The 244,067-nt window shown below is 35.7% G+C and overlaps 1 protein-coding gene across 4 annotated transcripts; it reads left to right on the forward strand.

Annotated features, from left to right (window-relative positions):
* Positions 1 to 31,730: 31,730 nt before the first annotated feature.
* STXBP5 (syntaxin binding protein 5) lies at positions 31,731 to 199,740 on the forward strand. 4 transcript variants are annotated; one of them, XM_060283869.1, is made up of 28 exons: positions 31,731 to 32,186; positions 33,388 to 33,485; positions 58,722 to 58,803; positions 61,935 to 62,035; positions 80,966 to 81,100; positions 82,901 to 82,964; positions 86,889 to 86,972; positions 94,525 to 94,648; positions 104,465 to 104,543; positions 119,417 to 119,571; positions 120,773 to 120,845; positions 122,215 to 122,362; positions 122,566 to 122,633; positions 122,898 to 122,938; positions 123,765 to 123,985; positions 124,475 to 124,653; positions 129,671 to 129,796; positions 132,166 to 132,317; positions 141,761 to 141,823; positions 146,279 to 146,338; positions 146,441 to 146,488; positions 162,821 to 162,871; positions 168,204 to 168,443; positions 171,348 to 171,717; positions 172,025 to 172,190; positions 183,066 to 183,177; positions 191,120 to 191,340; positions 193,107 to 199,740. In XM_060283869.1, exons 1-28 carry the CDS (start codon positions 32,031 to 32,033, stop codon positions 193,146 to 193,148), a joined length of 3,459 nt encoding a protein of 1,152 aa, XP_060139852.1. In that variant the 5' UTR covers positions 31,731 to 32,030; the 3' UTR covers positions 193,149 to 199,740. The 4 variants fall into 4 exon arrangements, with proteins under 4 accessions (XP_060139852.1, XP_030709080.1, XP_030709083.1 ...); XM_030853220.3 differs by having other exon boundaries at positions 141,758 to 141,823; positions 193,107 to 199,739; XM_030853223.2 differs by lacking the exons at positions 146,279 to 146,338; positions 146,441 to 146,488 and having other exon boundaries at positions 141,758 to 141,823; positions 193,107 to 199,738.
* The last annotated feature ends 44,327 nt before the right edge of the window (positions 199,741 to 244,067 follow it).

Here is a 244,067-nt window from a genome sequence, read left to right on the forward strand (position 1 = left end):
AGGCTTTTAAATTTCATTGTGCTTATTTTGGTAACTAATTAAAATGTAAAACACTGTCCAGGCCCAAACCACAGGCCAAACTAAGCATGTCTATGGGCTGCATCTAGTGAGAGGGACAGCTCACTTCCTTTTTATACTGCCAGATTGAGCTGCTGGGGGTATTTCGCTCTGTTTAGATTGGCTTTTAATTTATCATCAATCAATCACATTGAAGAAAGTACAGGAATGTCTTCGGTAATGCCAACATAGATTATGGGACAGATACTGGTACTGGTTTTCCTCTCATAACTATTTCAAAATGCTCAGTTCTTCTCAAATATGATGGGTGATGCACCAGCATACAAATCACCTGAGGTCTATGGAAACTACAGATTCCCAAGCTCATTCCAGACCTACTGGACGGGGAGGGGATTTAGAATTTGGCTACATGCAGTTTCAGTATACAACTCAGGGGATTGTTATAAAAAATAAAGTTTGAGAACCACGGACGTCTAGGATCTGTGATGTACATTAATACAGGTGGAATTATTGGAATAGGGAAAAACATTCCTATTTAATTTACTCACAAATTGACAAACTTTAAAATCTCAAACTTGAGTGGTTAAACTGCTTTAAGGAATAGTTGCTTTATAAATTCTAAATGTGCTCTCGTGTATGTGTACTTAGTGATTTTTCATAGTCACTTTCTCATCTGGTTTTGAATCTTGGGGAATGACCCAAAATGACTCTTACTCAACAGTCAATGAAAGCATTTAGCATATATAAGGTTAAAGAGTTGTACTTTGCTGCACTTAAAATAGATGTGCAGCTAGAATTTCATCTTGTGTTTCTGAAAGGAGACTGTACGTGCAGGGTCAGGGCATCTCAAACCCAAACAATGGCATAGGAACTATCATCTGAAGATGATGCTTTTGTGGCACACTATTTTATTGATTTATTCCTTAATGTAAAAGAACTACCATAATTAAAATGAAACATTAATATAGGTTAGAGTTTAAATTGTATATCAAATTTAGAAACATGACAACTTTTAAACGCATTAAACCAGGAAATGGCATTTCAAATATAGAAGATCCACAGACAAATGTTTAGAATTTGAACTTAAATTTGGCTCTCTTCCTTGCCCTGCAGCCACTATTTCCTATCAGCATCATTCAGAATAAACCTGGCACTCTATGTACCATGTGGATGAATTGAGGCTTTTTTTGAGATTCTATTTTAAGACCAAAAATATTTTTGTTTTAATTTATCGGTAAATCCCCATGGATGCATGCTTAATATTTCATGACAAAGGAGCTATTTCTCCTTGTTTTCTGAAAATGAATATAATATTACATCATTTTTGTATTCTTATTGTGGTAAAATATCTCTGCTTATTACATTTCCAGTATGCATATTTCATTTTTATTATTACCACATTAAACTGGAGCTGTTTTCTCGATGACAGCTATTCCTTTTAGACAACTAGAAACCCAGCACTCTTCTACCCATGATTTTACATCTTATAGGAAATGAATGTATTTAGAAAAATAGTCAAAATTAATTTAACAATAGTCTAGAAAGATTAAGAAAGTTAAAATTATCCTTCTGAATTGTCACAAATTCATTGAAGATAATGAACATCTGTAAAGTAGGGTGCATTATGCACCATTTTCATTACATTTTCCATGCATTTGTTTTACGTTGTCATATAAAGCTAGAGCCATCTGTAATATTATCACACATTTTATTCACAATTATGTTAGGACATAGGTTGAGTTTCAAAGATTGCTTTCTGCAAATATTTGTGCAAAGATCTTAAATAAACTAGGTAGGGCTGGATAAATGTTTCCTAAATTTGTACTAGATTGGTTCTATAATGACTCAGAAAAATATTAGTATGCTTATATCTAAAATTTTATTGGGAAATGAGGGGCAGAGAAATTCCATCTGATTGGCTGACATTTAGAAGAATTAAGACCAATAATCAACCACTTCCCAGGAGACAAATGCAAGGATCCAGATCCTTCCATATCTGGAGTGTTATATGAATGCAAATCTATGACTTGCTGTGAAACTCTACACCTGGGACCACATTTCTGCACCTGGTCAGCCTCACACTTCTTTTTTTTTTTTTTAATTATTTATTTATTATTTTTTTTGTTGTGTTGGGTCTTCGTTGCTGCATGCGGGCTTTCTCTAGTTGCAGCGAGCGGGGGCTACTCTTCATTGCCGTGCGCAGGTTCCTCATTACCATGGCTTCTCTTGTTGCGGAGCACGGGCTCTAGGTGCACGGGGCTCAGTAGTTGTGGCACACGGGCTCAGTAGTTGTGGCTCGCGGGATCTAGAGCACAGGCTCAGTAGTTGTGGCGCACGGGCTTAGTTGCTCCGTGGCATGTGGGATCTTCCCGGACCAGGGCTCAAACCTATGTCCCCTGCATTGGCAGGCAGATTCTTAACCACTGCGCCACCAGGGAAGCTCTCAGCCTCACACTTCTAATCAGTAATCTCTCCAAAGTTCATTCCGGGTCAGTTGTGCTAACTTCTTTACAATCCCATTAGCCTGTATAATTATGAAACCTCATTTTGCAGATGAGAAAACTAAGAGTCTGTGCCCTTAATAACTGTAGCATATAATTGGAAACATCTTTTTTTCTTTTCCTTTTTTGTAAATATTTTTGTTTCTTATCCTTTTACATTTGGTTGCAATTCCTTTTCTTTTACTAAAAATACTACCTAGGTGAATATACATAATACATGCTACCATATTGCACATAAATAGTGTAATATGTCCTAGGTTCCAAATGTAGATATTTGTACCTTTCTGAAAATGGGAAGCATCCTTTTTTACGTAAACGAAACTAGTGACTAGTAGTGTAATATCTTTGGACTGAGAAGTCATTCCAGTCAATCCTAGCCAGTATTCTTCTATTGCAGAATATTAATAAGGCCTTGTTGGCTATAAACACTTAACATTTTCAAAGCGGACAACTGATTATTACAACTCCAAGGTAAGCAGGAAAGAAATTATGGTCTTTACTTTAGAGATGACATAACTGAAAGGAGGGGAACTCCAGTCAACCGACCAACCCAAGATTATATAGTTAAATAATGGCAGAGTTTTGTCTAGAACCTTGGCCTTCTGATGACTCATTCAATGTTTTTCTAGTAGAATGTCTCTCAAATAACACTTAACTTTCTGATTATTCAGTCTTTATAGCTCACAACTTTTATGAATTTGATAATTTTTTCAGAAATAAATAACTATATATGGAATACAAAATTGAGCTGAAAACAAAACGATATGGAGATATAAAGCAAAGATGTAATAAATTCCAAGCATATCATAAACAATCATAAAAAATATTTTCTGGAACATTGGATTTGAATTCTCAAAAAATTTATTCTCCTCTCTGAATACCTACTTTCTCTGCTTATCCATTATCCCTGTTTTTCTACGTTCTGTATGTAGTTTTGTGTCTATTTCCTTTTTCCTTTCTAAGGTCCTAAATTTTCATATTTTACAAGTCTAGCAGCCATATTAACCAGCCATAGTTTTGTCTCAATTCAAATTTTCAGTATATATAACAAATATACTCAGCCCTGTCTTTGGGTATGTTTCAATCAAATATGATAAATAGGGTGAAGACTCATATATAAATAAAACCACTGAAGCCCGCCAAGTCAGGATAGAGGGCCAGGCAAACACCCAAAGCATGTCCACCGTTAATAAACACTTGTAGAACATTATCCTAATGGCCACAATAAAGGAAACACATGGTGTTATGGATGAACATGGAACACATGCTTAAACTAGACCAGAAAGCATCAAGGAAAGTTCCTAGAGGAGGTGATATATGAGGTGAGATTTGAAGGACGAATGGCTAATAAGAGTTCAGGAAAGACAATGAAGTAGTGTGTTTAAAGCAACGGAATCAACATGTACAAAAATAAGAGGTATCAAAGAGTTTGACATGTTAAGGGAACGGTAGGTATTGCAATATGAATAAAGCAGAAGGTGAGAAGGGGAGAATAACAAGAGATAAACCTGGAGAGTTCAATAGGGACCAGATTACAGAATGTTAACCAGGCTCACTAAGGGCTGCGATTTTACCCTAGAAACAATAATACTCCTTTAAGGAATTACAGGATTACCTTTTAAAGGAATAATAACCCTTTAAGGAATTTTAAGAATAGTTATGATATGGAAATTCTAATAATAATGTTAACAATAGCTAACTTGTTTTGAGTCCTGCTGTATCTCAGGAACCATGCTAAATGCTTGGCATCTAGCCAACATTAGTTCTCATAAAAACTCCAAAAGGTAGATACTGTGAGTATCCGTACTTTTCAGATGAGATCATTGAGCTAGTCAGTAATAAAACCATAGCCAAGAATAAATTTGAGGGGAGCAAGATTAGAGACAGAAAAAACAGTTATTGGGTTGTTGCATCAATCCCAGCCTGAGATGACTGGGACTTCGTCTAAAGCAACAGACAAGAGCATGGAGAGGAAGGGTTGGAGAGGCAAGCGATAAAGGCGTCAGAACCAAGATGTTCAGATTCGATATGGGCGAAAGGGAAAGGAAGTAGCCAGGAGTAACTCCACGTGCAATGGAGAGGTCATCTGGGATGATAATAATGCCAGAAATGAGAAGTAAATTTGAAGAGAAATATGTTAGACTTGAGACATCTCTGAGATACAAAAGTAGAAATATCTAGTGAGCAGTTGAATATACAAGTAGGGGACTCAGGAGAGGCACCAAAAAAAAGGTAATTGCTCAAACAATTGTAAGGTATTTCTCACTCACATGAAATTCTAGAGCAGGTATTTCAGGCTGGTGGGTGGCTCTCCCTCATGCAATTACTCAGTGGCCCAGGCTGATAGTAGCTGTTCCAGGTTCAACATGTGGTTTCTCTAGTCTCTGTGCTTGGAGAAAAGAGTGGAAGTTTGAGGCCAGAGAAGTCCTCTTAAGCAAGTGAGGAGGAAGTTGCATATGTAACTTTTAATCATATTCCCCATGCTAGAACCACTATATGTCCACACCTATTGCAATAGGGCTAGGAAATGTGATCCCTAGCTTAGTTGACACAAAGCAGTCAAAATTCTACAATTATGGAAGAAGCAATAGCTATAGAAGAGTAGCTGGAGAGTTTAGAGCCTTGGAAGTGAATTAGATTACCTAGGAAGAATGTTTAAATTGAGAGGAAAAGAAGGCCAAGAATGGGATGGACATATTAATAGTCTTTTTCAGTCTATGTGAGGGCCATCAGGGAGATTTCCTTGTCTTTTTGTAAATCTTGAGTCACATTTCTTACCTTGCCCCCCTGCTTTTTTAGCATCTGATAACCTAACTCTTGATTATCTATTTCATAACATAAAATACTATGGTAAGAAATGACCCCATTTCCAGTTACAATGCCAGGTTTATCACCCTCACCGCCAAAAGTATACTGTAGTCTCAACCTTCTGCTTTATCTTCAGAGAAGGTCAGCTAAAGCCATAGAAAGCATTTTATAAAAATTTTGTATAACAGGTAATTTGTAGGACAATTAATATATTAGCTAAACGAGGTTTAAAGGGGTTTGAAGGGGATGAATGATGGTCAAACGCTAGTAAGATAAAATTTCACAGGAATACATACAATACAGTTTCAAAAAACTAAGTTCATAAGAAAAGAGGTATCAGACCTTGCTTGACAACAGTTAACATAAAGACCTCAAGTTTTATTTGATTACAAGATCAATATGCAGGAACGCTGTGATACAGCTGCTAAAAATGTAAAGCAATTTAAGGCTTTATTAGTAGGTTTGGCACACACAACAAAAAATGTTGGTACACAAAACGTTTTACACTGAACAGTTGGGAGCGCCATGCTAGCATTTACAATGTATAGTCACCTTGAATTCTTCCTCTCCCTTTTGTTTATACTCAATTAATATCAGGTCCCATCTATTCTAGTTTTTAGATATTTTGTGACCCTTGTAATATTGAATTGGAACTGGAGATGTGAGTATGAACTCATTTACATATATACACATACATTCATACCTATAATATGTATACCATATAATTTTACAGAAAGAGGTATAAACACATGTATCAGTGTGTGTGTACATTTCTTAGATCTGTCAAATGGATGGGCCTATAAGTAAATACACCACAAGAGCAATGATCACATCTAACACCCAGATTTTTGTCTCTAAATACCATTTTCCACTAAAAGGAACTAGGGATCGTGAGAGAAATGAGCCCAGGGTGGGGTAGGGAAACCATAAAATGAGTCTGGAACTTTCTGTTGTACCAGAAAGTAAGAAAGTGCTAAGATAGGGACATGTCAAAAAAGACAGGGGATCCAGCTTAATGAATACTAAAGAGAGTGGATGAAAGTTTGATGAGCAAGAAGGTATTTACACAGTTTCAGCATAATCACCACAGGTTACTTACTAATTACAAAGAGAAAAAATAATAACTTTATAGTAAGTTAACCTAACAAACACAAATTTATTAAAGTTATCAAGGCTAATGTTACTCATAACAAGACAAAACGATATGATATGCTTCCTGATATGATACCCTGAGGAGGACACAACATCACTTCTATGCTGTTACACTCAAAAATACAAAACCTGAAGCTAATTGTAAGGAAACATCAAAGAAACCCAAACTGAAGGATATTCTGTAAAGTTATTGGCTTTACTTTTCAAAAACATTAAGATCATGAAAGAAAAAGAAAGGCTGAGGAACTGTTTTGGATGAAAGGAAATGAAAGAAACATGACAACACAACGTGTGATCCTGGATTGTAACCTGGACAAGAAAAAAAAACTATATATTATTCAAACAAGTTGTGAACTTTGAACAAAAACTATGAATTAGATATAACATTGTACGAATGTTACACTTCCTGACTTTGATAGAGGTACTTTGGTTATGTAAGAGACAGTCCTTAGGAAACACATATTAAAGTATTTGTGCATAAAAAGAAGATATAGAGAGAGGGAAAGAACAAATGCTAAAGTAAATGGGGCAAAATGTTCAGCATTGTTGAATCTGGGTAGAGGATATAATAGAGTTCTTTGTAATAGATTTTGTAACTTTTATGTAAGTAAGGAATTATCTCAAAATTAGAAGCTAAAAAGATAAACTTCTGAATCTGACCCAAATAATTAGCAATAGGTCATTTCCCGAATCTGGTAAATACTTCCAATGCAATCTAGGAGGTTCAATCTGCTATATACAAAGAAAAAAATGGAAAAGTGTATAAAGTCTTTGGTTTACATTACCCCTGTTTTTCAATATGTCTTATTAAAACATAACCTGTACCCGGGAAATCATATCGTCGTCCAGCAATCATCCGGTAGTCAGCTTTCAACAACGGAATTTCAAAAACTAAGAAAAATATAAAACTAGATCTAAAAGACTATGTTTTAGGATACTAAGTGTGACCTCAAATAATCTAAAAATATGCCACAGGTGTCACATTTGGGCATTTTCATCCTTAGGGATATATCTGCCAGAGCTAACATTGAATGCTAAAAAGAGAATTCTTAGCAGAGTGCTCTAGCCTCAGAGTTATAATTCAACTTCACTAGTCACTAGATGAATTTTAAAAGATACCACTTATATATTTAGTATATTTGTATTCCTAACAAGAACCCTATAAATAAAATACTATTACCCCAGTTTTACAAATAAACTAAAGCAAAGAGATGTTGAGTAATTTTCCGAAGTTCACACAGCCTGTAAGAACATGAGCTGAGACTCGAGCCCCATAGCGCCACCAAAGAGAGTGCTTTTTCTCCTTTCTCGTCTCTTCTGCTATGTGACTGACATAAAGACTCTAACACACATATTCTAAGAGAGACTTTGCTCAGGTGTGGTAAGTAGAAGAAATTCTATATAGAGTCAGTGTAGCTATCCTCTCACCGAGGAGTGTCCAAAAATGTTATTCATACTGGCAAAAATACATATGAAAAAACCTAAACTTCCAATAATAGAAATTGGTCAAATGAATCGCGGTAGATAACATTTTCAGAGAACGCTAATGATCATAAGAAAACAAATGCCATAAAATGATCATTAAAAAAGAGAAGAATACAAAACTATTTAGACAGTATGATTCACGTATATATACCTATAGAATAGATTTAGTATATATATGTGTGTATATACACATATATAGGAAAAAGGCTAGAAGGAAAGAAATGTTTATCACTGAGTATTGCAGGTTACTTAGGTTTACATTTGTATACCTTATCTTTATTTTCAAAGCTTTCGAATAGTAGTCTCCATTATTTCTATAATTTAAAAAAGCCAATCAACAGCACTAAAAAGATTCGATGTAGCTTTTGAAAAGATAAGAAGAAAAATAATAGACAAGTAAACCTAAGAAAGCTGGGAGACTGGGTCTACATTCATCAAATAGGCCAGGAAGTGAAACGAGAGAGTCCCAACCAGTTGTAGGCTCTGTAAGGAAGAGATCTGGTGAGTCACTGACCAAAAGGGCTAGTAAACAGTATGGGAGAATTGTCAGTCTCACAAATACCCTCACATAGGTTTCCAATGACGACACCAGTGCCATCTTCTAAGTAAGGGATAGCAAAAAAGAGTCAAGAGACGTGTAATGTATGTAGTGTTTATAAAAACATTCAGAGAACAAAATCAAAAGTAATAAGTCTTTGAATTCAGAAATTAAAAAGAAATGAAAATAGAGCACTGAAACTATTCTGTACAATACTGTAATGATGGATATGTGGCATTTTGCATTTGTCAAAACCCATGGAATGTACAACATCAAGAGTTAACCTTTAATGTAAATTATGGACTCCAGGGCATAATGATGTGTCAGTATAAGTTCATCAATTGTGACAAATGTACCACTCTCATGTTGATAATGGAAGAAGCTGTGCATGTGTGGAGACAGAGAATATATGGGAACGCTCTGTACTTTCCACTTAATTGTACTGTGAACCTAAAGCTAGTCTAAAAAATAAAGTTTCTTAAGTAAAAACTAAAATGAAAAAGAAATAAAAATGGAATTTTCTTATAAAATCTAACACAGTTCTCTAATCATTCCAACTTTAAGCTATGAAATCACTGAAGGAGATTTAATTGGATTGATTTAACTTGGATTGATTTAATCCAGTTGGATTTAATCGAATTTAAATTTTAATATGTGCCTCTATATTTTATGCCTACATTCCCTAAGAAGTAGAATTATTTTTTAGGTGAGTGTGCACATGTGTGGGCATGTATGTGGACTCATAGATGATAGAACTAGCTACTAGAGATAAAAACAATTAAAGGCAAATTCTTGCCCTTTAACAGAGTGGATAGTCTAGCAGAGAGGCAGACATGCAGTCAGGGCCACCTCTGCTGACGTACATGCTGCGTACTGCATGTACTCCAGGGGGTCATCCACATAGCTGACTAGGAAATGACTGTTATAACTTGGAATTGCTTGGCGGTCCTATAAAAAGTTACAGAACAAAAAGAAGGGTGGGCCATGGGGGCCTACATGACTAGGCACCCAGTTTCTTGGGGGCAGTGATGGAGGTTTCATAGACCAGGTGATGTAGAACTTGAGACTAACAGGATGAAAAGATGGACTGCACGTTCCAAGCATGAGCAAAAGCAGAACTGGGGAAGAGAAGATAGTGTTCCATGCGCCTGTAAAGTAAAATGCAAGGTGAGTAGTGACAAAAGATATAATGGTGAATTAGGCAGGGACCAGAGGGTTAGGATATAGAAAGTGAAAATTTTATACTAAAGGCAGGGAGTGAAGAGACATGAGGAGATATGAACAAGGACATGACAAGATTCGATTTTCATTCTAGAAAAATAATCTTTGGGCAGCAAGGAGGTGTTCCACACTAAAGACAGGAAGGCAGTGAACTCAATACAGCAATAATCTAAGGGAAAATAATGAGGATCCAAACTGGGGTGAGTGGTGCAATGGGGAGGAGAGGAGGAGGAAAGAGACCAAGAGCTACTGAGAAGGTAGAATCCTGGGAGCTGGCATCTAACTGAACATGGTGGTGAAAGAGAAGACAAACTCACAAATGACTGCCCAGGCCACCTGGCTTGGTCACTGGATGGATAATGATAGTCTTTTCTGAGGGGGAGAACATAAGAAAGGGATCATGTTCCAGGGGAGAAATGAGCATGCTGAATTAGGAGTGCCTGTGTGGCATCCACATAGAAATGTGCTGATGACAGCTGGATATTTGGATCATTTTCCTTTCACTGAAATAGAAGAATCAGTGCCTTCAGGATCTATAGCTCCTCTCTGTTTGCTATGTGGACACACATGAGAGGACCACACAACCTGTCAGCTCAGAGACAACCTTCACCCTGGGAGCAGGGAAAGAATGATGCTAGACTTGAACCAAGGTAGACAGTTTCCTCTCTCTAAGGCATCATTCTTCTTCTGCCTGGGCTGCTGTTCTAGAGAATGCTGGCAGGATACAGCGTGTGTTTTCTCTCTGATCAGGAGGGTGCCTAGCTAGTGTCTTCATACAAGAAAATGACACAAATGAAGCTGAGTGTACACACAGTGAGTATTTAAAAACATCCAGTTCAGAAAAAACAAATAAACCACTAGCTATCTTGCTATACTAGCACCAAAAAAACACATTTATTATTAATAATATCACTGAATGAAGCCCTCTGGTAGGCATTCCATAAAAATCATTAAACACTGTCCATCATCCAAGAGATTCTAGAGAACAAAACTTCAAATATAAAAATGGCACACAGAAACTCAGCTTTAAAGTGATTGAACATGAACAAATACATAAATATCAAAGTGTGTAGTTTGAGGAATGGGGAGCTCAGAGATCTGTACTTGGAGGCAAAATAAAATATAGAGAAACAGACGCTTCCCTTTCAAACTACTAGGACATTGAGGACACAAAACTTTAGCTGTGTGTAGAATGATGAGTTTGGACTTCTGGGAATAGGAAAACTTTCCACATAAAAGAAACAGCCTAGAATAGTTTGTAGGAAGAGGTGGGATAATCTGATAAAAGGAGAACTGTGTCAGTTTTCTTGGGGAGAGCTAATCTGTTGGATCTCTGAGGTAGAGAGTAGGGAATCATAGTTGCAACTTTCAATGGGGAGTCGTTTTGATTAATGTTACTGATATAATGCCTGCACTTATTACTTAATAATAGTAATTGCTAAATTGAACTATGTAAGTTATGAGTACATATAAAATTCACCCCATATTGTGGCTTATTAGATAGAAGTAAACTTCGAATTACATCATAGTTTTCTTATGCATTCTTTCCAGGGTTAATTTGAGTGCTGTTACTTCTATTGTTATAGGTTTCCAGTTTTCAAGTATAATGACAATGTGCTTAAAAGTGCATATTTTAGCAACTAAAAATACATTTCTATTTTAGGTGAGAGAAATAAGCTGCATGACAAGAGGAACTCTTGAACAACAAAGAAATTATTGTCATCCAAATATCCTTAGTGATTAAAAAATAAAAAGAAACTGAAAAGAATTCAGAACATGTTCAGTACTACAATATTTCTGCCACAAAATATTGGTATGATGAGCATGTTTATAATTGCAACCAAACAACCTTCACCACTGGTAACTATAGGGGCAGAACAGCTTTTGCAAACTATAGCTTGTAAACAGAAATTTACCAGGCTAGAATTCTTTTATTCCTTATAAACATTAATGATAATATTTATTTTAAAAAAACACCCAAATAAAGGCAGTGATTTATCTTTTTAAATTTACAAGTCAGAAAGACAACACATGGGGCTTCCCTGGTGGCACAGTGGTTAAGAATCCACCTGCCAATGCAGGGGACACGGGTTCGAGCCCTGGTCCGGGAAGATCCCACATGCCATGGAGCAACTAAGCCTGTGCGCCACAACTGCTGAGCCCACGTGCTGCAACTACTGAAGCCCGCGTGCCTAGAGCCTGTGCTCTGCAGCAAGAGAAGCCACTGCAATGAGAAGCCTGTGCACTGCAACGAACAGTAGCCCCCGCTCACTGCAACTAGAGACAGCCCGCGTGTAGTAACAAAGACCCAATGCACCAAAAAATAAAAGAAAAGTAAATTTATTAAAAAATAAATAAAAAAAAAAGGACAACACGCAACTGTCATTTAGAATTGAATACGGGTTTTTTTGTTTGTTTGTTTGTTTGTTTTTTTGCGGTACGCGGGTCTCTCACTGTTGTGGCCTCTCCCGTTGCGGAGCACAGGCTCTGGACGTGCAGGCTCAGCAGCCATGGCTCACGGGCGCAGCCGCTCCGCGGCATGTGGGATCCTCCCGGACCGGGGCACGAACCCGTGTCCCCTGCATCGGCAGGCGGACTCTCAACCACTGCACCACCAGGGAAGCCCAGAATTGAATACATTTTTAAATCTTCATGAAGCTGATCTGAGAGGGATTCACTTCTCACTCCAGCGTATGCCAAAAACTGAGAACAATAATAGCAATAACAAAACAATTTCTACTGAGCATGTACTATAGGTAAGGCACTGTTCTAAACGTGTCCCATGTGCTGAGTAATCTAAACCCCAAAATCCCTGTGAGGAAGTACCTTACATGATGGGAAAAGTTAGCACTATCTACAGTTTTAGGCCCTGAAACATTCTCATAAAGATTAGTTAATGTGTTCTGAGTATTAACAGGGAACAGGATACAGTATAAAAATTTCAACTCCTGAATTAAGATACTCACAAAGAAATTTAAGGATGTACTATAGGAAAGTCATAGTAATTGGACTTTAAAGAAGATTTTTAATGAGGAGAAGAAAATTTGGCGGATGAAGAATGTGGAAATTTTAGAGCTGAGTCAGATTTGGCCCAGAAGAAGAATTCACAAGAAAAAGGATATTGAAAGGAATGGAGAAAATCTGGTAGAGGATAGGGACTCATCTTTAAAATAAAGCCAAAGCATAATCCTGGTTCTGTTGCTGTGTTTTTTGTTTTGGGGGGTTATTTGTCATTCTATAACTTGAGCTATTCACAAAGGCAGTGTGGGTAGAAAAAAGGGTTCTAGACAGAGGGTCCAAAAAACTGAGTTTTCACCTTTACTCTATCATTTATGACATTTATGGCTGTGTGACATTTTACAAGTAATTCTTCTCTGAGCTCTATTTCCTCACTCGTAAAATAGGGGCAATGAGAGGTAAGTATTGTTGTGAATATTAAATAGATAATATCCTTTTAAAAGTGTAAAATGCTATACAGATGAAAGATATCATTTGCATTAGTTTCAGGTTCAGTCACTGAACATTATTCTTCCTTTTCTTGATGTTTTTTCTTGCTGGCATAACAAAGTATCTTGGCATCAGCTTAGAATTCAACTATGCTAAGCTTCTGAAATTCTTAAGTAGAAAGGCAGTTAGATGACAGAAAGGGAAAGTGTTTCTGAGCCTGGAGCAGGACTGAATTCCTGAGCCCACACTTCAACAACCCCTATACTCAGGTTAACAAGCCCCAAGTTAATAGAATTGTTCAGCCAACCCAGTCCATTGCTCATCAGGGAATCTATCCTTTGTGGACAGCTCCGGGCAAGGGATAAGCCTGATCTTGGAATCAGACACAACGGAACAACAGATAATACAAATGACCAACTGAACAAGTCTATATTGTGGTAAGAGATAGTCTATTTTCTGATCACAGTATATATATCTTGGAGAAGTATAGGTTAACGGAACGTTACTGTATATATCGTAGGTCTAACCCTCTTCCTCACCACCCTGTCCTGATGAACTCAGCTGTAACAGTGTCCGGAGGTTTGGTATTACACAACAGTGAGTAGGGGAAGGAGAGGCGGCCAGTCTGTGCCTCAGAGTTACGGTGGTGGTGGCTGGAATCAGTGGAAAAATATCATACTTTGTGCCCAAGGGAGTGCCATTACCCCAGAGCCAGAGGTAACGGCAGAAAATCATGTAATGTATCCACTGGGGCAGAACAAAAGCCTGAGCCAAGATCTGGAGTAAAACAGGACAGAAGAACTGAGCCAATGAGGCAGGAAACCAGCCTAACCGAATTATGATTTGCTGTGCTGACATTCAGTGTACATTCACTAAAGGAAGGTACAATTAAAGAGTGTATAACTAGAGTGAGTATAATACATACATGTATATTTATTATTATTGTTGTTTTCACTTGGTTTTTGTTTTTTTTCTAACATTTTGAATAAACACCTCCATACATAAAACATTTCAAGACATAATTAATTATGGATTATTGATTATGGGGACACCAGCATCAGGCACCATCACAGCAACATCACTCTGACCACCAGCTGTGATGCTGAACCTTAGGATTGTGACAGTCTTTTGAGTTTTCTAGTTGTTTGGATTGTGAGCAATCAAGAGTCTATGCAACATTTCCCAAGTTACCGATTTAGAAAATTCATGAATCACAAAAAGTAAATAAAAAGTCAGTGCCAACAAAGGAAAATCACAAAGGCACAGATAGTAAAATATTAGGAGGAATGACATTTATTCCAGTAGCTGCGTAGAAAATCAACTAACAGCTGGACAAGTGAATTGAAGTGAAATACAATGAAAACCTGGGAAAAAGATAACTGACTCCTGGAGAATCGTTAATTAAACCTGGGAGGAAAGACAAAGTCAAGGTGAATGAACAGAATATTTGCTATAGATGCTGCTTAAAACTTTGATTTCGAATCTTGAAATTTTCACTGATGAGGTGTAATATACCCCTAAATTCTAATCATGTCCACAGGTTATAAATAGATATAAAAACTTGACGAAATGTTTTAAAACAACATATAACGTGATAGTTTTTAAAAATGGAATGGGAGACAGAAATTGAAACATGGAGAAAAAAAATAATGCTCAATTGTCATAAATTCTGAAATTTATACCTACTATTCCTTTCCTTAGGTAAAGGTCAAGGGGGATAGTAAAACCTAGAGAGGTGGATGGCTTAAATTCTTCAGGGAAGCATAGGTTCAGAGGTGTTATGTGGAGGAGCTGGGGTCTCATATAAAAACTACTGCACTGTGCAATGTCATCTAACATTGATAATGTAGGTCAGAGTGTCTTGGTCTCTTAACAAAAAGGATTGTGGGATGTTATGTGATTTTATGTTGCTGACAGCAGCCCTTGCCTTACCTTGAATCCATGACTTTAGATAATCTGGATGTCAACATGTTTTCCCTAAAGGGAGAAAAAAAAAACTGTGACACTTTTCAAAGTATGTAGGAGAAAACCAAGGTGAATGTGGATAACTAACTCTTGGGATTTTTATGATAAAAGTTAAAATAAAATTGATGACTTCTTTCTAGAGTTTATAAAAACTTACGCCAAAATAATAATAATAGTAATAATAATAATAATAATACAAGGATGTTGAATATAATGAAATATGGTACGATAAGAAAAATGAGGTATTTAGGACTTCTGCCCATTTTTGGATTGGGTTTTTTTTTTTTTTTTTATTGAGCTGCATGAGCTGCTTGTAAATTTTGGAGATTAATCCTTTGTCAGTTGCTTCATTTGCAAATATTTTCTCCCATTCTGAGGATTGTCTTTTGGTCTTGTTTATGTTCCTTTGCTGTGCAAAAGCTTTTAAGTTTCATTCGGTCTCATTTGTTTATTTTTGTTTTTATTTCCATTTCTATAGGAGGTGGGTCAAAAAGGATCTTGCTGTGATTTACATCATAGAGTGTTCTGCCTGTTTTCCTCTAAGAGTTTGATAGTGTCTGGCCTTACATTTAGGTCTTTAATCCATTTTGAGTTTATTTATGTGCATGGTGTTAGGGAGTGTTCTAATTTCATACTTTTACATGTACCCGTCCAGTTTTCCCAGCACCACTTATTGAAGAGGCTGTCTTTTCTCCATTGTATATTCTTGCCCCCTTTATCAAAGATAAGGTGACCTTATGTTCGTGGGTTTATCTCTGGGCTTTCTATCCTGTTCCATTGATCTATATTTCTGTTTTTGTGCCAGTACCATACTGTCTTGATTACTGTAGCTTTTTAGTATAGTCTGAAGTCAGGGAGGCTGATTCCTCCAGCTCCATTTTTCTTTCTCAAGATTGCTTTCGCTATTCGGGGTCCTTTGTGTTTCCATACAAATTGTGAAATTTTTTGTTCTAGTTCTGTGAAAAATGCCAGTGGTAGTTTGATAGGGATTGCATTGAATCTGTAGATTGCTTTGGGTAGTAGAGTCATTTTCACAATGTTGATTCTTCCAATCCAAGAACATGGTACATCTCTCCATCTATTTATATCATCTTTAATTTCTTTCATCAGTGTCTTATAATTTTCTGCATACAGGTCTTTTGTCTCCTTAGGTAGGTTTATTCCTAGATATTTTATTCTTTTTGTTGCAATGGTAAATGGGAGTGTTTTCTTAATTTCACTTTCAGATTTTTCATCATTAGTGTATAGGAAGGCCAGAGATTTCTGTGCATTAATTTTGTATCCTGCTACTTTACCAAATTCATTGATTAGCTCTAGCAGTTTTCTGGTAGCATCTTTAGGATTCTCTATGTATAGTATCATGTCATCTACAAACAGTTCTCCAAAGAAGATATACAGATTGCCAACAAACACATGAAAGAATGCTCAACATCATTAATCATTAGAGAAATGCAAATCAAAACTACAATGAGGTATCATCTCACACCGGTCAGAATGGCCATCATCAAAAAATCTAGAAACAATAAATGCTGGAGAGGATGTGGAGAAAAGGGAACCCTCCTGCACTGTTGGTGGGAATGTAAATTGATACAGCCACTATGGAGAACAGTATGGAGGTGCCTTAAAAAACTAAAAATAGAACTACCACACGACCCAGCAATCCCACTACTGGGCATATACCCCGAGAAAACCATAATTCAAAAAGAGTCATGTACCAAAATGTTCATTGCAGCTCCATTTACAATAGCTAGGACATGGAAGCAACCTAAGTGTCCATTAACAGATGAATGGATAAAGAAGATGTGGCACATATATACAATGGAATATTACTCAGCCATAAAAAGAAATGAAATTGAGTTATTTGTAGTGAGGTGGATGGACCTAGAGTCTGTCATACAGAGTGAAGTAAGTCAGAAAGAGAAAGACAAATACCGTATGCTAACACATATATATGGAATCTAAGGAAAAAAAAAAAAGGTTATGAAGAACCTAGAGGTAAGACGGGAATAAAGACACAGTCCTACTACAGAATGGACTTGTGGATATGGGGAGGGGGAAGGGTAAGCTGGGACGAAGTGAGAGAGTGGCATGGACATATATACACTACCAAACGTAAGGTAGATAGCTAGTGGGAAGCAGCCGCATAGCACAGGGATATCAGCTCGGTGCTTTGTGACCGCCTGGAGGGGTGGGATGGGGGTTGGGAGGGAGGGAGACGCAAGAGGGAAGAGATATGGGAACATATGTATATGTATAACTGATTCAATTTGTTATAAAGCAGAAACTAACACACCATTGTAAAGCAATCATACTCCAATAAAGATGTTAAAAGAAAAAATAAGGTATATGGATGAGCAAGTGGGTATGTTAATTAGCTTGATGACAGTTAAAAAAAAAAAAGAAAATGAGGTATTAATCAACATGATTTTTCTCTCACTCATTGTCTGCCCCTCTAACCACCCTCCTGCTTTTAGGCTCAGATGTGGATTCCTGTTTGGTCCATTGGGAGATTGTGAAAAATTTGCTGGCTATCAAACAAGACATCTTAATTTTTAAGCTTAAATTTTAAAAAGCAGATTTAAGAGGCAGACAAAAGTGATGAGGGGAAGAAAAAGGAATTCTGTCTGTTCTTTCTGCCCTCCCCATACAGACATGAGAAGGGTAGGAAGGAAGGGTTGAAGAGTTAGGTGTAAGCTTGGGGAGCCCTACTCCTCCCACATCCTCAGATGGAGTGCAGAGTTGGGCAAGGGCACCACACAAACATAACCATCTTTTCAAGTATCTTCTTTCTCCTTTCACTCCCTTTAAGTTTGATGATCCACAAGTGGAGAACCTGTGCCTTCTTGAATCTGAGCAGAACCCTGCAGGGCCCCTCCAAGTACAAAGGTCCCTCCGTGTCCCCTACCTCTTGTTTGTAGAAAAGCTGAGGTATCCCAGGCTTCCCCTGAGTCACAAAAGAGCAGGCTCAAGCAGTTAATGATTAGGACAATACAGTCACAGAATCTTAAATTCCTGTCTGATGCACATTCCTGAGTTGTTTTACAGATACTATAACTGCCACTAGAGGGAAAAAGCTAACTGCATGATGACCAGGCTATAGCTATGACATAAGCTGCTCCCTCTTGAGCAGCACTGAATCTATGGCTAGCACAATTCCAAGAACTGGCTTCAAGAGAATGGGATTAACACTATTGCTCATAATAATCTGCATCTTTGTGGGCATCAAAATAACCGTGGCTTGTTCTGACCATATATGTAAGCGGGCAACTAAAGCTGTCAGCAGAGAGATGCTGCAGACCCATGTCGACATCTTCCACTCTAAGAATATGGTGCCCTATGTCAGCATGAAGAAGTTACAGAAGATGAACCTTCACCCCTAATCCCATAGAAATGGAATCATGTCTGACAGTGGGGATTTATAAACAGCTCTTTGCAGGAAGCAGCTCTTTGCAGGAGGCCCTTTGCCTTGTCACTTTAGTAAAGCTATATCTTAGCTAATTTTTTTAAAAATTTATTTATTTATTTATATTTTGACTGTGTTGCGTCTTCGTTGCTGTGCGTAGGCTTTGTCTGGTTATGGCAAGCAGGGGCTACTCTTCCTTGTGGCTTCTCAGTGTGGTGGCTTCTCTTGTTGCAGAGCATGGTCTCTAGGCGTGCGGGCTTCAGTAGTTGTGGCTCATGGGCTCTAGAGCGCAGGCTCAGTAGTTGTGGCACACGGGCTTAGGTGCTCCATGGCAATGTGGGATCTTCCTGGACCAGGGATCAAACCCATGTCTCCTGCATTGGCAGCTAAGTTCTTAACCACTGCGCCACCAGGGAAGTCCCTATCTTAACATTTACATGAGATGCCCCCATGCTTAACTTACCTCTGGCCCAAGCACACCTTTCAGATATTTTGCTCACACAATGCCTCGCATAACCTGTTGATCCTTTTCTTAGATTAAAGAAGTAGAAATGAAGAATAAGTGATTAACAGATCTTTTCCCCAGCTTCCCCTTCAGTAATCTGGAGAGCAGACTGTGTGAACAAGATAGAATCTAAAAAAAGATCACAAGAAGTCAATCAGCTTGCACACAATGGGAGATGGTGAGAATCTGACCCCCTAACTTAATGATTTACTAAGATTATTTCCCTTTTCCCTTTAAAAACTTTCATGGCTGAGTAGAATCTTCAGAGTTGGTTCTGGGACATGAGTCTGCCTTCTCCCCAGGTTGCTGGCCTCCTGAGTAAAGCAATCTTTTCCTTTTCTAACCAACACTGGCTTCTCGAGTACTGGCTTTCGAACGGCGAGCAGCTGAACCTGAGTTCAGTAACATTCTATTCTAGGTGAGGTCCAGGGAAACTGTAAGCTCCCCAGAAAAGAAAGCGCCCACCCCCATCTGGTTGGTGAATCCAGTAAAGTAAAAAGATAGCAGGATAAAAATAAATTAAAAAAAGAAATATTCTCAGCTATTATGAAAAAAACAACAACAAAAAAAGATAGCAGGACAGTAGGCATGAGAAGGCTGAAGAAAGGTCCCCTGGTTTGAGTCTCACAACTGGACAAAGGGAGTTCATATTAGATGGGCACTCCCCCCTGGAAATCTGTTGAGTCCATGGTTACAACTCAGCAGACTGTCATCTGCAGGGAGTAGAGTTGGCCTCCTAGGACCATCTCTTTGCCCTTTGAAGGACTGTGATTTTTTTCCTGTGCTGAAGACCTGGCAAGTCAAACCAAGGCTGAGAAGTTGACACTTCTCTTTCTCCACCAGGGCAGCATTGAGAGAGGGGGACAAAAAAGCAAACACCTTGGAATGACTGAGTTTACAAGCTTATGGTTGAAGAAGCCCTTAGTTTACCTGATGTGACAAGACTAATTTTCTACATCAGGTTCAAAAAAATGGAGGGTGGGCTTCAAGTCAGGAAATAATTTTAGCATTTGAAGATGAAGAAAGTTTCACTTTCTTGTACACTGTGAACTTTGTGCCTGCTGCTATAATAGTCATGTTTTAAATAAGCTCTTTTGGGGATCTCTGTCCGTTTCCCAAATTATTCCCAAATAATTATTTGGCTGCCATCAAAGCAGCAATCTGAGTTGTATGGCAGCCAAGAAAATCTCAGATCCTACGAGTGCTAATTGGACATAACAATTCATGCTCAGGGGCATCAGGCAAAATGGACTTTACTCTGCCAGAATTGTTTTGGCTTCCATTTTTTGGTTAGCCTCAATCTCTCATTCAAAGTTTTCTGACCCCTGAAGCTACTTTCCTGGCAAATAGCACCCAATTCTCCACCCAGGTATAAGAAATGCTCGGAATCCACTGGATCTGGAGAGGCCAAGGCTTTCTATGGGAGAACATGAGGGTTTGCAGCTGGGTAGAGTTTTGTGCTTCTCTGAAACTTGATCACTTTAGAATTAATAAGAGCAAGTATGAGAATTAATTACACAAGGAATTAGAAGTCATAAACATTAGACAATAATATTCTGGCATATGATCTTTCTATTTAAAATATACTATAAATATAAATCACAGCTTGTAAATCAAATTACTGAGAAACAAATGGGTCAGTGATATAACTCTAGATTTAACTGATTAAAATTTGCAAACTTTTAGTTCTTAAATTACAAAATGGAGGCCCAAATAATCACCTCTGCCTGATCTCTGTAGTAGATGTTTTGGTAATGAAGGAATGTTTGGGAAAAAAGGAAATTAGTTAGATTGAATCTTCAAACAACTCTTGAAGATTTCAACTTTTTTCCTCTATATACAAAGTTTGAAACAGAGAAAATGACCTAAAGAGAACACTACTTTGGTCGTTTAGAACTCTGAATAAGTCAAAGTTCTTTGATTTGAAACATACTTATATTCTTCCTGCAAGAGATTGGTGTGCAATGTACTAACAAACAAAACTTACATTTCTATTACCTTTTTTTTTTTTTTTGCTTTTGGCTTGTTGGCATTTACTATTTAATTTGATCTCTATAGCATGTCTTATCTTTTCCCCATTTCACAAAGGGACATTCATAACCTGAGGGGTTAAGTGATATGCTAAAGGGTCATTTGGCTTTTATAGGAGAAACCAGAAGGAACTCCTGCCTTCAGGCCCAGAGCCCATTGATTCATTCTATCTCAGTCAACTGTTCTATGCCCCAGGGGCACAGCAGAGATGAAAACAAAGTCCCTTACAAATAAATGGATAGTGTGTCAGGTAATGGGCTTTGCTCTGCCAGGACTGTTTTGGCTTCTATTTTGGGGTGAGCTCCACTCCCTCATTCCAAATTCTATGACCCCTAAAGCTACTTTTCAGGTGAATAGCACCCCAATTCTCCACTCAGGTGTAAGAAACACTCATTCCATTATATCTGGAGATGCCAAGGCTTTCTGTGGGAGAAGATGAGGGTTTACAGCTAGATAGAGTTTTGTGCTACTCTAAAACTTGATCACTTTAGAATTAGTAAGAGAAAATATTAGAATTAATTCACAAGGAACTAGAAGTCCCTTACAAAAAGGTGGAAAAATAAGACAGGGTAAGGGGTCTGGAGTGCAGATGGGAAGTACCGGGGTGGGGTGTGTGTGTGTGTGTGTGTGTGTGTGTGTGTGTGTGTGAGAGAGAGAGAGAGAGAGGGAGGGAGGGGGTAAAATGTGGAAATGGATCACACAAATATCTGGGGAAAGAGAAATATTGGCCAGAGGTCAGAGGTTGGCTAAATTCAGCCCACTACCTGTCTATGTAAATAAAGTTTTATTGGAACACAGCCACACTCTGAGGTTAATTGTCTATGGTGGCTTTTGTGCTATATTGGCAGTGTTGAGTCATTGTGACTGAAGCTGTATGTGATCCATAGAACTGAAAATATTTACTCTCTGGCCCATTAAAGAAAACATTTGCTGACTCCTGGTTTATGCAGAAGGAATAACAAAGGCAAAGCCCTAAGGCACACGTGCGCCTGTTGTGTTCAAGGAATAGCAAGAAAGCAAGTGTGGCTAAGGTGAGTGAACCAGTGGAGCATGAGAGGAGATCAGGATGAAGAGAGTGGGACAGGACCCTGCAGGGCCTTTACAGGCCACTGTATAGAACTTTGACCTTTACTCAGAGTGAGACAGGGAACCACTGGAGGAGGCTGAGTACAGAACAGACATAATCAGACTTACATTTTAAATTGATCACTCTTTTTAGAATAGATGAGAGGGGGTTAGTTTGGTATATACTGTAATAATCCAGATGAAAAATTATTCAGGCCTGGACTAAAACATGAACGTGGAAGTTGTGAGAATTTGTCAAATTCTTAATATATGAATATCTTGAAAAGATAGTGCTGATGAGATTTCCTGGTAAACTTGAAATAGAGATATGTGGGGTGTGTGTGTGGGGGGGGGGGCGGGGGAGGCTTGGGAAGTAGGTGGTCCCAGTTTACTTTTATGGGCCTGCACATCTGGGAGGACAGTGACCATGAACAGATGAAAGGAAGATTGTTGGGGGTGTAAGGTACAGCTTGTGGTTGGAAGTGAAGAATTCAGCTTGGACAGTAAAATTGTAGATGCCTTTTGGATAACCAAGTGGAGATGTCAAAGAGGCATATATGAATCACATCCGGAGTTCAGGGGAAAGGTTTGAAACAGGCACACAAATTTGGGAGTCATCAACGTTTAGATAACATTGAAGTCACAAGAACAGAATAAGATCACCTAGAGAGTTAGCTACAGATGTCACAGAGAATGACTTTAATAGCTACCATTTAATTTCAATGTATGTGACAGGTTTTGAGCTAGGAACTTTATACTTTTTGTCTCTCATCTTACAACCCTCTACTTGGGTTGTATTTTACACATGAGGAAATGAACACTTAAGTGACTAGTCTGACACTACCTAGTTAGTGACAGAATCCAGGTATGCCTGCCTCAGTGGTAGAGCCCTCTCTTCTCTGCCAGGACATAAGGAATAGAAATACAAGAGTGAGCATCAGCTCTGCGTATCTGAATAGTTAAAAGAAGCAGCAGAGCTTCCCAAGTAGGTTACCCATTAACACGACATTATCACCAGATGGGTACCTCTGCTCTAAGTTTCAACTGTAGTGAGACGCTTCTTTAAGGAAACCACTAGGCTGGTGAACTGTGATAATGCTATCATGGAACTTCCTTCTCAATTTCCTGAATTTAACAAACTCTCTCATCATGAATAAGCAGAACATTTCTCATTTAAGAGCAGATTAAGAGGTGGACACTGCAGAGGAATTTATACATCGATGTCATGCACTGCATTGTAGGCAAACTACAGGTTACTAAGGTTAGATGCTGTTACAGGATGCTGGACAAATCCTTGATTAAGTCAGAGGAAACAAACCTCGCGACTGAAAACTGCATATGAATCATTTGAAACAGCACAGAGACAGAGAATATTACTAGCAATAGATGTGACCCAAGATGTTACTAAAATCCTTATAGTGTTGCTTTCATCCTCACAAAGTAAAAGTTTCTTGTTTCACTGATAGTCTCAGACTTGATCTTGTTTCCACTGGCCTCTCAAAAGTGCAGTCATTCAAACTGCTAAAAAAATGTGGAGCAAAGAAAAGCCTGTTATCCTCCTTCCCTGTTTTCCTACAGGCCTGGGCTGAAAGGAGTCATCACTTATTTTATGCCTACAAAAATCAAAAGAGGCTCATCTCTCCACGTTGAAGGGTAAATAGGAACGAACCTGTGTGCATAAGTGAGAACTTCCACTTACCCCAGTAAGGGAGCCACACCTTGGGGTTACACCCTAGTTATACTTATGAGGAAACCAAGGAAGGGAAGTTGCGTTTGGGGCCTGCTGAACAAGATTAAGTCTTGGTGGAAATATTTAGGTCATGCTGGTCTGGACAAAACGTAGTGGGAGTAGTTGGAGGTTTTGGATGAATAATAGAGAAGTGAGTGATTCCAGTGTCCTTCCTCCTCCACCTTCATGTTTCCCAACCCCAGGTGCTGCTTCCATGGTAGCCCATCCCCTGGAGCAAGGTACCATGACGATGAGTACATACCCAAAGGGAGAGCGTTATTAGTATGGAGACTTTGAAATGATATAAGGTAATAATCCTCAGGAGAATCAAAAGATGCATTTGACATTGATGCTTGTCGCTCCTTTTAGGGATTTTGCTTCTTTATCAGTGTATTGCCATCTTATTGAGTGCCACAAGCAAGTTGGGTCGTGTTTGTATTTCCCACAACACCCAGCAAAGTAGCTGTCACCGAGTGGGCACAGCAAATGTTTGCGGAATGGAATACTAATCATCACCCTGCTGGCAGGTACACATAAGCAGCAGGATTCAGATTCCTGATCCTCTGTTTTTGAAACTGTACTAGTACAGCACACTTCTGTTTCACTCTTACTTTATAGACTTTAGACATTTTGTGTCCCCAACATCATGATTATTATCTCTCTGGATGTATTTATGAGCCAGGAACAAATAGAACTAAACCACTCAAGTGTACCTAGTCACATTTCTTGTCCCTTCCCTGTGAAGAGTATTCTTTGTGCTTCTGGGCTCTTCACTCTTTTTTTTTTTTTTTTCCTGATTAACTGAGAATATTAGCTGAGTGTCAGAGAGAGGGGATTGAGGCTGCTACACAAGAAAGTATACAGAGAAGAAAATGTCAAGAGGTTTGAGGAGGGGGAATTCAGAGATAGTGAGTAAGCTATCCAGCAAAGGCTGGGCTTTCTAAGGAGAGAGGGATCTGGGGTATTGGAAAAACTGCCATGAGGTGGGGAAGAGTTGGGGGCGGGGTGGTTATAAATAGGTGAAGAGAATTCTGGGGCAGTCGTCCTAAGTATTTCATCATCCTTCAAAGGTTATCTTAAGAAATCACTCAAGAAAGATCTAAATGGTTCCCCAAGGCTTTGGGAGCTAGGTGTGTGTGTGTGTGTGCGTGTGTGTGTGTGTGTGTGTGTGTGTGTTATTGTGCTGAGAATTAAAAGGCTCAGTTTTATTTGGGGTACAGTTAATATCTTGTATACTGACTGTAGTAGCATTTTGGTTTACTAACATGTTAGTAGGTTTTTTAACAGAGATTTTTCATTAAAAATTGCATGCCTGAAGGAACTTAGTTTGTGTCATTGGTCATAGAACCAGGAACAGGACAGTGGCCACTGGAGGTAGAATTGTGACCACAGGTGTATGAAAATAGAATAACAGGGTAATATAAAAAGAGCAGATGACAAGGAGGCCAGAGGTTACCTAAAAGTTGAACTTGTTTGACCCAGAGCTGAGGGAAGCAGATACTACAACTACAGATTTGTAGGCACATGGTTGTTGGACTAAGTGTGTGGCGTTTATTAAAAACACAGTCAAGGAGTCCATTCTGAGTTTAACGCTAGACACCTGGTCCTATTTTGAGGAGCTCCATCTCTTGTATTGAGACTATGCTTACCCATCTTCTATATACATCCTCCCACACTTAGTAAGTATCCCTTGCATATTTTCATTGTTGGTATTATTCTCTTGACTCCTGATGGGTCCTTGGAGAGAGGTTGCTCCCACTCTCCTTATGTTAAGGTTTCTGCTTTGATTCCTTTTGATTTCTCAGGCCTTTAGGATTAACCAGAGAGAAAGGACAGTTGGCATCTAAGAGTTCTACAGCCAGATGGCTGAGACATGTGACACAGCTGTGTCTAGCCTCAGCGCCAGAGACGGAAGGCCCTGTCCTATCAGCCAACCGCAACTGACACCATCTCACTGGGCTGCCGTGTCAAGTGATTCTCTCTGAGGGAAAGAGGGTTCAGTTCTCTGTTAGCATGCTTGCACTTGACTATTGACCTGTGTGCTGAGTAGCGTTTAATTTTTTTTTAAAAGTGTGGCCTGACAATTCCCTCAGAATCACACTTGGTGTGCTTGACCTCCCCTAAGGAATACTTTTCAGAAGTATTATCATATACAATTTATTCTCTTTTGTGTGTTTATGTTGGGCGGGGCATATTTGGAGACAGGGGACAGCTGGGGTGGAGAAGAAGGGAGCACTGGGGTTGGGGGTGGAACAAAATATTAACTTTAACAGCTTTTCAAAGCTTATTCAGTTTCCACAGCATACTAAATGTATATTATACAGTGTATATTCAATATTATACACAGTATAATTAAATTTGTACTTCATTAATTGCATAAAGTACAAACTTTGTCATTAGCTCTTCAGTCCACAAATCAAATATAAGAAGTCATTTACAACAAGATTTAAATCCTAAAATACGACACTGAAATTAAAAATTCTGGGAGCGTTATTCCTCACCTCAAATATGGTCCCCGTTGTAGGAATATTGTTCCCATTGTAGAAAGAGAATTTGAAATATTTGAGAATTTACTGAGGAAATCCTGATTGCCCAGTTTCTAAGTTTTAAGAATCTGACAGTATTTTTCACTTATATTACTGAATGCCTCATATCTTACACTTAAATGCTCATTTGGTTCGATTTGTTTTGTTTTGCACTTCTGGAATTTTCTCTTCCCTTTAATTTACTGACTTTTGCTAGGCATTTTTGTATTTAGTTTAATGATACTCTTACAAATGATATTAAATAGTGATAGAGGTAATCTATGGAATAATGAAGGCTCATTAATATCTGCCTAATCAATTTTTCTAAAAGGCTGGAGCTTGACAAAGAAGATCACAACATAGTGAATCCTGTTTTTTCCCAGACAAGGCTTGTTTATTTAGCTGATAATATTTGTCGAGTCCACTCAGGTACGAATGGTAACTGGAGATTATCCAGGAGTCATAAATGTGGAAATTACATTGTAACGTCACTCTTCTAAATGCTCAGGCCAAAAATGGGGGCATCATCCTTGCCTCTTCTCTTTCTCTGATACCCACCCTCCTGTCAGCAAATCCTCTTGGCTCTACCATTAAAATATAGTCCAGAGTCTGACCCTTTCTCACCACATACCATTCCACTCTAAGCCACCATTTCCTCACTGGATTACTGCAGTAGCCTCCTAACTGTAGGGAGAATTGTGAGTATAAGGTAAAAATGACAGTGAAAGAAGGCTACAATATCTCTACACTCCTTTACATTTTGGGCAGGTCGGGGCTAAATTTCTGGCAGAATATTTGATTGCAAGAACAAGAAACCTATTCAAACTCATTTACACAAAGAAGGAAAGAAAGTGTTGCCAGATTTCACAAGTAATAAAGACTGGGAACTGGAAAGTCAGGAATGGAGACTTTTCTCTCTACCTCACTAGACTCACTTCTCTGTGTGTAGTTTGTGTGTCTGGTCTGTTCTCCTGGGTTCCATAGACGTCTGCGCACTCTCAGCTTTAATCCCAGCTCTGCATGCTTTTCTAGTTGAAACTGATTAGCATCTTTATGACTCAATGCCAGATTCCCAGAAGAAGATGATCTCCCGGGTTGGCTTATTTCAGGTGTTTGCCTTTGATCCAATCAGTTTAGACCAAGACATATGGTCACCGGATCAAAACACAGTTGCCCAGTTCCAGCATTTCAGCAGGGCCTAGGGGACCCGTTCAGAAAACGGGTCATGAACTAGGCAAACTAACATCTCTACTGCAATTTACGGATAATTTAAATTCAATATTCTGTTAAATGCTGTAGTGAATCAATTATTGTCATGCATACATCCTTTGGGACTCAATAAATGAAAATTAAGTTGATATAAATGAATGCTAGCAGGTGAGGTACAGTTGGTCTACCTTGCAGAAAGCTTGCGCCAATAACATAATTTCTTTTAAAAATATTTATTTTTAGTTTCTACTTTATTCCTCTCAGTCAGCATCCATCTGCCCCTGTGAGACCAATAACAGAGCCTTTGTTAGCCTGGGAGCCTTTAAACAAAATAATGAAGATAGGCAGATCGTTATGGGAATGTTATGATTCTTAGTCTTTGGCCTTTCATACCAAATCATTTAGTGAGCTGCCTTTTTGTGTGTCAATTTTCTTTTGCATTTTAATTTTCATTGTATTAACTAACTATTGTTTAGAGCTGTCCTGACTCAGCTAAATGTAATATAGCTATTTATAACTTGTCAGTGATATATATTATTATGCCATCATCTCCTGGTCCATTCTTCAAAATGCTCGGGCCAAAAATGGGGGCATCATTCTTGCCTCTTTCCTTTCTCTGATACCCACCCTCCTGTCAGCAAATCCTCTTGGCTCTACCATTAAAATATAGTCCAGAGTCTGACCCTTTCTCACCACATACCATTCCACTCTAAGCCACCATTTCCTTGCTGGATCACTGCAGTAGCCTCCTAACTGTAGGGAGAATTGTGAGTATAAGATAAAAATGACAGTGAAAGAAGGCTCCAATATCAGGTAAGAAAGCAGGTAAGAAAGAATTCCATTTGGGAGAATGTCACTTACCCAAAGGCAGAAATCTATTAAATTGTTTTGAATCAGCACACTGATTCACTCATGAAAACAAAACAAAAATAAATAATATAATTTTGTTGAGAGATTACTATGGGTAAATACTATGGGTATGCTATGTGCTAAATTTTAAAAGGAATAATACAAATTATTGAATTTTTAGTCATTTTATTTTAGACTTTAAATTCCTAATTAATTTTAATTCTAAATTAAAATCCTAATTTAAAAGTCAATTGATCAATTTAAACTGACAAGAAAAATCATGAGTTTGAGGATCCATTATTTTATCTTTGCCATCATAAAGGTAGATATTTGGGAGCATTGTTTTTCTTTTTTTACCTAACAGAATTCTGGATATGTCTCTGAGCTAGGAGAAGATAGACGGCAAGTTCACAAAGCTAACATACAGTAGCAGATACGCTCCATATTCATCTTAAATTCTACGTTTCCTCTATGAACCAAAGTTTTGGGAATGCCACGATGAGTTCATAATCTGATGAGAGGGATGAGGTATGAAAATCAAAACAAAATTCCACAAGTCAAAAAGGTGGGACTGGCTTATATTGCTGATCTGGTGAAGTTCCTTTCACCCCAAGGACACTGATAGTAGTTTTTCCATTCTACTATGTGTAACTAATGTAATGCAAACTTTACATTTTTCCCTAGTTTATCCTCCAAAACCCTAGGAAGCAGGTAGTATTAATCTTATTTTTCACATGAGGAATCTGACGCTTAGGAACAGTAAGGAATTTGCCCGAGGTTGCCCACATTACCACGGTCTGGATCGAAATCCATGTCTGGCAGACAACAAAGCCTAGGATTTTTCCACTCTACCACAAGGCCTTTCAGCAAGAAATTGTCCCTTCTCCAAAGGGTTTCATAATCCAATGATGACAAATCATCCAACAGATTTATTTTCAAACTAGATGAAAAGGTGGATCATAATCTTCTGCGGGGAAGTGATCTCTCTGTTTTGCAATTTACCCCTATAGAGGCATTTGTATTTTTAAAAAGCTCCCCAGGTAATTATGATCACCTCCCAGCTGCCTTCCAATGCTCTTCTCCCTCCTCTTCACCTGGTCTCCTCCTCCTCACCTGGACTGAACTATGGTGAATTCACCATCGCGGGGCTTTTTCCGGCCAATTAATTTACCCTCTGCATTCCTCTTGCGTGATGCCATCAACGAGCTCATCACATCTATTCACAATTACTAATTTACATGAGGTTTGCCACCTTTTGACTAGGGAGCTTGTTGAAAGAGTTGCATTTTGCGTCTTCAGTACGTAGCACAATGTCTCACACTCAATAAAATGTGTTTCAGAGGACTAAACTGGTAAACAAAAATCCCAGAGCCACTTGGAAATAGCCTGAGAAAAATCTTCAAATCTGGTTTATCGCTCGTTACACCTAGTGAATTAACTTTGTAATTCAGTAAAAATTAAAACACAAAACAATTTTCTAAGTTCCACGCGTAAGCCATCGCCCTTTGATGCGGAAGCTCCACAGACAACTACGTTTGCCGAAATCCCTGAGGCCCAGTCGTGGTTGGTTTGCTGACGGTTCTTGAAAGCCTGTCACATCAACCAATACTGTGACGAAAATTTCCCTGCGCAGGGCAGTAGGCGGCCAATCACAAAGTAGAGGGCGGGCACTTCTGATTTGGCTTCAGAAAACCTTCAGTAGCTCAGAGCCCTCAGGGCTAGGGAGTTAGTAGCCTAGGAGAGTATCCTTCCTCTCCAGCCCCTCCCCACGAATTAGAGTTAGTCTTTATGCGCTTGCATACTTCTTTACGTCTTCCTTAGTTTCTACATCCTTCCTAATCAAGTACCTCTGCTGCCCATCCACCTTTCCTCGTTGAACTCACTCTCGGGAAAGGGTACCCGCATCATTAATCTCTCCTCCTTTTCAAACTTGAGACAGATATTTGTCTCTAAGCATCCAAGTGGGATTGTGACAGTGAAGCAGTGGAAAGGTTTGAGCGAAAACTTCATTCTTCCCTCCTTTCCACTTGCAAGAGTGAAGAAGCTACTGGGGATTACTTAGTGGATAATCAGCATTACCGGGCGGATTGAAGGTCTGAGTGTCCGCGCTGTGTTTACTTCCACCCCCGCTCCCGCTCGCATCTCCACCCACGCTTGCGTGCGGACTGAATCCAGGGCTGGCGTGTCACTGGTCGGGGCAAACACCCAGCCCTGGAGCCGTTTCCCTTTGGCATCCTCTTCCCATTCTAGCAGCTACCTGCCATTGGCCATGCTTTCATCCTACCAACAGTAACAGCTACAGGAAAGAATTCATTTTTCCCTTTCTAGGTTCATCTTTCCTGGTACCCTTTCTAAGTCTGTCATCCCCTTGCCACAGACATAACCGTTGTCTAGACGCTGTTTTTCAAAATCAAAATCCAAATCAATCCAAAACAAAGCCCATCAATAAAGCAACAACAATAATATTGCAGCCAGCAGCCGGGAGTGTGTGCCTCATTAAAGGGTGAGAATATAAACCCCCGCTTCAATGACCGATTTTGAAATAAAGGATTCCTGCTGCTTGTTAGTCATCAACATTTTTACTCTCCCAGCTGCAGGAAAAGCAGCTGCATCCTCTGGCAAGGCGATTGAGATGGGAGAAATTTAGCCACGGTCTGGGATTTTCGCAGAGGATAATTTAAGCCCCAGCTCCACTCCGGTGGCTGAGGAGGGGGTGGGTACGAGCGGTGCGCATGCTCAGCAGCCCGGCTCCGCCGAGGCCCAGCTGCCGCCACCGCCGCGGCCGGTGCTGTAACCGAGGCTGTCGCTGCTGCTCCGAGCGGGCGTTGGTGCCGTGTGCCGAGGCGCCCTGTCAGGCGAGAGGGAGCGGCCGGGCGGGAGCGCGGGCGGCGGCGGAGCCTGAGGTGGGCAGCCGGGGCTCTGAAGGAGCGAGGGCGGGCTGAGCCAGCCTCGGAGGAGCGAAGCGGAGAGCTCTGGGACCCACCCCGGGCGCCCTGCGTGCCATGGCCGGCGGGCAGAGGCACTGAACGGCCGGGAGGCCGAGCGGCGGCGGCGGCGGACGGAGAACCGGCGATCCCCGGGAGGAGGAGAAGCAGGAGCGGGAGGAAGCGCCGAGGGACTGCGGGGCCCGGGTGGGCGGCGGGGCCGCGGGCCATGGACTCGGCGGCGGCGGGGGCGAGCCGGGGCGGCGGCGCGGCGCAGAGTCAGCCCGCCGCCAGGTGAGGCTAGGCGGAGCGGGCTCGGGGCGCCGCTGCCACTGCTGTGCCGCCGGGCCGCGGAGCGAGTCGGCGGCAGCGGCGGCGGCTCAAGTGGCGCCGCAGCAGCCGCGGCGAGCAGCGGCGGCCTCGGAGGAAGAGAGGTCGGCGCCCGGGGTTCTGGCGGCCGCGGTTCTCCCGTCGCAGTATATCCTGCTCGGATTATCTTTTGCTTCTCCCCAGCTGCCTCCTTCCCCTCACACTGACACTCTGTCCCACACCTCCGCGTCCTCGGTCGAAGCTGCCCTCGGCCCGGGCTGGTTTCCCCCCGCCTGGGGACGCCCCTTACCTCTCCTCCCGGGCTGCGGGGGACCCCGCCGAGACCATGAGGAAATTCAACATCAGGAAGGTGCTGGACGGCCTGACCGCCGGCTCGTCTTCGGCCTCGCAGCAGCAGCAGCTGCAGCAGCAGCACCCGCCTGGGAACCGGGAGCCCGAGATCCAGGAAACGCTCCAGTCCGAGCACTTTCAGCTGTGCAAGGTGAACGGAGCGCGCAGACCCGCGAAAATCGGGGTCGTTTTAGGGGCAACTCAGGCTTTACACACGAGTCGAGGGATAGAACGCCAATAATAATCATACCTCGAATAAAGGTCTCGCTCCTCTAGCACACTTTGCTTGGTGGGCTATTTTGGAGATTGACATCATCTTACTCCTTTTCGTTGATTTTCACGTGCGGCAGTCATTTCAAGGTTGCTTCTAACGTATTATACTGACCTTACTCTTATGGCTTTTATATTCAAGCATTTTAATACATAATTTACTGACTTCCAAGTTTCCTTTGGGAACAGTGTCTAATGAATGTTGTTTATCAAAAAGCCAAACGTGTTCAACTAGATATTTGCTCATCACTTTTCCCTTAAAATGTGGTAGGAGGCTTAAAATATGAAATCATAGGGTCTTTCTATCATTTTGTTTGGTGAAAAAGTTAGAGCTGTGATTTTTGCCTATTAATGGCACGACAGTTGCCATAGCGGTCTGTAATTCAGAAAGAATGATGCAGCGAATTAATTCACCAGCTGCTCAATGAGAAATACAAACTTGTGTTGGTATTAATACCAGGCATTCATAAGTCAGAGTTTCTTAAAAGTGTGTGCATACTTTTTTGCCCCAGTGTCCTAAAATTATTAAGGATTTAATAGCAAAATGCAAAAATATATGCTGTGTTTATTTTCATTCTGTTACAGTTGCAAAATGATGAGATAGATGTTTGCTAATTGCTTTACTGAATCCTTAATTAGAGTAATTATGACAGCATTTCCTTAGAAGTACTTGTATTTAGCATCCAAATAAAGTAATGATGAAGTTAGCACACTTGAAAAAAAGCATGAATTGCATTTTTAAATGAATATACAGAATTTTTGACCACTGCAAACTTCAGTAATTTGTTCTCAGACATAATAGTATAGAATATTAAATTTTCTTCTAAAGCCTACCACTATGATGGAAAAGCAGAAATTAAGGTGTAACACTGGGATAGTGTTTTTGTTTTTTTGGTTTCAGATTCTATGTGCATAGGTTTTTGTTTGATGTAGACTTCATAGTTTTTTTTTTATAGCAGTGCATGTATATGTGTTTTGCATCAATTATAATTGCTTCTCAGTTCTAATACCTCTATTGACTTTTCTGTTTTAAAACTTTGCTTTCTGCCTTGGTTGCTGTGATGTCACTTGCCCATCCCTAGACTGTTCGCCATGGATTTCCCTATCAACCCTCAGCCTTGGCCTTTGATCCTGTACAGAAGATCCTGGCAGTGGGAACTCAGACTGGTGCTTTAAGGCTGTATCCTTTCATTTAATTTAATTTTATTTTTTAACTTTTACTGTATTCTCCCCAGTCCTTCTGTATTGCTGATTAGTTGCTTTTCCTGTTTAATGCCAAAGAAACGGTATGATCAGGTATTATGTGAAATCATGTGGTTGTATCTCTCCCCATGATTATATTTGCATGCAGGTTGTATGTTGCTGTGATGTTTCTTAGCTCAATTTATAGTAGCTAAACACGTATCCACATAGAGTTCTAAAGTTTTGCTATAATAATTACTGTCTTTGCAAGGAAGTAGAAGTTTCTAAGGGGAAATATATCTGCTTATACTAGTGGTCTATTGAATGGACTATGTAGAGGATGAGGTTTAAAGACAATAGCACAAGGCACATTTTATTTGCTTTTTTAAAAATATTGTGCATGGTAGATGTTGAAATTATGACTATTTATTCTAATGAATTAGAGGTTGAATTTGAATTTGTTTCTGACTTGTCCATCTAGAAAAATCATTAGAAAACAAATACAAGTTTTATATAAATAGTTATGAATTATTGCTATTTCTAAAAGTTTTAGAGCATTTTGTTAGTATAATGCAAATGGAGAAGTGTACTGTCTTGATAGTTTTCCCTTTGATGGTCTACGTTTGTTATGTATATGTAAATACTGTTAGGTTAGCTGTACTCTTAAGTATTAGTATAGAGGATTATTTTTCTTGGTTATGCATGAACTGTAATTGTTTTGTCATAGCATTTTTTTCCAAATACCTACTCATTCTTCAAGATAATTTTTTCAGTCTGAACAATGGAGAATACTTCACAATTCCTCTCAAACTATTTAACTTGAAATAAAATTGTGTTTACTTTTACTATGATATTTACCCATATTAACCTAAATGCCCTTAATTTTAAACTTAAACATAAAATTTTAAAAAGAAAATGCTTTGTTCATCCATCAGTAGGATATCTGCTTCCAACATATTATTGAAGTAACATGTTGGTAATAAATAGACGAAAACACTAGATGATAAGAAACACGGAGGAGCAGGAAACTTTACTCCCCACGTGTTAGATTTATCTGCTCCTGAGAAGGAGGAGGGGAGCCTGCATTTGAGTTAAACATGTGTCTTACCTTTTTTTATAATCTTTTAAAATCTTCATTTCAAAGTAGTGCTATACGTGGTATCAGGGTATTTTATTTGTGATTAGTGTGCTATGTTCAAAATGCTTATAAAAGTTTTCACTGAATTGTGTTACTAAGTGAAGTCTATCATTCATAGTAAATACCAGTAGTGCACTCATACCTGTAACAATGGTAAAATCTGACCAAGCTAGATCTGAATCTGTGAATTTCTAAGACAGTATATCTAAATAGTTCTTACCCAAATATCTAGATAGTTGACACTAAAATATTTTTTACTTTAATTGTATAGATATTTTTATTCCGGTATCCAGTGATCAATACCTTCTAGTTTAGGGCTCCTATTTTAGTCTTGTGAAGACGGGAATAAAATTAATTTTGGTAGTGTGGGTGCTAAGTGTTCAGCAAAACCCTGTGTAGTGACAAAGTAGTGTGGTATTGGATCCAGATGGACTGTTTAGAATGAAAAGCCAATTTGTTTTTGTTCACAGCAAAAGAGTATCACCTCTGGACTAAAAGGGGGAAAAAAAAAGTTGAATTAAATCAACTATTTTTAGATTATTTTGGTTTTCTTTTAAGTGGGTTCAAGTTTTACTATTTTCCCAGTTGAGACCCAGTGTGGTCTCAGTTTTCTTATGGTACATAACTTTTTTCTTTTAACAGCCAGTCTGCTCCTTTTATAACTTAATATAATCATGAGTACCGCAAGCAAGGCTGATTTTATAAAATCAAATGTTTTTCTTAGACAAGACTTTTTACCCCTACTGCATTTGAGGAATTAGCATATTACACAAAGGGAGAAGTTAAAATTAAAATGTTAGGCCTAATGCTAACTGTCAAATGAAAAGGATCAAGTGTACGAAATCATCACTTATATGTCTTTTGCTTTTATACATTTTTTATAGTTAAATACTGTATGAAAAGTGAATCTGTAATTTACAGTGACACTCTAAATTTTTTTTAGAACCTCTCTTATTGTACTTACAGTGAAGTTAGGAAAGCAGTTTACCAAATACATTTTTATTTTACCTTTTTACGAGATTTATATGAACATTCCATAGTGATAAATTGGTTTGCCTACCAGTAATACCACTAGTCATTCCTTCTGTTAGGTTTAAGTAGGAGATAAGCTTATGAGCTTTATTATGGCTTTGATTTGTAGAAAATCTAAAGTAAAATAGAAATCTTTTTTTATTTTAAAGTAAAATAAAAATCTTTATCTAAAATAAGACTAAGATCTTTTTAGTTTTACATAATTTCCACATACGTGGCTTAAAATTTGTTAATTTCTCTGTTCTTTGTTTTGAAAGCTAGACAACTATAGTTTATTTCAAAGCTCCATATTGGTTTAATGTGCAGACTTAATAATAAGTCTCTTCTCTTGCCCTAGTTCTTTTATATTTTTCACTGTTGCATTTGGCTTCTTACAATCCTTCTCTTTATTTTCTTCTCATATTAGACTCTTGTATGGTCTGTCATACATTTGTTCTAAAAGATGTCTTCAGAGCAGAAATATACTTGTAAATAAAGTCTTCTTTCATCTAACTGTCGAGCAGAGTAGGAGGTTTTCAAAAGTGGGACTGGGTTATTAGAATTTGAATTGCATGTCTAATTTAACGAATAGAATGTCTTCCTAAATGTTGGAGGACTATACTAAGTTATCTATTTTGAGGTTAGAAAAAAAATGATGAAGAATTTACATCTGATATCTAATGTTTGTAGACAAGAATTGTGAAAATCTGAATCCTTAAACAGTATCTAACAAATGATGAAGCAAGATAAATTTAATGTATTTGCTGCATTAACGTATAGCAAATGGCTGATGTCATTATAAACATGCCTTATGTTCAACCTTTTTGGCTTCTGGAGTGAATATGAGGTTGGAATGAACTTACTGATAGGAAGCAGGGAAGCATAATTTTATATGCCAAGTTGTACAGTAGTGATTTAATTATCTTAATTCTCCTCCTTTTGCCATGTAGAAATAGGTACAGTTTGGTTCTTCTGAGTAATCTAAGCATCAGAACTATTGAGATAAAGTAATCATTTATCCCCATAAGGAATAAGTAAAGGGGAGAAAAAAGGTTCTAAGTGAAGAATGAAGGCATTTCTAGTAATTCTGCTGTTGTCCTTATCTGGACTCCTGGTTTACTAGTATAATTTTGAATTGCTTCATAGTCTGTTGTAACTATGGGCTACCCTGATCTTATTTTAAGGTATTTTCGTCTAAACACAACAAGGTTGTTTTATGTATGAGTATTTCAAGGACTGTGCCAAAAAATGGACTTTCAAATTTACTTAATCTTTGTAAAAAATTGAGTTTTTAAGTATCACAATTATCAAAGGATCTCATTTATTGTCTTCCTGACAATATAGTAGGCAGTCTCTGCTTTGATAAGGCATGGGCTTGTCTTTTAAATTGCAGTGTAATTTTGCTGAATGCAGGCTTACAAAATGATTGCTGTACATTGGAGTTCATTTAACAAGCACTTGTTAAGCGTTAACATTCGATTATGAATTGTGGCCTTATTTCTTGTTCGTGTCTTGCCACTAAAGAATTATGTGTCCTTGAGTTAGTTTTTTCTTACTTTTAAAATGAAGGTGCTGTATTAGATGATTTCTTCGAGAAACAACTTTGTGATTCTAAGTAGCTATATATTGTTCTAGGTGAGTATGCAAAAGAAATGAAAATATGATTCTTATGTTCAAGGACTAGAACTAGATAAACATAATTGAAATAAGAGTTATTTAGGGTCTACTCACATAACACAAAGTCAGATTACAGGGAAGTTTATTGCGTTTAATGACACTTCTGCACATTAGTAGATGAGGCTTGAGAATGGCAGGGAAGGAGGAGTTGGAAAATTATTCTAGGCTAACAGTGTGGGCAAAAGTAGAGAAAAGGGATCATGGTAGTTTAGAGGAATACTAGAGACTGCTTGGAATTGTGATCCTAATTGAGTTGGAGGGAGAAATAAGGAACCAGTAGGTGGAAAACCTTGAGTGCTAGCCTGAGTTATCTGGGTGTTATTCAGTAAGGAATCATTGTAGGAATCATTATATAAGGAGATGTGCTCTCAGGAAGACCTTGTGATTTTTAGGATGATTAATAATGCAGTGGTGTCATGGATGAAAAGAATAGAACCAAGGGAACCTTAATATGTAACTAAATCCATATGGGTAGTAAAGTGGATTCAAAGCAGGGGTAGTAGAATGGGAACTGGAGAAGGACTTGATGACTTCTTTGTATCAGATCTTAGAGGGAGCAACTAAAGGTGGTGATAAAGTTTTCAAATACAGCACCGAGGCAATTACAAGACAGAAATGGAAAACTTAGTAAAGAGTGTGGCAGAGTGATGTGGAGTTTGGAATTATGTAATCTTTTACTTTTATCCTATTGCCATTTCGAGAAGGTAGCCTAGACTGATTCTAGCTTGAGAATTTGATACGCTTTTACATTTGATTTCCTTTGGGTTGGTCCTCGGTGATTTCCTGGATTTTGTTATTGAATCGAAATAATTTAAAGTCACTGTTAGCTGTTTGGCTTTGTCCATTTATCCTTGGTCAGTGTCTCTCAGTAGTGCTAGTATTCGGGGCTGGATAATTCTGTGGGTTTGCCCAGCACATTGCAGGCTATTTAATATCCCTGGCTCCCACTTACTAAATGCCAGGGTTACCTCTGCTGTTAGTGTGGTAACCCACATGCCCTCACACACTTCCAGGGGCTCCTGGTTGAGAACAACTACACTTTGTCCTAGTTCTTCACCAGTTAAGTAGGAATAATAACCCAACTAGTTCATGAAGTGAGCGTCAGGATTAAATGCAATAATGTGTATGTTTTTAGGACCATGCAAGTACTGTTTTGGTGACTATTCAATATGATATTATTATAAATATGAGAGTTTTTCTATGGTTTTAATGTTCAGTTCTTTCATTCATTTATTTCAGCAAATACTTGCTGAGAAGCAGCTAGCTGCCAGGCTCTGTGTAGGAAGGCCTTAATTTCATTATTTTTGTAGCTGATGTAGTCAGTCTTCAAAGGAAAAGGTCTTAAAGTACTGTTTTTGTCTTCTTTAAAATGATTGTGTTCTCTTCAACCACAAGTTTTAAAGATTGCTATTTAGATGTGATAAGATAATATGTGAAAGTTTGTTTCACATAGTAGGTGATAAATGATTGTGAAAGTTTGTTTCACATAGTAGGTGATAAATGATTGTTTAATGGCTTTGTACTATAAGATAGCTAGCATTGCAATGTTTGACTTGCTGCTTATTAATTTTATTTTATTGTAATTAACAAAACTGGAAAAAAGGTTTGGAAACAGATTTTTGTTCAAAGTAGTTAAAAATGAAACAGTTCAGCTAGAATTTAGCCAAATTTTTGTTACTCTTCTACCCCGCCATCCTTTTTGTTCATAGAACTCTAGTCATTTGAAATTCTAGCCGTAGAGGAAAAACAAGGACTTCGAAATACTTCTCAACTCTTAGCTCCTCACTGAAGAGGACTTTGTATAAAAGGAAGAATGAGCACTGTGTCAGCTGTAGGTTATGATTCTCAGTGTGGATTACTGCAGCAAGGAGAATAGGCACATTTACTTTAGAAACTACCAGAAAAGGTGTCTGCCTGGAAGCAGTTATTTTGCAATGAATTTCCTGTGGAGGGAAACAAGGTATGATGGAATCTAAATGGGATTGAAAAGGGATATGTTAATTACTGGGGAATCAAGTCTGTGCTTGGTAAGCCTTTTTACTTTAAGTAAAATGGGTTTTTATTTCTGCTAGGTATTGTCTTTGTTTTCCATTTGTTTTTTTAGTATAATTTGCTTTTAAAAATATAACTTGACTTTGCCATCCTGACAGAAAAAGGTAAAGGAATGTTCGAAGAATTCCCTTATTAAAAGCTTGTGTTCTAGTCTTCAGACTAATTTTGGATAAGCCAACTAAAATCTCTAGGCTTTAATTTCCTTTTCTGTAAAATGAGGAAATTGGGATCTGTGATTTCTAAGAGTCCTTCCGGCTCTAGGATCTTGAATTTTTTTCTGTAGAGGATTTGGGAATGCTCTGGACCATCTCTGTCTAGAGTTGTCTTCTGATTGGTTGTTCTGAGTATCTGTTAAAGGGGGTGAAGTGTTGGACTCAATCCCATTGTGGGTCCCTTTACTTTGTACCCGTTGCCTGCATTCATAATAAGTCAGCAGATGCACAGTTATAAACTTTTATTTACAAAAGGGAGGAGGAAAAAGCATGTGAGATACACTTTTTTCGTTGATGAAACAGCAGCTCACATTGAGTACTAGGATGGTGGGTTATTGCTTTTCCTTTGTTTAATCGGTAGGGCCTCATTAATGACATAGGAAACTTGGGCCATTTTCAAATATTATTTACAAAGTTTACTTTCCTTTATTGGGTGTTAATGGTCAGGATGTAAATTAAAATGAGATTGCTTAAAAATAATATTGGGTTCCTAATCATATGATTTTATTAATTTTTATGTAAGAAATTTAATAGAGACTAATTTCATTGACTTGCTAGCATGTAATTTGAGTAATTGTATAGTAAGTTGGAAAAGTAATAACTAGCACTGTGCATGTAAGTAAGTGGACTATAGGGGTGATTATCACTAAATAAAAGATAAGCTTTGGGTGTCACTTTTTGACTTTAACTTCATGCATTGGAAGTGACACCTTGTTTACAAGAAGGAAATTAATAATCAGAGTGTCAACACTGTGAGTGATAATGCTTGAATGAGAATATCCGGTCCTGATTTGGTGCTATCATCATCGGAAGGTATATTCAGTATCTTGGGACTGCAGATTAATGAAATGTCTTTGGTTCGAACTAAACAGATGTCTGTTTAAGAATATAGCAGAATGACAAAGAGAAAAGGATGTTTTACTATATACTACCTTTTATATTTGAATGCCTTTTATTAAACATAATATAGTACTATAAAACTTCCTAGGAAGCAAAACAAAGTGACTGTTGACTTGATTTTTGTAAAATAAACGAAGAGTTCATAAACTATAATCATAAAAGACTACCAAAAGGTATTTGATACATCTCCCTTCCCTTAGTCACATGTGATGTAAATCATTCTAAGGAGGAAATATCAATAGTACCTTTGGATTTAATTACTCAAACTTCTTCCTGTGAAGATATTCAGGCTTCTATATAATAGGTCTTGTACTTTAATTTAAACCTATTTCTAATATTTATTTGCAACACCAAAGAAGAAAGACAAGTTAGTTGTCTTCCACATATTGTTATTACAATTTTTAACATTTTTGAAAAATTTAAATAACAGTCATCTACTTGCAGATTTAGCAGTCCCAATTGCTTTAATCTCTCATTCTTTTGTATTTCATTTTAAAGAAATTTTGGATACTAGCTCTCTTTTATGTGTAACTTTTGTTTTTATTTTTGGGCTTGGGTGGAAGGAGGGGAAGGGGAAAGAATCATTGACAGTTTATTCCTTACTGCTCAGTGTTCCACAATGGGCCATGTGTTTAGTGATTCCTTAAGTCTAGAACAGCGTTCCCCAACCTTTTTGGCACCAGGGACCGGTTTCATGGAAGACAGATTTTCCACGGATGGGGGAGGGGGGATGGTTCAGGCGATAACGCGAGCAATGGGGAGCAGTGGGGAGCGGCAGGTGAAGCTTCGCTGGCTCGCCTGCCGCTCACCTCCTGCCGTGCGGCCTGGTTCCTAACAGGAACACTAATGTGTTGGGGACCTCTAGTCTAGAATACATTTTTCCCTGTTAAAGTAATCCTTTAAAGCCCAGTGCCTTTCTCTTTGTGATGTATTTTTGGTTTTAATTCCATCCCTTTTTCCACCCATGTAGCAATCTTTTTCTTAATTCAGCGTTTAAAATCTAAATTTCTACATTACCATCCTTTATTCGTAATATCACATAGTCATTAAATGGCTAAAACTAGTCCTTTTGGAAATTATAGCTATAATATTGAGGTATTTTTATTTTAAAATAGACTGTCAGAAATGTTAAAGCATATGAGAAGATGCAGTAGAGTCCAAAGCAGTGCAGATCAGAATCGAGCAGTATCCTCTGCCTTATAAAGAGGCCAGAAATTAGACAGTGGTCAATATACAATTATACAATCAAAACAGAAAGAACATACAGATTCTTAAATGATTAGCTTAATATCTTTACTAAATATCATATAAAAGATGAGTGTGTGTGTGCCTACAAATGAAGTAATGAAGGTCTAAATCTATAATTCAGGAGTCTGCAAACTTTTTCTGTAAAGTGCTAGATAGTAAATATTTTGGCTTTATTGTCTCTGACCCAGCTCCTCAACACTGCCAGTGTAGCGCAAAAGCAGCCATAGACAATATGTGAAGGACGGAGTGTAGATATTTCAATATAACTTTATTTATAAAATCAGGCAGTGGACTAGATTCAGCCCACAAGCTGAAGTTTGCCATCCCTTCTTTAGTTTATTAGGCTTCCTTGCTTTTAAATTGGAGAGGAATACTCAGGAAGGAATTACTACTGACATTTTTATAGTTAAGTTTCATAAATTACACTCACATATCCGTTTAATCTTTTAGTCATAAATAGAAAACTATTTTAAAGAATCAATGATATATGGTACTGCTATATACCAAGTTAAATTATTTTCATAAGTATTTTTTGATCCTATGAAAGATGCATTATTTTTCTGGTGATTTATAATTAGTGTGATAAGATGACTTATCAGGCATTGTTTGGGGACAATTCAGTGATCAGTTCTATTATTGAAGTATTGTTTGAGCCCTTTACTTCCTAATTTTAATTTAAAATATATTGGCATTTGTAGTTTTTTCCTAATATTTTCATTAATATTATATAGAGCTATGTAGAAACATTTAGATACTTTTAAAAATAACAGTGAATGTAAATATTTTATTAAAATATTGTGATTTCTTATATGTCTGCAAATTTTGATTAAAAATAAATCATTTACACTGTGGGAGAAAATAACCTGAAAAAATGTATTAACAACAATAACAAAAAAACCTCATAAAGCTCTTAGAAGCAAATTTAGGTGCATGGTTACCTTCTTTAAGAGTCAGATATGTTGCATGTCCCTTCTTGGAATGAACATACATGGGACAAATTGAAAACATTATATCCGCCATGAAAAATTTTTATAGTTGCTCACTGTTTACATCGTTTTTCATTAGCAGTAAATATAAATTTTATTCAGTAAATAAGGCTAATTTCTACTTAGTTTCATTTCTCCAACTGGTGTTAATCCTTTTGGAAGTTGTTATATAAGACAAATGAAATGATGACATACTGAGCATATTTCTTTATATTTACTGGTGCTATGATTTAAAAATGAGCCTTGATCTAGAGTAACATTCCCTTAAACTGGGAGTGAATACAAAGGTTTTTAACTAAAAACAATAGCTAATACTTTTGGTTTTAGTACAGTCTTTGTTTGGAAGTTAGGGTTTGCTAAACACAGGATGTTAATTGGAAAAATAATATAGACTTAGAAATTATATGGTAATTATTGTTAAATAATATTTTGTTTTATGGTTTTTGGTTGTGTTTCCCTTTCAGTAAGGGCTCTCTGGAACTTCTGAAGCTTTTCCTGGTGAGGTTGTCTGTTGAAGAGAGATTAATCCTACCCTTTCTTGAAAGTACATAATCTTTTCTTGTAATAGCAGCACCTCTGCTTTTTCACAGCAGTGCTCTGCCAAAAGTGACTATAAATCTAGTGACATCAACTATTGCAGTACTTTCTGCCAAATTGCTCTCCTTTTGTGTATTTTTTCCTTTTTGTCTTTTGAAAGGGAGGAAAAGTATTGAAACAGATTTTCCATCTATGCAGTCTTTGTACTGTATTTTTCATAATGTGTTTTATTTTTCTTTTAAAATTCACATGGCCATACTTAAGAACTTAGCCATTAAGCATCTGAGAATGGATGCTGGGATAAAAGATTGTTATATGATATGTGAGAATGTATGTTCCTTTTTGTTTCTTTAACCCAGGCCATGATTATTTATGACTATATTTCATAGACGACTGAGCAAATGGTTCATTTGAAAGTATATTTATGTATCAAACGCCATTCTGAAGAATTGCCTGTGATAATAAATATAATTCATTTTGACCCCTTTAGAGACAGTCCTAACTCCAAAGCAGTAAATAATAAGGATGAATATTTTTGAACCACTCTATTCAAAAATAATAAAAAATTCTTATTCAGAATAATAGTGGAAGATGTAACTAGAGGCCTGTTTCAACCCAGTTAATGCTATAATTATATTTTAGTGTAGATGCTGCAATTACTTTGTTTTGATGTTTCACTCACATGAAAAGAAAGCAGTTGACTGACAATTTTTCAAATACCATTTGACATTTACTGTAAAATATTACAATTGTGTTGGATTAAGGAAGTTTTAAATGTTGACCTATGCATCTTTCATGGTTAATTTTAGCATTTCGTTAAATTTTTACTGTAGAAATAGTGCACGTCATAATTTTGCTTAAATAGCAGACTAGCAGGATGTTAGAATTGTGAGTGAGCAGTAAAAATTATGTCCACCCTTATAATCATGAGAATGTGGCTAGCTTAATTTCTTAACATATTAATTTTTTGGCAGACTTTACTTTTTAGAGCAGTTTTGGCCTCACAGCAAAATTGAGCAGTAAGTACAGAGATTTCCCATATACCCCTGTTCCCACTCGGCACAGACTCCCCCATTATTAGCATCCCCCACTAGAGTGGTACATTTGTTACAGTTGATGAACCTACATTAACACATCACCACCCAAAGTCCATACTTTATGTTAGGGTTCATTCTTGGTGTTGTACATACTGTGGGTTTTGACAGATGTATAATGACATGTATCCACCATTGTATTATCGTATAGAACAGTTTCACTGCCCTAAAAATTTTCTGTGCTCTACCTTTTCATCCCTCCCTTTCCCCTACCTCTTGGTAACCAGTGATCCTTTTACTGTCTCCATAATTTTGCCTTTTTCAGAATGTTACATATTTGGAATCATACAGTAAGTAGCTTTTTCAGATTGTCTTCCACTTAGTAATATGCATTTAAGTTTCCTATGTTTTTTCATAGTTGATAGCTCATTTGTTTTTAGTGCTATATAATATTCCACTGTCTGATGTACCACAGTTTGTTTATCCATTCACCTGCTGAAGGACATCTTTAGTTGCTTCCAAGTTTGGGCAATTTTGAAAAAGTGGCTCTGCATATCCATGCACAGGTTTATGTGTGGATATACATTTTCATTTCCTTTGGGTAGATACCAAGGAGTGTGACTACTGTATTGTATGAATATGTTTAGTTTTGTAAGGAACTGCCAAACTGTCTTCCAAAGATAGCTGTGCCATTTTGTATTCCCACCAACAATGAACAAGAGCTCTTTTGCTGCACGTCATCGTCGTCATTTCGTGTTGTCAGTTCTGGATTTTGGCTCTTCTAATAGGTTTGTAGTGGTATCTCCTCATTCTAATACGCATTTCCCCAATGACATATGTGGGGCATCTTTTCATATGCTTATTTGCCATCTGTGTATCTTCTTTGGTGAGGTGTCTGTTAAGGTCTTTGGCTCATGTTTAATTGGGTTGTTTGTTTTGTTATTGTTGAATTTTAAGAGTTCTCTGTGTATTTTGGATAATGGTAGTTTATCAGATGTGTCTTTTGCAAATATTTTCTTCAGGTCTGTGGTTTATCTTGTCATTCTGTTGATACTGCATTTCACAGAGCAGAAGATTTTGATCAGGTCCAGTTTACCATTTTTTTCTTTCATGGATGGTGCCTTTGGTGTTGTATCTGAAAAGTCATTGCCATACACAAGATCATCTAGGTTTTCTCCTACGTTATAGGAATTTTATAGTTTGGAGTTTTACATTTAGGGCTACCATCCATTTTGAGTTAATTTTTGTGAAGGATGTAAGGTCTGTGTCTGGATTGATTTTTGGTGGTACGGGGAGGGTAAGCGTTGTTAGGTCGTAGTCTTTGAGCAAGCCTGTGCTTCTGGACTGTGAACTACACAGGCGCTCCTCAGTTCCCCTCTCCTCCCACTTCCCTCAGAGGAGTTAGGATGGCTAGAGTGGGTTGAAGTTGTATATTTCCCTTCCTTCAGGTCAGTTAGGCTCTGATAAGCCCCCCAGCAGTTTAGGCTCTCCTTAGTTTCTCCAGAGGGCAGACCTTGTTATGAACAGAACGCTCCAGTGTATTTAAAAATGGTTGCTTTTCCCTTTCCCCCTCCTGGAAGTGGGAGGGGATTTTTCTCAGATAGTCACTGTGAGAACCTGGTAGAGCCCATGGAGGTAAAACTCACTAATGTATGGGGATCCCTCCCATGACTGGGTCCTCCTGGAGTTTCTAGCAGACTTGTCTACTTTAGGCCTTCAGCAGTTCATCAAGTACAGTTTAGGTTTTCCTACCCCAGCACTGATTCCTGCAGAGGTGTCTGCTGGTTGGTTTGTTTCAGTAAGTTGTGATTTTCTGTATTGGCCTATCTGCGTCTGCAATTTTAGGGGCAGCCATTTGCCCTGTGACCTCACTTGTCTTATGAATCTAAGAAGAGTTGTTGATTTTTAGTGTGAACAGCTTTTTATTTATTGTTAGGACAGAATGACAACTTCCAAATTTCCTATGTGCTGGATGACAAATAGGAAGTCTGTATTAATTTTTATAGGTGAAAAACACATGATCTTCAAAAAGAGGTTTTTAAATTGATGTTTGTCAAGCAGATGAAACTATAGAGTTGGGGTACTGTACTATGAAAGTGAAAATAATTGCTGTTTGACAAAGGCTTTGTATTGCAAATACATTCATAGGTCATAAAATACAAAATGAGATGTTCTTCACTATCTTAAACTTTGGTAAAGACTTAAGTTCTTGTTTTGAGCATATTCCTATCAAGTTGATTAGAACTAGTTCAGATGGAAGTAGCAAATTTTTAGAAGTTTGGAAAGTAAGACCTGCGATGAGATATTAAGGGGATTCATAATAATTTTTCAGACTTTCTTTCTTCAAACAGAATAATTTAATTATTCATATATATATATACAATATGTGTGTATGTATATCAATATATGAATTTTGTGGAAGATAATGTTTAGTTATACTTTAGCCCACAAGGTTTTGCAGTTGTTCTGAACCATGGCTATATACGTTAGAATGATTTGTGGAGCTGAAAAAAAAAAAACAACAATGCCCAAACATGTGTTTGGATTTCTTCTCTAGATATTCTGATTCAGTGAGTCTGGCATGGGGTTTGACATCTGTAATTTTTTTTTATCTTAAATGTCCATGGATGCTTATAATGTAGAGCCAGAATTGAGAAGCACTGGTTAAATGTTTGGTAGACAGGGTAGTAGTATTCTTAGTGAGGCAAATGATAGATGAGAATCATGTTCAGTACAGTGTGTGTAGAAAGGATGTCATTTTAAAGCAATCGTAACATCTTGAGATTTGTGGTATAACCAACCATAAGGAAATAAGCTGACACTTTGCTCTATCATTGCCTTTGGAGACAGAGCTGTGAAGCTGTACAAAATATTTATGAAGATGGAAAGGAACTGGAATTCCGGGTTTGAATTATTCCTCTTCCTAGCAGTGTATCGCTGGATATGAGAACCAGCAATAAAAAAAAAAAGACCATGGAGTCTAATTATGAGGTTGAAAAGTCTAGTCTCAAGCTTGCAGGTGATCCTCACACTGATGAGACGAAGGAGGCAGGCGAAGCACTTCACAGAAGAGAACTCTGCAGCACACATAGGTTGTCTTAGTTATCACAGATCAGGATATGTATTTCCATTTTTTCTCTGGCTATCTGCTACTTTCAGAAATTTTATTTTTTTGAATAGGTTGTATTATCTTGACCAGGATAAATGTATGATGTACTGCCCCTTTTATTTGTTGCCCCCCATTTATTCCTCATAACAGTATAGAATAACAAAGAAATGAAAGCTTTCACGTGCTAATTGATTTGTTGTTTATGTTCAGGGTAAATGGTAGAGTTGGTCTGATGCTAAAGTTCACCCTCTTTTTGTTTTAAGGATGCTTTCATCAATATTCTTTGACCACACTATGGTGGTATTTAGATTTTAACTTCGTTATTGAAAAATAATCACATTATGGTTCAAGACTTAGGCCATTAAAAATAAAAATCATCCACTGATCTTTTATTCACAGAAAAGTAAGCCAATTCAGAGTAGACACCTTGAAGGCTTACTAGACTACTTAAAGAGTTATGAATTACCCTGTTTGCTAAAAGTCTAAGAATGTACTAAAAGAAATGGTAATAGAAGTTAGTGGAAATCTTCAGGGTTTCTGATGGATTAAAATTGTGCTCTTGGGTTTAGTATTTTTACTGTGGCAGGAAGGAACAATTTACCCTTAAAAGTCTTTCTTGGTTTGTTAGCAGAATATCTGCTCAAAGAAAATTATTTCACAGAATATTACATAATTAAACATGGGATAATTTATTAGTCACTTACGAGTTCATGAAAAATACAGTTTTCCATATTCTTATTTTTAAACTTTGCAGGATATAAGTGTATCTTCAGAAACTGCACAGGATATCAAAGTTCTCCAGTTCTTTTCCATTTTATAGGTACTCCAATCTTCTCTTTCTAGGTTGGAAAATTGAAGATGTCACTTCTGTAGATGTTGGAATAATGCCAGTACTTTCTTTGCCTTTTTCCTTGGTGACAGGAATTAATGAACAGATTCTCTGAGAAGGTACATAATCTTAAAAATCTTAACAGTTTCCTAAGTATATACCACTCTTGATATTACCACATTCTTCATAAAAGTAGAGGTTGTCAAATATGTGTGTAATCAGTGGTAGTGGCAGCAGTGAAACTTGCCTAGGAGTTGTACTTTCAGAACTTATCACTGGCTGGGGTCCCATTGCCTGATTCTTTTACTATATTTTATTCTACTAGTCACAGGTGATGCCTGTTGAAGGAAACAAGGAAGTACCAACAGAATTCTATATAATTATATAAAAAGGAAGGAGGAAAACAAAAGAACAGCATGGACATAGAATACTGTAAGACAGGCTAAAGCCCAAATGAACTGACGATCGTGAAAGTAATTGGAAAGTGTTTTTTCTTTTCAAGCTAAATTCTTGTCTACAAAAATGAACACCATTTGGGAGTATCTGTGCACCTATCTGCTCTCTTGCTTTTATATTTCCATTACTAGAGTTTAAGACTTTTGAGGATAGGGACTATGATTTATATCCCCAATGCATATTAAAGTTCTCAATTAAGAGAAATGAGTGGGTTAAGCAGACATGGTTAAGGAATATTCTGTTGCTTGCTGTCTTTACCTTTTAAGAGCTACAAGATGGGAAATGTGGAGACAAAGTAGAGTCTTTAGTATAAGAAGCTCTGCTTTGTTTCTTCTTTTATTTGTGTTATTATTGCCATCCAAATGGTAATTTTTTTCCTGATAGGCTATAGGGTCTTAAGCGTTTGTGCGATAAGATTTTACAGTGGTATATTTAGATATGGGTCTTATTTCATTTATCATTCTGGGTACTTCCATCTGAAGACACATTATTATTATTATTATTTTAGAAACTAAGTAAAATACATTTTTGACCTGTTACTTCTTTGATAACATTTTTTTTCTCTTATTCGATGTTACCTTTCCTAAAAGTCTTTTATAGTGCATTTTTTTCTTATATTTTCCAAGTTTTTTTTATCTTTTGGCTGTACTTTTTTTTAGCAGGTTCTTAAAACAAAGTTATAGCAGACATGTATGTTCAGCTTACTATCTTGAACCAAAGCATCTTTTCCCTACTTTTTTTTTTTTTTTTTTTTTTTTTTTTTTTTTTGCGGTACGCGGGCCTCTCACTGTTGCGGCCTCTCCCATCGCGGAGCGTAGGCTCCGGACGCACAGGCTCAGCGGCCATGGCTCACAGGCCCAGCGGCATGTGGGATCTTCCCGGAACGGGGCACGAACCCTTATCCCCTGCATCGGCAGGCGGACTCTGAACCACTGCGCCACCAGGGAAGCCCAATAAATTGTTTTTTATATTGGAATTACCTGAAAATTTTTTATATGTATATTTTAAGGATTAATGTGTATTTTACACTATTAGATGGAACATAAATGATCATGATTTATAAAGGAAAAGACATATTTTTCTTGGGATTTTTCTTATGTGTTTCTAAAACCATACTATTTCTTTATATGATTGAGGTCTTCATTTGTTTAAGAGAACACTGCGTATTCATTGTTTATCTGTTGAATACTTCCTGTGTTCAAATCTTGAATGAAATTAAAATGTTTAAAAATTGGGTGCAGGACAGAAAGAAAAAAGCTTAATTGCAAAAATGTTTAGTCTTATTTTGCCCTCTTACTATGCTGCATTTCATTTAGATTGCTAAATAGTTATATTCATTTGTTGCTTATAAAAGATATTTTTAAATCTCAGATAAAAGGGATTTTTAAATTATATTTAAGAATATAATGTTTTAACTTGTTTCATTAGTAACTACAATCATTTTTGCTTTAAATTCAGTCTTATTTTTGGCTATTTGTTTTCATTCATTCAAGCTGATTCTTTTTTAAGATACGTTTTATTGAAATATTTGAATATACCATAAAATTCACCCTTTTACAGTATACAGTTCAGTGGTTTTCATTATATTCAGAGTTATGCAATCATCAGCACTTTTTAATTTCAGAGCGTTTTCATTACCACAGTAAGAAACCTTATACCTATTAGCAATCCATCCCTATCACCCTCTCTACCCAATCCTTCACAGCCACATATCTACTTTCTTTTTCTATAGATTTTATTTAGGACATTTCATATAAATGTAGTCATATAATGTGTAGTCTTTTATGATTGGCTTCTTTTACTTAGCGTGATATTTTCAAGGTTTATCCATATTGTAGTGTGTATTATTTCTTTTTATGGCTGAATATTCCATGGTATAAGTCTACTACATATTATTTATCCAGTGATCAGTTGATGGACATTTGGATTTTGCTCTTTTTTGGCTATTATGAATAATGCTGCTGTGAACATTTGTGTAGAAGTTTTGTGTATGTATGTTTTCATTTCTCTTATTTTTATCCATAGCAGTGGAATTGCTGAGTCATATGTTAACTCTGAGTATATAATAGAGGAATTACCGCTCTATTTTCCAAAGTGACTGTACCATTTTACATTCCTCCCAGCAATAATTGAGGGTTCTAATTTCTCCACATCCTCACCAAACCTTGCTGTTGTCTTTATTACAGCCATACAAGAGGGTGTGAAGTGATATTTCATTATGGTTTTGATTTGCATTTCCCTAATTACTAATGATGTTGAGCATCTTTTCGTATATACTTTGGCTATTTGCATATCTTTTGAGAAATGTCTATTCATTTTTCCTTCCCCATTTTTAAATTGGGTGGTCTTTTTGTTCAGTTGTTAAAGCTTTTTATATATTCTGGATATTAAATCCTTATAAGATATGATTCACAAATATTTTCTCTCATTCCGTGGATTGTCTTTTCACTTTCTTGATGGTGTCCTTTGAGGCACAAATGCTTTTAATTTTGGTGAAGTCCAATTTATCTTTTTTTTTCCTTTGTGGCTTGTGCTTTTGGTCTTATATCTAAGAAACCATGACTTTATCTGAGGTCACAATGATTAACTCGTATGTTTTCCTCTAAGAGTCTTATAGTTTTAGCTCTTACATTTAGATCTCTGTTCCATTTTGAGCTAGCATTTGTATATAGTGTGAGATAGGGATCCAAATTCATTCTTTTTCATGTGGATATCCATTTGTCCCAGTACCATTTGTTGAAAAGATTATTCTTTCTCCATTAAAGTGTCTTGACATCCTTGTCAGAGTCAATTGATCATAAATATTTGTTTCTGGACTCTTAGATCATTCCATTGATCTATATATCTACCCTTATGCTAATACCACACTGTCTTGATTACTATAACATTGTAGTAAGTTTTGAAATTGGGGAATTGTGAGTCTTCCAACTTTTTCTTTGTCAAGATTATTTTGCTGTTCTGGGTTCCTTGCATTTCCATGTGAATTTTAGGATCAGCTTGTCAGTTTCTGCAAACAGCTGGGATTCTGATATTGTGTTAATTTTGTAGGTCAGTTTGAATATTGCCATCTTCACAATTATTATGTCTTCTGTTTCATGAGTATGAGATGTCTTTCCATTTACTTAGATCTTGTTTCAACAATGTTTTGTAGTTTTCAGTGCACAAGTCTTGCACTTCTTTGGATAAATTTATTCCAAAGTATTTTATTCTTTGTGACATTCTTATAAATGGAATTATTTTCTTAATTCCACTTCAGATTGTTTATTGCCAGTATGTAGAAGTACAGTTGATTTTTGTATATTGATCTTGTGTTGTGCAACCTTGCTGCCCTCATTTATTCATTCTAATAGTTTTTTATTGAATTTTTTAGTTTATTGTAAATTTTCAGATTTTGAATTTTCCATCTACAAGATCGTGTAGTGATAGTTTTACTTTATTTCTTCCTTTGCAACATGGACACTTTGTATTTCTTTTTCTTGCCTGTTTTCCGTGGCTAGAACGTCCTGTATAATAATGTTGAGTAGAAATGGTAGAAGTGGACATCCTGTCTTTTTCCTGATCTTAGCACAAAAGCATCCAGTCTTTCAGCATTAGTATAATAACGTTAACTGTGGGTTTTTCATATATGGCCTTTGTCAAGTTGAGGAAGTTCCTTTCTCCTTGAGTGCTTTAACATGGAAGGGCATTGGATTTTGTCAAAGGCTTTTTCTATTGGGATGATCATGTGGTTTTCTTCCTTTATTTTACTAATACAGTGTTTTGATTCTGTTTTTTGAAGACAGGGTTGTTTACTCATTTTAGTATCTTATTTAACTTTACTAAGAACTGTTCCTCTCACATGGCTATAGTCTCTAAAATGTTTGTTGGCTCATCATTTTACACATGATGATATTTGTAAGGAGACTATTCTAATTCTAGTTGAAATTTTGAGATACAGAACTCCAGATTTTGAGAAAGAAAACTCCAGCTTTTTGCTTATTCTGCTTGTCCATAGTGCTTCATTATTAAAATAGGTGTTTATTACCATGAACAAACATGAAGAATGAACCTAGAAAAAAATTTTTGATTGGTTTATTGTTTATGCCTAATTGGTTTTATGGTGTTTACTTTCTACTAAAAGTTACATTTGGTCTAGTTTTATTGTTTTAGACAAGTCTGACTTTAGTGATACTGATTTTAAGTATTTCCTCATTGTTAATTCTCCAGTTTTAAAATGACTTAAAATAAGTCAGGAAGTGACATTTACATGTGAAAATTGGCTGTTTGGGCAGTGAGGTTTGATTTGTGTGTGTCTCTGCCTATCTGTGTATGTTCTGGTGTTAGACTGTTTGGGTTCAAACCCCAGCATCCTTACTAACTAGCTGTATGGCTTTGGCTAATTTATTTAACCTTGTTGTACATAGTTTCCTAATTTGTCAAAACTGAGCTTATAATAGAGGGTACTCCTTCTGAGGTAATACATGTATAGTGCTTGACACATTAAGTGTTCAACAAGTCTTAACTACTACGATGATGATGATGTACTTAAAAGCCTCCAAATTCCTCTTTTCTCTCTCCCTTTCCAACCAAATATATATGTATATATAATAACCATTTAGACAGTTGGATGAATGCTTATTTTGATTTTTAATTTGTGGTACAGTATTATAAAATAAAAGATTTTACTGGATCTAGTCTTTGTTTCTGCTTATCTGTCATTACATATGTCTTCCTGATTATTCTTCTTTAACTGGTAGGTTTATTATGTTATTTTTTTCCTTAAATATTTCTTTTTCCCCTATTGCTTGGCATTACTAAGTATTAACAGTTTTATTCAAAAATGCAGGACATTTGGTCCTGTCTAAAACACTCATAAGACATTTGGTCCATGCCAAAAGTTTCTTTAAATTTAGTCCTATCCAAAACGCCCATGAGCATATTTGGTCTACGCAAAATGGTTTTGGACAGGACCCAATATCAAGAACCTTTTGGTGTGGACCAAATGTCTTATGGTTGTTTTAGACAGGACTGAATGTCTGCTCACCCTGAGGATCATGTCTGAACTCAAAGATCATGTCTGTATTCAACGACTCTGCTCCCAACCAAACAGCCTTGCCTTCTGCAGCTCCTCTTCAGGAGTTCTAATGGTGCTTATCTGGACAAAAACCATGAGTGTAGCTGTGCAGAAAGTGTCTGGCCTGTGTCATGGGTCAGATAAACTGCTGATTTACTCCAGAAACAAAGAGGACTGGTTGGTTAGGTAGACATCAAAGCTCTTGATAGGTGAGCAGTAGAAAAATTGAGACTAAAGGTATCTAAGATAGGAAGATTGCAACATTTTTAAAAGGATACATTGGAGTTCAGAATTAGAAAGTAAGATAAACTGACACCAAGAAATATTCAGTGTAGCCTTTAATTTGGATTTGCCTTACAGTGGATTAAAAGGGCAGATGTCAGATCAATAAGTGAATATTTCTACATATAAAAAATATCTTTGCAGATTATTTATATGTAATCTTTCCTTTTGGCTTTTCTTCATTTTCATTTCAGATGCTTTGTTTTCTCATGTAGTTTTGAACATAGCCACAATAAATGTGAATTTTCCAAGAAGACCTTTGTTGTAGTGAGTGACCATTTTTTAATAAAACTGTTAGTACTTAGTAATGCCAAATATTAGGAGAACCATATATGCAATAATCATTATAGGTAGGAAAGGATATGAATATTTGCATCTATGACATGGTCTTTTGTGATCTAATATATTGAGTTGACATTCTTACATTACGATTTGTTCACTGTAAGATAACTTTAATTCTTGTTAAAGTAGTGAATACATTGTGTTAAATAACGATAATAGCCACCATCTGGTTAGTCTGCAGTTTTAATTCTCACCACCATTCTGCAAGCTAGACTAGATAGCATTTTATAGAGAAATTTGAGTGGTGTAATAATTCTTCACAGATCCCAGCAACTAATTACGGAGCTGGCATTGTCTTGAAAGTAGGTGTCTTAATTCTCGCTGTGCCTCAGATGTTCCTGTGGCACCTAAACAATAACAGTGGACACAACAACAACAACAAAATACCCACTCAAGCTGCTTCTCCAGTAATTTGGGTTTAGTAAATCTGCAGTAGAGCCAGAATTCTGATACCACCAGGATTGAGAACTACTTGCTCGGAAACTTGTGTTCTTTCCACACTAATATCTCTTGATTATATATAAGCAATATCCATTACTTAAAATTTAATTTTAAACTTTGTTATTATGAAGTAATGATTTGTTATAAAATTTTTCCCCATAGGGCTTTTTTAGTGTTAGGACCCTTCAGGGTTGGTTGCAGCACAGTACTACCCTTTCCGAAGGAAAAGGGAAATAAATCAGTAGTAACCTTGGGGGGAAAAAAAAAAAAAAAACACTTCTCTAAGCCTCAGAATTATCATCTGTGAAATATGGATAACAAACTTTTATTTATTTATTTATTTTTGTCTGTGCCATGCGGCTTGTGAGATCTCAGTTCCACGACCAGGGATTGAATCCAGGCCCCAGCAGAGAAAGCCCAGAATCCTAACCGCTAGACCACCAGGGAACTCCTGGGATAACAAACTTTTAAAGTTACTGTGAGGATTTAAGAAACGGTGGCTAAAACTTAGTAGATACTCAGTAAGTGGTTCTTATTTTTAAGAAAATATATTTATCATCTTAGCTAGAAGTAAAATGACTATATTAATACTAATGTCATAAAAAGTATAATTTTGTCTAGAATAGTGTCACACACAGAGTAAGAGTAAAACCTTTCTTGATCTCCATATAACTGACTTCCTGGATTTACAGACACTTTTTTTTTAATCTATTTAGTTTTTCATATTTTATTTACTTATTTGGTTGCACCGGGTCTTAGTTGTGGCAGGTGTGCTCCTTAGTTGCGGCATGCATATGGGATCTAATTCCCTGACCAGGGATTGAACCCGGGCTCCCTGCATTGGGAGCTCAGAGTCTGAACCACTGTGTCACCAGGGAGGTCGCTACAGACACTTTTCATTCTCTGTGAATAAATATTGATAGATGCCCACAGCATCCTGAAGTTTCAAGACCAGTAGGCTATTTTCCAGGAGGCCCAAATTAGTAAAGGTGTTTGCATATTCTTTACTTACTATGAATCTGTTTTGTGTATTCACAAATCTGTTTGTGCCTTTTATGTTTGATATTATCAAGAAATTCACTTTAATAATATATAATAATGATGAAATGTGAATGCAAATAGTGTTTTTAAAAATACAAAAATCCAAAATAGATACTTTGGAAAGACTTCATGAAGGTTTATCAGTTAAAATTTCCTGTCTGATGCAATATGGATGAGAAAGCAGTAGATGACTGGAAAAGAAATAATAAGACTCTGTGCGAATGTTGCACTTAGTTTGCATTTCCCATATCTTTAGAATGCCATTTAAAAAAGTAAACTGCAAATCTTATACCCGGGTAGTTCCAGCTATGTTTTATTTAAGAAAAACAATTCTGAACCCTAAGTAATAGATCCACACTTAAAGAAAATAATCTTTGGTGAATATCACAAGATTAGCAGAATTGTGTATGTTTTATGAAAAAATAGGTAAATAGAATTTTTAATCCTCTACAGTAGCTTTTTTTTTTTTTTGTGGTACGCGGGCCTCTCACTGTTGTGGCCTCTCCCGTTGCGGAGCACAGGCTCCGGACGCGCAGGCCCAGTGGCCATGGCTCACGGGCCCAGCTGCTCCGCGGCATGTGGGATCTTCCCGGACCAGGGCACGAACCGGTGTCTCCCGCTTCGGCAGGCGGACTCTCAACCACTGCGCCAACAGGGAAACCCGGTAGCTTACATTTTTAATTAACTTAGTTAATCCTGATATGGTCAGATAAGAGAAATTTTACTCCGTTTATATAAGGTGGGAATATAGAATATGCTAATTGGTGCCAGAAAGAATTTTAACTGGAAATATTAGAATTACTTAGAAATTAGTAATTTCTTAGACTTACTTAGAAATTAGAAATACTGGCTAAAAGGTGAAGGTCTTTGCTGTCATCTGACAAAAGAAATGGATGAACAGAAATGTAGACCTATCTTTGACCTATCAGGGTGTGAGGTAGCACTACCAAGTGCCAATAGTAGCAATTTCAAATTTAGCTTCATGTAGTTGCATTTGGGCAATTGATGTAGCAAAAATACTACTACTGATATTAATAATAGTAATAAAAATTTTGAAGTATTTAAAGAGTAGGGTACTATAGGCTAAACATGTTCAATTAGTCTACTAGTTTATAAAATAATAGAAGAGTTAATTGCTAGTAATAAAATAAAAACCATTGAAAATAAATATCACCTAGAAAGACTTCTAGAAATCAAAGGAAAAAATATATGTATAGAAAATAGGAATTTAACCTTTTGGTACAATTATTTTTAATTAAGAAGAACCATAGACCTGTTACTTGCTGGGTAAAAATATGAATGAGCACAATAATGAAATTCTTTTACACTTATTATTTTGCTGTCTGCTTTGTACCAGTTGTCATTGAAATACCTGTCTATATATATTGTGGCTACCTATACATTCACATTTATTGCATTTTGTTTGTTATGCATTTTTACTGATATATCTTCTCTGTATATATTGGCTAGGAATTCATTTAAAATCATCTTCTATCGTGTTTTTTGGTTAATAGTATTCACTAAAACAGAGTGGGCAAAATTCACTTTCATAATATTGCATGTATGGTACAGAATGTCATTTGTTAGTAAATTCATTATGCTTTGATACTTGCCACATACCCCAGTTTTCATTAATATCTATGTATTTCTTTTTCGTTATGTAATATGTTTTTCATGATTTTTCTTTATCTTTCTAGAACTTATTGTATCTTCCTCCATATAAATCGTACACAATATATATAAAAAAAAAGAAGAACCATAGGGCATGTACTAACAGAATATAGAAATAGTCTGTTCACTTGAATGTGACTTTGTATAAAGAGGGCTATAATTTTATTAAATCCCATCAAATTTTATTTTTAGATTTAACTTTTTATTTTCAGTTAATATTAACTAGTGAAAATATTAGTGTAGCAGTGTGTTAAAATGGCTAACTTATCTCAAGTTTATGAAGGTAAAAAGCGTATAACAATACCTGGCATGTAGTAAGTTCTGTAAGTGTTTGGAGTTTTTTGGTTTTGTTTTTTTACTCAGCATAACTTACCAATTAAGAGTATAGACTCTGGAGCTAGAATGCTTATTCAAATTCAATTTCTGCTATACTTTCTAGTTGTATGACTTGGGACAAGTTAATTTCTCTGTGCTTCAGTTTTCTTATCTGTTTATATGGGGAAAATTACATATTCTTTATGGTTGTGAGGATGAAATGAATTAATTATATGACAAGTTTACTATAATGCTTAACATATAGAAAATGCTGTACGTTTCCTGTTATATGCAAATTAATGGATATTTACGTATTAATCTGTGTTCAAGCGTATTGTAAAACATTGATACATTCATTGGTGATATAACCTGTCACAATTACAAACATAGTTATGTGGTTCTTCATTATATTTTTAGCTTACACTGTTTAAAAATGACACTACAGGAATGAAAGATGCCAGTAAGAAGATTGTACCTAAAAGCAATATTCTAAAATGACATTTGTCTACTTTTCAGATTTGTTTCTTGACTTCAGCAAAATTGGAAGCACTACAGATCAACTCCCTTTTCTCTTCTTTTTACTTTAAGGGAAAGAAAAAGACTTGGGCCAGAGTAAAATATATCAAATACATGTAGCTTGGTTCTGTATATTGCTATTTTTAATTGTTTTTTTCTAAAGGGACAGTTGTCTTATTTCTGTTAGACCTGAAATCTCTGAAAATTCTGATTATCAACAGGAACTAGCTGATTAGATTGCTGTGTAATCACCTAACTCTAAATCTCAACCTTAGTAAATAGCCTGTATCAGGTCATTGAAATATTTGAGTCTATTATATAACTTATCAATTGCTATAAAAAAGCTCACACATACCATAAACTCCTTAATGAAATTAATGACAGCTTTGGTCGTCCAGGAGTAGAATGTTATTGCCAGCATGACAGTGGAGCTGCAGTAATCCAGCTCCAGTTCCTGATTAATGAGGTTAGTGAATTGCTTTAATCTCACCAGCTTATGTATGAAATAGGGCCCCATCCCATCTTTCAGAATCCTTGCATGCAATTATATTTAAATATTTGAACAAAAATGAATTTCTTGTAGGTCAGAGCTAATAGTAATTCACTTTAAGGCATCATCACAGACAGTTACATAAATAATGTAAGATGTTTCTCAAAACAGTATTGAAAATAGAATGGCATAAGGTAGATCTTTTTGGTACAGTGTGCTGCATTTAAATTTTATTTCAAGAATATTGAAAGTTATGTAACATATAAAAATCTACATTAAAGTTTTTTCAAAGATTGACCTTATTATAAATAACAAATTGTATTTCTCCAGTGGGTTGTTTTGAAATACATCCAGGAAACCAAAGTCCATTAGAAACTGGTTATTGTCCAAAGTTCTTGTTGTGTCACTTATTGGTTGAAGTAATTGATGCCTTTCTTTCTGATAGAGTGTAAAGTTTGGAAGGAGCTAGAGATACATCATTTTATTAGCAGAGTAAACAATGTGTTTGCATGTCTTAAAAAAGTATGAGCAACTCTGACAGTAGATGTTTACTGCAAGTAGTGACAGGCAGGAGAAGCTAGAAGGAAAAAAGCTAGAAGGAAAAGCTAGAAGCTAGAAAAGCTAGAAGAAAAATTACTCTAGGAAAGATTCTGCTATACTTAGATGTGAGGATAATTTGTGGGCATTCTTTTTGCCCCTAAGTCCTTGGGTTTCATGGAATAAATTTCTAGATGTATATGAGAGAAAAAAAAATACTTGATACTTTCGGCTTTTGATAAATCTTTTCTTCATATCAGAGGATTTAAGAGAGGCAGTATTGATGTAAAGAGTTAAAGAGGGTAATATAAAAATTTTAGTAAAACTGATCCAAATGATATGCAATCGTGTAGGTTTTTCAGGGTCGGAGGAAGTGTTTAAAAACTTCAGTATTCTGTGTCGAGCTGAATAATAGACATCGTAAAATGTTAAAATACACATAAAAATATCACAGTGTAGAAAGTTGTTGAATCCATATGTGAGATTATTTTTCCTTTTTTTAAAAAAAAATTTTATTATGAAATAATTAGACTGGCAATTAGTTTCAGAATAGAGAGGTCCTATGTACCCTTCCCCCATTTCTCCCAATAGTAACTTTTATGTAACAATAGTAAAATATTAAACCAAGAGAAAGACATCAATACAATACTCTTAACTAGACTACAGACCTTATTTACATTTCACCACCAGTTTCTACATGCACTCATTGTGTGTATGTGTGCATAGTTTCATGCAGTTTTATTCCCTGCATACATTTCGTGTAATGACCAGCAGGAACAAGATTACAGATCGGTCCCATCACCGTGAAGTCATGCCCTCAGGCTATCCCTTTATAATTAATTGCACCCCCTCCTGCTCTCAGTCCCTAAGCCCTGGCAACCACTAACCTATTCTCCATCTTTATACTTGTGTTGAGATTATTTTTTTTTAAGCAGTATGAGCCAATGTAAATAACACATTGCAAATAGATACTTATATGCCTAAATTTTAGAAATCTTAACTAGTTGATGCTCTCATTATTCATAACACAAGCTGCTTTTCTACAGAATTTATCATAAAGTTCTTTGCTATGACTGTTACTTTACATGCTTAAATGTTACATTTTTAAGTACTTAAAAATGACAGTTTTTAAAAAATGCTTAGCAGAATATGAATATTTACATGGTGATGGCTGTGGGAATCTGACAACTGGGAGTAGCTGTTTGCTTTCAGTTTTGGAAAAGCACATGTAGGTAAGTGAGCCACCGCAGGCAGTCAGCTATGATTGCCATTTTGGCCCCACATCTTCTCTTCTTCCTTGAAATACAAAGATGGGGCAAACACCTTGAGAAAGAAGATGACCTGGTCTGAAACTGCTGGAAGTAAGAATGAAGAGTACAAAGCTTTGATACTCTGAATCCTTTTAGTTTCTCTGCTTCAAAGTGATAGAGATAAGAGGATGCTTTCTAGTGAAAGGAAGGGTATGTGGGCTTCCTATATTTCTGTTTTCCAATAGTCATGTTGTATCAATAGGAGTTACACAGTAGAGGAGCCCTCATAGAATTTCAAATTGGAAAGCACTTGGAGAGATCATTTAATGTAAATCTTGTCTTCAGAGCTATTTTAGATAAATGATATAAATATAAAAGATATTTTCTCTTAGATAAATGAGAAACTCTCCTATTTTAAAAGAGGGAAATTTTAAGATTTCTCATAATAACCTAAAGGACTGGAATTGCAAATCTTTTTTTGAAATTAAAGTTCTTCGTGTTGCGTCTTTTGTCTTATTCTCTCAGTGCAGATAAGGAGTATCTTCCTCTTTTGAGGAAAAACATTCATATGTCTTAATAAATCAGCCTTAGCCTATAGATTCTTAATCCTATTCATACATCAGAATCACCTCTGGAGATTTTTAAAAATACACCTGCAATGGTCCTTGCTCTGAAATTTCTGGTTTGTCAGGTCTGGGGTGAGACTGAGCCCCCTGCATGATTCTCAAATACTGCCAAGGGTTTTCTTCTCCAGACTTAATAGTATTTAATAGTATCAGCTGTTTTAACTTTCTAAATTAGTCAGATTTTTCAGCCCTTTGGACACTGAAATTATACAGTGCTGAATGCTATTTTTGTTTTCCATATCATTCTAGTAGTAGAATTATGATCCAAGCAGAGTACATTCATAAGGATTCATAAGGATTTGTCTTAAGGCAAATAAAATGGGAAGGTTACTTCATATCATATAGTCAAGGAAGGATGAACTATAGGGACCAAGTAACTTATAGTCTGACTTCTAATTTTACATAGCTAGTTATCAACTATAACTATATCCAACTAGATCCTAGTACACTTTTAGTTAATAAGGTTAAATTATACTTTAAATTGTTGAAGTTGAAACAATTTTTATACATACGTATACACATGATACACTCTTTTACATCTGCTGTTTAGAATTTGGGTGAGGCAAATGTTTCTCAGAACTAAATCTACTGGCAGAGAGTTTTGAAATTTGGGAAGATTTTTTTGGTAGCTCTTTAGTAGCATTAATGTGTGTAAATGTATTCTATATAAAATATATTACACTTTATTTTTAAGGGAGCTCTTGTGAGTGCCTTGGCTGATGACACCTTACATTTATGGAATTTACGTCAAAAGAGACCTGCCATACTACATTCACTTAAATTTTGCAGAGAAAGGTAAGAATTTTCTCAGTTATTTTATATATATATATGTTATTTGCTATTCTTTTTTGAAATTTTCCTTTGAATTTTATTCTTTAATTTCATTTTTCTGTGATGGATTTTATGCACAATCTAAAAACTAATTCAAAAACTTCAAAGCATATACGATAAAAATCAAGTTTCCTTCCTTTCCAGACCCATCTTCCTCTCCAGAGGCACCCACATAAATTTCTTTTGTGTCCTTCTAGAAATACTTACAGTCTGTATACATAAGCAGAAATCTCTCCATATAGCTATTTTATTTGCATAAAAGGGAAGGCATTACATATTCTTTCTGTAACTTGTGTTCACTTAGCAATATATCTGATAGGTCGTTTCATATTGGTATATTTAAATCTTCTTTAGTCATTTTCATAACTGCATGATATTTCATTGTATCGAAGTGCCATATTTTATTCAGTCAGACTTCATCAATTGACTGGACGTTTGATATATCCAGGACTGGATTTGATATAAGTGGACACATATCATTTTCAGCCTGCTGTTCATTATGCTCTGTGATGTTACATATATTTCTTTGTCCACTTATGCAAGTATATCTGTAAGATAGATTTGTAGACGTGGAACGACTTGATCAAAGAAACCTCTCACATGATCTGAGTTTTGTGCTTTGATTGGAAAGGCCATTTTCACTCCAATTTTATTAAACGTTCTCCCATATTTTATAGTGCTCTTATAGCTGCATTTTTATGCTTAAACTTTGATTCATATGGAACTAACTTTGGCATGAACTATGAGTAAGGAATATAGTCCCCCCCTCCCCCATTGCTTATGAGATATATTTTTGATGTGTGTTTGTGTGTTAAGGTTAAGAAGTCTAGCTAGTATCTAAATGCAGTGGAGTTAGTGTCAGGCCTTGCCTGGGGGAAGGCAGGCATTAGACTACCCAATCCATGTCCAAGGATCAGGCCATGTCCCTGTTTTGATAAATATCAATCCATTCAGGTTGTATAAACTGATCAGTCTGTTTGTGAGCCTGGGCTTCTGCCCACAGTGGCTTTCTAAAGTAGGCAAGCTAAAGAGGCTGCTGGGAATACAGCAATCCAGACTTTTCTGGCCAACGTCAGGGCATGTCTACATTGTATGCCAGGCCAGAGCTGGCAGGGGGTCAGTAGCAAAGTTTGCTATTGGGCTACATCTTGTCTGGGAAGATAAATCATCTAAGTGGCTTGGAATCATGGTTCTACTTCTAGGAGAAGTAGAAGGAGGGGTTAATGGAAGGAGGGAGGGATGAGATAGGGGAGGAAAAGCAAGCAAAAAGTCAAGGTTCATTCTTTTCTGCCTGATGGGAGTAAGGCTATCTCAACTTGCTGGGCAGAGTTTCTTTGTCTGTTTGCCAGTGGGATCTCAAGGGGAGCCCTCCATCAGCCTCAAATGCCATAGGGCTGGTGGAAATAGTGGTGGGCATCTTAGTCCCAGTACCTATCTTCTTGCCGTCAGTCTCATACTGGAAATGGAAGTGTAGATCTAGCAGAGTTGTTGTCAACCTGGTGCATTTTTACCCGCCAGAGGGCATTTGACAATGTCTGGAGACATTTTTTTATACAGTTGGGAGTTGGGGGTGGGCGAGCAGTGCTAATGGCATCTAGTAGATAAAAACAGGGCTACTGTCAAATATGTTACAAATCGCAAGACAGCCCCCCATTCCGTAACAAAGAATTGTCTGGTCCAAAATATCAAGTGTCAAAGTTAAGAAAACCTGTGCTCTAGCACATCAGAGTGGTGTCATTTGATTGGTGTAGTGCTGTAGAAGTTCTCTTAAACCACCATCCACTGAAGGGTTTCTTCCAGGATGTAGAATTCTAGTAGAAGAATATTCTCCAGTGGCGTGCCCATATTCCTCATTGAGACACAGGAATGTGGCACTATGTGGTCCAAGTTCACAAACATACACTGCAGGTCATCATGGTAATCTTCAGGAAGGATCATACCTCAAGGAGTTCCAGAGTGGTCAGTCCCATGATTGTCTGGTACATAGTAAGTCTCCTCTAGAGTACCCCTAAGGATGGTCTCCAAGAAATTCTGATAAATGTGGATAAGGAACAGTAAGCTAGTCTCTAAGGTACCTGTAGGCACATATCTTGACAAACAGAAGGCACCTTTGTGTGAAATACAAAAAAGTAGCCCTTCTTGGTGGATGCAGCTTCAGAGTCCACCACTCCCCTCCTTGGTTGGGTGCTGTTATTCAGGCCACAGCCTGTACAATTGTATGAGGTGATCCTAAAAGTTACAAATGAAATGAACTGATGGAGTTCCCAGTTTTGAGTTCTGTAATACACTTTACCCACCTCACCAGCAGAAACTAGTTGATTCTGTTCAAAGTTGAGCTCCTCCTCGGCCTTTATTAGGACCACAAGAAACAAGAAACTGTAGCATGAGTAACTTGGTCCTTGAGTATCTTCTTTGGATGAAATCCTCTAGGATGGCTACAAACTTGTATGGCAGCTTTTGTACTTGCATGCTAAGAAATGGGCCTGATGCCTCATGGATGAACCTTGTTATATTCTCTCAAGACTAAAGTTCAGATTTCCTCAAATGGCAAGAAGGAGAGAGGTGGCATTTGGGCGGAGCCTACTTTTCCTCAGCACCTGGTTACAGGTTGGGAGGGGAAGGCATAGTAGAGGCTTTCCTCCAGCTCTAGCAACCTGCCTATGGTGGCAAGGCTTATTCTGCCCCTCACCCTGAGCTCTCTGTCATTCACGACTTTTCCTAATGCCCTGTAATCAGTACTCTGATGGAAGCCTTCTGTTGGAGCAGCTGCCCCAGGCAGGGGAGGGATAGAAGCCTGTCACTTCCTGCCCATCCTTCCATCTCTCTCATTTGTAGAAATCCATTCTTTTCTTTACACAGCTGCCTTGCATGCAGTTTTTATAACTGTATCAGGATAGTCTGGTGTTATGCTGTGGTAACAGAATACTCAAAATCTGAAAGACTTAAAAGAGCAACAGTTTATTTTTACTTATGCTGTATGTTCTTTGTGGATTTGCTGGAACTCTCTTCCTTTTCATTATCAGTTTTATTCCAGAATCCTGGCTGAGGAACAGCCAGTCTTTACAATATTACCAGTCACTGAAGCAGACAGAAAAAGAATATGGTGAAGCATGTTTTGGCTCTTAAAGCTTCTGCCTGGAAGTGATACTATCTCTTCCACTCTCATTTCTTGGCCCAGAGCAAGTCCCATGGCCATCCCTAGTTTTACTCATCTAACCAAGAAGGAAAAGAGCTAGAATCTTTGTGAATACTTGTAATAACTACCACGCAGCTTATTTTTATTGTTGACATTGAAGTACAATAAGCAGTAGCCTAGTTAGTTTTCCCCTCATTCCACAGTGGATTTGGGCTAACTTAATAGTTAAGTTACTCTATTTCATTTTTATGCTATTTGCATTTTTATTTCTGAAACTAAGAAAGGGAGGAGAAATATGAAAATTTTATAAACCAGTTTTATTATATTCTGAACAAGTGTTAAATAATTCAGAGATTTTATTGTAATGTTGTCTTATTTTAATAACTAGTTAAATTCTCTTATTTTAGTAGAAATTCACATAAATAGAAATTGTAATGATTTAAACTGTATTTTTTCATAATGTAGGTTTTTTTCTGGTTTTAAAAAAATTGTGCTATAATATACGTAACATAAAGTTTACTCTCTTAACCATTTTTAAGTGCACAGTTCAGTAGTGTTCACACTGTTATGCAACCATGTGATATGGATATTTTGACAGAATTTCACTTTTATGGTTTTTAAGAAAAAAATATAGAAATTGGAGTCTCAAGTCTTGGTTTAACTACATGAATTTAGACGTTACTTCACTGCTTTGTGTGTTGGTTTTGGTAGAAACTGAATTTGACACGTAAAATTCTATCTGGCAGTTGCCTTATCAGAATATGTTCCATTTAGCTTCTATGTTTTTTTTTTTCCTTTAAAGGAAGTTTAATTGGAGGAAGTTGTGGGTTTAAAAGCAACTACAACTGTCAGCTAGTCTTTCTTCATCACCTTGAATTAGCATGACCAATATTCTTATCCATGTTAAATTTTTGCATAACAGTTTTTAAATAAGAATAAACTATATATCTGGGCTTTCCTATTTAGGACTTACTATTCCCTAAGTGAAATTTCAGAAGATAGAATCTTTTCTCCATAAATATATTAGACCCCTGAATTGCTGAGTCTGTATATTGAAACCAATACATTTCTTTTAAAGGTATGTTTTCTTTTACTCTAACACTCTGAGTTACAGTTTATTTACTCTGACTTAAGCTTTTTCAGTTGATGATAGATACATCTATTGGTTTAGGGAATAAAATAAGCATGCATGCATTCTAAACTAATGGTTAGGAAAATACAGTAGTATATGGATTAATAATCCATTAATAATCAAACTTTCATCTTAATAATTATCAATGGAGCATCAATGTCCAAAGTCCTCTAAAGGGGAAAAAGAAAACCTGATAAAAGGAGTAATCCATTCAGATAACAACACAGCAGTTGGGAGAGTTGGTGCTTATAAGGTACTTCAGGAACTGACTGCTGCCGAGTCATCAGATTTTCTTAGTAGCATAGATAAAATAATGTAGAAACAAAAACTTAATTTGTCCCATGATATTCTTATTATGATACTACCTAAATACTGTGTTTTGCATATTTGTGAGGCTTACAGTTTGCTTAGTCTGCACAAGAACAGGGCATAGCTGTAAAAGAGAATTTAGCTAGATATTGGCCCTCAAAAGTCTACACAGGTCTTCCAAAGCTTTTGAATTAATTCATTCACGTATTTAACAAGAAAAAAATCATAATCTTGGAACAGATTCTACACCTAGAATTACAGTTTTTGTGGTAATGGCAAAATATTTTTCTTTGAAAGCAGGTTAATGAAAAGTATACAAGCATTAGAAATGAGAACGATTTGGTGAGAGGAAATTCAGGACTGGAACAAAGGAATGGAATGATATCCAGGCTTGTTAGGAAGGCAGGCAGAGGGGTCTACTACTCCAGACTAATTCTAATCCACAAAAGAGTTGCTTGTTGATATGGAAATGATGAGTCACCTTGGGAATTTTAAGTGTAGAGAACCACATACTGAGAGAAAATTTAAAAAGGAAACAAACATTCTCAGGGTTCAGAGAAAAAACTTTTGATTTGATGGCCTTGAGACTGTGAAAGTCAGGAAATGTTGGATAACTTCCTAGAGTAAATTAATAACTAAGAAATCCTGACAAGGGAATTAGAGACAGTCAAAGAGACTGGCCTAGTAGCACAAGGGCTTTATAATGTACTCAGGTATAAAAAGATATGGAAGGAGGAGATACCTGTAACAAATACCTACAGATGTAGAAATCACTTTGGAATTGGGCAGTGAGCAGAGGAAACATGATAGAGAGGCCTAAATTGTTTTGACAGGCTGTTTGCAGGACTCTGGACTTGGAGACTGCTGCCAGAGAGAGCTCAGAAGGAAGAGAGGAACATGATTTTGGAAATTGGAGGAAGTTCCTTGTTATATAGTGGCAGGAAGCTTAAAGGAAGTGTCTCTTGCACAATGTATAAGTGTTAACTTGTATATTTAGCTGAGGAGATTTCCAAGGAAAGGCTTGGAGGTGTGATCTGACTTTTTCTTGCTGCTTTATAGTAAAATGCAAGAGGAGAGAAATAAATTGATGGAAGAATCATTAAATGAACCAGGACTTGATGATTTGGGAAATTCTTACCCTGATCTATATGGCAAAAGGGAGATTGCTTCTGAAAGTGTGGCATAGGGAAAAACAAGAGGGTGTGGCTGAACAACTTTTCACTAAAAATCTTCTATAGACCAAAAGGTCAAAGTATTTAATCACATAAAGGGCTCTTTTAAGATATTGAGAATCTTACAGATCTTCTACAGAAGATCTACAGATCTTCTCAACCAGATAGCCTGTAGGAAGTTTGAGTATTATCCCTCAGGCCTCTCAGCAGCAGCCTAGATAGAGAAGGTGTTATCTCCAAAAGATTTGTGGGTGTGACTTTTGCTAATGCAGAAGACCCAGTGAAATGTGTTCAAGACCCACAAGTTTCTTGAGAAAGTTGTACAGCAGAAACATTGCCAGCTGGGACTTAAAGAAACAGAGTACGATGTGAAAGGAGGCTGCATCCGGAATCAGGCCCATAAAAGTACTCAGCTGTAAACAGTTGCTGTCTTTCATGAAAAAGGATGATTAGCAGGGCAGAACTGAGAGCCACAGAGGCTTATTCCCAGGCCTTGAAGCTAATTAAGACAAATCCAACATTTGCCCACCTGGATTTCAAAACTGTTATGGAGTCCTTTTTACCTTCCACTTTTTTTCATTTTGAACAGGAATTTCTACAATTGTTATCCTATGCCTGTCCAACCATTGAATGCTTGGAGTGTTGGGGGCAGATAATCTATCTCTTCAGTTTCATAGGTCCAGGGATGGAGTGGAATTTTGCCCAAGATCTATCTATACTGAATGGTAACACGCAGGACCCTCATCTGCAACAAATTTAGATGATGAGATTTGGAATTTTTGAGCTGAGATTTTGAGATTTTGGACTTGAATTAATGTTGTGATTGGTTGAGACTTTGGGAATATTGAGATGGGTGAATGGAGGGATTGAATCTTTGGAGGGTAAAGGGAAGACTATTAGAGGCAGAATTCTAAGATGATCCCCAAGAGTCCTACCCCCCTGGTAAACACACATCTTCTCCTAAGTATTCAATTCTAATCAAGGTACTGCTGTGGAGGGATTTTGCAGATGTAATTGAGATCCCAAATCAGTTGACCTTCATAGAGGGAATATATCTAATTGGCTTTAGACTTGGATTATCTGACTTAAAATGGCAGCAAGTACATGGAATTGCCCTGCCTGGTTTGGCTTATCTCTGGAATTCAGTGTGGTTTAAGTGTCTCCCAAAGTATGAATATACAGGTAACTTGGGTAAGATACAGGCACCCTAATGAACATCTAACTAATATTAGGGGAAGTGGACTGAAGAGTGCATGGTAGGTAGATAAACAACCAATGTCCACTGTACTTTTCACTGCCTTCAAAATGAAGTTGAAACTTAAATATTTAGCATTCCCTAAAAGATCTTGCAAGATCTGTGACTCTTCTTTTTAGTCACCATAATTTTATTTCACTATATTTCTCCCTCTCTTTATGATTATAGTCCAGCCACCCTGGCTTTTCAGTTTTTTAATGAACTATCCTCTCTCCTGCTTATTTGTATGAGCTGATCTCCCTGCTCAGAAGACACTTAGGATTCTCTTTCCATGGCTGGCTAATGCCTGTTCATCTTTGAAGTCTTGTCATTTCCTTTACAGGTTTTTCTGTAAGTTCCCAAGACTAGGTTTTGTATTACCCCACAGTATGGTGTTCTTTCCCTAAAATAGCACATACCATTCTTACTCTTATTGCCTTGGTTTCTTGATTATCTTCTCGATTAGAAAATAAATGGTAAGTATTTTCCTTATTTTATTCTCAGCAGCAGTCTCAATGCCTGACATCTAGTAAATGCTCAATAAAAAATGTTTGATTGGTACCACATTGCCGTTGCAGAAACAGAGGGGAATCTCTTTTTTCTAGAAGGCATGATCCTCCACAGACTGTGTTAATTACCTGGGAGATAGGTTCTAAGAAGGAGAGTCTTCAAACAGAAAAAACAACAAGAGTATTTGCTCCAACTAACTTTATATATAATCTTTATTCCTCTCACTAATCCAAAACTGGCTAGGTTGTTTGATTACCCTTGGAGTGCTATTTGGTCTTTGGCTCATAGCAGAGCTTTTAAATTTTTTCTTTTTTTGTAAAAAAGAGTGAGATGGGAGAATAGAGCTTTGAGCAGTGTATTTCTTTTTCCTAAACCAGCATGCCTGTGAGGTACAGCAGACTTCCATCTGTAATAATTTGGCAGGGATTTTCAAAATGAAAGTGAAAATTTTATTTTTCATTTTCCTGCCTTACCGTATTAGCAAGAATTTCCAGAACAGTGTTCAATGATATTGTTGATAGCAAGTATCTTTTTCTTTGTAATAATTTTAATAATACTGCTTCTAGGGTTTTACTGTTAAGCATAATATAGGATGTAGATTTAAGATAGAATTTTCCCCCCTATGAGTTGGTGGTCAATTATGGAAGTTAAATTTTAATTGAATGCCTTTATAACATCTTTTTAGATTATCATGTGATTTTTCACTTCCCTTTTCCATATTGATTTAATCTATGACATTAATAGATTTCCTAACACTAAGCATTCTTGTATGCCTGTGAAATTTTTTGAATAAAGTTGAAAATTATTTTATATTGTTAAATATGATTGTTAATATATTCTTCAGGGTTTTTACTTCTGTTCGTGAGATTGACAATAACAGGAAAACGTTATATTCCAATTTTGGTATCAGGGCATCCTTCCCTCATATTAAAGAATTGAGTAACCTTTCTGTCTTCCTGTTCTAGGTCAGAGAAATTAATAGAGGAATTATCTATTTTCTGAATATTTTCAGAGTATACTTAAACCTTTCAGGGCTAGAATTTTTTTTGTACATACTTTAAATATATTCAGTTTCATTTATGGTTATTGATCCTTTTTGTTTTCCTCTTGAATAAATTTCATGATTCAGAGTATGATGAATTTCATTAAGATGAGAGGCTTGTATCCCACTGTATTCTTGTGTACTTAAATTTACTTTTGTATTTTCTATCTTTCCTTTCTCACTTTGTATTAACATATTTCTAATATGATTTATCAGAAGTTGTTCTGTTTCTCTGTCTTCCAAATGAAGTAGTTTGTGGATTTATTCATTTTATTCTTACCTCTTATTGATACCTAATTTGTTGATTTTTATCTACCCTTCTCTTTAGTCTAACTTAAAGTTAAAATTTATTTATTGTAATTTGCTTAAAAATAAAAATACTTTAGAGCAATGGGGTGAATATGATAGAGACAGTGATAAGATAAAGGCAGAAGATGGAGATTTCAGCCCAAGAATTGCAGGGATCTTTTGGGTGGAGAAGATGGGAGAAAACAGGACAATGGGGAGAGAAGTAGTGATCAGAGGCACAAGTGAAGAAAGTTTTGTGGAGCTAAAATATCTTTAGGTTGAAAGGTCTAACTTCTGACATAACCAATAAAATTAGAAATACCTTTTTGAGCTATATTCTAACATTGTCAGCTATGAAAGAACTTGAAAACTATAACATTTATCTGACACTAAGCCCCCTGCAATACTCATTCGTTCAGACTTTGTTAGGAAGCTGTAAAGTTAGATGTGTCTTAGAAGTGTAAGAGTAACTGCTAAGATAGAAAATATATAATATTAAAACCATTAGAGAAGGAAATGAAGAAAATAAATAAGGGTCAGGAAAAGAGATAAAATGATAGAAAGAAAAAGGATGTTTAAATAAGGTTAAAAACTTAGTTCAACTATATCAGTAATGAAAATCATTGTAAATATACTAAAATCATCTACTGAGATTTTGAGATTGGATTAAAAAACAACAAAATACATCTATTAAACTGTTTATAAAAGATATACATAAAGCATAATTACACAAAGTTTGAAAGTAAATGGAAGGAAAAGGGAAAAAAAGCACAGATCGTGCAACAAAGGTTACAGTGTTCCTAGAAATAACACCAGCAAAAATGTATACGATATGTGTGGAGAAAGTGCTAAAACTTTATTGAAGGAATAAAAGAAGATTTAAACAAATGGAGAGCTTCAGAGGAAGGAATACTCAAGTTTTAAAATGTCACTCCTCTCCAAATCTATAAATTCCGTAGTATTTCAATCTAAATATTAACACCATTGTTCATTGGACTTAATAAGCTGATCTAAAATTCATTTGGAAATAAGCTGATCTAAAATTCATTTGGAAAAAAGAAAGGCTCAGAGCAACCAGGACAGTTTTGAAAAAGAAAGATGATGGGGCTTATTTTATTAAATATCAAAAATTATTATAAAGGTATAGAAATTAAAATGGTACAGTGATTACAAGAGAAAGAGAAATGAATGAAAACACAGTAAATGGACTCCAGAAACACGTATATGAATAGAGCGAGATCACACACACTTGATATATGACAGAGGTGGCATTACAAACAAAAAGAATGCAATAAACAAAAGATGCTGTGACAACTCTTATCTAAATAAGGAAAAGTGGTCCCTACCTCATAAGTAAAGTAAATTGCAAGCCAGTTAAAGACTTAAATGCGAAATGAACACAGAAAAATTAAAACTTGTAAGAAAGTGACACAGGGAATATCTGTAAGACCTGAGCCAGGTGTGCTTAAATAGCATACAAAAAAACTCACAAGCTAAAAAGGAAAGGATTAAAAGTTCTGTACAACAAGCACACTTACCATAAAGTTAAAAGACAAACGCCATCCACCAGGTGCTGATGCATAAGAACACAAGATTCAGAATAATTTGTACAGAACTCTTTTTAAAAACAATGACTCCCTCCCCACCCCAAATTTATGTTGTCTTATGTGTATTTAATGAACACGGAGAAAAAATATGGAAGAATATGTTGTTCCAGGCTGTTAATATGACTTATGGAAAGAGTAAATTTTAAAGGAGACAAACATAATAAAAACTAATAAAAAATGACTGAGATAGTAAGTTTGCATAAATGTACAAATAGGGTAATATTTATGTGTGTGTGTGTATATATATACACAGAGAGAGAGAAACTTCTTTAATAATCAAGCCATAGACTAGAAGATATATAGAGTATACCTATCCAAACAGTAAAGAGCAATCTAATATAGAAATGGAAAAAAAGTATAGCTAACAGTTGCTGATGAGTACCAGATTGCTTTTGTTTATCATAGCATTTGTTATATAAAAACACTCTCATCTTCATTCCTCAAGGTAATATCTTTGAAAACAGAACTTAAAGAAACCCCCCATACAACAAGGAACAGTTTGTTTGGGTTTTTTTTCAGATGTTATTTATTATTTCTGTAGTTGACATATACTGTTTTCCTATTTGATATTTACTGTTTTACTTACTGATACTCAGTTTTTTTGATAGCCATTGATGATGTTACAGTAAGGTCTCATTTCACAAGGAAGGTTAATACCATGATTTATTTGGCATATTTCCAAAAGTTCTTAAATGTTTTGTAAAAATTGAGATGTAATTGATAAAGCATATAGTAAATCAATACAAATGTAAAATGACCTTCGAAAATCTCTGAAGCTTATTTTTTAAAATATTTATTACATTGTACTGCTGTGTTATAGATGTGATGAAGATTTTTCTAAAGTAGCTGTGACAGTTTATCAGAAGAGATATGTGGGACTACAAATAAAAAGGAAATCCTTTGAACAGATTTATAAATTGCTTTCAGCTGACTGCTGTTTTAATATATTTCCATGTTCATTGATGCAAACTTAAATTTTCATCTAATAACAGTGTAAGGTACAATTAATTTAAGAAAAGTATCTAATATTTGCTTTTTTATTTTCTTTTGCATTAGTTCACTTGATAAACATTGATTAGGATTCTGGTTCATGCAAATACTGTCATCAATTCCAGAAAGATACGGAAGTTATAATTGTCTAAGGTAGATGAAATGACGAATTACAATGCAATGGAAAACGTGATATAAATGTAGTGAAATTTCCTTATGAAATTTTGAAGATTAACCGGAAAAAGGACATATCAACATGTTTGGGGAATTTTAGATAAAGCATTACAAAGGAGCCCATATGAACAGATTTATAGAGTTAGTAGTAATTTCCTACACTGACGAAGGGGAAAGGGAATTTCCATTATGTTCAGATGTACTAAGTCATAAAGCAGTCTCACGTGTTTTGGGAACTGTATCTTGTTAGACATTGTTAGGTGTCTAACAATGATAGGATAATTTTGGAAACAAGGACAAGGTCTACTTCTTGAAAAGCGTTTTATGCGATTATAAGAAAGTTATTCTTAACCTTTTTCCAACTTTAAAACATTAAATGAATAATGTTGTCTGAACAAGATACATTATAAGTGGGTATTTTTTTGGTTCCTATAAACTATCATAGATAAGTAGCAGATATGGTATATTTCTTTGCTGTATTAGTCAGAGTTCAACACAGGAACAGAAAGCACTGTAGATATTTTTAGCATAAAGGGATTTAATTCAAGGATATAGCTGTTTATAAAATGTTTGGAAGTGTGCTAGAACTATTGAGTTTTAGAACTTAATATTCCTGCCATACAACTGCGTCTCACCATGTGCATCTAAGGAGTAGATCTGGGAATGCTGTATCTGGTCCCCACTGCTATGTCTTAGTGCCTCTTACCTCTCAGGTTTTCATGAACATTCTTGTCAGCGGAAACAGCAGGAAGATGGTCTCTGCCTCACTTCTGCTTACAAATCTTAAGCACATTCAGTTAGTAGAAACTTAATTTCATCTAGAATTCCAGTTGTAGGAGTGTCTGGTAAATGTAGGTTTTAGCTTTCTAGCATCTGCAGTACAAGAAGGCATGTAGGAGGATATGGGAGAGGCTGCTGAATATCAGTTGACCAAATCCAGCACACTTTACATCTATAACCCCCTCTCTCAGACATGTGTACCACAGTGTGTCACTAAATATTGCTTCAGAAGCATTATGGTAGAAGGTAGGAAGCCATTAGAGTTTCAAGTAAGATAATGGTGTGTGTGACCTCTCTTGGCTTTGAAAGATAACTCTGGATAGGGATGGTGGGAGGGAGATGCAAGCTGGGATGGCATATGGAGATATATGTATACATATAGCTGATTCACTTTTTTTGTACAGCAGAAACTAACACAACATTGTAAAGCAATTATACTCCAATAAAGATGTTTAAAAAAAAAGGAATATCTGATTGTTAATTAACGTAATAAATCCTCACAAATTTTTATAGTTCATTTGTCCATTTAACAAATATTTATTGAGTACTTATTAGGTGCAAGATAGTGTGATTTTGCTGAGACTATAAAAATGATGACATATTTCCTGTCATGTCGGGCTGATCAATGGTGGTATAGGCACGTAGAAGAGCTTATTGGTTCATATTTCTTTCTATGGATTAAACTGTAAAGTTGTAATCATCTGTGTATTATGCCCTTGCTTATGGATGATTAATGTCAACATAGGAGGCTGTGCATGTTCTTTTGCTAAAGAAAATTGGTAATAGTAAATCTTCCTAATATGGAGCTTGTTGACTACATAGTATTTGAAAAACTGCTGCTAAGGATAGTGAATAGGATATACGTATCACTCCCTAAAACTTAGCATGTTATACATTTTTTTAAAGTCCTTCAAGCAAGTATAAAAATTATCGTGTTCCCAGTAACGCTTTGAGTAGGATAAGTATATCTGTGTCTAAGTCCAGTATAGGGATTCAGAATGCAGCTCCATTTAGTGACACACTGAGGGAATGCAACTTTATCATCTGTGTATTTCTGTTATATTGGTTTCAGTCACCCCCTTTTTTTGGCTTAACCTGTCCATTTTAAAGTACCTTATCAGTCTCAATTTAATATGCCATTCTTATAATATATAACCTTATTAGTGTTTACGGAGTTTTAATGTTTTCCATGTGATCTCAACTATATGTATTATAAATTATTTTTGGTATAACCTTTTGCCTTAATAATGTCAGCACATAAGCTTAAATTAACGTGGTCTCCTGGTATCAGTAAAAACTGAAGTCACTGTCATTTATTATGATCTTTATCACATTAAAATAAAAATTAATCTTTATAATAAAAGTGCATGAAAAACAATAGTCATGAATTTGGGGGTTTTTTGTTTTTGTTTTTTAATTTATTTATTTATGTATTTATTTTTGGCTGCGTTGGGTCTTCGTTGCTGCACACGGGCTTTCTCTAGCTGTGGTGAGCGGGGGCTACTCTTCACTGCGGTGCGCAGGCTTCTCATTGCGGTGGCTTCTCTTGTTGCGGGGCACGGGCTCTAGGCACCTGGGCTTCAGTAGTTGTGGCTCACGGGCTTAGTCGCTCCGCGGCATGTGGGGTCTCCTCGGACCAGGGATCGAACCCGTGTCCCCTGCATTGGCAGGCGGATTCTTAACCACTGCGCCACCAGGGAAGTCCATGAATTTGTTTTTAATCTAAGGTAATGTTTTAGCTTCATGATACATGCACTTGCATTCCTAAAAAGTTTTCCTTCGGTCTTCCCCCTTCCCGCCCCGCCCCGCCGGTACGCGGACCTCTCACTGTTGTGGCCTCTCCCATTGCGGAGCACAGGCTCCGGACGCGCAGGCTCAGCGGCCATGGCTCACCGGCCCAGCCGCTCCGCGGCACGTGGGATCTTCCCTGACCGGGTCACGAACCCGTGTCCCCTGCATCGGCTGGCAGACTCTCAACCACTGCGCCACCAGGGAAGCCCTGTTTCATGACTACTTTTACTGAAAAATATTAGATTTCTATCATGCATCACTTTCTTAGATTCATTAAATAACAACAAATCTCTCTATATGTATATGTGTACGTATCAGACATGTACATAATATATGTATATAGTTTTTAATTTGTGTATATAGTTTTAAGTCTGCTAATATACGTTATTCCTTTTAAATAATCAATATAATAGTTTCATCAATTTAATTATTACATAAAAGCTTACTTAGTTATATATTCTCAATTTTCAACAGAGGAGGCTAAGATTCTTATTTTGTAAACAAGGAAATAAGGTCATGTTTATATAACAGATGGAAAAGACACTCTTAATTATAATAAGTAAAGTCTAGTTTGTGTTAACCACCAGTTTTATGTTTTGGTAACTGACTGATTAAATTGCCCCAAATTTAGAATCTTGCAGTTCTTGGTAGGGCATGTTGATTGACTTGCTTTTTTTAATAATATGTTTTGGGGGACCACATTTTCTTATTGGCCTTTCCCTAAATCACTGGCATGGTATTATTTTATTTGATTGCAGCATGGAATTTTATTTTTCTCAATATTCCTAATCCAACCTGTTCATTACCCATTAAAATTTGCTAGTTAAGGGCTTCCCTGGTGGCGCAGTGGTTGAGAGTCCGCCTGCCGATGCGGGGGACACGGGTTCGTGCCCCGGTCTGGGAAGATCCCACATGCCGCAGAGCGGCTGGGCCCGTGAGCCATGGCCGATGAGCCTGCGCGTCCAGAGCCTGTTCCCTGCAATGGGAGAGGCCACAACAGTGAGAGGCCTGCGTACCGCCAAAAAAACAAAACAACAACAAAAATTTGCTAGTTAATAAATTATCAAGTTAATTGTGGTAAAAACTATTTGACTTTCCCCCTTCTCGGTTGACTCAAATAATGATGGTAATAATGTAACAGAGTAATTTTTAAATTTGGTTGTGCATTGTACAAATACACTCCTATGATGCGTATTTTTTTTTAAAGTGTACAAGACTCATTCTAGGGACAGTATTAAAGTCTTCGTGTCAGATCAGTAAGTAAACAGTTTAAGTTCCTGCTTAATATGTTAAATATCAAATAGGATAAAGATTAAAACATAAAGTTGCTTAAAATTTCCCAGCAATGTAAGTTGGTTTTATAGTTGACTGGGGAAAAAAATCTTACTATGGCAGCTCATATTGAAAAAGTGAGCCTAGGGAAAAGTTCTAGATATTTTTCTGAACAGTAAAAAATTTATTCTTCATTTCTTTAAATATTTGAGAAACAGCTGCAGTATGGTATTGCTGTGCTAGGAACAGAAAATATTGTATGATATATCCAAAATGTCTGCCCTTAAGGAGATAAGTTCAAACTTTGTAAACACATTATTTAAATAATTTTGTTAGTATTAAAATCAAAGATGGATCATGTAATTGTATTAAGCCAGTAACTACTGTTTTTTGAAGAATAATGGGAAATTGCAAAATAGCAGAACAGATCAGGAAGTTGGATATTTCTGATTTTTTAAAATCAAACTGTCATTATTTTGACTTATTTATTTTGAAATTATTTTTGAATTTTCAGAATATTTGAGCTCTATTCATGTTTTAGTTTAAGGTACATTTCAAATGAAATATTTGGGTTTTGTCTGTTTTAATATTTATTTGGTTGCTCTGGGTTTTAGTTGTGGCAGGCAGGCTCCTTAGTTGCGGCTCGCCAGCTCCTTAGTTGTGGCATTCGAACTCTTAGTTGCGGCACGCGTGTGGGAGCTAGTTCCCTGACCAGGGATCAAACCCCTGTCCCTTACATTGGAAGATGGATTCTTAACCACTGGACCACCAAGGAAGTACCAGAAATAGTTGTTTTTATGATATTTATTGCATTGTTCATTTTGTATCTGGCATGCTATTATTGTACCTTATTTTCTTCATGTCATTAAAATTTGCCCTATAACTTCTAATTGGTAGAGTATCACTTAGTTTTTTATAATAATTAGCTAACATTTATTGAGCACTTACCTGTGTCAGGCCCCATTTTAAGCATCTACCATGCTTTGTCTTATTTGATCCTCAGGTGAACACTAAGGTAGATGTGCTTTACCACTTGGAAACTGAGGCTCTGAGAGACTGAATGGTTTACCGAAGGCCACATGCTAGTGAGTGACAGAGCTGAAATTGAATCCAGGCAGTTTAACTCCAGAGCTTGTGCCTATGTATTAATCAGAGTCACAGTCTTATTTTTCATAATTCCTAAAGCCACAAATCTCTGAAAACAAAACATTTTAAAATAGCTTAATTTAGGTATAATTGACATATAATAAACTGTACATATTTAAAGTAATAAGCCATGTGATAAGTTTTGACACATACACTCATGAAACTGTCACCAAACTGTCAATCAAGATAATGAACCTACCCATCACCCCAAAATGTTTCCTTGTGGTAATCTCTCCCCTCTTCTGTTACTGGCCTCTACCCTCACAATCCAGGCAACCATTGATTTGCTTTCTGTTACAGTAGCTTAGTTTGCATTTTCTACTGCATATAAATTGTATGTGGAATGATAAAATATGTCTTTTTTGTCTGGCTTTTGCTCATCTTAAGGATTTTGAGATTCATTGGTGTTGCATGTATGCATGTTGTATGTTGTATGCATGTCCTTATTTACTGCTGAATAATATTCTAAGTATATAACACAAGTTTTTCATCCATTTACCTGGTGAAGGACATTTGGGTTATTTCCAGTTTGGGTCTGTTGCAAAGCTGCTATGAACATTTGTGTACAGGTCTTGTGTAGACATATGCTTTCCTTCTTTTGGGTAAATACCTAGGAATGGGATGGGTGGATCATATGGTAGGTGTAACTTTTTAAGAAACTTCCAGTGACTATAGGTAATAACACTGTGTTATGTATTTGAACTTTGCTAAGAGAGTAGATCTTAAATGTCCTCGTCACAGGAAGAAGAAAATTCTTACTATACCTGTGGCTATGGATGTTAACTTGACTTACTGTGGTGATCATTACGTAATGCATACATATATTGAATTATGTTGTACGACTGAAACTAAAGTTATAGGACAATTATAACTCAAGTAAAAGAAACTGCCAAAAATTATACCTCAGAAATAATCAGTGTGTTTACAAGGTGCTACCACCATATTAGGTAATATGTAAATACTTATTATGTACCTTGGTAAAATGTGGAAAATTCTGAATTCTGAAACCTATATGGCCCTAAAGTTTTCATAAAGGTACTGTGGACTTACTGCCTTGTGAAGTAATAAGGTACTATAAGATGTTTTTTTGATTCAGTAGTCATTTCTTTGTTAAATTTACATAAACCCTTTGGAAAGATGACATGCTATCATATAAAACACTCAACAAAGAATATAGATGATGAACCTTAAGTAATTATCTGAATGAACATTAACTCTAGGAATTAGTGAGACCATGAGTTGCATGTATTTATTTGAAGTGTTTTCATCTTGAAAATTCTCTGTAATGAAATTATGTTAATGGGAATAGCAAATGTTCTGTATGCTGTATCTTGCCTAATGACTGCTGTCAGTTTGAGGGTTCAGCAGTGATTATCATCATTGTGTATTATTGAAAGGACTATTCCATTAAAATTTTAAATAGTATATTTTGAGAGACACAATAGGTAGTCTGAAAAAAATGAGCATTATATGGTTTCATAACATACTATCTTTATTTGTCTTTCCTAAAAATAAGTTCTACAAAAAGGACAAGGTATTTTCCATTCTTAACCTTGTTATCAACTGAGCTTATATAGAAAATGTTAGATATTGTTGGAATGATTATAAAGTTTAATACATGCATGTAAATTATTATAATGTATCAATGAAGGACTTTTATATCATCAGGACTTAGAAGGAGATAGTTTTGAGTATATTCCAATATCAGTGTCTAAGCCTAAGTACAGAGGATCTTAGCCCTTCCAAAGGCTTACAAGTTAGTGAGGAAGGTAGACTCTCTTACAAGGCAAGCCTGATAGAGATACAAAAGTGTTGAGGTATCAATTTGAGTGAAGGTGGCATTTTAACTAAATCTTGAACAGGAGAAGAACATGAGGAGGAGGAGCATTTTGCATAGAGGGAGTAGTCAGCACAGGTACCAAGATGGATTCGTGTGGTTAATAACTTCTGAGAAATACGGTAGTACCTAGGGATGATGTGTTAGACTCACTTTGTGGCTTTAAAAGTTACATTTGTCATACGTCTGAAGTAACACAGTGAATGACATAGCCAGATTTGAAACACATACTAATGTCAAAACTCATCTTCTTTCTATCAGGTTATGCTGTCTATTTACTGTAAGGACTTATATTTGACATTAAAGTTGAATTAGCATAATTGAATATTAACTACAGTGAGTTGATAAATCTGATGGTTGTATCTTTTTTTGCTTTTCCTAAATTGTATATGTCATTATTAACCCTCTAATACAGTTAATAAAGTTTACCAGATATTTTTCTGATTTCCTTTTTGGATATATTTTCTCTTGCAGGGTTACGTTTTGCCATCTGCCTTTCCAGAGTAAGTGGCTCTATGTGGGCACTGAACGAGGTAATATACATATTGTCAATGTGGAGTCCTTCACACTCTCAGGCTACGTCATTATGTGGAATAAAGCCATTGAACTGTGAGTTTGAGCAAATATTCCATATCTGAAACTATCAGTACCATATATGATAATATTATGTAATAGCTAATTAGTAAATATAGAATTAAATTTTTAATATTAAATACAGATTTATCAGCCTTTTGCAAGTATTGCCCCATTGGCAGTTTGAAAATTTAAATGCTTTACATATATCTGTATAGATACATACACGTATTATATATAAATATGTTCACATATATATAAGCTATAGCACAAGTTTAATAAAACCATTATTCTTTTTAGGTGAAAAACATTCCAGATTTTTTTCTGTTCATTTATCATCTAATTATTTTTCTTTCAAATGCTTGGTCATGCCCCACTAAATTGATTTCATGACCCACTAACAAGTTGCCACCAATGTTTAGAAAACACTGATCTAAACCACTACTTGCTATGTTTTAGTAATTACCAAATATAATGTAAATGTTTATAGTGTAACATTGCAGAATTAATTTGACAGTTAATTTTCCTTAGTTTTGATATGGTAATGATTGCTTTTATTTAACAGTAATGACAACAAAAACTGTGTTGTGCTATAGGGCCCTAAGGATCTTTAGTGCTAACTTTTCACTGTCTTAGAATCTTATCTCTTTCTCTTATTTTTTTCATATATTATTTAGATATAAAAATCAGAATTTAAGGATATTGGCAAGGTTCATTTTCACCATTTCTTCTTGTTTTTAAACAAATAGTTCCATATTGTTGCATTCCACAGAATTTGACATAAGGATAAATTTGTGGCATATCTCCTTAAGTAATGTGTTGTTGCAGCTGTAATGGTGTATTAAGTTTGGTTTTCCTTCCTTTATCAGGAACATTGTTATTTCTCAGTCCCTTGGAACAAGGTTTTCTAGGTCTGTTCTTTGAGTTGATCACAACATATAGCGGGGAGGCCTGGTGCAGGTGTCTGTATGGTTTCACAAGTGGCTCTCAATGAAGTGGACTGGTCTCTCAACTCTTAGAGTTTATGAATGGGTTATTTCTGCTTATTTCTACTCTATAGACATCAGTTCAGCTACATTCTTATCTGTATGACTTCTTTTTTCTCTGAGCAAATATTGGTGGCATTATTTCGTTGATTTTTTAAAAGCCATAATGGAATTTTTCTTATTTTTGGTATGAAGTGTGTAACTAGATGAGATGCCCCAACTGGAGGCTAGAATTGAGTAAAATAAAGATAGCAATATTTTAGATGCTGCTTTATTTTATTTTATTTTTTTATTTTTTTGCTGCTTTATTTTAAAATATTAACTTTGAGAATTCTACCATGAGAATAAATTTTCTGTGCTAAAATACAAAATTGAAGATTCTTTCCTATACAGAAAGTGTACATAATTTTTTTTTTTTTTTTTTGCGGTACACGGGCCTCTCACTGTTGTGGCCTGTCCCATTGTGGAGCACAGGCTCCGGACACACAGGCTCAGCGGCCATGGCTCATGGGCCCAGCTGCTCCGCGGCATGTGGGATCTTCCCAAACCAGAGCACGAACCCATGTCCCCTGCATTGGCAGGCGGACTCTCAACCGCTGAGCCACCAGGGAAGCCCAGGTGTACATAATTTAAAATTTTTGTGACATATCAATGTGAGAGTCACTATTCTTCCTGATTCCTATTTTGATCCATATTGAGAACTATATATCTGTTACTGATCACTTGCTGAAATGTTTTCAACCTTTGTAAATATATCTTTATTTTCCATTCATTATTCTTATTGTAATGAGTATGTAATAGTATTGCAATTTTTACTTGCGAAAAAACATCTTAACGTTTTTTCTTTTAGGTCATCTAAATCTCACCCAGGACCTGTCGTCCATATAAGTGATAATCCAATGGATGAAGGAAAGGTAGATTTTTTTAAATATATATATTTATTACTTAAATGCATGAATTTTGTATTTTTTAAATATGCAAACCATTCCAGAACTACACTTACTCTGCAAAGTTGAGATTGATAACAAAGGTTGTATATCATATATACTTAATTGCTTATTTATGCATTATGAAGAACAAGTGAAAATTAAAATATTTACATTTTAAAGAAGAAATCTCTAAAACAAGTAAAATTTAATAAATACAGTTAAAGGTTGTTAACTTGTTTTTGGCTTATTTAGAATAATTCCCCTTATTTTCTGATAATCCTGACAAAAACCATTTTCTTTTGGTCTTGAATTCTTTTTTACACTAGTTAAACAATTTTTATAGCACTTATCACATAACATCTTATGTTGGAGTTGTCTCTGTATCTCTCTCCCCTAAATTTTTCTCCATAAATAGCTCAGATCAATAGAGACTTTTTAAAAATAATACTTAATTTTTTTATACTTGAAACCAGTTTCATGCAGTCATTACCTAGCTATTGTTAATTTAGGTTCATTAGTACTCTGAATAATAATAAAATTTTATTTTCCATGAATCTCTACTTCCTAATTCAAACCAATCTCTCAGTAGTTCTATTTAATGATATTTTTTCTACTTACAAAATTTCATGAAAATTAGTCTACATCAGTACCAGAAAGTTAATCACTATCAGAAATCAGTGAAATGAAAGTTCTGGATTTTGTGAAGTTTATTTGGGTTTTTCCTTTTCTCAGTTAGTGAGAGTGGTAGAGCCTATATGTTGTGTTAACACTGTTCTGTTAATACTGGGAAAACAAAAGGATAGCGGTACTGTTCAGAGCTAGACTATATCATACAATTGTATGGTTTGAGAGAAACTACATGAAGCAAGTTACAGTAACCTATATCTTCACTTTACTTACTTATTTTTGGTATAAGATAATTGTCTAAAAGCCAATCTTTGGGTGGGAGACCTGGTGGAAGAATTGAGAACTTCCCTTTCTTCTACGTTGAATTAGTCAGTAAGTCATTTCAGTCCTTCCATTGCAGTGTCTTTCCTATTCAATCTCCTTATGACCACTGCAGTTCAAGGCATTCCAACCCATTCTTGAGTCATTTCCAGATCAATCTTCCTAGAATGTCATTTTAATCTTATTGCTTTCCTGTTCAAAAGCTTTCAGTGGTTCTGCAGTATCTAACAAGCAAAACAATGCTTCCTTAAATCATAGCCCTAGGTTTCATTGTCTTTGAGAACATCTTTACCTGAATGCTATGCTGAAGCAAATAGTTATTGTTGCCCAAATGTGAGCTGCTCTTTACTATCTCCATCCCTTATTTATATAAGTCCCTCTGTTTGGAATTCTTTCCCACTGTTCTTTCTCTGCTGAATTCCTACTCACATCTTGAGGCTCAGATTAAATACATATCTTTCATGATACCTTTCCTGATAATCCTAACATAAAATGCTTTCTCTCACTTCCAAATTTATTAGCACCTTAATTGTGCAATTTTCTATTTATAAATACCACATCCTTCAGTTAGTTCTTCTATTTTTTAATATTTAGGAGATTGTAGGGATTAAAGTTTAACTTATTGGCACAGATTTCTAACATTCTTAGGAAGATACAGCTGGCTAGAGAGGTTAAAGTTTACTTTAACCCTCTTATGTTATTAAGATCTGGATGGGTAAAATTTTTTTTTTTAAGTTACGTAGCTACTAAGTGGCAGATCTAAGGCTAGAGCTTAAGTTACCTGTGTCCTAAGCAATCCAGTATTGTTTATACTGTATATCAATTCTTAAATTTTATATTTTTCCATCTCTTTCCTTATTCCTGAAGTTCCTCTCTTACTTCCCCCATCAGAAAATGCCATATACATGTCCAAGATATTTAGAAGGACTAGAAAAAGGTAAAGGAAACAAATACCAGTTTTGTTTTTTTTTTCCAGAAAGAGTATGTATTTCAGATTGCCGAAGAAAGAAGAGTTTATGTTAGGAAAATTAAGTGTACTTCCTACCAAGGTGGGAAAATCTATTTTGTTAGTTTCAATGACTGGTTCTTCCAAATGTCCCCATAGTCTGAAATCCACTAAGTTGCAATTTAGTTAAAGTTACTGGGTCTGCCCCCAAATTTGTTCATATCTCCAGATCATATGAACAGTTATTGGCTAGCTACCAATCATTCATGTATTTATTAAACAAATATTTATTGAATAGCTACTATGCATTAGGCAGTATATTAGATACTAGAGACATATAGATGAAAATGCATTTACTTGTGTAAGAGAAGAAGCATCTCCGTCTGTCCAGAGGAATTGAGTAGGCTTACCCAAGGAAGCAACACTAAATGCTTAAAAGTGAATAAAAAGTGAATAAAAGTGAATTAAAAAGGGAGAAGTTTTCCAGCAGGGGGAATACTGAGATTTGGAAAATGCCAGTGCAGGAGGTGGTAAACAGTAGAGAGTTTGTGAGGCAAGAACATGCATTTCATTCCGGAACTTATTCATTCACAAAAAATGTATTCATTCACAAAAAAAGTACCTACAACATATCAGGCTCTCTGTCTTATGTTAGAGGCATAGTAGTAAACAAGGTAAAACCAGTTCTTGCTTAAATAGACCAGTGTTTCAGTTTGCAAGAGAATTCAGATAAGGAAAAAGACATTATTTTATTGTCTAGTGACCCTTCAGGTTAAAAAATATACAGGTTGCTGTTGGAGCACATAGGAAGGACATTGGCTTACATTTGGTAGGTCAAGGAAGACTTTCAGGAAGAAGTGATAGCTAAAATGACATGAAGGATTAGTAGGATTAGTCCAGCAAAAAGGATGACATTTGAATGGAGTGGCCCAGTTAGGGTGACAGCATGGGCAAAGGCGTAAAGGTAAGAGAGAGCATGACCTGAAAGATATAATGGAATGTATTGGGTAAGAGGGATGTGGAAAAGGATGAAGCTGGGGAGGTGAGCAGAGGCCAGACCATGATGTATCTTGTAGGTCAGATTATTCAGTTTGGACTTGATCTAAAAATAATGGTAAGGCATTAAAAAGTTTTAAACAAAAAGCTACATTACATGATCAGATTTGCATTTTAGAACTATCACCCTAGCTACAATATGGAATGGGTTAAAAAAAAGGGCCAAGACTGGAGAGTCAGAGAGACCAGAGACTAGAGAAGAGATTTTTGTATCTTGAACCAAGAGAGAGACATTGGAGGTGGAGGAAAGTAAATTAGAGAGATATTAGAGTGTACTTTTTAAATTACTTGATGATTTTACCTGGTAGGGGAGAGACTAGAGTTAATGATGACTCCAAGGTTTTTGCCTGAGCGACTTAATGAATATTAAAAAAAAAAGAATGCTGGGAGAGACACTGCAATAGGGAATACCAGAAAAGGAAGGTAGGGAAGAAAATAATGAATTCACTTTGGACACATTTATTTTGAGGTTCTTGTGGAATAAATATGTGAACATGTGGCCACTGGAATTATAAGTCTGAATCTCATGAGAGAGGTCTAGGCTAGATATAATTTGGAACTAATCAATATATAGATAAGTAAATGAGATTGCCTGATAATGTGTTGAATTAGCAAAGTCTGTAAACTTTAAAGCACATGAAAATGTTAATTTTTATTGGTGACTTATATTAATTAATGAAAATATACCCTCTGGACTTCAAAATGGTACTGTTTTCATTTTCAATAATCAGTTGTATGATATATGTTGAATCCCTAATGATCAAAGGCATATAAATATGCAATGCAGTATTCCCATATGTCATCCATGAGATTAGTAATTAGCAATGCAGATGTTTAAGTATGTTATAATTTCATACCTTAAGCATATGAATGATAATAATTATCTTTATTATCAGCAAATAAATGTTTCATATGATTCATGTCATTCCTAGGTAATGTGGCATTTTCTTTTATTACAGCTTTTGATTGGCTTTGAATCTGGAACAGTAGTGTTATGGGACCTCAAGTCAAAGAAAGCAGACTACAGATACACCTACGATGAGGTAATAACATTATTTTTGCTAACCAAAAGCTGTTGTCATTTCTCTAGCTCAGAACGGCTTCTCTAAGAACTTAATTAGTGATTCTTTTAGGCAACCTTTTTAATTGCAATAACACATAGTTTTTGCATATATATGAAATAACATATTAAAATAGGTCAAAAGATAGAAAAAAAATCTCTGCAACTCCTATCATTTGGCCATCCGGTTCCCTTACCTCACATCGCAATGTTAGTTTCTCATGTATTCTTCCAGAGATATTTTCTGCATTTACAAACAAATTAATAAAGTATGCTATTTTAAAATTTTATACAAGTGATAGTATGCTGTAAATATTTATAGTTTGCTTGCTTTAGGATCCAAATAAAGACTGTGATTGATCGATTTTGTCTTTTTTTGCCCTCAGACTTCCTATAAATTGGATGGTTTACTGAGGCATGATCATATTTAGTTTCATTTTTAGCAGGACTATTTCATAGATGATGCTGATGTTCTTCTACCAGGTTGAATATTAGTGTCTGTTTGTGATATTAGCAGCCAGTGATGTTCAAGGCCTAGATCTATTAGTGCGTAGTTGTTGCAAAATAGGGAAGTTCTAATTTTATAATTTCTTCTCTATTATGTGGGACACTTCAGTAAAGAGAAACTTCTTGTCTACTCTTTTGGTTATATAGTAAGACAGTTCAGATAGGAAAGGCAGGATAAATGCTTGATTCTTTCTTTTTATTTCAGTATTTACTTTAAAGGGGTTGTTCTCTAGTAATCTTAATGATGGGTAATTTGTTCTTGTTTTCTGTTTCACTATGTACTCAAAGATTTAAACGTATTTCATATGCTTCAGTACACTGAAGTTATTATCCTTATTGATTTTCAAATTGTCCCATCTTTGGTCAGTGAATCTCTTCCAGTTGTTTCCCGAGTCCTCTGGTGATAATACTCTTAGATAGCTTCCTTGCCATCTGTTATAACAAAGTATACCTATTAATCTTGTATATTTCTGTCCCAAATTTAAAATATCTTTTTCCATGAAACTGGCTTCTTTCAGTGTGAAATGGTATCTAGTGACCCTAATTTGGGTACCAGGAGTGCTCACAATTTCCAATTCAGTGAATAGATCTAGGAACTGTGTAAGTGGTTTTGTTTGCTTGTTTTTGAGAAATATGTCATGTGTTCATATCGATGCTTTCAGTTACTCAAGCAGACTACCTTGAGCAACTGTAGCAATACTTGGAATACTTTGTAAATGTCTGCGTATTATCTTTTAAGCTTGACTAAAAGAATTTCCTTTGTTTTCATAGCTGTATACTTTTTGTATTTAAAGCTTTTTAGTTAGTAAGTATTCTGTGGTTCACCAATCAAGATCTTGAAATTATTTTAAACGAATATTTTTAATAAAGAGTTCTTGTCATTTCCCTGGAAGATTTGGCCTGTAGAGCTGTTTCCTATGTCAAAATGAAAGCACATTTGAAAAACTGACTTTTTTTTGTTTTGCTTTTGTCATTTAAATAGTTATCTTGGCTTTAGCCACTATGGAGTCACAGGGAATTTACCATCTCACCTTAAATACACTGGAAAAATACATGAAAGAACAGTTTTTATAAATTAGCAGGTAGTGTAGAACCGGGATTCCTTAGAGAGGGGAAGCAAGGTGAGCCCTTCAATTGCCTTAGCTTATGACCTGGAGAGATCTTCCAGGTCTCAGCCCATGAAGGGGGAAGGGGGGAACCTAATTTAATAAGCCCAACAGTCTCCCTGAGTTGAGGAGGCAGAGTTGGGAAATTGGGGAAGATATCCATAGCTTATAAGACAAGGTAACAGAGAGTAGAGAACTGCCTAGAGATAGTTTTAAAAGTTCGCAAGGAGCCCTTCACCCTGCGTCTTCAGCTGAATACTGATTACTGCATGGGTGTGAGGCTTGGAAAAGATCCACTGGAAAGGAGTACGTAGAACAATTCTCATAGCACACAGAGGACTGAGAGTAGTTCACATTCCCAGCAGAATGGAGAAAGCTTGTAGTAGACAGGGCATCAGGAAGGGTGCTCAGAAAGGTACTGCCTCAGTAGTGGGGCCAAACTAGCCCTGCATTACAGCCTGGCTCAGCTAGCCTAACAGAGCTTAAAAGCAAGCCTTAAAAAGTCTAAGCTGTTTCCAAGCAGTATTTTTAACTGAATCCCAGAAAAAAGGCTCAAAAATCTTTAAAAGAGTATAACAACCCATCATAAATTTCACAATGATTAGCGTCCAGATAAAAATCTATGAGGCATGCAAAGAAGCAGGAAATATAATGCAAAAGGAGAATAAAATACAGTCAATAGAAACAGACTCAGAAATGATACTGATGGTATAATTAGTAGACAAGGATACTGAAACAAATATTGAACAGACTCCATATGCTCTAAAAGGTAAATGAAAGCATGAAAATGTTGAGGAAAGACATGCAAGACTTCAAAAACACAAGTGTAATTTCTAGAGATGGAAAATGTCTAAGATGAAAAATTTTCTCTGGATGGGTTTACCAGAAGATTTGATATTGCAGAAGAAAAGCTTGATTAACTTGAAGACACATAGCAATAGAAATTACTCAATATGAAAGATGAGCAAAGAATGAGCAGAACATCAGTGAACTGTGGTACAACTTCAAGAAGACTAATATATGTGTAGTAGGAGTCTCAGAAGGGAGCATGTGGACAGAAAACATATTTGAAGAACTAATGACCCAAAGTTTCCCAAATTTGATGAAGACTTTAAACCCTATAAACTTCTAGAATATACAGATATCTTAGAAGTTCAGTGAACTCCAAGCAGAAGAAACATGAAGAAAACTACACAAAAGCATGTCATATTTCAGTTGCTTAAAAGTAGAACCTGGGCTTCCCTGGTAGCGCAGTGGTTGAGAGTCTGCCTGCCGATGCAGGGGACACGGGTTCGTGCCACGGTCCGGGAGGATCCCACATGCCGTGGAGCGGCTGGGCCCGTGAGCCATGGCCGCTGACCCTGCACATCTGGAGCCTGTGCTCCGCAACGGGAGAGGCCACAACAGTGAGAGGCCTGCCTACTGCAAAAAAAAAAAAGTCTGCCTATAAGTGGACCTGCATGATTCAAACCCGTGTTGTTCAGGAGTCAACTACACAGTATACATATACTTACACTGTACTTACATAGTATATACATTACTGTAGCATAAAGTTTACTATACTATATATACATTATTGACATTTATGTTTACATATATATATACATACTTGGGTAGCACATATGTAGTATTACAAGTAATGGTATTAGACTATTAGGAAAAAAGAAATCTTTTATCAAGTTGTATTTGTACTTTAAACATTGCAGAAATAATGGAAAAAGTTGTGCATGTTTGTTGTATTTAAAAGTTCACATTTGGCTATTTCTTTTTGTAGGGTATTTTCTGTTACTTGTTTCTCGCTGTTATCCAAAATATTATGAGCTATTGGTCCCTGTAATTAGCTACTATTTATTTTTGGAATGCTTAATAATTTAATATCTTAAAAATAAAAGGTACTCTTAAACAAAGATGTATATTGTTTTCTTCAGCAAAGTAGAAATATTAGTTCTCTTTATATAATATATATACTTATATATATGTTACACATTTTTTTATATGATAAGATTAGAATGTTTTTATTTATAAGTTCCAGATAACACTGTAAACCTCTCTTGTACTTCTTTTATCACTTTAAAAAAATATATTTAAGTAGCTTTGTGTATAGCTTCTTAACATTACTTATATTTTACAGAAATAATTTCATCTATTAAGGCGACTAAGAAGTTGCTTATTTTAACTTTTTTTAAACAAATAAATATATTTATTTATTCATTTATGGCTGCTTTGGGTCTTCATTGCTGTGTGCGGGCTTTCTCTAGTTGCAATAAGCAGGGGCTATTCTTTGTTGCGGTGCGCGGGCTTCTCATTGCAGTGGCTTCTCTTGTTGCGGAACACAGGCTCTAGGTGTGCAGGCTTCAGTAGTTGTGGCATGCAGGCTCAGTAGTTGTGGCTCACAGGCTCTAGAGTGCAGGCTCAGTAGTTGTGGTGCATGGGCTTAGTTGCTTCACAGCGTGTGGGATCTTCCTGGACCAGGGATTGAACTCATGTCCCCTGCATTGGCAGGTGGATTCTTAACCACTGCACCATGGACTTCTGGGAAGTCCAAGAAATTGCTTATTCTAAGATTGAGTTTATGAAATGTCATGTGTATGTTTTGGAATAAGTTTATTACTATTTTAAGATTTTATTTAGAATTTTGTTAGAGATACTTTGACCCTAAAACATTGTATTAAATATTGGCATTTAAAAATACAACTGAGGGACTTCCCTGGTGGCACGGTGGTTAAGAATCCGCCTGCCAATGCAGGGGACACGGGTTAGAGCCCTAGTCTGGGAAGATCCCATATGCTGCGGAGCAACTAAGCCTGTGTGCCACAACTACTGAGCCTGAGCTCTAGAGCCTGTGAGCCACAATTATTAAGCCCCACATGCCACGGCTATCGAAGCCCGTGTGCCTATAGCCCATGCTCCACAACAAAGAGAAGCCATCGCAATGAGAAGCCCATGCACCTCAACAAAGAGTAGCCCCCTGTTGCCGCAACTAGAGAGAAAGCCCATGTGCAGCAACAAAGACCCAACGCAGCCAAAAATAAAAATAAATAAATAAATTTATAAAATAAATAAATAAATAAAAATACAGTTGATTGTCTATCATCATTTAAATTTTAAAATGTGATCCATAAACATTAAATTATTTTATTTAACTTAAATGTATAGGCATATGAGGAACCCAAATAAATGGACATTGAATGATGATACTAAATGATGACTTTGTATGTAAGTAAAACTCTTAACTTCCAGTTACATGGTTTTTGGGCTGCACTTGGCAGTTCAAGACATTCTAGTAGGATAGCTTTTAGATTCTGTTGACCATTAAGAACAAGAAGTGTATCAACTTGAATAAAAAAGAAGTAATTTAAAGAGAACGTAGGAGAGTGACTTTTTAAATTTTTTTACAGACAAAATTTAAATAATATCAGAACAAAAAATTGAAGGGTAGCAAACTTTGGTCATATAAAAATATTTTTCATGAACATTGGGGTGCATGTATCTTTTCGAATTAATGTTTTTGTTTTTTCTGGATATATACCCAGGAGTGGAATTGCTGGATCATATGGTAACTCTATTTTAGGTTTTTGAGAAAACTCCATACTGTTTTTCACAGTGGCTGCACCAATTTACATTCCCAGCGACGGTGTATGAAGGTTCCCTTTTCTCCACATCCTCGCCAACATTTGTTATTTGTGTTCTTTTGATGATAGCCATTCTGACAGGTGTGAGGTGATATCTCATTGTAGTTTTGATTTGCGTTTCCTTGATGATTAACCATGTTGAGCATCTTTTCATGTGCCTGTTGGCCATCTCCATTTCCTCTATGGAAGAATGTCTATTGAGTTCTTCTGCCCATTTTGTAATCAGGTTGTTTGTTTCTTTGATGTTGAGTTGTATGAGCTGTTTAAATATGTGGGATATTAATCCCTTACCAGTCATATCATTTGCAGATATTTTTCTCGCGTTCAGTAGGTTGTCTTTTTATTTTGTCGATGGTTTCCTTTGCTGTAGAAAAACCTTAAGTTGAATTAGGTCCCATTTGTTTATTTTTGCTATTATTTCCTTTACTTTAGGAGATGGATCCAAACAAAATATTGCTGCAGTTTATGTTGAAGAGTATTATGACTATGTTTTCCTCGAGGAGTTTTATAGTATCCAGTCTTTCATTTAGATCTTTAATCCATTTTGAATTTATTTTTGTATATGGTGTTGGAGAATGTTCTAATTTCATTCTTTTATTGGGTTGGCCAAACCATACGTGTAGCTGTCCAGTTTTCCCAGCATCACTTACTGAAGAGACTGTCTTTTCTCCATTGTACATTCTTGCCTCCTTTTTCATAGATTAATTGACCATATGTGCATGGATTTAATTCTAGGCTCTCTATCCAGTTTCATTGAGCTATGTGTCTGTTTTGTGCCAGTACCATACTGTTTTGATGACTGTAGCTTTGTAGTATAGTCTGAAGTCAGGGAATATGATTCCTCCAGCTCTGTTCTTCTTAAGATCATTTTGGCTATTCAAGGTCTTCTGTGTTTCCATATAAATTTTAAAATTATTTGTTCTAGTTCTATGAAAAATGCCATTGGTATTTTGATAAGGATTGCATTGAATCTGTAGATTGCCTTGGTAGTATGATCATTTTAACAATATTGATTCCTCCAGTTCAAGAACACAGTATATCATTTTATTTGTGTCATCTTCAATTTCTTTCATCAGCATCTTATAGTTTTCGTAATACAGATGTTTTGCCTCCTTAGGTAGGTTTATTCATGGGTATTTTATTCTTTTTGATATAATGGTAAATGGGATTGCTTCCTTAGAAGATATATGCACCCCAATGTTCATAGCAATTGCCAAGATATGGAAGCAACCAAAGTGCCCATCAAGAGATGAATGGATAAAGAAAATATGGTGTATATATACAATGGAATACTACTCAGCCATAAAAAAGAATGGAATTTTGTCATTTGCAGCAACATGGATAGACTTTGAGGGCATTATGCTAAGTGAAATGAGTCAGACAGAGAAAGACAAATACTGTATGATATCACTTATATGTGGAATCTAAAAGATACAGCAAACTAGTGAATATAACAAATAAGAAGCAGACTCACAGATAATAGAGAACAAACTTCTGGTTACCAGTGGGGAGGTTGGGGAGGGGCAATCTAGGGGTCAGGGAGTGGGAGGCATAAACTGTTGGGTGTAAGATAGGCTGAAGGATGTATTGTATAATGTTGTACAACACAGGGAATATAGCCAATATCTTGTAATAACTGAATGGAAAGTAACCTTTAAAAATTTTATAAAAATTTTAATTTTTTAAAAAAGATAAATAAATTTAAAAGTTTAAAACTTAAAAAATATTTTTCAGATAGTTTTTAAGTGGCTCAGACATATAAAATAAATTTCAGATTTTAAAAGTCACCTTAATAATTACTGTGAGAAATGGGTAACCTGTCTTAAAGCTCAGTCTGAGGTATTTTTAATTGACCTTAATTCCAAATGTACATTTTTGTCTAAAAATTCTAAAATTTTAGTTAATTTCTAAAATTTGTTCTCATCTGTCAATGCAACTAGTTTTTCCAATGGAATATTGATTATAATTGCTTGGTAATTTATGTTTAGTTATTGTTTATTGTAAGAATACGTTTTGTTTTCCTGAACTTGTCAATAATACATGTATCACTATCATATTATCCTTACGCTCACTTAAGGAGTAAATAAAGTAAAAATCATTAAAATAGTGTCAGAACCAAATTAAATCTCATAATGACAGGAGGACTGAGTTATGGGAATTTGAGATTAACATTATTGACGTTAGCTTGGGAAATAAGAAAAAGTTTAAAATGAAAAATTAATTATGAATAACTTGGTGTTTAAATAAAATTTTGTTTTTAAAAATGGAATTCTTTACCCCTCTTCTATAGGCTATCCACTCTGTTGCTTGGCATCATGAAGGAAAACAATTTATTTGCAGTCATTCAGATGGCACTTTGACTATATGGAATGTGAGATCCCCTGCTAAGCCTGTACAGACGATAACTCCACATGGTAAGAATGTATCCCTTTTAAATACCACCTAAATTGTGATGCACAGTAAACTGTTTTGAGTTTGCATTTGGATTTGTTTGTTTGTTTTTGATGATAAGGATGGGTTTTCTTTCATTCTGAATTTTAAATATTTATACATATAGAAATAATTTGTAACAACCAGGTAAATAAAATCTCAAATAACTATATTTGCAGTTGAAATTGCAAATATGAGCTTTGAGAAAATGAAGTTACATAATCTTCTGAGTATTCTTTTCTCCAGTAGTCCAAAAAGTAGATAATTTTGTGAGTGATATAGGACTTACTTTAAACTGTTGTCATCTTAAAGTTATCAATTGCAAGTTGCTAATGTATACATAATATGTACTGAAACACTTGGAACTCTAAGAAGGTAATTTTATACATTAAAGTATTGTTTTCAGAGTCCCCAAAATGACCCCAAGTTTGATTCACTAGGAAGGCTCATAGGACTCAGCAAAAGGATGGAAAGCAAAATCAGTACAGGGAAAAGGCACACAGGGTGAAGTCTGGAGGAAGCCAGGTTGAAGCTTCCAACAGTCTTCTCCCAGTGGAGTCACACAGGACATGCTTAATTCCTCTAGCAATGAGTTATTACCACATGTGTGAAATGTTATCTACCAGCGAAGCTCACCTGAGCCCAGAAGTCCATAGTTTGTATTGATGTCAGTCCACAGGTACCCTCTGCTTTAGCATGTACCAAATTTTAGATGCTCAGAAGGAAAGCAGAGATTGGTCATAAACCATATTGTTTGTACAGATAATATAGCATAGTGTGCCACCCTTATCAGTCTTGGAATGGTGGAAGCTGTCTTGAAAGCCAAGTTACCAGTTGCCAACCAAGAGAGCTAATCTTACAAGCTGACCTTTCTAGGGATAGCGGTCTCGAGCCTGCTTTGTTAACTTTTTTCTGTACAAGTAATATATACAGAACCTCCATGAAGGTTTTATTAGGGTGCTTATGAACATATTATGAAGACCTTGTTTGAATTTTGGATGAGGCCTAGGAATTTGTATTTCTTTATTAATCTGCATTCTCCCAATTCTACCCTAAGAGGTTCTTAACCAGCAAATTTAGGGAAATAAAAAGGAACTGTTTTTTAAATTGGTAGCATACTAAAAGAGTACTTTTGTAGTTATTGCTAATGTTTCATTGTCTGCTTTAAAATATGAATGCCCACTTTTTTTAAAAAAAATTGGTACATTCTGAATTATTACAATGTAGAAAATAAACAGTCATTAAAAACTTATCTTTCTGTAGCAATATGCATTTTTAGACTTGTTTGTTTTCTGGTAAAAATAATCATTCTTTTAGCCACATATTGTCATATATTTTACCACTGCTTTTTGGTAGCAGTCATCTTCTGGAAAAGCACTTATTTTAAATTTGCTACAGGTCTATTTATGTGTGCCTCCAGAAGATAGCCCTTTTGATAGTAGGTTCCAGTTTTCCCTAATATATTTTTGTTCTTCCTTCTGTTAGTGCCTAAGTCCCTAATCTTTGTGGTACTCCTGAGTATTCCCATACATTTTAGCATCTCCCAACCCCACTGGAACCTAGGAATTCAGAAAACCAAAACAGTAGATGAGTAGTTTCAAGACCTTTAATTTCAAATCCAGAAGGAAATAAAAATAATATTGAAGATGGTAGAAATATGTAATATCGGTTTTAAAGTTTTAAGTTTATCTAAATTTTTATCTGTTTTTGTAAGTCTAGTACAAAGAGGTTTTTTTCTTTCAGACCATTTGAGAGTAAGTTTTCAACATATTGCCCAATCATCCCAAAATATTTCAGTATTTGTTTCTTACAAAGACATTCTCCTATATCACCAAGTTTTGCCATTTATCAAAAGGGTCTATATGCAGGATAGATTTAGTTGTCATGTTTCTTTAGTCTCATTCAAACTGGAACTGTTCTTGAGCCTTTTCTTGACTTTCCTAACTGATAAATTTTGAACATTACAGGTCAGTTATTTTATAGAATGTGCCTCCATTTGGTTTTGTCTGATGTTTTTTCATGTTTAGATTCATGTTGTACATTTTCAGCAGGAATATCCCAAAAGGATTGATGTGTTCTTTTTGCAGCCTCATGTGGAGCTTATGTTTGATTTGTCCTAGTGATGTCTCATACTCTGATCCCTTGATTAAGCTTCTGTCTACTAGGTCTCTCCATTATAACGTTATTTTTTCCTTTTGAAATTAATAAATGTTTTTGATTTTTTCTTGTAATCAATAAGTGTTTTGATTTGGAGGAAATATTTGAGACTCTGTAAACATACCGTTCCTCATCAAATTTTTACCCCCTGGTTTTAGCATCTGTTGTTGTTTCTTGGATGGATCACTTATTGGTTGCCAAATGGTGATTTTCTATTTAATCTTGATACTTTTTTTATACTAAAATCTTAAGACCTTGAGAGCAGACTTTTAGAAGTAGCATAAATAGATTTCTACAGGGCTTGTAATATCTTAGCAAAAAAGGGTAACTAGTTAAAATTACTTTTTTCAAACAAGACAAAGAATATTTGATATAATATGGTTTTTTCAAAATTAGAATCCAAACAAAATGTAAAAGTACATTTTTTTCTGTGGCAGATGTTAGGAAGTTGGATGGCGTTTGTTGGCACAGTATAGCAGCCTAAAAATGTAGATCATCAGAAGTACTGTTTCTTTATAAAATATGAATTATTTTCAGCAACAGTAATGTGATAGATACCTGCCAAACTTAAATTTATGCTGATAGTTGAGTTCAGTGGCAAAGCTAAGTGCATTTTTATACATTAAAGCACAAAAATGTGTTTTTCATACAGTAGCAAGGTATCACATATTCCATATATACATATACCATATTTGTGGTATGCAGTTTTTGGTATACTAAATATCTGCTTTGATGGATTGAAATTTAGGGCTTTTTTTCATTACTATCTTGTGTTGTGGATTTGATGGATTGAAATTTAGGGCTTTTTTTCATTACTATCTTGTGTTGTGGTCTCTTGTTCTTACTTTCTAACAGTTACGGTAAATCTTGGGTTTTTTCATATCTAAACCATGTAAGGTAGTGGTTAAGTATATCTTATTCTTAAAAAAAATTAATAAGCTTGATAATTGATTAGAACTGATTGTACTTTTATTTATTCATTCAACAAATATTGGTTCTACTATGTGATAGGCACCATTCTACACCTTAGAACAAATAAGCAAAATGTAAGTGAAAGTACCTGGAAACTGACATGCTATATACATATGCGATTATAGTAAATATAAATTTGGATATCTTATTTACTTGGTAGGATAGGACCAAAAGATTTTTAGATTAGTTTTCCCCAAAATGTATTTCATGATACTAATTTTTCCTATGTTAATGAGTTATTTGGTGAAAAATATGTTATGATCAAAGAAGTTTTAGAAATGCTGAATTAAAGTTGAACATTTTCTTCACTACAAGACTTCTTAATCTTTAACGTACACTATGAATTTCTAAGAGGGAAGGTACGTATACACATGTATACATACATATATACGATTGACCCTTGAAAAGCGCAGGGTGTTGAGGTGCTCACTACTGCCTAGTAGAAAATCTACATATGACCTAAAGTCAACCCTTGGTGTCTGTGGTTCTACATCTGTAGTAGTCTAGTATTTACTACTGAAAAAAATTTGCACATAAGTGGGCCCATGCACCTCAAACCCATGTTGTTCAAGGATCAACTGTATATTTATTATTTATGTTGGTTTATATATTAATTTATTTTATGTAGCTTTTCCCAAACTTATTTGACTTTAGCATCTTTTGTTCACAGAGCATCTTGTGGTTGTCTAGGGTTCCGTGGAATACACTTTGAGAAATGACGGCCTGGTGCTTGAATTATAATTTAATTATAAGACAGTTCCCCAGATTTGGTAGCTATGTTCAGTTTACCCTCCGATGGCATCATTCATTGCCAAAGCTGTTTGTTAGTGGACTCTTATTCTGAGGGGCATAGCAGTTATCTAGATAATGATGATAAAATGGCCAAGAAAGGAGAATAATTTGAATTCATTTAAGGTAATTTTCTGATATAAGGTTGTATAATTTTATGCATATCAAGATGGTTGATAGTCATATTTTTTCAGAAAGTCTCTATTTGGGTATCTGAAATTACTCGACAGATGATTTTTGACCAAAACAAACAAAGAGTGATATCTCCCTTTAATCTAGTTTTTATGAATATCAAAGAACATTTCCCTGGCAGTCAGACAATCTGGAATGTAATTCTAGCTCTGCTGTCTGTGAAATACTTTGTAGAGATAATTACTGTTTTCTGGGACTTCATTTCAGCGTATGTAAAATGAAAGGATTGAGCAAGGTGATTTTTAAGGTGTAAAGTTTTATGATTGTGTGGAAATTAAGCAGGATTTGTACCATCTATTGACTCTGCAAAGTCATTTCATCTTGGTGGGCTGTAAGTTCTGTATGTCTGTATGGTAAGCCTAGTGGGTAAGCCCTACTCTTCCCTCTCTCTCTCTCTTTTGGCTTGTTTCTCTCCTATGGCAGATAGGCTTTCATTTTTTAGGAGGGAAGAACTTTGGTAGTCCTGGCATGGCTCAGGTACTTACCCTGAAGCAGTCATCATGGTTAAGTGATTTGCTGACCCAGGGCCCCAGAGGATCTCCCATGTAACCCTGGGTATGTGCGTGTGATGTGTTGCAGCGTGAGATTTTTCTGCTATTGTCATGTTCACCAAAGTCAGATTATTCTCAGAGGAAATGGAGATGGTAGATAGTCAAAATCAATAGGTATCCATTATAGGAAATGACATTTTAAGATTTAGTTCGTGGAGCTTATTCATCAGTACAATCAATCCATTTATCAAAGAATAACCCAGGATTAGAGAACTTTTATTCTGTTAAACGTTGCTGAAGGAAAGATAAATTCAAACTTCACATAAGTAAAGCTAACTTAATGTAATATTTTAAGGATGTGACATATTAAAAATTTCTATTAATCTACTTTTAAGATTTACCTGAAGCATAATACATTCAATAAATAATAAATCCATACAGCAGTTCTTTAATGTAGTCCATTACAGTTTTCCCTAGTTTTTATATTTGAGTGTTATAAGATAGCAAAGAGCAGAGCAAGGTTATTTTAGTCAGAAGGTGCAAAGACATAATCAAAAGCAGTATTCTTGGAAAACTGTTAATAGTTTAATATGACCAATGTTTAAAATTCCTTTGGGCGAGTAGCAGGAAACTAAGACAGAACTGCATACAGAGGCAAAAATATACCTTGTAGTATGCTAAAGAGTTTGGACTTCATGATGGAGACCTAGGAAATGATTTTATAGTGAGAAACATAAAATTTATATTTGGAAATACTGCTTTGATGGTATTGCATCAGATGAGCTGGGAGCAGAAGAGGGAGGTCAATTAGGAAGCTGTTGTTAACAGTAAATAATGAAGATGTCAATTGTGACTGCTAATGAGAAGAAATGGACATACATAATGAAATTCTGGAATTAGAATCAATAGGACTTTGTTGATTGTGGCTGGGTAATTTTGGGGGATGGGAAGCAGGGCATAATAAGAGACAAGAAGAAATCACATGTGACATGGAGGTTTATGTGATTTATTAAGTCGAGTTTTATATTTAACCAGATCTTTTCAATGATTTATCAGAGTAGTTCACAGGTAGTTGAAAGAGTAAGCACACATTTTTCTACGGAGGTGGCGTAGCAGTTAAGAAGTGAAATGACACTGAATGGTGAAATCCAGTGATGCTCTAAATGTCGTTTAGCTATATGTGCTTTATAAAATCTTAGCTGGTGCCTTATTACTTGATTTGATTTAGAAAATGGTTAGTCTAGGATTACAGATGAATAAACCTTTCAGGAATATAAGCAATAATCAGTGGCATAATTTTAAAAACCTGAGTTGAAAAAAGATCAGAGTATGCAAATCAAAAGGACTCACTAATTTCCAAGCAAGATTAATGAAAAATCACTATAAAAACTGTAACATTTTTAATTTATAGAGATAATGAAACTACTCTCTTAGCATCTTTGTATGCATCCTTGCGTCCATGCATTTTGTCCAAACTTTTATAAAAAAAGTTTATTTATAAAGAAGTAAAAATCAGACCGGCTTTAAACTTTAAGTTTAAATGCTGGACACAGTAGAGCAATACCAAGAGACTATTGAGCAAGACAAACCTTAAGAATTTTGTACCTGGTCAGGTTTCATGTATCTGGTCTTCTTCAGAGCAAACATTTAAATTCCTGACTGAAAGGTCGTATATCTCTGAACAGATTGAAATAGAGGTTGAAATTCTTACTTTGTTCCTTGTACAGCATGAGGGACTAGCTTTCAGATTTCAGCCTCCTTTTTTCCATACCTTTCTGATTACCCCAATTCTCTCTCCCACCTCAAGAAACCAGTCTTCTCCCCTGGCAGTCCTTTCCTGTCCCTTGATCTGGTGTTCTACTTAACTCTATCACTAGTCACTTGTTGGTTCTTGTAAGTTAGGATGCCAGAGGTTCAAGAGTCCATTGCATCATCATTTTCTGCATAAAGAGGTGAAGAGATGTTTCCCTAGGATCTTAAGGCAGGATTAGATGTTCTAGTAGCAGTTGAATGGTGTGTATTTATAAAAATTTAATGTACTAAAAGTGCCATTTCATATCAGTGGGGAAAGCTCTGATGGTTCAGTAATAAGGCTGGCAGGTGCATACCTGTATCACAACTCGTCACATTGTACACTTTAAATACTTGCACTGTATTGTCTGGCAATTATAGCTCAATAGAACTACACAAATAGTGCTGAAATTTTTAAAGAAAAAATACCTTCCCTATATCAAAATATACTTCAGAAAATAAATGTAGTAAATGAAACTATAAAGCAATTACAAGAAAAAGCAAAAAAAAAAATTGTAATGATATTTGTGTGGGGAAGAACTTCCTAACCATGAAACCAAAGAGGCGGTGACAAAAAAGAATGATAGTTTTTTTTCGTACACATACACATATGATGATACGGGATCGTAGCGTACCAGCCTCTTCTCCGTAAACGTTCCCCGACATTAGCAGCCCAGTCCCCTTTCTTGCCCCACCAGGTAAGCTGTGTCAAAAATCTTACAGGTGTTCTTCCAAAATATATGCATTTCTAAAATCGTATGTATTTACACACACATATACAAACATATGAGATTTTTTGGTCATTGTTTTACAAAAATAGAACTATATTAGTCTATTTTGCATCTCACTTTTCTTAATCCACTGTACTTGAGGAAAATCTCTCCATGTCATCTGGCACAGCCCTAATTCCTTCACTTCAATGGTAGTGTATCAGCCAATTGTTTGTCTCACAGTTTTTCACACTTTATTCAGCCATGCCAAATTGATGGGCGTTAACTTTATTTTCAGTTTCTGATCACTACAGATTGTGCTGCCTTTACCTTTCTGTATGTATTCGATAGGAATTTGTCCTTTTGTTTCTGTGGAATAAATGCTTATGAGTAGAATTGCTACTCCTTGAAATTTACTAGTTTTACATATTTCTATTTTTCATAAATGTTCTCAAACTGCTTTTCAAAAAGACTGTATCCTTCGCATTTTTACCAGCCATGTATAAGTACCTCTCTTCCATTGTTCCTGCCAGCAGTGGTACTATAGCTCATTTTACTTTCTTTTTTTGTTAACTTCCTGTTGGCCCAGAGTCTTAGAGTTGGCCAGAGATGAATGACTGGGGCCTTTTCCTTTCCTAGGTCTTTCCTGGGCATGCACACTGCCTTGCACATGTATACAGCCAGTTCTTCAGGATTTTTAAAAAATTCCTGCCCAGGATCTTATTTGCCTCAACTAAAACCACAGCCTTAGGCAGCTGTGATATTGCCAGCAGATTGCTATTATTTCTGTGATGCCCTGGAGGTAGGGCTTTTTGTCTCCCTGAGCTGATGTCTGTTCTGTCAAATGAAATTGCCACAATGCCTTGGGAGTAGAGTTTTTCAGGGAGCTGTAGATTGGGACAAAGTACTGATTGCCGTCTAGGGAATCTGGTTTTAATGGAACTGCAGATAAACTTCAGTCCTCTCTGTTGGCTGATGATGCTGTTGCCTTTTCATGGTACTGGGCCACTGAGCTGGGGAACAAGGGGAATAGGAATAGTCCTTGTCAAAGCATCCCAGTCCCCCTTGTCTTACCAAGGTTTGGTCATTTCCATTGAGTAGATAATGTTAACGCTCATTTTGTGGCTTCAGTTAATTTGCAGAGTTTATAGTAGGTGAGCGAGTTCAAGGAGGTCACACTTTGTCATTCTGGAAGTCAGTCTCCTTTTTTAGTTTTGTTAGCTGTTCATAGGAATTGAGTCCACCATGTGAACCTTAAGGTCATTTTGTCCAAATTTAAGAAAAGCTGTTGGAATTCTAATTACATTAAATTTGTAAGTTAATTTTGGAAGAATTGCCATTTTAGGATTTTAAGTTTTCTTAAATAGAAACATGATTAAGACTGATAGACTTATTTAATCAATCATAAGTGACACTAGGGATAGTATTTGCAACATATGGATACAATGTTAATGACCTTTGAATATTAAGTTTATTTTTAAATATAAAGAAGATAACATACAAGCACGGGTAAAAGATATGTTATTTTTAAAAGAAGAAATACAGATGATCATAAAGCCTAAGAATTTTCCGTTAGGGATTAAATCAATACAAATTAAAATGAGATACCCTTTCCACTTACCAAATCAGAAAAAAAAAGAGCACTGTTCAGGAAGCGTGTGGCAAAATACCCTCCTACACTTTCTTCTTCCTTTCTGGAATACAGTTCTACCTAAGTATCTCTTTTCTAGAAATTAATCCTAAAGAAAAATTATTAATTTATTCACTGATTAAATAGTTACTGAGTGTCCACTCTGTGCCAAACAATGTTTGTCACCATGGATGTATCAACAGAAAACACACACTTAAAAACCTTTGCTTTCATGGAATTTACGTTCTTGTTGGTGAGGCAAACAACAAACAAAAGAAAATACAAACTTTATTAGAATGAGCTAGTTACTGTGGGGGATAAAGCTGGGAAAGAGGATAAGAAGTGTTGGGATAGCGGTGTGTGTTTGGGATCTTCACAAATAGTATAATAATGGTGAGACTGATTAATCCCTAAGAAATGGGAATAATATGTTTTATTTTCTTTAATTTTTCTGAGTTGTTAATACAATGAACATGTAAAAATAGATAATAGAAATCAACCTTTTTAAAAATAATCAAAATTCTTTGACAGTATGAGTTTCTGACACATTTTATAGAGGTTGGTTTATTTTAGCAATCTTCTGGACATTGCAATGGATGGCTTTTACTTTAAGAGAGTAAATGTAAATGAGTAAGAGAGTAAATGTAAATTTATGCTAATGAATTTATTAGCATAGGGATTTAATTTTGCAGCCTGTCACTTTGGGTGAAAATATGACTTAGATTTATTTTTCTCAAATAAGCTGTTTTAAAACTTGAATTCATTGACCAAATTGAGACCCTATTTTGCTTATCTTCAACTAAGAACATTGGAAAGACTGAATTTCTCTTACTAGAATTTTATCACATAAATGTTGTTGACAAGTTATTTTATTTACTTTTTAGCACTGAATTTCAAACAGTAAATTGAGCATTTAAAATATCTTATTTTGTATTAAATACTTCTTTCAAGACCACTTTAAAATGTTTCATGGTGGATTTCATTATATTTCATTTTATAAACTGTCAATGTATAAGAATTTAGAGTAACTTAGAATTTTAGAATTTAATGCAGGAAAATATATTTTAGGAAAACAGTTAAAGGATGGGAAGAAGCCAGAACCATGCAAGCCTATCCTCAAGGTGGAATTCAAAACGACTAGACCTGGGTAAGATTTTACTTCACTGACAGTATTCATTGTATATAATTACTGAAGTAGCACTGACGGCTCTCTTATCATTTATTTTTGAAAGCCTACTTTAGAATGGTCTAACCCAGTCATAAATTTTATGCTTTCTTTATTTAGCAAGATAACTAAAATGGATAATTTTAAGATAAAATATTTCATTGTGTTCTCTCTGTCTTTAGTAATTTCACAATATATCTTGGAAAGTTTGAATTATTTTTCTTGTCCAACTTTATATGTTCTATTAGCTTAGTCTTCAGTAGCAGTAGTGTTTATTCACTAGTGAAAATTGTGGAATAAGCAATGAAGAAAAAAGATTTAAAATTTAACCTGTTTATACAATATATGTTCATTATGAAAGTTATAAGTATTCTTCAAAAATTAAATCTTATTTTAAGAATATTTGGCAATTCTAATAATAAATACAGCTTAATATCAAAAGAAGATCATCAGTAGTATTTGAAGAGACTGATTTACACTGTGAATTAGGTATAAGATTTATATGGTTTTTACGATTTACATATCTTACATATGTTTTTTGTATATACCAAATGTTATATTTAAAAATGTAATAAAGGAAAAATTTTTTTAAGGTTTCTTTGAAAATTCCACATCTCTTTAACCTCTAAAGGAGCCCTTTTATTTATGTTCTAGTTTCCTAGGAAAGGTGTATGGTTTTATTTACTAGAGCTATGTTGTAAGAGAGTGAATTTATGTAGTGTATATAGGGCAGTGGTTCTCAGATTATGGTCCCTGGGCCAGCAGCCTTAGATGAGAACTTGTTAGAAATGCAGGTTCTCAGAACTCACCCCAGACCCACTGAATCAGAAACTCTGTCTGTGGGTGAAGCCCAGCAATCTGTTTTTACTAGACCTGCAGGAGATTCTGATGCACACTAAAGTTTAGAACCACTGGCACATTTTTTTATATACCAGCTTATAACCACTGGTTATTATAACTGGCTTACTTCCCTTTTCAATCTGTTCTTTTCTCAATCTAATTCAACTCAGCCTTTTTCTCATTCGAAGAAAAGATAGTAGGCTGAAGAATCTTAAGATTGCTGTTATTTTTCCTTGATCCCCTTTAGCCTTCCTCTGGGACCCAGAAGATATATTGTGTTCAGACAAAAGATTGACTGAACTCCAAGAGGAATAGCATCTGTTTAATTGACCGTGGCATCCATCACTGTGTGACCTTTGGCACAGAGTTATTTGACTTCTTTGTGCTTTAGTTTCCTCATTAATGACATAGATGTGATAATAGGTTAAAAGGTTGTTGTAATGAATTAAGTGAGATAATCATGTATTCAAAACATTTCACACAGTGCCTGGTACATAATGAACTTCCTATAAACGGTTGCCCTTATTTTTATTGGGAAACCTCCAACCACCAAGTGCCTTTTATTTGCTGTAGGTGTTCTATGGCAAATGTATGTGAATAGGAAAGCATAGCAGCGAAACGGCATGGGGTGGGGAACCAGAAGAAAAAACCCTATGTTTATAATACAACATAAAATGAACTGTCTCAACATTTAAACTGATAGTGCTAACTGTCTTCTGAATTATCTAATCATTTTAACAACTGTTGGTTGGCAACAAAGGCAGAAGTACAGGGAAAATTTTTTTTTTTCCTCTCTGTGTTCTACCTATTCCCGTTTTCACTCCTATATAGTGGTAATATTTATAAGTTCCTGGTTTCTTCAGGATGGCAGTGATGTTTTTCCTTTCCTAGGATCAGAAATGAAAGAAGTCTGGCTCTTTTGTATGCATTTGTAGGCACTGTTAAATAGATCCATAGGCTAACCCTCTGGTAACAGTCTTCTCCAGCTTCCTAATTTCTTTTTTCACCTGGGATAAGATTTTCAGTGAATTAAATGAGCTCTCTTTTTCCTCACTACATGACTCGTTTCCTTGAGATATCGCCCCAGAATTCTAGCACATAGCCAACATTGGGAGCTACTGGAACACCCCTCCCATCGAGAGCAGAATCACCCTCCAGTAAGCAAGCTAGGCAGCTCTCAACCTTTCCTGTTCCTAGCAAGTGTCTGGGGCAGGTGCCGGCAGAATGTGTTCTATCAGTTCATGTTGGCAAATTACCAGATTTTATTAGAAGGGCCATCCTTCCCTGCTCAGAATCTTCCACATTTTCTTCTCTTTACCTAGAAATAATTCAAGGCCGAAGGATTCCCTCTCACCCATTATAGTTCAGCATAGATGTCACTACTTTTAAGGATGTCTTGGCCATGTGGACTAGATTGTGTCCCCTAGTAATATATTCTCAAAGCATGCTGTATTTTTCCTTTCTAAAACTTATACTTGTCATTAATAATGAAATTATTTGTTTAATGCATGCCTTTCCCATTAAATATTCAGACTGATGAAAGCGTGAGACATAGCTCTCTCACTTCTAATTGTCCTAGCAGAGTGTTATTGAACGTAAGGAAGAAGAAGATAGGCTGGTGTATAGAAAAGCACAGCCATGAAGACTTAGCTGTTTTCTGTTAATGATAAACTAGCTGTTACTGTTAATGTTAAAGGTAAACTGACAAAAAATGGAATCAAGATGTTGTGTAACTTTTATTTTCTAATAAAGTATATATTACACCAGGGGAGACAAGATTTTTCCCTTACATAGGGAACAGTGACAATTTAGTTAATATTACATTTTAATAGCACTTTTATTAAAGATATGCAGGTATTCTTTATATGGCCAGTTCTTAATAAAGAGTCAAAAGTTAAATGTTAAGTCAATTCTGTTGAAGCTGTTTTTCGTAAAATCTAACGTGACTCAGGTGTGAAGTCCTGCAGCCGTTGATGCTGGAGCAAAGTGATTAGAGCCTGAGCTCTTGAGCTGCACCACCTGGGTCTGAATCGGCCTCAGCTGTCCACTCAGGTGCTACCTTCGGCAAATCAACTAAGCTTTCTGTGCTTGCTCCTTCTCTGTAAGGTGGGAATGAGAGTAGTATCTACCTCAGAGTTGTTACGAAGATTCAACGATTTATATAAAGCACCAGGTTGAAGGGAAGCCTCTCTGTTAGGGAACCTAAAAGTGAATATGATCACGGCTAAATATGGCAGTTTAGTTACATTTGGAGAAGCACAGCTAAGAGGTTAATTTACTCCCTTTCTTTATAACACATGCTATGACAAGCCTTTTGTGTACAGGACCAGAGAGTAGATATTTTAGGCTTTACAAGCCATATGGGTCTCTTGCAGTTATTCGGCTCTGCTCCTATAGCCCCAAAGCAGCTGTAGACAGCTCTTAAATGAATGAATGCAGCTGTGTTACAATAAAACTTTATTTACGGACTTGGAAATTTGAATTTCATATAATTTTCAGGTATCATTATTTTGGGTGATTTTTTTAACTATTTAAAAACGTAAAATCCATTCTTACTTTGCAAGCCATACAAGAACAGGCAGTGGACCATAGTTTGATGACCCTTGATAGGCACACACATACATATGCATGATGTAGTTAAGTTAATCTTTAAGGAAAAGTTGGGCTTTTGTGTTTGTTTTCCACTGACATTACCCCACTCCCACCCCTGGTGCCAGAATTTGTTTTCAAGTAGTTGAGTAGATGTGGTGATTTCTTTAATTTTATATGTGGGCTAAAAGCTGTAGGTAGATTACCTATGTAATATTAAAAAACAGATTACAGTAAAAACTCAGGGTACATTCATGATATTCATGAAAATATCTAAAGATCTATTTCAATAATCCTCACAAACTTGCTACCCTTGAGTTTCCCCCACTGCTACCAGTGTTGTGTTTCTGATGAGAGAATCCTAACTCTCAGAAGCCCCCAAACTCCCCTGTGCACAGTTATTTCTCCAGAATACGGGCTCACTTTCTCTGATTTTTATCTTTCTCAACTGTAGATTGTTCTTAAATAACTATATCTGTTAACACTTGTGCTGCCAAAGTGCTTTACGCATATTTATTTAATCTTAGCAACAACCGCATGAGGCAGGTATTATCTCACAGATGAGGAAACTGAAGAAGAAAGGTTGAGTAACTTGCCCAAAGTCATACAGCTCATAAGCCGAAGAGCCCAGATTTAATCAAGTCTGTACTCTTACCTGTACTCTACTACTGCCTGCTCTCTGTTCACATTAACCACCAATCCCCAAGATTACACTCATACCTGCAGATCTCCCAGCAATAATTGCTCTGCTAAACTATTGCTGAAACTGCAGATGAAGAAACTCACCTTCAATTCATTTACAGATATGTCACTCAATGAGAACAATGTTTTGGGATCACAGGTTTGGTAATAGTCTTTACATCAATAAGTATGTTTGTATGTTCTCATTCATGGAGCCTCTGCTTTTCTCTGAACTCTTGCCACCAAAGTATTGTTCAGCAGATGTTCCATCTGCTAATCCATCTCTCTCATCCATCTCAATTCTTGCTAAGCCATAGCAGCAAGAAGAGAAACCACATTCAGAATCACAAGTTGTTTCCTTTTGTCTTAGCAATTCTTATATTCTTAGTTGAGATAAAAATAGCATCTTATATCTTGAACTCAAGACCCTTACTTAGATGGCTTGGCTTTCAAGCACCAAGAAGAAAAGAATTAGTAGATAAAGTGAACATGCATTATTTGCCAGGTACTCTGCTCTGCAATTGGAATGCATTATCTTTCATAATTCTCATAACAGCACTATGACTTGGGTACTTTTATTGTCTCCTTTTAGGATTATAGCTAGAAAAGTGAGACTACTAGATTGATAGCTGTCTTCTGACATCAGAATACTTCATTTAGTAGCTATATAAGTATATGCTCAAGATTGGGTTTTCTGTCCGTGGCTTCTATCAATTTAAAGTACTAAGATTCCTCTATTTTTAAGCTTCTCTTATATTAGGTGTTTTTTTTTTAATTTTTGTTTTTATTTTTTTATAAGCAGGTTCTTATTAGTTATCAATTTTATACATATTAGTGTATATATATATTGATAATTCATTACTGCTAAAATATAATTGATATCACATATTTAATTAAGTCTACTGATAAACAAATCCATTTTTGTTTCATTAGCAAGTTTTACTTGTTAACTTTGTTTGAAAGTAAACATGTATCAAGCCATTGAAATATATTTAACCAGTAGTGGTTACTAGAATGGAGGTGATGTTTCCTGAGTGTAAGACAAAGAAGCACATATAGAATGGTTCCCTGACAGCTCAGAACCCTTTAGCACCAAGGCTCCCAGCACTGGTATTTTATCCTGAAAGACACTAAAATAAAGATGAAGAAAGGAAGACTAGTAGACTCTGAACAGGGGGAGAAAAAAGGAAACCCAGGATATCACGTTCTTGAAGTGTTTGTAGGAGAGAGTAAGTAAGCATTGTATACTTCTGTAGAAAGATGGATTTGAATGATAACAGAAGAAAAATTAGGAGATATATATATTGTAGGAAGGATTAATTTGTAAGGGTACTTTACTAGCATCATTTCAAACATGAGCCAGGATATAGGGACATTAAATTTAAGAAAGAAAAAGAAATGGGTGGATTCACAATAGAAAATACTCATTTAGAACATGTATTTAGTGAATTCACCAGTGTATATAAGTAGCAGTTATATGTCATCAAGAAGAGTAAGATGCAGATTTTAATTTTTACCTTAAATTAGGGAAGACCTCCATATGAGTAATGGCAGAAAAGAAAGAGCCTTTGGAATAGGAGACACTGAAAATGAAACAATTTTTTAATTATTTTTTACATTATTATTTTTTTAACATCTTTATTGGAGTATAATTGCTTTACAGTGGTGTGTTAGTTTCTGCTTTATAACAAAGTGAATCAGCTATACATATACCTATATCCCCATATCTCTTCCCTCTTGCATCTCCCTCCCTCCCACCCTCCCTATCCCACCCCTCTAGGTGGACACAAAGCACCGAGCTGGTCTCCCTGTGCGATGCAGCTGCTTCCCACTAGCCATCTATTTTAAATTTGGTAGTGTATATATGTTCATGCCACTCTCTCACTTTGTCCTAGCTTCCCCTTCCCCTTCCCCGTGTCCTCAAGTCCATTCTCTATGTCTGCGTCTTTATTCCTGTCCTGCCCCTAGGTTCTTCAGAACCATTTTTCTTTTTTTCTTAGATTCTATATATATGTGTTAGCATACGGTATTTGTTTTTCTCTTTCTGACTTACTTCACTCTGTATGACAGACTCTCGGTCCATCCACCTCACCACAAATAATTCAATTTCATTTCTTTTTATGGCCAAGTAGTATTCCATTGTATATATGTGCCACATCTTCTTTATCCATTCATCTGTCGATGGACACTTAGGTTGCTTCCATGTCCTGGCTATTGTAAATAGAGCTACAGTGAACCTTGTGGTACATGACTGAAAATGAAATAATTTTAGAAGAAAGTTTTAGAGTGGATTTCTCATGTTGAACCCAAAGTGTACACATAGAGAAGATAACTTTCTTAAATATTGAAAGCATTGTCATATGATTATATGATCCATTCTTCTGGAAAAGTTTTTTGGCCACAGAACCAATGATTTTAGGATTAAGATTAGGTTTTAGGTCCTGAAATGGAACATTGAAGTAGATGACAAGAATAAAAAGTGTGATAGAGGGGAGTGTGCTGGCTAAAGGATGCAGTGAAGCCAGGGAAATTAAGTGATGGAAAACAAGAATTCTTGGCCCGTGCTGCAGTGACCAGCACGTATTAAGCGCTCAGTAAAATGCTTGTCAAATGGATGAATCATAATAATATCGTGACTTGATTTGTATAGTTTTTCTTGAGTGGCCTAGGAAGCAGAAAAAATTTCAACGTAAGCTACATTTTAACAGTACTTTAATACAAAGTGTAATGACCAATACGGAAATGACATTAAAAATTGGCAAACTATTTTCATGGTATTTCATATGAAAAATGCACCTTTTAAAAAGTTTGATTAGTCGTAAATACTGTTGTAATTCCACTATTCTAAAATAATGTTTTTCATTTGTTCATTTTCCCTAAGTCTTTTTTCAAATACATATACATTTTCACTTAATTATATTCTTAGAGCATATTCAGTTTGGTATTTTTTTTTCTACTTAGTATGTCTAAAGTATTATAGTTTTTATCAATTTTTAAAATTATTTTCAAGGGCTGCGTAGTTCACTCAGTCATACCTCCCTTTTCTGAACATTTAGCTTTAATATTATAATCAGGTTTATAATATAATTAATACAGTAGTGAGTGTATTTCTCTTGACATTACAGAGAATTCAACAGAAGATTTTTACTGTTTTACAATTACAGTAAATTTCCAGTGGTGAAATTTTGAAGATAAAATATTTTTATAAATCTTGACAAATTGCCACATTGCTTTTTGAAAGTATACTTTAAAGAACTGAGTATAAAATCTAATAGTTTCATCCATCTCATCAGTGTGGGATGACTTCTTTTGTTTTATTAATTCACTACCTTAAAAATCAGCATTTATGCTTTAGATTTATCTTAAATTCTCTAACCATAATTTGAACTCCTAAATGACTGCTGTTAATGGAAAGGCAGCCTGCTGTCATAATTGGGGTTGAAGTTAAATTTGTTTGTATCTGCAGGCAAAGCAGCAGTGATTCATAGAAACTTTCTAATTTAATTTTTTGTAAGCAATTGTCCAGCTAAGCTTTTATGTTTTGATAGGGACCAGAAATTATTTATATGCTTTTCTATAGTTTTGAATATGTATTATTTATTAAAATGTACAGCTTTATTTCAAACCTAATTGTTTTCAAAATTGTTGCTTATTTGTTATGGCTATTCAGATATCCCCTTCTTATACTGCCTCTAGTTGATTCATTCTACTTTACCTACTACTGAAGCTCATTCTGAGCTTTCCTTCAGTTTCTTCTTTTAGAGCCATGCCTCCTCCATCTCTAACTTGGTTCTCTGGTGCATCCTTAAAGCTTTATGGATTGTTCAAGCTAATGTCAGGGTATATTTTCCATCATTATACATCCTAATCTACATTTTGTCCCATCCCTAAAATGCTTACACTTGAGATCTATACATAGACTAAATATCTTAGTGATAGTTCACTGATTATTCTAGTACTTTTACTTAGATGTTTATTATATATATTGATATCAGCTTATATAAATTAGATTATATTTTTCTAGAGGACGAGAATCAAATCCATGTAAGGCTTTTTCTGCAATAAATGACTTTTAAATGTTCTTTTATAAACAAGCTTTGAAATCATACTTGTAACACTGTGAACCCTCATATATGGTCCATTTAATCAAAAATTAATTCCATATGGCAAAGATTACATTAAAAAGTTTAGATTTCTTTTTGAGAAAAAAGAAAGTCTAATTGTTACATAGTTAAATTCTCCTATGTGTATTGATTCTAGAAAGAACCAGAGTAATACACTAATATGAATTGCTGCTATATCCTTATAAATCTTATGCATCCTAACCAATCCGTATATAAAAACTGTAACAGATTGAAATACCAAAGCATAAGTTTTGTGGAATTTGTATGGTTAGGATAAGTCTTCTAAGCTCTGTATCTTTATCTCATTAATTTACCATGTTGATGCTTACTGTTTGTTTTGCTTTCTAGTTTAACTTCACACTACACTTGATGCTCTGTCCTGCAAAGCACAGGTAGAGAAAAGTTATGTTGCCATAGACATGGCAACTTCATCATACTAGCTTTTGTTATGATCATCAGCCGTTTGGTCTACAAGAGAGTACTGTAATTCTTCTAAAGTTATTAAGGTTCATGAAATATTCAGTTCATAGGAGCACTTAAGCAAATTTCTGCATCCAAGTTAGGGAAGGTGTTCTGAGATCTTTTTTCCCTTTCATAATTAATCATTATGGTCCATTTAATCACAAATTAATTCCATATGGTAAAGACTGCCTTAAAAAGTTTAGATTCATGAATTCTTCTTCTGCCCTTATCTCCAAATCTGTGGCTTGTAAGCCAGTCATTTAAGTGAGGATTTCACATGTTAGAGGACCGATGCTAAATAACTCTTAGAAATTCTTAAATAATTAAGGAAGACATTAAAATTTGTCTAGTATGAAGAGAAATCATAGGACTTTGATAAATATCACTATACTGAATGGTCAAAAGTTGATAACTTGGAAAAGAATGCTACTTTATTTCTTTGCGTTGTACAAATAGAATCCCCTTTAACAAACTCAAGCCCACTATTAATACCTTTATTAATTATAATACCTTTATTAATTATAATACCCTTTTATATAATCTCTTAATAATTACAATAACCAATTAATTGTTATAACCTTTATTAAAATGAAAACCTGTCATAGCATATTTTCTTTTGTGTGGGCTTAATTTTTAGGTGTATACAAACAGTCCACAAACTAATCTAAAGACCCTTTACACTTTTAATTATGGAAAATCCCAAAGAACTTTTATTTATGTGGGTTTTATCTATTGATAATTACCATATTAGAAATAAAGATTAGAATTTTTAAAATATATATTACTTCACATGAAAATAATAAAAAAACCCTTTGCATGTTAACATAAAAATATATTTTAAAATAACTTTAAAATTCCAAAAAGAATGAGTGGAATTGTTTTATTTTGGAAAATACTGATTCAGTGAATCATTCATATCTTCTAGTGTTGATGCATTTTATTACGTAATATATATTTTTAATTGTTAATATTACCACTGATCTCATCAGGAAAGTCTTTAAGTATTGGGAAGCTGTGAAGCTCAGCATGACAGATAAAAGTTTTCCAGACTCTTGATATTTTTACCTGAAAGCCTAGATTTTATCATTGTAACCAAATAATCTCAATTGTTTTTCTTAAAATAACAGACTCATTTGATTCATTTTTGAGAAAACAACTGTTACCCAAACCTAACTAATGATAGTTCGTCAGTCATCCTTTAAGCAAAAATAATAGCAATTCAGTTCATAACTCAAACAGTAGTACAAGTGCTTTCTAGAAATAACTGTCCAGTATATGGAAACAGTGCTTTATGTATACCTCCCATTTTCTCAGCACAGTATTAAAAAGACATTTCTTTACATGCTACTAATAGAACCCCTTTTAATAAACTTAAGCCCAAGGGTCAAGATGAAAAATTTAAAATTAGTCATTTTACTGCTTCATCAAGGACATTCTAAAGTGAGAGAAAAACACCTCTTTAACGTGTGGCAATAAAAAATACAAATAACTAGTGCTGTTTGGTGCCACTGCTTTGATTCATGCTGAGATGCCAGGAGTTTTATTCACCTACTGTTACTTTTGTGCCATCAGTGCAAATATCAGCATAGTAAAAAGGTGAGCGATGTCTTAATATCACAATGAAAAAGGTTTTGTTTTACCCTTAGTGATTTTTTGGAAAAGGTCCTGGGAACCCCTAGCAGTCACAGACCACACTCTGAGCATCACTGTTGTGTGTTATATGGGTATTTAGAGGAGTTATCCGAAAGGAAATATTTTGAGGTTGCATATTTTTGATACCTTAAAGGATATGTATTAAGTCCAATTACTCTTAACAATTTAACATAACAAAAATAATAAAACATTTAACATAAAATTATATTAAAATCTTATATTTTATGCAAATACTGTAATATACAAATCCACTTTACCAAAGCTGTATTATCATTGCTAAATTGGTCAGTAAATGAACAGGAACTTGTTTAAATATGTTATGTTTCTTTATTTTTACCCCAAGCTCATATCTTTTTATCTGAATTAGCAAAAGGGTCTTAGGGTTAGTCACTAGTGAAACGTGGTCTGGAGGTGGCTCCCCTAGTTCCAGAGGGTCCTCTTAAAATTGGCAAAGGTACAGATCTGAACAAGAAAGATACTGGAGTATCATCATCATCACACTAGTAAAATACTCACTTCATTATCATAGTGATTGATTCTTATGGTACCCAGGTGTTTCTCTGTTCACTCAAATAGTACTGTGATGAAAACTTCTCATAACTAAGCAGTAAACTTGTTCTTGGGATCAGTCTGTCTACCCAGCCAGGCCCAGCCAAAGAGTTCTGTGTTTACTGACTGAAGTCCATAGAGTGTGAGGGGTGTGGGGCCTTGTAGTGAGACCCTTAATGACACTAAGTCAAGGCTAAGTCAAGTAGTACCGATGACTAGGAGGCTCAACTTCCCGTGCTCCACTACTCAAGGTGTGATGCATGAATGGTTCCAGTCTGCTAACTGGTCTGAGTGCAGAGGTAAGATACCATACTGTGTCCTGAAGGAGCTCACAATACAAATGGAAAGTAGATAAACACTGACAATTCCGTGTGGAAATGTTGAGAAGAGGGTGCTCAGGAACACAGGAAGGGTACCCAACTCAGGGCGGGAGGATGAGTCAGGAAAGGTTTTTTGTAGAAGATGATGAATGATTGGACTGAGTTTTAAAGGAGGAACCAAAAAAACGAGGGGGAAGTACATCTCAGGCAATGAAGAACTAAATGCGATTGTGATTATATAAGCTGCAGGTTATTAGGGTGAGAACTAAAGAAATTGTGAAGATGAAATAGAGGAGACAGGTTCTTGAGATCCTAACGGTGTAACAGGATATGTTTGCAAGATTTGGGGGTCATGTTATCCATTACCACATATTGCTTTACTCACTGTGTTGCAACCATGCTGACCTTTTAGTTCCTCAGATATTCCAAGCTCATTCTTGACTTGAGGGCTTTGCAGTGGTTATTCCTGCAGCCTGGAATGTATATCCTTCTCCCCCAACCCCAAGATCTTTGAATGGCTGGCTCCTCTTCATTCTGGTTCCAGTTCATCTGTCATTACTTTAGGGGCCTTTCCTGACTGCTCTATTTTACAGTAACCCCTCTAGCCCCTCCCTTACATTCAGCACATCACTCAACTTTGTTTTATTTTCTTCACAGTACTTGTCACAATGTGTTTACTGTCTGTCTAGACTAGGCATGAGAGCACCATTTTATTCTCAGGCGTACAGGTGCTCAAAAACTATTTGAGTGAATAAATGGGTAGCATTATGGAACTGAGTTGAGCAAGTTCGTTATACAAGTGGCTTTTTGGGTAGAAAAGATAAAGAATGTTTCACGTGGAAACACAGCTTCAGCCAAAGCTGTTATCAAGGCCAGCCAGTGAGGTTGATCAGAATCAGGAAGCATATATGCTTTCCTAAAGTGTCTAGTCTCTTAAAAGCTACAATCAAAATTATAAAAAGTTCAAACTAACACCTTCCTAACCTAGATGTCTTCAAAAGTTAAAGTCTTGTATAACACCCAACAACATCGTTAAAGAAATTCTTCTTAAATTCCTCTTAAAGTAATGGAATAAAACTTAATTCACATATTACCTAGAAATAATCTAGATCCCTAGAACTTTTAATATAATTCCAAATGCCAACAAAACCTTTGAATTTTTACAGTTTTCACCATCTAGGATTAAAATATTTAATTTTATTTTATCATTGTATTTAAGACAGGTTTTTTTTCTTGTAAACTATTTCATTAATATTTACGCCTCAAGATTTGGGGCATTACAATGAAAAAAATACATAGCCTGTGGGATTTGTAAGTCAGGTGATTCCTGCCTGGCAAACTGCACATAAAATAAGATTTTTTAAAAACAGTACATAAAATAAAAAAAATATATATATATATATGCATTTATTGCTGAATTATGGAAACCTTTATTATTATGAAAAAGAATATTACTGTGGTATTCCTTTCAAACTATTTATCCATTTATTTTTATCCATTTTTTTTCACTATATTTTTTTCTCCTAAATTTAGAAAAGAAGTACAGGCCATTTACAAGGCCACTGAACAAACACATAGTTGCCTTTTGAGGACAAACCTACCTAAATGCCATGGTGTTATTTAATACGTTAACAGTTTGTCCAATAAGCTGATCACTTACCTGGCAATACCTACTTGGTATCTCCATGGAAGTTTTATTCTGTAGTGTAACTCAGCATCTTCCTGTTCATGGTTCTTACATTAATAATACTTGTGTTTTTTTTTTTTTAAGTTGGCTATATGTAAAAACAAACTTGTCAAGACTATTCTTGAAATACTACATATAAAATACCTGGCCCAGGCCTCTCACTCTATAAGAGTGTAAGTTGTTAGACTCTTCACCCTTCTTCTTAGTATTTTATATTCAGTTGTATGTTATATTTCAAAATACAGATGAGAAGAGATATATTCTGTTTATTCATTATATGTGATGAAAAGTAGAAGAAAATTAAATATACTTTCCTGACCACAGTCAATAATCACAGTAAGCCAAGAGATTAGAGCAATGAATATATGGGTATACAGTTCTATTCAGGACAAAGTTTTAAGCTCTGGTTACTGTCACTTAGCTGAAAAACTAAGATTACCCAAAACAGTTTAGCGCTGAAAAATCTAAACGTTAGTAAGCTAGACAGTGGTTAACGTAACATACAGTTCTGTTCATTCATTCATTTACCAACGAGGCACTGTTTTGGATACAGCAGTGAACAAGGTGGACAAAAACCCTTGCCCTCATGGAGGTTACATTTTCATGAGGAAAACAATAAGCAAAATAAATTAGCTCAATGGGTGATAATGATTATTTGATGATAATGACGATAATACTAGGTAATTCTTACTAAGGGTGGTCTGTGTGCCAGGCACTGGCCCCAGTGTTTTGCAAATATTAATTCAATAATTGTCTGAAAATAGATATCACTCTGTCTCCATGTTATAGATGCAGAAGCTAGGCATAGAGATTAAGCACCTTATCCAAGGTCATACAGAAAGTAAAGCCAGAGCTGAGATTTAAACAGACAGTTTAGTTCCAGAACTAGCACTTTTAACCGTTACATATTATTACATACTGCTTGTACTAAGTGTGAGAGGAGGGAGATAGCTACACTGGACTTAGAGTAAGCATTATGAAACTACCTAAAAAAACTGTAAATGAAGAGATTTAAGAAACTCATGCATGGAACATTTTAAGTCATCTATATAATGCACCATAAACAACTTCCCCACCAACCAATGGGAAGGTACATGTGGCAGATCAAGAGCTAATTTCCTTAGAATGCAAAGAACTCTTACAAACCAATTAGAAAAGAGTTACTAATCCAATAAAACATGGACAAAAAACATGAACAGGCAGGTGAAAGATAAAAGAAATACACATAGACCAAAACATAGGAAAGGATATTTAGGGTTTTTTCTTTTTTGCATATTTAAATATATTTAAAAGTAGATCTAGATAAATCATTAAATTTAATAATGACTAATAGGGAGACAAGAGTTATAGGGCTAATTAGAAGTGGCAAAAAGGCAGCTGATAGATGTGCATGGAAGTTGTAGTTTCAGAGCATACCAGCCAAGGTTCTAGGAGACAATTAAGCCCTACAGAAAATGGTTTGAGTGACCATTTTTCTCAAGGGTGATTTGTAGCTAGTACATTGTTGATGCATCAATGAGAAGTTAATTCATTACATACAATGGATGCCTTAGGGTATTAGCATTCTCTCTTAGAATTTCTCTTGAGAAGGTCTGGTTATTAGGATTGGAAATAATGACAGTACCTTTAAGAGACTTATCAGGAGAAACCCACAGAGAATATTTTGAAAATTGTATGAAAAGGGTAAAGGGAAAAAAATTAGGGACCAAAGGGGAGATATGAGAGTCAAATGTGGTCAGTGTTCATTCTTACTGTAGGTTAATTTTCAGGAACTCACCTGGGTCTTACCTAACGCAATTTAAAAAGCTACATGTGAGTATTCCATTAAATGATGCGTAAAAATGTTAAAATTTAAGATTTTATTATTTCACTAAAAAACAATTTGTGATACAGCAAGAAAATAGACTCCACTATGCTATTTGTAATCCTGACTATGTATTTTATTTCTAGGGAACCTTTTATTATTTTATCAGGAGGTTTGTCATACGATACTGTAGGAAGAAGACCTTGCTTAACAGTTATGCATGGGAAAAGTACTGCAGTGCTAGAAATGGACTATTCAATTGTTGATTTCCTGACGCTGTGTGAAACCCCATACCCAAATGGTAAGCTTTGTGTCTTTAAAGTTCATTCGCTATAGATATGTTATTCAGAACAAAGACCTATTTGTCATCTAAGTAGTTTCCTTATCCTGTTGTGCCAGTTCTTCCATGGGAGAGATGCTGCCTTCATAACTTTGTAAATTTTATTTGAGAAGTAAATTTTGTTTTTAAACTGTATCTGTTTAATATTACATATTAGTAGTAAGTGCCTTTGAAGAATAAACAAAACTGTCCACATTAAGAAACATTTAAAAATCCTCTAAATTACTAATGTATTAGTTACAGTTCTCAAAAAAAAAAAACAGAACCAATAGGAGATTTTAGAGAGAAAAAGAGAGCAAGAATATGAATTTATTTTAAAGGAATTGTGAAAACTTACTGCAGACTGAAAATTCAGGAAAGAGTTTGATTTGCAGTCTTGAGTCTGAATTCTGAAGGCTGGAAACTCAAGCACGTTTCTGAGTTGCCATCTTGAGGCAAATTGCATTTTTCCGAACACCTCCTGTCTTTGCTCTTCAGGCCTTCAACTGATTGGATGAGACCCACCCACATTATCTAGGATAATCTGCTTTACTCAGAATCTACTAATTTAAATGTTAGTCACATCTAAAAAATACCTTCACAGCAACATCTAGACTGGTGTTTGGCCAGACAGCTGGGCACCACAGTAAAGACAAGTTAACACATGAAATTAACCATTACAACTGGCATGTTATTATTTCAAGAGGAATTTATCTGGATCTTTTTTTACTTTATTTGAAGCTAATTGAGATATAAATATGTAATGCATTTTATAATTAACATGCACATAGAAAATACCCAAGAAAGAGATTATAATATTATAGTAGTACTCTAGTGGGTTCCTGTGAGATCCAGTATGAGTTGTTCTTATGGGTATTAAGATTTAAATTTGGGGTTTGTTGTTCATGTCCTGCCTTGGACTTTGCAATACCATGGAAGGTACTGTGAGCTTCTTGTCTAATTCATCTTTACAGAATAAATAATTTTTTATGGGGTGTTATATAGATTTATCTCATTTAAAACATACTGGCCTTGCATTGTATGAAGTATAATATCAGAATGTTAAATACTTGAGAGAATGGAACAAAATAAAATAAAAACTAAGCAAGAAATGTTTGTTATCTCATTTGCTGTCCTCTTGCATATTTAAAACTATTGTTAATGCATTGTTTTCCTATTCCAGATTTTCAAGAACCATATGCTGTGGTTGTTCTACTAGAAAAGGATTTAGTACTTATAGACCTTGCACAAAATGGGTAAGAAATAAAATTTGGTGAGCAATTACTTTAGTGTGTGGTGAAAAAAAGAGTCTTTTTAGCATAGGATTGGCTGTTTCATTTCTTTGAAAATGCTACATTTATATCCATAACCTGGACCTCTGTTTAGAACTGCAGATAAACATTTCTCATTACCTGCCAAATTCCTCTGTTATGTTACTCATAGAAATTTCTTGTTTAAGTCAAGATTTGTTGAATTTCTGAAATTTCATATGATTCAACTTAATACTTGGATACTCTGGGGGCACACAAAATCAGGTATGTCCAAAATTCATCCCCATCACAGCTTTCCTCCAGAATAACTCTTGTAGTCTCTCCACCCATATTCACTTTCTGTTGCCGTGTGTCATGAACATTGTCAGGTAATTTTACATGCAACCCCAATCTTGTTACTCTTTTCTTTAAACCACTATAGTTCTCTATTGGTTTTTTGTGTAAAAACAGTTTCTCAGCCTGCTACTCTACGCTGAAGGAATTAAGGGTACATTTCCAACCTGGTGCCTGTTCGCTAGAAAAACTGAATGGTGTATTAAACAAACACCGCACTTCCATGTCTTTTCTTATGTAACTCCCAACAGCTGAAGCATTCCACTTGCTTCACTGCCATCAAAAATCCACATAACTTTCAAAGGCAGCCTCTTCAAGCTTTTCTTATTCTCTCTTAACCACATATATCATTTCTGATCTATAAATTCTCACCATAGCGCCTTTGCAACTTTTTGTGGTATTTCCCATATTCTTCTTGTTCGTAGATGATAGTATGTTTACTTATAAATTTTTTGAATGGAAGAACATTGTATTACTTATTTGTATTTCTTGAGAGATAATCATTAAATATGGTTTTAAACGAGTTTACCCATTCAATATTTCAGTGTTTCTCAACTGGGGGCAATTTTGCCCCCCAAGAGATATTTGGCAATGTCTGTGTAGACATCTTCTGTTGTGGGGAGGGGTGCTACTGGCATCTAGTGGTAGAGGACAGGGATCCTGCAAAACATCCACAATGCACGGGACAGTCCCCATAATAAATTATCTGATCCAAAATGGGAATAGTACTGAGATAGGGAAACCCTAAAGTGTAAGTGAACAGTATTATTTACCTTACTTTAAGGCATTCCTAAATTCACATCAACTTAGTGTATGCTACCTGTAATAATGAATTTTTTTTTCTTCTTGAAAATAACAAGACCATGTGGAACAAAGGATAACTTATTATTATTAAATAAGTTTAAATATTTTTTTAAGTTTTCATTGTTGTATTAATCATAGATAATAATTCATTAAGTTATTTTTTAAGTTATTTAAGTTTTAAGTTATTTATTATATTTTTCTTTTCCTGTTGTTAAAGGTATCCTATATTTGAAAATCCCTACCCTTTGAGTATACATGAATCCCCTGTTACATGTTGCGAATATTTTGCTGATTGTCCTGTGGACCTTATTCCTGCACTTTATTCTGTTGGAGCTAGACAGAAACGTCAAGGTTACAGCAAAAAGGTACTGAACATGAGTTTTAATAATTACTGTTACATTTCAGTATTTTATATTTATCACCTTGGAGTGGTTGATAATGATACCTTTTCTAGAGAAATTAAAATCCTTTTTGAATATGAAATATGTTGTGTGCTCTTGTCATAGATGTATTATGAAGATATATAGTATCCTTGGAAATTGCTTTATACAATAATCTTTTCTTATAGGAATGGCCCATTAATGGAGGCAATTGGGGCTTGGGTGCTCAAAGCTACTCAGAAATAATTATTACAGGGTAAGTAAAAGTCCATTTTCACCTAATGAATCAATAATAACTAAATATGATTAAGACTACATGAAAATTAATTGGGCAGGTAGTGCTTGCAGTAACATAATAAGAAATAAGTTATTGTATAGAACCTGCCAGTTTACCCTAAATTTTACCTTTTTCCTCATTTTGGTGACTGTCTTTTTAAGTAACAATATATTTAACTTCAAAGAGAGGAATAATGTAATTTTTTTTTCTTCAACACATTCTTAACTCATTTGCTTTTCACAGGCACGCTGACGGGTCAGTTAAGTTCTGGGATGCTTCTGCGAGTAAGTATTCTGAATCGTGTTTGTTACATGCTCTACAATCATTGCTTTTATATAGCCTGTTTTGTAATGATTGCATAACCAACATTTAATTTGAAATTTAGAGACTATAAATTTAATACCTGACTTATCAAGTATATGAGTTTAGAATTTATAATAAAGACATTTTAAGGATGTTAATTAGTAAGTCAAGAATAATTTTCAGCAGAAATACCCAAGTCCTTTCTTCAAACCTTCTCTTCCTAACTCAGAGATAGGAAAAGTGGGCATATGTTTCAAATCAACAGAAATCTGCTGAATAATTTTAATGCCTGATTCTAAACTTATCTTTGCAAAATATATATGGTCGCTACATTAGCAAAAAAGGAAAGAATGCTTTGAATGAATAATGTTTGCAATTAGAATGCAGTTAACTGAGGGTATATTATGTTTTACCATGTAGAAGTGTTAGATAATATTGGTACCTTTCAGAGAGAAAATATGTAGAAAATAAATCTGCAAAGCAAAATATGTGCCTTATTGTTTTTATTATATTCATGCAATTGTTTTTTACAAAATCTTTTTGTTACTCTTTTTTTTTTCAGATAATTTAAATTCATCATAATGGTGTTTTTTTTTTCTTTTTAATGAATACAATGAGTACATCTTTTTTGGTCAGTGAGTACAGTGAATGCATTATGTAAAAGAATAGTAGAGAAATGTGGACCTAGGAATAAAACTGTGGTTCAAAAAATATAGTTTATCTTCCTTACGTGATATGACTGATTAAATATTACCTGATATTTGTTCCTTTTATATTAAGATACCATATTTTATCTTTTTTTTTTAGTAAATCTACAAGTATTATATAAATTAAAGACATCTAAAGTGTTTGAAAAGTCAAGAAATAAAGATGACAAGCCAAACACAGACATTGTAGATGAAGATCCATATGCCATTCAGATCATCTCCTGGTGTCCAGAAAGTCGAATGTTGTGCATAGCTGGAGTTTCAGCTCATGTCATTATTTATAGATTCAGCAAACAAGAAGTGATTACAGAAGTCATTCCGGTAGTAGTCTCTTAATTAGTTTCAATGTCAGATGTCTGACATCTTAAAGTTTTAGAATTATTTAGGAGGTTCTTTGCAGTCACTTTTAAAACACCTCAGTATTTACATTGCCATCTGTCCTCTGTGACAGAAAGTCATATTTCTTTGTATATCTTCTTACTGAACATTTAAATCTTTAAATATATTCTGTTTCATTTAAGGAAAGATAATATAAGTATGAGCATACTCTAATTTAGTATTAACAGGAGTGCCGTAAATTCTAAAATCATAATGCATGTGTGCATGTACTTGCACACATACACATGATCATTTTTAAAAAGCTGAGTCAGGAACCTTTTTTCCTTTGCTAAATCCTTACCTTTAGAAATCTCACTAAATTTTTCCTTTAAAAGTGTTCTTTCCACTGTAGTGTACGTGTGTGTATGTATAAACTGTAATAAAATGAACAGTAATTATTAGGAGAGGGTAAACTTTTTACTTTTACAACAGATGCTTGAAGTTCGATTGTTATATGAGATAAGTGATGTGGAATCTCCAGAGGGTGAACAGGCACCACCTTTGCCAACACCAGTTGGGAGTGCCAATCCTCAGCCCGTTCCTCCTCAGTCTCATCCTTCTACCAGTAGCAGTTCATCTGATGGGCTTCGTGATAACGTCCCTTGTTTGAAGTAAGTTATCTAAAAATACAGGTGTTTTGGAAGTTATCTTTTAATTTAGATAAATTGTAAACATTCGTAAAGTGAAGTAACATCTTCCTGTGATGGAGTACAATGACATAACCACATCTCTTTTTGTGTTTCGCCGTGGTTAATTCAACTCTTCTTTTCTGTGGCACCAAGAGAAATATGATTGCATTCCATGATTTTATCCTTAAAGTACTAAGATTTGATCTCTAAACATACTGGTAGATGAGCATGGATCTTTCCTCTATATAGAGCTTCGTCTTCTAAATCCGTCATTGTTTTTTAGTCTGGATTTATATGTGGATCAAATGTATATTTAGGCTGCTTCCTTCCACTCTGAAAATTCTGTTTTTTCAGTCTTTAGAGATTCAGTTGTTGGGTAATCATTTTCTTGTCTTTTTCTGAATCTTCTCTAGCATCACAGTATCGTTATTTACATGCCTTTATTGTGGAAATCCAGATTTGAATACATTTTGCTTTTTTACAGGAATAAATTGGACAAGGTTTAGTTTTCCTTTTTTTCTGTCCAATTTATATTATTGAGTGGTTAAATTTTGTTAAGCATATGTGCCTTAAATATGGCACAGAAAGAAAAGAGGAAAGAGTTAAAATCATTGAAGGAGTTCATGAAGACATTAAAAGTATTACATTTACAGAGAAGTCAGTTAGGGCAGTGACTGAAAACTGATCGTGGAAAACGTCAGAGATTCAGTGCAAGAGTGGGAGACAGAAACCAGGCTGTAGTAGGTTCAAGCTGGGGCCGGCGGCGAGAAAGACAGTTTGCATTTGTTAACAGAACCGGGATTTATGCTGTTTTGGTTTTAGATCTGCTAGAATCTTTTATTGGTGAATAGTTCAGCAGTTCCTGTGGAGAATATCCGTGTAATCAAAACTGCATTCACCCCAGAGATGAGGCAGATTGGTTTATGTGACAATCACTTGTGATATAAATCTATAGAAAAGTAGAGTTTGTTTTTTTTTAAATCTGCTTTATATGTTTACATGAATTTGAGGTTGTGTGTTCTGTGCCAGTGGTTCTCAAACGGGGATGACTTTGCTCCTCAGAGTGTGCTTGGCAATGTCTGCAGATATTATTTGTCACAACGGGAAGAAAGGGTGCTACTGGCATCTAGTGTGTAGAGGCCAGAGATGATGCAAAACATCCTACGGTGCGCAAGACAGTGCCCCATGACAAAGAATGACCTGGTTCAGAATGTCAGTAACGCCAAGGATGAGAGACTGATCTGACCTAACGAATATAAGCATTGAGGTTAAGCACCTATCAGTACATTCTCAGAAAGGTCTCAAGTTTCTCCTCCCTCTCTCCCCCCCTCCCCCTCCCCCTCCCCCTTCCTTTCTCTCTCAGGTATATATACACACACCTCCTTTCTGCTACAGTCTGGCATATGTTTAGATAGAATGAGACTTGGTAATAAAAGAATTCTACATCTTTCCCTTTTGTTACTTATTCTGTACTACTTTACTTTAAACTTAAATTTGTAAAATTTTTGTTAATGTCATTTCTTCTGATTTTAATGTGTATTTCTCCTGCTTTTTGTCAATTTAATTTTTATAAGCATATAAAGTACAGTTTGTCTTTGAGGTTTATTTTGGTAACGTATTTCTGGTAACAAGTTTGAGATTTTTGTCTAAAATCCACACATTCACTAGTGACTTTTTAAAATCATAGGCAATTTGAGTTATATTTCTTTTTTTTAACCATTTTAATAGTTTTCAGGTTAATGCAGTTATTTATTAACTTCATATTGTTTTAGTCCACAATCTCAAAAGCCAATTTTTAAAAGTCATAAATATAGCTAAATTGATGTGAAAATAACCAATACTTAGGTTTTTTTGTTTGTTTTTATACAAAATGTTTTTGTACATAATTGGGTTGGGGAGTTGTTTTTTTTTTTCCTATTGAACTCTAGTTGATTTACAATGTTGTATTAATTTCTGCTGTATGGCAAAATGATTCAGTTATACATACATATATATATATATATTCTTTTTTTAATATGTTTTTCCATTATGGTTTATCACAGGATATTGAATATAGTTCCCTGTACTATACAGTAGGACCCTGTTGTTTATCCACTCTATATAGAAGAGCTTACATCTGCTAACCCCAGCCTCCCACTCCATCCCTCCCTGTACAGTAATTGTTTTTCTGAAGAAACATTTTAAAAGCAGCTATTCAATTTACTTCTTTTACCAATAAACTTTTGGTTTTATTTAAGTATTTTAGTTGTGCTTTTGCAGGGTGTTAGTCCAAACCTACAAATTATTTTGAAACTACAAAGCCTCCAGACATTATTTTGACATTTAAAATACATTTGTACAAATTACAGAGCTTTTTATGAAAGTTCAACCTTTATCTTTAAAAAGTAAACAAATTAATTTGTATATATTAAAAATATTAAATGGTAACTTGCATATAACCATTGTAGACATTAAACGTAACGCCCACCCAACCCCCATTTTGTATTTTTAAAATCTAACATATTTCATCATTTCTTGATTCGGTTTCTAATTTTATACCAATTGGGGATTTTTCAGCAAGTTTGACTTATTTTTGCTTTAGAACTTTTTTGTTCCTTCAAACTAAGTAAAATAAGAATTCCATGACTTCTGTGTGTCTTCATCACTTACATCTTAAATGTGCCCGTATATGCACTTCTAAAATTATCCCTGAATGCCTGTTTCTGCTCTTGAGAATCTAATCTAATGTGCACATTAAGTATGCCAGAGGGAGGGTAGACACTTCCTTGAACCTTGTCTAATTCATACAGGGAGAAAATAGCACACTCAGACTCTACAGGCTGTGCTTATATCAACAGAGGCTGTCTCTGGTGGAGGTGAAATGCTACTCAGTCTTTATTTTTGTCTTTCAAGAGGGATGGCTGTAGCCAAGCGTGGGTGTTTCCCTGAGGGAAATCAAAACTTCTGCATCAGCCAGTGTACTGTTCTGAGTGTATTAACTGGAAGACTTTGCACAGGCAGATGTGACCGCAACTCAGTTTGTTTTAGGGATACCCTCGGTGATTCACGTTTACTCTGAAATTTGGACAACATCCTGTTTTCTTACCTAGAGTGAGTCTAGCAAGTAGGACAGCAAAAAGTCTGGTGTCATGGTGTTCTTCACTAGAAGCACCAAGTAAATGATCCAAAGGGTTCTCTGAGTTTAGTGTCAGGAGATTGAACATCGAATAGACTTCCTGCTGTCCTTCCTTTATACACTCACTCCGGAGCAGAAGCCCCAAGAATTGTTGGAGTAACCAGGCTTTATATGTGTTTTGCAAGAACAATTACTGGAGAGAGGCTTTGCAATCAAAAACGTTCTCACTTTAAAGTAAAAGTAGATTTTTTTTAATAGTAAAAGTAGTCACAAATAAATTGCTCACATTTTAAAAAAATTTTATCTTCCAAAATCACTTGAAGTTTGCAAATATGACAAGGTATTATATCTAAGTAACTTTATTTCTTAGAAAGTCTCACATTTATAAACCACCCCCCCTTCACTCCCTCTAACATGCTTATAACAAATTTAACCAGTATAAGTTTTGTATGAACTCACTCAGTACAAGTGAGTATAACTGTTTGCTGAATAGTTCACTTGAAGATCCTACCTCAAAGTTAACCACATCTTACTCTAAAACTGCCTCTTCATCTTGACATCTTTTATCTTTCTTTTTTTCTTTTTTGGAACTTAAAATCACTGTCTTCTTTTTCTCCCCTCCTCTATCTCTAATCAGCCTCCAGCTCATTCATTCATTCAGTAAATATTGAGTACTGCCTCTGCTGGAATATTAAAAGTAACTGCAAGGTGTCTACCTTAATGGAATTTACGAGCCCTTTTGAGAACTTACTTCATGTGTTTGAAATCTACCTTATTATTTCGCATCACAAGGATCACAGGAACTTCCGCATGGGTCTCATTGTACTTCGTCTTGCATGCCTCTACGGTTAATCTTTCCAAAATATTTCTTATAAATCTTCACTGGCTTTTAATACTTTAATAATGAAAATATATTACTTTTGTATAATCTGACCATTGGCAAAACTCTTTCATAGGCACTCACAGTGCTGTCATACTGTGATTAGGTAATATTATTCCCACTTCTAGACAGGAAGATGACTAGTAAGTGGCAGAACCAAGACTCAAACTCAAGCCTTTTTGAGAGCCCTGAGTTCTTTCTACCAACATCAAACCTTTGCAGCTGGACCTCAAAGACCCTGGAAAGTCTGGCCCTGGCCTGTCTCGCTATAGTGACTTTTTTTTACTGTTACTACACACACCTTCCACTGTGACCAAACTTAGACACTTGTTAATTTTTGACTATGGGTTTTCCTACTTCTTTATCTTGTTGGCATATTTTTTGCAACAGCAATTTTTTTAACACTATGCAGCAGTTATTACGGGAAGAGTCTACAATCAAAACTACTACGAACTCAAAGTCAAAAAAGATTTTTTTTTAATAGTAAAAGTGGTTATACAAACAAAAATAAATGGCGCACATTTTTTATACTTTTTCCTTAACTCCTTATGTTTTGGGCCAGTTTTCATTTAGTTATACCATACCTTTTTCAAGTTTTAAGCCTACTTTTCTAACTTGGATTTTTTTCTCTAACTTGATTTTTTTCCTCTTAATACGTAAGTCGTTGCTTCTCTTCATTCTTCTCCCCATCCTTCCCTATTCTTCTTTCATCCCTCTCTACCCACTCCTCCCCTTCTCCCCCTTCCCTTCTCCCCTCCCTCCCCAGTTTATATGTGGAACTTACATATAATTTCTTATTTTTGTGATTTATCTAGGTGTTTCATCTCCAACTAGACTAAATGATTATAGAGGACAGGATTCTGATTGTGACTTTTTTTTATATTTTACAATTTTATATATAAAGTTATTTTTTATATAGTTATGTATGCGTGACTTTATAATTACATAGGCTAATAAGATAATTGAAGATGGGTTAACAGGTAACATGCTTTCCTTTCTTACAGAGTTAAGAATTCTCCACTTAAGCAGTCTCCAGGTTATCAGACAGAATTAGTTATTCAGTTGGTATGGGTGAGTGGAGAACCACCGCAACAAATAACCAGTCTGGCAGTTAATTCTTCCTATGGATTGTGAGTATAATTTCTGTGTTTCTCTGTCTCTTCATCGTATTCCATGCATTTTTATATTTTTAAAAACGGAATGATCTTTATTATAGTATCACTTAAAAAGATGTTGTATAACTTTAATTTCAGACCAAACTCAGTGTTTATTTGGAACATAGTTCTGTTTTGAATAATTTACTCTGGATATGCTTATACTGCTTCCTGATTTAAAGTTAAATATCTTATGGACCAGTGAATCTATCCTCTCCTGGAAGTACTCTGAGAAATAATTTCCTTGTTAATGTTTGGTATAATGAAGGTCTAACAACATCAACCCAGAAGACTATGTTCTAAATTGATTCTATAAATGTTGAAGCATAGCTGTATAATTTGTTCTTTCTCCTTCCATAGTTAACTTGTGTAAATTGTAAAGGCATAGTAATAGTTAAGTAAAGTATTCATCTATACTACAGGTGTATTTTTATTTATCAATTCATGCCTTCAAGTATATAGTGTTAGTAGTACATACTTTCCATTATAATAGGATAGATTGATTTATTTTTTAATAAATAAATTTATTTATTTATTTATTTTTGGCTGTGTTGGGTCTTTTTTTTTTTTTAACATCTTTATTGGAGTATAACTGCTTTACAATGGTGTGTAATTTCTGCTGTATAACAAAGTGAATCAGCTAAACATATACATATATCCCCATTTCTCTTCCCTCTCACATCCCCCTCCCACCCTCCCTATCCCACCCCTCTAGGTGGTCACAAAGCACCGAGCTGATCTCCCTGTGCTATGCGGCTGCTTCCCACTAGCTATCTCTTTTACATTTGGTAGTGTATATATATCTATGTCACCCTCTCACTTCGTCCCAGCTTACCCTTCCCCCTCCCCGTGTCCTCAAGTCCATTCTCTACGTCTGCGTCTTTATTCCTGTCCTGCCCCTAGGTTCTTCAGAACCATTCTTTTTCTTTTTTTTTTTAGATTCCATATATACGTGTTAGCATACAGTATTTGTTTTTCTCTTGTTGACTTACTTCACTCTGTATGACAGTCTCTAGGTCCATCCACCTCACACCAAATAACTCAATTTCGTTTCTTTTTATGGCAGAGTAATATTCCATTGTATATATGTGACACATCTTCTTTATCCATTCATCTGTCAATGGACACTTAGGTTGCTCCCATGTCCTGGCTGTTGTAAATAGTAAAAATCAACATTGTGCTATAAGAGAAACCACATGCTAACTGTTCAGTCTAGAGCTATTTATTATGTGTAGGTCACTGTCTCCTTCCCTTGATTCTAGCCCTAGGGACTCATTCATCTTTCTTCTTCCTCCTTATAGCTACTACCACCTACTCTATCTCTTGCAGTTGTGCACCCAGCTAAGACTGGCTGTAGTCTGAGATAGTATTCTCTAATGTCTTTTATTTGGGCCCCACCATGTAAGAACACAAACGTTCCCCTTTTTAATATTTTACTGCCCACAGCCATAAGAGAAACAGGGAATAAGAAAAGGAACCAATAGGATGTTTCAAAGGAAATTGCAAATCAGTTGATCACAGTCCCCATTGGGCTCACAGATGTATTTTGTTTAGCCTTTTTTGTGTATTTTTTAAATTTGAACTAGTTGCCAAGACTATTTAATGTGAAAATCCATATTTAGAGCTTTAATTGAAAACTTTGATTATCTGGCCCATGTCTCCATTTCTGTTCGGCAGTAGTCAGGAGGAACTGGGTTGAAGCTTCCCCTCTTTAGGTGGGCTGTCCACTCTCCAGTTCACTACGGTCCTTAGTTGGCCCGTTTACTTACTTATATAGCCCCTCTATATATTTTAGCTTTCGATTCCTGGCTTAAGGGATCTTAAAAGAATAAAATTCCTTTATTCATAGTTGCTTTGTTCATAGTTGGTTTGTACTTCCCGACTCATAATTGAGAAGGTATTTGGAATAGTCCAAAGGGAGGCCCCCAAGATTTATGCTTTCTACTTGTTATTCTTGACTATAGGGATTACCAAAACTTTTCCAAAGGTATAATCCCCTACTTCCCTAGTGCAAGGGAATGTCTTCCCCTGAGGCATTCAAAATACCCCTAAGTCCGAAAACTAGACGTCATATTGCCTAGTGTGGAGATTTATGTCCCTGGTTGAGTTCCAACTCCTATGCCAAATTTATTCTATATTAATTTGTAATCATTAATATCTACAGAAAATCTGCACAGTTCCATCAGAAGGCGTATGTAACCTGTATTTGCATGGCTGTAATAGTGTTTTGTTTCAAAAGGAATTTTCTTAAAGACCCATCATGATTTTTTAGCCCTGTAGACTGCAATATGTTTTCTTGTAGCTGTTTATCTGTGCTAAAATATTTGCTCTTTCCCTATTCCTAGGGTAGTTTTTGGCAATTGTAGTGGCATTGCAATGGTCGACTACCTCCAGAAAGCAGTACTCCTCAACCTGGGCACTATTGAATTATGCGGCTCCAGTGATCCTTATCGGAGAGAACCCCGATCTCCTCGTAAATCTCGACAGCCTTCAGGAGGTAAGAAGAAAAAAGTCCTGAGCTTTAGGATTTCCATAAATGCTGAGTTACTTCTGTGAATATAAGTATTTCCATTGGGTAGATAGCTTGTCTGATTTCATCTGTTTGTATAAAATGTATCAGCCTGCCTTTTTGTTTTGTGTTGTTATTAGCTTATGCTTTTGTTTTTAATATTCTAGGATTTTATTTAACATTGGGAAAGAACCACAGTTTCAGACTTCTTTAGCTAAATTATAATGACAGGAAAATTCATCCCATTATTACAGAACAAAAGTTAATTTCACAGTTCTGTCCCTTTTATTGCGAGACGAACAGTTTATTGTTTTGACTATTTAATTCAAAGGAATCATTTCCCATGTGAAAAAAAAATGTAGATGCAAAAGTGAATTTGAACTCTATGAAATACAGCGTTCTCTGATAGCTGTGATTCAGTGCAAGCCCAGATCCATTAAGAATTCTCTCCGTAGCATTCTTTTGTGTTTGCTAGGTAATTAGTCTTATTTTAAATGTTTTAATACTAATTCCTCATGGAACACATGTATAGTTAGCTGTTTATAATAGTACTCCTCACCTTTTTTTTTTTCCAAACCTCATGGCACACACAGAAAATGGCATTGGATCTCTGGCATATAGGGATATATTAATGAGACCTCTAGCAGTAACTGGCCTCTGGGCTCCAGACTCCCCAGGACCTGCCCAGCTGGACCAGGGATTGAGGGGAACTGCATCTGGGGCAGACTTAACCTAACCCATTTGCAGAATGCCATCGGGAAGCTCTGATCTATACTTCCTAACTCAATCTCTCTGAATTAAAATTCTTTCTGAGATTCAGTTCTCATTTGCTTTCAGGACATTATTAGCTGATACTAAATACTTCTCATAATTCATGAGAGAAGAAAAGAAAAAGGTGATGGGATGTAGACCTTACTATCATTTTGGTGATAGTTGAATATTTTTTTCTGTTTTTGTTTGTGTGATCATTTTGTCATGTGTTATCTTCAGCAGAAATCGTTGTCCCAACCATACCATTCTAGTATCTTTGTCTCCTTTTTTTTTCCTTCTGCTTTTCATTGCTTCACTAAGGTATGCTGATTGTGACTTCTTGCATGTGCGGCGTTTCTAGCTTATATTCTGAATCTGTGAAAAAACTCCGTTCTTCTTTTTTAAGTAAGTTATTTATTCCATGTCGGTAAAGTCATGACAGTGTATTTTGTCTGTAAAATTATTTTTTCTCAGTTATTTTTAGAAGAGCCTATTAAAGCATCCTATATCTAAAATAATATACTATTTAAATTCATCTCATAATATGTATATGAAAACAGCTGTTGAAATGTTTGTGTCACAATCCAGTTTCTTTATAAAGCGAAGGAACTAACATTTAGTGTCAGAAAGTTAAACATTGTCTTGATAGAGGAGTAGTAAAAGTTTTATTACTCCTGAAATTAATTAATTTCTTTTCTTGTTGGTACCTCATCATAGTTTACATAAAATTACTGGAAATCAAATACCTAAATTCATCCAAGGATAGAGATCAGTTCTACCGTGTGATTTTAAATTTTTTTTCTTGAATTCCATTGCATGCTACTTTATTCTGTAGTAAAGCTTACAATATTATTCATTTTATTATTTGCTTCATCTTGTATTGAAGAGTTACATGTTTAGGCACAAGAGAACTACTTGAGTTTTCATCATCGGTTTAAGATATTTACTTATGGTTGTTATGCTCACTTGAACAATATTTAGGATTATGTTTTAAATAAAAATTAAAAGAACGTTATTTTAAAACACACTTTAACATTTTAAGAATATTTGTGCCTTCTAAAATATTTATATTTCAAATAAAATCAAATGTAGAATAATTGGTACTAAAATTCTTTAATTGCATTGATACGAAAATGATATTTTTGCTAAAGTGTATATTTTATAATACGTTCTTGAAGTGTAGCCCAAGTACCATGAAATTGTCCTTCTATCTTTTGTAATAGATCAATATGGATGGAGAGATTTGTTTTTTTTCTACTAATAGGTGCTAATATATTTTCATAAAGAATAAGATGGCACTCAAATTATTTTATAAGATAAAATGTTACTGTTTAAGTTTATATATTTTATAGCTGTATAAAATATCTACAGTATTTTCATAATAAAAATTATGAAACTGTCACAGGGACAGGTAGTGATAAAGTATTTCAACTACGTGTATATATATATATATATATATATATATATATATGCTGATAGTCTTAATTCTGTTAAGAGTGAAACGTGATAATATACATCTTGGTTTGTTGGCCACTTTTTCACTCAGTGAAGGACACAAAAAGGAAATTTCTATTCTGAATATAATATCTAATGATGTGAAAGTAATAGACACATGAGAAAAAGTGCTTACTTAGGCTTGGAAATAGATAAATATAGAATTTAATAAAGAAGGAAATTAGATGCACAAAGCTGTATCTAGACTTTAGGAAAGATATTTTCAAAAGTTATAGAGAGGAGGCTCTAAAAATGAAGTTTTGGGCTCTACAATTGCAGTTACTGTCAAGTCGTCAATATTTTCGATAAAACAGTAAAAGAGAAATAGCCCAGTAGTACTAGTTGAAATTTCTGTCTTTGTGTTTCTTATAAGAAATGAAAGAGACTATATAAGAAATAAGGGATACAGTCAAGGATGGATAAAAATGTTGCATAGACCAGTAAGTACTGTGTTGAATTAAGGCTGAATTCCCCAAAATGAGAAATACAGCAAAATGTTTGGTTACAGTGAAAATATAGTTAAGGAAGGATTAGGATACCACTTTAAGGATGATTTGCAATGATAGTTGAAAAATAGAGTATAGAACTAAATCACTTTGTTTCTCAACTCTCCATTAAGAATGATTTTTCTCTCTGGAAATTATTAAAAATAATAAAGAGAAATTAAAGTTTAAGCCACATTTTGCAAATAAGGCAAACCAAGCAATAATGAAAAGATATCAAGAGAATTTGTAAAGAAAATTTGTAAATGGTACCCCCAATTGATGAAGGTCAAATATTTTACAAATCAGTAAATTTGATTTACAAGTCAGTCAGAGTTCTAGAATGATTTGCTAAGTAGTTGATGCCTTACATGCATATTGAAAATAGAGATAATAATAGAAGTCAGCAGGAATTCACTAAAAGTAAGTTGTTCCAAAATCAGCATTACTTTTTAATCTGGTAGCTACATTGATAGTTCATGGCAGCCTGTTGACATAATATTTCCTGAAGTTAATTGGGTGTTTGATAAAGAATTCCATGATACTTTTGTGAACCAGACAGGTAGAAGTGACCTAAATACCTAGTTCAATTTGATGGTTGCAAGATTAAATCAGGAGTCAGCAAACTACAGTCTGCGGGCCAAATCTGGCCCATGGCCCACTGCCTGTTTTTGAAGTACAGTTTTATTAGAGCAGCACCATGCTAATTCGCTTAGGTGTTATCTATGGCTGCTTTTGTGCTTCAACGTTAGAGCTGAGTAGTTGTGACAAATTGGCCCCAAAACCCAATCTGGACCTTCACAGAAAACATTTGCCAACTCCTGGATTAAAGCATGGTACCTAGTGGGTCGGTTTGTGGCCTGATACTAATTTGATGTAGTGTGCCTCAGTTAGTGGATACGTAATACTGAATAACATATGATTATGCTTTGTTGAACATTTTAAGTAGTTAATTAAACTTCCTGTTTAAACAATTGAAAGAGAAGGTGTGCTTATTTTTGCTGTTTAAAGGATAACTAATACATTTGATGGCAGAATAAAAACCCCAAAGGTAATTATAGGTAGAAATCATAAGCTTAAACCAGGGAAATGAAGTTTATCAGCAATAAATGTTAAGTCCTGTGTTTAGATTATAAAGATACTTACATGTATACAGAACAAAAAACTGGCTCAGGCAGTTCATGTGAACATGCTTGGAGGTATCGTTGTTAGTTTAGGCAGATTTGTGTTAAATCTCAGCCCTCTTTTTATGTGTGTTATATTAGAGAAGATGCTACTCTGAGGCTCAGAGTCCTCAAAATGGGGGTGATCACCTCATAAAGTTAGTGTAGTTATTAAGTGAAAGGGCATATGTAATGTGCCTCATCTTGTGACTGGAATATTGTTGGCGTTCAAGTGGTTGTTCTGTTACCACAACTTAAGGTATGCCAATAATATGACATAACTGCTGAATGTACTAGTGTGAGAGATACAGAAGATTTTAAGTTATCCATTTATATTGTATTTCTTCCTCTTTTTAAAGCAGGCTATAGAGAAAACAATTTGGGGCCCAAATGTACTCAAGAACTTCTGGCCAGTAAAATATCTATTACAATGACAATGAAATTGACTGTCTCTAGACATAATTAAGTGTTTGTCACTGAATAAGATACCTGAAACACTCAGTGCCTCAGTTTCTTCTTCTGTAAAATGAGGATAATGCTGTCTACCTCATTCGCTTCAGTGAGAGTTAAATGTGTCAAGAACTTTGTAATTGTCGTTTATTACCAGCTAGCTAATTGGGTTGGGATACATTTGGGCAACACCTAGATAACTGTATTGCTAGGAATATTGCTTGAAGGGATTCTGGCAGCAACAGAGAAAATGGATTAGATTATATGCTATGAAATCCTTTCATATATATTCATTCAGTTATTCAACAAATATTTATTGAGCACCTACTATGTGCTATGCACTGTTACAGGTAATAAAACAGACAAAAATCTCTGTCCTCATAGAACTCACATTATACTGGAAAAGACAGAAGTTTTAAAAGATAGCTAATGTACAGTAAGTTGCATAATAGTGCCAAAGGGAAAAATAATTAAATGAAGGGCATTTGAAATATCAGTGACAAGGGTGTTACATTCTAAATAAAATATCTTGAGCAAAGATTTAAAGGAGACAGCTGTTTTCCGTGACGATGTATGTAGAGAGAACATTTCAAGCAGAGAAGAGCAAGTACAGTGGCTCAGAAGCAGTGTAACTGGTGAGTTCAAGGTTACAGTGAACGGTAAGTGTGGCTGAAGTAGGGAGAGTAAGGGAGATGGGGAAGTACGTGGAAGGAGAGGAAATAAAGTCAGAGAGGATACACCATAGCCACATAATATATACCACAGTCATATACCATAGGATCATATACATCAACCAGTCACGTGGAGCTGGACTTCGGCTTTTACCCTAAGTCAGACAGAAGGCACAGAAGGGGTTTTTAGCTCACTCAGTAATTTAATATCTAAATTAAATTATCACTATCACACTCTTTAATTTAGCTTCTTAAATGTTTCTTCCTAGGCTATTTTAAGAATGGGAATTATATCTCATACTACATTTTTATAGAGTTTAATAGCAGTTGACAAAATACCAAAGGCTTTAAATTTCAAAATTTACTTAGTACCAGGCTCATTGTAATACTGGACTATATAATCACTACTATTTATTTATTTACTTAATTGAGGTATGATTGACATGTAATGTTATATTAGTCTCAGGTATACAATATGATGATTTGATATTTGTATACAGTGCAGAATGATTGCCACGGTAAGTCTAGTTAACAACCGTCACCTTACGTAGTTTAAAAAAATTTTTTTCTTGTGATAAGAACTTTTAAGATCTACTCTCTTAGCAACTTTGAAATATGCAATACAGTGTTATTAACTGTGGTCATCATGGTATTCATTACATCTGCATAGCTTATTTATTTTATAACTGGATGTTTCTACCTTTTGACCCCCTTCACCCATTTCTCCTCCCATCCCCTGCCACCTCTGGCAACCATCCATCTTTTTAGATTCCACATATAAGTGAAATTATATGGTATTTGTATGTAATTACATATGTCATCTTAGAACTGTAAAGACTAGTTTTATTATTTTTTTTCCAAAATCTTTAGTGTGATGAAAGTTGAAAAAAAAAGAAAAAAACTACTTGTTGTCATTCAAAAGCTTCCTATCCAATGAAGACAAATAATATATAGTTTAAAATAGAAAACACTCCTCATAAACCCAATTCAGTACTCAGTGTTCTCTAAATGTTACTGTAAGAGCTTTCTTAGGGACTGTAGAGGTTGTGACATCATGAATTTTACCAGAGGAATAGAAAAGCAGATACTGGTCATATGTGCACATATGTCGATATCAGACCCGACAACTTCTGAGGCCTTAGTCATGCAGCCTCTTGTCTGTTGCCCAGCTATCCCAAGCTCCTGGTGTGTGTTTATTTGTAATTTTTAAATACTTTGGAAGAATTCTTTTCATTTCTATCTCCAAGCAAATTAATTTCCATATTGTTTACTTGGCATTTTGCCATGTCTTATAGTTTTTGTCTATAGCGTAAAATACCTTGCTAGGATTTCTCCTAAGAATTGAGGCCATCCTACAAGATAGATTAGTTTTATATGATTCATATATATCTGAGAAAAGAAAGTATTTCTTTAGAGCTCTTTTAAAAATGTGATAGTATAGTTTTTAAGAGTTATAGCCCTAGAAGAAAAGTAATGTGCAGTACAGGCATACATCTGAGATATTGCAGGTTCAGTTCCAGACCACCACATTAAAGCAAATGTGGCAATAGAGTGAGTCACATGTATTTTTTGGTTTTCCAGTGCATATAAAAGTTATGTTTACACTATACTGTAGTCTGTTAAGTGTGCAGTAGCATTATGTCTAAAAAAACACAATGTACAGACCTTGATTTTAAAATACTTCATTGCTAAAAAATCTAACAAACCATTATCTGAGCTTTTAGCAGGTCATAACCTTTCTGCTGGTGGAGGGTCTTGCCTCAGTGTCAAAGGCTGCTGATTGGTCAGGGCAGCGGCTGCCGAAGGCTGGGGTGGGTATGGTAACTTCTTAAAATAAGACAACAGTGACGTGTGCTGCATCGATTGGCTCTTCCTGTCACGATTTTACTCACAATCGAACCCTCTCAAACCCTGCCGCTACTTTATCAACTAACTTTAGGTGATATTCTAAATCCTTTGTTCTCATTTCAACAATCTTCCCAGCATCTTCACCAGGGGTAGATTTCATCTCAAGAAACCAGTTTCTTTGTTCATCCATAAGAAGCAGCTCCTCGTCTGTTAAAGTTTTATCCTGAGATTGTAGCAATTCGGTCCCATCTTCGGACTCCCTTTCTAATTCTAGTTCTCGTGCTGTTTCCACCACATCTGCAGTTACCTCCACTAAAGTCTTGAACTTCTCAAAGTCAAACATGAGGGTTGGAATCAGCTTCTTCCAAATTCCTGTTAATGTTGGTATTTCAACCTCTTCCCATGAAGTCACAAATGTTCTTAATGGTATCTAGAATGGTGAATCCTTTCCATATGGTTTTCAATTGACTTTGCTCAGATCCATCAGAGGAATCGCTATCTATGGCAGCTATAGCCTTACAACATGACAGAAATATATGTAAAATGTATATATATATATATAGTATATATTTTTTAAATATATAATATTATTTAAGAAATATAATAAAATGTGAAAGTTGAAATTACTCCTTGATCCATGAGCTGCAGAACGGATGTTGTGTTGGCAGCCATGAAAGCAACATTAATCTCATAGTACATTTCCATCAGAGCTTTTGGGTAACCAGGTACATTGTCAATAAGCAGTAATATTTTGAAAGGAATCTTTTTTTCTGAACAGTAGCTCTCAACAGTGGGCTTAAAAGATTTCATAAGCCATGTTATAAACAGAAGTATTGTCATTCAGGCTTTGTTGTTCCATGTATAGAGCATAGGCAGAGTAGATTTAACATAATTCTTAAGGTTCCTAGGATTCTTCAGAATGGTAAATGAGCATTGGCTTCAATTTCAAGTCACCAGCTGCATAACCCCTAACAAGAGAGTCATCCTGTCCTTTGAAGCTTTGAAGCCAGGCATTAACTTCTCCTCTCTAGCTATGCACGTCCTAGATGGCATCTTCCAACAGAAGGCTATTTCAGTTACATTGAAAATCTATTGTCTGGTATAGCCACCCTCATTAATTATCTTACTGGATCTTCTGGATAACTTGCTGCAGCTTCTACATCAGCCCTTGCTGCTTCACTCTGCCCTTTTATGTTATGGAGAGGGCTTCTTTCCTTAAACGTCATGAACCAACCTCTGCCAGCTTCAAAATTTTCTGCAGCTTCCCCACCTCTCTCAGTCTTCATAGAAATGAAGAGAGTTAGGGCCTTCCTCTGGATTAGGTTTTGGATTAAGGGAATGTGGTGGCTGATTTGATCTTCTATCCAAACCACTGAAACTTTCTCCATATCAACATTAAGGCTGTTTCACTTTATCATGCATGTGTTCACTGGCGTAGCACGTCTAACTTCCTTCAAGAACTTTTCCTTTGCAGTCACAACTTGGCTAACTATTTGGCTCAAGAGGCCTAGCTTTGAGCCTGTCTGGGCTTTTGACATGCCTTCCTCACCAAGCTTAATTATTTCTCATTTTGGATTTAAAGAGAAAGGGGAGCGACTGACTGACTCTTCCTTTTACTTGAACACTTAGAGGTCACTGTAGGGTTATCAACTGATCTACTTTCAATATTATATCTTAGGGAATAGGGAGGCCTTAGGAGAGGGAGAGGAATGGGGGAAGGGCGGGTCAGTGGAGCAGTCAGAACACACACATTTATCAACTGAGTTTGCTATCTTACATGAGTGTGGTTCATGGTGCCCCAAAACAATTAAAATAGTAACATCAAAGATCACCGATCACAGATCACCGTAACAAATGTAATATTTCAGACTTTTTTATTATTATTATGAGAATTACTGAGATGTGACATAGAGACGCGAAGTGAGTAAATGCTGTTGAAAACAATGGTGCTGTAGGCTTTCTCAGTGCAGGGTTGCCACAGCCTTCAATTTGTAAAAAAATGCAATACAAGCAAAGTGAAAAGTGCAGTAAAACAAGGTATGCTTGTATTTTAAATATTGCAAACTTGGAAGCACACAATATTTTCTTAATTATTATTCAGTGATATTTAACGGAGGTACTTGAGATATACTTGGGGAAACCACTTTGGGGTTTGAGTTGAGAGTCCTTATGATGTAAAAGTCACCAAATTTATTACCAAGTATTTATTCTCCTTCAAGTGAAATCCAATAAGAAGTATGTACGTCATATGCCCTCAAATTGCCGACTTTAAACAAAATCCTGTGTTATATCTAACGTCCCTGAAAAATAGCAAATTATCTCTTTTGGAAATTGTTTCTTATTTGTTTAACTGATGACTGCTGTGTTAGTTTGAGGTGTTTTAATATCAGAATACTCCTATATTCTCATCTCAAAACTAATGAGCATAGTATCAATGCCAGCGTAGTCTGCTAACCTGCTGGGTTTTTTTTTTTTTTAATGGGCTGTCATTAAATACATACTGTAAATAGGAGGTAAAACTGCACTTACATAAACTTGTGGTGTGATTTGGTTTTGGTTTTGTTTTTTAGCAGGTCTGTGCGATATTAGTGAAGGGACTGTAGCTCCAGAAGATCGCTGCAAATCTCCAACTTCTGGTAATTTGCTTTTTATTTTATTAATAATTCTACAAAAAATACAGCTTGTCAAATTTGTACAGATAAGCGTTTAAAACACACCTACAGGGAACTTCTGTGTCACATATTTATTCTTAAAATCATAACTATTCTTTGCATTCTCATTAAGTGAAAAGAAATGCATTAGATAAAAATCTACAGCTACTACCTGTTAAGAGTCGTGTAACTGTTTACTTAGCTTCTAATATTTACACTTTTTTGGGAAAATGTATTTTACTTCTTACCATTGGATCGAAGGTTTCGTCATCTACAGTTTTTGTCTTTGCTGTCAGCATGCCTGGAGTCATCTGGTAGAATAGTGCTCTAATCCATGAATAATGTTCACCTAAATGTTATGAAAGATTTTTAACACTTATCTAATGGTGACCGTGGACAGTTAGAATAATTGTAGACTAGTTACATTTGATTTTGATCAAAGTAATATGAGATATAATTTTATAGCTGTATTAAAGCATTTGTCCTTTCTTATCCGTATAGTAGTCTTATGTAACCTATGTATGTATTAATATTTCAGAGTAACATTACTTTTTGAGTCCCCGTACAATTAAGAGGATCCTGAATTCACTATTTTTTTTAGTGGATTGAAACTTTGCTAAAATTTAATAAGGTTAACTTCATAATTTTAACTGACAGATTTATTAAATCATTCTGGCTGGGAATTTTCATCAGCTTTCTACTGGAAAGATTGTTCTTAACAGAAAGTAACACTGTTCTTAGACAGATTTTGATCCTTGCGTAGGTAGTTCTACATCAGAAATAATTTTAAGAATGGGGAAAATTGAGAGGTGCATTTTACTTTACTCCCTCATATTTCAGTTTACCATTCTGTTAGATCTAGGACCAATAGAACTTTTGTGAGGTTTTCTTTTTAAAATTGCATTTTCCTGATATTGCTCAAGTTAATCATTTCTTTTCTTAAAATATATGCACCTTCTGGTTTTCTTAATGTTCAAATTTCATATTTAAGTACACTCATTACACCAATAAAACATGGAATACAGGAATCACTCATATCATTAGCACCTAATATTAAGCCTGAACGTTGGTAGAATAACATTGAACAAGTAATATGGAGCAATACGTACTTCCCATCTCACAGGGCTAGAGTTATTTCTGAATATGATTTAGAATTATAATATCTCTTAATTATTACTGTTCTTCCTCCAACCATATACAGTACTGTTCTGATGTTCTCACCTTCCCTAAAGGCCATATGAATGCACTTGTCAATATGTTAAGACTATAGGCCACATTTGATAACTTGGACATGTGATATATTGTCTTTCAATATATTAAATGACTATCAAATGTGTTTTAACAAGATTCAGCCCAAATAAATTAATACTCCTTTTCACCCTAAGTCAGACTTTCAATAGGTGTATATTTCTAGCAGTTTGGGATAACCCAACGAGAGGTAATTGTAGGTAAATATGTAAGTACACTTCAGTATAATTATTCAATAGATAAATATAAAAGATGCATACTGGTAAAAACCCTCCAGATTCTCTCTTGTACCAGAGAAACTCAGACATCATTCAACATTTTCAAATATACTGTGCTCTTTGGTTCACATGAAAAGAAAATACAGTTTTAACGTGCAGAAATATGTATGACACCAGGCATCCTTTTAGGTGAATTTTAAATACAAAGGAAAAATTGTGACCTCAGAAATCATTGATAAATCACAAATTCTCATCTTTAGATATAACCTCTTAGTTTATTTAGTTTAGTCTTTGATTATGCTCTGAAAGAGCGAAGAGTTATCTGAAGAGTTATATTCATTCATGCATATCAGAAAAGACTGCTTTTACAAAAAACAGACCACACTTTGGTAGACAACAGTTGTACCTAAAACATGTTTCATATACCGGGAGATGGATGTCAGTCATACATAAGTACTAAGAACTACCATAGAAACTAAAATAAAGCTCTGGAAATAGTTGCTAGAAAACAATGTTTGTGTTTATGAGAGAAGAAATGTATAAAAAGTGAGTTGGGAGTTCAACTGAATTCCTAATACATACTAAGAAGAGGACCTCTATTATAAAAATGAAAAGTAACCATATGCCCTTTATCAAAACCAATATGTTCATTTGAAATAATACGTATAATTGAAGAGAAACTTTTCTGAAAAGCTTTTAAAGCCCGTAATCAAGATTTGTGATCTGAACAGTTTAGCCAACTGATATCAAAGCTCTATTCAAAAATCATCCTGAGAAAATCCAAGTTATGAATATAGTTTTCCCTTTCCATTTATCTTTAAATAAACCAACAATCTCTCTGAAATAGAAAATTAATTCTGCCATCCTGAATTAACATAGAAAATTATTTCTGCCATCTTCATTTGATCTTTATTTCCAAGAACTCAGATTGCTTCACTGACCACTTCTCTAATGTTGGGATATATTTTAGTGCTGCTTCCAAAATTTATGTGTGTGTGTATGTATGTATGTATGTGTGTATATGGATATATACATTTCAAATTGAAGAAAACCCAAGGCCACATACCATGAGATGGTGCCCTCAGGAGTTTCTGTGTACCCTAGAAAAAAACAAAAGCTGTGTGTATTTTCCTGTGTTTATTTAATCTAAATTTTAAAATATATTCAAGTAGGAAATGCTAAAAACATTTTTGGAACTTCTTCATGAGCTGTCACAGAAGTTATTACAACTGGTAGTAGGCATTTTCAGTTCAGGGGAAAATATATCTGCTTCTTTTATTCAAATTTACAGCTTATGTTGCCTATTTTTATGTTAGAAATACTGGGCATTTTTATAATTTTATATTCGTGTTCAGATATGCTATCTTGCTATTAGTCTGATATGAAATATATCAAATAAAACAAGTGTTAATAAATATTTGTACATCCATGTGGTTATGTAGTATCAGAGATGAATAATATTTTAAAGTATATGTAACATCTTCTCATAACCATTATCTTCTTTAAATCTGAATTATATTATGGGAAAAAGGAGTGTACCCTATTTCTATTCCTGAAAATGTTGCTGAGCTCAGTGTTACTTATGTCATATTTTTTGATATAGGATTTATGAGGATCTATAAATGCTATTTAGCAAAAATAACATAGTTTTAAAAGAGCAATTTTTATAAGACTGTTTTAGAAGTAATCGGATCCTGCCAATGTTGACAGGCTTTACTTGGTCTGAGAAGAGACTTCAAGGATGTTTTCCACCTGGCCACAGAAAGAAAGTACGATTTTGTGGGGGAAGGTCAAATTTTGACCTTATTTGTGAAGGCTCAGTAGTTTCACTGTGATAAAAAAAGGAATCAGCATAGAAAAACCATTTTATTTACTTCCAGTTATGTTCTAGATAGTCACTTCTAGCAGAAAAGCTATATTCGTTCAGCAAATGTTTACTTAGAGATTCCTACATGAAGGGCACTCCACTGAGTCCAAAAGAGATGCAAATATCAATCACATAGAGTCCCAGCTTCTCAGTTCAGTTCAGTGGGAAAGGTCAGGTGTATGTAAACTTAAAATATAAGGCGTTAAGTGATTAACATAAGAGAAGTAATAGGTGAACTTTTATAGGAATTCAAAGAAGGGGAGGTGATTTATAGCTGGAGAGATGGTGAAAATTTTAATGGGTAAGATATCATTTGAAATGTGTTACAAAGATAGGTAGTTTGACTCTAATAATAAAGTCAACTAGAATACTACTTAGGATTCCCTGTATAATAAAAAGTTTGTGTTAGAAATTAAAGAAATACAATGAAAATTAGGAACATCTTTTTAAGGAAAAAGGACTAAAATCTTAATTATAAAAATATTAGATAAACGTATTGAAAGCCACAGTTGAAATAAAATATTTCTTACCTCATTAAATTTAAGTAAATATTTGAACATATCTAAAATTATAAGTATCATCCTCAGTATTTTAAAGACCTCTATGGTACTAGTAGAATTTATATATGATTTTAAAGTTTGTATCTAGAAAGCTAACTCTAAAATAAACTTTACCAGTATAGTACTTATACAGGACTCTAAGTGCTACTAGATAAACCTTATTCGGTTAACTAATATCAAGAATTTTTATGTTTTTTTTCAGAAACAGATAACTTCTTATATTTTTCTTTATCTGTTCTCTAACTTATAATATATACCAAGATTTTGCCAAATGGTTGTAACTTTTGGAAAAATTATTATACATTAGGGTTAATATTTATACATACTAGAGATTGGTCGACGAAAGATAATGCACTACTGATTGCTGTTCTTACTGTAATATTATAAGAATTATTATTAACTATATACATGATATTTTCTTCTGGCCAGTAGTATGGGAACTTGTTTTAAGGGTTACCAGATTACTTTGTTTGTACTTTTCCCTGTGACAACTCAGCGTTTGTGACTGACTATGTGCCTGTTCCTTCCATTGTCTTCATTTGTGTAGGTTCTTCATCACCACACAATTCAGATGATCAACAAAAAGTGAATAATTTTATAGAAAAGGGTATAGTATCTTTATTTTACAGTATTTTCTTTTAATTACATTTAATTCATGTAGTTTACTTTGAATAGATTTTGACATTTTGTATCAAAATATTATTTTCAGTGAAGATCAAAAGCAGAAAGTTTTCCAAGATGGTAGCCAGTGATATAGGTAGGAAATAGACATTTCTATTTTGTTTCTAATCCTTGCTATTTGCAATGCTAACTCAATACCAGAAAATTATCTAATGCATTGCATTTTGTATATATTAATTTGTTATTCCTATGCTAAACAATCATCTCCTGGGCTGTGTTTCTTCTAAACTCATTGGGGCAATAATTATTAAAAATCAGTTAAACTGGGGTTGCAGTTCTTCCTCTGACTTAACAGTGAGAATTGTTCTATTAATTTTTATTTTTGCTTTATTTTAAAATAAAGCAGGGTTCAATTTATGCCATATGTAGTACAGTTTTATACTCCAAAGTTTTGAAATTTTTTTCTTTATAGTTTTACTTGTATTTTTTCCTACCTGTCTTCTATCCTCACATTATCCAGACTCCAGATTTCAAGGAAGTGGTTCTTTAAAATATTGACTTGTAGTCCGTAATCTGTACTACCCTTGGGTTAAATGGGAATTTTCTACCACTCCTTCCCCCCAAGTAAAAATGAGTGCTACTTTGAAATTAATTACTCAGTCCAAGATTTTCAGAGTTTCAAACCGGGGGATAAAATATATAATTAAACTTTAGGGACATAATCAAACTAGGGTTTTTTAGTCATAAAAATTTGAATTTTGTCTGAGGATTTTTTTGTGTGTGTGTGTGTGGTACGCGGGCCTCTCACTGCTGTGGCCTCTCCCGTTGCGGAGCACAGGCCCCGGACGCACAGGCTCAGCGGCCATGGCTCACGGGCGTAGCCGCTCTGCGGCATGTGGGATCCTCCTGGACCGGAGCACGAACCCGTGTCCCCTGCATCGGCAGGCGGACTCCCAACCACTGCGCCACCAGGGAAGCCCTGTCTGAAGATTTTTACAAGCCTGAGAAACACCATTTTACTAAAAGAGAATACGTTTAATCTTTGATGTAAATCCAAAAATTTATTACACTGTTAACATATTACTTATTTCCCCCGAAACTCCCACAATTCATTGAATTGTCTTAAATTAGATGAATTTCTAGGCAGCTGGAATAGATTTACATTTTTTCAACTGATAAAGTTTAATATGTGGTAAATTTCTAAAATTCTTAGAAGTAGCATCCATATTGTTTGCATGTTGTAAATTGAACCCTGTTTAGTCATATTAACATTGGCAGACTTTTAGCACCTCTGGTCATTTTCTGAATAACGCGGTTTATTCTTGGGCAAAGGACTCTTCATTTATGGAGTATCAATTATTTATCTGTTTGTATTTGTGGTACTTTAGTGAATCATTTGGTAACATTTAAATCACTTTCATTATCTACGAGCACTACTGCATACTTCTTTTTCAACCAATTTCCTTTTTAGTATATACTATCTTAATAGTACTTTAGAGGTTCTTTTGCTGTCATGTAATGTAAAAAGTTAGAAGGGACTTTTCTACGTATAATTTATCAAAGAACTTGTAGAATTTAATTACCTAGGAATTTTACCTTGCATGAAAGTTACTTTGTACATAATTAAATTTTTCAAATAATTTATCTATTTGATTTTCGATCCTGGGGTTATGTTTGCTTTGTTAAATGTTTTGACTCACTTTCCTTTTTTTTCTGGGTAATGAATAGAATATGAAACATGGAATATCTGAGTGTGATTATTTGAAAGACTTTAATGAATTTCTTAGGACTGAGAACATTATTGGAAGGATAGTTCTTTGGTAACATAAAAAAGAAAGCAAGAATGTTACCAGCAAGTTTTTTTGTCATGCCACTTTCTGTAGTTATATTTTTGGGGAAACATTAACTTTATTCAACTTTTCAAACTTATGTTAGCTATACAGTTATAAATAATTATTTTTCATCTCCAGAAACCACTTTTATATCTCCTATTTTATATATAATTTTAAATGTTTTCAGTTGGAATCTTTCAGTATTTTTTTTGAAGTATAATTGACTTAACAATATTATAATAGGTTCAGGTGTACAACATAGTGATTCAGTATTTTTATACATTACCTACCATAAAAAGTTATAGTATTTGTGACTGTATTCCCTGTGCTATACATTACATCCCTGTGACTGACTTACTTTATAACTGGTAGTTTTTTAATTCCAACATATATCCCAAGGTATATAGAAGGCAAGCTTACTTCTCAATTTTTTCTTCATTCAGATGGAGACTATGCCATTTTAGATTGTAAAGTTTTTTTCAGTTTAAAAAAAAACCAGTTTATCTCCCTACATTAGTGTCTAGTTTCGTAATAAGACTTAGCATAAAATATGCTACTGAAAAACACATAAAATGTCAATGAAACATTGGGAAAAAATTCATAAAATCTCCTAAAGACCTCTCTCTTTTTCTATCAATACTTAAAGCTTAATAGTATCAAATGTGCTAGGACTCCTTGAGCGTTCTGACCTCACTACGTTCCCTATCATCCAATCCCATACTTGCTCTAAAGGATCCTGAACCTCATAAAATTATCACCTTGTTCTTCCTCAATCTACAGACATTTATTGCTTTAGCTTAGGCAGTTATGCTGTGACCTAATAAGGGAAGGCATAAGAATTAAGCCTCGAACCTCCAAGATCATCACTGGTGAAAGAACGACCTTATGTGGAAGGCTGACAGAATGTATTGGCTCTGAAGTTTTGTCCCTAAGTTTCACTTACACTTTGAAAGTAACTGCTGCTTGTGTCATATCAGAGAGGATGGGGCCAGGGGGTGTACAGGATGTCATTCTCACTTTAACAATCTGACCCGACCGTGGAAAATCAACTGTTTTTTGCTGCCTGACAGTACAGCTGAAATAGCTGAGACAGTAGCAATTTTTTAAAAATATACTTAACAGTTACAATTTTCCTAGCACACTGTAGCAACCATTTATAAATATTTTTTTCTTATTTAATCCACTCAGTAACCTCAGTTAGCTACTTACTGTTATTTCCCTGTTTCACAGATGAGGACACTAAGAGTTAAAGAGTATGTAGAGTATCTATTGGTTACACAGCTAGCAAATGTCAGAGCCGTGATTTATACTGAGCTTGTCCAACTCTACTGTTTGTCCTCTTCAACAATATCCTGTATTACCTCTTAAGAAGATTTACTGAAGGCTGTAAGGATTCAAAAACAAATCTGTTGTGTGATTTGAAACTAAATAATCTGGCTCTGACCCTGTTCTATCTACATGGTAACCTGGAAAAAAGGTGGCTCATGTTAAATTCTGTCCAGGCACTAGGTCATGGGGGCCATCATGGTACCCATCACGCAAATATAATATGCAGTGCCTGGAAGTCTACCTTCCTCAAAGAGCAGACTCAAGTGAAAGTAAATAGAGTGGACAGTAGGGTTCCCGAACCCATCTACCCAAAGCCTGGCTTCATTGTTTGTTTCCTGACCAACAGCTAACTCAGGTAAACGATACTGACAATGACTTCATTGTTCGTGCATAAGAATAGCAGCCTAAAAAGACATAACTTTAGTCTTGTGAATTTAACAGTAAAAATATAGCATAGTATAATGCAACTGCAGCATCCCTATGCATGTAATACACATATAGTGATTTGTTTTGCCTGTTCATACCTTATGAATAATTTTTGTTAGTAAAATCTTAATGGCCAACATTTCCAAAATCAATAACTTTCCTGTAGTTAGTTAGCAATTTCTGTAAATCATTTAGAAAATAAGATTGCTTATCAATTTTTTATTTGTTCATTATTTATATTTTATAAAATTTCAGAAATATGTAAAGCTTTTTATTCTAAGTTTATATAAAAATAGTCCTAAAATATGTATCTTTGTTAAAGTATTAAACAAATTTTTCATGATATGAATAAAATATGGTCCAGATGTTAGCATTGTTTGGTAGATCTTGAAATTACACGATTAAACTTCTCTAAAGATCATTCTATTTCATTATGAGTCTATTTCAGTCTGAAAGTAGATTTCTAGCTGGATTCTATAGTCTACAACCCTGCCCATGCCCCATTTTATTACTAATTTTCATATAGAAGGAATGATTACATGAAACTGTGAGGGGGAAATAATACTGGAGATGAAAGAATAAAGATTCAAAAGTATGGTGACTTAATTAGTGCTGTGCCAAAACAAACAGAATAATAGCTCTATTTTTTCTTAATTGGGGTGTAGTTGCTTTACAGTGCTGTGCTAGCTTCTGCTGCACAGCGAAGTGAATCAGCCATACGTATATAAGTATCCCCTCTTTTCTGGATTTCCTTCCCATTTAGGTCATCAGAGAGCATTAAGTAGAGTTCCCTGTGCTATACAGCAGTTCTCATTAGTTATCTGTTTTATACATAGTAGTGTATATATGTCAATCCCAATCTCCCAATTCATCCCATCCCAGTAGCTCTATTTAATGGACACCTCCTAAGTTCTAGATATTATACTAGATATTTGTCATATGATATTTATTAATATAGGAAAGATAATACCTCCAGGGCCCCTTTTATGTCTCAAATTTTTGAATTAGCAGTTACTTGGGGAACAATTAATTTTCTTTCTTAGCAAAAACTGAAGTAATTTTTGAAGTCTACATAAATGAAGATAATGTCCAAGTGCTGTTTTCATGAGTTCTCCTATACATGAGTCCCAATGATCCCTTTTTCATATTAAAGTGTTCTAACAGACTTAAATCTGTTCTGAACCATTATATTCTAAATCACTAACTTATTAAATCCTACAGTTTTAAAGCAGCTCAAGCCCCTTTATTTTTCAAGAAAAAAAATTGAGCCTATCCAAAGAAATATCCCATGATCATGACTTAGTCAAGATCAGAATCCTGGTCTGTTCACTATACACTGTAGCATGTCACTGCTCTCATAGTGTATGGTCTCTTCTTGTGCTGTCTTCCCAATTCTTTTATATTTACAATTCGAAAAATAAGTTCTCAGAGGTTTATTTGGAGTTCGCCATATGAATTTGAAAAGGTTTGTATGAAATTAAATAGAATTTTAAGTTTTAAAATTATTCTAATTCATTATAAAACAAATTAGTACTGATATTTCTAGTTTATATTCCCCAATATTCAACCCAAAATGTGGCTGCTACATCTATAGAAGTTCATCTTTACATTTAATCCACAATGTGGCTACTGAAAGAACAGAAGCTCATCTTGAAAGAGAAGATGAGTCAAGTGTGCAGTAATACCGTTTTTACAGGTAACTTTAATATTTTCCACTTTGAAAAAAGCGTATTACTTTTTTTTTTTATATCTTAATTGGAGTATAATTGCTTTACCATGGTGTGTTAGTTTCTGCTTTATAACAAACTGAATAAGTTCTACCTATATATATGTTCCCATATCTCTTCCGTCTCCCTCCCTCCCACCCTCCCTATCCCACCCCTCTAGGTGGTCACAAAGCACCTAACTGATCTCCCTGTGCTATGTGGCTGCTTCCCACTAGCTATCTACTTTACGTTTGGTAGTGTATATATGTCCATGCCTCTCTCTCGCTTTGTCACAGCTTACCCTTCCCCCTCCCCATATCCTCAAGTCCATTCTGTAGTAGGTCTGTGTCTTTATTCCTGTCTTACCCCTAGGTTCTTCATGACATTTATTTTTTCTTAAATTCCATATATATGCGTTAGCATACGGTAATTGTCTTTCTCTTTCTGACTTACTTCACTCTGTATGACAGACTCTAGATCTATCCACCTCATTACAAATAGCTCAATTTGATTTCTTTTTATGGCTGAGTAATATTCCATTGTATATATGTGCACATCTTCTTTATCCATTCATCCGATGATGGACACTTAGGTTGTTTCCATCTCTGCAGTAAACATTTGGGTACATGAGTCTTTTTGAATTATGGTTTTCTCAGGGTATATATGCCCAGTAGTGAGATTGCTGTGTCATATGGTAGTTCTATTTGTAGTTTCTTAAGGAACCTCCATACTGTTCTCCACAGTGGCTGTATCAATTTACATTCCCACCAACAGTGCAAGAGGGTTCCCTTTTCTCCACACCCTCTCCAGCATTTATTGTTTGTAGATTTTTTGATGATGGCCATTCTGACCGGTGTGAGATGATATCTCATTGTAGTTTTGATTTGCATTTCTCTAATGATTAGTGATGTTGAGCATTCTTTCATATGTTTGTTGGCAGTCTGTATATCTTCTTTGGAGAAATGTCTGTTTAGGTCTTCTGCCCATTTTTGGATTGGGTTGTTTGTTTTTTTGTTATTGAGCTGCATGAGCTGCTTATAAATTTTGGAGATTAATCCTTTGTCAGTTGCTTCATTTGAAAATATTTTCTCCCATTCTGAGGGTTGTCTTTTCATCTTGTTTATGGTTTCCTTTGCTGTGCAAAAGCTTTGAAGTTTCATTAGGTCCCATTTGTTTGTTTTTGTTTTTATTTCCATTTCTCTAGGAGGTGGGTCAAAAAAGATCTTGCTGTGATTTATGTCATAGAGTGCTCTGCCTAGGTTTTCCTCTAAGAGTTTGATAGTGTCTGGCCTTACATTTAGGTCTTTAATCCATTTTGAGTTTATTTTTGTGTATGGTGTTAGGGAGTGATCTAATCTCATACTTTTACAAGCACCTGTCCAGTTTTCCCAGCACCACTTTTTTTTTTTTAACATCTTTATTGGGGTATAATTGCTTTATAATGGTGTGTTAGTTTCTGCTTTATAACAAAGTGAATCAGTTATACATATACATATGTTCCCATATCTCTTCCCTCTTGCGACTCCCTCCCTCCCACCCTCCCTATCACACCCCTCCAGGCAGTCACAAAGCACCGAGCTGATCTCCCTGCCCAGCACCACTTATTGAAGAGGCTGTCCTTTCTCCACTGTACATTCCTGCCTCCTTTATCAAAGATAAGGTGACCATATGTGCGTGGGTTTATCTCTGGACTTTCTATCCTGTTCCATTTATCTATATTTCTGTTTTTGTGCCAGTACCATACTGTGTTGATTACTGTAGCTTTGTAGTATAGTCTGAAGTCAGGGAGCCTGATTCCTCCAGCTCCGTTTTTCGTTCTCAAGATTGCTTTGGCTGTTCGGGGTCTTTTGTGTTTCCATACATGTGTGAAATTTTTTGTTCTAGTTCTGTGAAAAATACCAGTGGTAGTTTCATAGGGATTGCATTGAATCTGTGGATTGCTTTGGGTAGTACAGTCATTTTCACAATGTTGATTCTTCCAATCCAAGAACATGGTATATCTCTCCATCTATTTGTATCATCTTTAATTTCTTTCATCAGTGTCTTATAATTTTCTGCATACAGGTCTTTTGTCTCCTTAGGTAGGTTTATTCCCAGATATTTTATTCATTTTGTTGCAGTGGTAAGTGGGAGTGTTTTCTTGATTTCACTTTCAGATTTTTCATCATTAGTGTATAGGAATGCCAGAGATTTCTGTGCATGAATTTTGTATCCTGCTACTTTACCAAATTCATTGATTAGTAGTTTTCTAGTAGCATCTTTAGGATTCTCTATGTATAGTATCACGTCATCTGCAAACAGTGACAGCTTTACTTCTTCTTTTCCGATTTGGATTCCTTTTATTTCCTTTTCTTCTCTGATTGCTGTGGCTAAAACTTCCAAAACTATGTTGAATAAGAGTGGTGAGAGTGGGCAACCTTGTCTTGTTCCTGATCTTAGTGGAAATGCTTTCAGTTTTTCACCATTGAGGACGATGTTAGCTGTGGGTTTGTCATATATGGCCTTTATTATGTTTAGGAAAGTTCCCTCTGTGCCTACTTTCTGGAGGATATTTATCATAAATGGGTGTTAAATATTGTCAAAAGCTTTCTCTGCATCTATTGAGATGATCATATGGTTTTTCTCCTTCAATTTGTTAATATGGTTTATCACATTGATTGATTTGCGTATATTGAAGAATCCTTGCATTCCTGTAATAAACCCCACTTGATCATGGTGTATGAGCCTTTTAATGTGCTCTTGGATTCTGTTTGCTAGTATTTTGTTGAGGATTTTTGCATCTATGTTCATCAGTGATATTGGCCTGTAGTTTTCTTTCTTTGTGACATCCTTGTCTGGTTTTGGTATCAAGGTGATGGTGGCCTCGTAGAATGAGTTTGGGAGTGTTCCTCCCTCTGCTATATTTTGGAAGAGTTTGAGAAGGATAGGTGTTAGCTCTTCTGTAAATTTTTGATAGAATTCGCATGTGAAGCCATCTGGTCCTGGGCCTTTGTTTGTTGGAAGATTTTTAATTGCAGTTTCAATTTCAGTGCTTGTGATTGGTCTGTTCATATTTTCTATTTCTTCCTGATTCAGTCTTGGCAGGTTGTGCATTTCTAAGAATTTGTCCATTTCTTCTAAGTTGTCCATTTTATTGGTATAGAGTTGCTTGTAGTAATCTCTCATGATCTTTTGTATTTCTGCAGTGTCAGTTGTTACTTCCCCTTTTTCATTTCTAATTCTATTGATTTGAGTCTTCTCCCTTTTTTTCTTGATGAGTCTGGCTAATGGTTTATCAATTTTGTTTATCTTCTCAAAGAACCAGCTTTTAGTTTGATTGATTTTTGCTATCGTTTCCTTCATTTCTTTTTCATTTATTTCTGATCTGATCTTTATGATTTCTTTCCTTCTTCTAACTTCGGGGGTTTTTTTGTTCTTCTTTCTCTAATTGCTTTAAGTGCAAGGTTAGGTTGTTTATTCGAGATGTTTCCTGTTTCTTAAGATAGGATTGTATTGCTATAAACTTCCCTCTGAGAACTGCTTTAGCTGCATCCCATAGGTTTTGGGTCATCATGTCTCCATTGTCATTTATTTCTAGGTATTTTTTGATTTTCTCTTTGATTTCTTCAGTCATCACTTCGTTATTAAGTAGTGTATTGTTTAGCCTCCATGTGTTTGTATTTTTTACAGATCTTTTCCTGTAATTGATATCTAGTCTCATAGCGTTGTGGTCGGAAAAGATACTTGATACAATTTCAATTTTCTTAAATTTACGAAGCCTTGATTTGTGACCCAAGATATGGTCTATCCTGGAGAATGTTCCATGAGCACTTGAGACAAATGTGTATTCTGTTGTTTTTGGGTGGAACGTCCTATGAATATCAATTAAGTCCATCTTGTTTAATGTATCATTTAAAGCTTGTGTTTCCTATTTATTTTCATTTTGGATGATCTGTCCATTGGTGAAAGTGGGGTGTTAAGGTCCCCTACTATGATATGTTACTGTCGATTTCCCCTTTTATGGCTGTTACTATTTGCCTTATGTATTGAGGTGCTCCTATGTTGGGTGCATAAATATTTACAATTGTTATATCTTCTTCTTGGATCAATCCCTTGATCATTATGTAGTGTCCATCTGTGTCTCTTCTAATAGTCTTTATTTTAAAGTCTATTTTGTCTGATATGAGAATTGCTACTCCAGCTTTCTTTTGGTTTCCCTTTGCATGAAATATCGTTTTCCATCCCCTTACTTTCAGTGTGTATGTGTCTCTAGGTCTGAAGTGGGTCTCTTGTAGACAGCAAATATATGGGTCTTGTTTTTGTATCCATTCAGCCAGTCTGTGTCTTTTGGTGGGAGCATTTAGTCCATTTACATTGAAGGTAATTATCAATACGTATATTCCTATTCCCATTTTCTTAATTGTTTTGGGTTCGTTATTGTAGGTCTTTTCCTTCTCTTCTGTTTCTTGCCTAGAGAAGATCCTTTAGCAGTTGTTGTAAAATTGGTTTGGCGGTGCTGAACTCTCTCAGCTTTTGCTTGTCTGTAAAGGTTTTAATTTCTCCATCAAATCTTAATGAGATCCTTGCTGGGTAGAGTAATCTTGGTTGCAGGTTTTTCTCCTTCATCACTTTCAATATGTCCTGCCAGTCCCTTCTGGCTTGCAGAGTTTCTGCTGAAAGATCAGTGGTTAACCTTATGGGGATTCCCTTGTGTGTTAGTTGTTGTTTTTCCCTTGCTGCTTTTAATACGTTTTGTTTGTATTTAATTTTTGACAGGTTGATTAATATGTGTCTTGGTGTATTTCTCCTTGGATTTATCCTGTATGGGACTCTCTGTGCATCCTGGACTTGATTAACTATTTCCTTTCCCATATTAGGGAAGTTTTCAACTATAATCTCTTCAAATATTTTCTCAGTCTCTTTCTTTTTCTCTTCTTCTTCTGGAACCCCTATAATTCGAATGTTGGTGTGTTTAATGTTGTCCCAGAGGTCTCTGAGACTGTCCTCAGTTCTTTTCATTCTTTTGAAAAAAGCGTATTACTTACTCTTAATTGTCAAGAATGAAATTTCAGACAGGTATTTTAAAACCATTATACAAGTAGGGATTCCTCTAAATGAATTCTTTTTTCTTTTTCAGGATGACTAAAATCCGAAGAGTATGGCATATTGTGTACTCAAACTCTAATTCTATTTCTTAGTGTATTTTCTGTCAAATTTCATAATAAAATCTGCTCAGCAAAGTCTGTTCGTTTTATTACCAGTACTTACTGTGTATGCGTCTCTCTATAGAATCATCTTTTTCTTACATTAGAAGGATATGCAGTGATCTTTCTAGAAATAACTTGCTGTTTGCTTCCTAACATAAAGAAAATTAGTCCAAATTAAAGTTACGTTACTGAAATAGTTTTTCGTCAACTATTGTTTGAACAGAACTATTGATGTGGCAATTTATTTTCTGTCATTACTTATTGTATTTATTTGCTAGAGTTGCCATCTGAAAATACTGCAAACTGGGTCGCTTAAATAATAGAAATTTACTTTCTCTAGAATAGTTCTAGAGGCTAGAAGTCCAAGATCAAGGCATTGACAGGTTTTTTTTTCTTTCTGAGGCCTCTCTCCTTGGTTTACAGATGGTTGCCTTCTTTCTGTGTCCTCACATAGTCTGTTCTTCTAGGCACGTGCACCCCTAGTGTGTCTCTGTATCCAGATTTCTTCTTCTTACATGTACCAATCAGATTGGATGAGCACCCACACTTGGTGACTTCATTTCAACTTAATCGCCTCTTTAAAGGTCCTATCTCCAAATAGGTCGTATTCTGAGTTAGTAAGGGTTAAGGCTTCCACGTATGAATTCGGGGGGAATAATTCAGCACGCAGCACTTATTATGTTACGTTTATGTACTACCTTCTATAGGAAATGCTTTGAGATGTTTTTGATTATGGTGATATCCTAGACGTTAAGTTTTATGAGTTTGTGGAAAGTATGTAGAGACAGGAAAAATAATGAAGACAAAAGCTCTAGGAGTTCAAGAATTAAGAGAACTTGTAATAGCCAGATCTTTACCAGACAGGTATTAGTATCTTTTTAAAGTTTCTCCTTCATCTTAGGTAATGGATAAGTGTTTGTATTTCCAAAAGTTGTCCTTTTGATTAATAAGCCTATATTTAATTTGTCCCCTTTTTCTCTCTTTTTCACTTCATGAAGAAATTCAGCTTCTTTCTAAAAATTCTAACAGTTTTTGTTTATTTTCATTCATTGCCATGTTTATTGAACATACACATTAAGTGCTAGACACATGCATAGATACAGTAATTTGCAAAATAAATTCTGTTCCCAAATTCATAGAATTTATATTCTAGGATGGGAGGTAGAAACTGACATTATTAGTTCAAATGACTATTAAAATAGTGTGTGATAGGAGAGTTTCTACTTCTTGGTCCCACTTTCCCCCCTTTGGATTGCTTGCTCTATCCTACAAGCTGATTTTTAGTCTTTTTTTTTTAATTATTCTGATTGCTTTTATTTAATATGCATACATTTCGACATTATCCATGAAAAGAGTTGCATTGTATCTCTGCAGGTGAGAAAAGTGATATTGTCACTTTATTCTAACTATTGAACTGCTCTCGATGTAAACAAAGATCCGTTTGCTTTTTTGGCATCTTCTTCATACTGTCATAATAAGAAGTCATTTCGCCTTTTATTGTTGGTACATTAATATAAAAGTCATAGTTCTGTTTTCTTTTAAAAAACCTTCCTTAGAAGAATAAGATGTGGAACACAGTGGGTAGAAAAGCTAAAGGAAAATTTCAAAGCATCTGTTTAATTTCAGAGAAGTGGTAAGAATCTCTATAATTGAGAAACTTTTCTTTGCGAAGAACTAAAAAGCATCAACCGTGAGGGAACTGTCATGTATGGTATAATGGCCCATGCAGTCCCCTTGCCTTAAGATTTACTTCTCTTGAACATCATGCGTCTTTCCTTGGTGTTGAAACTACCATTGCAGACATGATTGTTGTGATTAAGTGTAACTTCATTATTCTTTACAATCAAACGCAGCTCTTTACTGCTTATTCAGCGAGCCAGCTTGATATTCTCATTCTGGTTTATAAGAAGAGAGAGCAAACACTCAGGTTAACAGCCTGCTAAGATCCATCTTTGACTCCAGTTTTCTTCAGACTGAAGAAACTTCTTTACTGTCATTCCCATTGTTTCTGCTGTGGACAAAGGCATAGAGAAAGAGAGCTATTTTATAGTTTCTAGTGACAGAGGATTTCAAAGCAAGGAAGATACTGGGTACCAGGGCAAGAGTTGCAGAATACACAGATAAAGAAGAGAAAAACAGGCAATTTGCCTTCCAAGAACTCATTCAGATCATATGTTTTCAGTTTGAAAACCTCAGTGGAAGCTGAGTAACTTCAAAGCATGAGCAGAAGTTTCTTTTTCAGTGTGATGAAATCAGGTGACAAGGTAATTGTGTTGCAAGTGCTTCTGAGACTCCTGAGAAGTAAAAATATGAGCTTCAGAAAATACTGGATAAAGTCTGCAACTGCTTCCTCACAAAATTACAACCAGAGTACAGTTTATAAGCCAGGAGGACTAACTAGAGGTTCTCCAGAAGTGGATCTGCCTCTCCTGGACCTGCCACCAAGGAGGTTGATTAAACAGACCTGAAAACAAGGATATTCCTCTGAAGTAGTCACAAAAACTGAAAGAAACATTTAGCCTAAATTTCAACTTTCGACCTTGGGTTTGGAACTTAGCCTCTCACAGAAGACAACAGTAAAACTAGTCAAAATACATGAGGCTCTTATTGCCAGGCATTGAGCAGTCCAGGACTGTCATCCTCAAGAGAAAGGAAAAACATGAGGTGAAACACAGTTCTCTGCCAGAGAATACTTTTCCTGTTGCAGTGCAGAGTGATTAGAACCCAAGTGGAGTTGCAGTCTCATTAAGCTAAGGAGGAGGAAGTTGGAGTTCTGGGCTTCTAAAGTGACTGGAATTTGTGAGGGAGGGCACTAGAGAAGAAGGAACTGCTTCAAGGGGGATTCCTAGAATCCCTGTGGAGATTCAATGCAGGTCCTTGCCTTAGGGCTGGGCCACATATGAGCTGGTCAAGACTTCAGTAGGCCTACTTAACAACCACCTGCTGTGAGACTGAGAGCTGGCCAGTGATATCAGATGTCACGGGATGCTGGGAGTAGAAGTAGTGAGACCTTGCTGAGCACCTCATTCATTCTGTTTATATCCCAGCAAGGCCACTCTTGAAGAGTAAGGATCAGTTCTTAGCATAAGAGCCATACCCTAGAACAAAGTTCTAACTGAAATAGACCCACCCTAACAAAGAATAAAACCAAGCTTGTTATCCACCAGTAATTTAACTGCATGGCAGAACAAAACTCAACACCAGTTAAGGTTGATGGTATAATCCAGGCTCCCTTCAACATATTATCTACTATTCAGTCAAAACATATGTCCACATTCAATCAAAAGTTCCTAGACAAGTGAAATAAAAATTCAAAATCATGAGAAAATATGACCCATAATTAAGAATTTAAAAAATCAGTAGAAACAGACTATAAGATGACCTAGATGTTGAAATTAGCAGCCAAGAGTTTTAAAGCAACTGCTATAATATTATATGTTCAGGTACTGAAATGGGAACATGGTCATAGTGAATGAACAGATGGAGAATATCAGCAGAGAAAATTAAAACTTTATAACAAAGTGAAATACTAGTACTGAAGAGTTCAGTATCTGAAACTATATGATCAGTTCACCAGATGGGTTTAGTATCACTAGATGGAGACTACAGAAGAAAGGGCTATGGAACCTGAAGGCATAAATATAAATTACACAGGAAATGCCAAGGAATTAAATCTTTTCACCCCTCCACCGCTTCCCCATAAAAATATCTTATGAATTACTCAGGTTTATTTCACTTCTTATGTTTAGATATAGAACTTAGTTTTTGAAATGAACTTAAAAAGAGGTTGAGCTTATAGTTGTGCATGCCATTTCTATATTTATATCCTAAAAGTTTTTTTCCATTTTCTTGTTTTAGTTAATTGGAATATTACCATAGAATTGGAATAAAGAAATATTGGGTTGTTTACAAAAGTATATTAATAGCTCATCTGTGTAACATTTTACAGTTTATGAAAAAGTCATTTTATTTGTTTATTATTCATAAATAATAACGTTTATTAAATCCACACTGTGTGTAAGGTATTATGCCTAATGTTTTGCTTATGTCATCTTATATAATCTTCACAACTATGAAATTGTCATTAATATCTATTCCCATTTTACAGATGAGGAAATTTAAGGTTTAGAGAGGCAAAGTGATTGGCCTAAGGTCACACACCTAGTAGTTGGTTGAATTAGATATAAACTCATATTTGGTCTGATTCCAAATCCAGTCCTAACCACCGTACTTTACACTTCCACATTTTACAAACTAGATGTTGAAGCTTCTTCAAGAAATGTTCGCTGTGGACTTACTGTATCTACGTACTGGGTTTGATGAATTAGTCTTGTTCCCTATCCTGAAGTTGCTTTTAGTCTAGGGACATTGATGCTGTCTGTGGTCCACATAGCAGCAGCAGCAGCATCTCCTGGGAGCCTGTTAGAAGTGCAAGAATCTGATTTCACAAGATACCCAGGTGACTGGTGTGCACATTCAAGATTTATAAGCACTTGATTAAGTTTCAGAATAACTTAATCAAATCAGAGTAGCGGGGTCTAGAGAGGCATCCACATCATCTGATTCTGAAAGAGTATCTTTAGACTGTACCTGACTGATTTTTCTCCTTCAGATATTGTATAGATATTATTTATCAGTCTACGTACATTGTACCTTTGATATTTGGTGAAAACCTCTGAATTCTTTCAAAAGTTTAATATTGCATTTTAAAAAACATTTTGAGAGGGGTATAGTATCTTCTAGGTTTAAGAGAATTGGATATTAAATACAAGAGCAGCCATTTATATGAGATCAACCACCAACCATAGATTTGGCTATTTTAGTTTTCTATTACTTTTTGTCTTTTAACTGAGATTGATTAAGTCTGTGTGAAAATGGGATAAGACTGATTCATATATTTGACCCATTGTTGTTATTTTTTAAAGGATGCTAATTAGATTAATGAAGCTTAGAAATAAATACTTGATTTCCCCCTATCCCTTCCCAGTTTGCCTAATGCCTCTTTCCTAACACTGGATTTGTCATTTTTTTAGATGTGGAAGTTATGTACTATGACTGGATTTCTCTTTGCTTACATGGCGCCCTTATGGACTAGCAGGGTCTGTTCTTTAAATATCTCCTAACAGTCCAAAATTTAACCCAATATACACATTCATGTATTAACAAACAAATGCTTTTTCAAAATTTCACATAGGAAGCACTATTCTGTTACGCATGCACTGCCACTAACATAATAGATATAGTTAAACACCTCCTAACTTTAAATCACTTCCTAGATTTAGGCAATAACTGATTTTCAGGATGGAAAGTGAATTTCAGTAGTTTTTTACCTAGGCTTTTGTATTATTCTAATCCAAAATAGAAGTATCTGTAGTTTATATTTTTGTAAATACTCTAATTTTAGACTGAGCATGACTTTGTTTTTTATTTTTTACTAAAATGTAAATTGAGTTGACATATATGAAGAAATGGATGAGCCAAATATTTTTGTGAAGTAATCAAATACTTCAATTTGATTGTAGATATAGGATGTCCTATATTCAAGAGATTAAGTTAAAAAAGAATGAGCCTAATAGCTGTGAAGACGAGGAGCTGGAAAGATTTTATTGTATCACATACCCAAATTCAGTCTTATGCCTGTATTGTCCTTATCTGCAACACCTTCTTTCTGAGAAATGATTTTGCTTCCTTAGAAAAGCCTAACCCTTTCCTGTGAGCCTAAGAAATAATTAACAGTTAGAATTTAAAAGGCTTTCTTGAAGTGAGAGCTTCAAGCACTCAAAGGTGTTACAATCAAGTAAGTACAAACTTTTTAAAAAGTTGAAAATAAGATTTACTTTCCACCCATAACATTATTAATCATATCTTAATTATCTTAGCATCTAGACTTAGTAAGAAAAATATTCACCCCTATCTTGAAGACCAGTTGGTATGAATAAGCATGAATCAGATATTCTTCAGAACTTTAAAAATGCATTTTATTTTTCAGCAAAAATGTCAAGGAAGTTAAGCTTGCCTACTGACCTAAAGCCTGACTTAGGTAAGTAAAATAAATAAATGAAAATACATAGTAGTTAAACTCTCTTTAATGGGAAGACAAGGAAATCAGGAGATTTAAAATGACCATAGACTAGATTTTCATTGAAAATCAAGTTTAAAATGACTGTTTAAGGATTAATAGCCTTCAGGATGCTCTCTGTAGATTGTAAAGGATAATTATAATATAACTTTAAGCAAATCAAAATAATATATTTCCTCAGCCCTCTCATACTTTTATCTAAACAAAATTTAGTGTAAGATTAAAATATGTGTGATTTTGGATTAATTTCTATTAACCGTCTGAAAACTTATTTTGAACTTTATTATTTATAAACTTATTTTATGAGAATTTAATATTTTCAAAATAAATGACTAGTTTTCTGTATTACAGTGAATCTCATACCAAGAATCATTATTACTTTTTGACAATAATAAGGTGGAAAATATATCTTTTTCTGTAGCACTCTCTATGCAGCCTATCCATTAGGAAAGCAGAGTGAATATATTCACACATTCCTTCTGCTTTATATCCAGCTCCAAAACAGCTCCCTGATATCCCAGGATAGGGACAAATGACATTTCGATAAAGACAAAAATAAGATTCCATGTAGTAAATATAAAGCAGGATTTCCATTTTAATTTTAGAATTTCTATTGCCTTTAAGTGGATAAGAAGTATGACTGCATACGGATGATTTCACGCATGTTTGTCTTAGAAACAACTAGATTTTCTCCTTTTTATTTGCTCACCCACCTCATCTTCTCACTGTTAATTCTCTAGATTCCTTGACTATCTTCTTATGCATAATACAGACTTAGGTATTGGTCCATTTCACCTTACTGATTTTAGCATTTCCAAATCATAGTCTTATCTCAGTTATACTGATAGCATGTTATTATGAGTGAGTAGGCATAATATCTTCCACTGTCATCAGTGAAAGGTTCCATTCCTGAACATAGGGAGAACAGTTTAGTAGAACCCTGTAATACCCCTGCTGTTAAGGGAACCAGAAATAAATTCTAGAATGTTGGTTAACGTATGTTTTGAGAAGAGCATAGTTCCCTTCACTATAAAAATGAAAGATGCCATTTGAACCCACATGTATCTGAGGCTACCGTTAAGCATTTTTTTCCCCAACAAGAGGATCCAGAGTTTTCATCAGACTCTCAAAGATGCCCATGATTTTAGTAACACTGAATACTACTACTTAAAATGGTTTTGTGTCTTTTATTACCTAAAAATCTGTTGAGAAAACACATGTAGAAGTACTTTTTAAATTAGTAAAAATAGGATGTCAATTACTTTTTAAAAGAATATTCACACTTATGAATTATTTAAGTAATTTAATCAAAGTGTGTGCTCTGTGCTTTTATAGATCATCTTTATTCAGTTTATCTTTTACTTGTGTGCCCCTGTATCTCAATGCCCTAAGCTAATTATAACTTTGATTAATATATATGTTGAAACAATACCCATGTTGCCTCAATAATTTTCCCTTAAGTCATTGTGCTACTGAACTATTTTTTGATAGAGATTCTTAGCTGGTAAATCTTTTACATTGTCCAGAGAGTCAACGGGGAAAAACAACTATTATCCATAGGCTCAAACTGCCAAATGTTGCTAAAGTAGCTGAGCTGTTGGACTTTTCCTGCAGCTATGGAAGCTTCTGTGAATAGAATTCACTTTTGTTTATAGGGGAATTATGCAACATTGTACTTTCAGCATAGCTTCACCCTAGATTCCATGGCCCACAACTCAGGAATCATGGGCGATATTGTTAGACTGCTGATGTCACTTTTCAAGTGTCAAGAACAGGAGGCAAAATATCAAACTGTTATGTATCTTTATGTGAGTAAGTATTTTGTCCTAATTTTTACCCTGACCAAATTTACCTCTTGGCACTATGTTTTGATTGGGGGATATAAAATTTTGTTGCATAAGGCTCTATGTGACAGGAGAGTGTGATATACACAGGTGGAATGTTCTAGGCATCCAGAGAATAACAGGAAAGCAATGATTTTATGACATGGTTGTATCACTAGAGCTGGATGGAGGCATTAATGACAATTTTTTTCTGAGTTTAGATCGGCCAGAAAGACCACATGTTCCAGTTTTGTTTTTTTTTAATCTAAACACTGAACTTTAATGCTCAATAATAATTAAAACACTCCACTCGTATGATATTGGTGATATGACTAATCCCATGTTTATCTGGAGTTGCCTAACAGATGTTTTAGACTTGAACATGGGCACAAATCCAAACTCTTCCATTAACTAGCTTTCTCAGTCATTTAACCTGTCTGAGCCTCTACTTCATTATTTGTTAAATTATGGTGATAATACTTTTCAGGGTTATTATATAGATTCAATAAAATGATAAATGTAAAGTTTATGATAGTATGAAGCACATGGTAGGCCCTACTTAGTGGTAGCTATTTCATTTCTGCTCTTATTAGTAGAATGAAAATGAAAATTTCTATTCCATTTGTTAAGCTTGCCCAATTTCTTATATTTAAGCCACAAAGACCCACAACATCTAACTTGAGAGCAGTCAGTGGTAGTTACAATTCGTGAACTGCTGAAGATTCTAACTTGTTTTCAAACAGTTCTACACAGATAAAATAAGCAACCTAATTCTCTAAGTTCAGAGTTGATTCTGATTCAGTTCATTTTCCCATATGGATCTAGCCATAGGAGTTTCTCTGGCAATCTAATTTTTATAGAGAAGTCATATAATAAAAACACAGTTGTAGTTTATGAATTTTATATAGTTAAATTAGTCTATTAAATTAAAATAATGTTTACTTGGCCTGTGAATTAACATTTGAAGTATAGATTGTTGTGAATCACCTATTGTAATTTTAATAGATAACAGTAAAGGTTTTCATACAGCTTAATTTATATTGAAATTTATAATATTAAATTTTCTTGTATCACTGATTTTCATTTTTATCACTAGGTCACAACTGATAATATAGGTGAATATGTTCATCTTGTTATGTGTATGTCTTATCAAAGTAACAAATATTTTTATCATTGGAAAATAAATTTTAAATTTCTGTTTTTTTACTAAAATAACTTTGGGAACATAAAGAGTTAACATTTGGAATCAATATCATATTACAAGCTCATCCAGTAATGAGCTGTTGCTTATAGAAAGTTGTTTTATTTACATTAAGTAGTTCTTTTCTACTGTGTCATAATCTGTAACAGGAAGCACAATCTCAGGCAAAAGAAAAGCAATTTTAGAAACTATAGTTAGAAATAACCCATGCTGTTGTCATAACTAGTGGCTTTATTGTTTTCAGAGGCTAACTGTAATCAAAATTATGTTGTATATAATTATTGTTTGGGAGAATTTTTTTTAACCTATGAATCTAAATTTGATTACAAGAAGCTTTTGGGGGGTATAAGTAGGATTCAATTATGCCTTTTTTATTCAGTAAAATACAACTTAGAAGACTTGAACGTGTTTTTCATTTTTCACAACATTATGAAGTCATTTCTTTCACAATAGCATTGGAAACGTGATTTGCGGAATGATTTATTAGATGTGAATAGCAGAAACTACTAGAAATTTTAATATATCCCAGTGGTGTAGCAGAAACACATTGCTTCAGATACTTCGAACTGTAGGTCTGTCTTCAGCAAGTATATGTTGAATACCTTCATATGCAAGGCACTATGCCAAATTCTGCAGGGCATCAAAAGGAGAGAGCCCTTGTTCTCAAGAAATTTACAGTCACATTAGAACAAGGCCTAAGACAAGTCAGTAACTACAGAACAAATGTACTATTCATGCCAGGGGGGAGATAAAAAGCTATCAAGATTCAAAAGAGAAAAACTGTGTATGGTTTTAGGAATCAGGATAAACTTCATGAGGATGACAGTACTTGAGATGGAGAATAAACACCATCTAGATAGGTAGAGAAAAGGCAAGGGCACGAATCAGAAAGAAAATCACAAGCAAAAAAGTAGGTAAGCTCCAGGTATATTTGGAGAACATTGAATGGCTCGGTTTATTTCCCACAGTGAACTGAAGCAGGGCAGCACTCTGGCAGATAGGGCCGGGAGGGTAGGTTGAGATATTTTGTGGAGTCTTAAAAACCTAGTAAGAGTATAAGAGGAACTGTTGCGGATTTTTAAGATAGAGGTGATAGAATTAAAACTGTACCTTGTAAATTTTAGTTGAGTTTTGATAGAACAGTGACAGAGTGAAGGTGGGGAGATCTCTTGGGAGTTGTAGTCTAGATGAATGGTGATAAAGGCCTGAACATAGGGTGATGGAAGTTGATTAGTAGTGGAAAGAAGGAAACAGAAACATTAGAATAGCGTAGGACTTGGCATCCCATCAGAGACATGTAAGTAAAGTGAAAGGGAAGAACCGAAATTGGGACTTATTTCAAGTATTGTTTTCCTAGGAGAACAGAGGTGTCATTAATATAAATAGTGCCATTAGAAGAATTTAGAGCCTTGGAGAAATGATGTATTTTGATTTTGCCTAGTGAGACATAATAGGAAAAAATTTTTTATAAGCGTTTGGAAATGCATTCCAAGAGAAAAGAGGCCAGGGCTTGAAACAGACTTGAGATTGGCCACAGAGAAGGTAGCTGAAGACAAGAGAGGGTTTATTAGTATAATTTACAAGTATCCCTGTCATTACAGACAGAGCCGGGGTAAAGGGAATATACCTGGCATCAAGTTAAGTATGAGCCAGATACCAGTTGTACAGTTTAATGAAAAACACCTTAGATGAACGTTAGTTACAGTTAAAATCGCATTTAAAAAAAAATAAAGCTAAATTTTTATGGATTAAGGCTTTCGTATGGACAGATTTGAAGGAAAAAAGTCCATCATACAATAAATTTGAAGGTAACATCAGAGTACTTATAAAAGCATTTTTTTTTAATGTAGAAAATTGAAAATACCCACTTTCCTGATTCTATCTACTCATGAATTATATTACCAAAGGAAGAAACAGCACCATGAGAAAGGGTAGTAAGGGCTAAGATTGGAAAAGCAGCCAGGATACTAACAGAGAGCTGCACCAGAACCACAGAGATTACATCCAAAAACTCACTGAGCTCACTGGGATGACCTCAGCTCAGTTCTGAGAAGTGTGGATTTGTCCCTCTGTGTTTCAAACACAAGCAAAGGAAAAAATTGTTAGCATAAAAGTAAATTGTTTTTCTTTTCAATTAAAAGAAACTTAAAATTAAATATGCTGTAGATTTTATCTTTTTGCAGATTAACTATTTGGCAAAACTTATACCAAGCAAAAAACATGATATTTTATAACTTGAGCAATCTCATAACGTTTTAAATCGTTTCAGATATAAAAGATAATTCCTTCAGCCGATCACGGAGTTCAAGTGTAACCAGCATTGATAAAGAATCCCGAGAAGCAATCTCTGCTCTTCATTTCTGTGAAACTTTTACTCGAAAGGCAGATTCAGCCCCCTCCCCATGCTTGTGGGTTGGTACTACATTGGGAACAGTGCTTGTCATTGCACTGAACCTTCCCCCAGGAGGAGAGCAAAGACTTCTTCAGCCAGTAATTGTGTCTCCAAGTGGTATGTATGCTCTGGTGCTATACTTCTTTTGAAGATTTGCTTTAGTATAATTTAATAGAAGCCTTTGCTTTTCATTTTTGAATCAATCTAAGTCTAAATGGGGATAGTTATAGTCTTATGTTTTTAATTGAAGGAATACATGGAATAAGATTCCAGAATATCATTTACTTATACAGCCATTCAGGTTTTATATTTTTTTAATCCTAGAATCATGTCTAAAATGATTACTACAAAAGAAAATGAGAAAAACAAACAAACAAAAAAAAACACTTGTTCTACTGCATTCTAGGATACCTCAGAATAGTATGTTCTATAAGCAAAAGGATGGTACATATTTAGAGAAAAAACAGAAAAGTGTATTTTTAAACATTATACACTTGGCTATTTTTAATCTCTATGTGTGAAGTCTTAAAATACATTAATTTTCTTCTTTGAAGAATTAGAAAAGGTGATTTAATAAAAAAATATTAAGAAGAAAAAATCTACAGTCTTCCTATATTGAAAATGAGATTGAATTTTATCACATGTATGTGGAATCTGATAGGTCTTGAAATAATTGAGAATTCTGGTTTCCGTTACTAATCTATGCTGATCTAGATAGAAAAAAACAAAAACATGGTTTTGCTTACTAGTGTATTTCTTGTTTATGTAGTACATTTTAACAATACTTAGAATTTAGAATTAAAATGTAATTATGATTTCTAGTTCTACCATTTCTGAACTACCTTTACATTAAAGGAACAGTTTGATTTATTCATTCAGCTCAGTAATTTACTATATACTACATACCTAGTTGTTAGAAAAAGTTACATAATGATGAATTTCTTAACCAATCTCATTTCTTATTAGTAAACAAGTATATGTATTGGAAAAAAAAACTAGAAAGATGAAAATCAAAATGTTGATAGTAATTATCACTGAATAGTGGGATTGGGGGTAATTTTTATTCTTTTTACTGATATGTAGTTTCTAAATTTTCTACAACAGACAGTTTGTGATAAGAAAATGTTTCCAATAAATAAAAAAGAGAGGGATTAAATATAAATAATCTACTATTAACTATATTAAAAAATACTTAAGATTTTTCCAACTGGCAATAAAGTCAAATTAGCTGTAAATCTACTTTGATATGAAATAATTTTCATGTGTAAGAAAGAACCTTTGGGTTTCTTTTCAACGTTGGAATCTTTGAGGTTTGTTTTTAATAGGATGCCTATTTTAAAATATAACAATGACATTTATATTATATTATCTCTATTGGAACTATGAGGAGAAGAGAGGTGTTTTCCAAGCAGGTGGGTTTCCATGCCTAAGAGCCTGAAATGGTCTATTTTGTCCCCAACCGTTTTTTGTTGTGGTTTTTTTTTTTTTGCCTTCAAGAGGAGAACTCAACAATTACCACTACCCTGCTGGAAAACATACTATAATCCTGCCAACTATAGTACAAGCATATATTTAAATATTGGTACATTTTTAGAAAATCTACTTACTGGAATTACTATATCTCATATATGTTCATATGGACTATAAACCATTCCCAAATTAGCAAACCGTTTAAAATAATTAAATTGTCTACTTTCCAAACCTGGACAATAGACTAACGCCAGATGTAGCAAATGAATTGCAGGATGCCCAGTTAAATTTGGACTTTAGATAGCATATTTTTTAATATAAATATGTCCCATCTTTCTCTTTGGAAAAATAATGCAGAATTTGGGACACACTTATACTAAAAAAAGTATTGATTGTATATCTGAAATTCAGATTTAACTGGGCATCCTTTATTTTATCTGGCTACCCTGCAATAGACAAAATATATAAATGTGAAGAGGAAAGGAAAATTTTGTCTTCTAAGAAAAATTTTGACAGAACACTGGGATCTCTTCCTCTTAGAAACAAAAGAATACAATATATGGATAATTTTTTGCAAACTATAAAATATAAGTATAAAGTAATAAAATATGAAAAAAATCCTCTAAAATAAAAACTGAAATGCTAAATCGGTTCTATACCCTCCCTTCTATTGCTTTCCAAATCCTTAATAGTATCATTTAGCTTACTTACAAATGAGCATATATCATATTTACCTATTCAAGGATATGGACGAAAGGGAGTCCCATTAATTAAAGTAAATCAAGAAATATAACTACTAATTTAAGACTGTAAGTTGACCAAAGCAATGTCTGGAGTGTATTTGACCTTTACTGGTAAATAGTTTTTTTGAAGTAATGTTTAGAAATATGTGGAAACTTTTTTTTCTCATTGACCCTGTAGATCAGTTCTGTCCATTAAAAATGCAGTGTGAGCCACATATAGTATTCTAAATTTTCTAGTAGCTGTTTTTAAAAAAGTAAAAAAATTAAAAAAGTGAAATTAATTTTAGTAACATATTTCATTTAGCCCAGTCTATCCAAAATACTATCATTTTAGCATGTAATCAGTATTTTTATATTATTGTGGTATTTTCTTATAATTTTTTCTTTGTACTAAGCCTTCAAATCCAGCATGTATTTCACTCTTACAACATGCCACAATTTGGACCAGCCACACTTCAAGTGGCTAGTGGCTGCCATATTGGACCGTGCAGCTCTAGATGCCATCTGCTTACTCTCATACTCAATGGTAGTACACTTGCCAGGTATGAGGCCTAGTTCCACACATCCTAGCGTTTATCTGTTTGGTAGCAATTATAGTAGCACTTATTTATTTGGTAGCACTTACTGATATCTTTTTCCAGATTCAAATATCATGCTTGAAGTTTGAATCCTATCAGTGAGCCAGTGTACAATTTCGGTTCAGTATACATTCTGCATATTTTTGAGTGTCTAGTATGTGTCAGAGTTGGAATGAACATATTTACTGTGGGATTAAAATATTTTTTATTTACTAAAATTACAATTTTAGGTACTATATTGAGGTTAAAAGGGGCAGTCCTGAGAATGGCATTCCTGGATTCCACAGGCTGCTTAATGCCACCCGCATATGAATCCTGGAAAGAACACAATGTTCCTGAAGAGAAGGATGAAAAGGAGAAATTGAAAAAACGAAGACCTGTCTCTGTATCTCCCTCCTCTTCTCAGGAAATTAGTGAAAACCAGTATGCAGTGATATGTTCTGAAAAGCAAGCAAAAGTAATCTCACTGCCAACTCAGAACTGTGCTTATAAGCAAAACATTACAGAGACCTCATTTGTTCTTCGTGGAGATATTGTATCATTGAGTAACAGTATCTGCCTTGCCTGCTTCTGTGCCAATGGACACATTATGACTTTTAGGTAAGAGTTAGATTTTTTCTTTTTTTAAACACAGATATAACATTTCCTCCCTCAACACATAATGTTGCAGAATTATATTCAGTTTGAAAGAAAGGCTTTTATTTGTTTACAGTCTTATACACTGAGAATTTATTTTCATTCAGTTCATAGTGAACAAGTATGTGAGGAAAACAAATCAGTTTTATCTCCCACTCAGGTGCACTAAATCATAAGGTTTATAAGTTCCCTGCTATTTTTACCTCCTCTAGTATTTGTTCAAGACTAAAACCTACCTGTTTATTAACAAGTTTTTAATTTTTTTCTCAAGTTTGCCAAGTTTAAGACCTCTATTGGATGTGTATTACTTGCCCCTTACCAATATGCGGATAGCCAGAACGTTCTGCTTCACCAACAATGGACAAGCATTATATCTTGTTTCACCTACAGAAATCCAGAGACTCACTTACAGTCAAGAGACCTGTGAAAATCTTCAGGTAAATAACAATAATATTACTATAATTTCTTCAGAGGTGAAATATTTTCTAAGGTCCCTTATATTGTCCATCCCTTATACTCACAGCAGTGAACAAATAGGCCTACATGAGAAAACTCAAAGCCTTTCTTGAGAGTTTGAGAGCACATGTTTTGAGATTGGTGATAAAGTGTCTTCATCAAACTCTTGTTATAAGAGGGACTCCATCTCCTTGATCCATATTTTTTCTCTCCAGTGATGTCAAAGAAATACAAAATACTACATACATTTTATACCCACTCTCCACATAGAATAAGTATCTATTATACAGAAACAAAAAAATCCTTTTTAAAGACCTACATTAATGTGAAGATAATTGTATCTCTTTTAGAGTAAATGTGTCATTCCTTCTCATACTGTGTAGTCATGAGGATGTATATGCATTATAAGAAAAAATAAGATTTGATAGGTTTCCTCTGAATATTTTTGTTCATCTATTTGTGAGAGATTACAAATTCTTTAAATACAAAACTATATCTTTTTTAAATATCGAGTGCTTTATTTGCTTGCATATATATTAGAAATTATCGGTTTAGCGTCAACTTTTAAAATAAAAGTGCTCTTAAAATGTTGTAGCTAAAATGTTAATCGATATTTGATATTTAGAGGAAACCGTTATTTAAGGGAACTTCATAATGAAAGCTTTTGCAATTTATCAGCCGTATTTTCCTGGTTTATAAAATTGAATTTGTGGCTTATTTTTAGAACATGAGCTTTAGAGTCAAGAAGACTGAATTTAAGTCCTAGCCATGCTAGTTACACAATTATGTGACGTTAGACAGGTTTCTGTGTCTGAGCTTCATTATCTTTAAAATGAGGATAGAAGTAACATCTAATGTCATAGGGCCTGATGTAAATTAAAGGAGATAATACACGTAAAGTGCTTATTATTAGCACAGTGCTTAGTACTGAATATATGTTCAGTGTCAGATGTTTGTGTTATTTCAGTAAGGTAGACTATACTAGAAACATACTCTTAAATGATATCATTATAAATCTTGAGAGTGAAACAAAATTACATATCTGATATATTAAATTCCCATTTACATTTGGGTGGATGTGTTTTTTTAAAGATTCCTAAATTTCTGAATTAAAATTATGCTTTTTATGGGAAAGGTAAAATTTTCCTTAGTGTTTTCTTTCATTAGTAAAATGTTACTCTATTAAGAAATAATATGGACAATTGAATATATTCTTAATCCATTTCAGTCTGAAATGTGGTCTTAATTCAACTACTCAAAATTCTAAACTTCATCACTTTTCTGGAATCAATTTATTCTATCCTTGGATCAGTGTTTTATTATTTTAGTAAAAATCAATAGCAGCTACAGCAACTTTACCTATTTATGTTTAAATGCACTGGTCACTTAATAGTACACTCAATTTATGTTGATAACTATCTGCTATATGCCTTCATGATATGGTAAGTGAGAAATGAACTCTGTTCAAGGACCTTGTGATAGAATGTTTTCTTTGGGCAATATTGGCATTTTATTTACCTCTGTATTTTCAGTGCCTAAAAATAATGCCTTGTTAAAAACCTGTTGACTAACGAACTCTGTGGTTTCCAGAGAACCCTATTACATTGTGCATTTATTTAACTTTAACCAAAAAAAATTAGGAAGATATTTATAAACATTAATGGAATTTTTAGCCAAGATGGAATAATAGGAACCAGATTAACCCTCCTGCCTGAAACAACAAAGCATACACAAACATGAAATAATAGTTTTCAAGATCCTAGACATCAGGCAGTGAAATGAAAGTAATCCCTGAGAGACAGGAAGCAAAAGAGGTGCCCCAGCATTCATGCCTTGATAGAGTTTCCAGAACGTTGCAGAGAGAGAACACTAGAGATCTACAAAGGGTGCAAGAGTACTCCGTAGAGTTCTGTTCAGCATATACGTATGGATAAACTCTCTGGCCAGAGAAAGAACCATCTGAAAGGAATAGAGGATTAGAGGGAAACACGCCTTTTCCCAACAGCCAGATGGGAAAAACTTATAATTCATTTATGAGTGTTTTAGTTTCCTAAGGCTGCTGTAACAAATCACCGCAAACTTGGTGTCCAAAAACAACATAAATTTATTCTCTTACACTTCTGAAAATTAGAGGTCTGAAATAAGTTTCACTAAGCCAAAATCTAGAGAAGAATCTGTTCTTTGCCTCTTCCCTCTTCTTGTAGCTGCCAGCATCCCTTGGCTAGGGGCCGCATTACTCCACTCTCTGCCTCCGAGGTCACATTGCCACCTCCTCTTGTGTGTGTCCAATCTCCCTCTGCCTCTCTTTTTAAAAAGACACTTGTAATTGGATTTAGGACTCATCCAGATGATTCAATATAATTTGCTCGTGGCAAAATACTTCATTACATCTACACAGACCCTTTTTTCCTTACAAGGTAACATTTATAGTTTCCAGGGATTAGGACCTGATGCCTTTAGATGACCATTTTTCAGCAGACTTCAATGGGAAATTGGGTAAAGTACTCAGGAAGGTCTTGGCTCATTAGGGAGGAATACTTAGCCTTAAACTGAGCACTGTTCCAGAGTTGCCTAACAAATCATGAAAGCAAGACCCAAAAGGGTCAGAATGTTTCCTAGTATCCCAGAATGAAGCTCAAGATGACTCACAGTAAATTAAAAATATTCAACACCCAACAAAATAAAAATCATAATGTCTGGCATCCTGTCAAATGACCAAGCATGCAAAAAGATAGGGCAGCATGACCCATAATGAGAAGACTAATCAATCAATAGAAACCAAGTCATAACTGACACAGACACTAAAATTAGCGCAGAAAGACATTAAAGCAATTATAACTGTATTTCATGTGTTTAAAAAGTTAAGTAGGAATATAGAAGATATAGAGGCCAAAGTTGAACTTCTAGAGATGAAAATCCGCAGTGTTAGAGTTGAAAAATATACTGGATGGAATTAACAATAGATTAGACATTACAGAAGAAAAGATTAGGTAACTTGAAAGCACAGCAATAGAAAAAAACAATTGAGCATTTATACTTGGAAAATTTATAGCACTGAAACACCTATATTATAAAACAGTATATTAGAAAAGTTCTCATCAAACCAGTGACTTCAGCTTCTACCTTAAGAAACAGAAAAAGACGAGCAAGTTAAACCCAAAGTAAACAGAAGAAAGAAAATAGTAAATATCCAAGTGGAAATCAATGAAATAGAAAACAGGGAAGCAATAGAAAAACATCAATGAAACCAAAAGCTTGAGCTATAAAACCAGTAAAATTGGTCTCAAGCCAGACTGATTATGAAGAGAGAAGTGACTTACCAATATCAAGAATGAGAGAAGTGACTACTGTAGATTCTACAAATGTTAAAATGGATAATAAGGAAATATTATGAACAACTTTAGGCCAATAAATTTAAAAACCTGGATGAAATGGGCAAATTCCTTGTGAGACACATATTACCAAAGCTCACTCAAGAAAAAATAAATAACCCGAAGAGTACTATAGGGAAATTGAAGTTAGAAACCTTGAACAAAGAAAATTCTGGGCCCATGTGTCTTCACTGGTGAATTCTATCAACATTTCAGGAAGAAATAGTACCAGTTCTATACAAAACTCTTCCAAAAATTAAAGTGGGGAAATGCTTCCCAACTTGTTAATGGTAGGTTCATAGAATATGGTACCAAAACCAGACAAAGATTTTAAAGTAAAGAAAATTGCTTATAGACCAATATACTTCACAAATATAGATGTTAAAATTCTAAAGGAAATTTTAGCAAATTGAATCCAGCGGTATATCAGAAGGATAATTCTGGTCATGATAATTCATCATGACCAAGTAGGATTTATCCCGGGAACATGGAGTTGACTTCACATTTGTAAATCGGTCCATGGAATTCACCATATTAGTAAACTAAAAAAATAGGAAGCAGTTGACAAAATCTAACATCCATTCCTGATTTAAAAATAGTCAAACAAGGAATAAGTGGGAACTTAAAGGGCATCTAGGGAAAATCTACACCTAACGTAATACTCACTGTTGAGATACTGAATTCTTTTTTCCTTAAAATCGGAAGCTAGAAAGGGATGGTCGCTCTCAACACTTCTATTCAGTGTTGTATTTAAGGTTCTAGCCAGTGCATTCAGGCAAGAAAAAGAAAGAAAAGTCATCTCGATCGGAAGGGAAAAAATAAGCCTGTTGTTATTCACAGGTGACACGATCATCTATGTAGGAAATCCAATGAAATCTACTTCTAAACACTACTAGAATTTGACAAGGATGCAGGGTATGAGATCAATATGGGGAAGAAATTTATTTCTTTACTAGCAATGGACATTTGGAAATGAAAATTTTTAAAACACCGCTTATAATAGGAACGAAAAATATGAAATACTTTGGGATAAATCTGACAAAAAATATGAACGACTTCTACATTGAAATTCACAAAATATTGAAAGAAACTGTTAATAACCTGAATAAATTGAAATATGTTCTTGGGTCACAAAACTCAATATTAGGATATTGATTCTCCCAAAATTGACCTATAGATTCAACGCAATCCAAAACAAAATCCAAGTGGGATTTTTTTTTTTTTGTAGGAATTGACAAGTTTACTTGAAAATTCATGGAAATGTATGGGAGTAGGCAGAATAGCAGAAAAACTCAAAAAAGAATAAAGTTGAAGGGCTAACACTACCTGATTTTAAGAACTATTATAAAGCTACAGTGATCAAAAGAGCATGATATTGGCATCAAATTAGATAAATAAATCAATGGAACAGAGTAGAGTCTAGAAGTAAACCCACACATACCTGGACAACTGATTATTTTTGTTTCTTGAAGTATAGTTGATGTATAATATTATGTAAGTTATAAGTGTACAATATAGTGATTCACAATTTTTAAAGGTTATATTCCACTTATAGTTATTATAAAATATTAGCTATATTCTGTGTGTTGTACAGTATATCCTTTTAGCTTATTTTATACGTTATAGTTTGTACCTCTTAATCCCCTATCCCTATGTTGCCCCTGTCCCCTTCCATCTCCCCACTGGTAACCACTGGTTTGCTCTCTATATCTGTGAGTCTGCTTTTTTGTTATATTCACTAGTATGTTGTATTTTTTAGATTCCACATATAAATGGTATCATACAGTATTTGTCTTTGCCTGACTTATTTCACTTAGCATAATGCCTTCCAGGTCCATCCATGTTGCTGCAAATGGCAAAATTCCATTCTTTTTTATGGCTGAGTAGTATTCCTGTGTGTGTGTGTGTGTGTGTGTGTGTGTGTGTGTGTGTGTGTTGCATCTTCTTTATCCATTCATCTGTTGATGGGCACTGAGGTTGCTTCCATATCTTGGCTGTTGTAAATAATGCTGCTGTGCATGTATCTTTTCAAATTAGTGTTTTTTATTTTTATAAAAAACATATGTAATATGTAACCAGGAGTGGAATTACTGGGTCATATGATAGGTCTATTTTTAGTTTTTTGAGAAACCTCCATACTGCTTTCCACCATGGCTGTACCAATTTACATTCCCACCAGCATTCCTAGTGTACAGGAGCTCCTTTTTCTCCACATGGGCAACTGATTTTGACAAAGACAATGCAATGGAGAAAGAATTGCCTTTTCAACAAATTATGCCAGAAAATTGGATGTTAAAATGCAAAAAAAAAAAAAATGAGATTTGATCCATGCCTCTCACTATATACAAAAATTGATGGATCAAAATGGATCATAGACCTACATGTAAATCCTAATACTGTAACACTTCTAGAGGGAACCTAAGAGAAGATCTTTGTTAACTTGAGTTGGGCAAAGATTTCTTAGCTATGACACCATAAAAGAACAAATTGATAATTTCAACATCAACAAAATTTAAAACTTCTGCTCTTCAAAAGACACTTAAGAAATAAAAAGATAATCCATAGACTGGAAGAAAATCTTGGCAATGTGTCTGATAAAGGATCTGTATCTAGAATATGTAAAGGACTCTTAAAGCTCAATAGAAAGAAGACAGACAACTCAGTAAAAACATGGGCAAAATATTTGGACAAATGCTTCACCATGAAGAGATGCTTGACATCATTAGTCATTAGAGAACTGCAAAGTAAAACCACAATGAGATATCGTTAAACACTTACTAGAAAGGCTAAAATTAAAAAGAATAGCATGCTAAGTTTTGACAAGGATGTAGAGAATCTAGAACTCTAATACACTTCTAATAGGAATGAAAAAACAAAAACAATACAACCACTTTGGAAAACAGCTTAGCAGTTTTGTAAAAAGTCAAACATCAATGAACGAAAGACATAGTCATTCTACTCCTAGTTTTTTAACCCAAGAGAGAAGTAAATTTATATTCATAGCTGTTTTATTTGTACTAGTCAGAAACTGGAAGTTACCCAAGTGTCCATCAACAGATGAATGCATGATCAAATTATAGTATATCCATACAGTAGAATACAACTCAGCAATAAAAAAGAGTGAAATGTTGGTAACATTCAGTATCATGGATGAATCTCAGAACAGTTATGCTGAGTGAAATAAGCCAAGCAAAGAAGTGTACACATTGTATGATTCTATTTACATAAAACTAAAGAAAATACAAATTAATCTGTGGTGAGAGAAAGCAGATTGGCAGTTACTTAGAGATAGGAGGTCGAGAAGGGGGTTGAGAGAAGGTCTTACAGAGAGGCACAAGGAAATGCAAGTGATGGATATTCACTTTCTTGATGGTGGTCGTGATTTTACGGGCATATGTGTATGTCAAAACTTGGCAATTTTTACACTTTAAGTATATGCAGTTTATTATGTCAATTACCTCAATAAAACTATTTTTAAAAATTAATGGATTTCAGGACTTTTTATTAGCATTAAAGTGCAGTTAGTCAAAAGTATATTTATGGATCGAAATACTTAAATTTCTTTCTACAGCATTATTCTAACCATATCTTGAGTGAAAACACAAGGAAAATTTACAAGTTGTCTTTCAAATTGATGACTTGATTTATCTGTGAAACTTAAATAAAACTTACCATAATCATAAAGAGGTGGAACATACCGATTAATTCAGTTTAAACAATTAAGTTAATAACTGTTCTAAGCACCTCAAGATCGTAACTTATAAACAAAACTCCATGTGTTCACTGTAAAAAATCGATGACAGTTGAACTGTTTAGGTTCTCTTGAATATATTATGCAGCAATACTGAAATTTATTACTGTGCTTATCTTGGAAGATATTTATGTAGTCTCAATATTCTTATAACAGAGAGTTTTCTTAATCAAAGTTATTAAAATCAGTGATTATTTGATGTAATAAAAAGAGTTTAGTTATTATAAATAATACTGCTGTGAATATTGGTGTTTTCATTTTCTTCAGATATATACTGAAGAAAGTGGAATTTTGGATCATACGGTAGTTCTGTTTTTAGTTTTTTGAAGAACTTCCATACTGTTTTCCATAGTGGCTGCACCAATTCACATTCCCACCAAGAGTGCACTATGGTTTCCTCTCCTCCACACCCTTACCATCATTCGTTATTTATAGGCTTTTTGATGATAGCCATTCTGACAGCAACCAAGATATGGAAGCAACCTAAGTGTCCCATCAGCAGGTGAATGGATAAAGAAGATGTGATAGATAGATAGATAGATAGATACATGCATACATACATACACACATACATACACACACACACATACAATGGAGTACTACTTAAACATAAAAAAGAATGAAATTTTTCCAGTTGCAACAACACATATGGACCTGGAGGGTATTGTGCTAAGTGAAACACGTCAGACAGAGAAAAATATACTGTACATTATCACTTATGTGTGGAATCTAAAAAATAAAACAAATGAATGAATATAACAAAACAGAAACAGACTCACAGATAGAGAAAACAAACTAGTGGTTACCGGTGGGGAGAGGGAAGAAGGGAGGGACAATATAGGGGTAAGGGATTAAGAGGTACAAACAACTATGTATAAAATAAATAAGCTCTAAGGATATATTGTACAGTACAGAGAATGTAGTCAATATTTTGTAATAACTTTAAATGGAGTATAATCTATACAAATATTTAACCACTCTGTTGTACATCTGAAACTAATATTATAAATCAACTGTACTTCAATTTAAGAAAAAAGAGTAGTGACAAAGCACTTACATTGACTCATTCATGAAATTAGTCCTATATTTTACCACTTAAGCTTATAAACACAAATGACAAATGAAATCCAACTGTCTAACATCAAACAAGTATACTTGTTTCTATATATTCATATTTTAGAGTAGTTTAAAAGTTCCAGACATCGTTTCAGACATACAGTTTCCCATTACTAGATGTAGAGAAATATCACAGATAGTACAAATCTATTTCGATTTCACCAACATGTATTAGTCATTAAAGTTAAGTGTTCTAAAGCATAAATTTATCATAATTAAAATCCTTATTTAGATACAAGTGAAAAAATACCTATAGATACTATTTTATATTCTTGAAATATGTACGTTTTTAACATCAATACTTCTCCCCAAATCCTAATACTAACTACAGACAGTGCAGACTCATTAAGAAATACCTAATTTTTTTTTTATGTCTTTATTGGAGTATAATTGCTTTACAATGGTGTGTTAGTTTCTGCTTTATAACAAAGTGAATCAGTTATACATATACATATGTCCCCATATCTCTTCCCTCTTGCATCTCCCTCCCTCCCACCCTCCCTATCACACCCCTCCAGGCGGTCACAAAGCACCGATATGCGGCACTTCCTTCAAAGATATCTATTCACAATGTTAATCTAATGATAAATGACTTGCATATTTTCTAATTTGTTTCATCCCTATGTGAAAGGAGATTTTTCTATTTAGTGTATACCTCATTGAGTGTCTGATCTTGGAATTGTATGTTATCTTCAGTTTATTAAAGATAATCTTCATTATCTTTAATCCTGGTAACATTCCCGAGAGGTAAGTATTTTTATCACTTCTTTATAAAGTTGAGGAAGCCAGTTCCCTGGGAGACTGATTTGCCTAAGTTTCCTCTGCAAGTAAGAGTCAGAGGTGAGAGTCAAACCCAGGTCCACGTGGTTCCAAAGTTTATACTCATTCCAGTACACTGTAGTGATTCTTGATTTATAACTGTAATCTTTGGATTTTTAAATTTCTTAACTTTACATTTGTAAGATTGCAAGCTCATTAAACACCAAATAAATTAAGAGCTGTAAACCATAATTCTAAAGTGAGGTAAATTTCAAAAAACATTTTTATGCTGTGACTCTCTCTCTCTATATATATATATGTCATATTACTCTTGATTTAGCATAAAAGACACTCAAATGGTAGCTATTTGCCATTTGTTTTATCAATTTAATAGATACAGTTTAAATTAGAATCTGTGAAGTACAGTATAAAAAAGATTGGAAATATGCCTAAAATCATCTTCTTTATATAGGCTAATATAAATTTGAATTAAATAATAGGTATTAGTATATTCTATGGTGGGTTTTAGCAAGTTTGATTTATTGACTTCAGGAAGTTTTTCGTTCTACTTTTACTCCACTTTATAGAAATCCAGAGGAAGAGAATGAAAATGTAAAGCCTTCAATCCACTTCAACATTATAAATGAAACTCTGTGTTGTATAGTGTTAATATATATTTCCTTTCATTTATAATCTGGTTGGAGAGACAGCATTAATATGGATAATACTGGGAATTCCCTCATAGTTCAACGGTTAAGACTCCGTTCTCTCACTGCCGTGGGCCCGGGTTCAATCCCTGGTTGGGGAACTAAGATCCCACAAGCTGCGCGGTGCAGCCAAAAATATATATATGTGTACAGATATACCTAAATGTAAAATCTTTGGACATCCTTTATTAACTTTCTTAGCCCAGCCCTAAGGAAGAAACTCTAAAAAATACATACTTTAGCTCCAACTGTAATAATGTAATATCAGAATACAACAGAACTATCTGGAACCAGTGGTGTACTTGTCCTTTGTATCATAGCTACTTCTCTTTAATGGGCAGAAATGCAATCCCAAAGCCTCACTATACTTTTATTTTGCTTTTAAAGCTTCCCAAAACTGCCTTGCAAATAATATTGCTACCATCCTTTTTTTTTTTTGTAGAAACTCCTCTTCCCTCTTTATGTCTCATCTACAAAGTCAGTAAGATGTCAGCAATTTTTCTTGTCTCCTGACTTACTTTTACCATTTCTGTGCTCTGAAAAATATTGACAAAAATTTCAGAAAACTCTGACAATATAAAAAGAAGCCTTTCCATCTCCCTGCCAGATTTCTGAAATTCCAGGTTTATGTTGGCATAATTCTCTTCCCAGCATTTGTTCATGAAAAAAGAAGTATGTATGTCTTTCTAAACTACTAATTTTCTGACTCAGCTATTTTGGATAATTCCAAGACTGTGTATCATCATTACACTGGACTTTTCAACTTGCTAATAGATTTTCTTCTTTCTAATTTAAGAAGACCTAGTTATTAATCCAGTTACCAATTCCTGATAAGAGTTATATGAACACTTTGTCATTAAGATTGGAATCTCCTTACAATTTAAGCAGGAATATCATCTTTGCTTAAAATGTGAAAAAAGTAATCTAGCCAAAGTAGCAAGCAGCAAGTTATTCTTAGTCAAGTTAGTCTTAATAACTTACTGTTTGACCAAGTCAGAATGTTCTAGATCTGATCATTTGAAGTGTACTCATTGTTTGTGAACCTCAACAGGTAATGTAAGTTTGAGTTAAAGAGTTTACAGTGATGGTTTTGTGAATTATAGTTTAGTGTCCCTGAAGCTTTAACAATTACAATTTGTTTTGATTTTAAAGGAAATGTTGGGTGAACTCTTCACTCCTGTAGAAACACCTGAAGCACCAAACAGGGGATTCTTTAAAGGCTTGTTTGGAGGTGGTGCACAATCTCTTGATAGAGAAGAACTATGTAAGTTGATTTATTTAATTTGGATAATATGTCTATAAAACAGAAACATCCAAGCCATATAAATTTTTCTTACATGTATAAATTATGTTCACCTTTTTCCTCTCTGTCACAACAATTGATAGACCCAAGTTTTTGCAAAATACATAAAATTATATTCTGCCATATTCTAACTCAAGTCAGGGGAATAGTTTACTCTGGAAACCAAAATCGGAATGGCTTCAGGTGACTAAAAAGGAATATTCACAGCTTTAAATGAATAATTTAAAAAATTTTTTTGACTTTCATTAAATATGATCTACATTATTTTAATTCTGTAATTGACTTTAGTTGATGACCTTAACTTTGAAAACGTTTTTACTTAAACATTTATTTTATCTTACAAAACTTCCAGAACTAGTCTCATTGCACTTAGAAGGTTATTTAAAATATAAAATCTGGTTCATCTACTACCTTCCATAGAATTGGCACAAATCAGAAATTGGTCCTTGAATGAACTAATGAATCAATGAATGTCTGACCTTTCTTTCAAATAGGAGCTCTTAGCTATCCTTGAATTTTTATTTTCTTTTATTCTTTATTTTTTGCTAGAATATTTTAGAATTTCCCTTTTCTGTTTGGTTGACTAGAAAGACTGTAAGATTAAATACCAGCAAGTAAGTGTGTAGTGCAAGTTCATTTTAAAAACTTACCCAAATGATTGTTCAGTCATCTGGGTAATGAGGATTGGTCAGTTTTAATTCATTTAAAAAATGAAGACTGTTCTTCAAGTCACGGGGGGACGGATATTTTAGAATAACATTCTTACTGAGGTTAATAGACAAAGTTATACAAAATTCAAACATATATACATTTTTTACTTCTCGAAAACATCGAAGAGCTAACAGTATAGTGGAGACAGTATCCGTGGGGAAAGGTGGTGAGCGTGGCAACCTGAGGCCACTTTTACCCTGGAGTACTTTGCTAATCTAAAGCAGCAAGCTGAGATTCTAAACTGTGATAGGACTAGCAAGGTAGGCTCCCAGAATTGGCCAAGATGGGAACCCTGATAAATAACTCTTTCTCTTTGCAAAGACCCTAAAGGGCCACAGCTTAAGAGTAAAGGTGAACTGGAAGTAAATCAGCACATACAGACACACAGACTTTCAGCTCAGCCTGAGATGATCTGAGTGGCCCAGAAAACTTTCAACTTCAATTAAGATTTTTTCAAACTGCTAAAGTCCCCAGCAACTGGCAGATTCCAATGAAAATGTTCTCTAAAGAAAGATAACATATTCAGAGTCCTCATATCATTTTTAGAAATAGTTTTTCAAATATGTAGTCAGGTAATCTGGAATACTAGGAATCAACACCATGATCAATAAAACAGAAAAAGCCAAAGCAGAATCACAGGTACTTCAAATATTGGAGTCATCAGACACAGACTATAAAATAATTATTCATATTATGTTCAAGAGGATAAGTATCAATACCGTGCCTGAACATTTTATCAGGTAACTGAAAACTATAAAATCAATACAACAAATGTGTAAAAGACTAAAATGAAATTCTAGAAATGAAAGATTCAGAAACCAAGATTAAAAGCTTAGTGGATGAATTTAACCACAAATTAGACACAACTGAAGAAAGAATTACATAACTTAAATGGAGGTCAAAATAAAACGTCCAGAATGTAGCACAGAGAAACAAAAAGATGTAAGATACATAGGAGAAGATAAAGGAAATAGAAGTTGCAGTGAGAGGGGCTAACATATGTTAGACCTTCTCAAGAAGGAGATAGGAAAGAATGTGAAGAAGAATCAATATGTAAAGAGATACGGCTGGGAATTTTTCAGAATTGATAGAATACAGCACTTCACGCATAAGAAGCCAATTAATTCCAAGAAAGATATTTTTTAAAAATCCACAACTAGATAGGTCACATGAAAATAATGTGCATCAAAAACAAAGAAAAACTTTCAAGTGGCTAGAGAAAAATGATAGGTACCTTTTAACAAGTTATGGACTGAGTTCTCAACAGCCAAGGTAATAGGATGATCTTCTATCGTCCTATTATCAGAAGGTAGTACTTAATCTAGAACTATATACTGAAAAGAAAATATTCTTCAAGAACGAGAGAGTTTTAGACAAGTGAACAAATAAGCCTCACTATCACACTAAAGGGAATGCTAAAGGATGTACTTCAAATAGAGGGAAAATAATCCTGATGGAATGTCAGAAATATAGGAGACAATGCTTTGGAAAGAAAGTAATAAATACATGCATAATTATAATTACTGAAATCTTTATAAACTGTAAAGCAAAGTCTTGTGGTATGTGTATACACATATAAATAAAGAATGTGATCCAAAATATTGCATAAAATCAAGGAAATTAGAAAGGATAAATGGATTTGAGGTGATCTGAGATCCCTGCATTTTTTGAGAGACTTGTAAAAAGATCTATTAGCATTAATAAGTTAAGGATTCTTGTTGTCATTTCTAGGGTGACCTCTGTAACCTAGAAAAGTAGTACATAACTTGATGAATAGCAGGAAGATCACAGTCCTTCCAAAAGGAGGGAAGAAAGAACACAGAACAGGTGAGATAACTAGAAAGCACATGAAGGATGGTAGATTTACTTAAATATAAATAACCGTAGTAAATGTAGGTAGAATAAATATTCTAGTTAAAAGATAGAGACTATCAGACTAAATTTTAAAAGAAGGATAAGTATATTGCTCACAGAAGACACATTTAAAATATAAGAGATAAATACTACCAAATGTAAAATAGATACCTAGTGGGAAGCAGCTGCATAGCACAGGGAGATCAGCTCCTTGCTTTGTGACCACCTAGAGGGGTGGGATAGGGAGGGTGGGACGGAGACGCAAGAGGGAGGAGATATGAGGATATATGTATATGTATAGCTGATACACTTTGTTATAAAGCAGAAACTAACACACCGTTGTAAAGCAATTATACTCCCAATAAAGATGTTAAAAAAATTTTTTTAATAAAAAATAAAATATAAGAGCACAGAAAGATTGAAATTTTAAAAGGTAGAAAAGCACAAACGCAAATGAATCATCTGCCTAGTACGACTATGTTAATATCAGAAAGAGGAAACATTAAGGCATTATTAAGTATACCTAATATTTTGACTTCAATATATATGAAAAACAAATATCGACATAACTGCTAGAAGAGACAATTTCTCAATCATAGTGGGGACTTCTAAAATATATCCATTGATTGAAATATAGCAGCAGATAAAAAATAGGTTGCAAGGGTACAGAAGATATTAACAACACAATGAAGGAACTTAAACCTAAAGAACATTGCAGAATATACATTTTCAAACACACACAGAATGTTCATAAAATGTATTCTATTGTTATTTGTAGGGAAATTATAGATGAATACTGAAGTATTTTGGAGTAAAATATCAATTTCTATAATAAATTTTTAAGTATTCCATTCAAAAATTATATATATACAGACACAGTCAAATGGCAAAAAAAAAAAAATGTTATCTATTACCAAAATTAGGTCATGGATATATGGATGTTTATTATACAATTCTTTTTACTTTCCTATATGTTTGAAACTTACATTATAAAAAGTTAGGGTGTTTTTTTAAGTTTACATTATGTTAGATGATTTTTTTAAAAAATCAACAGATTCCAATGGATTAGAATTAAGAATGTGTGATCTAATCACAATGCAGATGATATGTCAAGACCAAGTTTGCATTGTTCCAGGAATTCAAAGCTGATTTATTATTTTTTAAAAAGTTAATTGGTAGTTCACCACATTAACAGATTAAAGAGAAAAATCATACCACCACCACAATAAATGCAAAAGAGATGTGTTAAAATTCAGTATCCATTCATGATAAAAATTCCTAGAAAGTAATTTGATAAATTATAGCTACAAATGCTACAACATTTAACTATCAAAACTCTATAGCAAATATCACACTTAGTACAGGAACATTAAAAAATATTTTAAATTTTTCCTTTGACATAAGGTATGAGATATAATTCTGTTACCACATATATTCAACAATGTATTAAAGTCCCTAGAGACTTTAAAAGGGAACTAAAAAGAAATAAAAGGTACAATAATAGGATAGGGAGAACAAAATAATCACTTGTGAATGTTTGATATGATGACATATTTAGAAAGCCTAAAATATCTGTAGCTAAATCATTAGAAATAATAGTTTAGTAAACTGACTAGATATAATCAGCATATAAAAATAAAATTCATTCATATCATATTAACAGTAAAAAATGAAATTTTAAAAATTGCTCTTTGTATTAGTTTTCCATTGCTGCTATAACAAATTACCACAAACTTAGTGACTTGAAACAACAGAAATTCTATTATCTTACAGTTTTATAAGTTAGAAATCAACATGGGTCTCACTAGTGTGTTACCAGGACTGTGTTCCTTGTTGGAGGCTTTAGGAGAGAATGGTTTCCTTGCCTTTTTCAGCTTCTAGAGGCCATCCACATTCCATACCTGGTGATGCCTTCCTTAATCTTCAAAGCTAGCAACTTTTTTGCATCTCTCTGTTTTTCTGAAGCCACATTTCTCTGCCCACAGCTGGGGAGAGCTCTTTGCTTTTAAGAACACATGTGATTATACATTGGGTTTACCTGTATAATTAGTCTACCTTTAGGTCTTTAACTTAATCACATCTGCAGAGTCCCTTTTCCCACGAAGGTAACATATTCACAGGTTCCAGGAATTAGAGTGTCGTCATCTTTGGGGGTTTGGGGGGGCATTATTCTACCTACCACAAGAGTATCAAAAAAAATCAAATACCTAGAAATAAGTCTTAACAGAAGATGTTCAGGGACCTCCATGGGGAAGGTAGAAAATTATCGAACTTCGTTGAGAGAAGTTAATGACCCAAATAAATGAAGAGGTATACCATGTTTGTGTGGTAGAAGATGCAATAAGAACATCCCTTCTCTCAAAACTGATATATACATGTACACAAATAAACATTTAATGAAGTCCTTATCAACACCCCCCCAAATTTTGTAACTGATTCTAAATTTTATATAGGAATTCAAAGGGTCTCACTACTTCTATTAACATTATACTAGAGGCTTTAACCAGGACAATTAGGCAAGAAAAGTAAATACAGGCATGCAGGTTTGGAATGGAAGAAGTAAAATTACCTCTCTTCACAGATGACATAACCCTGCATATAGCAGATCTTAAGGAAACCACACACACACACAAAAAAACATTCTAGGGAGTTCCCTGGTGGTCCAGTGGTTAGGGCTTGGCACTTTCACTCCTGTAGCCCCAAATTCAATACCTGGTCAGGAAACTAAGATCCCACAAACTGCACTGCGTGGCCAAAAAATTTTTTAAATTAAAAAAATTTTTAAAACACATTCTAGCCAATAAACAAGTTCAGCAAGATTTTATACAAGATCCATATAAAGAATCGATTGCATTTCTGTACACTAGCAATGAACAAACCAAAAATTAAATTAAGCAAACAATTTCATTTATAATAGCATCAAAAAGAAAAAATACTAAAACATATACTAAACATATGGAAAACATATACTAAAACATATACTAAAAACTTCGAACATCATTTAAAGAAATTAAGACATAAATAAATGGATTAATATCTTACATTCATGGATTGGAATATTTAATATTGCTAAGATGGCAGTACTCCTCAGGTTGATCTATACATTCAATGCTGTCCTTGTCAAAGTCCAAGCTGGTTTTTTGAAGAAAGAAACAAGCTGTTCCTAAGATTCATATGGAAATGGAAAGGATCCAAAATAGCCACACACACACAATTTTTTCTGAAAAGAAGAAAGAAGATACAGAACTCACACATTTTGATTTCCAAAGCTGCTACAAAGCTGTAATCATCAAGAGGGTGTGGTACTGGCATTAGGGTAGATACATAGACATGGAATAGAATTGAGAGTCCAGAAGTAAGCCCATACATGTATGGTCAATTGATTTTCTACAAGGATACCAAGAAACTTCAATGGTGAAAGAGTGGTCTTTTTGACAGATGGTGTTGGGACAATGGATATCCACATGCAAAAGAATGGATTGGACCCCGACCTCACACCATACACAAAAATTAACTCAGAGTGGATCAAAGACCTCAGTGTAAGAGCTAAAACTATAAAACTCTTAGAAGAAAACCTAAGTATAAATCTTTGTGACCTTAGATTAGGCAATGGTTTCTCAGATATGACACCTAAATCATAAGCAACCAAAGAAAAAAATAGGTAAATTGGATTTCATCAGAATTAAAAGTCAAAAAAGATAGTCTGATATCTCATAAGAGTCTAATATCGAGTATTAAAAAATTCTTACAACTCAACAATAAAAAAACAAATAGCCCAATTTTTAAATGGGCAAAAGGTTTGAATAGACTCTTCTCCAAAGAAAAGATACAAATGGCCAATAAACACACAAAAAGATGCTCAATATAATTTGTCATTAGAGAAATGCAAATCAAAACCACAATGAAATACCACTTCACATTGACTAGGACGGTTGTAATCAAAAAGATGTACAGTAACAAATCTTCTCAAGGATATGGAGAAATCAAAACCCTCACAAGTTGCTGGTGGAAATGTAAAATAATGTAACCTCTTTGGAAGACTCTGGCAGTTCCTCAAGAAGTTAAACATAAAATTATATGACCCAGCAGTTCCACTACTAAGTATATACCCAAGAGAATTGAAAACACATGTTCACACAAAAACTTGTACAAGTGTTCATAGCAGCATTATTCATAGTAGCCAAAAAGTGAAAACAACTCAAATGTCCATCAACTGATGAACAGATAAACAAAATGTCATATATCCGTATCCATACAATGGAATATTATTCAGTTATTAAAAAGGATGAAGTACTGATACATGCTACAATATGGTTGAATCTTGACAGTAAGTGAAAGAAGCCAGACACAAGCCCACGCAGTGTGTGAATCATTTGTATGAAATGTTCAGAACAGGAAAATTTATGGAGACAGAGAGTGGATTATTGATTGCCAAGGACTGAGAAGTGGAGGAAATGGAAAGTGACAGCTAATAATCATGGGTTTGTTTGGGTGTTTTGTTTTGTGCTTGAGTAAAATGCTCGAGAATTAGTGATGGTAGTTGTACAACCTTCTGAATAAACTAAAATTTACTGAATGGTTCAAGGCCAAATTTTATGATATGAGTTACATTTCTAAAAGAAATGTATGCTGAAGAAAGAGGGAATCTGACATCAGTCTTTAACGTATTTTAAGACTTTTGCAGTTATCTAGGTGTTAGGTGATGAGGGTCTAGGTTATAAAGGGAAAGGAAGCAATGAATTCCTGAGATCTTTTGAAAGAAGAAGTTGATCTATTTGGTAAGTGACAAGATAAATGGATAGAAAGAAAGGGATGTGGTTATCTACAACTTTTGGAGACTGAAAAGAAATACTGAATAAATTCTACATTTTCCTTCTAAGCCTAAGCATAGTATTTCAAGTAAGAGAAAGTGTGGTATAAATAAACTAAAATAAATATGTATATTTAAATCTATGTCTTTGAATTTAAATATTTTTAAGTTAATTTATCTTTAATTTTTTGGACACTTAAGAGTGATTTTTTTACTGTTATTAAAGTGGTATCAGTATACCCATTATTCATTTCAACAAATAATTACCAGTCACTTTTTTGCTCAAGTTCTATTATATGAACTAGTATAGAATAGAATATTTATTAATGTACGTTGTGTTTTTGTATGTTTGAAAAGTATCTACAAATTATTAAAACAATCATAACTAAAAAGTAATAATTATATAGTAAAATAAATACTTCAATTATATTGTCAATCAAGTTTGTTTTAATGCTATCAGGTAGTAGGATTTTATTAGTAAAAAATTTTCATTTTCTGGGTTACTCTTTCATTTATCAAATCGTTCAGTTGGAGAATCATCCTCGGGAAAGGCTTCAAGAAGTCTTGCTCAGCATATCCCTGGCCCTGGTGGCATCGAAGGCGTGAAAGGAGCAGCATCTGGAGTTGTTGGTGAATTAGCACGAGCCAGGTTGGCACTAGATGAAAGAGGGCAGAAACTTAGTGACCTGGAAGAAAGAACTGCAGCTATGTTATCCAGTGCAGATTCATTTTCTAAACATGCTCACGAGGTATGTCAAATATTTAAGCCAAAAAGCCTAGGTAAAGCAAGTATGAAAACTACTGTATTTTTATAGCTGTTGTATTTCTTCACATGAATTTTCATGTATCCTCAGTATGGTTGCAAATTCCTAATTTTTGCCGCCAGCGGGAACCATTACAAGAATATGTCTCAGTAGCCTTTGGTCTCTTACTGTAGTTTATATATTTTGAAGGTACCTGCTCACCTTCAGCCTTTTTGTAAACAAAGCCAGTGGCTTTGCAAACAGTTTCTTAGGGGTTACAGTAACAACAACAAAGCTAATTTTCCTAAATGCCCAGATTCTACTACAAACTTCTCCTAGAGAAGGAAATAATTTGCCTCTTGATCTTTAGGTAGAGTTAAGTAACTGAAATTGGCCAATGTTTTTATTCAATGAAACAATACTGAATCTGTCTGTAGACCAGCTCACACAGAGGAGTAATGTGCATTTTTGCAACGAATTCATCTTGATGAACTAGGAAGTTGTGGTGGAGCTTAAAAACAGATGCTCTAAAGTAGGGGATCCCTAACTGGCCTTCTTACAAATACACTTTGTTAGCCAGAATAGTACCCTTGGAAAACTGAATTTAAAAGCCGTCAGGTGGAATACACGTTCTTCATTTCGACACAGAGTTCTGCCACTCCTTGATGCTTTATACTGGGCTACTTCACACATTTAGTTCCTAGCCTAGCCCTCAAAGGCATTTGAGTGTATTATCTGAAGAAGCCATATTAAGGTTATTTTTATATTTGAGTACCCACTCTGTCAGTAATAGCTCTTCTTTAAACTTTTCAGTCAAAAGTCATCTCCTCCTTGCTCAATAATGTTGACAACTAGAATGTATGAGAGGTAACTTGACTTGGGAGAGAATTGTCCAGGCTTTCAGAGAGATTCAGAGATCTTTCGTGAGTCCATGTACTAGGCCAACACACCTCAGATACAGGCTAGTGCCTTAAATCTAGGTCAGGCCTTTTGTTGGCATAACCGTGCCCCTGACTGTGATCTCTAAGGCATATAACAGTTCAGTTAACCTCAGATATATCTACAGTCAAAATATTTAGCAAAGAGCTCAATCCCTAGCTGTTCGCTCTTCCCTTCTACCAGACGTTCCTGAGCCATATGTGAGAGTCTAAGGAAGACAGTACGTTGAGGTGGTTAAGATCATGGGTTCTTGAATTAGACTCCATGGGTTCAAATCCCAGTTTCACCATTGTGTTACTGCAGTTAACCCCTATAAGCCTCAGTTTCTTCATTGGTAAAATAGGGAGACTTTAATAATGCCTAACAGATAGAGTTGTTGAGAGGACCAAGTGAAATCATGTAGAGAAAGTATGTTATACAGTGCCTGGCCCAGAGTTAAGTGCTCAGTAAACTGTAGATGGCAGCAGTAGTAATTTCAGCCTTTCATTCTCCAGGTTCTTTAAGTATTATTTTTAATTCACTTTAGAGAACTGAAAGTTACCTTATTTTTTAAGTTATTAGCTTAGGTCACCAAAGAATGCACTGAGCCAAAATTTACTTATGTCTTGTCTTTAGGAAATGTGAGGACCTTCCAGGCTTGTTCTTCATAGTTACATTCCTTTTTCCTTGAAACGGAACAGTTCCTGCTTCCTGCTTTCCATATAAATACTAAATATAAAAATGAGAGGATGTTTCAGAATGATATCATGTTTTAGAAAAGTATAGCAACCAGTTGTAACTGTTGTTATTCTGGCATTTTTAAAATGTGTTTTTTTGTGTTTTCTCCACTTTAGATGATGTTGAAATACAAAGATAAGAAGTGGTACCAGTTCTGACAACCAGAAATCCAACTAAGTCCAACTTTAGCCAGAAGGAAAAAGAATTTTCCTATTTTATTTTATTGATTTCACTTTAGGAAAGTTAACATTAAAGAGATGTTCATCACTGGATACTGCTCTTTCCTAGCACAATCATGCACTGTTTGACCTCAGTCATGCAGCTTTAACTGAGGAGTGTTCACACACACTCAACGTGGAGTATATGCTGTGGACCAGCTACGAGTTGACAGTTTGGGAACTAGGATGGTCACATGTTACAAATGAAGAAACAGGGATGTTGAGGGGACATAGCAGGGATTTTTCCTGGGTCAGTCCTGTATAAAACTTTCACATGCCGAAAGATTCTGTGCTGTCATTATCTGCCATCGTTGTTTGACCTCTTTGAGGGAGAGGCAATAAGTCAGAAGTCCTGAAGCTGAAACAGTTATATTTGTGTCACTGACTGACTTATAAATGGCTGTCTTGGACTTTCCCTCCCTTCAACTGACTGGTCATCAGTATCATTAGTGAAAAAGAAACAAACTGTTTATTACCATATCTTTAGACAGATAAGCTGAATGGTGGGCTTTAAATAATAAAAACATACACATAGTTGACTTGTGTATGGGCTACTCTTGGATTCTTGTTATTGTATACTTGTGTTTAGTCCATATTTTGTCAAAAGCAAAACAAGGCGATACATCACTTTTCATTGAAAAGAAAAGTGTAGAGCATGACTGAACTGCTCATCATTCTGGGAGTTTCCATGTAATGGCTATGCAGTGTGGAAAGTGAGAAAAACCTCCATTGTGGTGAGGAGAATACTTCAATGTCCCTTGTCCTTGTTCTCATTAATTCAGCTAAACGTGGATTTGACCAAAATAGTTACTGGTTAAATTTGTAGAAATGTTGAAATTGGCTAAGTTTTTAATTTTGCTTGAATTTTTATAAAATGTTTAACCTAATGTACCTTTGCATTACTTAATTAAAATTGCTTAAAAAAATGTTTCATTATTTCAGTAAAATGTTCAGCTCCCTTTTTAATATGCCCTTTACTTGCTAACAGTTCCAGTACACTCAGGTGATGAGCCAATTAAATCTTAGTGCACATGCTGTCGCATGGAAAAAATCACAAGCATCCTTTGTCAATAATTATCTATGTAAGAGTCTAGTCTGATGACGTACAAAGTATTTTCTGTAGAAATATACTATAAAACTGTTCATGTCCTTTCAAGGTTTTAAAAAGCCAAAAGGAAAGGAAAATATGTGCATTTTGGTAACTAAATTATTCCTGTATTGGAGTATAAAGCAGATGAGACCATCAGTGGACAATAAATGATTGGTCCCTAGAATAGCACACAGACAGAAAAGAGATGACGGGGTAGATCTGAAGTAGGTAAGCTCATTCTGCAGGCTCATCTGAGATTATTACTGATTGTTCTTAAAGCAACAAAGGACGAATAATATAGAAGATTATACGTAGTATTAATGAAATTTAAATATTTTCTTCTATAAAAAATAGTTTAAAACAGTTTTCTTTTGTCATTAAGAGATAATCAGAGCACAAATTGATAGCAAACATGATGGTTGTTTTTCTATTCCATATGATCATTAAAGATATATTGTAGAACACCTTAATTTCACAGTCTGTTATGCATTTTTCCTCTTTCCTCTTTTCATTAATAAAGCTCTTATGTTTACATTTTATAACATGCACTATGGGATATGAAAGTTTACATTAAAATTTACTTTAAATATCATTAGGGAGGGATTAAATATATGTGATGGAGATAACTGATCAAGCCAAAAGAAATATTTTAAAAATAGTCATTCTCAAAAGTTTTTGACTTTGTATAAAGTACCTATGAGTAACATTTCTGTTAGTTAATGTCAGCTATATGATGAACATGTAGCAATTTACAAATTGTTTAATTTGTATCATATATTATCTAATAAACCCATTGTTCCATGATATGTCACAGGAAGTATTAAGCCGTTTTTTAAAGGTACAGTTTTGTGAATGTCACCAATAAAATCAGTAGTTAACGGATTTGAAGTTGAGAAGCACTAAGTAAAGTAATATACTGGTTGATTCCCCATTCATGTGTAAGGGCATATTAGCTCCAATTATTTAATTTGCTGTGTTATTTCGTGTTAATTGTATATCAACTTAATTTTTATATCAACTGTCATTTTTCCTGTTGTATATAAAATGAACCAATCTTGTAATTATTTTCAAATAGAGAAGTTAGATACATTTACCTGAGATGGGTTTTATAAGAAAATCTTAAATCAATATTTCAAGTTATTTTATTTCATTTTTAAATTAATCTACAAATTATGCACAGCAAACTAGAAACTCACTTAGGATTAGAAAGCTTGAAGTATTTTTGAAAATAGGAAATAAGCTTCTCAGAGTTATACTTGATTCAGTCTGTAGATAAGAGACAGTCTGCAGTAATAAACTAACCCAGGGAATTTATTGTAATTTGAGAGGTAACATCTCTTATTTTTTTTCTAACGCAAAAAGTTGCAGTCACCAGCAAGCCAAGATTTCAGGAAAACAAACCAAAAATTTAAAAAAAATAGTCAAAATAGAAAATATTAGAAAAGTGAAAGATTTTTGTGTGCTTCCTCCATATCTTCAAACATTATTCTTTGTTGCCTGTGTCCTTGACTCTCAAATCATTGAAGTATTCACTGATTAGCAGTTTGTCAGTAGGAAGTGGTTTCCCTATATGTACCACATATCTGGTTCATTTTACTCTTCAAACTAAAATCCATATGTATTTGCTTAGAACGTTATTTGAAACCTTATATTCTGACCACTTCTGTATATTACAACATTTGAAGTTTTCAATTATCTTAATTCCCTTGGTTTGCATTTCAATTGTACAAGGTGTTTCCAAAAATGGTTATGGATATAACTGAGCTATTACTAACTTCTTAATTTGATTTTTTTATGGATGGGAAAAAGTGCTGCTAATTGTCTATGTTATTATGTGTACTGTATTACAATTTAAGTACAGTACTTTAAAGAAAGAAGCATTTTCTTTTGCTTAGAACTTTTTAATTGTAGGTTTCTCTGAAGTTATTTCATGTAGATATGTGTTTTAAACAAGTCTGAAAGTGTTACATACTTTTAGGTTACAGGGGGTGGTGAGAAAACAGCAGAGGAAAGAAAAAACATGTGAAAGATACCATGGACTTCAAAGTTTTACCCTGAGTTCTGTATTCCATATATGTTTTGCTTAAGGCATTTTTTCATGTGACATTAGAAAAGCTATATCCAAAGGTAAATTTTTTGTGGCAAAGATTTATTTTACATTTTAACTTTTGGGATTTTGTTTATTTGTTTTTCCAAAATAAAGAGCACTGAACTTCAAACTTGAATTTTTTCTGCAATTTTTTATGTAATGAAAACTTTTTATTATCATTTAATTCACATTTCTCCGTTCAAATCAAGTGATACGTATGTATAAAACATACCAAAATTGTGAATATGCTGCTAGCTGCACCTTAAATGATCATAGTTTTAAAACCTTCAATAAGGTTTTATATAGTTTTGAAGGAAAAAAAAATAGTAAAATCATTTGCTGTTTGTTTCAGCGTTCTAGGTCTTAAATTATTGCAACACTTTCAGATTTGTTTTAAGATCATACAGTAACGTGTTATATTTATACGTACTGCTAGAGAATATACTTTTAGTTTTAAAATGGAATTTTTATAAATGTACTCTTTAATTTTAAAAATGGTGAACTTGTTAAGTTTAAGTCAAAGTACTTAAAAAGTATGTATATTATCCATACAAAAAGTTATGTTTTACGCTTATAATAAGAAATATTGGTATCTCATATCGAGATACAATTAATTTTAAAGAATCATACATCATTCAAAAGTCTTCACACATGACAGGAAAGATATCATTACTGTGGTTTAAAAGAAACCCTCTATTGAGCATTTTCAAATATTAATTTTATTTTGGGGAAAATGCCCACAACAATAATTACAAGATCTTTCTCAATAGCTGCAGCTTGCTGTTGGATGCCTACCTTAATTATTGTTTTAAAATATATATATATTTAAAATAGTTTTCCAGATATTTTCTTCTACCTTTTTTAAAAATAAATTTCCAAAAATGAAAACAGAGTTTATGTATTTTTGTCAATGACGGTTTTTATTTTGTAGTTTATAGAATTTGTTCCTTATCAGTTTGATACTTGATCAAATATTCCTAGACTTTTTAATCTGTATTTACTTTGAAAACGAGCACTTCTCTATCTTAAGTGTCCTCCTTTTTTTCTTTTCCCTTTTAGGGTGTTTGTTCTCTTGAACTGAAATTTATGCCCCAAAATTATTTTTTTTTCATTTGAAAATGAATGTGAAGATACTGTTTACAGCTTTTGTTAATTATACTTTTCATCACTCTGATCAATTTCTTGTAAAGTGCTATGGGGATGATTTTTCCTGTGACTCTTAATGATCTTACTGTTACCACAGAAGTTTTAAAGCTTCTGTGGACAGAAAATAGTTGTAACAACCCCGACAAAAATCAAAGGGGAAACTTTCACTTACCTTTCTCAGCTGAATTAAATGGTTTTAATAACTTCCCAATTATCAGGGTTATAACATTGCTTTCTTCAGTTGCTCACACAGTCTTAAATTATTAGGCACAATTCCTTTACAAATTGAGTACAGTAGTCCAGGACTACGTGTAATTAAATTGCTCTTTTCATCGCACTCTTTGCATCAGAAAAATCGTGGCTGTGTTCTGCCAATATTTTGCAATGAGGCTTATAGTTTAAAATTTTATACTGTATGAGTTGTAAATAAATCAGTATTAATTTATTGTAGGTTGTTTGGCTCAGGCATTTAAAATGGATATAGGCTAATGACAATGGAATCCTATTTATTTGGGAGTTTGGGGTTTTTTTTATACTTTTGCAATGTGTTTTGTGTTGTTTAAATTTTCTTCAACTGAGGACAACGTAAGGAGGTGGAAACAGATTTAACATATCAATAGAGAGCAACGCAAAGAGGGTAAATCATGTTTTAAATTAAAAAAAATTTTTTGTGTAAATAAATGGTACTGTGATACTTTAGGTGTGACCTCTGCTTAACGTGGTAGTTAGAACCAGAAAAACATTTTGCTTTCGAGTTATACTATTGGTTCATTGTAAATGCAACACCAAAACCAATATTAAAAAGAGCAAGATCAAGTTTTTCTAACATTGTCCACTTCAGGGGCAAAGCATGGTTGGTATAGAGCTCAAGCTTGTGTACACCTCAAACTGTACATGCAGGTAGTTTTCAGTTGCTGCACTTTTTTTTTTTTTTTAATCTTGCTCAGTCCAGTAACTATCTCAAAGGTGATTGCTGGAATATGCATTTTAAATATGATTTAAAAACCCATCTCTGTGTACTGTTTCATTTAAAACAAAAAAGCACTATTGCAAACACTAAAAACGTGTTAAACTTTGTAGTTATTTTGCATTCCTGTACTTTACAACTGTCATCACAGCAAAAGGTTTAAATTAGGTAATGAAATATTTTTGTAAATAAATACCGTTAAGCTGGTATTTTAAAATAATGTATTATAAACTAATGTTTCTGGAAAATGTTCATATATATGTATATGAATGTCTCTTTATGCTGAAGGGCTCTGATTGGGCAAAATAAAATATTCTAATCTCTCCTGAAACTAAATAAGCCCTTTTTTCTGGGAAATTTGTTTTAATGTTTTTCTCTGAATTGTGGAATTAATCCAGTAGTTCAACCTCAGCAAATAATAGATAAAATAGATTTCTACATGTGCGAAGGGAAAGTCAAGCTAATCAGGTAATTCAAGTAAAACAAACTGTACTTTTGTTAACGATCTGGACTTTTTGGTGAAAGTTACCTGCCCCTACATTGAGTGGGAAGTACAGTAAAGGGTGAGGGTCCAGACAGTAGGCACCAGCTGTAGATGAAGACATCTTGGCCTTGGGTGTGTATGGAAATCCACAGCATCTTGTTAAAATGCTGATTTGGATTCCAGGTGTCTCAGGTGGGGCCTGATTTTGCGTCTCCGATAGGCTCCCAAGTAATTACAGATGCCACTAGCCTATGGAACATACTTGGAGTAGCAAGGTTGTAGATAATTTCCATAAATGGCCTTTTGCTAGTTGATATTATCAGTATCGGTGTCCAACTACTTGTGCCAAAAATGAACACCACATTAATGGATGTAGAATAATGTAGCTCAGAGACGACCACACGTCCTTATTTATCATTGTTTCCATTGCATTTCAGAATAAAGACTATGGTAATTCTCATTAAATTGAAGCTTTATTTGATTTTGAAATCTGTATCATGTTAACTGCCCACAAGGTGGCAGTCATGTGTCACCTTATTGTCAGCCTTTAACAAGAGGCGGTTACAGTATGGTGTAACAAGGGAAAACTGCATGCAGACTTTGCAAAGGTTAATTTTTATGTTGATACTTTTCATCCAGAAAATCATTAAAGTCTTAGATACGGAACTGACAAAATATCTAAGTTATTTGTTGTAAAGTGATGTAGATCTTTTGGTAGTGATCTGCTATATTATCAAAAATAGTATTTTTCCAGAAAATATAGGCATAAAGTGATAAAGTTTTAAAAAATAGAGAGGCTGTCTTCATGTATCTCTGTTCATGGCTTTTTAAAGAACCTTAATTTAGGGTGTGTCCTGTTTAAATGGTACAGTGCTGTCCACTGTTTTAGACAGAAATATATTTGTCATTGTAACTCTTCATAGGTGTTTATAAGACGATTCTGATCTTCTTCCATTACTTTAAAAGGTAATGTGATTGCTCTGTCATAAAACTTTTTTTAGTTTTTGTACAAATGTGATCTTTTAAAGAAGAAAAGATTTCTCAAAGTCATTTTACTTTTTCAAATTTTAATTTACATCAATACTCTAGTATGTATTCACTCAAAACTTATGGAAATATTCTGACCTTTAGTTTTGGTAACATTATCCAATTGTACACTATTTTAAAAAACAAAACCCCATAGTTTCTCATAACTGCTTCTAGAAACAACATAACATTAAGCTACACATTTAATTAATAAAAACAGTTTCAGGTAATACAGAATATGTTGTTACTAGCAAAGTCTAGAAGTCTGAGAGCTTCATTTAAATATCAAACTCAAGTCCTTAATTTACTTATCTGTTGCAGATTTCTGTCATCCATGGAAGACCTAAGGTACAGCTATCAACAGGTACCCTGACGCAAGGTTAACCGACAGTGTTACTATTTCACAGTGTGTGTGTGTGTGTGTGTGTGTGTGTATGTGTGTGTCTGCTCCCAAGCAGAAGACCCCTTTGTGCAGCTCTCCCTAATTGAGTTTTATCTCCGAATGTTTCTCTCACCCTCCCTCTCTCTCTGTTTCTCTTTCTGTCTTTCTTCCCTCTCCCTATCCCCAATGCCTCTCACTCCAAATCTCTTTACTCTTTAGTAATGTTTATTTTAACCCAGCACAGTTCTTTGCCAATTTTGGGCAGAAATACTATAATTTCTTAATGTTTCTCAGGGTCTCCCCCTAAATATTGGGTGAATTTGTAAATAATTTTTAAAAGCAATAATGTCATCCCAACTCATTGTGACCTCCAGACCTGCAAAATCTCAGCAGATAAAGTAAAAACAGTTTAGCACACAGAAGACCTGTGCTGAGGCAGAGATTTTTAAAACGTAAACGCTGGAGGGGTGTGAGGTGACAGAACGTGCAGGCAGCGCTCAGTGCTGGCCCACCGGCTTCCCTAGGGTGGTTAACCAGATGATGACTTTGCTTTCGAGATCAAAGATTCCAAGAAACCATTAGCATCACATGGGTGTAAAAGCCAGAAAACTACATTTCAGAAAATGTAACCTCCCTGTCCCTTTAACAGTAATGTGACTACAGGTACCGTTAGTCTAAGCAGTGGTTCTCAAACTTGAGAATCAGAATCTCCTGGAAACCTTGGTAAAACGCAGATTGCTGGGCCACACCCCCAGAGTTTCATATTCAGTAAGTCTGGAGTAATAAGAATTCGTATTTTCAACAAGTTCCCGGGTGATGCTGATCCTACTGATCTACAGACCACACTTGGAGAACCATGATCTAGAGCAGTGCCCTAGAGCCAGTTTCCCATTTATATCACAGATATTTTGGATGTTTCCTTTACTATCCTTTAATGAAATTCATAGACAATATATTTTCCTATATATGTAATTTTTAAAAATTGACCTAATAACCTAATACACTAAACATATGAAATGTGATTTATAATTTTAAAACTGTTTTTTAGTATGTAAATCTTAAGGTTATACACTAGAAGAACTATAAAAAAAAAAAAAGGCCCCACGAATTTCCAAAACACTCCTCAGTAGGGTGGTCCCTTTTTCTGGCCTCCCTCCCCTTCTAGAACTCACTCCCACCCTCTACCATGAGAATCACTGGCCTAGAGAATTCCTGAGGGTCTGTCAAAAATATGTTCATAAAAGCTCTGCCATGGTGTAGATAAGAAAGTAGAGAAGTCTAGGCTACCTAAATGCTAGCTTGGATTTTTAGTGTATTTGCACTAATTCCTCTTATAAGTTCACTTTCTCTTTTACATTTAATCCATGCTTTTGAACTAGTTGGAGTGGATGAGTGAGCCTGGACTTACCTTTGTAAATTTGTGCCCGAAGCTCACAAATCTTAATCCTAACAAAACTCCTCATGATAAGACAGAGCAGTGAATCCATTTATAAGATTTCATTACGTAACTTTTCTAATGGTTAGTCTGTTGGAAACTTTATTTACTCCTCCTGATATCACCAAAACTCAATGAGTGATTATCGGTTAAATGTTAGGCAAGTGGATTTGCCTCTCATTTCATTCCGAGTTTAGCAAAAGTGGGCATTATATGTAGCTCCTTTCAAATGCCTAGCATGTTGGCCTGCGTATGAAGGCCAGTTTTCCATCCCTAAGTTTGGTACTAGTTATGCCAGTGAACTTTCCAAGTTACTCAGCCTCTATTTGCCTGTTTCCTCTTGTATAAAACTAGGCTCTAAATATTGGCCTTACCTACCTCACAGAGTACTTGTTGGGATATAATAAAATAACCTCTGAAAATGGTTAGAAAACAAAATTACTACACAAACACAAGGCTTTATGACCTTAAAAATAGTAGTCCCTTAGAAGCTCTGTGAATCAGAAATATATGTGAACAGGAAAGAACAAGTAGCAAATCTAGTACCAGGATCAGCAAATCAGGTAATATTAAAACTGCTATAATCAGGATAAAAACAAATTGATACATGGTCTTTAATAAAGTAATTAATGGAGAATCAATGAATTAAAACGTTTGAATTTAATAAGCACCTTTAGTTCAACTGAATTTCATCTTTGTGGTGTGGGACCCCAGGGAGCCAATCCAGGATGCATTTATCACCAACTATCATCAAGATATAAGATCTGATTTAAATTAATATGTAGTTGCCTTTCACAATAGAACAACCAGAATCCCAGTGCCTGGCAATTTTTTTGTAATAATTATGTTCAAATTTATAAATGTAATTTTTTTTCTCCCTGGTGTAGAGAATAAATACATTGAGGGGGTTTAGTCATAGCAGAGTTAACATATTTTCACAGAGCATTTATAAAATACCTCTATAAATAAAAATAAAAATTGTCTGAAATTAGGATGTTGCTTTCCTGTCCTTTTACAGAGCAGATTACCTTTCAAAGACTTAGTTTCCATTTAGCTGGTAAGAGAGAGACTGGATCAGGCCAAGGTCCAAGTCCTTGTTTGCTGTTTACTAACAATGTGACCACACCTTACTTAACCTCTTTTAAACACTTACTTCCCTCAGATATTAAATAAGAATTAAAGCAGTACCAATTTATAAGATTGTCATAATATAATGTAACAGCAGAGGGACCTCGCTGTTAGGGCACCCTCTGCTCTACAGCCTTAGAGACGTAGTGTACAGATGAGCATGGGCTCTGGAGGGAGAAACTGAAGGTGTCCAAAAGAAAGATGCTACGTAAATCTGAAGAAAAAATTAAAGAAAATGTCTACATTGTTGTAAAACATGTGCTATACTAATGCTCAGTGCATTTCCAAAAGAGCTGAGTTTAAACTGAGTCCTCATTCTGGATATTTCATACATATTGTGCAGCTTACATTCATTAAAATAAGTGAGTATGTATTTACTCACGTTTTCGTTCAACAAATACTTGAGCATATAATATATACCAAGCAACACATTCAACCATCGACGTATGAAGATGGTTAATTAGACAGAGCTCCTGATCTCAAAGACAAAGACTTGGAAGTAGCTGGTAAAATGCTCCAGCAAATATCATGAACACTCTCTGAATGAGGAGAAAGTTTGAAAAAATTCAACAAAAAATATGAGATATAAAGAACCAAAACTGACAAAGAACTAAAAAGTATAATACAAAAAAACCCTCATTGAATGGAATGAACTGAAGAATTGTAATAACAAAGGAAAAAATCAGGGAAGTTGAACATAGTTCAAGAGAAATAATCCCCTGAGAACAATAGAGAGAAAGGAGATTGAAAGGAAAGATCAGAGCCTTGGTGACCAGAGATCACAGTCAGCGTAATCAGTGCTTTGATAACAGTAAGGCCGAACTCTGAGGAGAGGTACCGACTTGGTCTTAGAAGGGAAGGTAGTGCTTCCCCAAAGGGAGAGGGGAATGAAGAGAATCCAAAGGATGAACAGAACTGGGCTAAGCAAAAACTGAAGTGTCATAACGTCATTCCAAACATTTAGGGTCAATTTGGGAAATGCAAGCAGTTCTGAGTGACCAGGATATATGGAAGGAGGGAAATGCCAAAAGTTGAGCCTGTGGAGGACAGATGGTAAATTTGGACTTAGCCTGAGAGGAATGTGAAGACACTGGGGAGTTTTAAGCTGGAAAGTAAAGAGAGTAGGTAAGTGGGTTAGAAAGATGGCCACAGCCCCAGGCACGGACACAGTCATTCACTGGATTCAATACGGGAGGAAGTAAACTCCATGCTGGCTTCAGTATGAAAGTTCAGCCTGTTTAGGAACAAAAATGCTCTGTGGCTTTCACTGAGTGGGTAGAAAAGTAGAAAGAGAGTGCCTCCCCCTCTAACAACTAGAAGAAGCCAGGTAAGCTACTGGCCAAAATCATAACTTGTCTTCAACCCATCAGAGACCTAAATCACAAGGTCGCCACATGACAACAGAGCAAGTCTCCATCATCACCAGGATTCCCTTCCCCCCGGCCCCGGCCCACCTTGGCAGTCCCTTCCCCTGTATCCCCAAAACTCACAATCCTTAGCAGACGTCCCTGCTCTCCAAAGGGTACATGTCCTCCACATTGTTGCCCTCACTGTGCCCTCATGACTCTTCTCACTGTCACCCTCCAAGTAGAAGCTACACTTCCCCCCTCATATTCCAAGTCCCTAAGGGCCTAGAAGTGGGGCAGCGATCGGGCTTGCTCTCCTTACTTCCTTGAAAATAAGAAACAATTAGACGAGAACTCCCTCCTTGTCCTACCACAAAATGTACCAGCCTTCTTGCAACTCACTCATACCGAGTCCCTTCTGTCCCAATAGGAGCATTCAGGCTCTAATGGGACCGCCCTCCCCACTTGTACACTGGATTCTATCTCTTCCACCTGCTCAAGGATTTGCCTCCAATTTTCCCCTCTCTTCTGCATCAATTTCTCTCTCTCTTCTGAATCATGATCATCAGCACATAAACATACTCCAGTATCTCCCATATTTAAAGCAGACACTCCCTTGACCCCCAAGTCACGCCTCTCCAGTTACATCACCATTTCACAGCAAAGTGATCAAAGTTATCTGAAATCACAGCTTTCAAAGTTCATTTCCTTTTAACTCTCCCCAGTCAAGCTTCTCTCACTTTCATTCTCCTAAACCTGCTCTTGTCAGGTTCAGCTGTGACTTCCATGTCATCAAACCTCACGGGGATTCTGCTCTAAGCAGCATTTGATGTACTTTCTTCTCTTGGATTCTAAAGCACTGGCCTCTCCTCGTTGTCTTTCTTCTACAGGGAATGCTTTCCTGCCTTTTCCTTTGTAAGTTTCTTCTTCTCTACTAAACGGTAGGATGCGTTCTCCGTTCCGTTTGGTCTCCTGGCTTTGAATATCATGACTCTGAAATTTATATCTTCAGCCAAGATCTTTCCATGAACATTACAAAATTAACATATTCAGAACAGAACTTTTATGTTTTGGAACTAGACAGAAGTGGTTGCACAGCCTTGTGGATGTACTAAATGTCACTAAATTGTTGACTTTAAAATAGTTACTTTTATGTTATGTAAATTTGACCTCAAAAAAAAAAAAAACTAAAAACCCAGAACTTTTGATTTTCTTCTGCACCAAAATTTAGTCCTCCCCTAGTATTCCCCATCTCAATAAACAGCACAGTTACCTTCCTCAATTTCCCACTTTCCCTTACATCCAAATCACGAGCAAGTGCCGTCACACCTACCTCCAAAGTTTCTCTCCAGCCTGTCTATGTCTGTCCATCTCCACTGTGGCCACCTTCGCCCAAGCCTCTACCATCCATCCCTACAACTCTGATTGGCCTCCCTGCCTCTCTACAGTTTGTGCTCCACACAGCAATCAACGTGATATTTTTTAAATGTAAATCAAACTATATTACTCCCTGTTTCAAGCATCTAATGGATTCCCATAATACTTAAAATAAAAGCCAAACTCCTTACTAAGGCTTATAAGACTCTCCATGGTCTGACCCCCTGCTACTACTTCTCTGCTCTGAACTCTAACCACTTTGTTCTTCACTTACTATGCTTGAGTCACTTTGGTCTTCTTTCTTTTCCTTGAAAATGCCAAGTTTATTTCTACTTCATTTGTTAATCTGTTCATCTTTGCTTCATTTGTTAACTTGTTTGTCTTTTTTCCTCCTCTTAGACGGTAAATAAGTGTCTTAGTCCGTTCATGCTGTTATAACAAAATATCACAGACAGGGTGGCTCATCAACAACAGAAATTTATTTCTCACCATTCCGGAGGCTGGGAAGTCCAAGATCAAGCTGCCAGCACGGTCACATTCTCATAAAGACCCTCTTCTGGGTTGCAGATTGCCTACTTCTCACTGTGTCCTCACATGACAGATGCAGCTAGAGAGCATTGTGGGGTCTCTTTCATAAAAACACTAATCCCATCATGGGGCTCCACCCTCACGACTAATCACCTCCCAAAGGCCCCACCTCCAAACATCATCACCTTGAGCATTAGGATTTCGGCATATGAATTTGGGGGAACACAGACATTCAAACCATAGCAGTAAACTCTAGAAGCAGGGAACTTATTGGTCTTGTTTAGTCCCATATTGCGAGTAACTAAAAAGTCCCACATAGTAGGTGCTAAATAAATGTGTTAAATAAATGAAAAAAGGTTTTCTCCTCTAGCTTTGTTCTTCACAATATCTTTACAGTCTCACAGCACTATAAGATAACAAAGCTCTACGCCCTATTTCAGACTAAAAACATAAGTTCCAAAGCGATTTGAATTAAATACAAAATAATAAACAGAGAAACAGAAATAAGTATATTGAAAGAAAATTTTAAACGTGTACAATTGTGGGGTGATTGATATTTTCCAAAGCAACAAAGGAAATCAAGGCCATTAAAGAATAGACAGACGTATTTATCTCTACACACACACAAAATTATTATACAGCAAAAGACGAAACAAAGTCAAATTTTTTAAAATGTATAGAAAGAATAATTTTCAATACATATGACAAGATTAAAAGTGATGTTTCTATTATACCAGAGGCTCCTATTAATTAAGAAAATGATGAACAACCCCAAACAAGCAGATATATGAATAGGCATCTCATAGAAGAGGTGAATCAGGTGGCCAATAACCATGTAAGAAATGCTCATCTTCACCTATACTCATGAAAATATAAAAGAAGCAATGAGTTGCCAGTTTTTACCTGTCAAATTGACACAACTTTTTTTGTTTTTGTTTTTGTTTTTGCGGTACGCGGGCCTCTCACTGTTGTGGCCTCTCCCGTTGCGGAGCACAGGCTCCAGACGCGCAGGCTCAGCGGCCATGGCTCACGGGCCCAGCCGCTCCACGGCATGTGGGATCTTCCCGGACCGGGGCACGAACCTGTGTCCCCTGCATTGGCAGGCGGACTCTCAACCACTGCGCCACCAGGGAAGCCCTGACACAACTTTTAAAGAACAGCTAGATCCAGGCCAGGAAAGATTCAGGAGCAAGTAGTCAGTTCATTGCCTGTGAGATTTGTGGCTGATTTGTACCTTCTCTCCTTGTGTCTGGGCTGGCCTTCAGTGACTTGCTTGACAAATAGAATACAGAAGAAGTGACTGAAAGGAATTGCAAATGCTGGGTTATAAAAAGACCTGCAGCTTCCACTTGAACCCTGAGGCTGCCATGTTAGCAAGACCTCTATTTTGGAGATGACATGAAGAGGCCCTGAGAATACGTGGAGAGAGAGAGATGTCTGGCCAGCCCCCAGCTGTGTAGCCCCAGCTATGCAAGTCATCCCAGCTGTGGGTCCAGACACATGAGGAGCAAAAACCAAATCAACCCCTCTGGATGACACTCAATTTGCAGACTCATGAGTAAAGTAATTGATTGGTGGTGTTCTTAGCCACTAGGATTTGAAGTGGTTTGTGATACAGCAATGGACAACCAAAACAGGAATGAATTGCTACTACCATTCAGTAAAGTAACCTGGTAACACAACTAAAATAAAAATATAATCCCCTTCAAACCAGAAATACCACTCCTTGTTCGTATATTGTGTGTACTTGCTAGATTCCAAGCGTCTTATGAAAGATGCAGTGGAAAGAGAAAAGGAGTGAGAATCAGAAACAAAATGGTTTTTTTCTCAATCACCGTAGCCGGGCACTTATGGCCATCCCAGATCGCCACTCGTGGACTTAATTTTTTCAGCTGTCCAATAAGCTGATGACAAGGTCTGATGACCTTTTCTAGTGTTTCATTTCTAACATTTAAAGAAAAAAAATCCAATAGTCAAATTTATAAATTTAGAAAATTTTTATAAATTTGTATTTCTTTGGGGGACGAGAAGAATTCTTAAATTCTTTACCCAGCCTCCTAAAGCTAAATATTATCTTAACTGAATGTACTTCAGGTACATTTAGGCACCAAAACCATTTCTTTAGTACTCAATGATAATGAAAAGGATTTCACAAGGTCCAGATAACGAATGAAGACAAATGTTTCTATAATCCTCTTTCCATAAAAGTACACAAACTTGGGCTTCCCTGGTGGCGCAGTAGTTGAGAGTCCGCCTGCCGATGCAGGGGACACGGGTTCGTGCCCCGGTCCGCGAAGATCCCACATGCCGCGGAGCGGCTGGGCCCGTGAGCCATGGACGCTGAGCCTGCGCGTCAAGAGCCTGTGCTCCGCAACGGGAGAGGCCACAACAGTGAGAGGCCCGCGTACAGGAAAAAAAAAAAAAAAAGTACACAATCTTCATTTATCTTCAGGGATGACATCTGTTCCTTTAAAAATATTTCCTTTATTAGTTGCACTTCAGTGTCTGTGCCTCTTCCCGATTCTTACATCTATTATAGACTGTCGAGCCCTCAAATCTCTCAGCTGAGACTCAGATCTGCTGACTCCCTGCAGGCCTCCTGCTGACCGATGGGCTTCTTTCTCATGGAGCTGCCAAAAGAGCAAAATGCACAAATTGTACTTTGCCCCTATTATGACTCTGGTCCAATAGAATTCTTGTCAACTACCGTATTTCACTTCTGCTTCTGCTCACTGAAATGCATGATTTATTTTATAATTAATAGGGTGTTTCTTAATGAATATAAAGTATAATTGATTCAAGCTAACTTTTGAGTTTTTTTGTCTTGTTTTTAATTCATGCAACATCTTTCTTGACACAGGTTTCTAGGTATCATTCATCTGCCAAAAAGAGCCAATGACTCAGACTAGATACCTCTGAGATGGTTAGTTTTATGTGTTAACTTGACTGGGCCGTAGGATGCCCAGATATTTGGTCAAACATTATGCTGGATGTATCAGTGAGGGGGATTCTACATGAGATTAACACTTCAGTTGGCAGACTCAATAAAGCAGATTGCCTGTCCCTAAGTGTGTGGGATCTTCCAGCCCACTGACAGCCAGAATAAAGCCAAAAGACTGAGGCTAAGCGGGAATTTCAGACCCTGACTCTTTGAGCCGGGCGTGTTTGCAGCTGAGGGTGAGTGCAGCTTAGGCTCACACTGGGACTAAAACCACACATTTAGTATTGAATAGGGACTACTTTTAAGGAAAGGAAAATTCCTTGGAGTCCAGGATTATCCCTTAGAGTGTAAACTTTTTGCTTACATTTGGCCCCAATGCCTAGAATTGTGCTAAAATACACAGTCATCTCCTAACACATCCCTAAGCCATCCCCCTCCCCCCTTAACCTCCCCAGCACCTTCCTTGACTGTCCCTCCTGCTCGCCACGCACTTCGCACTTTTCCCTTTCCAAGGCCACAGCTCAAATGCTTTTCCTGTATGAACCCGTCTTCCCGGCCCATCCACCCACAGTAAATTCCCTCCACTTCTGGGTAGTAAGTTTTTCTTTTTTACATCAGCAATTGCCAGAGGGGAGTTTAGGGGCCGCTTCTGGCACCTGGAGCCCACCCACCCCAAATACCCCCTACCCAACCCCGCTCCCACCCCTTCCCGCGAAGGCGCTTCTACGGGAGCAGGCGGCGCCTGCGCAGTGGCCGCTCTGCCCCTGCCTCGGCGCCCCGCGGAGGCTGCTCCCGGCCGGTCACGGCCTGCGGGGGCATCCCTGCCCACTCCCAGCCCGCCCCCGGGCTGATCCTCTAGCCGGGGAGTCTCTCATCTCTCACTTTACCATTGCCTTGGGAAACCTCTCGGGCTCCCCGTGACACGTCGCCAGTCCCCGAAGGCAGAGAGCCTTCTCTCTGGATCAGACAGATGTTTTGCCATCCACGTGCCCTTCAGAGCCTTCTTTGGTCCCACGACTACTGAGACTTTAATTTCTCTTCCATCGGGATTTCCAAAACCCCAAACCAAGGGTCAGACCGAAGTTTGGTCCCTCGGTCTCTGTCTCTCGCCAGTGACTTCAAAAGCACTTCTATAACTTTAATTTTTACTTCGTAATTAAAGGAATTTAAAATAACACGGGTCAATCCAGTGTGTGTGTATACATACGGCGTACACGTAGACGGAAATGTAAATGTATGCCAGTAGCCAAGAGTTTAGTGTGTTGATTATTCCTATTAACAGTAGACAGAATATGGTCCTTTTTTTTTTTTTTTTTTTTGAGTTGAATTGGATTTGCTTAACTTCTGAACTTACTTCCCATCATCCTTCTTGACACAACTATTACCCATTTTGTTCCTGGGCTAGACATTGTATCCAGCCGTTAGACTGAAGTTGTGTATTCCTCTGTTTTCTTTTCTGCTTTATTATCAAGCTTTGGTGTCTTCAGATTTTAGATCTCTCTTTGTTTTGTAATTATCTCCAAATCAGTTTCATTATTTGCAGAATGTCTCAAAACCTAACAAGCCCTCTGTGTTCAGCACTCTGAACTTGTTCCCTAAAACTTACCAAAGAAGGTGTACAACAGAAACATCCAGGAAGTTCTTTGTTTTTCTTTACCCTCATTCCACTTGACTGTGTCAGAGATAGGATGAAGAAGGACAGCAGATCTCATTCATAAAAACGAGGTGAAAATTCAGAGACTGCGAATTCTGGCTCTGGCTTTGACGTTCACATATTTACAACCACAGGGAAATTATTTAAGCTTTTTCCTAGTGTATGACACACTTGTCAAATCATGTAGGATTCATGATAAATGTCACGTGTGATATATGATAGATGTTGAAAACTAAACATGGGCTTATCTGTTGGGCAGGATAGAACAATTAGCAAATTCATTTATTACAACAGTAGTTTCCAAATACTAAAGATGAACAGAATCACATTTTTGACCTCTAAAAAATGCACATATTTGAGGTCCATCCCAAACTGGCTGCATCTGTTTTTTAAGGAGATCTCCTGATGTAGAGGCAGGCAGGAAGACTCCCTACAGTTGCAGGACAGGCTTGAGAACTGTTCCTGCAGTGAACACTTACCATCCATCTTTCAGAGAAATTAGTTCAAGCTTTTGTCATCCTGCCTAATTTATCAGTAACTAATGAAAGATGACCATGTTTGAATAATTGCAGACATGCCAAATTCGGAACCCATGCTGCTCACAGCAAGATCCAGGCTGTCAGTATGCTCATGTACACTTCTCTGGAACTAGACATGGAAATTTTACTTTAACCAATTAATGATTAGTCTTTATTTAAAATGAAACTATAAATAAGTGGAAAGAGGAGGACGGGGTCAGTGCTTTCCATTGTATAAGTTTCTATTGTATATTTCAAAGCCTCAAAATAATTGGATGAAGTGAAATCTAGGCAAATTATTACACCACGTAAAAGGAGAACCTTTAAAGAAGAATCTCAGATGTGGAAGTGTGCCTTTGGATACTAGGACACAAAGAAGACTGTTCAGCAAATTCACCACTTCTTAAATAACTTTGTGCCAGAAAAAAAAAAAAAATCACCCCCCCCCCCCCCGCAAGCAAACATTTTCCCCCCAGAGAAGTAGTCTTAAATTTTTTTCTCCAAAAAAGTAGCCCCGGGGGCTTCCCTGGTGGCGCAGTGGTTGAGAGGCGCATCCCTGCCTGCCGATGCAGGGGACATGGGTTCGTGCCCCGGTCCGGGAAGATACCACATGCCGCGGAGCGGCTGAGCCCGTGAGCCGTGGCCGCTGAGCCTGCGCGTCCGGAGCCTGTGCTCCGCAACTGGAGAGACCACAGCAGTGAGAGGCTCGCGTACCGCAAAAAACAAACAAAACAAAACAAAGCAAAAATTAGCCCTCCCCCCAATCCTGCTTTTTTGTATACTCTTTTTTTCTGCCATTTCAAAATAATACTGAGTTAGTGGCTTAAAGGGCATCAGGATTTTAATCTTTTCTGATACAACAGAATCTTGGACTGTAAAGCATATTTATAATAGGCAATGTTAGCTCGGTCAAATTTCTCAATCCTTCTAATCCCCCTTACCAAATCAACAGTTTATCTTGCAGAAACTGTGTGCCTCTAATAATTATGTCAGTTAAAACTGGGACTTCAATCTATCTCTTGGTTTATGGACAAAACAGTTTCTTACAGTCAAAGGAATCTTAATGCAGTGTTTCTTTGGGTTCTGTTTTACAGGTTATCTCCTAAACATCCCTAGAAGTCACCCCTTCATCTCCTTTCCCAAAGTACCTTCTTTGCTTCAGAGACCCCACCTGGTATATGACAACAGCTTTCTAATATCTCACTTTTTTCTCTAGGCCATCCTGTATATAATAGTTAAAGTGATCTACTATCTTCTATGCAAATCTAGCTGGGCTAATCCCTCCTTAAAAACAAACTCCCCAATCTCCACAGCAAAGATTTTCAATAGGTTTTATGTCCCAACACACCTAAGGAAAATCATGTTTCCTTGCTATTACACTGGCACATTTTCACAATGATAATAACCAGAATGCTGTGCCCCAAGTCCCCACCTACACCAAGACAGAGCAAGTAGGATTTGAAAAGCTCCACCTCACCTCAAGAACTCTGAACAGGATCCCTGTAATTCCATCTAGTACTAATTATCCTCTACTCTTCCTTGTAGCCCCTGAACAAGTGTAAATGCACTTTTGGCATTGACAAGAAATTCCCTGGTAAAGGGCAGGTCCTTCCGCATCTCTGTGCCTCAGTTCTTGAAGGGCATTCTGTTCCATGGAACACCCCGTGGGGCTCCGTAGTCAACAGCGTCGAGCACAGTCTGCGTGCCATCCCTGGACCAGTGCTCAATCCACAGCTCTCCTTTCCTGTCTCCCATGGGACTGATTTAGCCCCAGAGTTCTAACAGATTTCAGACTCCATGGACAGAGACGGGGCTTGCTGCTCTCTGGGGCTTTGTAGGAACAGTGACTTGGCTTTGAAGCTGGGAACCTCGCCCATAGCGCTTCTTCAAGGTCGACAGAATAATTCAGGACGGGGTCAGAAGATTTATTTTGCGATCCAGAAAGGGTGCTGGTGGAGCTAGCTGAGGGGGAACCTGGAAGAAGAACTTAGAGACTTTATTTGGAAATTCTTCCATTTGCACCAACTTGCCATTAAGATAATGGATTTAAAAATAACATAAAATACTAAAATGAAAAATGATAGACAAATACAGCAAAGAATAAAGAAGATAACATGGTGTATACATAACATAAACTAGTTTACATATGTCTATATGTAAGAGATAATATCAACCAATATCCTTAAGCTGATTTAAGTAGCTTAAAGTTACCAATAACTGCTCTGAGGAATAGAGGCTACCAAGTTGGGAGGACATTTTCAGGGGAGAGTTTGTTTAGTCTGGAAAGTGTGTCCTTCTTGTTTTTTTGTTTTTCTGTTGTTGGTTTCTTATTTAGGGTCCCTACTAAGTATCTCATTTTTCTTGGCAGAGTGACAATGAATACTATCTAAAATTGAAATATGTAGTTTAGAAAGGGAATAACTGTATTTTATTGATATTTTCATAATCTTGTTTCTTACCTTTTTAGAAAGAAATATTTTTTTTTACTGTTAAGTTTTTTCCTTTCAGTTTTGTTGAGATGTAATTGACATACAGCACTGTATAAGTTTAAGGTATACAGCATAATGATTTGACTCACATGCATCATAAAGTGATTATCACAGTAAGTTTAGTGAACATTCATCCTCTCATACAGATACAGAATTAAAGAAATAGAAAAATTTTTCCTTATGTTGAGAACTCTTAGGATTTATGCTCTTAACAACTCTCATATGTAACAAACAACAGTGTCAATTATATTTATCATGTTATACATCGCATCCCTAGTGCTCATCTATCTTATAACTGGAGTTTGAATCTATCGACTTCCTTCATCCAATTCCCCCTCCCCTCACACACACACCGCACCCCCCACCCGCCTCTGGTAATCACAAATCTGATCTCTTTTTCTATGATTTTGATGGTTTGTTTGTTTTTGAAGTATAATTGACCTACAACACTGTGTTAGTTCCTGTTACACAACATAGTGATTTGATATTTCTATACATTTCAAAATGATCACCACAATAACTCCATGTCATTTCCCTACTGATAACTATTAGGAAAACAGCAAGTCAAAGTACATATGGAGAGACCACTGCTGAGTCTGTTTGTTTGTTTGTTTGTTTTTTGAGAGACTGATCCAGAAGACTCGTCTTCCAGAACCATGCAGCTCATGATAATATACAAACCTGGTTCTGTAAACAGAGCGAAGAGCAGAGCCAGGGCCACACTGCAGTCATCAGTTTTACTGGCTTCTGAGAAGATGTAAGCTTCAACGGAAGATTTTCCCAGTTTAGAAGCCGTGGGAATCATGCCTTCTTCCTCGGACTTCGGAATAGCCTCTTTCCAAGCTCATCTCTGTAGAGGCTACATAAAGACGTCCACAAGAGAAATGGCAGCTGCGGCAGGTTCTACGGGAGCGTGCAGCCAGGAAATAAGGTCAGTTTTAGGAGGAGTCTCTTAATAGAATTAGCATTAAACCAGTAAACTATTCATTTCATTTAAGGTTGTGGGTTCAAAGGTGAGAAAACAAGAAAAGACCACTAGCAATCAGAGAACATTTGTCCCATCCACCTGTGGAATCTGTGGACTTGGAGAAAGCCAGATGGATGATGAGAAATCTGCACACACACCTCCCCTTTTCAACAAGTGACTCGTGTATCCCTTCCAGGTGCTGCTACATATCCATGTCCACACCTAGACTGATGTCATAAAGCATCTGAGACAATAGTCTCCAAAATGGGGCATCTACTCCCCGGGAAATGTGCATGACGGAAGAAGGAGGGACAAGAAGAGAATATTAGGTAAGTCATTTGTATTTGCTTTTATCATTTCCATTTTTGTGATATTTGTAAATTTAAAAATAAAACTGTCCTTTCACATACTGTTGGGTGCTCAAAAGCTCTTTACTTGATAAAGATGAGTGGTAACAAAGATTAGAGCTATGGACTCTAAGGACATTCAAGTTAATAATATGCATTCGCAGTTTCAAAAACCTGACCACATTCAACTCATTTATGGAATTGGACTCCCCCACTCCGGGGGTCCCTGGGCTGTCTGTGCCCTCCACACGAACCCCTAGGAGCCCCTTCTCCCACTGAGATGCACCCAGTGCACAGCAGACGAGGCCCAAGGATCAGAAACTGCTCTGAAGCTCTGACACAGATTCCTGGTTTCAGGATCATTAAGAGATCATTAGAAAGGAGGGATTGCGGGTTTAAATTAGAATGACACTGACAGACTTACAATTAATAGAAATGAAAATTGGTAATTAAAATTATATCTTATTTCTCCCTGGTGTGATCTCTATTTGCTACTTGGTTTAGTAAAAATAAAACCTTTTGATAGAATTTGTCAACCCCAAACAAATGTTAAGAAAGTAGAAAAACATTTTAAAAGCTTCACTTTCTAAGGATGACAAACTACCTCACTCAGAGCTCATGTTTAAATTAGATTGTGTCTTGATTTAAAAAAATATGTTTTTTAACTTTTTTGTTGTCAATTGTTATGGGCTGAATTGTGTCCACTCAAAATCCATATGTTGACGTCCTAATACCTCAGAATGTGACCTTTTTTGGAGATGGCTCTTTAAAGAGGTAACTGAGGTTAAATACTGTCATTGGGGTGAACCCTAATCCAGTCTGAGTGGCGTCCTTACAAGAAGAGGAGCTTAGGGCATAGATAAGTACAGAGAGAAGATCATGGGAAAACACAGAGGAAGATGACCACCTACAAGCCAAGGAGAGAGGTCTGGCATAGATCCTTCCTTCATGGCCCTCAGAGGAAACCAACCCTGTTGACACCTTGATCTCAGATTTCTAGCCTTCAAAAATGTGAGAAAATAAATTTCTGTTGTGTAAGCCACCTAGTCAATTTAGGAATACCCAGTAAATTTTAGGGACATTAATTTCACCTCTTACTGAATTAACTTTCAGAACTATCAGAATTCAATGGTCCATAGACTAATTCTGTCTGTAAAATTTCGTCTCTACTATCAGCAATTAACATACAACTTAAGATAGACTATTGAACATGTTAATAAATATGGAACATGTTGTTTGTTGAAAATTTTTATTCATCAAATTATCATCTGTGGTTCCAATAGTGTACATCTTATCATAAATTTCATCTTCCTCTTAAAAATGATTCAGAATAATCTCTTTTTGCTCCAGTGAAAAACATTCAAATATGAAAGGAAACTGCACACTATATATGCTGTATACTCCAAAGTAAAGCATTCTTCAAGAGGTCTGAGGGCTTTCACATATACATTCAGCACTTTAGATGTAAATTCACTGATGAAATGAACTTTAAATAGTTCCTCATGACTACAAATATAACTTTTGAAATATGAAGTTATTAATTGCCCTCCACCACCTCTTGGAATCATAGAAGCTTTCCAAAAGTAGGTACAGATCGCAATGAATTGTTGATGATGTCCACCATGAATGCACTGAGGAGGATATCTTCATAAGGGGGAAACACACAGTACATGTGTTTGAACCACACTCGTTGTCTCCTGTTATGTGCTGCATACTGATGGCTGAGCTTACATAGATGTTTCACTGTGACTCATGCTGTCACAACCAACAGAAAAACCAGCACAAGAGCACTTGTTACAGACGTCAGGAATGACAAGTCCATTGTGCATAAGTCATATTCTAAAACCATCAAGGGTCAACTTGATGCCTTGATGAAGACTGAAATTAATTGGGTCACATAATCAGACATCCAGGCCTGGTATATACCACAGAGGTTGAATTAACCCAGTGGTTCCAGCTCCAAGATGCCATGATTTCCTTGGCTTTCTTCAGCCCCATGTATTGACTTCATTCCAGAGGTGGGAGCCAGATGACAGCAGCATCTCCCGGGCTCACATCTATTCACAAGCACACCCAGGGGCTTCAATAGGCTCTCTTCAGAAGAGTGAGGAAGAACTTTCCTAGCCCTAGAAAGCACTTCATCACATCTCATTGGGTCATGCCCACCCCTGACCTAAACACAGTGATGGGGAACGGACCATTCTTAGACTAATTAGTTCCATCCCAAAGGAGGGAGTCAGCCTTCCCTGAGGAAACTGAATGTATGAGATGTAGTGAAAAGTCCAAGACAATTGAGGCCCTGTTAAGAAGGAAGAAATAGGGAATTCCCTGTGGTCCTGTGGTTAAGACTCGGAGCTTTCACTGCTGGGGCCTGGGTTCAATCCCTGGTCAGGGAATTAAGATCCCGCAAGCAGTGTAGTGCAGCCAAAAAAAAGAAAAAAAAAAGAAATAGAGGAATGTTGTAGGATTGGCAAATACTCTACACCACATGAGATTCCTTCTTTATAGAGGCAGCCCAGATTGGTAGTTAAGAGCTCCACCTTTGGAGCTATACTGACTGGGTTATATCTCAACTCCTCTACTTACTAGCTCTATGACCTTTGGCAAGTCACTTAAACTGTGTATAGCTCAGTTTCCCATTTGTAAAATGAAAAGTAACAATAATGATGCTTCTTATAGGATTATTGGAGGACTACATTAGTTAATATGCATGAAGTACTTAGAATAGAACTCAGCACATAATAAGCAATTGGTTTCCAAGATACAAAGTTCAAAATAAAGTTCAAATGTAATGACGTTCTTTTAAAAAACCAAACCCGTGAAAACACTTATGTCATCCAGGGATCACCAAAAGAGTTACTATTCAACTAATATTCTTGAAGAAATACTTAACTCCAAGTAAACTCATTTTCCCATCCAGTCATCTTATGAGTTGTGATTAGAAAAGGACAATCACGTGAACAGAGCTGTAAAGACATCATTATAAAAATGATACAATTACCAGGAACCCTATAATGACAGTCTCCCAAACAGAAGTATTGGGACAAAGACCATAGTGTTACTCAGTTATGTCTTCTTGGGGACTGCCCCTGATTGCCTCTAGCTGCAATTCCTGCCAGACTAGGTAGTAAGAAGGGTAGGAGTTGTCAGAAAGATACCAACTGTCTCCACTGCATCTAACAACAGCGTCCTTAAATTGGGCAGTGGCAATTTTTTTAAAAGGAAGGGAACACTTTGTTTCTAATATAAGACCCTACATAAAATGCCCAACGCATGAAACAAATATGAATGAGTTTTTTTCTGGTAAAATGAGGAGTGGGGGATTGCAGAGTACTTCTAACCATGTAACCCTGCACAGGGCCAGAGAAGTGGATCTAAAACATTTAGATAAACACAAACAAACCCCACAGCATCTTAATCCAGATGAACAAATTATTATTATTATTATTTTGCACAGGCTCTGGACGCGCAGACTCAGCGGCCATGGCTCACGGGCCTAGCCGCTTCGCGGCATATGGGATCTTCCCGGACCGGGGCACGAACCCATGTCCCCTGCATCGGCAGGCAGGGATGCGCCTCTCAACCACTGCGCCACCAGGGAAGCCCCGAACAAGTTATTTTCATTAAGGTTTAGAGTTGTGTCTTGTGTGTGGTATGCTGGTATAATTTTGCTACGTTAGCCTACTGCTTTCCTGCTGTGTGCTTGAAATGTGAATGCTACTAAAAGTTGGGTGAGGGTTCTTATGAAGGCCTAAACTGTTTTCAAGTTGCTTTGGGGGGTGGTGAAGTCTGATGTCACAGGAGCTAGAGACTTCCTTGAAAGAGTCATAAAGGGTCAGGGACCAGGAGTGAAAGGACCACAGTTGGGATAGGGAAAATTCAGTGATTGCATTTACCACACCAGGCAGAGTAAACTCACAATTCCAATCTAACTTATCATTAAAGTGACCCATAATTTATTGTAAAATTGAGCACGCTTCTGAGACTGATAGGAGTTCAATTGCTAATTGCTCCAGGAAACAGGTGCAACTTGTGGATACCCTATCCATCACCACGCCCTGCCCCAAGCACACCCTCATATGTACCCACATCTCTTCATGACTCTCTTGATCTTTTCACTCGATCTGAACACCTTTGCATCCTCTTATGTCAATACTGAAATTGGACTCTGTACCACTAGAATGCTTTCTTTTCTGTAGTTAATAGTATGGTCAATTATCGAGAGTTGTCTGAATGAATCATGGACCAAAAGCCTTTCTCTCAATAATAAAAAAGCTGGTCAAGCAATATATTCAATGATAGCTGTAAAAAGCTTCGTAAAATGAAGACATTCTGAGGTCAAGTAGAATTTGTGTTCTCCAGAATAAGCACGTGGAAATCTCTGCAATCAGGTTCAGGCCTTCAGAGAAGGGAGACTAAGATGTTGGACCATATATTAAACTCATTAAATTATACCCAAGCCTCTTTGGTTCACTTATTTAGTTATATAATAAGTGTAATTTGGGGTGGGGGGATGTCTTTGATATTGCTTTCATGAGAAATTTTCAATTCTTTTCCCCAAACAACAACAAAAGTCCATTTCTTGAGAATTTTTATTTTATTTACTCTATTGTTCACTGCCTAAAATCTCAGGTTTACATGGTGGAGCAAAACCCCCATAGTTTCCAGAACTTTGGGTTTCAAGTTGTAGTGTTCTTTTTTGCCATACTTATGAGGAAATATAATCTAATTATTTTAGCTGGGGTAAGTTGCGAATTACATCATAAAATTAAGGATTCCCTAACTTTGATAAGACTTAAATTTTACAATGGATTTTTGCATGTGTTATTTCAATTTTTACAACAAGCCCATAATACAGGTCACTTTTATGTCATTTTAGGGCTGAGAAAAATGAAGCTCTAATGGACTGAGCGGCTTGCCCCAGATTACATGGTCTGCAAATGTCAGAGCTAGACTTGCACCCAATGGATTTGTATCCACTTCACTCTCACAACACCACCATGGCCTCCTAACACTCAAGATAAATGACAACACCTGAATTCTGAAGGAGCGGATGCACTTAGACTCAATAAATGGAAGTCCCCCCTAATGTCTGGATTAGGCTCAAACTACAAACTATTATCCTCTCCCTAATTCTTCTGTCTCTTCTTTCCTTTGAATTATATCATTTTCTCTGGCATTTTCTTGACTACTTACTCCACAGCAGTATAAAGGAGTCCCATCTGGATGTCATCAGTTTGGGAAATTTCAGCCTACAATGCATATCTTCTAGCTTGGGGAAGCCCTCATAGACAATTAAACAAGTTCAAAAAAAAAATCTATTTAGAGAGAAAACTCCTTTCACTATATAACCCTTTCCTCTGCAACACTTTTTCTAAAGGAACTTAGCACATTCAAAGTTCCTTGCATAAAAGTTCCTTTTGTTTGTCTATTTTTCTCCAAAACAAAGGACACAGTGCAATGATACAGTGGCTCTTAAGCAATACATGAATTCAGTCAGTCTGTGGTATTATTAACCTTGATAGTTTAGTGTATTTCAAACAGATCATCTGCATCAGAATAACCTGGAAATTTGCTTAAAGTGCAATTCTTGGGCTCAATTCAAGATTAACAAATCAAAATATCTGGCAGAGGAGCTGTGGAATCTGCATTTTAAACATAGACCCAGGGAGTGGCCTGGTGGTATAGTGGTTAGGATTCTGGGCTTTCCCTGCCATGGCCTAGGTTCAGTCTCTGGTTGGGGAAGTGAGATCCCGCAAGCCGTGCTGCATGGCCAAAAAACCCCCCAAAAAACAACAAAAAGTAGACCTGAGTGATTCTCTGGTCAAAGTCTGAGAACAGCTAAGGAGCCAAGGCCATGCAGGTACAAGGTGCAGCCACCACAGACTTCTCCTAGAGCTTGGAAATCATGGCACCGAGACTCAGACCTTCTGAGGAAGGTGACTGGGATGTTGGACCATGCATTAAACTCATTACAGCTGGTGAGCCTCAATGGGATTCTAGTTCAAATCCAATAGGCAGATGAGGAAACTGAAGTCCACGGAGGATAAGTAATTAAGGAAAAGTTTTTTCCAATATTATTCACAGTGCCAAACAAAACAACGATTCAAGTGTCTGTTGTTTGTTTTTTTTTTTCTTCGTTTTGCGGTACGCGGACCTCTCACTGTTGTAGCCTCTCCTGTTGCGGAGCACAGGCTCCAGACGCACAGGCTCAGCGGCCATGGCTCACGGGCCCAGCCGCTCCGCGGCATGTGGGATCTTCCCGGACCGCGGCACGAACCCGTGTCCCCTGCATCGGCAGGCGGATTCTCAAGCACTGCACCACCAAGGAAGCCCATGTGGCTGCTGTTTTTAAATGTCTGTGGGTCCTCGGCACTCCTCCCAGGCAGTCTCCCGCCACATCTCGTATTATATATACTTGTATCTTACAAGTGTTGAGTTTAGATGCAGATGATTAGTTGACATAATTTTGCATTCTATAGATATTTAGTCAAACATTTGTTAAAATTTATTAATTTGATTCAGCAGTTTTCCTTCAAGATATGAAATCTCTCCTTTTAAAATCACAAACATTTCATGGTACCATGAAAAGGTTATAGGCCCCAGGTACTGTGCTTATGGTGTCCAATGGATTAAAGAGCCCTGGCATCCTGTATGACCTTGCAGACCAGCCGTTTACTACAGTGTAACTGACTGGCAGGCTGCGTCTTACAGACCAGTTCTCAAATTTTCAGTTTCAGAAATGGCCTAATCAGTTCACGTAAAAGTGATCAGGCCAATGATACTGACAAGAGATGGAGTGGTAAACCAGAAACACGATGGGATAATTGACAATGAAAAACACAATAATCAATCATTTCCAATGTTCATGTCATCATTGTGGCATATAATCATCTCTGGAGGGAAAATGACTTAAGTAACTTAAGTATGGGAGTCAGACTATGAGTCATTCGTATACATCTGAGACTGAAGCAGGTTTGTCTCTTTGGTTACCTTCCTCTACTAAGGAGTATCTGGCTGTATTGGTCATCTAGGATAACACTTGCCAACATTTTACTTGGTAATTCTGGGCTGTATAATGAGTGTACGGTTAGTTGTATACAAACCTAAAAACCTCTTTTCCAAAGTGGGTGCACAACTTTGCATTTCTCTCAGTATTGTATGACAGTTCCAGTGATTCCAAATCCTTGTCTGCCCTTGCTATTGTCAGTCTTTTAAAAAATTATAGCCATTCTAGTAGGTGTATGACAGAATCTCATTTTTATTTTAATTTGCATGTCACTAATGAGATTATCTTTTCGTGTGCTTATCTGCCATTTGTATCTCTCCTATTGTGAACTCAAATCTTTTGGTCATATTTGCCCAGTATTTTGTGGTATTCAACAAGCACATTCTGTAGTTTTGCTGTATCTATTCCTAAATTTTTCTTTTTTGATTTTTGGAGCTATTGTAAATGGTACTTTAAAAAAAGTTTTCAGTACATTTCTACTATGTAGAAAGATGATTCAGTTATGTGTGTTGACCTGGTATCTTATCCTGTGACTTCCCATATGAGTACTAGAAATGTTTTTGTACATTCCTTGAGATTTTTATTGTGGACAATCATGCCTTGTGCAAATAGGGACAGTTTTATTTCTTATTTTTCAATCGGTATGCTACCTTCCTATATCTGTCTGTCTGTCTATCTATCTATCTATATCTAATCTGTCTTGCCTTATTGTACTGGCTAAGACTTCCAGTACTATGGTCAATAGGAATGGTAAGAGTGGCCATCCCTGCCTTGCTTTTGATTACTTTATTTTTTCAGTTTATAATTTCACCTTGGTCCTTCTTTATATCTTCTATTTCCTTGCTGAGGTTATTTTGCCATTTGTTTCCAGAATGTTCACAATAGCTGGTTGGGATATTTGTTTAGTAGCTGCTTTCAAGTCTTCCTCAGATCCTTCCAACATCTGTGTCACGTGAGCATTGACATCTGTTGATTTTCCTTCCCTGTGAAAGTTGAAATTGTCTTGCTTCTTCACATATTGAACAATTTTAGGTTGTGTCCTGGATATTTTTAATATTATGTTCCAAGATTCTATGTCTCATTTAAATCCTGTGGAGAATGTTGACATTTTTGTGTCAGTAGGCAGTTGACCTGGTTACTTTCAGGCCTCAGGGTCCAACCTGCTTTCTGTGGATGGGTTCTAATGTCAGCTCTATTGTCAAAGTCTTTACAGTTCTATTCACATTATCCCATTTGTATGCCGCCTGATTGTTATTTGGAGACATGAGCATGATTGAATGAAGTGAAGAAAAAGAAACGGGTGTTTCTGTACTCTTTCTGCTCCTTGAGGCAGAAGTAGAAGTTTTCTTCTGAAGACGTGCTATCTGGTCCTCAGTTCCTAATTCTGGGTTTCATGCTGCATTGCCTTCAGGCTGGAAGATACCAGAGGAAAAACGGTGAATTAACTGCTTTTTTGGTGGTACCTAGAATTCTGGTCTTCTTCTCCAATTTGCCTAGTACTATTTACTTTTCAGAGTCCTCAAATAGATTTTCCACGCATTTCCCCAGTTTTTGTAGTTGCATTTAGCAGAGGAGAGAGAGTGGCAGGTACTTATTCCATTTTGCCTGGAACTGGAATCCTCTTTGCCTTTCTACATCCATTGACTTTTTTAACAGCTTTATTGATATATAAGTTGCATACCATAAAATTCACCAAGTTAAAGTGTACAATTCAACGATTTTTTGTATATTTGCAGAGTTGTGTAACCACCACCACAATCAATTTTAGAATAGTTTCATCATCCCCCAAAGAAATCCCATATCCATTAGTAGTAATTTATCCCATGTCCTCAATCTTTCCAGGCCTAGTCCCAGGCAATCTACATTCTGCTTCTATAAATTTTCCTATTCTGAATATTTCATATAAATGTAATCATTCAATATAGTCTTTTGTTATTGGCTTCTTTCATTATCATAATATCTTCAAGAGTCATCCATGTTGTAGCATATATTGGTACATCATTTTTTTATTGCTGGGTAATTTTCTATTGTAGGGATATAAGCCCTTTTATTTATGCTCTCATCACTTCATGGATATTTAGGTTGTTTCTACTTATTCGTTATTGCAAATAATGCTGCTATGAGCATTCCTGTACAGCTTTTCAGGTAAACATATATTTTAATTTCTTTTGGGTATATACCTATGAGTGGAACTGCTGGATCATATGGTACTGCTATGTTAATATTTTGAAAAACTCCCAAACTCATTTCCAAAGCAAGTGCATTATTTTACAATCTCATTAGCATTGTGTAAGTGTGCCAGTTTCTCCACGTCCTCACCAACACTTGTTAGCATCTACCTTTTAAAAAAATTGTAGCCATGGTTTTGGGTATAAAGTTGTATATTGTAAAGTTGTATATCAATAACAAAGTTGTTGTTTTTATTCTCATTTCCCTGATGGCCAGTGGTTTCTTTTGTTGAGGATATTTTCATGTCATCACACACCTTAAGAAATTTCTGTTCAAATCTTTTGCTCATGGTCACTTGTCTTTTTATTATTGTGAGCATTCTTTATATATTCTAGATACAAATCCTTTATCAGATAAGTGATTAGCAATTTTTTCCCCATTCTATAGGTTGTATTTTCATTTTTGTGGTGTCCTTTGAAGCACAAAAAAATTTTAGTTTTGATGAACTTACCTATTTTTTCTTCAGTTGCTTGTACTTTTAATGTCATATCTAAGAAAACATTACCTAACCCAAGGTCATGAAGCACTTCCATCTATGTTTCATTCTAAGACTATAAAGTTTTAGCTCGGGCTTCCCTGGTGGCACAGTGGTTGAGAATCTGCCTGCTAATGCAGGGGACACGGGTTCGAGCCCTGGTCTGGGAGGATCTCACATGCCGCGGAGCAACTAGTCCCGTGAGCCACAACTACTGAGCCTGCGCATCTGGAGCCTGTCCTCCACAACAAGAGAGGCCATGATAGTGAGAGGCCCGCGTACTGTGATGAAGAGTGGCCTCCGCTTGCCACAACTAGAGAAAGCCCTCGCACAGAAACGAAGACCCAACACAGCAAAAATAAATAAATTAATTAATAAACTCCTACCCCCAACATCTTAAAAAAAAAAAAGTTTTAGCTCTTACATTGAGGTCTTTGAACCATTTTGAGTTAATTTTTGTATATGTTATAAAGTAGGAGTCCAATTTTATTGATTTGCATATGATATCCAGTTGTTGCAGCACTATTTGTTGAAAAGATTATTTCCCCCCATTGAATGGTATTGGCATCCTTGCCAAAGATCAGTTGACTGTAAATGTGAGGGTTTATTTCTGTACTCTCAATTCTGTTCCATTGATCTATTCTATCCTTCTGTGTCCATCCTTATGCTAGTACCACCCTGTCTTTATTACTGTAACTTTGTAATAAGTTTTGAAATCAGGAAATGAGAGTTCTCCAATGTTGTTCTTTTTCAATACTTTTTGGTCTATTTTAGGTCCCTTGAATTTACACACAAATTTTAGGATCATCTTGTTAATTTTTGCAAAAAAAGCCAGCCATAATTTTGTTTGCATTGAATCCATAGATCGATTTAGGGAATATTACCACTTTAACAGCATTAAGTCTTCTGAACAAAGAACTTGGGATGTCTTTCCACTTATTTAGGTCTTCTTTAATTTCTTTAAGCAATGTTTTATAGTTTTTCAGAGTTTTATAGTTTTTCATTTCTTTTGTTAAATTTATTCCTAAGTATTTTTTTATGCTATTGTAAACGGGACTTTTCTTCTTACTTTCATTTTTGCATGGTTCCATTGAATTTTAACTTCAAGCACTATATTTTTAATTCTTGAAAGTCCTGTTTCTATATATTGTTTTCATATTGATCTAATCATTCATGCTTTAATATCTTTTTTTAACATAATAAAAGATCAGATCTGGAACCATCAGATACAGAACTTATTCTGTATCTGATTATTTCAATATCTGAAGTCACTTCAAGTATGTTTTTCTCACTTGTTTTCTTCTATGTCTCTCTTGTGGAGATTTCTTTCCTCCTTTGATTAGTTCCTTGGAACGTTAATTGCAGCAATGATGTAAGGCTTGGTTTGAAAGTGTTCAGAGAGCGTGTGGTTTGCTTCTGCTACATCCTTGGGGACACTGCCCACCCTTGATCACTTGGAAATAAATTTTACCACACAGGAAGTATGTGTCCTTACACCACACCTACCTGAATATTAGGAATCTTCTGGGGAAACCTGTGTTTCCTCTGACACTCAGAGTCAAATCTGAGATAAGTTTGCTAGCTCTCTCCCTTCAAATGGTGACGGTCTTCTATTTTATTCTATTACTGAGGTTAACATCCTTTATAAGTTCTAGCTTTATGTGACCAAAAAGTATTGGAAAAGACTTGTCCAAATCCCCACTCTGCTCAAAGCTCCAGATTTTGTATGTGGCTCTGTAAATCCCAAGTTCTTGGCCCCCAGGGATTGGCAAATACCATGGACAAACACCCGATTCCGGCACTTACATGCCACTCTAAATTCACACTTTCTTATCATTTTTGCCCTTCTTAATATTTGTACTTTTCTGCCAGCTTAACCATGCATTATAAAATACTTAAAACTATACAGCAATTTTCCTTTCTTCTGAACATTTAGACTGCAATATTGCCTGCAATGGAATTTAATTAATGTCTTTTAAATTCCACTCCAGTGAAGGTAGGGAATTTGATTCTGGTTCCAGCCGCATGACCTTTGGTTAGTATTTCATTCTCTCTGCGCCTCCATCTATGAAAAATGAAGAGGTTGGGCTAAATTATCTTTACGGGACGCTTTCAGCTGTAAATGTCCATGACTCTTAGATGCAAGAATTCCTAATTGTACAGGAACTTCAATAGTTATTAATCACATTCAAGGAGTTATTTTACATCAGCAGGGATGAGATTGTTCTACTCAAAAGTATAGTTTTTCTCTGACCTGAGTGGCTCATTCCTTTTCTCTCCGATAGTGGGAGTTCTTCTTATATTGGGGCCTGCACACCTGGTTGATTACTATTGTAATTCCACTTTAACATATTAGAAGAGTAAAACAAAATACACCAAAGTAACAAATTGGTTTTTCTCTTCCCTTGGAAGAGAAAAACCAATTTTTTTCTTTTCTTTTTAATAGTACCCATAAGAGGTAAAATAACAATGTTTTATCCTTGAAAGTAAGACATGCCATAACTACTGTTCATGCCGTTAAAATTTTTTTAAGATATGGTTTGGATTTCTTTAAAAGTGTTGGCCCTAGAAATTCCCCTAAAATTTCAGAGAACATTCAGAGATAACTATATATTTAGCAGCTTCATCACTTTCAAAGCCCTTCAGAAAAAAAAACCCATAAATCGGCAGCAGGCATGGAAAAGGAAAAATCTTCTTGAAGCAAACTGTTTACTAATAAAAACCCATGAATCATAGAGAACAAGATAAACCAAAAGTGAGTTTTCCTTCTGACATTTGAAGTTGCAGGAGCACCTCTGTGGCCTTGAGGAGATGAAATGCACTGAGACAGTATAAAATACATTACTCAGTTGCTACATAATGTGATTTAAATAGTTTTTCCTTCCATTATCCTCGGCTCGTGGGCACTTAAGTTGAGGCAGATTTATGAGTATTTCATAATTAACAAGTATTCTTCTCCGGCAAAGAAAGCAGCCTAATTTGGGGGGAGGGGGGAGTCTTTCTGCTGTCCCCACTGAGCTTCTCCATCAACACCTTTGCTTCCCTCCAGTCTGTGACTCCATTAACTTTAAAAGCAAATTAGAATCTAGTCTCTTTAACTGTACTCACTTCATTCAAATCAAAAGGCATTTAATTAGTTTGCTTCTAGGATATATTAGTGCAATAGCAGCATCTAGTATAAACAGTATAACAGGATGGTCTAAGACGACGTGGGTTCAGAAACAGACTTTGAACCTGAATTATGGTCAATGCCTAAAGGACATTCCAGACAAAGTCTATGAGTCTAAGCTACATTCGTAAGACTGTCACCCATTTATAAGCCTTAAAAGACCCATTTGGCCATGTTTGGCATGGTAATGGGTCAGTCCCGTGACAAAAATAAAAGTTTGAAAGTTCTCTTCTCCAAGGTGGTTCTGGCAGAGCCTGTTTATTTTCAGCTAATATGAGGAGCTCCTGAAGGAAGTGATTTATCTATTTTTCCTACCCTGCTTCCCATTTGCCCACGCCTGGTACTCCAGGCCCCAAGGTCCCCTTGTTGTGCTGGCAGGGACACACCTGCAAAGTGTGAGAATGAGATGGAGAGAGCTTCTGACTGTCGTGATGTTGCTGTGCTCTGTTCCCACACCTCGTGGTCACTTGGGAGGAAGCCCATGGGCATTTCTTAAATTCCATTTCTCTTTGCCCAGCTTTAGAAAGCATGATATACATCCTGCTGTGTGTTTCACGGGACGGGTTTAGTGATACAGAAACCAAGAAAAGAAAGTATTTCCAGAGAAGGGAGTGGATAACTACACTGAATGCTGCTGAGAGAACAGAGAAGAGCCCTTTGGATGTGACAACATGGAGGAAGTCATTGGTGACCTTTCAAGAGGGTAGAGGGGAAAAACATTTGACTGGTATGAGCTAAGGAGAGATGGAAAGTGGAGCCTACGTGTAGAGATAACTCTGGTAATTCTTCTGTAAAGAATAACAGGAACTAGTGATGTACCCAGAGAGGATCGCGGGGGTCAAGGAAGTGCTCCTAAGAAGGGAAATATCAGAGACATTTGTGTGCAGATGAGGACAATCCAGTGGATATTAACAATGTATTTCCTTTGCTAGGAACTTAACCTAAGAATGTAATCAGAAATGTGAACAAAGAGGAATGTACAAAAATGTTCATTTTAGGTCTATTTAAATTAGTGAAAAAAATTGTATAAGTACATATAAAAGTGGGAAAGAAATGTGACAAAATGTCAACAGCAGTTATCCATGGTTGATGAAATTATGAATAAGTACTATTTTCTCCTTCATTGCCTATTTTCTAAATTTGCAACGTGAGAACATATTTCTCTTAAAATAAGTTTAAGAAAAACATTTTCTTCTTAAACACGTGAATGTGTCAAAAGCCCCATTAGATATGTGCAGATACTATTCCTCATGATAACGTCTCCTAAACACAGTCTGATTAAGGAAAAGGAAATTCTTATGTGTGGAAGAAAGCACGGAATACCTAGAAAAGACATATGTTTATAAGAATTTCAAATGTTTTTATATTCTCCATTTTAAGACGAGAATATTTATTTCCAAACCTAACATATAATTTTAAAGATGGAAAAATAAAACTTGCAGGTAATATTTATTTTTACAAAAAGGGAACTGCTTACCTTCTACTAGACCTGCAAGCATTCCATATGAATACACAATTCAATCAAATGGATTTATATGCATTTACAAAAATTGCATTAAGTGTATAAATTGTGGTCAAATAAAATGTCTCTTGGTAAGTTAAGTGTGTAAACCAAATGTTTAAGAAATACTTCTGTTGGGGCTTCCCTGGTGGCGCAGTGGTTGAGAGTCCGCCTGCCGATGCAGGGGACACGGGTTCGTGCCCCGGTCCGGGAAGCTCCCACATGCCACGGAGCGGCTGGGCCCGTGAGCCATGGCCGCTGAGCCTGCGTGTCCGGAACCTGTGCTCCGTAACGGGAGAGGCTACGACAGTGAGAGGCCCGCGTACTGCAAAAAAAAAAAAAAAAAAAAAAAAATACTTCTGTTAATATCTTAAGTGTAATAATTCTACCATGTGCAGGTTGTCCAGCTTAAAACTCATAATTAGAATCTAGTTAAGCAGATGACGAAACAGATGCCTAGAATACCAATGTGTAATTTATCCTGGTATATAATTAATTTATGATACACTCTGCTTTGAAAATTCTGAAATAAGCCCATATATATTTCAAAAAGTCATTTCTATTGTAAGTGGTTTCACAAGCAACACAATTTTATATTTAATTTAATTTTCATTATTATCTTCTGGAGCAACTGTTTTTTTCCCTGAAATATTAAAGAAGAAAGACGTTATATTAGGTATATAATTTACAACAACAGCAGGATCTGCTACTTCATTTTTTATAAGGTATTATTTATTTTCTTGTATTTTAAAAAATTCACAAGACATTGAATTCATTAGTGAAATATTTTTCCTGTCTTCAAAGCATTGACTTTATTTTTGAAATTCTGGTTATGTCCAAATTTATAACATGTATCCTTTATTTTTATGAGCATCAATTTCAAGTATGATAGCTAAAAACCAAACAAATATCTTTATAATGTAAAACAAAATCTGAAACATTTCAAAAGACTGCTATAAAGAAATAACACAACAGACTGTGACCTTATTAATACTGCTTGACTACCAAGCACCCGGAAGGTCTCACTGAACTTTAAGCTCCTTCTTATATCTTTAATAATAATCACAATCATTTTTTGAATGTTAGGAGGTTCACTGTGGCTCCACAGAAATGCTGATGGTACATGGAAAGGCCATTTATCTCCATCGTTACTACATTTCTTTCTTTCTGTGATGTCTCTAGTTTTTACTTTATTTTGACATTTCTTTTGATTTTGACACTGTCCATTGGTTTGCTCTGTGCATCTCAACCTCTTTCTTCAGTTATGGAAGACCTACCCTTGGCAAGGTTTTATGCCATTGTTTTTTACACAGATGCCTTTGGAAAGTTTTAAAAATCAGATTATTTCAGGTGCTTTGATAATTTTTGATCAAGGATCGATTATATGTTAATGAAATGCAGTGAAAAGAACATATCATTTTGAACTGTGAGACATGGGGTTGATAATCCTTTGTCTGTCGCTTAATAGTTATGTGACTAGAAATAACCCACAGCCCTTCTGAGCTCTGGTTTCCACATCTTAAAGCGATAAAAATAGTTATTTCAAGGCTTATAGTGAATGAGGTACACAAAAGATAAAGTGCTTTGTACAGTGAAATACTAACGCTATTGTTATTTTAAGACTGTAATCGTTCTGACTTTGTCTTTCTTTACTCCTAGTTGTCTCCAAGACTTTCCACATCTATAATTGGATCTGCTATTTTCTCTTTGTTAAAATTAAAGTTTATGCTAAAACCTAAATGCAACCATGCTCTGGAGCCCACAAATTAGCACATTATTCTTTCCCAGTTTATCTATAGGGCACAGGCACGGTTCTAGGCAGAGGAGCGTGCAACGCGGCATGCTTAACTTTAAACAATGGAATGACAGAGATAAATTAGAAAACTGTTAGGAAGAGCTAGTAAGAATGAGACCAATTTTCATTTTATTTCAAAGTTCTTTGAGGCTGCTCTAATATTCTGCTACAAATCTGTAAACACAACAGACAATGAATGTTTCCAGATAAAATAATCCAAAGGAACAGGCCAAGAGAGCCAGATAACTTAGAGGATTTAGAAGTCCTAACAGCCAAGTGTCTTTGAATTCTACTATTGTACACGTTTCCAAATGATTGGAGTAATATACATTACTCCGTTATGGGCATATAATGAAAGTATTCTCTTTACCGAGAAATTGCAGAAATTATGCAAGCTCTTTAACATAAGCTTGCTAGGTCTAGAAGTGCCTTATGGATTTTGAGCACACAAAACAGCCACTACCCTACCCCTAATCTCTGCTGTCATTGAACCTACAGTAAATATTATGTTAGATAATAATAAGTTCCAGGGAGAAAAATAAAATCAGGGTGGAGAGTAAACTGTGCGTGAGAGGGAGAATTTTTGTTTATTTATTTGCTTGTTTGTTTGGTACTTTAATTAGGGTGGCCAGAAAAAGTACACTTGAGAAAAGATGAAGGAGGTGGTGAGGGAGCAGACCGGGCAGATCAAGCGGGGAACGTCTTCCAGATGGAGGGAGCAGCGAGTGTTAAGGTTCTGAGGCCAAGTGTGTTTGCCGGGCACATTTGAGCATCGGCAAGATGAGGGTCCTGGAGTGGAGTAAGTAAGTGGGAAGGTTGCTGGAGCCGTACATGTATCCTGTAGGGCTTTACAGAACATCGTAAGGTCACTGGTTTCTCTTCTGAGAGAAAAGATGAACAAACATGGAGGGTACCAAGCAGAGGAGTGACATGGCCTGACTTAATCTGAACAGGATCACTCTGGCTGCTGTGTGGGAATAGACGGGAGGAGAGCAGGGGCCGAAGCAAGGGGAACAGTTAGAAGGCTATTGCAAGAAGTGATGAAAAGCCTGGACCAGGCTAGCGATTCTGAGATTACCTGAAAGTGTCATCCAAGATGGTGGACAGAGAGGACAGTAGACATTCAATTTGGAAATGCCTATATTTATAATATAGGAAGAAGAAGAGGAATTCGCAGAGAAAACCAGACATACTCTCAGCGTTCCATGAGGTCTGAGTCTCTGCTAGATTTCTAAAGCAGGAAGAAGGACCAAGAAGTTATTATATGCTCGTGAGGCAGCAAGGCAAGAATATCTGCTCTCATCACTTATGTTCAGTATTGTACTAGATGCCCTACCCAGAGTAATAACCCTAGAAAAAGAAACAAAAGACATACCATTTAGAAAAGAAAAAACTTTTTTTATTCTCGGATAACATGACCATTTATGTAAAAAATCCAAGGGAAGCTACCACACACACACACACACACACACACACACACACACACACACAGATTACTAGAACTAATATGTGAGTTTAGCAAGGTTACAGGATACAAGATCAATATAAAAATAGTCATATTTCTTTATAATATTAATGAATGATTAGAAACTGAAATTTTAAAAAACATCTATAATAACAATGCAAATATGAAATATTTAGATAAAATTTTACAAAAATTTGCAAAAGACCTGTACATTGAGAACTACAAAGACAGTGATAATGAAGAGTTTTTAAAAATAGAAATAAATGGAGAGATACACCCTGCTCATAAATTTAGACTCAATATTTGTAAAATGTCAAATTTTCCCAAGTTAATCTATACATTCAAGGAAATACAGCTGGCTTTAGGAGGAGGAGGAATAGAAACTGATAAACTCATTCTAGCATTTCAACGGAACTACAAGGACCTAGAATAACCATAACAACTTTGAAAAAGAAGAACGAAATTGGGGGATTTATACTACCTGAATTCAAGACTTGCTGTAAAGCAACAGTAAAGGCAGTTTGGTACTGGCATAGATATAGACATATAAGTCAATGGAATAGAATAGATAGTTCAGAAATAGATTCACACGTAATTGACCAATTGGTTTACTTTTTTGGGTTTTTTTTTTGCGGTACGCGGGCCTCTCACTGTTGTGCCTCTCCCGTTGTGGAGCACAGGCTCCGGACGCGCAGGCTCAGTGGCCATGGCTCACGGGCCCAGCCGCTCCGCGGCATGTGGGATCTTCCCGGACTGAGGCACGAACCCGTGTCCCCTGCATCGGCAGGCGGACTCTCAACCACTGCGCCACCAGGGAAGCCCTCTTTTTCTTTTTAATATAAACATATCTTTATTTGCCCTCAATATTATTTTTATTGAGTTATAACTGACATACAACATTATATCAGTTTCAGATGTACAACATGATGATTCAATATTTGTACGTATTATGAAATGATCACTACAATACATCTAGTTAACATCCACAGCATAATAGTTTGTTGAGAACATTTAAGACGTGCCCTCTTAGCAACTTGTAAATATGCAATAGAGTATTATCAACTATGGTTGTCATGCTATACATTACATCCCCTAGATTTATTTACTTATTTTATAACTGGAAGTTTGTACCTTTTGACCCCCTCTGCCCACTCCCCTGCCTCTCATCTCTGACAACCACTAATCTGTTCTCTGTATGAATGAGCTTGTTGGTTTTCGTATTTGTTCTTAGTTTTCACATATAAGTAAGATCGTATGGTATTTGTCTTTCTCTCTCTGACTTACTTTGCATAATGCCCTCTAGGTGCCCAACTGATTTTCAACAAAGATGCCATGGAGAAAGGATAATCTTTTCAATAAATGGTATTGGCAAAGCTGATTATTAATATGTAAAAATGATGAACTTTGACCTTTACCTCAGACCACATACAAAAATTAACTTGAAATGGATCATAGATCCAAGTGTAAAAGTGACAATGACAAAACTTCTAGAAGAAAATGGAGGAGAAAACCTTAATGACCTTACATTTTGCAAAAATTTCTTAAAGAAAACACAGAAAGTATGAACCCTGAAAGAACAAGTTGATAAACTGGACATAATTTAAGGATTTTGTCCTTCAAAAGACAATGTGAAGAAAATGAAAAGGCAAGCCACATACTGAGAGAAATTATTTGCAAAGCATATATCTGATAAAAAAAAATCTATGCAAATTTCATAAAGAACCCTTGCTACTCAATATTAAAACAACTTTGATAACATAAAACAGGCAAAAAGTTGACACTTCACCAAAGATAAAATTACCAGATATAAGTACAAGAAAAGATGGTCAATGTCATTAGTTATTAGAGAAATGCAAATTAAAGCCGCAGTGAGATATCACTGCATATAAAATTGAATCGCTAAAATGAAAGGAACTGACTGACAAACGTTGTAGAACATGAGTAGCAAATCAGGCTCTCCTCCATCACCAGTGGGATATAAAGGCATATGGTCACTTTAGAAGGCAGTTCCTTATGGTCACTATATGACCCAGCAATCCCCTTCCAGGTATTTATCCAAAAAGAAATGAAAGCATAGCATCAATCCACACAGAGATTTGTGCTCAAATGTTCACCGCAGCAATATTCATGAAAACCAGGAACTGGAAAGAACCCAAAACGTCCATCAATCGTTAAATGGACAAATGGAGGTACATTCTTAATGATAAATTACTACTCAATAATAAAAAGGCACTAATTACAGGTTCACACCACATGGCTGAATCTCAACACATTTTGCTAAGTGAAAGAAGTCACACACAGAAGACCGCATAGCTTGAATTCCATTCATAAGAAATTTTACTAAAGGCAGAATCCATGATACAAAACACATCAGTGAGGGCTTCCCTGGTGGCACAGTGGTTGAGAGTCCGCCTGCCACCTGCTGCCTGCTGATGCAGGGGACACGGGTTCGTGCCCCGGTCCGGGAAGATCCCACATGCTGCGGAGCGGCTGGGACCCGTGAGCCACGGCCGCTGAGCCTGAGTGTCTGGAGCCTGTGCTCCGCAACGGGAGAGGCCGTGTACCGCAAAAAAAAGAAAAAAAAAAAAAAGAACAAAACACATCAGTGGTTGCCTGGAGCTGGGATAGGAGTAGGGATTGACTGCAAAGGGGAAAGAGGAACTTCTGGGGGTGAGAGAAATGTTCTGTATCTTTTTTTTTTTTTTTTTTTTTTTGCGGTACGCGGGCCTCTCACTGTTGTGGCCTCTCCTATTGCAGAGCACAGGCTCCAGACACGCAGGCTCAGTGGCCATGGCTCACGGGCCCAGCCGCTCCGCGGCATGTGGGATCTTCCCGGACCAGGGCACGAACCCGCGTCCCTTGAATCGGCAGGCGGACTCTCTACTACTGCGCCACCAGGGAAGCCCCGCTCTGTGTATTTTTTTAAAAAGGCACAACCCTGCGTCTTTCTACCACACACTAACATTGACACCATTTGCTTCAAAGAAATCTGCCCTTACCTAGAAATTCCATAAGGAACTAGGAGATACATAGACATAAGTCCCTGTAAAGATACATAATTTATCATTTTGTTCTTACTTATCATCTAGTATTTTCTTCATGGAATTTCCATTTTAATGGACACCCTAAGTATTTTGTCAAAAAAATTTAAACACTTTTTTTCCATTAATCTCACAGAACTTCTTGGAGAACATAGTTCTAAAGATCTTCTATTTCGATGTCTTCAGAAAAAGTCTACTTTTGCTTTTATATTTTATAAATCTTTCATGGTGACTTTTGTAAATTATTCCCACCTTCCTTCTACCAATCCAAAGCATAATCTTTCAGAATTTTCTGGAAAAAAATATTTGCCTTAAGTCATTTTCCATTATTTCTAGGTATAGAATTAAATTAATGCAATAAAATTTAAAGAAGAAACTCTTCCATTCATGTAGCTTTTATACGCATTTCTTTTATTTCCTTTGTACCTGAAATTTATGTCTTTTTATGCTCACAGTGACTTGTAAATCGTCTTTTCCCATCTACACCACTGAACTCAGGCCCTGGAAAAAGGGTTTTGAGTCCTGATTTCCTTTCCTGCAGCATTTTCAGGGCGGTAGGTTATGCTAAGGTAATTTCAATTAGAATGTAAATTGGGTAATCTGGAATTCTATCAAGTATAGTCATTCTTTCCTCTTCTCTCTAATATCAAGTTTAGTATTTCTTTCACTAGCACAATAACTGATGCTCATCATTACAACCCCAAGGTACCACGCTGTCCTCTGAATCAAGAAGGTTTCCAGTATAGTTTTATTAGGTGTACTCATCCTTTAAAAATGTATAATCTTATGTAATAAAGTTTTTGTTAGTCAGATTATTTGATTAACTAACTCAATTCTTTCTTTGCTTTATGCAGGATAACAGAAAAGACTGTCAAACTTCTAAGTTTGTTTGTTGGATTGTTTCAGGTTTCCATTTCCTATGTGTAAATCCTCTCTTGCATTGTATTCTGGGTTTTTTTCCTAAGTCAAGGTTTGGTTAAAGTGAATCCTCTGCCAGCTCTGCACATGCACTGGAGCAGCTCCATGCTGCTGAAGGATAGCATACAATCCTGCTGACTGACCTCATTCAGTTTATGACCATAAGCTGCAAATACGACCCCAGGGTTACCGGCATCCCTGCTATATGTCTCTAGTCGATTCAGTCTCCCACTCCCTAGGATGGCTGTTTCTACACCACCTCATACCTGCATGGCTTCCTCCTCTTTCTCATCAGATGACCTTGCCTTCGGTCACCAGTCAGAACAGAACTTCCACATCCTCCCATCCCCACATCTACTCATCTACCTGTGTCTGTCCCCACAGACTTGCTCTCCCACCTGTTAGAAACGAAACAAACCAGCTGGGCTCCTACCCGAGGCCAGAGCCTCCACGCATGCCCCCATTCCATCCCCTCCCAGCCGCCCAGGGGCTCTGTTCCTGCATCACCTGTTCCCCTCTCTTCCTGTATCCTTCCCTTCTGCAGCCCCACATACAGAAATTTCTCTTGTTACTAAAAAAAGACCCTTCCTTTACCGCATACCATTCTCTAGCCCTCACCCCATTTTTCTGATCCCTTATGGCTACACTCCCTGTACTGTCACCTCCACTTTCTCCCCTCAGTCTCTCTTGAGCCCACCCCTGGGCTGAGACTGTTCTGGGCAAGGCCAGAAACTGACCTCCCTGCTCTCGATCCAAAGTCAGTCTGGATCCTTCGGCAGCAATGGACGCAGTTGCTCGTTGCCTTCTTGGAGTGGCTTTATTCACAGGTCCCGTCCCCACCTCACGGCCTGATCCTTCTGCTTCTCTCCTGTGCTTCTTCAGAGTGCCTTCCAGATGCTCCACATCGCGGTGCCCTAAATTTTCATCGCTTGCCTGCTTTAATCTAATCTCACTTCATCCTGTGACTTTAAATACCAACTACATGCTGAAATGGCCAAGTTTATACTTCTGCCCTACTGTTCTCCCCTAGCTGCAGACGCCCCTTGACGACTCCACTTAGATAACTTTTAGGCCTCTGAAACTTGATATGTCTGAATGGGGACTCTTGCTTCCTTTCTATCCCCACTCCCCAAATCACTCCTGTCTCTCCATTATAATAGAATATGGCGACCCCGTCCCTCAGTTGCTCATGCCAAACATTTAGGAGTCAACCTTGGTTTCTCTCTTTTTCACAGTCCACACCCAGCAAGCTCTACTAGTGTAATGGCATTCTTTGGGGATACGGCAGGGTTGAGTTCCAGACCACCACAATAAAGCGAATATCAAAATAAAGGGAGTCACACGAATTTTGGGGTTTCCCAGTGCATATAACAGTTTTGTTTACACTACACTGTAGTCTGTTAAGTGTGCAATAGCATTATGCTTTAAAAATAATGTACGTATCTTAATTAAAAGATAACGCTGTTGGAGAAATGGTACTGATAGACTTACCCAGAGCAGGGTTGCCACAGACCTTCAATTTGTAAAAAACGCTGTATCTGTGAAACTCAATAAACAAGACGAAGCACAATAAAGCGAGGTATGCCTGTATCAGACATTCTGAATGCTTCTCACCACGTTTGCCACTATAGGTGCCAAGTCCAAGGCCTTGCTAGACCTACTAAGGTAGCTTTCTAAGTGGTCTCACTGCTTGTACGCTTGGTCCCTGTGGTCTCTCCTCCATGAAGCAGCCAGAATAGTCCTGTTAACTTACGAATTAGCTCACGTTCCCCTGCCAGGAATCTGAAGAGATGGTTTTCTATCACACTTGGAACAAGCTCCAACGCCCTCAGGGTGATTCGGCCCTGCCCCCCTCTCTGATTCCAATTGTTCCAACTCTCCCTCACTCTTACTTTTCTCCACAACACAGGCCTTCTTACTTCTCCCCAAATGCACCACGCTTGGTGCTGCCTCAGTACCTTTGCATTTGCTGTTCCCTCTACCCAGAACATTCCTTCCCCCAGGTATTTCATGACATTTATTCTTCCTTCTAGACTTTATTTTTCTTAATATTTTTTATCTTCATCTGAAATGATACAGTTATTTATTTAAGCCCTAGGAGGAAAGAAACTGTCTCTCTTGGGCACTGCTGTATCTCCACTCTTAGAACAGTACTTGAAACATGACAGGCACTCAATAAATATTAAATGACAAAGAACTCATCAGTGACATACGCTATTTTCCAATTTTTTGGTTCTGTTTCCACCCTACTAAAGCAATAGCCATTGATCATATTCTTTATATAGATATTTTTTTCACAGTTCTAGTTCTAACCATCTGCAACTCCGGCCTCTACATAATCTCTCTGATCTCTGTCATTGGCAATCGCACCTCCTGTTCTAATTACGGTAGGCCACCTTGTACCCATCTACAGGGTTGCAAGCCATCCCACAGAACAGTGTGGAGTTCGCATCGCCTATATATTTGTTTAACTTGTTATTACGAAAATTTGAAAACAGGTACAATAGTAAAGAAAATAATATAATGAACCCTATTTAATGTAACCCAGCTTCAATAATTAACTCAAGGTTAGGCTTGTTTCGTGTATTACAACCTCTTACTTCTCCAAATTACTCTGGAGCAAATCCCAGGCATTATATATTTCACCTGCAAAAATTGCATCTCTATGGAATTGCTACATTAAAAAAAAAAAGAAAGAAAACACACATAACTACAATATTGGTATCACCCCCCCCAAATGATCAATTTCTTAATATCGACAAATATTTAGTCAGTATTTACATTTTTCTCATTTTCTTATAACAGTATTTAACAATGTCTGTTCAAATCACGTTCCAGGAAAAGTCCATATTTTAAAATTGTTTGATCTGCCTTTTGTTTCTCTTGTCAAAGTCTCTGTCTCCCAATTCCTCTCCGCACCCACACCCTGACTTTGCCATTTTTGTTCAAGAAAAATGGTGCTTTTTTTGTACTCTCCTTTAGTCTGGATTTTGCTGATTGCATCTCCCACATGTTCATCTGTTGTATTCCCTATAAGTTGGTAGTTGCTCATAGAACTTTGTTCAGAGTCAGGTTCAATATAACTTCTGGCAAGACTTCTTCATAGGTAGTGTCTACTTCCAATGGAAGTAATAATAATGTCTGGATGTCTCTCTTTTAGTGATGCTGTCAGCCACTGACATACTACTAAGATCAGCAGTTATCAAGCTTTTTGCCTTATGAGTACATTACACTCAAAAATCATTGAGGATCCCGCAGAGCTTTTGCTTTTGTGGATTTTATCTACTGGTATTTACTATATTAAAAATTAAACCTGAGAAAACTTTAAAATAGTTATTTGTTTAAAATAACAATAATAAAACATTATATGTTAACATAAATAGCATATTTTATGGGAGAAACTATATTTTCCAAAATAAAAAATTCACAAGAAGAAGAGCATTGTTTTACATTTTTACAAATCTCTTTACCGTCTGGTTTGATGGAATAGAAGAGCACTGGATTTTTCTTTCTGCTTCTGTATTCAATCTGTCGCAATATGTTGCTTTAATTGAAGTGCATAAAAAATCCATCTTCACAAAGATGTGTTGTTAGACGTGGAAGAATTATTTTAATACCCTTTTCAGATAACTGTAGATATTCTCCTTGGACACTATACAGAACCTTGATGAATGGTAGTTTTCTAAAGGTTAGTTGTAGTGTGAAATCTAAAACCATGTCAGTGGACTTTTCCTATTCAATTAAGAATAGGCTTATCTCCTCTTTGAATGGATCTCTCACCAGGTATGATTTTGTGACAATATTTGGAAAATATACTGATATATGTAGAACTTCCAAATGTGGACATATTTCATTATTCAATATCAAAAAACCACATTTATTAATAACCATTGGTTATTTTTTAAAAATCTGTAGGTGTTGGGAAGCTGTCAAGCTCATGGTGGCAAACTCAAGTTTTCCCAAATTCAGATTTTTATCGGAAAATTTGAATTTCACCACTGGCAACAGATACTGTCAGTTGTTTACTTGACGTGTCAGTGTCACTTCATTCATTTTCAGGAAAATACCTGCCAAATATCCAAATCTGAATAACCATAATTTTTCTGTCAATCATTCCTTGAAGTGAAAATTATGTTCCGTGGAAAAAGCAGTTAGTTCAGGGGCAACTCAATCATACAGTGATTTTTAAGGAGATGACCACCAGAGGTCAGTAGTCAGCATAAGGGCTTTATGTGTATTTCTACCTTCTTTTAACATGGAAAAAAATTTTTTTTTTTGTAATCGGTCAAGATTTAATACAATTAATTACTTTTACTGCTTCATTAGGAAATTCTGAGGTGAAATTGCCTTGTTTCTGTCTTGCAGTGTGTGTTGGTAGAAATACAATGGCTGCTAGTAAGGTGGTTTGTGCCACCGCCTTGACAGGTATTGAGGCCCCAGCAGTTTTGCCCACCATTACTTTTGTACCATTATTATAAAAGTTAACACAGGGGAGAAGGCCAATAATGTCTTCATAGTGCCATGAATATAATATTGAACTTGTGGTCTCCCTAAAAGCTTCTTAGGGATTCCTATTTTGAAGTCTACTGGTAGATATATTACTTTAATAGGAGTCGCATTAGTGACATTTTAATTTTCATAGCTGGGATGCTTCTATGAAGAAATTTCTCCTCATCAATGATTTTGTTTCCTGAGTTACAAATCATATAGGAAAAGCAGGAAAAGTGCTTGATTCATTCTCTTTAGGTACCCGTCTTTAAAATAATGAAGTGGTTCTCTAATACCCTCTAAAGGTTACCAAGTAGGGTCTTATTAAAATATCATAGGAACTTATGAGTTTAAACATATTTGATCAGTTTTCATTCATTACACTTATGATCCTAATTGATAATGCTCAAATTATTCCATCTTTGTCTGGTGGGAACTTGTTCAGGTTGGTGCCTGAGCCCTTTGGCATGTCTAGCAGTCTTTGATAGATACCTTGTCTCTATGACAACATTTCCCAGACTAATCTTGTTCATTTCCTTCCCCAAACCTGGAACCGGGCATTTTTTTAAGGAAGTAGTTCCCTTTAGTGGGAAATAGTATTTGAGATCAGAATTTGGGTTCTAGAGGTCTCATTACTATTGGGTCAATCATTTTTTCTAAACCTTTTTGTAGACAAAGCTAAGAAAAGGTGTTTTTTTAAGATAAAATATATTATGAGTTCATATTATTTCAAATTAAAATTTAGGACTACGGAGTTTTATTTTTAACTCATTGATCTTACAACTCTAGTTCCTTTTCAATCGTGCTTTCAAAAATCTTGGATCTCAACACCACCAACAATTATTACTTGATTTATACCACATTATACATGTAACAATGTCTTCGTAACAATCCAAATACTATTAACAACAGTCTCATTAGTAAACAAATAGTTTACTATTTGTTGTTGTTGTTCTTTTTTCCTTAGGGTGATCCCATCGGGTTTGTATGGTCAAATTGCCCTTTTAAGTCCCTTAGATAGCTCCTCTCTGTGAGGTTATGCCAATACATGGCAAATAGGTTTCTCTGTTTTGTTTTGTTTCTAATTTGGGGAGGTTGATTTTAAAATTTAATTTAATTTTATGATTATTTAAAACATTTTCATTGTTCCACAGCCAAATCTACAAAATATGTTTTAAAAAAAATCTAGGCCCTAGCCCCATCTCTTCCACCCTATGCCATCTATCTCTTTTTGAATAATCATTTCTCAAATTGTAGGACATATATTCACACCTCCTCCTCCTTAAATTAAGTATAGAATACTAAATGTAAGTATTGAATACTTTCCTCCATCTTGCTTTTTTTTTTTCAAATAGTGGTATAGCCTGGAGCTCACTCCATGCTCATGTACAGAGGGAGTCCTCATTCCTTTTAACAGTTGCCAAGTACTCCACTGTGTCGTTTAACCATAGCTTATTCCATCAGTCCCTTATTGATGGACATTTGGGCTGGTGCTAATATTTAGCTATTACAAAAAGAACTGTGATTAACAGTCTTCTGCATACTTAAACAAGTTTTAAAAAAATTTTTGCTAGTATATCTTTGGGATAGATTCACAGAAGTGGGAATGCGAAATTGAAGGATAAATGAACATGAAACTTGCTGGCTATCACCAAATCCCCCTCCATAGGTGTTATGCTGATTATTTGTTCATTTCTTCTCATCTCTCTACCCACCATTTCATCCTCCACTTTGAGATGCAGGTGCTGGGACTCAGCACTCCACCTTTCTGCTTTACCGGCTGGCTCCCTGCTAAGTTCTGGCAAAAGTGTGCTAGACGTAGGCTGCAAAGCAGGAAAAAGAATGAGGGACTTGCTACTTTCTGCTTTGTTCCCTCTTCCTGTCAGAGTCACCCCTGCAATGGCGTTTCATCCAGTAGGGACAGGTCACGGTTTCCAGTTCTCTACACTCTTAGAACCCTCCCTAAGATTTCAGCCCCAGCTAGTGAGCAGCCTTCCTTAGAAACCTCAGCTCTGCAGGGGGACCTCCTTGGAACTCCTGAGGTACCTCTACCAGCCAGATGGTGTTCCTTCCTCAGAAGTCTGACCCCAGCTCCATGGGGTCCTTCCTCCTAACCAATCAGGCAGCACACATTTCTCAGAATTCTGGGTCCCCGCTCAGCAGGGCTCCTTCTTGAAGTTTTTATATTCTAATAATTCCAACCTCTTTCCTTTGTTCCCTCAATTTTTAAGGATAAATAGCTACTTCCTAAAGTTACTACATCTGGTATACTGCAGGGTTTACTTTTTGTCTTTTAGATTCAATACTTGGTTAAATTCTCTTTCAAATAAATAGATACTGTTTTATTTTTCTGAGTCTGAGCAACGCAGAGGTTGTACCATTTTGCCTTTTTATACTCAATTTTGAGAATGTTTGTTTCTCTGCGGTCTTGCCAACTGAGTTTGTTGCTAAACTTTTGTTTTTTGCTAATCTGATAGGTAAGTGGTGGTCTCTCAGTATATTTTGAAAGTGAATTTCTTTTATCTTGAGGAAGGTAGAGAATGGTTTCAGATGAATATCCATTTGCATTTTTACTGGGAACTCTGGCAAATTTTCATTTAGGTCTATTGTCTTTTTTCCTCTTCTATTTTGAGATGCTTTTTTTGGTATTAGCTTTTCCAATCCTTGATTGTCACATAAGTTCTAAATGTTTTCCCAGAGGGTGTCATTTGCCTTTTTTACTTTGCTAATGGCAGTTTCAATTTTAATTTTATTTGTTTGCCATGCAAAGGCTTTTTATATTTATGTAATCAAAGGCATCAATCTTTTTTCCCATTGCTTCTAGAAGTGGATTCAAAATTAAGAAAGTCTTACCT

The sequence above is a fragment of the Globicephala melas genome, chromosome 14 (genome assembly GCF_963455315.2).
Source record: "Globicephala melas chromosome 14, mGloMel1.2, whole genome shotgun sequence".
NCBI classification, from domain to species: domain Eukaryota; kingdom Metazoa; phylum Chordata; class Mammalia; order Artiodactyla; family Delphinidae; genus Globicephala; species Globicephala melas.

What these genes read in the sequence shown, in the direction of transcription:
- STXBP5 (XM_030853220.3), top strand. Translation starts at nt 32,031, where the DNA reads ATGAGGAAATTCAACATCAGGAAGGTGCTGGACGGCCTGACCGCCGGC. An exon ending in TCCAGTTCCTGATTAATGAG is followed by an intron (nt 58,804 to 61,934) that starts GTTAGTGAATTG and finishes TTTATTTTTAAG; the next exon opens with GGAGCTCTTGTGAGTGCCTT. An exon ending in ACAGACGATAACTCCACATG is followed by an intron (nt 94,649 to 104,464) that starts GTAAGAATGTAT and finishes AATATATTTTAG; the next exon opens with GAAAACAGTTAAAGGATGGG.